This window comes from Cricetulus griseus, chromosome 7, assembly GCF_003668045.3.
Source record: "Cricetulus griseus strain 17A/GY chromosome 7, alternate assembly CriGri-PICRH-1.0, whole genome shotgun sequence".
NCBI classification, from domain to species: Eukaryota; Metazoa; Chordata; class Mammalia; order Rodentia; family Cricetidae; genus Cricetulus; species Cricetulus griseus.
The window spans coordinates 27,606,731-27,869,923 of record NC_048600.1 but is presented as its reverse complement, the minus strand read 5'-3'; the positions used below and the strand labels follow the sequence as shown (position 1 = coordinate 27,869,923).

Genomic DNA, 263,193 nt, shown 5'->3' with positions numbered 1-263,193 from the left:
TTTTCGGGTTACTTATGTAGACTATCATATCATCTGCAAATAGTGAGAGTTTGACTTCTTCCTTTCAATTTGTATTCCCTTGATCTCCTTTTGTTGTCTTATTGCTCTAGCTAGAACTTCAAGGACAATATTGAAGAGGTATGGAGAGAGTGGACAGCCTTGTCTTGTCCCTGATTTTAGAGGGATTGCATTGAGTTTCTCTCCATTTAATTTGATGTTGGCTGTCGGCTTGCTGTATATTGCTTTTATTATGTTGAGGTATTGCATGTACTCTTAACCATAACCCAATCAACCTGTCTCCTTGATAACCGTAGTCCAGAAACTGCTCAAAAGCACCTTCTATGGAAGATGGTCAGAAAGTACCAAGAACTAACAATCAGACACAAAAGGAATGCTGTCCAATCAATAGATGGGAATATCCAAAGTGCCCTTCATGTACATGAAAACTGGAACACGGTTATAGACATTAAAAAAACCTGACAGCCTGTCTGTCCAACATGCTAAAAGAAAACTATTATTCCACATTGTCAATACAATAAGAAGCCACTAGTCTCCATGACTGTTAATGTGTAAAATGTGGCTAGTGTTAACTAAGAAACTGAATTTTTACTTTTACTTAATTTTAAATTAAATCTAAACACCTCTATGTGGCTAGTCTCAGTCTCTATGAATGACATCAGACACCCGCCAACCACACTCCTTGGAACTATACCCCTGAGAACCCTTGATAAATGGGTCCCTGTGGCAGACAAACAACGATGTGAGTACAGCAAGGGCAGCAGAAGCTGACCAAAAGGAAGAGTGGCATGAAGAGAAGAGCTCTTTCATCCACTGCCTCGGAACAGGCTGATAGAGATGGGTAAGGGATGCAGAGATAAAGGCTCCAATTTCACCCTAGCATCTGCAGTGTTCCCAGCCTCCTTCCTGCCTTGTAGATAATGTTGTCGGTCTGAAGTGCCTTCTCTAACCCACAACACAATATCCTAGCCATCCTGAAGGATCACAGAACACACATATTCACTACTCATCAAGACCTCCTCTATTGTATGAATCAGACATAAGTTCTCATCCCTTGAGCACACTTGTATTTTTACCTTCTAAGAGAACAATATTTGAGAGTATATGCTAGCATGTCTGCTCTTTCTCTTTCCATCACACTGGCCAGCTCACCCTGATCCTAAGGAGCAGACAATCTCACTGATACCTTTATAAAGAACTCCTGCTGGTAGGATCATCCTCACCTTGCTTCCTGTCTACTCCACAATGGCTCTTCAGTTAGCACTCGACCACCTCAATAAATCTCTTACTTTTTTCAAGTACAAATTCTTATCTTTCCCCCTAAACAAAATCCTTTGGTGTGCATATTTCCCACAGTCTCTGCACATAATCCAGACAGGCTTTGGAGAATGGTCCTCCTGAGTGCCAGGCTCCCTTCATTTATACTCCAGATCATAGCTCCCTCTTTCACCAGGACATTACTCAACTGTTCCCTCTCCTATCACATCCTCTCCTCCTGCTCCTCCCTTCCTCTTAGGTCTCTGGTTCAAGTCCTGACAGTTTAGGCTTCCTAAACTCAGCTGATGAAATGCCTCCTTGAGATCCAACTGTTAGGCATCTTCTCATTAGCTAATCAATGGGGGAGGGCCCAGTCCATGGTAGGTGGGGCCATCCCTGAGCCGCTGGTCCTGGGTTCTCTAAGAAAGCAGGCTGAGCAAGTCATGAGGAGCAAGCTAGCAAGCAGCACCCCTCCATGGCCTCTGCATTAGCTCCTGCCTCCAGGTTCCTGCCCTGCTTGAGTTCCTGTCCTGACTTCCTTTGGTGATGAACAGCAATGCTGAAATGTAAGCTAAACAAACCGTTCCTCCCCAACTTGCTCTTTGGTGATGGTATTTCACTGCAGCAACAGAAACCCTGACTAAGACACCAGCTTTCCCAGCGGCCTTGCCTCTTAAAAGCCCATCATAGCCCTTTCTCCCACACTTCAAATGTAACTTGCAACCATCATTTCCCATCACCACACCACCAGCTTTCAAACCCTAAGCATTAGGGAGAGAAACATACTTGAATTTTAAGATAATTTTCATACAAAGAAGGTGAAATTGAAAGTAGAAAGAAGAGTTATAATAGAAAACTTCAAACAACAAAGATACCAGTCCACTACCCCTGTCATTTTGAGAATAATGAATTTGATGTAACAAACATTAAGAGAACACTTAGTCCACAACACAAACAGAGGACCCATCTATAAGCTATGCATCTATAAAATGTTAGAGGACAAAAGTAAGCTACATCAGAGAAGTTTATAACGGGAACACTCCATGTGACAGACTCTAACTCACCTTGTCAGAGCAGTTGACTTTTGCACCATTCTGCAGCAGAAGATGCACTATGTCGGCATGGCCTCTGCCTGCTGCCCAAATGATGGGGTAGACACTGTACTGCTGGGATACACAGGCACACAGAGGATGGAGAAAGAAGAGAGTCTTTTAGATGGACGTTTACAACACAAACTCACCAAGCAAGTATCAGCAGAATTGACACCAAGGCATGTTTTGTTTTATTTTGTTTTGTTTTTTGTTTTTTTGCTTTCTGAGTTAAAAGTTTTATTCATTCAACATCTCACATTACAAATATTTAAAAATTATATGCATACTGGTATAAAAAGTCATTTGCAAACTATTTAATAACATTAATTTTCCACTAGCACTTCAACAAATGAACTCTTTTAAAAAAGGAACTGTTATATAACTTAAGAGTAGAACATACAAAAAGAGGAACTTAACGTGAAGATGACTTTAATAAAAAAATGAATTACCCTTATTTAAAATGCTAGAATAAATACTACAACCTCCCCATACACAATAAAAACTATATGGAAATTCAGCCAAGTAGTACAATTAACTGACGCACTTAAATAATGCTTCCTTCTGATAATATGAGCAATCACTGGGAAATCAGGGATTAGTAAAAACTAGACACCGACTTGCTAAAAGTTTCACTTCCAAAAAAAGTAACAAAAATCTGATGAAATTATAAAAACTAATTATACTTTAAATTTTAACCAAGTCATGTTTTAATCAAGTTAGAGACCATTCTCCATTTTAAAAACACAAATATTCATAATGCATAATTGAAACTAAGATGTGTTAAGCCTTAAATAAACATGTTATCAACACATTCGTTTTTGCAGAGTTAACACATTTATTGTGATTAGCCAATAGGCAAGATTAATAAGCAGAATAAGAAGTAAAAAGCATGTACAGAAATGTATAGAATGTACAGAAAATGGTATGGCTTCTTGGTAAACATCTTTTCAAGAAAGTCAGAAAAAAACGCACCCACGGTAAGATAACCAAGGAACTCACAACTTCCTTTTGAAATGCTACACAATGACAGTTAACTTTTGAGTTCAAAGACTTGCTTTTTCATTGGAAAAACTGAGAAAGGACAATGTATAAAATTTTCATTGGGCCTTAGAATGGCATTCTATATTATACTCAGTATGATCTAAAAAATACCCACTATGAAATATAAAAAGTCTGCAGCATTCTGTAAGAAAACTCACCATTTACATTACAAATTTACTTTTTTGTTAATGCTTACCAAACCGGTGACATTTGGGTTGGCACCATGAGAAAGAAGCAACTGGACAACATCAGTCCTGCCTTTGTAGCACGCCCACATGAGAGCTGTCCATCCCCCCTAAAGACAAAAGGGTGTGTGAAACTATCATCACCAAGCAAGGAATATTTTTAACCTGGTCCTCTATGCACAGCTCTGTGACCGCACTGTTTAATCAAGACAATAGTCTTGAATCCTGAAGCTCCTCAGAAATATACAACAGAACATGAACTGAATAAAACCTGCTGCATCTATGGTGACCACTGCAAAGTTTGTGTAGTAAACATCACAAACTGAACTAGGGACACTCTTGCTTCTAAGAATCACAGAGGGCCTAGAAGGGGGCAGGGTCCAAACTAAGTATAGTAATATCTTCCTAGATCTGTGAAAGTAGGATGCTAGAAGTAAAGCTTTGTGTGGCACAATACACTACGAAGAGAAAGACAGACAGCTGCAGTGTCTTTTAAACTTAAACCACATGTATTTCATTAACCCCCATCAGTTAAGTGATGTGTGCTGTATATGCCAAGGCAAATCACTTCCTTCCTTGCTTGCTTGTACTCTTAAAAGGTTAAATGTCTTACAGAGTAAGAAATGATCCCTTTTCTCATTTTTATGCCTTACCCAGATCCTGATCAAATAAGAGGTACATGACAACTATGAGCCACATCCTATGAGAACTGTAGTGTTCACACACAGACAGCAGCCTGGACAGATCACACACACACACACACACACACACACACACACACACTCCAGAGACTATAACTTATCCAGAACATTTTAAACTATCTGACATACATCTTAAAGTCTGATCCAAATGAAGTAAGTTTTTTAAGTACTAACGTATGACCTAGAAAACTTTTCATTCTTCAATAAAGCTGGCGATGACTATTCTAAACAGGAGACACTATAACACCAGCATTTAAAACACTCAATCACTCCAACATTCAGCCCTAAGTTGTAAAACAAAAAGACCCTATCTTAAAAGGAAAGCGCAGACAAGTTTCCTGCGTCTCCATCACTGTTTGTTAGTGACTTTAAAGCACAGACAAGGTTTCCTGCATCTCCATCTCTGTCAGTGACTTTCAGCTAACTGATGCTGCTCCACAGAAAATGTACGTACCATGTCACGGTGCTCCAGATTGGCCCCACTCTTAAGCAGCTCCTCCACGATGTGAATGTGACCCTCTTTAGATGCAGATATAAGTGCTGTCCAGTTGTCCTTCAAAGTATTCAAAATGGCACAGTTTCAAAGTGAGGGATACGCTTGAATTTACATGCCAAATGACCATCCAAACTGACATGACGTGAGTCATGCTAAGCCTCCGTGGAACAACACGGAAGCTGTCTTTAAGACTTTACCTGGCTATATCAGGACTGTCACTGGCCTGTGTCAGGACTGTCACCTGCCAGTGTCAGGACTAATAGCACAGAGAGCAGTGTCACAGGTGCTAGTTGAGGCCTCTCCCTGAACTTCTCATTGTTGTAGAAAGGAGAGAACCTGGCCATCGAAACTTCAAGGGCGATCCTGCAGCTAGCAACTGTTATTCAAATTAAAGAGCCTGCAACCCAGTGTGTGGACACATGTATACAGTATTAAAGTACAGCAGCTGCAAGTGGGGAGGCTAGAAATATTGTGACAAAGAACTGTTCTGTCTTGTTTTGTAAATAAAGAGTAAATAAACTTTTATTTAGGACAGTGGTTCTCAACATATGGGTCACAATCCCTTTGACAAACCTCTATCTCCAAAAATATTTACATTATGATTCATAACAGTAGCAAAATTACAGATATGAAATAGCAACAAAAATAATTTTATGGCTAGGGGTCACCACAATGTGAGGAACTATATTAAAGGGTCACATAGCATTAGGAAGGTTGAGAACCACTGCTTTAGGGAGTAAATTAATTCAAATGATCACACCAAGAGTAGGGGCACATGCTTTTAATCCCAGCCCTGGAGAGGCAGAGTAAGGTCTACATAGTGACTCTGTCTTAAAAACAAAAAATTCAAATGGTCACTAAAGCAGAAGAATGCAGCTGTGTGATCCTGAAAGTAACTGTAAGAACACTGGGAAACAGGATGTGATTTGTACTTCAGAGGCAGCATCAGAATGGGCCATTATCAAAAATAACACCATCTATAAGTTACAATTACAGAGTCACTTAACAGGATAGTTCATATACAGAAATACTTGATTCTATGACAGGAGCTTCAGGAGTGCCAGGTACACAGGGAAAAATAAAAAGGACATGAAATACTTTGTTGTAAGCAAAAAATTCTCTCCTGATCAAAACAACAAAAATGATGTAGCACATTAGACAAAGGTGAGATATATGTCAGAGCACTTTAAAAATATTTGTTTGTTTGTTTGTTTGTTTATAGACGTGTTGTTGTGACTAGCCTGGAATTCTCTGTGTAGACCAGGCTGGCCTGGAACTCAGAGACCCGCCTGCATCTGGCTCCTGCATCTGAGTGCTGGGATTGGGATTAAAGGTATAAACTACCACATCAGTCCTCAAAGTACAATTTTTAATCACCATTCTTTAATCACTTTTATGAACAAACTGAAGCAGGACTAATGAGTAGATTTTTATGCCTACCAGATCTTCCAGGTTGCAGTTGGCTCCATTTTTAATCAGTTCTTTCACTATTTCCACATTGCCCTGTTCAGCAGCTATCATCAGGGGAGTCTGGCCGCACTGGAGAACAAACAGGACAGCGAGCTTAGCAACATAGTGTGCTCTCACGCCAACACTGACAAGCACCGCACTCACCTTTTCACATAGGTGTGCAGAGCCCCCATGTGTTTCCTGTATTTCTGTAATTTATCAACAGCTTCGAGCCTACAGACTCAGTTTACTGATGATCTAAAAGTCATAAACTAGTTAGGGGATATAGCTCAGTGATGGGCACTTTCCTCAAATGTACAAGACCCTGAATTCACTCTCCAGAAAAATAAATGAGTATCAAAGCTACTAGAAATGTGACTTTCTGGGGATGAAGAGATGGCTCAGCCATTATGAGTACTGACTGCTCTTCCAGAGGACTCAGATTCAATTCCCAGCACCCACATGGCAGTTTACAATTGTCTGCAACTCCAGTTCCAGGGACCCATGGCAAAACACCGATGCACATAAAATAAAAAAATAAGTAAACTAAAAGAAAAATGTATTTTTCTCCTATAATATTAATAATCTGTTTTAGACACACTATGAGTTCATTCAGAATTAGCAAACAAATGCTACTATAAGGATAATGTAAGTAAAGAGTTAAACATGGGCTGGACAGATGGCTCAGAAGTTAAGAGTACTGGTTGCTCTTCCAGAGGTCCTGAGTTCAATTCCCTGCAACCACATGGTGGCTCACAACCATCTATAATGAGATCTGATGTCCTCTTCTGGCCTGCAGGGATACATATAAGCAGAACCTGTATACATAATAATAAATAAATATATATAAACAAGAGTAAAACATAACTACTGGTTTAAACAAAGTAAACACTGGCATTCTTATAATGAGAGACATTAAATTATACATGATTGACACATTGCTCATTAGAGATTGAGGTATCGTGTATAAACATATTTTCCAAGTGGAAAAGTCTATCATTTGAATATTAAATTTGATCATCAACAGTTCTAAAAAGCAATGTGCAATGTGACCTCACAGAAAACTGGCAGCATGCACTAGACCTGCACAGGTTCAAGACAGATGGGGGTCACAGAACTAAGAGAGCAAAGTAGACAGAGTTCTCACCTCTAACTAAGAAGACATCTACAATTGATACCAGAAGGCAAAGGGAAAACTAATTTTATTCGATGGCGTGTCACTGGATCTACTGACAACTCCAGGCAAGTCCCATACCCAAGTGGCCAACACAAAGTTAGCTCAATGGTATTTTGTGGACTTTTTGTCCAGTCTCAATACTCCCTACCACCAAACCCTCCTCCACCCCAAAGAAAGGTGACCTTGCTCTTTCCAAGATGGAACTAGCCATAAACTGAGACTTATCTAGTTTATCAACAAAACAAAAGAGGCAAAAAGCCCAATTCATTGATTGTAGTCAATTATATGCTAAACACACACACACACTAAGATGAAGGAGCTAAAATACTCTAAAGACAAGAAAGAAGAGAAAAATCTAACAACTTTGTAAAACTCTAGATTATTCTTAGTCTTGTTGAACACAGGGCCTCCTCACTCATACCAGGGAAGCATTCTACCAAACAGCTATACCTCCAAGTCCAAAAGTTTAAAATAATAATAATGATGATTTTTATTTGCTTTTGGGGGGAGGGTATGAGTATATAGCCTAACTGGTCTGAAACTTACTATGTAAACCAGGCTGTCCTTGCACTCACAAAGATCTGCCTGCCTCTGACTCCTGAGTGTTGGGATTAAAGGAGTACACCACCATATCCTGTTCCAAGATTAACTTTTATAGGAAGAGATGTCTCAGTGGATGAAGGAACTTGCCACCAAGCCTGACAACCTCATTCTATCCCCAAGACCCACATGATAGTAGAGAAGCAACTCCGAAAGTTGGTTCTCCCCTGACCTACACACACAAAAAAAGTTTAATAAAAATAAAAAATAAAAAGTATCAACTGGCCGGGCGTTGGTGGCGCACGCCTTTAATCCCAGCACTCGGGCGGCAGAGGCAGGTGGATCTCTGTGAGTTCCAGACCAGCCTGGTCTACAAGAGCTAGTTCCAGAACAGCCTCCAAAGCCATAGAGAAACCCTGTCTCGAAAAAAAAAAAAAAAATAGTATCAACTGTAGGGCTATGGATACACCTCAGCAGTAGTGCTCTTCCCCAGCATGTGTGAGGGCAATAGCTTGATCCCTAGCATTGAAAAAAGGAAAAAAGAGGCTGGTGAGGTGGCTTGGTAATTAAGAGCACCAGTGGCTCTTACAAAGGACCTGGGTTCAATTCCCAACACCCACCTGGTGGCTCACAACTATCTGTTAACTCCAGTGCCCTCTTCTGACCTCTGCATGCTAGGTAAAATACCTATACATTTAAAATAATAAAATAATCTAAAAATTAAGATTTATTAAGATAAACACATACTTTGACAGATAAAAATTTTATTATTCTCTAAAATGTCACATCAAATAGTTTTCAAACATCACAATATATCTGATGATATAAAAGCAATTTCACAGAAATGTTTAAGGTATCTAAGGTAAGTTTACTAATTAGTTACTAAACAGTAACATAGCGTATACCCTCTAAGACATACAGCATCTAACATCCCAGGGTGAGATGAACAACTCAGGAAGATTTGAGATTTCACTGAAAAGACAAGTAGTCTGGTTAGTCTATTTGAAGGGAGAGGGGGTCTTAGACTATGAAGCTTCCTAGTCCAACCCCCCTGAATACTTAGTATTCTGCCAGGGGGAAGTCAACAAGCCTACATTCAATACTCTCAGCACTCAGGAGGCAGAGGCAGGCGGATCTCTGTGAGTTCTAGACCAGTCTGGTCTACAAGAGCTAGTTCCAGGACAGGCTCCAAAGCCACAGAGAAACCCTGTCTCGAAAAAAAAACTAAAAATTTTCAGAGCACAGAATCAGAAACACTTCAACATGAAATTGCATGAAGAACCCATGCTCGGAAGCAGAGACCCACCTACCCCCACCGTCATCCTTAGCACAGAGCCTTGTGTGAGAGCAGTCTACACATGCGTGAAGAACTCACTCTCAGCACCTTGTACAAGAGCAGTGCACACCTGTGTGAGGAACTCACTCTCAGTCTCACCTCATTTCTCTCATCCACATCTTTGCACTTCTCCAGAAGAGCTTTCAGGGCAGGAATGTTTTCTTCTTCCACATAATTGATCACACTCTGTGATATCAGAACCGACATTTTCACAGGAATCTACAACCGACTTTATTTCACCTTTAAAAAACAAGTCAGAAAAACGTACCTCTCTGGTTAGAAATAAACAAAGTTGTTATTACCCTTAAATGTGTTCAGACAAACCGCCAATGGTAAAAATATAAACTTCCCACACCTCAACTGTCAGAAAGCTGACAAGATGTCGTTTCCCAGACTCGAAGCACATATCAAACTCAATTCATCCAAAACCCAAGCCAGATGCTACCAAGTTTCATCATCACTGCGCCAAGCACAAGGGAGCGGTGTTCCACTGTGCCTATTGCTGACCCCATCTCGGTTTGCATCAGCTCCAGCTCCATCCTTCCAGAGCCCAGGCCTTAGAAATGCCTGTGACTTAGCCCTCCTTCTTACATGATATTGAATCTAACATATAACCAATCTAAAATAGCAAGTCCTTCTAGCTCTATCTGCAAGATGTAATTCATATCTATTGTTACTGCCTCCATCACTACCAGCCTACAAGTCACCCTGAGTTATCTCACAGCTTCCTAACTGGTTTCCCTGCTTCCACTCAGCCTCCCTTTATAGACAGCCTCCTCTCTGTCTATGAAGCATCCACAGTGAGCTTCTAAATGAGCTAGCAGAGACTACAGAAGTGTGGGTACTGACAGAAAAGGGGATGTTGGTCCAAGAGTACAAAGTTTTAGTTGGACCAAGGCAAAGGGTTCTGTAGTTTGTATCTATGATTTATCAACAGCATATCATGTTTTTCAAAGTAGCCAAGTGAGCTGATTATATAAAATGTTCTCACCACAAAGAAATTTTAAGGATGTGAGATGATGAACAAGTTAATTAGCCTGAGTTGGTCATTCCACAATATATGCACATGGAAACATAAGTATATGCAGTTTGTATTTATCAATCAAAAATAAAGAACCTTGGGCATGAATGCATCATAAGCGTTGGGAGGGCTTACAGCACAGATCCCTGCCCTCCTCTCAGAGCCTCTGACCAGCATGCAGGTGACCGAACTGAGTTGGACTGAATCCTTTTGCTTCTTGGAGGACAGAAAAATCAAATGTTTCCATGTCAGCAGAGTAAGTGGTGTGGCCTCTCACCTACTTAACACCTATGACCATATATGGTCCTACAACTCCCCCTCAGTCCCTTCACCACATGATCATGCCCCATCCCACCCAGGCACCTGTGCTCAGCTTGCTGCTACATTTCTCTTAGTCAGACATGCCCATAACTGGTCCCTCATTCTTGCTGGCCATGCTATGAGAAAATGTAGCCTACCACAGGATGTATGAAAGGAATAACTTCGGCTGCCCCACAGTAACCCCCAATTCCCACCCCTTGACTACTTCCCTGCTCCCCGACAGTTTCCACCAAAAGAAAAGCACCCCATTTGTTCAGGGTGCACCACCACAACTAGGGTGTAAGTTGGGAAAAGTAGAAACTTGGAGGTGTCTAGAGGAAGTGGAGGGGGTGGGGTGAGTATGATCAAGATACATTGTATGCATACATTAAACTGTCAAGTAAGTATATTCTAAAATTGCTTTAAGTATCGAGGGACATCTAAATGTAAAACCATCAGTCCCCACTTTGCCCACTCTACAGATGCTAACTCGAAACTAACCTAAGTGTAACCCTAAGCACAAAACTGCTGCAAGAAAGCACACTGTTTCTGTAACCTCTAATTAAGGAAACTGAACAGTACATAAAAAGGAGAAATCTGATAGATCAGGGATCATCAAAATTTTAAAAAGAAATACAAAAGACTTTACCTCTGCTAGGAGAATTAAATTGCTCCTTCCGATCTACTCAGGAACAGATAACGTGTTTCTTTGTTTGGTTATTTAGGTTTTTTGTTTGTTTCTAGTCTTGAAACAAGCTCTTAATACATATTTTAAGTTAGCCTCAAACTAGATCCTCCTGTGTCTGCTTCCCAATGATGAGATTACAGACAGGTGTGGCAGCCTGACAGACTGAGTCCCACAGGCTCACAGACTGTCTGGGATAACTGTTTCACCACCCGCCTCACTCATGTTGAATTTAGAAGATGGCATGAGAACTTTCTGAGCTAATGTGACTTAAGTGAGTTGATGCTATGAGAAACTGAGACCCCTGGGGTCCTTGGGATAAAGTTCAAGTTTTACATGCAGGAAGGAAGTCTACTTTGGGGACTAAATGGCAGAGATTACTATTGTGCTGTATAAGTCCAGGTAAATATGTTCTGTAACAAAAACTACCTGGACGGGACAGAAACGCATTAGGGGTTGCTAGGGGACAAGACAAAAGGTGAGACACTGCAGAGGAATGCAAGAAAATTGGAGAGTTGATGGATAGTCTCTGCTTCAATTGTGCTGGGGTTACATAATCACACCGACCTGTCAAAATTCAAAACCATACCCCAAAAAGGATACATTCTATAACATGGAAATTAATTATATCAATATGCCCTACTTTAAACAAGTTATTTGATCCAATAATTTCACACCTAGGAAGCAATTCTAAAACCAGGAAAAAACATAGATAAAGATTTTAAATATCATATAACTTTATTCACAAGAACAAAAATCAGAGGAGGATGAGCACTTACTGTTCTCACAGAGGATCTGGGCTCCGTTCCCAGTTCAAGTTCTCTTACAACTCTAGCTCCAGGGAAGCCTGCCTCCAAGGGCACCTGCATGCAAATGATATACACAAATTCAGGCAAACACCCAAGCACACACATTTTAAACCTAGGGGTATACAAACTGTGACAAATTCACACAGGGGATCAATAAGTTTCCAAACCTGTATAGACTGGAAAAAGCTTATGCTATATGAAGGGAGTGGGGCTAAGAACTACACATTTGGCATCTTAACTATTTACAATATGTATATTTTATAGCACTGTTCAGTGCTACACTAAGACACAGTATCACACTCTTGCATGGTCCTCCTAGCTCCAGCCTCACATCTATCCCTCAAACCTCTCCTCCTCCTCCTCCATAGGTTCATCTCCTACCACTCTCTACGTCACTTTATTCAGGCCATCTTGTGTTTCTGTACAAACAGCTGATGCAGAGCACCCAAGCCACTAATTATAAAACAGCCCTCACCCCCGAAACACACACCCACACACACTACTATCACTGTTCCATTACTCAGCTTTATTCCGGACAGCACTGAGCATGACTCAACGTGTACACTATTTACTTACTTAGCCTGCTTACCCTACCCCAGCAAAGAACTCTGGAAGAATAAGGACTTCGTTCGCTGCTCAGTTTCTAACAGTTGGAGAAGTGCCTGGCATACGGTAGAACCAACCCAATCTTGGTAGAAGCATGAATTTGCCCATGCTCATCGACATGGGGTGCCAGTGTACTTGCTTAAACTCCCAGCAAGCCAAAACACACCCTGCATGCTTTGCAGCTACAGCTTCAAAGTCCACAATGGTTTAGCCCTGTATCTTGTCAAGTTTACGTCTGTCTTCAGAACCTATTACAGACCTACAGCAAGCAGAATCTCATGAGGAATTGTCAAGCTGAGTAACACACAGGTACATAAAGGATGTCTCTTCTGCAAGAGGGGGGAGTGTCTTTGTCCACAGACAGGCCCCCTGTCACCCTTGACAGCATGTTCCCTACCATTAGTCACGGGTGGACTGTTTAAACAATCTGTACATATCATGCTCAGAAGATAAGCTGGGCCAGTCCAGAATGGGAATTAAAACTGTGCCTGTCACTGTGGGTGATGTGGAAGCTCGCAGTCATCAGAGAAGGAGAACTACCGACATCAACAGAGAAGGCTCCTTCCTAAGGGAGCCAGTGTAGCCCCTGAGAAACAGATCACGAAGCTACAGTGTCCTGGCCTCTCCTCACCCCAGTAAGTGTCCTTTTCCTAAGGTTTCTGCTCAAGCCTTCTAAACATTCAGGAATTCAGTGACAAAACCAAAAAACAACCCTGACATTCTTCAGTAAAAGCTAGAAGAGGGGATGATAGGCTGAAGCAGGATCACAGAAAAATTAATTTAGCAGAGTATGTATACACAACCCAGAACAGGCAAAAACAAGAACCAGAACTCTAGGCACGAGTTAGGGACCGAAACAGAAGCCTACAGGAACAGGGTCAGGCAGTAAAAATGGAAAAGAAATGGAAGACATTAAGTTCAACAAAATAAAATTCCCAATATTTGAATTTCTGGTTGAACAAAATATCCAGAGATATTCTAGATGGAAAAAAATAATAGCAAACCATGTGACTTGGAAAGAAAAATAGGTAGCAATGTTAGTATTGCCCTGAATACCAACAAAAGAGCACCCATGCTTGCTACTAGATGGAGAAGGAAAAGGGAGAGGGGAGAGTAGAAGAGGGGAAAGTATAGAAAGAAAGACAGCAGGTATTTCTTTACATGTATCTGCCCCCTTCTCAGAACCCAGCCTGGGTATTGAGTGGGTTGTGGAGTGCTCTAGCCACTATGAATATCTAAGGGTCCTTAAACAGCTGGGTTAGAGCCTGATGTGGTGGTACAAGCACAAGCCTTCAACCCCTGCCCCCGGGAGGCAGGGGCAAGCTGATCTCTGTCAGGTCCAAGCAGAACAGGGCCATGTATTAAGAGCCTATCAGCAGGGTGGAGGTAGCACACACCTTTAGTCCCACCATTCAGGAGGCAGAGGCAGGCAGATCTCTGTGAGTTCCAGGCCAGCCTGATCTACAGATTGAGTTCCAGGCCAGCCAAAGCTACACAGAGAAACCCTGTCTCATAAACCAAAATAACAACAACAAAAAGACCCTATAGAAAGGGAGAAAGAAAGGAAGGAAAGAAGGAAGGAAGGAAGGAAGGAAGGAAGGAAGGAAGGAAGGAAGGAAGGAAGGAAGGAGAAATTCTAGAAATGAGAGCCCAATGAGAAGTTTGAAAACCACTCTCAGACTGTCTAGAAGAATCCTCAAGTCAATGGTGCCCGTCAATTATTTGCAAAGCATGTCAATACTGCATACTGTACCCTTACCCAGAGAGTGCCATTTTGGCAAAATGTGGTGGAGCTCAGAAACAGATTTTCAACAAGGTCCCCAAAATGAGTCCGATAAAGTAGCTTGTCCTTGTAAAGCTTGAGAACAAAGAACACACCTTGAAACATCACTTTTCAATCTTGCATCTGCACCTAACCTCACTTAAAAAAATAAATAAAAATAAAATGTGTGAATCCTTCCTTTTAAAGAAGACATCTTGTTTTTCGTGGTGTCAAAACATGAGCAGGGATTAACCTATCAGACTCACCTCCAGGAGGTTTGCCCTCAGCCACACCCCACACCAAAGAAACCTCTAAAAAGCAGAGAACGCTGCAAGCACCTCTAAGGAACCAAGAGCGTCATTATTAATAAGTTATTAATAAGAAAATGTCCTAAACCGGCTAAAACCCTTAAAAAGGGGGGTAGACAAGCTGAAAAAAAAAATACAAATTCCTACACTGCTGGCTGACAAAGCAAACATGGACGCGTCCTAACCAAGGGCTTGCCGAGGTCTTTTGCAAGGGGTTTAAAAGCCTGCCCAGGACAATGGGGCCGTGGGATCCGCCATGAAAGCCCAGAAAACAACAACACCTCCTCCCTGGAGAGCAAAGAAACGGGACGGCCAGCCTCAGCGGCACCTGCGGAGGGGACACAGCAGGTGATGGGTATGACAGCCACGAAAACAGCCTGGGCCTGGAGTCCCCGCCAGTGCCCACCCGGGAACGCCGCACCGGAGCGCCCCGCCCGACCGCACCGAGCTCGCCCTCCCGGGCCCGATGCGCCGCACCGGCCTTCGGTCACCCGCCCTGTCCCCGGTGCCTGCCACAGAATCGGCCGCCCGCTCGCTCGCCTCGAACCCTCCGCTACCCTCCCTCACCCGGCCTCGCCGCCTCAGCACTGACCGTGTCACAGCCTGACCGGGGACGGCGCCCTGGGCTGGGCAGAACCGGCTCGCCGCGCCGCAGACCTTGTCAGAGGACACGACGCCGAGAGCGCGCAGCTGCGAGCGCCTTGCCCGTACCACGCCCGGCGGCCATTTTCCGGAGACTCAGGAACTGACAGGTCACGTGTCCTGTGGTGGGCGGGGCTTCTGTGGTCCCGCCTCCCGGGGCGGCGTAGGTGGAGCGGCGGGTGCCTAAGAGACCTGCTTTTCCCCGCCTCTGTTTAAAAGGGATGGAGGGGGAAAATTTTTTTTAAAATAAAAAAATAAAAGGGATGGAGACTTGCTTGTTTGGTTGGTTTGGGTTTAGATGTCCTGTTTTGTTTAAGACAGAGTCAAGAAGTCTGGTCAGGGTCTGGAACTCAATACGTATCCAAGGATGACCTTAAGTTCCCGGAGAATCCTGCGTCCACCTCCCAACCCACCTGTGCCAACACACCCAGCTAAATGCGTGTATTTTTCACAAGTGCCCCAAGCAATATTTTTCCCTGTCATTCACTTTTATGGAAATCAACTTATAACCCGTCCCTGATATTATAAGCAATCATTCAGAGAAATAAATAAACCACAACTTTGGAAGTCATTGCCCAGTCTTGCAAACGAAGGTAGCTCAGTTCCTCCTAAGGGCCCGGAGCCAGATGTCTGCCTTTCTGTGCCATTATTCCAAGAGTGCTTCTTTGCTTCTGCACCTCCCTGCAGCTCCCTGAAGCCCCCACCCCACACATACCTCTGCAAGGTCACCAAATGCCATGAACGATCCCTGTCTGCCTCTGCCGGACACCATTAGCAAGCCATTCCTGGCAATGTCCCTTTCATAGGGCCGCATGACACCAATTTCCTAGTCTTCTTCCCACACATGGGACTCCTTCCTAGGTTCCACCTGCCTTAATTAGTTCCCACCTCCTGAATTCTACCCACTGTCTGTCTCTTTCCACTCCCCACCCAATTATTTATAGCTACTGTCAGGGGCCCTGGCTCCCTCCAGGTCCTCCAGGAAGCTGGAAGTTAACTCACACACCACACATATTGTCTAACCAGCCCATTGCCTGACTGTACTGTGTTCATCGTTAATATCTATTTAATAGCTTTGGAAGCTCCCCCACTGGACTGCCCATTCTCCCAACTCCTCTCCCCTCCCCATACCTTCTCCTCTCCCCTCCCCACCCCTCAGAACACTAAGCATCCCTCCATTAAATTCTTCAGTAGGCTTCCTCTTCTATGGACCCGGTTCCCCATGGCTCTTGTAGGTAAGGCTCTTGGAAGACTTTCCCCCACAGACCTTACCCCTATTCTGTCTGCCTTTCCCTTAAACCCTGCCACCCCAACTCAAAGGCTGGCCTGTATTGTCTGTAATATAGGTCAACCTGAGCTTGGTAGCACACCTTTGCTCCCAGCACTCAGGAGGCAGAGACAGGAGGATCTCTGTGAGTTAGAGGCTGGCCTGATCTGCATGGTGAGACCCTGTCTCAAAAGAAGCAAAGGGTGGAAGAGAAAAAAAGATGAGGGAAAGGAGGGGTGGGTTGTTATCAGCTGCTGGGTGAGAGGAGTTACTGAAAAAAATCTCACAAAGAGAAATAAATGATGAGAGAAACATTGTTCCTGTGGCCTTGGGGGATACCCCAGGGAATCACATATGTGAGTAAGGGTTCCTGGAGGACAAAGACCCTAGTCTTCCATTCTGTTTCTCATTCTAGCTTCCCAGACCATCCTCCAAGTAACTGAAATCCCAGCTGAGGAGTGTGTAGATAAATGTGACAGCCCCACAAGCAGGAAACTGGCTTTAGACAGGGCAGGCTCATTCCTAACTACATCAAGCTCTGCCTCCAGGGGGAAACCAGAATGGTAGCAAGCCCAACCCACTGTCTGCCTTCAGAGACTCTGGAACACAGCACTAAAAGAGGTAGGCAGAAGAGCAAAGTGCTGGGTCCCCAACTCAGGGGCATCCAGGCCCTGTGGTACCACACTGGGAATTCTCGGTGAAGACATGGCAAAGTAGGTGTCAGCCTCAGACACAAGCCCTGCTCTTGGAACTTACTGTCCCTCCTCTCATCAAAACCAAATCCCTGGAAACAGACAGTGAGCAAACCATTCTTCCCTGGGGCTACTCTGGGAAGTCCTGGGGTTAGGGAAGCTTAAAATGCCCCGGAGGGGGGGGGGGGGGCAGACCAGGCTAAGTGAGGAGAGGCAAGGGAGGCTGAGAATACACTCCAACATTCATGGAACCAGCCCCTCCCTGGACAGGCAGGTCTTAATTTGAGTGGGGGCTGGGGCAGGAAACCTCTTAGATTTTTTTAAAATATGAAAACAGGCATTTCTTCAATAAAATGAGATTTTAATGACTTAAAAATGACTAGATAACATCAGATTAGGGCAGTCCTGGGTGAAGCAGGGTTACTCCACAAGCTTCTATCCACCACCTCCTGCCTCACAAAGAGAAATATCCCATTTTGACGAGTATTCACCAGCCCTGCCATATGCTGCTGGTTCCTTCACCAGCATGGATGCTCACACCCGATCTTGCAGTGGAACTACTGCAGAACTAAGACTCTCCCTCTGTTTTGTCTTGAAGGCATGCCCCTTCCAGTGTTCTTTAATCTTTCTCTGGTTCATGTACCCTGCCTAGACCTTTCTGGAATCACTCAACACCCCAAGACTCTGAATCATGGACTTTGAGATTTGGCTTACCTCCTTGTCATGTGTTTTTATGTAGAAGGAAAAACAGGCATTATCTTTCCACTCCTGGCCATTCTTTCCCTCAAAGCTGTAATTTAATTGCCCTTAGATCCTTTCTTTTTCCATAGCATCAGCACACTAACCTGATGACTTCAGCAGTCCAGTTTTTCTTCGTGGCTTCAATTTCATTGTCTAGCATATTTTCCACAGAAATCTCAACAAGCTTTGCATACCAGGTTGGTCTGATATTGTTCTTTCTTAGCTGATAGCTCATTCTTGTAATTCTGAAACTTAGAGGGGACTGGGGCAGGAGGATTGCTGTCAGTTCAAGGGCAGCCTTAGCTATAGTGTTGCTCTTCTACAATTATAAAGATGTGTGCAGCTGGAGAAATAGCTCAGCAATTCAGAGCACCTACACTGGTGGTGCCTATAAATTCCAGTTCCAGGGGATATGACTTCCTCCCTTTCCTGGTACCCACACCCACTGCCCCCTCCCCCAGTAGAGTTAAAATACATATATAATATTTTTAAAGTAAATAAAAAGAATATGTGCTCATTACAAAGAATTTGAAAAATACATAAAAATCTTAAGTGTCATCTTCCCTTCTATCACTGATTGGAATTATCTGGCTTCTTAATCAGAGATGAGAAGCATAAACGTAATTGACCAACTCTAGACAGCGTTGAGGAGAAGAGCAGTGTCACTGGCTGTGACAGTTAATATTAACTGTCAGTAGGACCTAGAACCATCCAGACAAATCTCTGAGGATGTCTGTGAGGAAGTTTCTAGATTGGGTTAAATGAGCTGGTAAGCTCCACCCTGGTCGTGGGTAGTGCATTCACAGGCTGGAGTCCCATAAGGTGACCTGAACACAAGCATCACTGGCTCCCTGCTTCCCAGCTGCTGATGGAGATAGCCAGCAGCTTCAAGCCCATACTTCCCTGTACCCTCTGACAGCAAGCTGAAATAAACCCGACACAGTAAGAAAAGTAACTAGTACAGGGATGCACTGGGGATGCTTGCCTTGATGAATGATGGACAGCTGTCGACTAAGTCACTTTTGTGTCACTGTGATATCTGACACAAACCATGTAAGACAAGATGGATTTATTTTGACTCACAGATTTGAAAGGCTCTGTGGGAATATGGTCTCTTAGTTTAGGCCATCATGATACTGTGAGTTGCTTATCTACCTCTGGGGAGGTGGGTCTCTAGGTAGCTAAGAGCCCCAGATTTCAGGGAGAGATCTGTCTGGGGTGGGTGAGGTCAAGGATGGTACGTGTGCAACCAGGGAAATAATCATGACATTTAATCCTAGCAACAGGAGAATGTGCAAGCTTCCAGAGTGATCACATGGATTGGGGTCTGCTTTTAGATGCGCTGAGTTAGAGGTACCTGTGTTCCAGGTAGCGATATTGAGCAGGTATATACCCACTGGGTAACTGAGAGGGAGATAGGCTGAGCAAGACAGAAAAAGGAGTGTGTGTGTGTGTGTGTGTGTGTGTGTGTGTGTGTGTGTGTGTGTGTGTGTTTGCAGGAAGGGAATGATGGCGGAGCCCAGACTATGAGAGAGGCATAGGGAACAGGAGCTGAAGATAGAACAACTATCCAGAGATACCTCAGGAACCTAGAAAGAATATCAAGGTGTGAACATGCTTAATTATAAGCATCAAGCAAGATTGGAAATCAGCAAAGTTCTTCAACAAAAAGCGCCCAAATAAGCCTTGTAATAGGGGCTTGAGTGTTAGGAGATGGCAAAAGAGCAGAGGCACTGTGCTAACCAACAAAAAGCCTGAGGGCCATAAGATAGGTTTCTGTTGCTTGTTAGCTATCTTGTTCCCTCCCAAGCCCTCCAGGAGGGAAGCCTGACTCTAAGGTCATGTGAATTAACATCTTCGTGAAGCTAATGACTCAGGCATTACTGAATTCAACTTTCCACAGCCTCTGGGGTGCTGTGAAGCTCACTTGCCCAACAATGGCCATAAATAGGCAGCAATTAAGTTCAAATTGTAAACCTTGCTTATATAGCAACTCCCATATTCATGCTGTAAGAAAGGTGCACGTCCATTTACTATGATGAGAGAAAAAAAAAAAAAAGAATGGTGGGTGGACAGAGCTGGAGTTAAGAGTGCCTGTGTGTAAATCATAATGGATCCCAACACCCATATCATATAACAAACACCCACATTTTAACAAGCTAGGTGTCCTGCTATGGCCTATAACCTCAGCTCTAGGCAGGGGGTGGGGTTGAGTGGAGTGATAGGGTGGAAGGTGGAACAGGAAGATCACTAAAGCTTGCTGGCTTCCAACCCAGCCAAGAAAACAGAAGCCCAAGATTCAGGGAGAGATCATGCCTCAAAGGAAAAATAGAGTGATAGAGAACAATACTCAACATTCTTGTGTGGAATTCACTTGTACACACACGTGCACACACAGGTTCACACACACACACACACACACACACACACACACACACACACTATTTGAAGAAAAGCGATGGCAACCAAGGATAACATCCTCTTCTGGAATGCACTTGTGTGTACTCTTACATGCACATACACACACACACACACCTTTGAAGAAAGAGATAGCAGCCATGGGTAGCATCCCGGGACCTCAGCCTGTCTGCCTTTGTCTTGCTCAGCCTTCAAGTCCTGCTCCCTGATGGCCTAAGATGTCCCATTTTGCTGTGGAGGTTGTGACGAAGACTCAAGCATAAAACACAGCATCCCTAAACAATAAGAGGGATGCAGAGTAAGAGTTGATAAGAACAAAGAAGAGTGCAGTATTTAATGACTTTAAAAACTGAAGCTGATACTTGGTTCCACCAACAAGCAGCTGGAACTAGCACAACCTACAGTTAGGGTTCACTAAACCTAGGAAGGCTGGGAAGTAAACAACATTGTTTTTAAAATTCACATTGTGAATGAAAAGCCTACCCCGCTCACACTGACACTGTTAACTTCTGAGTGGGGAGAGAGACAGGTGGTAGGTCACTTTTTGTTTCTATGACAAATATAACCCACCAAAAGTAATTTGAGGAAGGCTTATTATAGCTTACAGTTTGAGAGTACTGTCTATCACAGAAGGGAGGCGGGGCATAACTGGTCACACTGTCTCTACAATTAGGGGGCAGACAGGAGATAAACACTGAGCCCAGCTTACTTTCCAGGATGCCAGCCCATGACATGTTGCTGCCCACATCAGAGTGGGTGTTCCTCACAGACATAACCAGAGGTATACCTCTTGGTGATTTTAAATCCAGTCAGGCTGACAAAGATTAAACATCACAGGTAGGCATGCAGGCCTTGTGTGCAATATTCTTCTTATGAAAAGTGAGGCTGGAGTGCAGAGCCGTGGGACACTGGCCTAGCAAGTACAAGGCCCTGCAGTCCATCCCTAGCCCTCAAGAAAAATAGGACTCTGCTGTGGTAAAAGCAGGAACATCTGTTCAATTCGGGTCTGTTCTGTACCTACAGGCTTGAGCTTCTTTTAAACAATTAAAGGCTAAACAATTTCCCCACTATTCCTGTTCCTAACTGGGGGAAAAGTTACTGTTAAATAGGTCAGCAAATTGCAGGCAGAATAAACTGTCTCAACTCCTGCTGTCCTAGTCTACCATGATTAACACACTGGAGAATCCTTGACCTAGCTTTTTTTTTTTTTTTTTCTCCAGCCAGGCACTAATCCCAGCATCCCAGTGCAGCAAAGAGGAGCTCCTGGAAGTAGACATACTCCTCAGGCTCTACCTCCTTCCACCACTGCACAGGCACTTTGTGCTGGGGGTGGAGGTGGGACTCTAAGGCTTTGCTCACCATAGCTCATCCAAGGCAAGGGAAGCAATCCTTTCTCCTTCACCTGACTTCTCCTTTACCTGGTACTTGGACAGAGATTCTGTATACAAACTACTTGTACTCTTAGTCTAACTTAAGCAGTCCTTGAAGGCACGGCCATACATCCTTTGGAAGGTAACTAAAGGGGGGAGGGGTGACGGGTGACAACACACTGCTATTTTCAAGTGTTCCACAGAGGATTTCTTTGAATGGTCAACCCAGCATCTCAAATTAACAATAAAAGTTAGTGTAACTGGACTGGAGAGATGATGGCTCAGCAATTAAGAGCAAAGACTGTTCATTCTTCAAGGAGATCTAAGTCTGACTCCCAGCCCCCACGTGGCAGCTCACTACCATCTGGAACTGTAGTCATGGATCCAAAGCTGCCTTCTAGCCTCTGTGGCACCAGGTACTCATGTGGTGCAGACCATACATAGTAAATGATTTTTTAAAAATAAAAGTTAATATATTTCCCCCACAGTTCTTCACAGTGGAATCAAGAAAATGCCTCAAGAACACACTGAAGAAAACACCAATGAGTTTATGCTGCAGAGGATTGGAGAAATGGGAACACTCCTCCACTACTGGTGGGAGTGCAAACCTGTACAGCTACTTTGGAAATCATTATGGTTGTTCCTCAGGAAAATAGGAATCAGTCTACCACAAGATCCAGCAATTCCACTCTTTGGCATATACCCAAAAGATGCACATTCATACAACAAGGACATCTGTTGTATGTAGTATGTTGTATGTAGTGTTGTTCATAGCAGCACTATTTGTAATAGCCAGAACCTGGAAGCAACCTAGATGCCCCTCAACTGAAGAATGGATAGAGAAAATGTGGTACATTTACACAATGGAGTACTACTCAGCAGGAAAAAAAAAATGGATTCTTGAAATTCGAAGGCAAATGGATGGAACTAGAAGAAACCATCCTGAGTGAAGTAACCCTGTCACAAAGACAAACATGGTATATACTCACTCATATATGGATTTTAGACCTAGAGCAAAGAAGTAGCAGCCTACAATCCACACTGCTTCTCTAGGAAACAAGGAGGACCTTAAGAAAGACATACATGGTCCCCCAGAGAAGGGGAAAGGGACAAGATCTCCTAAGCTAATTAGAAGCATGGGGGGGGGGAGTTAGAAGAAAGAGAAGGGGAGAAGAGGAGGAGAGAGGAAGACATGAGGGAGCAGGAAGATCTAGTCAGGGTAAGAATAGAGGAGAGCAATAGAGGGAGCCATTACAGGTTTAAAGAGAATTCTGGCACTAGGGAAATGTCCTGAGATCTACAAGGTTGACCCCAACTAATAATCTAAGCAATAGTCGAGAGGCTACCTTAAATGCCCTTCTTTGAAATGAGATTGATGACTACTTTTATGCCATCCTAGAGCCTTCATCCAGAAGCTGATGGAAGCAGAAACAGACACCCACAGCTAAATACTGAGCTGAACTCTGGAATCCAGTTGCAGAGAGAGAGGAGTGATGAGCAAAGGGATCAAGAATAGGATGGAGAAACCCACAGAAACAGCTGACCTGAACAAGGGGGAGCTCATGGACCCCAGACTGAAAGCTGGGAAACCAGCATAGGACTAGTCTAGACCCCCTGATCGTGGGTGTCAGTTTGGAGGTCTGGGCAATCTATGGGGCCACTGGTAGTGGATCAGTATTTATCGCTAGTACACAAATGGACTTTGGGAGCCCATTCCACACAAGATACTCTCCCATCCTAGACACACAGGGGAGGGTCTAGGCCTGCTCCAAATGATATGACAGACTTCGAAGATGCCCCATGGAAGACCTCACCCTCCCTGGTGAGCAGAAAGGGGATGAGATAGGGGACCAGTGTGGGGCAGGGGAGGAGAGGAGGGAGAGGGAACTGGGATTGATATGTAAAAGAAGCTTGTTTCTAACTTAAATTTTTAAAAGGGGGGGGGAAGAACTCACTGAGGGTCCTACAGGTTACTGTTATAGAGAAATTGCATATCCAGTAAGAACTCAGAACAGCTTCTCAGAAGCAAAAGCTGAGTCAGGACACACATGAGAGGCAACCATGGTGCCCTAAAGTCTGCTTTTCCTTCCAAACTAGGAAAACTGAAGCCTTTTGTAATGATTAGTCTGTTGCAGGCTAATAGATCTTCATAACAACTTTGAGTGGTTTCAGTTACCGTCCGAAGTACATATGATAGTGTTTTCTAACAGTTGAGGGCCAGTGAAATGGCTAAGAGGGAAAGCCTTAAGACCCAAGGTCAATAGCCACGACCCACATAAAGGAAGAGAGAACAGACTCCATATTGTCCTCTGGCCATCCAAGCAAAATGGCACATGTGCGTTCCCACACATGATAATAAAAACTTCACTGAAATAATGTTTAAGTAATTGAAGAATCAGTGACAAAAAGCATTTGCTCACAGGATTGTTCTCTGGGTTCATCTACCCATAGATCTGAAATAAGCCAACACATACATAGGTTCTTTTAAACTACCATTTAATCAGTTTTAAAGACACACAAATAAGAAAAAAAAAACATGTAAGTTAAAAAACACCTTTAAAAGCCAGCAATAAGCCACCGTGCAGCTCTGAAGACACAGACTAACAAGAGTGGCTATGGTTCATCACCACACAGCTTAAGCTGACACAGTGATGGTTTCAATTCACCGTACAATGAGAACTGACTTGTGGATCAGTTGAAAAATAACACTTCTTTTAAAAAATATTTTGGAATAATAATAATAAAAAAAAAAGCACAGACCACCATATGATAGCCTCCACCTGGGAAGGCAAAAGGAAATATTGTGAACACTGGCTGTGGGAGCCGAGGCTTCTCTCGGGTCAGAAGGACTCTGCCAGCCCTCAGCTGGAAGGGAAGGCAGAGGTGAAGCCAGGAGTCTTCACCTTAACAGGATGGGACTTTCAGGTCACAGGAATCCATGCCCCTTTCATTCCTATTGCCTCACGTGGCTCTCCTTCTGGTGTGGAGGTGCCTTCATGTGCATAAAGGTGACAGAAGAAAGACTGTATTTTCATTCAAGACAGGAGTCTTTTTATGTGTGATCAAGTCGGTGGCAAACGGATTTCAATGACAGACGGGTGTAGACAGAACCAAAGACATTTAAAATGGGGAAAGAGACATATTTTAAGTCTGTCAAACACTCTACATGTGCCCCACCACCACGAAAGGACAGAGAAGATCATTAACAAAACAACCTCCCAAATAAGTTAGCCCAAAACAGAGCCCTTGCAGGGAGCAGTGACATACAGATGGCAAAGGGCAGCAACCAGCCACTCTTCCATTTCAGGCAGGCATCCGAGAAACTGCTTAGTCATTTGACTTCCCCTTGCTCTGTGACTTTTGGCTTTACATTATATTCCAGTGCTAGTTACAGTAGCAAAATGTAAGAAAGCATAGCTAGAGGTGGCTGTGTATCACTGGATCAGTTTCAGGCAGTGGTTCTACATAGCTCTTTGAAGTGCTGTTTATAGAACAGATAGGCTGTCCCTTGCTTTATAAAAAATGGCATTGAGAGTCACCACCAGTTTTAAAGGCAAGACAAATTAGCTGGCGTATAAATGTGTCATTAGGTTCTGTTTGACAGAGTCTCCCCAATCGATGACCTACGGAGTGTCTTGTCAGTTCTTCACTGGAGTTTGCATTGTGTTAAAAACCTATTAAAATAAATTGTTATCTGAGAACATACAAAACATTATTGAGCAGCCTACTAATTAAAACGTAATGGGCTGCACCCTCTGTACAACAAGAGCCTTAAAAAGCAGCTGAGTCATTGATTACAAGAGCATCCTTAGAAAATATCAACATGGGAAATTCCACTTTGAATTTTCCTCCGTAAGGAGAGTCACTCGCTACAAATAGATTTGACGACTTGGTGTTACAGAAAAATCACTGTAGGGAATGGCTACATCCTAATCCATCGAACTCTGAAATGCAGAGTAGATTTGTTTTAGACGCAAATCTCTCCCTTCTGCATTCAGAAGCCTCACTGATACAAACTTTCTTTTCCAAGGGCAGTGGGAAGCAGAAATTTAGCATCCAAGGCAAGTGTATAAATGATCAGCCATTCCTCAAATTCCGACTGGTGGAGTGTAACAGGTATATATGGTCCTTGGGACAGGTAAGGTTACAGCAGTCACAGTGTTAAGCTAGAATTCTGCACCTCGGTTAAACTGGGTGTGTTGAATTTCAGCCAGGGCAGACTATTAAAGACTGAATAAAACCCTTCAAAATACTGGTTTGTAACTATGCGTTTGAGCAGACCAATCCTCAATGGGGACGTAGCAGTGGCAAATACTCTAGACAAGTCTACTCTCTCAAGAATGTGCCAGTTATCATATAGAACTCTTAGAATCAATGAGCTCATACTTATGAACATAAGTATTACTGTCCAGATTTACTCATCAATATACAAGTTGAACACTGAGGAGGTACAGGTTTTAAACAGGAAAAGCACTGGTCTTAAATGTTTAATCTACTCTTCAAAAATAAAACTTTCATGGTTATTTTGATGGCAATTTAAAATTGCTTTCTGCCATTTAAAATACAGAATAACTAGATTCTCTGAATGAATTCATTGTTGAGGAGATACAGGCTGGTAAATCCTGTCCAGTAAAACCAGCAATATATGTGGGGAAGTGTTTAGTGGTATATCCTCTCCAGTTTTACCCAGCAGAAACAGAAACCAGAGAAAGCAAAGGGGAAATGGCATATTGCTACCCACTCTGAGTTAATGGATTAAAAGGTATTCTTCCTGTTGCTAGACAGCCTTTTTTTTTTTTTTTTAAGTCAGCACCTTAAGCTCTAGTAATAAAAAGCAGCATCAGACAGTGACCTCCCCTTCTCTTTGCTCTTCACCCTACAGGATTGGAGAGTTGAGGGGTGGGCCTCCCTTAGGCAAGAGCCAGAGGACCAGCCAGGCCAGTTGGTACTTAGAGGAAGCTATTGTCCCTTTCTAGATGGCGACTTCAAAAGTGGCATGTGTGGGAAAGCCCTGTATAGGTGTCATCCGTGGTAGGGACCAGCATTCTAAGACAAAATGACCGGCACCCCCAAAGCCCAGGAGCCTTCTCTCCATCTTTAGGTGTTCCAGAGGCTAACCAAGCTTCCCCAGTCACTCTGAGTTCTGATTAAAAACACTGAGTGGAGACACACCAAATTAACAATTATTGTTTCAAGGAAATGAAACTGAGGGAAGAATATTTTTTGTTCTATTTTCCCTGAGTAGTATATAACGAAACAGAAGTATAAATAGGATGTAGAGTGACCCTTTCTAGAGTGACTTCATGACACTCCAGGGATGGAAAAACAATATAAATACACACTGAAACCTGTTCTGCTGGTTAAGACGCATCAAGCACATATTATAATGACCTCTTCACAATTAACAGTAGCACAAATGTTAGTCTAAATCCTAAGTAGGAGCAAAATAATCTTTACAAACATCCCAACCAGATGTTCATTTTATAGAATATAATTTTTTGAGAAAAATTGAGAATTTGATTTATTTTATTTTAGATTGCATAATCGTGATTATTTCTCCAAATTAGAAGACAGCCACCCAAAAATAAAATAAAATAAAATAAAATATGATCTCAGACTGCCTTTTGGGGAGTTTGGAAATTTTCTTGTTCCTATATAGGCTTTGGGTCAAATTGAAAGTGAGCTGTGGATCATCTTCCTGAAATACAACAATGATCATTGTCTTGCTTTTTGAATGATAGTACTATGATTATAAATTCCTTGAGAGGAAACAGGCAACAGTGACTCAAGTGTACATAGGCCTAGAAATAAAATGTGTTTGGGTAACAGGAATAAATGGGGGTGATTTGTAAGCAGCTAGATAGACATGGCAAGCCTTCAGCAGTTTCTACTGGGTCTCCAGCTTTCACTTATGAAATGCCTAGGGCTGTTTTTTAAGCTCCGAATTTGATAGCTTTCTTTAATAGTGAGTGGATTCTCCATGGTACTGATGAAGTTGCAGAGACATTTGCAGGCGGATATTCTCCATCAACACTTTTCTTTCCTCTCAAATTCTACAGCTAGGTTGATTTCAACACAAGGGAAAACTAAGAAAAAGTATTTACTGGGCCCCTTCCCTGGGAGTGGGGGTGTGCACCGCCCCCCTCCTCTCCTAATCAGATGCAAACAATCTGCCTTCAGAAAAGCAAATGTACCACCCATGCCTTTCTTCTTCCACTAAAATCTTCAACTTTAATCATAAGTGTACTAGTGACCAAAACAAACAAAAAAAAACTCATTGTAAACTGATAATTTGCATTTCATTTGTAAATTTAAGGCAAAACCAAAACAAATTTCACAAAAAGATTGGTCAAATAACAGAGGCCCAAAAGCCCAGTTTTTCTCTCACAAGTCTATGGCTCAGCTCCACAGCCTCAAATTCTCTCCTCACTTACAGCTGTAGCCCACAGTACACTGCTGTTGGATCAAAGACATACCCAGTCACTCAAGGCAAGAGTGGCCCCTAAGAGGAAAATACATATTTGTTTTGATAGAATCTAACACCCATTTTAACAAGAGTTTAACGGAAGAATTTTAATGCTTGAAGTTGAAGAATGTAGAAACTAATTTATTAATTTTTAAAAATGTCATTTAGACTCAGCAACTAAGTTTTCTTTCCCATAAATCTTTCCCAAATAGCAATGAAAATGAAAGGGACGAGAAACCTATGAACCATACAATAACCTTAATCACTGGAGATTTCTTTCAAAATCTTCAAATAATCTACCACTGTTACTCATATAATCTCTTCTAATTCTATGTAATTTATACTCGAGAAATTTCTTCAGAAAGTCCACAGTATTATCAACTTACTAAACTTTTGTGTCCCACACAGTCACACTGATCTTGAACACGGAAGGAGGAAGCCTCTGGCTCTAGACCACACAGTGCTTTCTTCATTCAGGACTGCTTTCCTCGCCTTCCCTCTTACTTTTTTTTCTTAAGAAAATAAGCCTAAAATATCACATTGCCAACCTTTAATTATGTTTAAGAAAGTCCTCCTGAAAGGGCCCCCTAACTGACACCAGGTAATTAAGTTCCCAGCAGAATAAGCTACCTGTAATTTAACAGCCCTGACTGTTTACAGCTCTACCATGTACACAGCCCTCGGAGCTACCTCAAAAAAACCTCCAAATACTGAGATGTTTATTGCATTTTTCAAGTACCCACAATCTTAAATATCTGGTTTAACCTCCTCCTCCTCAATCCCACTATGCAGCGCACCACATCAAATAGTGAAATTGTCTCCTTACGATACTACACTTGAAAATAACATCCAGGAACAACATTTTAGGAGACAGGTTTAAGGCAAGACATTCATTTGGAAAAAGTTAACCTTTCAATCATCCAGATTGACATGATCATTTTTCCACCTCTTTAGTGCCTTGGGATACGCAATGTACATTCAACAACAGGGCACACATATGACCTGGAGGGCATACGCTGACATCTGAGTGCCCTATTGAAACATGGAAAGATTTTGTGTAAGGCGTGACCCACAGGAACATTGGCATGGGAAGGGTTATTTCATTCCGTTTCCAATCTGGTGTACAGGAAATCCCCATCTGAGACTGTCCCATCTCCACCCAGTTAGTCTCTGGAAAGGCGTCCGGACTGGTTTCTGTTCACAGGCGGAGAAACAGCCATCATGCGCTCTCCCAGTCACTGCGTTAATGATGAGTGTCTAGAGGCAGTGTCTTGGTTTTGATTGCAAACGTTATTTGTCGAGGAAAAACTGTTTTGTCCTAGAGAGTTTTCTCTTTCGTCAAACTTTTTAGCCCGTGAGAGCTGAACATTTTCCTGTGTGCTCTTTCCTCTTGGAGATTTTTTCACGGGCAGCAACAGCAACACTAAGATACTGCAGATGTGAAGGCAGTAATACCAGGAGCTAAAAGGAAAGGAACGATGGTTTACCAGTCACACCTTTGCCAACACCAAGGGCCCTGATTATGGGGTTATCCACTGCATTTATTCCTTCCTTTCTCCGAAGTGTAGGCTGGGGTGTGGAACTGCAGCACCCCCCACCCCCACCTCCCGCCCCTCCAGCTTGGGAGTATAACAGTGTTTGTTAAGGATCATGAGGCTACACTGGACACAAACAAAGGCATTCATTAGCAGAGCCATCAGTCTTAACGTAGCCACAAAATTACATGTGGGGTCACTAGAGAACACTGGACAGCCAAGAGGAGTCAAGTCGCTGCTTGGCCTACCCCAAACCCACTGTCACTCAGTTACAAAGTCTGAAACAACGTGAGCAGTAGGTAACAAACACTATGTGACGGTGACTTCCACAAATACAGGTCGTACTTGAGAAATCACCAGAAAATCAGTCCCTAAATCAGCTCTGAGTCTGATGGAACCTTAACTGCTTCCCAAGTTGAAAGTTCAAAGTGACTGACAAAAGAAATATGGGACAGACAAGTCAACCAACAGCCCACCCACCCACGTTTTAAAATGAATAAACTTTGCTAACATGGACATTTTAACCAATCAACTGTCTTTTACGTGTGGCTATCAAGCTTGATCCTAATGTCTGTGTCTAATTCTTTGACCATAGACTCCTGTGCTAAGTCACCAAACCCCACAAAATGAAGAAATGGAGAGAATCAAGGTTTTATTATCAAAGACATTGTTAACATGGGAGAAGTGGATGTTGGTGGAGCAGGGACAGATGAAAGATTAACGAAAAACATGGACTTGCAGACAGTGACTTCTGAAATACAGAGGACCTCAGCTGTCAGCCAAGCGTAGCAGAGTGAGAAGGAGGCAGTAAGTGCAAATACTTCCCTATGACTGGAAAATTGAGTTAATCAGTAATCGGTAAAGCACGTCCCCTTTTCCTTTTCTAACCACTTTCTGGAAACTTAGGCTACAGCCAAGTCTTCCTGGGATGGGGGCAAGTTCCTCTGCTGATGCCACTAAGGGAGCTGCACTTCCACCTTTGGGCTGAATAGGATGAGGTGCACCATGAAGGGATTCGGGACTGCTTGGTTTAGGACTAAGAAGAAACTGATAATATACTTAATGGCAGAAATGTGGCTGTGATATTATTATCTTCTGTTTCTATACTGGCTGGGTTTGTGTCAACTTGACACAAACTAGAGTCATCAGAGAAGGAAGCCATTCAGTTGAGGGAATGCCTCCATGAGATCCAGCTGTAAGCATTTTCTCAATTATTGTTTTCTTGGGGTGCTGAAGAGTGTACCTAGGGCTTCAAAATATAGATAAGCACCGTAGCACTGAACTACATCCCCAGTCAGCTAAGGATTTCAATGTCAGGGTGGAATGGTACAGCCCATGATGGGTGGTGCCATCCCAGGACTGGTGGTCCTGGGTTCTAAAAGAAAACAGGCTGAATAAGCCATGGGGAGAAAGCCAGTAAGCAGCACCCTCCATGGCCTCTGCATCAGCTCCTGTCTCCAGGTTCCTGCCCTGCTTGAGTTCCTGTCCTGACTTCCTACAATGATGTACAGTGATGCAGAAGTGTCAGCCAAATAAACCCTTTCCTCCCCAGCTTGCTTTTTGGTCCTGGCGTTTTATGTCACAGCAATAAAACCCTGACTAAGACACTTTCTGTTATTCTATTTGGTTAGTACGGACTTTCTTTGTGAACACAGCGACTCCTTTGGGCAGCTGAAGAGTAGCACTTACCTGTAAAATGTGAATGACGGTTTTATAGAAAGAAGCACAAACGGTACAACCGTGTAACTTATTGTTATTTGTGTTGCTGCCCACGTTATGATGTCATAAAATAACTTAAGTTGAGGGGGTTCAATGAAATAGTGTCTAAAGTTACTTCTCACCTGAAAAGAAATAAAGACACAAAAAAGATTTGCCACATCAGCATTATATATAAAATACACTGGTGGCAGCAACTACTTCAAGCCTGTAGAGTTGCATTCTCACCCTGCTACTTGAGTGTGAACTGCCGATACCATTCTGTCTGTTACCAGCAAGCCCGTTTCCTCCAGCACGACTGTTCCATTCCACCCCAAGATGCAAAACCTTACTGACCGGGGATGTAGCTCAGCACGACGGTGCTCATCTATATCCGAGGCCCTATATTCTTCAGCACCCCAAGAAAACAAAACAGAAGCCATGTCTTGCCTGACTCCCTGATGCCAGGGACAGAATGAGACCAAGCTTCCGGGCTGGTGTTGAGACTTCACCACCACCTGCTTCCTTTCTACCTACCATCTGCCTATCCAGAACTATCTGCTACTCACATGCACACGAACTCTCTGCCTTAATTATATTTTCCTACCATTTCCCAAATACACTAAGGCTTTTGAACTTTTCTAAAGTAATGTGCATGCCTAAGATGCGATCTTTCCCCCACTACGCTCCAGTTGGTATTGACTACCAGAAGCTACAGCCTATGTAACTCTTTCTTGCTATTCCCTCCCGTACATCAAAATGAGTATCTGCTAGGTTGTTAGACAAAGCTATTTTACCCATAAGGCGCTATAATAAGCTTGTTAAAACATACATTTTGACACATTACTTCCCTAGTTGATTTCCAAATATTTACACCAATTTATTCTCCTTTTCTCTCCCATAGTATGAAGCTGTCTCAATTGTTTCCCCAAACTGCTCCAGGTTCCCCTGAGCAAATACTCTACAGGATGGAACCACATCCACAGTGTCTCCCACTGGGAACCGCCCATCTCCTTCCCTATGAGTGGTCAAACTCCACTCTGAACTGAGAGAGGACTCAAGGGCTGCAGCCCACAGGAAACAAAAATATTTTTGAAGAACAGACCTACCCAATCTTTTTTGTTTGTTTTGGTTTTTTGTTGTTGTTGGGTTTGGTTTTGTGTGTGTGTGTGTGTGTGTGTTTTGTTTTTGCTTTGTTTTTTTTTTTTTTTAGTTTTTTGAGACAGGGTTTCACTGTTTACCAGCCCTGGATGTCCTGGAAATCACTCTGTGGACTAGGCTGGCATCAAACTCACAGGGAACCACCTGCCTCTGACTACCGGGTGATGGGATTAAAGGCATGTACAGCCACCACCAGGCTCAGACCTACCCATTCTAACCATCTTTATTTTCTCTGATTCAGAAAACATCATAAAACACATAACAAGTTTTAAGAACTTCCCGAATGCCAGGTGTGTGGCCTCTCCTGGTGTACAGTTAGTGTGAAGATTGGCATGGGTGAACACTCACTTCCAAACACAGTCACAAACCTAACTTCTCCTGGGCAGATGATGCTGATCACAGCCAAAGAAATGGAGATTCACTCACTGAATTATAAAACAAAAATGTTGATACTTACAGCCCGAGCTGCTAACGTCATTAACACGCCTGTTAGAAAAGTCAGATAGTATCCTGGGTAGACCCCATGCCAAATGGCAGAGAGAAAGAAGGTCTGGGTTGTTGGACTGAAGGTCGCTCGTTCATAACACACCCTAGAAACCATGGAAAGCCAAGAGTGAGCATATCTGAGTCTAAAAAGCTCACCAGGTCCTTCTCTGACCTGACAGGGTTAGTGGAGCCGGGAAAGCAAACAGCACTTCTCCTGGGCACTATCTGGGTCACTGAGTGTCACCTTATGAGCATAAGCTTTGTTCTTATCCTTTCACAGGTATGTATAGTTACTAAAATGGTCACTTCCAGTATTTGAGAGTCTATATACTAGGTTCATTTTCCTAAAGCAGGGAGTAGGATTCAGTCTAAGTTTTCTTAGACAGAACCACTGGGAAGGTTGGCTGGGATGCAATGATGACAACATATGTTGTATGTCTCAAGAGGTGGATTCGATTGTCACTGTGCTTTGGTGATAATCGCTCCCAATCCATTATCTCCAATGCTACTCTGCCTGAGGCACCTGTCGTGTGTGCCATTCCACCTCACATCCTGAGACACATCTGACTTTCAGTTCTCTGTGCTCTTCTAGTCTTGCTCTCTTTTGGGATCTGCACTCCAGGGAACAGCTATAAGATTTTGTTGCTGTTGTTGCTTTTCAGGTTACTTTATTCTGTGTGTATGAATGTCTTGCCTACATGCCTGCATGTGTATTACATGCATGCCTGGTTCCTGTCAAGGTTAGAAAAGGGCATCAGATCCTCTGGAACTGGTGTTACAGATTGTTATGAACCACCTTGTGGGTGGTGAGAGTTGAATTCTGCATGAGCAGCAAATGCTCTTAACTACTGAGCCATCTCTGCAACCTCCAGCTATAATGTTGAGGACACTGTGAGTTCTAACTATGGAGTGGGGACTGGGTGCTGTAATTTTAAAAAGTGGCTCCAGAGAGAAAGATGTCAAGCAATAGAGCTTGGGTGGAGGGGTTTTTTTAATTGGGGGGAAGTGAATGGAAAAAGAGGGGAGGGGAGAAGAGAGGCCAGCCTCTGGGGGCAGGAGCAGAGAGAGGGAAGGAGGAGTGAGAGGGAGCGGGGAAGGGGAGAGAAAAAGAGAGACAGAGAGACAGGCAGAGAAACAGAGAGAAAGATGGGAGGTGGGCAGGCCCTTTCAAAAGGGAATGTAGTGAGTGTGCACAGGTGGTGCTCTTAGTGGCTGCAGCTAAGGGCGAATCCTGTCAGAACCCCAAGAGCAGGCCAGTACAGATGCCTGAGTACAACAATGGGTCTTTTTGTCCTACATGTTTGTGTTCCATATCCAACATACAAAGAACACTTCATTCAGTTCCAGAAATCCAAGGCAAGCCCAGGAGTTGGCTGTTTTGTTGTGTGTTTTTGTTTGGTTTGGCTTTTCAAGACAGGTTTTTTTCTGTGTAGCCCAAGCTATCCTGGAACCAGCTCTGTAGACCAGTCTGGCCTCAAACTCAGAGATCCACCTGCCTCTGCCTCCTGAGTGCTGGGACTAAAGGCATGTGCCATCACCACCCTGTATATGCTTGTTTTTAATACCAAATCTCCAATACAGAAGAGCAGTAGCTGCTGAAAACACTGGCTACCCCACACATCAGCAGAGCCTGAACCAGGATGAGGTGACACCAACATAGGGATGTTTGTGGCTCAGTTCCAAGCCTTGCTCCAGTGGATGCTAATGGCATATTTTGGGTAAAATCAAGACCACAATGGCATCCAACACACTGACAATGAAAACTGTTAAGTCAGCAAGCTCAACCCCAATCCTGATGCCAGAGCATGCCCCAGGGTGACTCTTGAAGGAACATACCTTTTGAGCCAAAGAGCTGTCTGGATATTCCAGTTATCAAGAAACATCTTAAAACTTGTTGACATCTGAAAAACAAAGGGATCATTTTCTTTGGCCAATAAAATAAGAAGCTTTATGTCTACATAATAATGCTTTAATGTGGTAAGAAGTTAAAACTAAAAACTGCTGGGTAATGATGGCACAGCACTGGTTTCTTCCTCAACACTGTTCTAATACAGAAGCAACTTCCATGGAAGTTTCTGTATCTCTGGGAACATCAGTGGCCAGGAGAGCATTGCCATGTTCTCCCAGGTCATACATACAGAAGAGTCTTCACAGAGCCCAGAATGCTCACACAGTGATCTGCTTGCCTCTGTGTCCTGAACGGTGTCACCTTCTCCTCCCCTCCATTCTGTCTCTTTCTAGGTGAAGGCTGTCCACAGTCATAGCCACCCAGCACTGCTTCTCAGGCCCCTGTGGCTACTCTAGATCTTGAAGCGCCCCCAGCTCCACACTGGCTCCAGACAGCAATGGGCTATGAAACTCTCAGACTATGGCCACTTGCTTGGGAAACCTCTGTGGTCAAGCTAATCTTATTAAATCTAGCACTTCCTGGGTGTGTATGTCTATTTCTGGGCTGCAACTTGTCTGTTGTCATCTTGTGCAACTGTCTTCCTTCCTCTTATTCAGTTATGGGATGGTGAGATCAAACCAAGGGCCTCCACACTCGGTAAGCGCACAGCCAATCACTGTGGGCAGGTATGTCTCTAACTCCTTTTAGCACTTTAGAGCCCACAGTCTATTTACTGGATTAAGATCTTTGAGCCAGGTGTTGGTGGCGCACGCCTTTAATCCCAGCACTCAGAGGCAGGCGGATTTCTGCGAGTTCGAGGCCAGCCTAGTCTCCAGAGGGAGTGCCAGGATAGGCTCCAAAGCTACACAGAGAAACCCTGTTTTGAAAAAAAAAAAGAATGTTTGATGTCCTTGTCTAGTTTCCTTTCCTACCCATCTACCTATCAAAACCCTGATCTCTGATTGGCAGGCTGTCCATCATCCCCCATGATTGACTGGCAGGCTGCCCACCATTCCCACTGGATGATGACTGTGACATTCCAGACATCCCATACAGACATGATCCTCAGCTGTAACTAGGTCCCCAACCTATTTGATGGCAACTGTGCCCATCTTGAAAACACTTATTACAATGCAGTGTGTGTGTGTGTGTGTGTGTGTGTGTGTGTGTGTGTGTGTGTGTGTGTGTGTGTGTATAAAAGAAGTAAACATCAGGAATTTCCTATGGGTCAACCAAGTACTTTAAGAGCCCCTGAAAATCCCTCAGGGCAGGCTGACCTGGCCCCCATCTACGGATACTGGCCTACCTCAAGACAAAACTCACCATACTTCACATCCTCATTAGACTTCATGCTGCACGGCACACCTGCTTCCCTCCATCTCAAAAGTGCCCTTCTCCAGGGCTAGTGTGGCCACCTCTCCTCCCGCTGTATCTCTCTCCCGCACACACAGGGGCCTCTCCACTGTGTCAAACTCTCCATCCTCAAACTCCTTTCTAGTCAATAATTTCCACACAGTAATTTTAATCTCTCTCTCTCTCTCTCTCTCTCTCTCTCTCTCTCTTCTCTCTCTGTGTGTGTGTGTGTGTGTGTGTGTGTGTGTGTGTGTGTGTGTGTGTGTGTGTGTGTGTACCTCTGCATATATACACGTGTGTGCAGGTGCCCACAGGGGCCTGAGGACAGTTTCAGATCCCTGGAAGTTACAGGTGGTTGTGAGCTACCTGACATGGGTGCTAGGAACTGAACTCCGGTCCTCTACAAGAACAGTGAGTTCTTTTAACCACTACGCCATCTCTCCAGCCCCCTAACCTTTACATTTTAAGAGAAAATTAAACTAAAGTCTCCTCAGCCCCACCACTCACATCTCCAGGAGGATAACACCCAGTTCTCGGGGTGTGGGAAAACCCTACCCTTTTTATGGATAAGCATAAAAACGTGGAAAACTAACAGTCTCTCTATGAGAGGGAGGGTTTGGAAGGTTCCTCAGAGTGGCGCTAAAAGGTCAAAGGTTGTAAATACCAAACCATCCATCACCTTACTTCAGCAACCACCCACTTCCTCTCCCTCCCCTATTTGTATTTATTTAATTTTATTTTATGAGTATTCTGACGCGTGTTTATGCACCACATGCATGTAATGCTTCTAGAAGCCAGAAGAGGGCATCAGATTCTGGGAACTAGCATCAGAAACAGTAGCGAGCTGCCCGGGGGGTGCTGGGACTGCCTTGAGGCAGTGTGTAGCATTGTTTCTGCGTCTCCAGCCCCACCTCCAGCCGCCTCAGGAACAGCTTGCCCTTTCCAGTCTCACTAGCTGCTCTTCCGCCAGGCCCTCACCTGGTTACCCCCTACTTCACTTTCCCCAAGACGGATGCAGATTTACAAACACCGTATGCCTGCACCTTCCAGGTTAGAACCTACTTTCCAGCACTTTCTACAGCTTCCTGAGGACCTTCAGTCACCAGCCTCATTCATGCATCCCCCAGGGGGTAGTCTACCATCAGTAAATATGGGGTGAAAGTAGGGGTATTATTCCATGGTCCTCCTCCCTGTCATTTGGCTTTGACATTCTTTCCACCCCCTCCCCCACCAGCCCTGAAAGGGGGTGGTGTGAGCAGCCAGTTTAATGCCGAACACTCAACAGTCATTGGCTCACAGTACCTTGACCAGGCATGAATCTTCGTATAAAAATAAACACCAATTCATGTGTGAGACATGTCCCCCATAGTCTCACCCATGTGAACACTCGATTCCCAGTTAACAGTGTTTCTTGGGAGGTTTAGGAGGTCTGTGTCATTAGAGGAAGTGTGTCACTGGAGGTGGACTAAAACAGTTTAAAGACTCATGCCATTTCTAGTTCATCCTCTGCTTTAGGCTTACACTTCAAGATGTGAGCTCTCAGCATCCTACTCCTGCCACTGTCTTCACTCCATCATTATGGACTCCCACCTTCTGTAAGCCCAAATAAACTCTTTATTATAAAAAAAAAAAAAGGTCTGGGTACTACTGTGGCCACACCCATTAACATCACTCTCAGGACAGCTTGCCATAACTATGAAAGCAAATAAGTAAATGCCTTAATCATTTACTAACCTCTATTTGCTGGATTCTCAAATTGGAAATTAAGTCCCAACGAGCCACTCCATTCCTGTCATATCCTCTGAAACCAAAGCCTGCAGCATTGTTAATGGCGTCAGCTGTAACAAAGTAAAGTATTAGAAATGTTATTACAATGTATGCACAATTTATATGTATATATACACATATTTGTTTTTTTAAAGATAGATTTTATTTTTACATGTCTGGGTATTTTGCCTGCATGTTTTATGTACCATGTGCATTTGTGGTGCCCTCAGAGGCCAGAAGAAGGTGTTAGATACCCTGGAACTGCAGTCACAGATGCTTGTCAGCTACCATGATAGTGCCGGAAACTGAAATCGGTTTCTCTGCAAGAGCAACAAATGCTCTTAACTGCTGAGCCATCGAGCCTACCCTTTAACTCTATCTTCCCAGGTACAATGACTTACTCTTAAACAGTAAAAGTAGACTTTTTATTTAGTCATATTTGAGAGATTGAACCCTGGGCCTTGAACCTTCTGGTTCACCAGGGCCGTTTCCTGGTGAGCTGCAACCATAGTCCATGACTTACTCTTATTTTAAATTGTGTATGTGTGTGTACTTCTCTTTTTGTACATGTTACATGTATACAGGTGTCCATGGAGGTCAGGAGAGGATAGTGGATCCCCTGGAGCTGGAGTAACAGGTAGTTATAATCAACCAAACTCAGGTCCTTTGGAAGAGCAACAAGCAGTTTGTTGCTGTTGTTTTCATTTTTGAGACAAGGTCTCTCTATACTGCCCTGGCTATCCTGGAACTTACTCTGTAGACCAGGCTGGCCTTGAACTCACGTAGATTCACCTGCATCTGCCTCCTGAGTGCTGGGATTATCCCGAGTACCAGGATTAAAGGCATGCACCACTACTGCCCAACAGCAAGCATCCTTATCTACTGAGCCATCATCTCTACAGCCCTGGCTGATTCTAATTTTTAAGAGAGGTTATAAACCATTATACACAGTGAAAATAATGACCCTATTAAGGGCAGCTGGTTAGCTAACAAAACACCCGCTGTGAAGCAAGAGGAGACAGGCAGAATTAAAAATCTGGGGTACACATCAGAATACAGTGGAAAGTGCTCAGCCATCTGGAAGGCACTGCTGGGAATCTTCTGCCCCAAGCTCAGCACGTTCATGTTGGCCTTTATTATAGACAGAAACACATGGGGGGAGCCTAAGGGCTTCATTTCTTTTCTTCTTGGCTCACCAGAACCCACTCTGTCTGCAGAACCTGCTTTCCAACCCTTTCACCATGGCGTTCCATCAGCATCTTTGCTTACAAACCTGCTCATGATACGAAGTTTCTGCCCCAAGTAGGTCCTTCCCAACCAACTGGAAGTGTGTCTAACTCATACCATCTGTTTCTTGACCAAACTAGCAGCAAAACAACATGCCTTCATAGACATGGATCCTACCCCCAAGTTGTTTATTCCTTATTTCTCATTTGATTAAAAAAAAAAAAAAAACTACAATTTGGTGAGACAGTGAGCAATCGAGATTTACCCTTCTGTCAGGTTTAAGAAGGGGACACCTGCCAGACGGTGGTGGCACAAGCCTTTAATCCCAGCACCTGGGAGGCAGAGGCAGAGGCAGGTGGATCTCTGTGAGTTTGAGACCAGCCTGGTCTACAGAATGAGTTCCAGGACAGGCTCCAAAGCAATACAGAGAAATCCTGTCTCAAAAAACCAAAAAAAAAAAAAAAAAAAAAAAAAAAAAAGGTACACCCATGCCTTCATAGTGAGCATATCAATACGGTAATGTGCAGGCTTAATAGGATTAAAGATAAAATCTGCTAAGAACATGAGAGAGGCCCACTCACACCACACAAGGCTACCAACAAATCCAAATGGGTACAGAAAACCCATATTCTTGCAGCTAGTGGTTTAACTAATCTAATGGCTCAAATCTAATTTATTACATTTATTTGGGGGGGGCTCTTGAAGGTGTGCACATTTGTGTAGGTATGACCTCACATGCCACAGTGCATGTGTGGAGGTCAGAGGACAGTTTCTAGGAGTTAGTTCTCTCCCTCCAACATGTGGTTCCCTGGGATAGAACACAGGTTATTGGGCACCTAACAAGTGCCTTTACCCAATGAGCCATTTCACCAACATTAACATCAACAATAAAAAACAAAAACAAAAAAACAAAAAACACCTAAAAAGACAAAGTTGGTTTAGAATGTCAGAGCCCCCATCATGTTAAAGCCACCATTTAGACAGGCATACATGGATCTTATGGAATCTCACTAGTATTAGTGTTTAAATATGGCTAGAATAAAAACACTATTAAGGAAATATTAGTTTAAAACCACACAAGGCATAATAGTGCAAGCTTCTCACTGCTAGCATCCCAGAGATTAAGGAAGGTCTTGGAGATGGAGGTCAACCTGGTATGCACAGGGAGACCCTGTCTCCAAACAAATTCTTACAAGGTAACATTATCTTCTATTATCATTTAATTAGCAGGCTAAAGTCATTTTACTGATGTATTTCTGCACGAAAGAAAATACAGACTCTAGCTCCAAGTTATAGTTCACTATAATAAAATAAAGGCAACAGTCAAAGGTCAGGTACCAACTCCTCAGCCTTTCTGTTGTGTGCTCTTTGTAGGTATCCAAATGTTCACAGAGCATCACATAAACTTAAGGACCAGGACACAGTCTTAAGAATAAAGAGGCTTATGGCATAACGAGAAGGACAAATGACACACAAACCAGACTCCAGTCCCCCTCAGTCCACCCTCCACCATGCAGGCAGGAGCATGGGGAGTTCATGGCTACATTCGAGAAGATTCATGTGGCGAGAACATGAAAATGCTGAACACTGGCAGATAAAGTTCATGACAACCATCACCTGGAGCCTCCTGAGGCTTGTGCAGCTGTGCAGTGGAGGGTTTGAGAGAGGGTGCTCTCTCCCCAGACCCATCTTTCCCATTCAGTCCCCAACACACTAGTCACGGTCTAGGCATGTGCACACCTCTTCAGTCTTAAAGGCACAGAACTCTTTCCTCTAATATGTTCCACCTGGCGGGTGTCTCGGACCCTTTTCTGAACTGATGTGATTTCACACACTTTACTAGTGCAGTTCTGATCATAATAAACTATCTAATAGTATCATAACAATAAGTGTATTGAAATCCTACTAAACTATAGGTACCCTGGAGACACAGGGACTATGCCAGGCATGTTAGTATTCAATCAGGCTCACAGAACCTAGCACACAACAGGCATTAAGATAAGTACCTGCTATCACCTCAACTGTGCACTGATTTTTATCTTATAATAAAACAGGCCTTGCTCATGAACTTTGAGGGTTTGTTTCTTAGGCAAAATGACTAACTGTTCTACTTGCTCTTCAACTGTATATCCTCAAGAGGGTGCTCTTGAGCTGGATGCAGTGGGGTGCTTGTGAGTTCAGCTGCTAGCAAGGGTGAAGGAGGGAGATTGCTTGCACTCAGTAGTTTGAGGCCAGCAGGTACAATAGGGCATAATCACAGAAAAACAAAACAATAAAAACCCCAGGACACTGCCTGAGATTTACAAGACACACTTCAGCAGGGAAATAAGTCTGCATGCTACTTACCTAAGGTCCATGCAAAATAGTACTTAGGTCTGGCAGCCAGAAGAGAGATATACAGATAGGTGGCTTTGGCTGGCCATGAGGCAGTGGCTTGGAAATGCTCATCGATGTTATACTCCACGGGTAGCATGTTGGAGATGGTCAAGTGAAATAACAAAGAGAGTCCACAGACTAGGAGCTTCTCCGTAACTGCTGCCTGGAAGGGGTAGGCGAGAGTCACAAACCTCAAGGGACTCTTGTCTGTACCTTTTACACATTGCCACCAGATAGATCCTGAATGCGGCAATGTGGCAACAAACCCTAGTGCTCGTGATCAAAAATCAGGAGGCGCCTTGCCCTGGACATTTCAGATCCTCACAGTCCCACACAGGAATATTTTCACCTTTATCACCCTTCATCACCAAAGCAGGGTCTGTCAATCAAATCCAGTGCTCCCTGATATGACTAATCATGCTAGCTGGCTTGCTCTGGGGATCCTGTATCTGCCTTCCAGGGACGGAAACACGTGCAAGCTGTGACACCCTACCATTACATGGGTTCTGGGGATCCAAACTATGGTCCCCACACTTGTGCAAGTGCTTTGGCCACTAAGCTATCTCTCCAGCCCCTTGAGCAAGACTTGACTAGCATTATTAGGAAGAGAACATGACCGGGAAAGGAGCCTCCAGTGTTTCCAGTGGTGGACCAGGAAGACAGAAATTCATGAGGGACTGCCATGTAAGACCCACCATTGGATAACATTGCTTTTACTAAGGAATTTGGCTTCTTTCTTTTTTTAAAAAAAAAAATCTGTATTTGTTTTATGTGTATGAATTGTTTCACTTGTATGCTTGCATGTGCACTGTGTGTGTGTGTGTCTCGCGCTCACAGAGGTCAGAAGAGAGCAGATACCCTAACGGGAGTTATGCATTATTGTGAGTCACCATGTTGGTGCTGGGCATCGAAACTGGGTCTTCTGCAAGAACAAGTACTCTAAATCACTGAGCCATCTCTTCAGCCCCTTACTCAGTGACTTACATTTGTTCTTTAATCATGATCTTGCCTCTACTAGACATCACAACTAGGTAGAGTATAAAGAATTGTTTTTCCTGAAAGATACTTATAATAGTTGAAAGCCGGGAAGGTGGTGCAGACATGTAATTCTGGCTACTTGGGGAGGGAGAGTGAGATGGGAAAGTCACAAGTTCAAGGCCAGGCTTCAGAGAAAGGTCACTGTCAGCTTCAGGACAAGAGGGCTGGAGAGGTGCTGTGCGGTTCCCAGAGAACTGAAGTCTGGTTCCCAGCACTCACCTCAGACAGCTCAGCTCGCACTGACTAACTTTATCTCCAGGGGATCCTATACCTTCTTCTGACCCCCATGGATTCCCACCTACACACGATACACACTCAGACAAATAAGCATTTTTTAAAAAATGAAAACAAAAATTGCAAATGGAGGACAGAGATGCAATTCAGTGGTAGCATTACTTACCTTAATACATTAGCAACACAGGCCCCGGAAATGCTCTGGGTTTAAACCCTAACAACGCACCACATGAACACTCTGTGAACACATACACACATACACACGTGTATACACACATGCATGCATGTACGTGCACTCTTGCACACACATACACACTCAGGAAGGAAGGAAAAAAGAAAGAAATCAATGGGGAAATTACAACAAGTGAAAACATTAGACTTTTCCAGAAAACCAGACAGACAAGCTATAAAGCCAGAGCTCCAGATGAGCCTCATGCCCTTACGTTTGGAGATGGATCTGCTCTTTCATGCTGTGGCTCTTCTTTTCCATTCTCACTTGACTGTGACATGTGGGATGGCCTGCCTTCAATGAAAGTAATGTAGTCTTTGTAAGAGCAGAGAGGGCCTGCCAGGATACCCATGAAGTTGCAGGTATAACTTACATACTCCAGGAGACTCGGCATGCGCCTGTAATGAGAGGACACACTTGTGAGGTTCGAGAGACACTTTCAGGGACAAGCAGTCATGTGCTCACTACTGTTACCATTTCCAAAATAAAATACACCTCAGTTTTCATGAGCTTCTTCGTAGGAATCTGGGAGGTGGGACAGAGTAATTCTCAATATAGTTATGTTTTTGAATAGATATGTTACTTAGTTTTAAACTCTCAACTTGACACAGCCTACACTCACCTGGGAAGAGAGTCTTCAGGAAGAGTTTTGTAGATCAGATTGGCTAGGGAGGGACCATCTTGGCTGTTAGTTTATAGACGGAGACCCAGCCCATAACGGGGAGCACTATTCTCTAGGAAGGGAGTCCTGAATGACGAAACTCAGCAGGAAGCTAGCCATGAGCGAGTGTTGCTGCATTTATTTTCTCTGTCCTTTACAATGGGAAGATATGACAACTGCTTTGAGCCCCTGCCACTGTGACTTCTCTGCTATGGTGACCTGAGTCCCGGTTGGTTTTTCTTTTGTCAATGTGACAAAAGCTAGAGTTAGATATCTGAGAAGAGGGAACCACAGTTGAGAACATTCTTCCATAACATTGATCTGTTGACAATCCAGTGGACATTTTCTTAATTAGTGATTGATACGGGCAGACCCAGCCCATTGTGAGCAGTGCTACCCCTGGGCTGCTGGTCCTGGGTGTACAAGCAGGCTGAGCAAGCCATGAGGAGCAAGTCAGTAAGCAGCACTCCTCCATGGCCTCTGCATCAGCTCCTGCCTCCAGGTTCCTTTCCTTGTGTTCCTGTCCTGGTTTCCCACGGTGACAGAGCATGACCTGAGAGCGGTAAGCTAAAGCAAACCCTTTCCTCCCCAAATTGTTTTGGTCATGATATATATATATATATATATATATATATATATATATATATATATGTATATATATATATATATATATATATATATATATATGTATATATCACAGTAATAGAAATCCTAACTAAGACATTCTGAGTTGTGGGCCAAATAAACCCCGCTCTCCTAAGTTGCTTTTTGTTAAGATAGCTTACAGAAATGAAATAGAACAGTAGGGGGTTTTCATACAGATCTTTAGCAGCAACTACAGAGGGTTTTCACTTAGGTTTCACATAATGAAAGAACCTAAGATGACCACAATGGGGAATCATCGCTCACTTCTCACTTGCCTGCTCATTCAAGAAATGCGTGCCATGTGCCCATCATGAGGACAACAGGCTCCATCCAGGGTCTGCAGACAGAGCAGTCAGCAAACGGAATCTGGCATGTATGGAGCTTATACTCCCATTGTAAAACACAGACTAAAACAGATGTCATATATACATAAGATATATGTGCATAGATATTACATATATGCAGAAATGTAATCTTGTAATAATATACGTAATCTTCAGAGACACTAAATGCCACAGAGAAAGGGGTCTCTTTACAAATAGAAGTCAGAGAAGCCTCTTTGGTGAATCCCATCTGGACAGAGGCTAAACAGAAGTGAGAGTTGTACAAACCCAGGCAATGAGGAATCTAGGAACAGAAGCAATGAGGGCACAGGTGGCGTACACTCAGTTGATAGCACCGCTGACAACATGACCAGGAAGACACAGAGGAAAGACTGATAATTGAGGTAAGATCACGAGGGGCCTGCCTCCCAAGTCACAGAAGAATCTGTGAGCTCATTCTGAATGAGATGGAAAATTACAGCCAGATTTTAAAAGCTGTGTTTCAAAAATATCACTCTGGCCCGGTGTGTGGACACAGTGGAAGCATGAAGACCAGGCAGGGGACTGTAACAGAGGACAACACCTTGGAGGTGCTGGAAGCAGCATGTGGTGTGGCTTCTGACAGCGCACCTCTGGGACCAGTTGTTTGATTAGTTGTGGGAACTGAGAGAAATAGGAGACAAGGATGTCTGAAAACAGTTCTGATTTCTTTGCCTCAAGGCCTGTCCACATGGCTCAGTGTGTACTGTTTAGCAGGCATTGTAGTCCATCTACCGCAGACGGAAGAGCAACTACAGTAAGCAGTAAGCAGACCCCCTGACAGGCTGGAGGCGCTCTTTCCTCTCTACACGTGATGAAAATAGTCTCCTTAGGAAAATATTCTGTGGACAAAGAAAGCAAGCAAGCACCCTCATATACCAGGAATTACTGTTATTTAGGAGGGATCAAAAGATCAATACAGCACCACTGTTCTAATCAGAAACTCTATTTTTTCCAGTATTTCTTTTTCTTTCTTTCTGTTTTGAGGTGGTGGTGGTAGTGGTAGTGAGGTTTGTGGCTTTAGGAAATATTTATTTATCGTGTGTGTGTGTGTGTGTGTGTGTGTGTGTGTGTGTGTGTTCGTGCCTGCCTCCAATGAATTAATGCAGACCACAAGCATTCAGGAGCCAGAAGAGAGCATCAGATCCTCTAGAACTGGAGTTACAGGCCGTTGTGAGCCACCACTGTGTGGAGCTGAACCCAGGAAAGAGCTCTTCCATCTGAGCCATCTCTCCAGGCCATTTTTGTTGTTAGAGACAGTCTTGCTGCATAGTCCAGTGCTCCCTCTGTGGTTCTGGTTGGCCTAGAACTCATAACAGCCCTTTTCCTTCAGGCTCCTAGAGTCTGGGATCACAGGTGTAAACCGCTGGCCTGGAACTAACTCACTTTTTCCGTCTCTGTTTCATTTCTGGCTTTTTATTGAGACAGGGTCAAAAGCTGCATGTGCTGGCTGCAAACTCCACTGAGAAGCAGAGGATAACCTCAGCCTTTCGGCCCCTCGGTCTCCAGCTCCTAAGTGCTGGGGTCACAGGCAGCACATGGTGCCCAGGAGAGATTACTCTTACTCTCAGTCACAGAATTTTCTGAAGAGAGTTTTGGTTCAACTGTCAAACAGTGTGAGGTGCTGGCGTAATCCACTATAATACCTAAGCCCACTATTTCACTCACCACATGAAAGACTTGCTGATTTGTTCTACCCACTGACATTAACTGTACGTCGTCGTCTTAGGTCAGCAGGGCATGCTTAGCCTCTCCTGGCTGAGGGTCAGTACTTCTGTGCTGTAGAACACGGCCCTACACATGGAAGATGTTTGCCCTTTACCTACTAGTGGTCAGCCCTTCCAGGCTCTGACAACCAGAAATGTTCCCAGACATGCTCAAATGTCTCCTGGGGCAAGAATCACTGGCTGTTTAGGAGACAGAACATAGTGATAAGCAGACAAAGCTCTCAACCTTAGGACCTTGTGCTTGGGTTGGGAGAGGGCTAAGGAAAAAGAACAGTACACACATTGTGAAGAAAGCAGGGCAGGGCAGAGGGCTAAAGTTTTAGATGGGTAGTTAAGCTTGAAGAGGGAGTGGCTGGGTGCGGTGGCACTCACCTATCACACTAGTCCTTGGGATGCAGCTGGAAGTTGGCAAGTCTGAAGCCAACCTGACCTACAAAAAGGAAACCTGATTCTCCCACCCCAAACAAAATGAGGATTGGGTAAACTGAGGCAACAGTGTGGAGCTCCAGGCTCTTTCAGAGAAGGATGCTATGATGGGAAGTAACAGGAAAGCACCAGGGTTTTTTATTTTAATTTTAAATCGGGGGAGAGGTTAAACAAAATACTAAAACAACCCAACTCTACTTAAAGCATCTCTGGAGACGGAGAGGCCGCTCAGTGGGAAAAAGTACTCACTGCGTGAAGCAAGAGAAGCCACATTCAAGTCTCCAGTACCCACATTCAAGGCTGGGCATGGCCACAGGTGCCTATGACATTGGTGTGCCATGAAAACAGGCACTAGACACCAGACATGCAGCTCAAGAGCAAATGTTCTACAAATGTCCTTCGGTCTCTGGCCAGGAATGCCGGAAGGAAGCCCTGGCTCCTTGCCTCCTTGGAAGCCAATAGCCCCGCCTGGAGCCATACACCATGGTAGGGACTAGAACACCAGCCAGGCCAGACAATAATCTCTCTGGTCAGCATTGGAACTGGAGCTTTCGAATTCCATAGTGAAATGGGTTATCAGCTCCCCAACCTTAGCCCATCTCCCAAACAATTTCAGGGCTAGGGCTCTCTCTCTCTCTCTCTCTCTCTCTCTCTCTCTCTCTCTCTCTCTCTGTCTGTCTCTCTCTCTCCAGGGTTTCTCTGTGTAGCTTTGGAGCCTACCCTGGCACTCACTCTGGAGACCAGGTTGGCCTCGAACTCACTGAGATCTGCCTACCTCTGCCTCCCGAGTGTTGGGATTAAAGGTGTGCACCACCAACGCCCGGCTCAGGGTTCTCTTTAGAGGGGGCAACAATACAGTAACAGTAAAGGCCCATAAAGGGAAAACTAGTTCTTTCTGATTAAGAGGATGTAATCTCTGGCCTGGGCAGAGACCTAACATTCCAAGCTACCAAAACCATCAAAGAGTTAACCAGTTGGGCTAGTCAATCACCCGAACAAGGCACCATGGTAGGAAGGCAGGCTCCCCTTAGGCCACACTAAAGGAACAGGCATAATGATTAGCCCTTTAATTAGATACCATACTTCCCCTTCCCAGAATTCCGGTCCCTAGCCACTGTGGTTCTACTGGGTCTATCCAGCTTTCTAATGGAAGTTCAACTTTCCCTCCCTGGCCCCCTTCAGAAGCTAGCCAGAAACTAAGGATGCCTTTTCTGGTTCTGACTCTTTCTGTAGTTCCCCTCACATGGCCCACTTAACTCAAATGGCATTGCTGTGCCCCCTTTCAGGCCTTCAGACACCAAGACTGAAAGCTGCCTGCCCTGGAGTTTCTCTCTTAGACTCTAATAAAATCATCCTCTTTGAGTAAACTTGGGCTTTGCTTGCCTTTCAAACTTTTCTTGCATTTGATTCTTCAGTAAGTGAGAAGCTGAGCCCATTCTTGTATCCTAGACAGTACTGGGGAGGGGGCAGGGAAGGATAGAAGAGGATCCTAGCAGCTTACTGGCCAGCCAGAATAGCCAGGTGCAGCGAGAGACCCTGTCTCAAAAACAAGGTGGAGAGCTGGGCAGTGGTGGCAGCAGAGGAAGGCAATTTCTGAGTTTGCGGCCAGCCTGGACTACAGAGCAAGTTTCAGGACAGCTAGTGCTGTTATACACAGAAACCCTGTCTTGAAAAACAAAAACAAAAAACCATGGTGGAAGGCAATAGAAGACACTGATGTTCTATTCTGGTTAGTGTATTTGCATGTGCACACACAATACACACACACACACACACACACACACACACACACACACACACACACACACACACACACACACAACACAACACACACACACACACACACACACACACACACACACAGGGGATCACTGGACGCAGCTAGAAAATCCGCTACAGAGAACATCAAGTGCAATCCGGCAGGCAGCCTCCTAGACCTTAGAGGACCAGGATGGCACAGTGGTGTGGCTAGAAGCAGCCACACTGGAGAAGACTGAAAGTTTACTGGACTTTCTAGTGGAATGAACTTGCAGTAAGAAAATGAAATTTGCTTATGTTCCCCATCAGTCCCAATAGCAAATGTTGCTACCAGCCTGCAAGTGGTAGACAGAAATCAGGAGCCATATTTCGAACAGACCTACTATCCAAGTGAGGACACTGAAATGACAGTGGGACAGGAGGCTGGAGATGAGAGGACTGAGTGGCTTCAAGCCACCAGGCCACATGGAAGCACCTGGGGAAAGCAGAGACGTCCAGGTCTCAGTTCTGGGGTATAGCAACAGTCAGCCAAAACGGGAGAGGGGCAGAGGGCTGAGCAGGAGGACAGAGGAAGAAAAGCCAGAGAATGTGGTATCCAGGAATTCAATAAAGAGTGGTCAGCTGGACCAGTGATGCCACTGTGCTTGACCACCATGGCAACAGGGCTGAAGACTAAGGGCCACCAAGAAAGAAAAGAAACATATATCTGATTACAGGGGCCAGAGGAGAAAAGAGGACGTAGAGATGGCAAGTGGGGGTACTGTGACTGGTGGTGGTGGGGGGTGGCTAGAAGGGAAAGTGTGACAATACAACAGTCTTCCTGGAAAGCTTATGGTGACCCCCACCAACAGGAAGAAAAACAAGAACCTGATTAAGATTAGAGGTAAGAACCCAGCACCCCTGCACTGAATTATGGGTAGTTAAAACTGAAAACAAGGCTGGGTGGTGGCAGCACACGCCTTTAATCCCAGTACTCGGGAGGCAGAGGCAGGTGGATCTCTGTGAGTTTGAGACTAGCCTTGTCTACAAAGCTATACCAGAGAAACCCTGTCTAGAAAAAAAAACCAAAACAAAACAAACAAAACCCACCAAAAACAAACAAACAAACAAACAAGCAAAAAAAAAACCAAAAAAAAAAAAAAAAACCTTCAGAACTAGAAAAGCAAGTATTCTGTTACAGATTCAGGGAGTCTGATGGGTTTTCTGACTAGAGTGACAGAGCGTGGGGAACCCAGGGCATTGCTGCCCTCTGCAGTGGTTCACAGCAGGTGGTCTCACTCAGCCTGTGCTTATTTGCCCTTTTGTGAGTCTGCCCTGCTGACATTCTGGTCTATAGTTTGCCTGGGCTGTTCTCAGGGTCAGGATGCAGTTAAGGCAGTCAGGTTACACATAGTAACCCATGGGTTGTGTGGAAAGGGGAAGACGTCTTAATAAAGAACTTTCCATTACTAAAGAAAAAAGAAATGAAATTTAGCTTTCCATTGTGAGTACGGGGAAAAGGTGTTGCAGTTCTGGGGAGAGGAGAATCTAAAATCTTCTCAGAGAGAAAGAATTAAGGAAATGCAATGGCTTTGTTGTCAATACAAAGAACCATGATTTTCTTTTTAAATATTTATTATATATACAGTGTTCTGTCTGCATGTATCCCTGCAGGCCAGAAGAGGGCACCAGATCTCATTATAGATGGTTGTGAGCCACCATGTGGTTGCTGGGAATTGAACTCAGGACCTCCAGAAAAGCAACCAGCACTTTTAACCTCTCTCCAGTTCCATGATTTTTTTTTTTTTTTTTAAGGATTTAATGTATGGGTGCTTTGTCGCACGTGTGTGTGTGTGTGTGTGTGTGTGTGTGTGTGTGTGTGTGTGTGTGTGTGTACCATGTGCATGCCTGGTGCCTGAATAAGCCAGAAGAGGGTGTCAGATCCCCTGGAACTGGAGTTAGAGTTGGTGTCAAGCTACCATGTGGGTGCTGGGAACCAACCTGGTCTTCTGCAAGAGCAGCAACTGCTGAGTCACTGTTCTAGCCCCAAGGACCATGATTTTAAAAATAGAGTAAAATATTCAAAATTATTCCAGCCAACAAGAAAAGTGTCTTTCTCTACTTGGCTTTCTTCTATTGTTTAGCATGTAGAGAGCTGAGCTAACTGAGACTGTCCATTTGCCAGGCATTGCCTGAGAGGGACAGGAGAATCAGAGATGATTTCCGTATATGACAGTGTCTAGGGTAGATCAAGGCCAAGGAAAAGTCAAGAACCAATCTGATTACTTATCATGTAAGTGTAGTCAATGGTTGTGTGCTGCTGTATAAAGATAGGGAACCCCTGAGAAGATGTGCAGATGTGTTACTGGGGGCATATCTGCCCACCACTGTGAACACCATTCCCCTCTTCTAGAGCAGAGGTTCTCAACTTTCCTAACGCCTCGACCCTTGAATACCATTCCTCACGTTGTGCTGACCCCAACCATAACATTATTTTCACTGTTACATCATAACTGTAATTTTGCTACTACTATGAATTGTAATGTTAATATCTGATATTCAGGGTGTATTTTCATTATTACAAATTGATCCAAAGGGGTCTCAAACCACAGGTTGAGAACCGCTGTTTTAGCAGCCACATATGCGCTAATTCTGTATTTTCAAACAGGCTACTACAAAGGGATTGGTTTCTTTAAAGGTAAAGTGAGTATATTTCATTTTTAATCATCTTAGATTGAAAAAGACTTGGCCAGAAAACCAAGCCACTCCTTAGACCACTCTTCAGAGCAAAACAAAGAAAGACAATGACCAAATAAATTCCTCAAATAATATCAGTAACATCTGTGTTGCACCTTTGTGCTATGTGAATATACTGGCCCAATAACTGCTATCAGGCCGCTGCCCCGTGAGTGGCAGTTACTATTATTAGCAACAATCCCTACAACTGCAGACCAACCATCTGTCTTTGAGAGTCCCACAGAGATGACACTGGGGGCCTCACATGGCTCACAGGAGGCATACACGGTACAGAGGCACAGGCATGGACTTAGGGGGAGCCCAGGAGAGAATGCCAGCCTAGCACAGCACAACTTGGTGGCCTGCAGCAGTGCAGAGAGAAGGTTGCTTTCTGTAAGCCAGTGAAATAGCACAAACCACTATAAATCTAAAGCACGTACCTCACAGCTAATCCCCTCTGCGATGGGGTCAGTTCTTCATCCTTCCGGAACATCCCTGAGAATCAAAAAGAGACACTTCTGTGGGTTTTGTTTTCTCTTTAGAATGGAACTTGCCTCATTTGAAATCCATGTTATATGCCATGTTTGGGCCCAATACCTGTTTCTTTATGTCTCATATTGATACAGATCAAATAACATCTGAATTATCACATGATCCAACCCATCTTGCTCTGTACATACAGGGAAATGAAAGTTACTGGTTACTAAGTCCGAAGGAAATTATTATCCAATTAGAAAAATCTCCCAAATGAATACATTTTATACTGCAGATCTGTATCCTTAACAGAAAGTGCTATGACTTTTCAGAAAGAGGCATTAAAACTCCTTAAGGATTTTGATGACTAAACCTCAGTGCCGTGGACCAGTACCTCAACACAAAGCAGTGACGGTACTCTGGTCCTCATATAGCACCAGTGAATAACAACGGAAGCTTATGCATTACCTTTACCCATCTAGTGTGTCTTTTGTCTCAGCCAGGAGGCTACTGCTGCAGCTAAGCATCAACTTATAGATCCACCTGCTTTAGAAATGAATGAATGAACAGTAGACCCAATTTAAAGACAGACAGATAGATAGATAAGACAAAGGAAAAAAGAAAAGAAAAACTAGATGAAATTTAAAGACCAGAGGGAGACTAAATTAAGAAGCAAACGATACACTTAGAAAGCCTTTGTTACCATAAAACAAAATGGTAACACTGTCCAAAGACATAAAACTCAAGCCATTAAAAGACACAGAGATAAACAGAGACAAAAACCAGGGAAAACAAACTACAAAAGAAACACAGACAACCAATTAACATACAAACTGTTAACTTCATGATTAATTATGAAAACATTAATTAATTATCGGGAGGTCAACGCAGAATGATGTCAGGTTCAAGAACAAGCCGCCACTTTTACACAGCAGTAAACAAAACTTCCGAAGGCTCTCACTCACACAGTACAATCGCAGTCATGTGACACATACACGTTGGAATGGACGACATGTGTACATAAGACATGAGAGAATGACAACCACCTTATGACACCGAGGACCCCTTAGCACTAGAAAAAGCAGAGGAGACACACTCCCTGCTGTGAGGTGTCAATCTAGTAGGGAAAAGGCCACCAAAGACCACTTGTGTTTCTATAAACCGGCAGATCTAAGACTCGAGGAACATTTCTCTCCTCTTTTCCTAGATGCCCCTGGTCTAAGGAAATAAGCAAGAATGTCATCTGAAATTACAACCAGGACCGTCACAACCTCATGCATAACAGAAAAAAAAAAAAACCACTTATACACTCAGTAATTAGGGAAAGGAGTGTAACCGCACATCTATTTTTACAACAATGGGGAAGAAATATCGGGCTGGAGGGTTGGCAGGACAGTAACAGCACCAGCTGCCCTTGCAGAGGACCCCTCATGGAGGCTCAGAACTGTCTTCAACTCCAGTCCCAGGGGTTCTGGTGCCCTCTTCTGATCACCACAATCACAGTACACACGTGATACAGGCTAAACACTCATCCACAAATAAATAAATAAACAAACAAACAAATAAATAAATCTACTTTTAAAAAGAAGGAAATGAAAACCAAACCTATGAAAAAGATAAGCATCAAGATGACCAAGAAGGGGCTCTGATTCCAGGGGGAACTTGGCCAGAGGTGGAGTTCTTTACCTTCTCCTCAGGGTTACTTATATTTTGGCTCTTCCTTCAAGAGGCATATGCCTACTTTTTGGAATCATATGGAGAAAACAAAACAAAACCCATAAATCCCACTTAAAAGGAGAGCACAAGAGGAACCTCCTGCCACTTTCAACAGCTCTATTCCCCACAGTAGATGGATCCACCATTTTCAATAGACCTAGGGCAATCTAAGGAGATGAGGATCATTGGTGTTCTCTTGAAAACCAACCAACCTCCCAACCTCCCTCCCTCCCACCCACCCACCAGTAAAAGAGCAGGTTTGCAGTCATCTGTGATGCCAAGTTTTGCTACATACAAACTTTTTGTTGTGTTTGCTTTTTAATTTTTTTTGAGACAGGGTTTCTCTGTGTAGCCCTGGCTACCCTGGAACTCACTCTGTAGACCAGGCTGGCCTTGAATTCACAGACATCCACCTGACTCTGACTCCTGGGTGCTGGGATTAAAGGTGAACACCACCACTGCCGAGCTTTTTTGTTGTGTTTTATTCAGTATTTCTTTATGTGTGTAGGAATGTTCAATCATGCATGACAGGCCAGAGTCCAATGTCCAGTGTCCTCTCTCATTGCTCTCCATAGTAGTTTTTTTGTGGGGAGGTGAGTATCTAAGTGAACCTACATATTATTTTGGCTAAATTGGCCATCCAGCAAGGCCCCAAGATCCTCCTATCTCCAGCCCACCATCATTGGAATTATAGGTGTGTACTGCCATGCCAAGCTTTTGGTGGAATCCAGGGATTTGAACTCAGGTCTGCATGCTTTGACCCAGTGAGTCACCCCCCCTCAGCCCCATGCATGGCATTTTGAAGTGTTTAGTATAGCATGGGGATTCTGTACCAGTGTACCCTGCTATGTGGACCCAGGAGGCTATTATCGTTTTAAATTGCAAACCAACCAAGGAAAATACACATATAACTTAAAGGAATCATCTTTATAGAATAATTTTGTCTATATATACAAGCCTCCCTCCTCAGTTCAAACTTTGGATACTCAGAAATAGATTATCTTTATAAAATTTAAATTAAGGATATCATGCTTTAAGCTAGAAGACTAACACTAAGACAAATGAGTACAGTTAAGTCTAAGGTAGAAATCAGACTCTTATATTCCCTTATCAAGTACAAGCACCCAGCTAGGCCTAGCAACAAAACAAGCAAACAAAACCTACCCCTCCCCCCTGCCTGACAGGGAACATATCAGACATCATGACCAACACAATGCCATGTTGTGCCATCTTTCAGTGCTATGTGCCATCCATCAGTGCTGACACCTCAGTAGTCTCTTGCACATAACTTAGAACTAGAACAGCAGGGGAGGAGGCTGCGTCATGTAAGGGGAGCAAGATGTCTCAACACCACACCTAGAAGTTATCCAGATAAAACATATGCTTTCCCGAAGCTGCTGAATACCGCCACTAGACTGGCAGCTAAAAACCAGCCACGGGAGAGGTCCAGACCCACTCCCCAGAGTTCACATGGTCTGCTGCTGCTGCCCTCAGTAGAGCCTGCCTGCAAGCATGACCCATTGCCAATAGCGAGAGCTTGGCAGACACATACATAGTCCCTACACTGAGACAAGTGTTTCTTAGGCTGGGACTGTTTGTATCAACACGGTTTATTCTCAACATCTGATTTCCCACCAGGAATTTGCATCTGTGACACCTGTTAGGCACTGGTGTCTGCTTGCCCAGCCCCTGGCAAGCTCCCTGGGTCCCAGGTCTAATGAACTTCACAGGTGTTCCACACTTGCAGCTGGGGATCCAGTGCTGTCTCTGACGCCACTGGGGAGAAACTCTGGGAAAGTTGCTCCTGGCTTCTTCTGGACCTCACTACAAACACTTCTATTATTCACTGTTTAGAATCTTCATCAGAACAAACCTCAGCCAGGACGACACTGAATGCTGAGACCAAGCTAAGCATGGACTTAAGAGTTCTCAGAACAGACAAGGTCGTCCTCTATTGGGAGAGTCACTGAGGAAGCAAGAGGCTGGGAAGAGCTGGCCTCAGCCCTGAGGCATAAGGTGGGTATCTGGTAGGATGAAATGCTTCAATTCACAGGAAGAGGCACTTCAACCTGAAGGATCTGAACTCTTCAAACATGGCAAGGCTGATCAAAACCTGCTTGCTAAATCAACTTCAAAGACCACATAACAAAATAGGGCTCTGCAGTACTTTCAGTTCTGAGCTTAGCATATAGTGCTGGCAGGCGCTTCTAGACCTATAGACAGAATGACATTCCTGACCCATGATGTTCCTCGACTCTCATTCTAGGTGGGACCTGTCAGTGTGACATGTGGGTCTCAGCCCCTAAAGACAACCGGGTGCTCAGAACGGCAACATCCACGGTATGTACTTCATGACTACAGAACCAGGCTCTGAGAATTTCTACCCGAATCACTGCTCAGAATGCAAGAGCCACAAGATGTGTCCATGAACTGTAATGCACAAAAAGGCCCTCCAGTGTGGGTCTGACTATGAACACGAAGACAAGAAACCCAGAGCAGAAGCAAGAGATTTGGAAAGTGGGTCTCCTCAGGCCACCCCATGCACATGTCACCACCTCTAGAAGCACAGGCCAGGAGGAGGTGCGCTGGAGGGGCAGAAAAGAGAGCTGTGGCTGAACACTCGGGGGAATCTGTCCCTTCTGTCCCTGTCCCCACACAATGAAGTAGGTAACTCTGCTTGTCAGTAGCAAAAGGAAAGAGGAGGAAAACCCCTCCTTGCCCCACCCAACCATCAAGGCTGTATCCTGCCCACATGTGGCAAGTGGGCTGGGAAGGAGGAACAGGATTAGGGGGACACACATGCAGAGACAGACACACAGATAAGTCTCTGAGCAGATTTGACCCTCCTACCTATGAGGAACTCAAGCCAACACCCCAAGGAGTCTTCATTGCTGGCATTTCCTATAACTAACTATTAAACATATAAAATAGGTACATGTGTATACTGAAAGTCTATGAAAACGTGTGTATATGGATAGAAACACAAAGGAATAGGGTTGGAGAAGCATACAATTTCAATATAAGGTAACACAAACAAAATTAGGAATAAAACTTGACCTTGACCTGGGCCATATGACTATTTTTGCTTTTTAATCACTGAATTGAATTAAAAACCAAGAGAACACATGGGGCTGGGGGTGAAGCACATTCTAAAAACCTTAAAAACTGTTTCTCCCTTCCTTCCTTCCCTTTCAGAGTTAGGGTAGTATCTCAAAGCACAGATTATGTGAATAGAATTCTTTTCTGGGATGAAGAATTAACTTCCAAATTCTTACCGTCGTGAATCTCGAAAGCCAGACTAGTGATCTTCTGCGTAATGATCATCATCGGGCTGTGACGAGACAAAAGTAGACATTTTAAATGGGGGATGTCACAAACCATGCATGACCCTGCTTACACGACAGCAAAATCCTCAAGCTGTTACCATGTCAAAAACTGGCAGAGGACTTGTGAGAGCTAACAACTCAGGGCTTCCTGTCTGCAGAAGGTGCAAGAGAGAAGAAATCAAGGCTTTCTTTCTCTGTGGCTTTAAAAAGTAAATAAAAAGAGGGTCCTATGCCTGAAAGCAATCTTCAGTGAGCCAGCCTCCTTCAACTTATGCATCCTAACACTCGGGCCTGTGGTCCGAAGTGCAAGGACTCCAGATATGGCCAGGTGGTGACTAAGTGCCTCCCCCAACATTCCCTAGGCCTGTTGCCCAAGGCTGAACATCAAAGAGAACAGAGGACTCCTAAGGAAGGGAGGATGAGCAGAAATTAAAGGTTTGGGTGAGAAGTGTAAGAGAAGCAGAGCCAAACAGCAAGATGGAGACGAGGACAGAGAAGGGCAGAATGCCATCTCCATGCTGAAAGCAGGGCATGCTGATGCCAGCCACCCAGAACCCAGAGAAGCCTGGCATCTGCTAAAGAGAAGAGAAATTGCTTTACATGTATTACAAGAGATAGCAGCATTTTTTCTATGTCTTGTAAGAATTCTAACTGAATGGCTAACTTGTAGAGGAAAACCAAATCAGCCAAATAAGAAAACTGTACTGTGTTACACCCCACCCCTGCATTATACCCCACCACTCACTGTGTTACACCCCATCCCTGCATTGCACCCCACCACTCACTGTACTATATTTCACCCCTCACTGTGTTACACCCCACCCTTCACTGTATTATGCCCCACCCCTGCATTGCACCCCACCACTCACTGTGTTACACCCCATCCCTGCATTGCACCCCACCACTCACTGTGTTACACCCCATCCCTGCACTGCACCCCACCACTCACTGTGTTACACCCCACCCCTCACAGTATCAGCTTTCAGATGGTCATTTAACTTTCTAAAACTTCAATAAAATCAAAAGTTACATTTGCCAACAGACAGAGTGTGTGCTGCACATGTTGGGAGAGCCAGGAATCTCACTGAATCATACTCTCAAAAGCCCCCAAAGAGCACCACATGGAATCACCCTCATTGGGCAGCCAGGGCCAGTTGGTTATGATAGGCAGAGGCTCAGGCTCCATGCAGTGAGGTTCCAATATTGATTTTCCACCAGCCACACTGCTCAGAGCAAAGGCTCTGCCTCACAATGTGTGTACACGGGGACACAAGGCTATGCCTCACCGTGAGTGCAAACAGGGGCACAAGGGTATGTCTCACAGTGTGTGCACCCGGGGACACAAGGGTTTGTTTTCCACATCTCACTCTGGATTCAGAGTCACAGCTGTGTCCTTGAGAGTTCAAGCTCCAGGGAAAAGGTCAGATGAGGGCTGCTCTCCAATTCCCTGTGCTTGAGAGAGAAGGAAGGATTTCTCTTGGCTCCCTTAAAAGCCATTCTTACGGTTACCTAGGAAATCATTGCTCAGGCAGCCTAATCCCCCAGGTTACTCTGCACACAGGGCCTACTGTCACTTCTGCCTTGCAAGGCATCCTTCAAGTCCTTGAGGATTACACAAATGCCCTGAGATTCCCATCTCCCTGGGGTGGGGTGGGGCACTCATTGTTCTCACCCCGCCTGATTCTCCTAATAATCAATTATAAAATGCCATTCAGTTCTAAACTCCAATCTACATGCACATGTAACTAAAATAAATTAATAAATAGTATCTAAATTTACGTAATACCAATAAAGTGATGTATTCAGCCATAGGAATCATAGAATATGTCCCAGAGATGCAGTGTGTATTTTTGAGTGTATGTCTTTATAGTACCCACTGCATCCTTCACATAACTTCTTTTCCATGAGTTGTCTAGCCTCAGGACCATATCCTAGTCTGGGAGGCTAAACCACACTTGGGTGCCTGGCAGACTTCAAGGAATACAGATTTTAACAGGACCAAATGGTGCCCACCCTTACCCTATTCAAGCTGTTCTTCCTGGAGTCACTCTGCAAAGACAGCTTTGCTGCTCCTTCTAAGCCTCAGCCACTTTGTTCTAAAGGCCTCCGGGACAACTTATATCAAACATCTCCCCTCTGTTCATTCACACAGAGGCTGGCTAAGCTTCCGCCGTATAGCCCTTCCTGCTGTTCTTGCTCAAACAATAATAAAACCATCCCTGAGTGTCCTTCTGAGACTGCATATAAATTATTAAGAAGACAAAGACCCCAAAAGAGGGAACCCCAACTTCCCCCCAGTACCACTGGTGACCACCCACCCCATGTGTGGCTTTTGGTTTTCGGTGGTGGTAGTCCACTGCCTCTGGCTCAACCTGCTCCCAGGAGCAGAATGAACGTAAGACTACAATAAAGGAGTGTGCTGTGAATGAAGATTTAAAAAGGGACTGCAAGACATTTCAGAAGGGATGAACGGATCAAAGAGAGTTAAGGAATCTGGAGAGGAGCAGAGTTGGACAAACTCAACACACAGCATGGGAGACAGGAGGAGTGATTGGAGGGGGAACATGGAGTAGGGAGAAGACAAGAAATGTGTCAAACCCTCTTAGGGCAGAGCCTGCCATACAGAGAACACCATTAGAGAAACCAAGGCAAGCCCTCAGAGAGTAGACATGGTCTTCCTCAACAGTCCCACCTGGCCAGTGCCAAATGCATGTGGAATGTAAACCCATTAAGACCACACACAGCCTGAGCCACCTACCGATTTACCTATTCTCTCACTCGGAAAGACAGCCCACAAGGGGCATCTCCCAAGCACCAAGCTTTGCTCTGGGTCCAAGCTCTGACCCACCTGGAGACACAATGCATCCTTGCTGTCATAGAACTTACTGCAGAGAGATGAACAGGTAATCTACAATCTGCCAAGAAAATGGAGGGGGGAGGACATACATGAGAACTAACCAGTACCCCAAGGTGACATGTGAATGGAGATACAACCACATGATGGCCTGGGGTAAGGGCACTCCAGGAGAAAAGAAGGACAAGGTCACAGCCTGAAGACAGACATGTGACTGGCCTTGGGAGAGCGACAAGGAGGCCAGTGCGAAGAGGACAGGGCAGGCAGAAAGCAGGCTTCCTCAAGGGCTATAGCTTTGACCTAAGGGGCAGGAAAGGACTGGAGGGTTTAGGGTCAAGGGCTGACCTGGCTTTCAGTGGATCGCTTTTGACTCTGAGCAGGATGAGCAAAGACTGTTAGGTGCAGAAGTGGGAACACTGAAGCAGTTGACGTGGGCAGGAAAGAAGGTGACTCAGACCAGGGCCAGCACAGGCAGACTGCAGTGAATCCCATGTGGTTCTAAAGCCAGCAGGGCTTTGAGGACAATTTGGTATACTTGAGGCAGGATTTGAGGCCTGAAGCCACCAAGGTTTCTGACAAGGGAGAGACAACTGTGGAGAGATGGGGCTGTCTGGGAAGGGACACGGGAGTAACAAGTGAGAGATCCAGAAGTCCATGTTGAGTATGTTTTATACAAGACTCTGACTAGACAATGGGTAGGGACACAGGGAACAAGGCACCTGGATACATGTATCAAAACTCACAAACTGGGCCAGTAAGCTGGCTTAGTGAGTAAAGGTGCCTGCCACCAAGCCTGATTACGTGAGAGCTTAATCCCCAGGTCCCAAGTGAAAGAAGGAGAGAGCTGACTCCTGCAATCTGTACTCTTCTACACACACACACACACACACACACACACACACACACACACACACACACACACACACACGCACGCGCGCGCGCGCGTGCAAATGCACACACTAACAAAATGTAATGAAAAAACTCATAAATCCCGACTGCTGTAGACCACAGTGGAAGGGGGAATTACTGAATATTTCTCAAAGCACTTACTGACTATAAAGTGGGGAGGACAATGACACTGTGTAGATTAAATGACATAATGACATCACTAATACTTTACACAGCACCCGAGACACAGCACATTCTGCCAAAAACAAAACCTCACTCACATTCACGAGGTCACAGCTTCACCTACAAAAACACTGGGACGGCTTCAAGCACGAGGTGTTGAAAGGAGACAAAAATCAAATGGGAAGTACTGTTTCTGAAGACTCTTCCTGCCAGGACTAAGAGATACACACAGTACTCACAGACACACGAACATGCACACACAACCCCCCTCCCTCCCCCCCTCTCTCCCCCAAACACACACACACACACACACACACACACACACACACCGTTTACTTTCCACGGTTCCCATTATCTACAGTCAACCAGAATTTGAACATATAAAATGGAAAACTCTGGCAGTATTCCCATGTTTTACATTTTATGTTGCTGTGCATAGTATGAACACAACTTGTGGGCTCCACTGTGTCCGGCCATGATCACAAATCACTCTTTCTCCAGGCCCCCCCTGCTGTGTGCACTGTTACCCATCAGCCCTCCAGTAGCCACCTCAGCCATCAGATCAATTGTCATAGCACCAGATCGCTTGTGCTTGAGTAGCCCTTGACAAGGGCACTGACATGAAAATGCTATGGCTTAGCTATGCCAAAGGGAAACTAGTTCTTTCTGTGTGTGTAGAAAAAATGTGATTACTACTGTTTGGGGTTTGTGGCATCCCCCATGGCTTGGGACATGGCTCCCATGGATAAAGATAAAGGGGCGTTACTACAGCTACATTAATGAGTGATACTTGGGTAAGTGTACAGAGATGACAGAAACATCAGAGAGCGGAGAGGGGAGTGCCCCATCTTTTCACCAGGGTTTGAACAAACAGATATGGTTGAAAGGGTGCTCTAAGCAGAGGAGAGGTGGAGGGAGGCATGGAAGAAGAAGTTGCAGAGACTGGGCTGGCAGGAGCAGCCTGGACTGGGTCTTTTTGCCATGTTCTACCATGCTGCCCTGAGAATCTACTCAATCAGTGGCAGAACTCAGGTGGGGCAGGGAGCAGACAACCAAGTCCCCACAGCTCCATTCTGTTTACTCCTGTGGTGACTTGAACAGAATCAGCAGTGAGACTGGATTCTTCCTGTAATCAAATGTAGGTCAAGGGCTGGGAGACACTCCCACAGGAAGAACCACCAGGACTGGAAAGTGCAAAGTCTCGGGTGGTTGAATATTTCATATCACCCTATTCACACACAGTTACCGGGCACTGTGTGAGGAGGATTATAGAGAACAGCTAGTGGCCTTCATGACTCATTTCACAGAACACAAAAACCATGTCTAAAATTAGATTCTGGGCTTGAATAAGGTTCTCAAGATGGAGAGACAAAAAATGACAATCACACCTGCAGCTTTTAGGCCACGTCCATCTCTGCCCCTGCTTTAAGAACTGGTTCCTACAAAGCCCCTGCCAATGCATCACACACACTCAGTAGGCCTCCATCGAGAGGACACAGACCAGCTGGCAGGCCAACGACCCCTGAGCAGCTGATATTACATGTTTAGCTGTAAGACACAGCCTTGATTTGAATGGGAATTATTCTGTATGAACCCCTTCTGCGTTTGTCTTGTGGTAGACACACAGAGCGGTCCCTTTGGCAGCACAGATGCAATTCCAGCGAGAGCGCTGTTCTTGCTTCCTGCAATTTATTTATCCACAAGAGGCCAAGGCTTATTGTCCTCTCTACATCACAAGGTTTAATCCAGTTACTTGAAGAAATGAGCCAGGATGTCCCTACTGAGTTATGATACCACCATAGCTATTCTACACCTTACCTTGTATTTGTTTATTTAGGGTGAAGCCCATGGGAGTCACATTAGAGGACAACTCCCAGGAGCTGCCTTCTCATTCTACCAGGTGGGTCCTAAGAGTTAGGAACTTAGAGTGTGAACCTTGGGTGATGACCCTCAGCAGGATAAAATACAACTTTTGTTATACCAACTGCATGCATCTACCTTTTTGTTTGTCCCACTGTCTATATACAAGCAGGCTGTTCTCAAGTTCATACCCCTGAGAAAAGTTTTAGAGCTATCTTCACAGGGCCCAGTCCATCTCTTCTCAGAAACATTCCTGGACATTTCACAGTTGCTTTTGAAACAGGATTATTTTTTCTATTACATTTTTAAGTTATTTCTGATGCAAATATTAATCATTTTCTGTTTTTTCTTGTGTCACCTTTCAATAGCCAAGGTGAGACTTCACAACTTCAGGGACTTTCTAACGTTTCTGCAACTAGAAACTTCTAATGAAAACACAGCCTTTTATCTAAAGTCCTGAACCTAATTTATATGGGGACATACATACACACAGAGAGAGAGACACACACACATTGGAGCACGCACACTCAAGCTCTTTCTCTCCCCTCTCTCTTTCCTTCCCTCAGCCCCTCCTTCTCTCTCTCCTAATCCCCTCTCTCTCTTTCTCCTCCCTCCCCATCTCTCTCTGTTCTTCCATGCCTCAAGCAAGTAAATCTATCTCACTGAAGACATTTCACAGAGATTCCTCAGCAAGGGCCCACCCTCCCTTCTTGTGCTCTCTGCAGACATCAACACTTTGAAGAGCAATGACACTTGTCCTAATCTGCCTCACAGGAGGGACTTCTCTACCCCTAGTTGTTGTGGAATATTCCTTGACACTGTATGAAGATATTTCACTGTGAGTCATTTAATAAAAAGCTGAACAGCCAATAACGAGGCAGGATTTTCGAGGCAGAGAGAATGCTGGGAAGAAGGCAGAGTTTCCAGGAGAAGCCAGACAGATACGGAACGAGTTGTGTGCACAAAATGGGACAGAGGTAAAAACCACATGGTAGAACACAGATTAATAAAAATATGGGTTAATTTAAGGTATAAGAGCTAGTTGGGTACAAGCCTAAGCTATTGGCTGAGCTTTCATAATTATGCCATTTTTTTGTGAGTTGGAGGGCCAAAGAAAAATCCTATTACACCTTGATGTCCCACACCCAAGGATTTCTACTTCCTGAATGGGGAGCACTGGCCTACAGCTGGCTCTTTTCTCTTATGTCCACTTTAAAAGAGCAAGTTCTTTGGCTTAGTCATACCAGGGCAGCTTGCTTCAGTCTGTTCAATTCTGCATCTAAGCTCTATCAAGTCACCAATAATAGTAAAATGCTTCCTTCCAATGGCTAAAAATGGGATTATTATAAACAGGTAGTCTATCTTTAAAATGCTACATTGTTTTTTCTTTCCCTATAAACATTTAAAATTATATTAAAATATCTAAATTATAAATTTCAACAAAATACTGCTAAAGTCACATCATTAAATAACTTTGAAAAAATCATTAAGCTCTTACTATAAACCATTCTCTGCTCTGTGGGCCCCATAATAGTTTGTGCCAGTAGAATATAAGCAGGCATCCACCCTCTCTCTGATCTAGATCATTACTCCCCATACCCAACCAAATCAGAAAGTTCCAGAGACCCTGTAGGAGTGGTGCCAGAAGGAAAGGGCCTCCTTCCCTAACAGCCTTTGGTGTAGAGGATACCTCCTCAGTGGACTGTAATATGAGAATAAACCTTTACCTTACTCCACTGCAGTGACACGGTTGTTTTGACAACACCCTCTGTGTAGCTAGCAGAGAAAGATGTTATGTAAGGGTTAGAGAGCAGCAAAGGTTTGGAGTCGCAGATGAGGGAGATAAAAAAGATAATGGCTAAGATCAAACTGAAGGAGGGCTGTGAGGGGCCCATGAAGACTGGGTCCCACAGATGTGTAGCAGTACTAACCCGCATGGTTATGAAATCAATTCAATTCGCTTATTCTAAAGTGCTAGTTTAAAAAAAAAATCCAAGAAACTGTATATCAAGTGAATATAAATACATACCAGGGAAACCCAGAGCAGGTGTTAGAACAAGACTGGAGGACACAGGGTTCCCACGGCTTGATACCCCTGGGACCTGCAGACAGAACCTGGGTCCTAGAGCTCAATGGCTCAGGGTGAAAATTCCCAGTGTGACATGGTTAGCTTTCAGTGGCTATTTTTAGCAGGGGTCTTCCTTCCAGAGATTCTGATAGTTTCACATCTATTTCCCAACATCATTCCATCATGACGACATATGACCTGGGCCACTTCCTTCTACTCGCAGTGAGCCCATCAGATACCGAATCTGCCTGGCAACTTTTCTTTAAGAACATCTATTGTTTAAAGATGGGTGGCTGGGTCTGTTCTCTACCCTCAAATTCCAGGTATGGATTTCAATTCCTCTTGACTCACTTCTTAATCTGATCCACTATCTATATCTATCTATCTATCTATCTATCTATCTATCTATCTATCTATCTATCTCTATCATCTTTCTTTTAAGTTTTTGTCATCTGTTTGGGCTTGGTTTTGTTTGTTATTTTGGGACACAACTTGCTTTCATTAAAGCGTATTTTTAAAATCTATATAATAAAACCTACTTTGCTATCATTGGGAAGAAAAAGAGACTTTATCCTCTAAAATTCTTTTTACAGGTGACTTTCTCAAATAACTTGGCCAATTTCTGTTGTTAATTATTTCTTTAGAGATACGATTTTTTTTCTAACTTTTGTATCTTTAAATTGGATGTTTTGTTCATTTTGATACTGCCCAAAGGTGAAAGATTGAAAAAGACACAACTCTCTGGGACAATGGAGAAAGCTGAGGGGCAGGATGTAAAGTGTGAAGTCTGCAGGTGCCCACCTGGGCCCCACATGGCAGGACATGTTTCTTTCCAAGGACAGGAATTGGTTAGCTCAGGGGAGCTGGTACTTCATCTATCTCCTAAAACTCCTTCAGTCTCCTTACAGGGTAAGGAGACCTGTTCAGTGTCAAGAAGGAATAAATCCCCTCTGGGGAAACCAAAGCCAGAAGTGAGTTCCACTAAGCTGGGAGGGGGGTGGGAAGGAGAGGGAGGGGAACGTGGGAGGGAGGAAGGGAAGGAAGGTGAGAGGGAGGGAGGAAAGGAGGAAGGAAGAGAGGGAGGAAAGGGAAGGGGGAAGAGAGGGGAGGGAAAGGGATGAGGGGGGAGGGAAGGAGAGAGGGAGGGAGGGAGGGAGGAGGAAGGGAAGGAGGCATGGAAGTAGGAAAAGAAGGAGGGAGGGGAGAGAAGAAAAGGGGAGGGAGGAAGAGAAGGAGGGAGGGAGGAAAAAAGAAGGCTAAGAAGCAAGAATATAGCTTGGAGGGGGCTGACTTTCAAGGCTTATAAATGCTTGTAGAAATTCCTATTAGAATTAGAAACTACTTTGAATATCAAAAACACCACATTAAGAGTCTAACTGCTCTATGTTTAGAAAGTTTATATAAGGCACTTTGGAATCACAGGTATCTCTGTGACATCTATGGTATCACAAATGTTCAACAGCTCTCCATCGGAGTACTAAACGAAACTACAGTCTGTATTTTAAACCACTATGTTAGAATAGGTAAAAGAGGTCACTGAATCAAATTTTAATCTTACCCTGAAAAATCAGCAGAATATTGTCCATAATCAAAGATATAGACTCTAGTAATTTGACACACTGTGAGGTATCCCAAAGCAAACACAAAACAACATCTGTAAAACAAAAATAAGCCAGATTAGTGGAAACATTCATTCTGTCAAAGAGCACATTGTAAAGAAACTCACTAATTCACATGGCTCAACAATTAAATATTATTAAATCTACACTACAAATAACTTGATCAGGCAAGTTAGGAGAACTCTTTCCTAATATGTGGTGAATAACTGATGAAATTGACCACTGTTGCTATTCAATTTTATTCTGAAAGACAGCCACACATAAAATTACATATGTGAAAGCTACAAGCAGAAGCACTGAAGGACATGATTACTGGTGACAGCTTTTCTGATTGGTCAGCTCCTGCTTCCATATACATTACACAATTCTTAACTGGATTTCCCCATTTCTTCATGTGTGTGCATGCTTCTGCATGTATGTGGACACCAGTGTGTGTTTATGTGATCATGGAGACCTGAGGTCAGTGCTGGGAACCATCCTCCATCACCCTCCCACTTTATGAACGGAGGTACAGTCCCTCAGTCAAATCCAGACCTCACCAGTAAGACTAGTCCTGCAGGTCAGCTTGGTCTGCCTTTGGAGTCTGAAACCATAGGCCACTACCACGCCCACACCACTACCACACCCACACACATATTCTGGCAACACCCTTCCCAGCAATTTAATTTGATTTTTAAAGTGTACCCTTGATAGACTAAAATCATAACCTTTAGAGTGGATCAAGGGGATGCTCACCCACCCCAGATAGAGACTTTACAGGCACACCCAGATAGTTAAATGTGAAACCATAACAAGTGGGAACTGTGGCTAAATATCCAAACGTGGCTCTCAAACTGGAGGGTTTTCTAAATATTCGATACAGAAGCAACCAAAGGGAAAAAGACCATCTATTTGGCTAAACTACATCTTAAGTTTCTCACGAACGTACGTGATTCAGATGACTTTATGAAGGAGTTCTTTAAAGTTATGAAAAAAGAAAATCTGGGGTAGAGAAGAAAAAAAAGCGGGTGTGGTGATGCACACATATTTAAGGCCAGCACTCCAGAGAAGAGGCTGGTGGGTCTCTGTGAGTTCAAGTCCAGGCTGGTCTACACATTAAGTTCCAGGACGGTCAGGTTTAAATAGAGAGACCCTGTCTCGAAGAAAGAAAAAGAGAAGAGAAAGAAAAGTACAGCACTCTTAAGCCAGCATTATTTAATATGAGATATTTCAATCAATGTTAGTTTATTTTGTAAATTCAAGTAGGAGTCTATGAAGAGGGCTAGCGGTGTTAACCGTCATAATGATGAGTCAGAAAGGTGCATGCGCATTTGCTAGAGCTTAAGCCTGGTGGCAGTACCTGGCTAACACATGAAGACTTCAAGTTCAGAGGCCTGCCTCATACTACAGAGTAAACACAACGCCAGCCTGGGCAACTCGGTAAGATCCTATTGCAAAATAAAAGGTAAAGAGAGTGTCAGAGACACACAGCTCAGTGGTAGAGCACTTGCTTATTACAAGCATGAGGTTCCGTCTCAGCACGACTCAGTATATAAGGAAAAACACAGTTCAATAAGGAAAAAAAGGAAGCTGAGGGAAAAAGATGCTTCCTTAACATTAAAAAGCCTAAGTATGGGGCTGGGAAGATTACTCGTCATATTAGCAGACAGACCTGAGATCAGTGCCCAGAACTCATGAGAAAAGTCCGGCACAGTGGCACAAGCCTGACACCAGCACAGGGACACAGGACAAGAGGACCTCTGGAGTTCACTGGCCAACCGGGCTAGCTCAATCAGAGAGCTCAGGTTCTGTGAGAAACTGTGTCTCAAAAAAGTAGGTGTCGGAGCCACCTAGATGGCTCAGAAGGCAAAAGCACTTGGCATGCAAACACGACAGCCTAAGATCCATCTCTGGATCCTACATAAAGGCATAAAAAAGCCAACTCCACAAAAGTGTCCTCTTTTTGTGTACTGTGTATGTGTACTGCCGTATGGCTCCCTATCACATAACACGCATGTGGACACACATGAACACACAGATAATGATGATGATATGGAGAAGAAAGACCTAAGATATTGATTTTTGGCCTCCATGTGCACAATGTATGCTTTCACATACATATATGCACATACAACATATACATACAATAATAATAATGACGGTGGTCATGTAGAGAAGGAAGACACAAGATATTGATCTTTTGCCTCCACATGTACAACATGTGCTTTCCCAAACATATATGCACATACAAAGTATACATACACACACACACAAACACACTTGTGCATGCAGAGAGTCTTGTCAGCCCTGAGAGATAGTAGTGACTCATAAGGGATGACCAAGCAAGAAGCATGGAGTGGGAAAGGAGAGAAGCGTGTGTTGAGCCTCACTCTACTTGCAGACCCGAAGACTCAGTCATAGCAAATTCCACTCTGGTAAAATTAATTTCTAAGTTTAGCATCATAATCCCAATCATAATCCTAACAGTGCCTTTGGTGGAGGTTACCCAGCTGATCTTCAAGGGCTTCTAGCTAACTAAATAAACATGCATGTGACTGGGAGGCCCTGCCCCATTCTAACACATCAGAGAATATGCCGTGAGGATTGAGAATGAAGTATTGTTTCAAAAATAGATCAAAAGATGACCCAAACAAGAGACAGTGTAAAAAGACTCACTGTACAACTGGAGAGTCTGTTTATGATAACACTGGCATATTAAGCCAATGGTGAGCTGAACAAGCTTGAGTGAGGTGAAACAAGAGCTTTCTTCTGAGATGGCTCCCCAGTGCACACTAGACCCAGGGAGCACCAATCACTCAAACATGAGAAGATCTAAATGTAATTACAAAGTATTACATGATAGTGTAACAAAAATCACTTGGTATATTCACTAGGTTAATGTCCCCAGCAGAGAACTTGCAAGCAGAAACAGATAAAGAAATCAAGTGGAAAATAGATAAGAATGTTAATAAGCAAATTATATAAGAAAAATGCAGCCACCTGTTTGTTTAGAAAAAAAAATGAGACACAGTCAAGCAATCATCGGAGACAACTTGGAAACGCACAGCAGGATGGAGAGAGTGTGTGTTCCACACAGACAGGCAAAGTTTTAAATTGGTAACTCTCAGGCTAGACAGACTTAGTGCTCACACTTCTGTGTATTTATCAGTCAGTCTATCTATCATCTGTCTGCCTATTGCATGGGGGGGGGTCTGTGCACACCACTGTGAACATTATAGGATGTGCCCCCACTTCCAATTTCTTCCTTTTTAATCAAATACAGGGTTTTCCTGTGTGCTAGCTGAGCAGTCTACCAACTGAGCTACACCCCAGACTGAGGAATGGAACTTTTAAAGTCTTTTAAGCATGTAATTTTGCAACATACGTCACCATATATCGAATATACAATAAGAGTATACATTACATATTCTTTGATATGACACTTCCTTATTTCACCTGATACACTAAGGACAAAGTTGTGGGATAAACATGGCAAAGATCTGCAGTATAATGGTGTAATAAACAATGATACAACACTGTGCAAATTCCACTTAACTCTACATTCAGAAATTTCAATTCCTGCCTTCAGGGTGGAATTATTTGTGTGACAGAAATTGATAAGTAAGATAAACCCAGTCATAAAAAGCAAGATTATTTCTTCATTTGTATAGTGGTGAGAAAAAAATTAAAAAAAGCAAGATTATCAACTCCAGCCTCTAGAAAAAAAAATCTCATCCAATATCTGGTTTTGTAAAGATATTTTTATTTGGCCATGCCCTGCTCATTTATGTACTATAATGACTGCTCTTGGCTTTCAGCAGCCTTAGAAGCCTAAAATAATTACTATCTCATCCCATTAAAGAAAGCATTTGCTGACCCTAATTAAGGGTTAAACTGTGGGTGAAGAGTAATAATTCACATTAAGTTTTAATTAAAAGTGTCAGGATGTCAGCTATTGTGAGGAATGACATCACCACTACTACTTCACTGGCATATATGTCAATCAACACTCACTGTAGAACGTTAGTTCAGCAGTAACAGGAGCAGCTACTTTACTAAACTAGACAGTAACTAAGCACCAACCTGCAGGCAGCACAGCTGGTCTGCAACAGCAGATGAACTGTAAAACCTTAGTCAATGAAAGCTTTCCATAGGAACTATATGCACAGAATTTACATGAAAGTATACTAGACACTCTCTGTATGTAAATTATGTACTACAGGTCCACTCAATTCACACATTTTAGAATAAGCATAGATGACATTGTCTAGGGATTGAATGATTCCAGCTCCCGACCCAGACACCAAAGTCCACAGGTGGTCAGGTCCCTTCTGTACAATGGCACCATGGTTATACAGAAGGCACACTCCCCTGTGCACTTTAACCACCCCATAACAGGTTACTTACAGTGGCTACCACAAGGGAAACACTCAATAAATGGGCTGTATTTAGGGAATAATCAATCTGTGCATGTTCAACACAGACTTTTCCTTAGGTTTTCTGGCCATGGTGTGTAACCCACAGATGTGGAAGCCACGGAGGAAGGCTGACTGCCTGTTGTAGATACATCTTTCCAGAAAGGCAGTTAGTCGTGAGACACGGATGAGGGCTCTCTGATGATTCAGGTGCGGTTAACGGGCCCTTGGAAAGTGGCTTGTCTAAGCTGAACTCTTCTGTGACAATAAAACCCACTCAGATTCTGAGTCTGGAAATGCAAAAAAACTATTTATTGATTATACTTTTACACCCTATTGCTGGATATATTAGGGGAGATGAAATGCATTCCTAAGGTTAGTTACGTTTTAGTTTATAAACCAACTACTGGAAAGTTTAAAAGTCCGTTGATAGGTTTCTTTATACCAGTGGACTGTGTGGTGATATTTTGTGTTCTAACAAATAAAGCTTGTCTGGAGATCAGAGTGCAGAGCCACTAGTTGACCACAGAGGCCAGGCAGTGGTGGCACACACCTTTAATGCCAGCACTCTGGAGGCAAAGACAGAAAGTGATATATGGCTGGGCGAAAAGAGAAATATAAGGAGGAGACAGAGGTTCAACCCTTTTCTGTTTGAGGATTCGGTAGAGGTAAAACTTTAGTGACTTGCTCCTTTACTTCTCTGATCTTTCAGCATTTACCCCAATATCTCGCTCCAGGTTTTTATTACTAAGACCAATTAGAATCCGCACAACAGTACTGTGTTATGTCCTCCTAGAAAAAAGAGGGGTCAGTGCTGGGCAGGCAGTGTGGCTTCCCTTTGTCCCTGCATATGGGTCTGGTGACAGCTGCAGGCATTGCCTTGCATATTCGGGGCAACACACAAGCTAAAAACACACAATTGAGCAAAAGCCTTCTGCTTTCCTGATGCTGCTGGGCAAATACAGCTCTGCTCCTGGGCTGCTGCACAGGCTCTGGGCAGACACGGCTCTGGAAACAGATCCTGGGTGCTGCTTCTTTTCTGTTACATGCAACTGAGTCAGCTCCTTAAATGCCTGCATCCATCTTGCCCTTTGAGATGAATTGTGGGGAAGAGTGCTAGGGAAAGCTTTTGATTTTTTCCAGTTCACCGATCAGCAGGGAAAGCAGACATGTAAATCAACATGCACACAGTCATACTTTAAGTGATTTTGGTCTGTGTATGAGCACCAATGAGTATCTCCAAAGAGGAACACAGATGCAAAAAACTTCCAGACTATATTGAAATCACAGCCCTAAGGTGCTGCCGGTGTGATCTCTCAAGCATGGATTTCTCACTCCAGGCTGGCACTTGGGGGCTCTAATTGCTCTGACTCCATCATGGAGCTCTCGTCCTCCTACAACTGACTGACTTGTGAGTAGACTTCGGAACTCAGAAATGTCGATGAAACTTGACGGAGAGCTCTACCTCATCCCTCAAGTGTGACATCTACTGCTGCTGGAATCTCTGAAAGTGCAGCAGCCAATTCTTGCTTATAGGAGGAGCCAGCCTGGACACAGTCAGTCAGCATGCTGAGGTGGTGAGGCACGAGATTAAATAGAACTTGGGGGTCTGATACTCCAAAGATGGCATTGCTGAATTAGCCAAATGAACGTCCCTGACTTCCCAGTTTTGAGAGGTGATATTTCCTATCCTGTCACACCACTGTGTCCTCCAGTTGAGTTTTGCTGTGGTGTAACCCCTCTGTATGCTGTGAATATGTGTTGATCTCATTGGTTGATAATAAAAGCTGCTTTGGCCTATAGCAAGGCAGAACATAGCTAGGCCAGAAATCCAAGCAGAGATACTGGGCGAAGAAGAGCCGAGTCAGGGGCAAATGCCAGCCAGCTGCCAGAGCAGCAAGATGTACTAGACCACAGGTAAAGCCACGAGCCACATGGCAATATATAGATTAGTAGAAATGGATTAATTTAAAAGTAGGAGCTAGTTAGTAATAAGCCTGAGCAACAGGCCAAACAGTTTGTAATTAATATTAGCTTCTGTGTGATTATTTTGAGACTGGGCAGTCAGGAAACAAAAGCACTGCCTCAATTTACAGGTTTTCTGGGGGTTTTTTTGGTTTGGTTTTTTGTTTTTACCACCAGTAACATCCTGGTTCAGGATCAGTACTACAGAAATTAAGTTAAGGGGCTGGTGAGCTGGCTCGGTCACGACAATGCCTGTTATGACATGAGTTTGATAGAAGCTCAGAACCCAGGAAAAAGCCAGGCATGGTGGCATGCATGTGTGAACTCCAGCCCTGGGGAGGTTGGGACAGGAGTATCCTGAAGATCACTTGCCAGCTAGCCTAGCTGAATCTCCAGTGAGAGACCAGGTCTCAAACAATAATAGTGGAGAATGATTGAGGAAGGCACCTGTCCTGGCTGGTTTTATGTCAACTTGACACAAGCTAGAGTCATCTGCAAGGAGGGAACCTCAGTTGAGAAAATGCCTCCATAAGTTCCTGCCGTAGGGCATTTTCTCAATAATTGATTGATGGGGGAGGGCCCAGCCCATTGTGGGTGGTGCCACCCCTGGGCTGGTGGTCCTGGGTCTATAAGAAAGCAGGCTGAGCAAGCCATGGGGAGGAAGCCAGTAAGCAGCACCCATCCATGACCTCTACATCAGCTTCTGCCTACAGGTTCCTGCCCTGTTTGAGTTCCTATCCTGACTTGCCTCAGTGATAAAAGTGACTTGCCTCCTTGCTTTTTGGTCATGGTGTTTCATTGCAGCATAGAAACTCGCAGACAGCGCCCAACATCAATCAATCACTGGCCTCCACAAGTACATGCATGCACACCTCCTCCCACTGTGCATGCACAATAGGTCAGTGGCTTGTGAAGTGTGCAAGAACAGAATGTTTTCTTAAACTGTTTCAAATGTCTATTCATTTTAAGTAGAAATTGTTGCAGGAAAAACAAGGTACTGAGGGATTATGGGAATTAATGAACTGGCAAACCAGCAAAGAACTCTCAAGTGAAGAAGGCAGGTTACTGTCATCAGGACTGAAAAATTGTGGTGGAATAGTAATAATAATAATAATAATAATAATAATAATAATAATAATAATAATAAACAACTTCACAATGGTGTTCATATTACCATGTGAAGTCAAATTAGAGAGGTTGCTCCCTGAGCTCCTCAAACGTAGATTTGAACAGCTGCCCTGTTATTTGACCTATGTGAGCTTTAAAAAGTTGTCATCCTTTGAGACCTAGTTTTCACACTTAGAGAAGGTAGATGCCTGGGGATTCCAGCTACTCCGACCCCATTACTGCAAACCACATGCATGATAGACTTGTGCATCTTAATATTCACTTAACTTTATCCTGTTCACTGTCCCCTTCAGTCGGTATTTCCTAGGACTACGCTCACAGTGAAGAAACAGAAACTCTTACCACCTGCTTCCATAACCAAGACTGTGTGGTCCTGGTATAGGACATCGATGTATGGGGGAGAGGGGGCTAAAAATGAAGCCATGTATCTGTGGTGCTGTAGTTTACACCTTAAGTGTCCTTAAAAGGCCCCTCTGTTAGCCCTAAGTCCTACAGCATCCATACTGGAAGGTGGTAGAAGCTTGAAGAGGTTAAGCCTGGCAGGAGGTCATTGAGAGTATGCCCCCAGAGGGGATATGGGGACCCCTCTTCCCATTTCCTGAGAGGAGACACAGCTTTCCTATATGCCAATGATTCCCATCATGATGTGTTTGTCACCTTGCCACAGGCCCTAAAGCCATGGGGCTCAATGAACAGGGACTAAAACCTCCCAAAATGTGAAGCCAGAGTTGACTTTTCTCAAATGTTTGTTACAGTAACAGAAAGCTGATGGACTACATGCTGAATTGTAAATACTGCCCTTTCCCTACTGAACCATTTAAAAGGACACAGTGTAAAATTTGAAAACTGCAAAACAGATATTATCAAAATTTTAAAGTTCTCTTCTACAAGTCATCACTAAGCAACAGGAAGGCAGGTCAGAGAATGTAAGAAAATATTCACAATGCATCTAGCTGACAAAGGGCTGGTATCCAAAATACAGAAAGAATGGATGGTAACAAAAACAACAACAGTGGAAAGATTTGGAAAGAATAACTCTCTAAAATTATATAATTAGTCAATTAGCACAAGAAAACATTGCTGGCACCAGTAATTATCAGAGGAATCGAAATCAAAGCTACAGTGAAATATTACAAGATAACCTTCAGCATAACAGAGGGAAGTAGCTCCCTCAGACTCTGTGATGGAATTACAAACAGAACAACCACTTTGGGAAAGCTTGGCAATTTCTTTCTCGCCTTTTTTTTTTTAACCTTTGGCAACTTCTTACAAGATTAAAATGTTTTAATTCCATGCCTTAGCAGTTTCTCTCCTACGTATTAACACAAAAATACAAAAACACAGTCACAAAAACTTGTGTAACGATGTTTTAGAAGTATGAATCCCAATAGCTCAGATTTTGAAATAGTCTTAAATCCAGTGAGAGGTGAAATGATGCATAATTGTGGTATGCTCGGACCACAGGATGCTAGCCAGAGCAGAAAGGAATCATCTCTTTTTTTCTTAGTTATAACATGTATTTATGTGTGCATGCATGTGGACACACACGTGCAGGTCAGAGGACCATTTGTGATAGTTGATTCTCTCCTTCTATCATATGTTCTAAATGGGGGTGAAACATTCCATCCTGCAGGGCATGGAATGTTCACTAAGCTCTGAAAGGAAACTCAGTAACTTCAGGAAGTCCCTGAAACTGACCAGATGCACTAAATAAGCAATAAGGACTCCTGAGAGACAAACTCAAACAGTGCTGGGTGGATTTGAGTGATAGAGCTGTCTTTGGGTCACTTCCGCTCCTATAAGTAATGCCTCGATTGCATTCCTCTAAGTAACCCCGATAAAACTCATTGGCTCACAACACTGGACTTGGGCAGATCTGTCATTGGTTCCCTATCTGGGACAAGCAGATATCTGTTCATGTCTCCCCAGGAATAGTGTCACACAATGGTGTATGACACTGTTTATATGACATTCTAGAATAATCAGAACTGCTCTGAGTGATGAAAAACAGATTACTGGTTTCAAGGTACAGGAGGGCTGACTGCATAGGGGCATGATGGGGCCTTGTTTTGTTGTTTTATTTTTCAAGATAGGGTTTCTATGTGTAACAGCCCTGGCTGTCCTAGAACTTGCTTTATAGACCAGACTGGCCTTCAACTCAGAGATCCACCTGCTTCTGCCCCCCACCCCCCACACAAACACACAGTGCTGGGATTAAAGGCATGCAACACCACACCCAGCTATGATTGAGCTTTTTTGGCAAAAGGGAAATATGTCCTTTATCTAATGGTGGTTGGCAATTAAAGAGATCTGTATATGCACCCATACACCTGGAACAGGTAATTTGTTTTAGGTAAATTATACCTCAATAAAGCTGATTAAAATGACTTAGAGATAATAAAGCTTTATTGGATCCCTCTACAGACCTTCCCCCCCTTTGGGCCTAAGGGTCCAGTTTGCTTCCTTCTCTGTGTCCACTTCCTTCCAAGAGGAAGTCAATAGGCTCAGGATCTTAAATACCTACTCCATGATGACACTGCCCACTTTCTGCCGCTGGCCTGAACATGTGTCAGGCATCCAAACTCAAGCCAACAAACTTCTCTATATCTCAACTTAGCTGTCTAATGACACCTCAAACACAGCGCTGTGCAGGGCAGAAATCCTGGTTACTAACCAGAGCCACTGCTGCCTTTTCCAGTGCTCTACTCCAAATAAGGGGGAGGGAGGGGGAGGGAGAGGGAGAAAGGGAAGGAGAGAGAGCAACAGAGTGTGTGAGTGTGTATGAGTGTTTGAGTGATTGCATGTGTATGTGTGAGTGATTCTGTGTGTGAGTGTGTGTGTATGAGTGTGTATAAGTCAGTGTCTGTGAATCTGTATGAGTATGTGAGTCAGTGTGTGTGTGTGTGTGTGTGTGTGTGTGTGTGTGTCTGTGTGAGTGTGCATGACAGTCAGTGTGTGTGTGTGTGTATGAATCAGTGTGTGTCAGTATGTAAATGTGAGTCAATATGTGTGTGTCAGTGTATGAGTGTGTGAGTGTATGTGAGTGTGTGAGTGATTCTGTGTTCGAGTGTGTATGTGTGTATATATATATGAGTCAGTGTGTGTGTGTGTGTGTGTGTGTGTGTGTGTGTGTGTGTGTATGTCAGTGTGTGCAGATGCACGTGCGTGCATGTGTTTTCAGTGCTGGGATGAAACCAGGACTTTGTGACTGTAAGTGAGCAAACACTCTCCCACTGAGCTTCACCTCCAGTCCCTGAGGTCACTAACGTCTAACTACCATTCCATGTCCATGCTTTAAATCTCTGCACATCACATCACTCAAGTCCATACACACACCTATCTGCCAATGCCCCCTGCTACTGAATACTCTTTCATCCTGGCACACACTCCAGCCACAAGCCATATACCTGGCTAGTCTCTCTTCCTCTTTCTCGCCTGTGCGATCTATTGCTCCCACAGCAAGGGAAGGTGCTTGGAAGTTCAACCTAACAGCTTTCCCCAACACTTTAGAACTTTCGGATTTCTTTTTTTTTTTTAATTTTTTTAAGATTTTATTTATTTACTATGTATACAACATTCTGCTTCCATTGTATATCTGCACACCAGAAGAGAGCACCAGATCTCATAATGGATGGTTATGAGCGACCATGTGGTTGCTGGGAATTGAACTCAGAACCTCTGGAAGAGCAGCCAGTGCTCTTAACCTCTGAGCCATCTCTCCAGCCCCCTCAGGTTTCTTTAAGAATGACCCATGAGCTATACATATTTAAAATAATAGGTATTTACAGGGACTCAGGAGATGGTTCTGTGGTTAAGAGCACCAGAGGCAGATAGATCTCTGAGTTCAAGGCCAGCCGGGTCTACAGATCTAGTTCCTGGACAGACAGTGATACACAAAAAATAAGTATTTATATGGATTTTCATTTTTTATTCCAACCAAGGAACACATAATCGGTATTTTTCAGTTTCCTGGGGGGCACACACAGTAAGTGTTGGATTTAAAGGAGTCACATGCTCACATGCTGTAAGAAGCAGAACTGCCTGCCCTAGGCTGAAAACTCAAAAACTTGAGGGACTAGAGAAGAAAAAGGACTCAGTGGCCACCTCAGGGTCAGTTAATAATGGCTCAGGAACAAGCCATTGCTTTTACTACTGCAATGGTTGTTAATACTTTTGAGGCAGGGCTCCCTCACTCAAGCTTAGGTTGGCTTAGAACTCATTCACTATGTAGCCCAGGGTGGTCTTCAGCTCATGAAACCCTTCTGCCTTGGTCTCCCAAGTACTGCGGTGGGATTACAGGTGTGAACCGGCATTCTCAGTAAGGACTATGAGATGGCTAAGGCAGGAGATATGGAGACCTTTGAGAGAAGCCCGGATACATAGTCTACCACGTGCTGTCATTCAGGCAGATCCCTGAATTCCAGCCTCAGCAGGAAGGTTGGATTAGGTGCTGTCGGGTGGCTCACAGTTTCCAGTCAGTGCAATTTCTGCATTAACTTGTTCTGTTTCACCTTAAAGATAATTGTGATCTTGTTGAATTGCTTCTTGCTGACTGTTTCCTCTTCCTCTACTCATGAGAGCTCCCCAGCAGAAACAGTGCAGACGATGGAAGCAAAACTTGGTTTTGCTGGTGGCTGAAAAAAGCCTTCCAGACAAGGTCAAGTTTATTCAAGCTGGCATCTCTAAAGCCTGCCCCTACCCTCCTGGCACACACTCAAACATGATAGATAGCTTTAATTCTGACAAGACTAGTTTAAATAGAGACCTCTAAAGTAACGCTTCAAACTTGCACCTCAAGGCCAGTCCTCTCAGAATCTATTCTGAAACATCTATGCACCATCATTCATTTCTATTTGTAGGATATACTACTTCAAACTAAATAAAACTGGAATTCACTCAACCTAGCAAGCTCTCCTACTTCAATTCCTTTCTTGTTTTGAGTGCCAGTCTTGCTTTGCTGCTCAAATGCCACCTGGACTTGAGTGATTCTCCTTCCTCGGCTTCTCAAGTGGCTGGAACACACACACACACACACACACACACACACACACACACACACACACACACACACATGCAACCACCGATGGCCTTGGAACTGCCTATCCATTTAAATAGAAGTTAATATTCTAAAGTTACAAATGAACAAAGCAGTCAGCCCTGGTACTGGAGATGATGTTCAGGAGAGGGCACAGAAGTGACAAGAGGACACCCTGGGTTTAACCCCAAAGACAGTAAAACAGTTCATAAAGTGCTCAAATAATTGACAGCACATTAAAAGCAGACTTTGAGGGCTGGAGAGATGGCTCCACTGGTAAGAGGGCTTGTGGCTCTTGCAAAGGACCCTGGTTTGATTTCCAGCACCTACACAGAGGTTCACACGAATCCCTAACTCCAGCTCCAGGGAATCCAATGCCCTCCCTCTTCCGGCCTGCACAGGCAGTAAGTGAATGTGTGGTGTTCAGACACATGCAAGCAAGACACTCACACATAAAATAAAATTAATAAATCTTAAAAAAACTATTTTGCTAATAAGTAGCAACAGGAATTTTAAAATACAATGTTAGCTAAAATGACAACTTGCTAACATATTAAATATGTGCTGTGTAATGTTTCAACCTAATACATGCTAGAAAAAAAGACAATTAGATGTACATAAGAAAAGGAAACAAGCCATGAACATTCCATGCCTGGGTCCATTTCTAGATAGGATCTAAAGTCTAATAAAACCAGAGATCTAGAAAGACACTTGCTTTAAAAATACCCATGTTTCGCCGGGCATTGGTGGTGCATGTCTTTAATCCCATCACTCGGGAGGCAGAGACAGGTGGATCGCCTGTGAGTTCGAGGCCAACCTAGTCTCCAGAGAGAGTGCCAGGATAGGCTCCAAAGCTACACAGAGAAACCCTGTCTCGAAAAAAACAAAAACAAAAAACAAAAACCCATGTTTTCTTCTTAAAGAATTTATGCTTAGTCAAGTCTGTCTATTTTAATAAGTGATTATGTGCAAGCCAATGTGAAGAATTATGTCTCTGTGTGATGGCGTGTAAAAACGTGGCCTCAGTGTACATGCTGTGACTCTAAAATCGACACTGCAAAGAGAGCCTGTATCTTCTGCATTTTTGCCTGTGCTTCTATAGAAATCAGATATGCAGAGTTAACAAGTCAGAGGGCATGGCCTGGCCACATTCCCTGAGGAGGAATTCTGCTCTGAGGGCCACAGTCCTTTTTCACCTAGTGTTCAAAACCATGCACACCAGAATCAATCACATAGCTCCTCTGGTGTACCAGCACCTTAGAGCAGTTTCAACCATCCTGACATCACCAGGCCTCCTTCCCGAGAGTCTGCACCTCCATCCTGGCACCCTTCAAGCCGTTTTAGAAGAAAGCACAGATTTGTGTCTACTCTTCTAGACTCCCCCAGAAAGCTGATCTTAAAACCACTATCACAACATCAACCTTATAAAATCTTTCTGACAATTTCTCAGATGCCACTCTAACAATGCATTTATACAGCTAGCAAAATGTAAGAAGTGTTCCTTACTTTCTACTTGGTGTACAGTAACATACCAGAATCCAGTCTCTGTGACAGGGCTGTTGGTGACTGTTAAATGCTGCTCACCATCAGGTGAGTCCACTATCCAGCACGTGGTCCCCTCAGCATCATATCCACACTTAAGTGGGTAAATAACAGGCATTCTTATTTGAAGTTGGCATTTCTCATATTTTTCCCTAGAGTTGGTTTGTTGAGTGTGTCACTCTAACATAACACACACACTCAGCTTTTACTGGAGGGGGAGTGAGGAAGACACAGAAGAAAGGATGACCTCCCTTTCAATAACTTGCAATCAAGTCAGATGCCCACTGGTGAAGCAGCATGGTGGGCACTATGGGTCTCAACATCTAAGAGTCAGTCACCCTGGCCTACCATGTTCATAGTGTGTTCTATCCAAAATGTCCTTGTCACATGCTGTATTCTGTGTTCTCAGCTGTTCCTCTCTTGCCCATATCATCTGCTTGGCTGAGCTCTTCCCAGACCTCCGCTATCTCAGACCCAGAGCACCTGGAACACAGAAAGTGTTCTGGGAAGCTCGGGGATGGGCCTGAACAGACATGCACAAATGAGTGAGTGCAGCCATCAATAAGAGGCAGAACAGATAGCATGAGAAGTTTCTGGATAAAGGTTCTTTCGGGCAGGATGGCACAGGCAGCTCCAACAGTGCAAGAGACAGAACAGAGGTGGCCAAGGGAAGCTAAGGGCTCCAAGCTCACAGCCAGTGGATCACATGTTCATAATGACATTTACCTTGTAGAAACTGGGACCAAGACAGGAAATAGGCTTAGTTGGTACAATGGTGTTCAGTGTCCCTTAAGAAGTGTTTGCGGGTGAGCACTTGCAAAGGTCATTGTGGAAGAAGTATTATGGCAAACAGTTTTAGGAGAACGGTAAACATATGCTTGTGTGTCCACTAAATGGTCAGAGACACACTAAAGCCGGACTAGTTCTGCAGCATGGTGAAGACATAAGGAGCCAGCCAAGTAGAAGACCTCTGCCAAAGATATCTAAGGATGAACTGTTAAAAAAAAAAAAAATGCCCAAACTAAACACAGGTCAACGTTGAAAATCTAGGTCCAAAGCTAATACCAGAGTCTTGAAGGTCATTGAGGACAGAGTTGTCCCCCCTTCCCCTACCCCCCTGCATAGTTTTACAGCACCTTGTAAAACCAGGAGTGGAGACTGTAGATAAGGCTTTAGTTCTGGTAAAAAAAGAAAAAAAAAGTGAACATGAGGCAAGCTTTTGCCCCAGTGGAGATGTAACATTGTCCAAAGACAGGGTTTCTATCTAGCTGGAAGCTGTCTGGTAAAGCACAAAAATACACTATTGCCCCTTCCCTCAAGAGTCACTCCAAAGGGCTTGTCTATCAGCCGCCCTTGGGAAAGCCGTCAGTTCTATTTTAGGGACTTGAAGGAACAGTATAAAGCTTACTTAAAAATATGGGTTGGCCCAATGGTCCCTCTGGTCATGGTCTACTGTCACACCTTGAAAATGTTCTACTCCAATGGTTCTCTACCTGTGGGTCGTGAGCCCTTTGGGGGCTGAATGACCCTTTCACAAGGGTTGCCTAAGGCCATCAGATAACACAGACATACATGTTACAATTCATAACTGTAGCAAAATTATAGTTATAAAGTAGAAATGAAAATAATATTATAGATGGGATCACCACAACACGAGGAACTGTTATTAAAGGGTCACAGTGTCAAGAAGGTTGAGAACCACTGGCTACTCTCATCTGCCTTTTGCCCTATACTCTGTATCTCCTCTGACATCTTTTTATGGAGATCACAGGGCAGGGAGCCAAGGGGAGACCCAAGCAGGATCCCAGTGACATCTGCAAGGAAGTCAGATCTAGAGTAAGGACTGGCAAAGGCTAGCTGCTGGCTTGACTCCCTCCACTAAGCCTTTGCCCTCTTCTCCTAAGTACTTCCTTCCCTTAAGGCCTTTACCCTGAACAGCTGACTAGCCAGTCAACTGGACATTAACACTCTGACATCTCACGTAAAAGCTTCTCAACCTTTAGCTGGACAGGTTTTTCAGGAATACAGTGTTTCTCTTCCTCCTTCCCCATGTCACAGAGGGTAACAACACCTACCCAGTGTGTAAGACTGAAAGCGCAGATTCCACCCTTTTCTCCATACCTCACACTCCTTCTTCAATCACAGTAGGCTGCCTTGAGAACAGATTTGTCTGCCTGGCTCTACTCCATACCAGTTCCCTCCTAAAGTCATCAACAAGCACCTCTCCTTGACATCATCCCAGCATTCACTTAGTGGTATCCTGGCCACTTTGCACTGTGAATTCTAGCTACATAGAGCAGTTCGAACAGCTTGATAAAATTTACTTCCCCCTTAAAACTCCCTGGCAGGTTCCCTATACACTGAGAACTACAAGACCCAGTCTCCTCTTAGACTTATGCCACTGTCCTCCTTGATCATCACACACCCAGCAGCACTGGTCCTTTCTCTGCTCCCTAAACAAAACACCTAACTCAAGCAGCACACTATGCAGGCCCCCACCCTTCCCCCAACCTGGGACTTTGCTATGGTTCCTTGGATAGCTGACTCATCCCACCACTCAGATCTCAAGACATTTTAAAACAGAGTCCTTCCTGGGACCTCATCCAACCTGCCCTCTGAAGTGACTTGGCTTAGCTGTTTGGTGGCCCATGGGTCTGTCTTCTCAATTTCAACTGTCAATGTCATCCCCTAAACACCAAGTCTGACTGTATGTCACCAACAGAGATACCTGGATACTTCAACTACCTGCTGACCAAATGAACACACAAATGTGCACTTGAGAGTGTTTGAAACTTTACTCCCCATCCTAAGAAAGAAAGCTAATCAACATCCCGAAGACTGGAGACTGGGATAAACACAGAAGCAGGGATGGGGATGGCTGCTGGACCAGGATGAGGGCCCCAGATCAGATATGCAGAAGAAGATGAGAGAGTGTACACAGGCCAGTGTGCTCCCTACATCTCAAAGAGAAGCAGAGAAACAGCAAAAGAAGCTGCAGGAATGGAGCAGCCTGTTTGGATTATTCAAAGCCCTTCAGGGAAGACAACCTGGGTGACGGTGGCCACTAACCAGCTTACTGCAAGATACTTTCACATAGTCTCTTTTACCCATAAACCACTCATTCTCTCCACTAAGCATCAACAGCTGATGACGAACCTTTCACCCACCTGAAGCCCAGCTCCTACTGTGTGAGAAAATTTATTTTGACTTATCCATGTTTAAATGACCTCCCCTTCTTCTCACATAAATCAAGAGGCAGGCACATTAAACCCAGGCCTATAATATAAGGATATCCCTGCGTTAAAAATGTAAGAAAAGCTTGGGGAAAAAAGTTACAGGTTAACCTTACTCATCTCAAGCCAGAGAAGGTAATGTGCTCACAGCAAGGAACATTTTTATGTGCCAATAACTAAATGCAAAAGAACAATGAGGCCTTTGCCTGCCAAGGACTCAAACTCTAACGAGAAATAAGTAACTTTTGTGTTGCCTGACCACTGTATGCACACCTAGGCTTTAAACTGTGCATCAGGCTCTGGAGAAAAGAAAAGGGAGTCATGTGTAGGACGGAACAAAAATACCTTCCTGTAGGTGCTGATGCACAACCCCTAAGGCCAGACCTGGCCAGGCCTCTGTTCTCTTGGTTCCTTGTAAATTTGTTTTGACACAACCAGGCCTGCTCCTTCACACAATGTCTCCATATGCTTCTTCTATTCAGTGACAGAGCAGTAGTGACAGGAAATGAGTGGGGACACTCCCGAAATACCCTCTGCACTCAACTCTACTCAGCCCTTTGCTCTATCATAAAGAAAGGCATTTTCTACTTCTTCTGGGATGGCTATTCCTGGTTGTCAACCGGACTATACTGGAATTAATAAAACCCAAATGCCTGGGCACACATGTGAGGGATTTTTTTTTTCTTAATTAAATCCTTTGAAGTGGGAAGACTCACTTCTAATCCAGATCTTTGAGGTGGGAAACCCACTTTTAACCAGGTCCACACCTGACAGCCTGTATAAAGGAAATGGAAGAACTCTGTCTCTCTGTCTCTGTCTGTCTGTCTGTCTGTCTGTCTCTCTCTCTCTCTGCTTGCTCCTGCTCTCACTAGCAAGTCCATTCCTTCACTGGCTTTAGAGCCTACTTCTTCAGGATTCCAGTGTATACTGAAGACCAGCTGAGACGTCCAGCCACGTGGACTGAACAACTATTGATTCCTGGACGTTCTGTTGGTAGACAGCCATTGTTGGACTAGTTAGAGCATAGCCTGTAAGTCACTCTAGTAAATCCCCTTTCTAAATAGGCAGACAGAGGATTTGCTGTATAAGTTCTATGCCTCTAGAGAACCCTAATACATTACCTCACTACTCATTTATTGTCTATGTTTAGAATTTAATGTATAGTAAGTGGCCTCTTTCTTTTCTCTTACAATGGGAATGGTTTTCTACTGGGTTTTCATTTCCTTCTGTGGGGTGGACAGAAACCCTTAATACACCCTTTCGGATTTACTAGAGAAAGGAAATGCAGGAAATATATAGCTTAAAAATATCAAACAACTAGCTTTGATTACAGAATTGCTGTGGACAGTCAGGAAAACACACGTGAGTCACAGTACACAGCCAAGAGGATAATTTCTCGGCACCTCAAAGCTTATCAATTTACCAGTTATCTCTTTGGGGGAAAGGTTCCTTTTTCAAGCTGTATAGATGCATACATGTGTAGTTATAGATAGCTGTAAGCCACCACGTGGGTGCTGGGAATTTAATATGGGTCCTCGGAAGTTCAGCCAGTGCTCTTAAACACTGAGCCATCTCTCCAGCCCCAGAAGACCCATGTAAATCATGATGGGACCATTCCATGGTATGGGGGATCCTCAACTACATAGAACAGAGAAAGGACAGTCAGCACTACCTTCCTCCCTGTCCCTGTGTATGTGTGTCATGTGACTAGCTACTTCAAGTCCCTGCTGCCTTGATTCCCCACCATGATGAACTATATTCTGAACCATAAGCTAAAATAACCCCTCCTTTTTCTTGCCCTTACATTACTTTTGTTGGAGCATTTTATCATACCAACCATGGCAACAGGAAAAGAAATAAAGACATATTCCAAACTATACTAGTGACTATTGCAGGTGTTTCGGATTTGTTTGTTTTTTGTTTGGTTGTTGTTTGTTTGTATTTGAGGCAGAGTCAAACTGTATACCTCTGCCGCCCTACAGATCTTGTATTTACAGCAAGAGGCCACAGGGAATGGCTGGCCTTACTAAGTGTGTGACCTCAGTTAAGGGCAATGAAAGTGCACAACCACTCGTTCTCAGGAAGCATCTTGTCGTTGGGGGACAATAATCAGATCCTGTTATATTAAATAATAACTCTACTTTTTGCTTTGAGTTAATGATCTCCACTTTTCCATTTTTATAGAATTTCACCTTTCCTGAGACATCATTCCAACTCTCCCAATCGCCAAATCTGCTTTAGAGCTGGTATGTTCGATGCTGGATGAATAGCATCGGTTGCATGGCTTTTGCTGCTTCAACCCTTTTCCTCCCCGAAGACCCCACCTTGGTCAAGAGACCCAGCATTTCCTACACAGTGTCTCATGCCCTGGCCTTGTGTGGCTGGACTCCAATCATCTCAGTGAAGACAAGGCTGGTCCTCTTTCCCCAGCAGGACTTTTAATGGCCTCAAGCTAATATCTTGTGAAGTGGCAAAATGATAACACATAAGCAATACTACACAACCATGCACTAGGAAAAGGGTCATGGTCACCCATGTCCCTATCACCTAGCTAAACAACAATTACCATTTTTAGTCTACTCTTTCTGCAGCATCTACGATCAAATTCCAGAGGTCGGCACCACTGTTGCTGTAAATTCTGCAGAACACATCTCTAATCAGATGGTTTTCTCCTTTGACGAGACTGTAAAGTCAATATTGGATCTAAATCAATCAGCACAATTTCTTTGTGTCATCTGATTTACTTTCAAATTCCTTGTCTCAAAGTTGTTTGGTTGTTTTGTTTTTTGGTTTGGGCTTTTGTTGTTGTTGTTCACTTGTTTGTTTTTTGAGTTGACATCCAAACAAAGCTGTATGCGATTACTTTGCTTGAGTTAAATTATTTCATTAATAGTTACAGAATACTGATTTTTTTCTTTCTTTTTTTTTCTTTTTCTTTTCTCTTTTTTGTTTTGTTTTGTTTTTGTTTTTTGTTTTTTGTTTTTTTGAGACATGGTTTCTGTGTGTAGCTTTGGAGCCTGTCCTGCAACTCCCTCTGTAGACCAGGCTGGCCTCCAACTCAGAGATCCACCTGCTTCTGCCTCCCAAGTGCTGAGATTAAAGGCATGCGCCACCACTGCTCAACAGAATACTGATTTCCTAATTCTACTCTTTTGCCCAAATAATTAGTTGGGGTTTTTTCTTCATGGCAGAACATGTCCTCACCAACTAAGATTATTTGGACAAACTGAATTTTGGCTCCTGCCAGTAAGGAGGCTGAACAATTAATTATGGAGCTCACTGCCTGGAAGCCTAAAGGATCTTAGAAGCCTAAATACAATAGGCTTTTTATTAAACAGCTTTATTTAGCTAAGGCTGACACATTACACAGATCACCTCCCAAGTCTGCAATTCAGTACTTTTCACCAGATGTGTAAAGTAGTGGGGGCTCAGGACATCCCGGATGGTAGGGCCTGCAGGTAAGCACCAGCATCCGCCGAGTATCCACCGAGCCCAGCCATCCACTGATCACTCTCTGTCTCTAGATTTCCATCTCAGTAGAACAGTGCAGCATTCAGCCTTTTGTGTCTGTTCCTTTGCCTTATGCTCCCGAGGCCTGTCCACACTGCAGAATGCATGTTTACTCCCTTTTTTACTGGGGCAGTACTCCACTGTCTGGACACTGCACACCTTGCCTATCCATGCACAAAGCAATGGAACATTTAGGTCATTTCCAGCTTCTGGCTGTCCCAAATGCAACACCATGCATAGACATATACTTTCCTTTCTCTTGGGGAAAACCACAGCAGAAGAATTTCTGGGGCATGTGGCAAGTCACTGTCACTTTCAGAGATATCCACTTGTCACTACACCACTGGTTACAAAGACTGTCTTTTTACCACCCTTTGACACAAGGGTGTAGTTTTATACTCTCTGTCTGTTCCAATGGTGTGTGTGCCTGTCCTCACACATGCCTCACTGCCCTGATCCCTACATTAGGGTAAGCTGAGAGACTGAGATGGGCAGTTCTTCAGTCTGGTGACCTCTTTCAAATAGTTATGCTGGGTCCTTCTATTTCCATATACATTTTCAGATCAACTTGTCAGTTTCTACCCAGAAACTCTGACAGTGTTTTTGTTGGTGACAGTACTAAGGACTGAATTGAACCTACAGATCAATTGGGTAGAACAGTCAGCCTCATGATAAACAGTCTTAACAATAGGAAGTCTTCCGACCCATGAGTACAGACGACTATTTCATCTTTGCTCTCACTACAGGAGCAGTTCTCAACCTGTGGGTTGTGACCCGCCCCACACACAGGGGCCATGGGGATCACACAGCAGATATCCGGCACATCAGATATTTACCCTATAATTCATAACAGTAGCAACATTACAGTTATGAAGTAACAATGAAAATAATGTTATGGTTGGGGGTCAGCACAGCATGAGGACCTGTACTAAAGGATGGCAGCTTTAGGAATGTTGGGAACCACTGCTCTAAAGGGTGCTTGCTAGTAGTTTGAAAGTTGTTCTTTACATTTATTCTTAAGTGTTTTTAATTATTCTTTTGGATGTTATGTGGATGGAACGGTTTTTATGGAACTTTAACTTGTAGCATATAGAAATAGAGTTGATTTTGCAGGCCGACTGTCGTTTCTACAGCTTTGTCAATCTCATTTATTCAACATGGTTGTCTTTTCTAAAAGGCATATGCCCATTTCCATGATGTCCCATTCAACCTAACCGTCCTTTTTCACTTAGTGTGTTTCTTGTAGACAGCACAATGTTAGATCTGTTTTTAATCTACAGTCTTATAGTCTTATAATCTCTAATACCACACTGACATTTGATCATTAGGTTAGCCATATCCCAGGACTTCTTCATTCTTCTTTTATGGGCTTCTTTTGTCATTTGGTACTATAATATTTTAATTTAATCTCTTTATTGTCTTTTGTTTCTATATATGTATGTATGCATATATGTAGTGAGACAGGGTCTCACTAAGTAGCCCAAGATGACTTCAAATTTACTATGTAGCTAAGGCTAGCCTCAAACTAATGATCTTCCTGCCTCAGCCTCCCAAGTTCTAAAATTACTCCACCCTGTCTGGCTTCCCCCTTTTGAGATTTTCAAGTCATTTTTTTTTTCCTTACCTGTTTAGTAATGACTGGAGGGACAATACCTGGCTCTTTTCTCATAGTGTATTTCACATTAAGTCTGAGTGAATTATGACAAAATTAAGTTTGTAACCAGTATGGTCCCCATTCCCATTCCTTATGCTATCATTGTCATCTATATGGACATTACAATTTCACAATTAGGATTACTATTGATATTACAATATTACAATATTACAGTCCTAAAAATACAGCCTAACAAAACTGAGGGAAGAGAAAGCACCTGCTTGCTGTCTTTCCTACTGACCTATTCACATCTATTTGCTATTCCTGAGGGTCCTTAAGCAGTCCTTCAGACTCGGCTCTCTACACATTCTCCTTCAAACAGAAGAACTTCCTTTAGAATTTCTTGTAGGTCAGATCGTTGTTTAGCTGGAATTTCCTTATTCCACACCATTCTTTTTGATGGATAGTGGAAGTTGTGACTGACATTTTTCTCTCAGCAATTTGGGATACATATGGCATTTGCCTTCATTCAGGCTTCTAATCTTTCTGGCTTTTGTTGTTGTTTTGGTTTTTCTAGACAGGGTTTCTTTGGCTGTCCTGGAACTCACTTTGTAGACCAGGCCACCTGCTGAGATTAAAGGTGTGCACCACCAGGCTATTCTTTCTGAAGAACTGTTATTTCTCAACCTCATCTGCTGTTTTCAAAACATCCACTGAGGGCTGGAGAGATGGCTCAGAGGTTAAGAGCACCGGCTGTTCTTCCAGAGGTCCTGAGTTCAATTCCCAACACCCACATGGTAGCTCAGAATGATCTGTAACTCCAACTAAGATGATCCTACACCCTCACACAGACATACATGCAGGTGAAACACCAATGCACTGAAATAAAAGTAAATAAAATCATTTAAAATGTTCCACTGTGATGGTCTTAGTGAGGGCAGTCCACATTTCTCCTACGTCAGGTCTTAAATCTGCAGATGTTTGATGTTAAAATAAGGATGTCAAAAGGGTCAAGATCCCCTGAGCAAATTGAGAGCAGAAAGAGGGGGGAGGAAGCTAGGAGAAAGAAAAGGGGAGAAGAGGAGGGATGCAGAGGACATGAGGGAGCAGAAAGGTTGAGTCAGGGGAAGAATAGAAGATAACAAGAATGGAGATACCATAATAGGGGGAGACATTTTAGGTTTACAGAGAAATCAGGCACTAGGGAAATGTCTGGAGATCTACAAAGATGACACCAGCTAACAATCTAAGCAACAGAGGAGATGCTACCTTAAATGCCCTCCCCTGATAATGAGACTGATGACTGACTTATATGCCACCCGATAGCCCATATCCAGCAGCTGGTGGAAGTAGAAGCAGACACCCACAACTTATCACTGAACTGAACTGAACTGGAATCCAGATGCAGAGAAGGACCAGTGAAGCAAAGGGGTCCAGACCAGGCTGGTGAAACCTACAGAAACAACTGACCTGAACATTGGGGAACTCTTGCTCCCCAGACTGATAGCTGGGAAACCAGCATGGGACTAATCCAGACCCCGGTAATATGGATTTCATTGAGGAAACCTCGGAAATCTACAGGACCTCCTGTAGTAGTTCAGTACTTATCCCTAGCAAAGGTGTGGACTTTGGGAGCCCATTCCACATAGAGGAATACTCCCTGAGCCAAGACACATGGGGGTGGGCCTAGGCCCTATCCCAAAGGATATGACAGACTTTGATGACACCCTATGGAAGGCCTCACCATCCCAGGGAGAGCAGAAAGGATATGTGATAGATAGGGTTTTAGTTGGGGGGGGTGGTAGGGGAGGATGGGAGGGAGAAGGGAACTGGGATTGTCATGCAAAACAATCTTGTTTCTAATTCAAATAAAAAATCTGAAAAAAATTTAAAAAATAAGAATGCCAGAAACCATCATTCTTCAAATGCATATGCCAGATTTGTGAGTACAGTAACTCTAACTGGGCATTTTCCTTGAGTATCATGTCCCTGTCCTATCTGTCAAGTCACCCACAAATGATGTACAAACAGCTTTCAATTCAGTCCAGTTCTTTCTTTCCAGGGCCTTTAAAGCCTTCTCCCGTCAGCCAAGAATGTGTGGGGACAGGTCCCCTTGGGAACCTCATTTCCCTAATGCTCCAAACCCATGCTAGATGTGGGCATTCTCTATTAGCCTCTGCAGAGCGTATTCTACCCCCTACTCCAAATGGAGTCAGAAACAAAGGTGCTATTTACATGAGCGGACAGGCCTGTCCTGGTAGAACTGACAGGGTGGGAACTGGTCAAAACTAAGCAAGAACACAACAGATCTCCACTGTTGCAACGTGAAAGTCGGCAGTTTCTTATAAATAAATGCTTCTCAGATTGTAGTTTGCTTTTGGTCAAATTCCAGAGCACAAACATGGTTTTGATAGGTTCCAGTTTGCTTGATAGCTGTTTGGAGGTTGGGGAAGAAATGTACTGACTTCTACTCAAATGCATGCCCATCTATCAATTTGAAATGGGTTTTGTTGACTAACATGGAAACTATTTCCATGGGAAATAAATTAGACTTCCATCATGGACCTGCAAGTCAGAAGCTATCTGCTCCAGGGAAGGTAAGCTATAGGAACACTGCCAGGCCTCACCGGAGAGTAAACCCAGCTCAGGGCATACAAAGGTGTCCTGTCTTAACTGCACTAATAGACAAGACCTTCAGGTATTAATCACTCCTTTACCAGAACCAGGGAAGCCAGTCAGGGCCAAGTCCCCATGGACCTTTCCTTGGGCTCCTAGGCACTTGAGAATGCTGCTGTTCCCTTCATGAAGATCAACAATCCCTCCTTGTGGTGGTTTGAATTGTTTGAGGGAGGTTATAGAACTTTTAGGACATGGAGTCTTGCTAGAGGAAGTATGTCATGGGGAGGCGGGCTTTGAGAGTTTATGATCTCATTCTATTTCCAGTTCCCTCCCTCAGCTCCTGTTCTGGCCACCTGCTGCCATGCTCAACCACCATTGTGAACTCTACCGCTGGAACCACAAGCCAAAATAAACTGTTCTGTAAGTCTCATTTGGTCATGGTGTTTTTTAACACAGTAACCAAGTAACTTGCACACAGCACGATCCGACTTTATTTTCTGGTTGCTTATTGTTTTCAATTGATAGATAATTTTTATATGGTATAGTGTAGTATTTCGATGCATGCATATATTGTATAATAAAAATATTTAGCATATTGATCATCTCACACATTTATCATTTCTCTGTGGTAAAAACACTCAAAAACGCTTTCATCCAGCTATGTGGAGATATTCAGCAGAGTTAAGCTCCTGGATAACAGAACATCAAAACCTACTCCAGCTACCTAACAGAAACTCGGCATCAATCTCCACCTAACTCACAGCTGCACATAACCCTTTTTAACTCTTGCCACCCATGAGAGTATCTGTTTATTCCACTTGAGTGACATCAGTGGGATTTGTCTTTCTGTGCATAGACAGGTTAAAATGTCTTCTAGATTCATGTATGTTGGCACAAATGACTGGATCTTATCTTCTCACAGTTAAATATATTCCGCTGTGCATACACACTGTGTTTTCTTTGCCCATTCACCTGTTGTATGGACTCATGCTGGTTTCATGTTTTGGCTGCTGTGAATCATGCTGCAACAAACACAGGCATCTTGTTTCTTTTGGGTGTGTATCTAGTAGTCGAATTATGGATCACATGGTAGTTCTATATAAACTTTTTTAAGACCCCAAAAGCACAGTCAACAAAAGCAAAAACAAATGGAACTACATCAAACAAAAAAGATTCTCCATGTGTAAGTCAAAGACATAGCATACCAAATCCACTGAATGAAGAGACAGCAAGGAAGTCAACAGTGTGAAGGGACACAACACCAAGAATTCAATAACGTGAAGGGACAGCCCTACCAAGGAAGTTGACTGAGTGAAGGAAGAGACAGCTCATTAAGGAAGTAGACAAAGCAAAGGCACAGCACACAAATAGGACAACGCATTTGCAAAGCCCACATGAAACAGAATACTTTTTCACTGAGGAGCAGATGTGGTTACATTCCAAAACTCTCCAATCTACACACAGAGCAGCTCTGTTACTTCCTGGAGCTGTCTGTCCATAATCTTACACTCCTCAGAACCCCTGCTCTTGCTGGGAAGTCAGAGATGGCTGGTCATCTGCCCTCCCTTTCTGACCAGGTGTTGGCTCAGTGGGAACAAAGATCTCAAGGAGTTATAGCCAAAGTTGTGAGGAATTTCATTTGTTCTTTTACAAATCCCTACCCATGGAAATAAGGGATGGAGCTCAGAGGACTTCTGGTGCCAGGAAGGATGACAATGACACACAGCCAATGGATTTTTTCTCTCCTCCCTTTGTTTAGCAACAATAGAAATGAACCAAACCACCCCACCTGGTTTTTATTTAAACCTATCAAAATTTAACTTTCATTGCCATACTTGGTTGAGTAGCATAATGAAGTCACTTTGTTCTTTATAGAAAATTCCCAAGATTTCTTTCAGTATGCAAATGAAGTGGACAGTAGGCATTAAGCAGATTGCTCTAATCTTTCACATTGGAAAGAATAACATTGTAACTCACATCGAGACTCAGTATCTTCCAGTTGAGAGCCTCCTGTTCAGCCTCTCATGGTATTCCACCAGATAAAGGAACTATATCCAACAAGCATGGCATGGTCTTGAAATAGCTGAGAAACAGAATTAACCATAAGCAGCAATCCAGGTTTCGACCTATTCTGGATGCTGCGGAAACCAGGAGTCTGGAAAGCATGTCTGGAAAGGGTTTGCTGTCTCCTTTCTATCGCAATCCCAACAAACAGGGCAGCCAGGACTCCAGGCAGGGAGGCCCATCATTGCCTGATCCTCCATGCTACACTTCCACTTCCAACTCCAGCCAACCCACACTATGACACTTTGGGGAAATTCTAGGTAGACAATAGGGAGAGACGGAGAAATGGAATTCCAACAGTCCTCTAAAGCCCAAAGACCAGGGCAGCTACATGAGCTTCAGCTCTTTGCAGCTCTATTTCAGCTCGTAACATAAACGTATGGCCCAAGATATGGGAAATGGGAGATGACACATCAAGCTAAGCAAGAACTGAGCTGGTCAGAGCCTCTTCAAAACTGGGGCTTGAGATAGGAGAAAATGGTCATCTCCCAAGCAGTCACTTCACAGGTGTGTTGTATGCCACTGTCTAGTGACGCTCTGAGGCTATGACATGGAATGAACTTCAGTCTTTGTCATCTGAAGACCAAAGTCTAGCACAGGAGGCAAATATACAGGCTGACATACTGGGACAGAGGCTGTGGCTTTTCAAAGGAGAGTGCCAAGGGAGAGCTGACATACACGTGGCTCCCCAGCATCCCAAAACAGCTGGCCTGGCAGAAAGATGGGATGGTCTTTTGAAGACATAGTTACAGTGACAATTAGGTGGCAGCAGCCTGGAGGGCTGGGGTAGGGTTCTCCAGAGAGCAGCATATGCTCTAAACCAGCATCCAAACTATGGTACAGTTTGTCCCATAGCCAGGATCCATAGGTCCAGGAATCAAGGAGTGAAAAGGAGGAATAGTTCCACTCACTATCACCCTTAGTGACTAACTAGGAAAGCTTCTGCTTTCTGTTCCCATGACCTTAAGTTCTCCTGGCCTAGAAGTTTTGGTTCCAGAGCAGGCAGCACTCCTGCAAGGAGAAACAACAAACATTCCATTGTACTGGAAGCTCAGACTTCTCCCTGGTCACTTTGGGCTTCTGATGTCCTTTCGCTAACAGGCTAGGAAAGGAAAAGCAGTGTTAGGAGGGGTGGGTGATCCAGATTACCATGGGCAAATTGGAATGCCTCTCCACAATGGAGGGAAGAAAGATTATGTCTGGAGTGCAGGAGATCCTTTAGGACATCTCTGGATGCTACCATGCCTGTGATTAAAGTCAATGGGAAACTACAACAGCCAGGCAGGATGGCAAAGGTCACAAAGGCTTCAGGAATAAAGGTGTGGGTCACTGTTCCAGGAAAAGAGCCAAGACCTGCTCAGTTGCTTTCTGAGGGTGGAGGAAACACAGAACAGGTAGTAAAGGAAAACGGTTATACATACCAGCTGAGGTCGCATGACCATTTGCAGAAAAGAGGACTAGAAGTGACACAAGTGTTCCTGTCACGTTTTGTTAAGAATGTGTCTAGGTAGATATTTGTGTTTTCTTTCCTCAATTTCTTTATCATGTAACGTAACACAATTAAGAGAATATCAGTAGTTATCATATTTAAGTTTTGAGATACTAAAAGAACGTCCCTGAAGGGTCATTGCTACCTAATCTAAAATTTATAATGCATTTGTGGTTTGTATGTGGGATGGTTATATCATGTGAGGCATAATTATGACCTGGTTATTGTTTTCATTTGGAAATTAAGCATTACTTAAGGAAATGTGTGTATGTGCCAAGTTGACAAAGGTGGACTTGTGATGGCTATTCTTGGTTGTCAACTTGACTATATCTGGAATAAACTAAAACCCAAGGGGCTACATACACCTGTGAGGGATTTTTTCTTAATTAAATCTTTTGAAATGGGAAGACCCAACTTTAATCTGGATCTTCTGAGCTGGTTTGATACACCTTTAATATGGGCCACACCTTCTGCTGGCAGCCTATGTAAAGGACACAGAAGAAGGGGGCTCTTGTTCTTTGCCTGCTGACCCTTGCTTTTGCTATCAAGTTCATTCTTTCACTGGCATCAGAGCCTACTTCTTTGGATTTACAACTTATACTGAAAACCAACTGAGACATCCAGCCTCCTAGACTGAACAACTACTGCATTTTTGGACTTTCTGTTGATAGACAGCCATTGTTGGACTAGGTGGACCACAGGCAGCCTGTAAGCAACTCTAATAAATTAATTCCATAGATAGACAGACAGGCAGTAGATGGTACATAAGCTAGGAAGACAGACAGACAGCTAGATTCTATCAGCTCTGTTCCTCTAGACAACTCTGACTAATTCAGGGGTCTCACTAAATTCTCAGTACATTCTCATAAATGTTATCCCTATTACTCATTACTCAACAATGAGGAACCTGAGTTTACAGAAGCTATGTAACCTGGACATTTTCACACATCAACCAAGAAGGTTGGCCGTGGTGCTACACCACCTGAGAGCAAGTATGCTCCCACAGCATAACATGTGCACCTTGCCAATTGTGCGGAGTGGCAGCAACTCATTCCACTAGAGGAGAGGACTTCACCAGGGTCAAAGACAGACAGGACTGGGAAAGGACAACAGGAATTCACATGGGGGTGGGGTTCCCAGCAAACACAAAGGAGGAGCAGAGTGTTGAACAGTAGGGGTTGTGTAAAGAACTACAAATGATTCATTATGCCTGGTCTGGTCTGGCATAGGCTGAGGAGCCAGGGCTATGAACTGAGAGCAGACAGGCAAACCGGGTGGCCACAAAGCCACTGCTAAAGCTTCCAATCTAGAGCTTGAAGCAAAAGAGAGCAGTGTTCAGACAGACGTTTAGAAAGATCACCTGAGCAGCAGGGCCCGGGCCAGGGCAGGACTGGGAACCAGAGGGTACAAAAACAAAAGAAGAGAACCAGTGGCCGAGGTGTCAGGAGGGACAGAGCAATAGCAAATGATCACTTCCATCTCCTGGGGTCGTACTACATGCCAGGCACACTCTCAAATGCCCAGAAAAAGGTGAGGCCAAGGCAGTTGTGTGACATGGGGGGAGGAAGGAGAGAGGATTTATCCTGTTTCCTAGCTTGACTCTTGGATGAGAGCAAGGCAGAAGAGACTAGAGAGCAAAAAGACCGTGTGGAGCTGATGCCCCAAGCTGTGGTTATGAAGAATGGCACAAGACAGCAGAAGGCTGTCTACCCAGGAAAGACCCCAAAGACCAGACTCCCACAAGAGAACAAGATCCACGGTTAGTCTTTCCTTCTGTTGTGTCTTTCTACCCCGCATCTTTATTCCCCAAGAATTATCTGTACTTTTGCCTTAATATCGTTTTGGGGGAGGGTGGAGTTGGATGTGTGCATGTGTATACATGTTCATGTGCATAGAGGATGTCAAAATTAAAGACCACAGAAACCAGACATTGGTTTTAAAACAATCACTGGACCACCTGAATTTTTTGAGACCACCTGAAATTTAGAGAGAGAGAGAGAGAGAGAGAGAGAGAGAGAGAGAGAGAGAGAGAGAGAGAGAACTAAGAAACAAAAGATAGCATGCTTCTGTCTTAGTGTAGTATTTTCAAACAATCATTGTTCATCCCTCCTTCAGTTTACCCAGAAGACCCAGAATCCTTGAACCACCTCAGCCTGTAAAGGGAGTAACTCAAGTCACAATAATTTCACAGAACTGACTGATATTCTGTGCTTTAATACCTAAGCAGCTAGAAAAAAAGAACATGTGATTTAAACCTGTTTTATGCATTTTAAGGCTATGATGTCTCAGAGAGCTGTAAGGCAGGTGGTGCCCTGTATTCTATAGTCTAGAAATTTCTAATCTTTGGAGTTTGCTAAAGGAAACTATCCCCAGTATATGCATAGGAGACAGGATTAGAAAGAACTCAGGAAGACAAAGGGCCAGTTCCAGCTTGGACTTCTATTTTATCTCCTCCCTATGTGACCGGAACCACTCAAGCTCAGTTTCACCTTGGACCAATTTCAAGGTCCAGAAAAGAAAAGGCATCACATCTCCTTCCGGGGCCTTATTGCATTTAAACAGCTGCTGTGTTTTCATTGTGGGAAATAGATGCTTGCCCTTCTAATACCCTTTTACCTAAATGCCAGGCAGGTTTCTAGGTCATTAGCAATTTCCTGTTATCCTTTGCCTTTCCTTCTATCAGCACTCACATATGGAGTGTGGGACAAGCTAGCAATATTTTTTTTAAAAATCTAGATTTTTTTCCTATATTGTTTTAAAATTATATTTTTGGAGCCTGGCGTTGGTGGGGCATGCTTTTAATCCCAGCACTCGGGAGGCAGAGGCAGGTGGATCTCTGTGAGTTCGAGGCCAGCCTGGTCTCCAGAGCGAGTGTCAGGATAGGCTCCAAAGCTACACAGAGAAACCCTGTCTCAAAAAACCAATATATATATACACTAACTTTAACATGCTACTTTAAAGTTTGCATTTATTACAATTTTGATACTCAAGGCAAAGCGCTTCACAAATTCTGGACAGTTTTAAATAAAGCTGGGAGTCCAGAATTGGAGATCACTGCTAATCAAGCATTTAGTTAAAGGTTAATCCATTTTAGACGGCCCCTAGATGCTATATTCCCACGAATTTGATAACAACAACAAGAGAAAAAAAAGCCACAATACAGTATCTCAATGTTATCTGATATTCTTCCAAAAGATGTATATGGAAGTTAATGCTAGCTGGTAAGCAAATAAAAATCTTGTCGTTTAAACAAACAAAAAATCTTTAAAGGAAACCAGTAAACAAATTAACAACTCCAAGAAATATGGATGACTTTCACAGCCATGTACGGTGTAAGAAAGTTATGCTAGAATCCTGCTGCCACAACATCTGCAGCACCCCGCCCCCTTCTCAGATGCCTGACAGGCAGCCACCGAGAAACATCTGTGAATCGCTAGCTAAGGGGCTTCCAGGTGCCAGAGTTTCTCTCTTGGGGAAGTGAGTTTACATCCAACGGGGTATAGCTAGCTGGCCACACGTCCAGCTCTCCACCCCTCTCCCCACCTCCTGTCCGGGTATCAGAGAGCCTGGCTGCAGGCTTGCGCTGTGCCATGTAGACTCTGCATCCTCTCTTCAGAGTGCCTGACATACTGCCTCTGGTGTTTCTCTGAGCCCCTCCACGCTGTGGGCTACCTGTGTGTCTGCTCATGGCGTTAAGAATTCATCTAGTGAACTCCACACCCCTCAGCATGCTGCCTCAGTGACACCCCTTGAGCCCCACCTCTGAGACCTCTCACACAGGCTGGTCCGTGTCCTGTGACCTTGTTCAAGGGACTCCACAGGAGGAGACCACCGCTCCTCACCTGTGTCTATATCACAGATCTCTCCCAAGAGGTAAGTGGGTATTTAAAAACAACAAAGCCCTCAATAGAGCACCTGAGCTCAAGTTCAAAGTCACAGTCCATAGGCTTTTGCCTGTTCTGTGCATTCCCTGCAGTGACTAGAAAAGTTGCTGCTGTGGGGGATAGACAAGATGCACCACACCACAGAGGGCTTGAGTCTTCTAACAATCTCAGCCCCCCAAAACAATGGCAGTTCTCGCTTAAAACTCAAAAGAAAATAATAACACATCATCCATGCTTATTTCCCCTAGAAAACTCCAATACAGACCCCAGTTGTCTTAGGGTTACTATTGCTATAATGAAACACCATGATGAAAAGAAACTCAGGGAGGAAAGGGTTTATTTGGCTTACATTTCCACATCACTAAAGGAAGTCAGGACAGGAACAAGGGCAAGAACCTTGAGTCAGGGGCTGATGCAGAGGTCATGGAGGGGTGCTGCTTACTGGCTTTTTCCTCATGGCTTGTTCAGGTTGCTTTCTTACAGCACCCAGGACCGCCAGTCCAGGGATGGCACCACCTATTATAATGGGTTGGGCCCTTCCCCATCAACCACTAATTAAGAAAATGCTCTACAGGGTTGCCCAAAGCTGAGTCTTACAGAGGCATTTTCTCAGTTGAGACACCTTTCTCTCAATGACTATAGATTGTGTGAGGCTGACATAAACACCAGTTTTGCCAGGTGGTGGTAGAGCACAACTTTAGCCCCAGCACTGAGAAGGCAGAGGCATACAGATCTCTGTGAGTTATGTTCCAGGACAACCTCCAAAGCAATACAGAGAAACTCTGTCTCGAAAAACCAAACCAAACAAAACTGTAAGGCACCAAAACAAGTAACAGAATTTATTGTCATCATCCATTATGACGCTTACATGAGCTCTTATTTTTTCCCAATATTCAGCCAAGGATTAGAATCTTGTGTAAAAAATACTATTAGTTTCTGGATATACCCAAAGCCCAAAGAAGAATCCTTGTACTTCACTAACAATATTATCACTTTAGTTACTAGAACTACTTCATTTTAAGTAACATATGATTATTATTTTCAAGACCAGAAAGGTATCTTGGTGGAATGGGGAAGCCACACCCACATGAGGGCTGTCTCTAGTGGGTGACTGCGCTTGGTGCAATGCCTGAGGTATAGCAACTGTGCAACATGACCTATGATTAGTGGAGTATTAAGAACCAACTGGAAAAGCACCTGTAGTCCCTAACTAAAACCAACCTCAGTTTCCAAACTGAAGCCCAGCATTTAGACAGCACCAGAGATCCCCAAAGAGTCTAGACTTCTGCAGAACTGCAAAAAGCTTCTGTATGGTCCACAGGGACCGCTAAGGAAAACAGAAGCAAGGACAACTTCCCTTCCTGCCACATGTTATTGTCTCTCACAGGATCCCAGGATTACCCTCGGAGAAGTTAATGTTTTCCCCACAGAGTTACTGCTGAGCCACTAACCACTGCTAATTAGCTTCACGAGGACACATTTTCAAATGGCTTGAGGCTTCTGCCTACCAGATGGCAGCTTCAAGATCACCACTCACTGAGAGAACAGTCAGTGTAATTCAGATAACATTCTTTATCTAGGAACCCACGCTTATGAGTCTTGAAAGCATGGTAGATGGCATGTCAAAGTGGACCCCAGGACTACCCGCCCCTGTGATACAGGCTTTATCAGCTAAAACTGCCTCTCTCCCCTAACGCTACCCCTCCTTGCCATTGCTTTGAATGAACCTTTCTATGGGGAACCCAATAGAGAAAGGTTAAACAAGCAGCTTGAATGAGAACACTTCACTTCATGGCAAGCACCTGACCCCACTAAGTTAGGCACCTGGGGCCACTAGCAAGAGGGACCATGATCTCCTGGATACCTCATAGGTACACACTAGGAACCAGTACCCAACCCAACCCAGAAAAAAAACACAAACATTCAAAACCAGGAGTTAGAAAAGCCCACTCCAGAGAACAGAGTGTAACAGATCATTTCCTTTAAATGAGCTTTCTTATCTATATGTGCAAGCTCGAGAAACATACAAACTACTCTACTAAAGAGTTCACGCTCTGGGGAAACCCAAAGTAAATGGCAGTGAAAATGATGGAATACTCTGGGGAGGCTCTGCCATGACACCAGTGGCTAAAGACCCAGTGAGACTGTCACTATGGCAGCCCTGGAAAGCATTTCACAGACAGGGTTAAATTCGTCTTCCTTTATTTCGATTGACATTCTCTCCGCTTCTAGACACAGTGGAGGCTGGCGTGGTGGTTTGAATGTAATTGGCCCCATAATCTCATAGAGAGTGGCACTATCAGGAGGTGTGGCCTTTGGAGTGGGTGTGGCCTTGTTAGAGAAAGTCTGTCATTGTGGGGCTTTGAGGCTTCTTATGCTCAGGATACCACCTGAAGTCAGCCGACTTCCTGTTGCCTGCAAGATGTAAAGCTCTCAGCTATTTCTCCAGTGCCATATCTGCCCGCACACTGCCATACTCCCTATTATGGTGAAAATGTACTGAACCTCTGAAACTGTTAAGTGAGCCTCCTCAATTAGATGTTTTCTTTCTAAGAGTTGCTGTGGTCATGGTGTCCCTTCACAGCAATGAACACCCTAACTACACACTGGTGTGTACACCTCAGTCTCATGATAGGACATTTAAAACCCTGTTATGGTTTGAATCCAAAATGTCTCCCATGGGTTCATATTTTAACACTTATTCATTCCTTTGGTTGGCATTGTTTGGGAGGCTATGGAATCTTTAGGGGGTGGAGCCTACCTACTGGTAACAAAGGGCGGGACTCTGAGGTCAAAGCCCTGTTTCTGACCTGAGTCCCCCAGCATCCTGCCGGCTCTGATGTGATTACTCTCTGTCATACACTCACATCTCCAGGACTTTCCTCATCATGGTGATCTGAAACCCTCCGAATACGTGAGTCAAAAATCAATCCTTCTGTAAGGTGTTGGAGTCAAGAGTACAACAGTAGCAACCACAAACCTCTTTCCTACATTCCTTGAAGGTGTTCCTAATACAATGGTAGTGACATAAACCTCTTTCTTACAGCCCTTGAATGTGTCCCTCACAGCACTGAGACCTTACACATTTGTGATTTCCCTGTGAGTGCTCACATTTTTCACATTTTAATCTCCAGGTCATTGATTTTGTTGACAATCACTTAGAAGGAAAATATTTTAGCTTAACTTCTCAAGACCAACACCCTTTATAATTCCCATTTTAGTCTACATTTCTGCAGTTTATATTAAGATAATAGTCATTCTCTTGTATTGTGTTGTAAAATTTTGAGACTGTCTTTCTGGAACTCAAAATTCCCCACAAAAAAAATTTTTTTAAAGTAATATAAGAAGGGCACTCTGGTTCCCACACATGTCCACAAGAGCTTATTTAGCACATTTGAAAAGCACATTAGGGTACATGGGACCCACCCACACTGTGGTGCTTCTGGAGGGAAAAATGCCTTCCTGAGCCCACAGGGGTGTGAGAAGCCCTGATCTCTTCCTTCCCTCTTCCATGACCCAGGTGAAGAGGCTCCCAGCCCCCATCCCTTCCTCCTCCAGGGAAAGAGAAAAAAATGTGCAGCCCTGTGTTTTATGCATATGTGACTACTATAAAATTAGGAAACATGAAGGACTCTAGGGGATAAATGCTTGAACCTCAGGAATGGGAGGGGGCAGGAAATCCTGGGATGATTGGGAGCATGAGGGTAGGGGAGAGGGATCTGCCAGAATGAGAGCAGGACAAGAGCAAAGGAGAGGAGGAAATGGAGGAGCAGAAATATTGAGTTGGGGGAAGAATGGAGGAGAGCAGGATGAGAGATACCATATTACAGGGAACCATTATAGGTCCAAGGAGAGGTCTGGCACTAGGGAGATTTCCAGAGACCTACAAGGATGATAGGAACTGACAATCCAGGCAATGGTGGAGAGGATAACCTAAGTGCCCTTCCCCTAAAATGAGATTGATGACTACTGTTTATGCCATCCTAGAGCCCTAATCCAGTGGCTGATGGAAGCAGAGGCAGACATCCACAGATATACACTGAACTGAACTCTGGAACTTTGTTGCAAAGAGGGAGGAATGAAGATCGAAGGGGTCTGTACCAGGTTGGAGAAACCCACAGAAACAGTTGGTCTGAACAAGGGGGAGCACACTGACCCCAGATGCTGTCTGGGCGGCCAGTACAGGACTGATCCAGACCCCTGAACATGGATGTCAATGAGGAGGCCCCTGCACTCCAGGGGGCCCCTAGTAGTGGATTAGTGTTTTTCCCTGTTATAGGAGGGGCCTTTGAGAGCCCATCCCACGTGAAGGGATGCACTCTTGCCCTGGACATGGGGAAGGGCCTGGGCCCAGCCCAGGATGATGTGGTGGACCTCACAGACCTCCCATTGAGGGCCCTACCCTGCCTGGAGAGTGGAGGGTGGATGGGGTAGGGGTAGGTCAGGTGGAGTAGGAGGGGTAGGGGTGAGGGGAGGGAAAGGGAGAAGGGATTGACATGCGAAACAAGCTTGTTCCTGATTTGAACTAATTAAAAAAAATAAGATATGAAACAATTAAAAAAAAAAAAAAGTACAGCCCAGCAGCAGTTGCTCCTGGCATGCAATCAAGGAAGCAGCTCTGCTTCTATGAGGGAGGACCACAGAGGACAGGCAGAAGCTATGGCAAGAATCAAGCAGGGCAGGGCTGATGTGTAACCCAGTGAGACTACTGGAGGCAGAGGCAGGATGAGGAAATGCTCTCTGTTTGTACTGTCACAGCCACCACCAGGAGAAATGCTCTCTGTTTGCACTGTCACAGCCACCACCAGGAGAAATGCTCTCTGTTTGCACTGTCACAGCCACCACCAGAGGAAATGCTCTCTGTTTGCACTGTCACAGCCACCACCAAAGGAAATGCTCTCTGTTTGCACTGTCACAATCACCACCAGAGGAAATGCTCTCTGCACTGTCACAGCCACCACCAGAGGAAATGCTCTCTGTTTGCACTGTCACAGCCACCACCAGAGGAAATGCTCTCTGTTTGCACTGTCACAGCCACCACCAGAGGAAATGCTCTCTGTTTGCACTGTCACAGCCACCACCAGGAGAAATGCTCTCTGTTTGCACTGTCACAGCCACCACCAGGAGAAATGCTCTCTGTTTGCACTGTCACAGCCACCACCAAAGGAAATGCTCTCTGTTTGCACTGTCACAGCCACCACCAAAGGAAATGCTCTCTGTTTGCACTGTCACAGCCACCACCAAACACCTCAGACATGTGATTCCGGAGCACCTGAAGTGCAGCTACTGCGAGTGAAGTACTGGAGTTTATTATTACAATTACTTTTTGAGAATTCCATATGAGTATCGAGTCTGCAACATTTCCACTCCTCCCTCTCGCTCTCCAACTATGTCCCCTCCCTCTCAAACTTACAACCTCTTTTTCCATGATTGTTATTTTTATACACATACATACATATACCTACACACACACCCTGAATCCATTGAATGTTGCTCACATGTACATGTATGTGCTTAGGGATAACCTCTTGATATTAGACTAATGCTTATTATTTTATTATTATTATTTGAGTGTTTTGTTGTTACTGGTTTCTGGTTTTTTGTTTTGTTATGTTTTTATGACAGCCTTATGTAGTCCAAGATGACCTCAAACTCAAAAACCTCCTGCCTCAGCCTGAGTGCTGGGATTAAAGATGTATGCCACACTGGGCTTTAAAAAAATGCACTTTAAATTTTAATGAATTTAAACTAACAGAGGCCGGGCGTTGGTGGCACACGCTTTTAATCCCAGGACTTGGGAGGCAGAGGCAGGTGGCTCTCTGTGACTTCGAGGCCAGCCTGGTCTCCACAGTGAGTGCCAGGATAGGCTCGAAAGCTACACAGAGAAACCCTGTCTTGAAAAAAAAAGAAAAAAACTAGCAGAGCTTGAGCCAGGTGTGGTGGTGCACACCTTTAATCCCAGCACTTGGGAGGCAGAGGCAGATGGATTTCTGAGTTTGAGGCCAGCTTGGTCTACAGAGAGAGTTCCAGGATAGCCAATGCTACACAGAAAAACCTTGTCTCAAAAAACCAGTAGATAGATAGATGATAGATAGATAGATAGATAGATAGATAGATAGATAGATAGATGACAGATACATAGATAGATAACAGATAAGATACATAAATAGATAGACAGACGACAGATAGATACATAGACAGACAGACAGACAGATACAGACAGACTGACTTGCAGAGCTGTATGTAGTTAGCTACCGTTCCGTACAGTGCAAGTCTAAAGTGTTAAGACGTTGACTCTACAGACTACTCTTGCCTTTCAGGAAAAGGCATAATTTTATTTTTAAATATATGAACTATTGCCGGGCGTTGGTGGCGCACGCCTTTAATCCAGCACTCAGGAGGCAGAGGCAAGCGGATCTCTGTGAGTTCGAGGCCAGCCTGGTCTCCAGAGCGAGTGCCAGGATAGGCTCCAAAGCTACACAGAGAAACCCTGTCTCGGGGGGGGGGGGGGGGGGGGATACGAACTATTATTCCAACACAAAAGCCTATCACCCTTGCTTTAGGTGGTAGCATCCAAGTCTTCTTGCTTCCAGCAATTCTATATGCTTTTCCTTCTACTGTTTGGGTCAGAAACATAACCCTTTTTCATCAGTTATGAAGAATCACTCACCCTGAATCTGTTATCTGTGCAAGGCTTTGTAAATGGGGCTGTAGGGGCTGGAGAGATGGCTCTTGCAGAGGATCTGGGTTGGTTCCCAGCATCCACATGGCTCTAACTCCAGTTCTACAGGATCCGACGCCTTCTTCTGGACTGTGTGGGCATTGCACACACATGGTACACATTCCACACATGTAGGCGCTCGCACATACACAAAAATAAAAAACTTTAAAATTTTTTTTAAAAAAATAAGGTTGTAATGACACAATGATTGCTTCACCCAAAACACTACCAAAATATTTTTTCCTCTTACCAAAATTAATGTTAGTTCACAGAAGGAAGAGAAAAGTCAGCATGGGTTGTGTGTAAGGAAATGAAGAAGGTTAATCTTGTCAACTTGATTGAATTGAGGGACATTTAGGAGATTCACAGAGCACACTTCTAGATATGTCTATTGGGGCATTTCCAAAAACCGGCATGTGGAACAGCAAATCAGAAGGGACCTGCACTAAATGAGGGCAGTACCATCAAACAGGATTGACAATTGCCAACAGAAAAACATAGAGAAAGCAGCTAAGAAGACTAGAGCTAGGTCTTCCTGAGTGAGTGGTCTGTTGCTCCTGTCATGATCTGCAGGCATCACACTCCAGCGTGTCATTATGGATTCACACCGATGGCCCGCCAGGAGGCCTCCAGGCCCTCAGTCTCAGGCTGGAGCCACATCACTGGTCTCTTGAGTTCTGAGGCCTCCCTCTACTCCCACTAACCAACTACTAGGTTCTCTGGCTCTTCAGTATGCAGATGTCCACTGAGGGACTATCCAGCCTCAGATGGTGTCAGCCACTCTAATGAACCCCTTGTACACAATACACTATAGCTTCTGTTCTAGAGAAGCCTGACTAATCAATAAACAGTATATTACAACAGAAGGGAAGACCGATCATGCCAAACACAGAAGACACGAAATAAAATTAGAGTTAGGAAAGTGCTAATCAAACACTAAGGGTCTGATTTCTTATGCACAACTGCTGCTCTAGGAATTCAGAAATCCAGTACATATGCCATATGTCACACGTCACTCTTACAGTCATCAGTAGGAGGATCTGTGGGCAGACTGTCCTTGGGTTTTCAATCAAGGACCTTTGATGTAATGCTGTTCCCAAGTGTACACTTGCAGCCTAGCCCCTGCCTACCTATCTCCCTACCCCTGCCTGCCTACCTACTCAACTCCTGCTGTGCATCTCACAATTGCTCAAGTCAGCATTCACTGATTCAGTAAATACTAAACGTTTGCCACACACCAAACACTTTTTTTGGGGGGTGGGGGGCTGGCTACCTCTCAGTATGGTCCCTACTTTCAGGGTCCCTACCTTGAGAAACAACTTCCATTTCTTCTGTATGTAAGCCAGGAATAGGGACACCGTTTCCTTGTTTCCTTCCCAGAGTTCCCATTAATTACTTAGTCATAAATTTGCCTTCTAAGTCTCCATCTATTTGCTTTAGTTCTGTTCTCTACTGCCAATCACCTACAGACTGAAGCAACAGCTGTTAAACAGAGACAATCCTGCCCTTATGAGTGAATCTGGGAACACTGACTTTTGTCACAACTCAGGGTTCCCCTGGTGTGTAACGGATAGGAGCCAGGGGTGCTGCTGAACACCCCACAGTGCAAGTCTTCGTGTCAAAGAATCACCCATCCTTAAATGTCATCTGTGAGCTCTGGAACTGACTCACATTGACAGGGGAGGGATGCACACCAAGATTTTATATTGTGCCGCTTCCTAAAAAATCATCCTGCTTCAGGAGTATTGTGATATAATAGATATGACTATTATTTATTTTGATCAGACTCTATTCAAGAGAAAGGTGTTTTTCTGTGTGAACACAGTCAATACTCACTGATGCATGCTCTCCACTCCTGCTATGATCATGATGCAGTAAGAAATCCCACTTTGTATGAGAAAATTTAAGGCATACCTATAAAAAGTGAGAATGTGTTAGAAGCAGCCACAACCATCAGGTTCAAATACTACAGGTGGAAAAGTACTTAATGTAACCTAGAACGTTCTCATACCAAAAAAAGATTAAACCTTCCAGAGCCCAATGACATTCTGCAAACACCAGGGATAGGGAACCCCAAGCCTCATGCCAAAGAAGCTGGAAAAATAAAACAAACATTTACAAGCCCAGCTCAACAGTTCTGTCAGTTCTGTCCTTTCACCACATGGGTCCTAGGGATCAAACAAGGGTAACTAGGCTTGGCGTCAAGCACCTTTACCCACTGAGCCAGCTCACTGGTCAATCAATACGGTATAGTCTTACCAAAGATATTTAAACGAGTAATAATTATTTTAAGAAACTCATAGGCGCCAAGGAAAGGGATGGGTGGAACTAAACAGAAGTCGGTGAAGTAAGCAATTATATCTAAAGAGCAAATATGTCTTCTGGAGGGAAGTTGTAAAAATCAGTGGTAGAATTGCCTCTGAACCACAAAAATAAATAAATAAATAAATAAATAAATAAATAAATAAATGCAAAGCTAAATAAACAGGAATACTTACCATTAACTAAGTCCAACTAATAAAAAGTTAACTTACTCTCCCCTCTTATCAGAGAGAGAGAGATATAAATAAATAAGAATAAAGAACCCAAATAAATCTCTTGCTACCATATGCAACTTGAAACTGAAGACAACCTTGAGCTAGATTCTGGTAACTGTGACACTGGGTCATAAGGTACCCATGAAGACTTAACATGCTGAAACACATCAGCAAATGATAGCTCAGTCAAGAGACTGAGCCTTTATAAGGTGAGGTCCACATAGGAAAAAAACAAAACAAAACAGGTTCTGACCTCACCTTATAAAGGCTCTGCTCTGCCTCCACCCTACCCCACCCCCACCCTCCAGTGCACACACCTGTTCTTCCACAGAGTACCAAGTTAAGGAGCCCCTAGATCAATCTGAGTTAGAAGTGTTCTCTACCCCTCATGAAAACATGCTACACGCACACACATACAAGACACTTAGCTATCCATGAATGTATACACTGAGATACACTTCAATATGCTCTAGGAATGGGGGAAGATAAAATAAGGGTGGGATGTTAGTAATTGTTGAAGCTGGGTAATGAGTGGATTACAGTCCATCCAGTTAGTCTATGTTGGAAAGTTTTATGATGCTTAAAAACATAGACTACCTCCTACAAGTCAAAATAGAAACCTCAGAAAACTTCAAGGATATAAAGGTAATGCTATCCAAGAAGTGAAAAGGGCCCATATTCTTGAACCTTAAGATACTGTGGCAAAATCACAGCACTACATACACCAAACACAGGCAATACAATACTGTGGGCTATCAGAGAGCCAGCCAAGGGCAATATGGTAGAGATGGAATAAACTCTGCTGTTGATGGATTTGTGATTGACATGGATAAATTACACTCAGCTGATTTCTCATGAGGTCCTAGGAAACGTTTGCAATTGCTGGAGGCAAAGGGCAGATTAAGAAATGCTAGGTAGTACAGCCCTGGTGAGAATACAACAGGAACATCTAGAGATAAGCACATTGTTAACCTAAGAGTGGCACCGGCTATCCAGCCCACCGTGGAATCTTACAAGCATGGGTCATGGGAATACACATGCAGCTCTCTCACGGCCTTCTCAGCTCAGATAGGTGCCTGCAGTAGAGCAAGGCAGAGTCCTCATCTGTGAATGGGGGACACTCACAAGCGCTCATCCAGGAGGGACATTTGTGAGTCACCAAGAAGCCCTTCCACAGTCTCTGCTGCCTTGCCAGGAGTGACTGGGCACCTTCTCTTTCCTCATTCGGACAAGCCCACAGGTTCTAAGAAGCAGTACAGGCAGTGCTTCTTCTAACTGTAAGCCTCAGGCAAGCCCAGTGAGGAAGACTAGGCTAAAACACACCTAACACACACACACACACACACACACACACACACACACACACACACACACACCCCACACCATACACACCACACACACATGAGCACATGCACACACATACACACACACCCCACACACAGCCTCCCTCCACACACACAGATCCCACAAACAGCCCCCCCACACCCATGTAAAGGATCCTGAGTAAAATTTTTCTCTTAATTTTTTTCTCTACCAAGAACAAACAAAAGCCTCTTTGTTACTAACACTATGAGAGTCAATCAAATGGGCTTTCCCAGACTCGTCAGAGCCAACAGCAAAGAGAAAACCCAAAGGAACAAACAACACAACAATTTATTGCTTGTTTCAGCATAAAATATTTTCAAGATGGGTGAAAAGATCTACTTAGCAACAGACTTTTTATAAATCCTCCTTGTGTCCATGTTCATAAATCTTCCCCAGGACAAAGCTCCAGAAATTCCCATTCCCAACCCATTGTCTAGACTAAAGATTTTCGAAAGTTAGCCTTGAAAGAAAACTTTGTAAGTAAATTTCAAAACTAAATTCTATATAATATATCCCTCTACAGACTCAATTCTCAAATATACCTAACAGCGTTCACTTAAACATGATCAAAATAATTACTTACCATCCAAAGCAAAAAAATGCAAGATAAAGGCCCAAAAGGGTAGCAACTATGTGTCTGATAAAAGAGCTAGTTTTGCTTGAATGTAGATAAGTTCGAAACCAAACGGCTGCTATCAAGGCAAAGAGTTGGCACACTACAAAGTTGACCTGTAAAGAAAAATTAAAATTTCATGTTAGCAACAGACTGGAATCCTTCAGTGTTACACTTAAATTCTAAGGACAAAATTTCCACAGTCAATATATAAACTAAATTATTTTCATTTGCAAAAACCCAAAACCAAAAAATGGGGCATCTCCCAGGGAGGAGCTTCAAGTTTAAGTGCTGGGTCAATATGTATTTCCTGCATTGCACCTGGTAGGAGACAGGTGTGCGCAGGTGAGGGCAGGACACCTGGAAGGAAGGAGACAACAGTGGGACACGGGGATGGAAAGCACAGGCCACTCGGGGGTTAAGGGAAACCTATTCAAATGACTCAGGTCTCAACAACTGGTGGGAAAGCAAATCTCCAAGTTTCCCACAATGCTCAGAGCAGGGTCAAGCTCCCCTGAGTCCCCAGAGAGTACAAGAAGGCTCGAGGCTACTGGCCACGGAGGTGAGCATATTGGAGCAAACATCACTACTGTGGCTTACCCAGGAGAATGGCAAAGGTAAAGGACAGCAGGTAAGACACAAAACCCTGGATGAGTGCTGGGCAGGGGTCACACCTTTCCCAAGTCCAGCAGGGAAACCACTGAACTCCCCACAATGCTCAGAGCCATGGTCCTCACAAGCAGAAGCAAGCCCAAGGCTGGCTCTCCACCCACAGGCCTGAGAACAGGGTCTCTTGTGGAATGTGAGGGCTAATGGAAAGCTGCCGTTTCTCTCTTAGGATACTCATTCTCACTAAATGTGCAGGAAAATACTACTAAAAGCCTGTATATAAAGCACCTCTCCCTGCAGTACAGATGAGCAGGCTCTTGCCTCTTGCTGTGATGACAACAGCCAGCACTGCTGTCTGTTGTCTGAAGTACAGTCAGCGCAAGACACACATCTCTCCAGTGGGTTCTAGCACTTGCTCCACCTAAAGTTTTAACTATTGTTTTTGAGAATGAGCCCAAAGCAAAGACATCAGGCCGGGCGTTGGTGTCTCATGCCTTTAATCCCAGCACTCAGGAGGCAGAGGCAGTCAGATCTCTGTGAGTTGGAGGTCAGCCTGGTCTACAGAGCGAGTTCCAGGACAGCCTCCAAAGTAATGCAGAGAAACCCTGTCTTGAAAAAAACAACAAAAAACAAAACAAAACAAAAAAAAGACATCAGAAAAATTACTATTCTTGATACTAATTACTAACATCCATCTACATGATTCTAAACCTTCAAGTACTTCAATCCTTTCAAATATATCTTAATTAAACAAACAAAAAATTATAGAGTATCTGCAACAGAAAAAACAGCAACAAAAAGCGAGCTGGAAACAAAGTCTTGACCCTACCCCAGGGTAACCAGACTCTAATAGAAGAGCGCAGTCACAGGAACACTGGCAGACATCCGAGTGCCTTGTAAAAGCTGCACAGAACAAGCTTGAAGGCGAATGTCAAAAGCAGGTGACAAAGAGATGGGTAGGCCAGCTCCCAGTGCCAGCAAAGTGCCACCACCCCAAGGAGCTTTTTTTCTCCCACTGCTCACTCTCTTCTCTTTTCACATATTCATATACCACAAAGGAAGTTACGACTGTGATAGAAGCAGTCTGAAATTTTACAGACTTTTTTGTGACCACCTGCTCTTAACACATGGTCTTTCACATCAAGGAAAGGCCTTTCACACTGAGATCAGGCCTCACTCTACACAATCACAATTTTTAGCACACAAGACTATATTTAAAAAAAAAGTCCAATACAGATGCTTGTAGCCCGAGGAATGAGAGCCCGTGCTGGACAGTAAGGAAAGGGCATCCCGAGGAACAGATGATGTAAGAGGCAAATTGGCGCATGTGGGAGATGGAGGAGCAACCTCAGCATGGACACTCTGGATGTAGGCGTTTAATAACGATATGAAACGACTGAAAATGTTTCAATAAAGAACTCATTGTGGCCCCTCCCTCCCCCCTCCTCTGCCTTGGAAGGCATGGAACAAAGTAGAGACAATGTACAAGGCTGCTGTTACAGTCCCCAGGGCCAACAGAGAGCCTAGACTTGCTGGAACAGTTAGAGCATATGGGACCAATCAGGCTTAGGATAGGCTAAGCCATGAGAACCTGAGAAAAGTTAAGAGTCATTGTCATACTCTTGACAAGGAGACAACAAGATCAGTCAAGACCAAGAAACAGTAATGAGCAGCCTGGAGGAAATGAATCCTACACCTTCTGCATGTGTGGCTTATATGGGCTCACGTGCATACCCAGACATGGCTCAGAAAGGTCTACATCAATGGTTCCTCAATCTTCCTAATGCTGCAACCCTTGCACACAGTTCCTCATGTTGTGGTGACCACCTACCATAACGTTATTTTTGTTGCTACTTTCTTAGTGTAATTTTGCTACTGTTATGGACTGTAATGCAAATATCTGTGAATTCCATGGTCTTAGGCTATCCCTGTGAAAGGGTCGTTTGACCCTCAAAGGGGTTGTGACCCACAGGTTGAGAACCACTGGTCAAGAGCCTTGAGGCAAATGTGAGTCTGAGAGCTGTGACACAGTTGGAAGAGAGCTACAGAAAGACAAGATGGCTTGGGTCAGGACCCTGAGCCCTGCAGTGCTGAAGGACCCACCCCCGGGGCACCGGGCACTTGTATTCCAGAGTCCACGCTACCAACCACAGGCTATTCTGTTTCCCTACGCTCCAGCCTAGAAAAACTAGACATCAAGGCATTAGAGGAAAGAGGTAATGGAGAAAGACTTGAAATGCCCCAGTATTTGCACACTTACACATACACACAGTAAAACCTCTTGTGCAAAATAGTCCTTCCCAACCCTGTCCCCTCCATTCCTCACGAGTGTAAAGACAGATGTAGCACTCCCTGTGCATTTTCACACTTTGTCTGCATCTTATATTTTATATTGCTTTGAATGTCGAACTTTCAAAATGGCAAGTGTTTGGGTGATTGACACACTATACCTCCCTACTGTCCTGCGGCACAGCATTCCATTGTGTGACTTTGTGGATGCAGACTCACAGGTAAGCGTCTCCCACTGAACTACATACAGCTAAATTACTCTCCTAAGCAGCTTAGGCCTGCTCAGGCGCCCACCCAGCAAGCGTGTGCCACCGCTCCACATGCCTGGCGACATTTGGTACTGACAGACTTTGCACTTTCACCAAGGTAGCAAACAGAAGATTTTATCTCCCTACTTTTTAAAGCTGTCATATTTTTCACAGATCAATTGAACATCAAGCTTCCACGTGATGGCCTCTCCCTATTTTCTAGTGGGTTAAGTTTTCCTGGCAGCTTTTTTTCTTTATTGGAATCCACTGTCTTGCAGGCAGCGTCTGTCAGTATGTGGCCTTTTATCTGCACCCGTGGCTCTCCTGCAATAGCGGGTTTCCTCCACGGCACATGTGGTCCTTAGCTTTTGACACTGCACACATAACTGCAATGCCTGAATATGTGATGTGCATCTGTGCATGTCTTTAGTTGTTTTTAAAATAAAAGCCAGAAAATAGTTGATGATGCAGAAAACAAGTTGCTGAGAGAGAAACCAGAAATCTGAGTGTTGTAGTTTGGGCATTAATATGTTTATCTGTGTCCCACTTTAACCATCTAACAACCTCCAGAGACAGCAGCTCAATTCTAAGTAGAACCTCTTACTGCATTCACAACCCCAAGTTTCCTTGACACTCAGGTCATCAATGGCATCTCCACTTTAAAGGAAAACAGCACACGTGGCAGGTTCTGGGTATGCTTCTAACTCATTCCCAAAATGAAACTTTTCCCATTTTCTCTGACTAAGGGAGCACAAGCTTTAGTGTGTGTGTGACAACACACATATAGTCACATCCTGTCTGAATAACAGGCTGCATTCGCTCTTGTTGAGCTTTAAACTTCATTTACTAGAACAGGTGGAGGGATTCCCAGGTGTTCAAGATTGATAGCAAACAATGTATGCACTTACCACGGCAATTTTCTAGCATGCTTACTTACATCATTTACTTTGATAGCCAGGAGCCACATGTGGCCACAGGTGCTTCTCTGTGGCTACTCTCTGAATTGAGATGGGTCTTAAGTGCAAATATGCACCAGACCTCAAAGACTTAGTGTGAGTGATTTCTTTAATGCAAAATGTCCAATTAATAATTTTATAACCAAGAATATTGCCATATGCCTATAGTTTTAGCGCCTAGGAAATCCGGGTAAGGGGGATTGCTTGAATCCCAGGAGTTCAACATTAGCTTGGGCAACATAATGAGATCTCATTCCAAAAAAGCAGTAGCAACTGTATGTAGAACACACTGAAATGTTTCGAGCATGCCTGCTAAAGAGAAGATCACAAACACCAACTGACTTCTGTGGGATTCCGTTCTCGAGCTACTTTGTAATAAAATGAAGGCGTTTTGTATAATACAAACTCAGTTCCTCCACGTGAACAATATTTGTAAGACTCTGCACAGAGGAAAAGGAGAATGAAAAGGAACCAGGCAGACAGCCAAGAGCCAATGGTCAAGGGTGCTCCCAAGACAGAACATCTTCAGCCTTAGAGATGCTGTACTCAGCTCCATCTGCTACAGCTAGTGTAGAATCGTCAGCCAGAAAGTCATGGAGAGACTCTTGGATATACCTGTGTGTGAAATGGGACTGAATTTTTTTTTATAACTTCTCCATGTAAAATTCATGTGCAGCTAACTGTAAAATAAATGTTCTTTCCTGCCAACAAAATCTGTTTCGAATCACCCTCATATTCAAGCACAAATGACAGGGCCCAGGTACAAAGAATCATGTCTTAAATCTTTATGAGTTAATAATGGCTAAGTCCTAAGTGAGACACCATTACCCACCCACCACGTAAGCCAGACTTTAAAGTCTGACAATATCAAGTGCAGACTTCAATGCCCGAGTAATGGGATTTCTCACACAAGGGCAACATCAAGTTGAGTAGATGGCTTGGATTTTCTTACAAAATCATAGACAGTCTACACAGCCAGCCACTCCACTACTTATGGGTAGAACACTGGCGCTGAATGATTTAGGAACAATGGCCACGCATACTGTGATATGTTCGTCTAATGGGAAACTAGACAGAATACCGAAAGCAACAGCATAAACACACACTGAATTCAACATATATACTGCTTGTGGAAGAACAGACACACAGGTCTGGAACCCACTCAGAATATATACCTATACAAACATATAACCGTATTTCATTAAAGGTCCCCATAGGCAAGCAATGATTCACACTGGCTGAGGCTAACCATGTAGGTGATAAAACTGTAACAAATATGAAGATAATTATCACTGAAGTCACTTAAGCACTTATCTGTGGCAGGAGGGAGCAGGTTACAACAAGGAAACATATGTTGGTACCGATTGTATTTTTTTTTAAAACTTTATGTATTAGTTATATATCCACAAGCCAACCTGATCCCTGCTGGAAACATTTTCAAGTTCTTATGGAGGGATTTATGGGCAGCTGTGTTGTCAGGGGCCTCTTTGCTGCAAACCTCCAGCAACAGCATCTCCCTTAGCTCCTTCCCTTCAATACAAACTCAGTCTCATGTCCCACAGTCTTTAAAACCACCTTTGCAAATACTCTGTACCTGTGCTTTTCCCAGAATCCCCTTTGGCTTACAGGCAGGCTTCTGGAGAGCAGGGCTATGTGGTCACGAGTGGAGAGTCTCACTGTTGGGACCCCACCCCCTCTGAGTGTCAGACAGCTAACACCCAGCTCCAGAGTTACTTCTGAGATATCTTCTTGGTGGTTCCACAACACCTAGGGCACAAATGTGCACGTGTCTGTATTGTCCACACAGGTGCCAAGGAAACACTAGACTTTCTTGCTGAGGAAATGGTACTGTAGTCTTCTGAAAGGATACAAATTAAGCCTCAGCACCTTCCCAAAGGGGGATTTATGAGAAACCTGAAAACCACAATGTGGTTTTCCACCATAGGCCAATTACCAAAGGCCATTTGGAGAATGCCATTTCTAGACTCCCGGGCTTTGTCAAATTCATGTAGATACTAGCCTGCTAAGGAAAAGTGGGTTTTGCTGTAATAATTTCTTTTATCTTTTGTTTTGTTTTTTGAAACAAGGTTTCTCTGTGTAGTCCTTTCTGCCCGGAAACTAACTCCATAGACCAGGCTGGCCTTGAACTCACAGAGATCCACCTGCCTCTGCCTCCCAAGTGCTGGGATTAAAGGTGTGTGCCACCACACCTGGCCCACAATTTCTAAATTGTAAAATACCAATATATAGTTTTCTTAAAGTCACAATTTGACTTTATACTGTGTTTTAGGAATATAAAATGCCAATTAGTAATTTATTACTTCTTTGACAGCAGGCAAGCATTAAGAAACACCAAAAAGATTTTTAAAGTTCTAAGGAAATATAAAAGAAAGAATAGGGCTAGAGAGATGGTTCAGCAGTTAACAGTGCTTGTTGCTCTTCTAGAGGACCCGAGTTCAGATACCAGCAGTCACGTCAGGTGGCTCACAACCACCTAAAACTCTAGAATAACAAAAAGAAATAATAACATTTCTAAAAGAATAAAAAAAATCAACATCAGACTGGCTTTCAAATTTCTAGATCTGAACACACTATATAAATTATGAAATTACCAAAGAATAGTAAAATAAAAAAAAAAATCAATGTCAGACTTGCTTTCACCTTTCTAGCTTTCCATACTGCTAAAAGAAACAGTCCTATCAAATGTACATATGCATGTATATATATTAGAATCATATATATATGAATAGACAAGTACCTGACTCAGTATCACTAAAGCATATGCTATGACAACACAAACATGAAGGGGAGGGAATGCCACACAGACTCGTGTCACAATCAACAACCTCAAACACCTACAAACGACCCGAGGAAACAGCAAGTAGCCAAACATAATTAAGTGCTCAATGAAGCTTTTATTAACTATCACGCTGACGACACTAAGATAACTCATGTGGGTTAACATGCAATTGTCTGTGGGTCTTTTATAGAGTTACGTAGAATATCAGTTACAGGGTGGCACGGGAAGAAGGCAAAACAGGCAGCATAGTGGTGCTGGCATCCGGCTGTTATTAACCAACAATGGGCTCCTAAATAAATTACTAATCTCTTTCAAATTCAGGACAGAAATCAACAGCTTTCATATTGTAGACGGAAGTTTCTGTCCCACCCAGTCCTGCAGCCATTTAGTCCCAAATAAACAGACAGAGGCTCATATTAATTATAAACTGTTTAGCTGATGATGTCTCAGGCTTCTTATTGGTGCCCAATGTGGGGCATGAATCCACAACCCTAAGATTAAGAGTCTCAAGCTCTACCAACTGAGTTAGCCCAGCTATCTCACTTCCTGTCTGTCTGTACAGACCTCCAGATCTCCATGGTTAGCTAGTGGCAAGCTCCATTCTCTGACCCTCAGACAGGCTTTATTTGTACAGGCAAGATATCACCACATCATATGATATCAGCCAATGAGAAAACATGACCCAAACTCAAAATCCCACGCGCAATGGCAACACGAAATCTTAAACATAAACATACAAACTACATAAGCAAAATTTTAAATGCTATAGAAAGAGATTTTTAATGCATAAATATGCAAAAAGGCATACTGTTCCCAGACAGGGAGACCCAGTATCATGAAGATATTAATTTCTCCCACATTAGTCATTAAATTTAAATCCAGTCAATAAATGTCAATAGGCTTTTATAAAAGAAAAAGAAAGAAAGAAAGAAACCTGATTGTAAATTAATGAAGACACATAAGACTACCAGGAAATATATAATGGACTTCCTCTTTCAGACCGCAGAGTCCATTTTTTCTTTTTAAGCTGAAATGATGAAGATCCCCAGTAGTCAGATAAAAAGCCAAGTATGGCAGTGAAATCCCAGAGCTGGAGAGAACTCACTCTACAGAGTCACTCCCTCACTTCTATGTGCACACTGTGGTTCACATCCCCCGCCCCCCCCCCAGCAAGCCTGCCCTCACAAAATGCACACAATACACACAGAAGCACTAATAACTGCAATTTTTAAATTTTTGTTTAGATTTACTCATTTCATTTTATGTGTTTGAGGGTATGCCTGCATATATGTCTACACACCACATGCATGGCTGGTGCCTGCAAAGGGCAAAATAAGGCAACTGATACCCTGAAACTGGAGTTATGGATGGCTGTGAGAGCCAAACCCAGGTCCTCTGCAAGAACGGGTGCTCTTAACTGCCCAAGGGAAGCCTTTCTATGAACTGTGGGAGTGTGCTACAGATCACCACTGTGCACAAGTTCAAACTGAACACACCCAGAGTCCTCTGCTGCACCTGCACCCCACCCTAGCTCACTACTCCACCAGACTAGCTCCCCTCCTTTCTTCGTGCTCTACACTACAGAGCAAAGTGGGAGGGGTCAGGCGGCAGGAGGAGGCTCACAGTAAACAGAGCAGTTAACTGAGCTGTTAAGAACACAACAGTACATACTTCTCTCCTGGGGTTCTTAGGGTCATAAAACTCTATCAGTTGCTGCGATCAGAAGCTTCAGAATTAGAAACCCAAAAGTATAGAAAACAAAAAGACACTGCCGGTCAGCATGCAGTAAGTTCCTCCACACAGGCACAAGTAGACACACTACATGCCTCAGCATGGCTGTCCCTGCATGGCAAAATGACCAGCCAGAAAGAGAGCAGAGGACGATATAGGCCATGGCAATTGCTCTGTCTTATACTAGGTGGGTGGCTCTTTTCAGGACTCAAGGGACAGGGGTCTCTTTGGCATGCCTCTTGGACTATTGCCTCTCTCTCAAGTATACATCAATTACCCATCCTAATCCCACATTCACCAAACACACTGGCTTTGCTGGGCAAAGAACCTGCTCTCCCAGGACCAGCCCATGTCTTACATATAGCAAGCAGGAGAGGAGCACAGGGAGGTGCAAGGCCAGACTTAGGCAGCCTATAAACTCATCCATGCTGAAGTAGATGGCTCAGTGGCTAAGAGTACTGGCTGCTCTTCCAGAGGATCTGGGTTTAGTACCCCGACTCTTCCTCAGGCATGAGGCATGATCAAGGTGCACAGACATACATGAGGGCAGAACATTCATACACGAGAGAAGGGGGGGGAGACATGAGGGGAGGAAAGGAGGAAGGAAGAGAGGGAGGGAGGGAGGGAGGAAGGAAGTTACACACACACAATAAATGTACAAAAAGAAATTTTTAAGAGTGACTACTTTATGATTCAATTTACACAAATTTCTAGAACACACTATCTATAGCAGCAGAAGGAATAAGAGATAAGAGGCAGGGAGAGTGTCAATAGACCCAAGGAAGTTTGAAGACCAAGATTTACTATCTTTACTGTGGTAATAAGTTTGATGGATGGATATCTATGATGTTCATCGACTTTCACATTTAGTATGCAGATTATTTTGTGTCCTCTACATATCAATGAGACTGTTTAAATATTTTAAAATAAAACAGATCAAAGTGGATCATTCTTTGTGTTGAAGTGAAAACCATACAGTGAAACTGAAACATGAAAAACATTTCATGTCAGTTACATTCCACACTTCTCAACTGTCCTGTTAATTCTATACATTTTAAATTGTGCTCTTTAAGAACTGTACTTGGGGCTGAAGAGATGACTCAGTGATTAAGAGCATATACTGCTCTCTCAGAGGACCGAATTCAGTTCCCAGTACCCACTTCGGGTGGCTCACAACAGTCTATGACTCCAACTCCAAGAGATCTGACATCCTCCCCGGACTTCTCAGGGAAACTGTACTATACTCATATGCACACACACACACACACACACACACAGACACACACACACACACACACACACACACTTTAAAAATAAGATTTAAAATAATCCCAAAAGAACTGTACTTGCAACAGCAATATTGCTGCTTTGATTTGAAATCACACTTCCACCAAAACAGCACTGGTTCCATAACAGATCATGCCAACACAAAATCTACTGGCTTTTTAAAATCAAGATATATTTGTATTACTCATGAGTATACTTTTGTCTGTGTCTATGTGTGGATATGTCTGCATGAGTGCAGGTGCCTGCAGGGACCAGAGGTGTTGGATCCCCTAGGCCAGTGTTTTTCAACCTCCTAATGCTGCAACCTTTAATATTGTTCCCCACATTGTGCTGACCCTAAACCATAAAATTATTTTCACTGCTTCTTCATAACTTTAAATTTGCTACTCTTATGAATTGTAATGAAAATATCTAATATGCAGGATAACTGATATGTGACCCCTGTGAAAGGTCTCATCCCATAGGTTGAGAGCCACCACCCTAGAGCTGGAGTTACAGGTAATAGTGAGACATCTCAAGTAGATGCTGGAAACTGAACTTGGGTCCTGTGCAAAAGTAATGTACTCTTACCCAATAGCCTATTAGCTCTTGTTTCGTTTTGTTTTTCAAGACAGGGTATCTTTGTATAGCCTTGGCTGTCCTGGAACTCACTCTGTAGACCAGGCTGTCCTTGAACTCATAGAGATCTACCCTGCCTCTACTTCCCCAGTGCTGGGATTAAAGTCATTGGCCACTACCACCCAGCTGTCTATTAGCTCTTAATGGCTGCCTTTGGGATCCTTGGCCACTAGGCATATAATACATCTTAACGAATACTTCCCACTGACCTATACAAGAATTTTTTATTTATTTTTCCATGTTAATATTAAAGTTTGCAGACACTGTCCCCCACCCCCATAAATTCAAAACTGGTTAGTTTGCCTCTTAATGACACACTGTCAATAATCTTATAATAAAACATTAAAATTGTCACTATAATACATGTTCTCGAGGGTGGGATTTTTGTTTTGGTTTGGTTTGGTTTTTTGAGACAGGGTCTCACCGTGTAGCTCTGACTAGATTGGTCTTACACTCACAGAGATCCACCAGCCGAGAGTGAAGATTTCTATCTTTGGTGTACTGTATCCCCTAGCACCTATTCTTGGCACGGCATCAGCGAGCAGAAGTGTGTTAGTAAACACTAGCAAGCTCACGTGTCGTTTTCTCTTATGCAGATCAACACATTGTTCCAAAGCTGGGGGGGGGGGCTGCCAATGTAAATGAAATTTCTTCTTACTATTGCTTAAAGGTAAATTAAGCATGAGCTCAACAGTTATTCTAAGTTACCAGCATTTGACTTCCAAATTACACAGCAACGTGTGGCAAACTGATGGCAAGCAATCAGCATGGTCTCACACCTGGGGTGAGCAACACAGCCTCCTAAGAAAGGTGGTACACAGAGAAGGCAAAAGGCATCGGAGATACCAAACCTGTGTAGCCACCAGACTTGTCACAGGGCTGTCTGCTCCAGGGCTAGGGTTAAAGCCACAGATGGAAGTCCATCTGCATCCCAGACTACAGACTCACACCATCAAGGAGTCACCCCAACTCCAAGGTGAATATGAAACCATCCTGCATGGCTGATAAGGAGCCCCATAATTAAGTAGTCAAAGGCAGCAATTATCAACTATGGAAAACTAGCTCAGTTTTGAGATGCATGTTGAGAAATCCATACTAATGAAAGCTGAAATGGTCAAGTTTGCAAACATTTTACTTTGATAAAGACTATCCTCAGCCGGGCATTGGTGGTGCACACCTTTAATCCCAGCACTTGGGAGGCAGAGGCAGGCAGATCTCTGTGAGTTCGAGGACAGCCTGGTCTCCAAAGCGAGTGCCAGGATAGACTCCATAGCTACACAGAGAAATCCTGTCTCGAAAAAACAAACAAAACAAAACAAAACAAAAAAGACTATCCTCCACTCATAACCTTCCCCCTCGTGTTTCTAAGAGAAGCTCCTGCTGGGACCCACACTCAATGCCACATACATGGTAGGAGTGTCTCACATAAAAGCCATCCATTACATCACAGTGGGCAGACAACAGTAGCCAACTCAGACATCTACAGTCTCCCATCTCCATCACCAAGATGTGAGGCACCAAGACAGACATCTAGCAATTCCCAGGGGTCAAAGAAAGGGAGAGCAGGAAGGAGCATAGGGACGCTGGAAGAGGAACAAGGGGCCCCTTCCGCCCAGGGAAAAGCAATATCAAATGTAGCTCAGAAGCCTCCCAGTCTTTACCACCGTCCTTCTAGAAGGGGGAATATGTGATAACCCATAAACTTCTGTCTTAGGTACAGTTTCTATTGATGTGAAGAGACACCATGAACATGGACAGCAACTCTTACAAAAGATAACTGAGGTGGTGGCTTACAGTTTCAGAGGTTCAGTTCGTTATCATCACGGTGGAACATGACAGCATGCAGGCAGATGTGGTGCTGGCTACATCTTGATGAGAAGGCAACAGGAAATGGCCTGTGACACTGGGCAGCATCTTGAGCATATATGAGACCTCAAAGTCCCCTTCACACTGACACACTTCCTCCAACAGGGTCACACCTCCTAATAGTGCCATTCTGCAGTGATATCTTGTTTATACTCTAACAAATAAAGCTTGCCTGAAGATCAGAGGATGGGGCTAGTCACTAATTAACCATAGAGGTCTGGAGGTCTGAACAGACAGGAAGTGATATGGCTGGCTGGAGAGAGGAAGTGATAAGGTGGGAGGAGACAGGAGTGCGGGTCTCTTTTTAGCTGGGAAGTTAGCAAGGTAAGGTGTGGCTGTGGCTTACTCCTTCATCTCTCTGATCTTTCAGCATTTTCCCCTATACCTGACTCTGGACTTTTATTAAGACCAATTAGAACTCTTGCTACACCACTCCTTTGGGGGGCCATTTTCTTTCAGACTACCACACTGTCCATCTTTGAAGTTCAGGATCATGTGCACACATTTCTTTGAATAAAAAGTCAAATCTCGCAACAGTGTTAAGACATCTTCATCAGACTCTAAATCCCCTCCGTAGTAATCAGGGAGTCCACTGATACTGACCCAAAGCTGCCCGCATTTTTATTTGTACTGTTCTCAGAAGGAAGAGAAAGAGTTGTTATATTTTAGTCTTTCTCATGGTTCTGATCAAATTAACACAAATTTCTTCCTCTGAAAGCACAATGGAATTATTTAAAGATAAAATGTGTAACCCTAAGTTCAATCTTGAGCCCTGCCATACACCCTGACCTCAGATTCACATCTTCAAAGGGTAACACACATCAGAAACTTAAAAACAGCCAAAGGGGAACTCCTTCCCATGCTCCCAAGACCCGCTCCATCACTAGCCCAGCCACTCAGCCTGAGAACTTGGATGTAAACAGCATCTTTGATTCTGCTTCTTCTTGAGTCCAATCTATCAGTAACTCACACCAGTTCTACCTTCAAGTATATTTATAGTAAGATCACTGCTCAGAGTCATGCACTATTCTCGTCTAGCCTTACACTGCTGCAACCACACCCCAACTGCTCCCCTGAGTTCCACCCTTGCCATCCACACACACATAAAAAACAAAAATATTGTATTCATGTGTATACGTGTAAAGCTGTATGAGTGTGCCATGTGTGCCAATGTCCGCAAGGGCCAGAAGAGGGCACTGGATCTCCTGAAACTGGAGTTACAGGCACTTGCAAGCTGCCAAGGGACCAGAACTTGGGTCCTCTGCCAAGAACAGTAAGTGCCCTTAACTACCAACCTATTTCTCCAGCACCACCAACAACAAAATTATTTTACATGTGTGAGTGTTTTGCTTGCCTGTAGGTGTATGTATGTGTACCACATGTATGCAGTGCCGATGGAGGCCAGAAGAGATGTAAGATTCCCCCCAGACAGAGTTGCAAATGGGTGTGAGCTGCCATGTGGGTGCCGGAGATGGAATCCAGGTCCCTCTGCAACGGGTGTGTTTTAGCCTGATTCACCTATCCAGCCTCCACCAACACAATTTTTATAAAAAGATATTAACTACTTAAGAGCTGGAGGAAGGAAACAGGAAGCCAAGGCCATGAGACATGTCTCAAACAAACAAACAAAGCAACGAAAAATGAAATAAGGCAAAATACAAACATAAACCAGAGATGTGGACATCGAGTAGTTTAACCTATACATGGGCCACTCAGAATGGCTTCTAATGAGTGCTACATGGGAGTAATAAAGAGCAACTCCACAGTGCAGAAATCTGACTGACCTCCTCAGCCAGGTGATCAAAGCCAACATCAGCAGGAAATAGTGCACAGAACAAACTCACATGATAGATCAAAGAGTCACCATGTCTGTGGTCTTCTCCCCAAACACCCAGAAATGAGGAAAAACTTTAGACAAACACCATGTGAGGGGTGGTCTACAAAATGTTGTCAGATTTAAAACAAGAGAAGTCTGAGGAACCGTCGCAGCATGACTGTGCCTAAGGAAACATGACCCTGTGCGATATGGACACCTGCAAAGAGCCTCTTACACACAAGAAACCTTGAGTTCCCAGAGTTACGTGCTGATGCCCCAGCTTCCAGTGTAATGGCACTTGGAAAGCAACTAGGTCTAGATGAGCTCATGAGGCTGGCCCTGGTCTGTCTGGACTTCCTGCTAGTTCTTAAATGAAGAAGCTGGTGGTGTGAATTATGCGGTCGTGTGCTTGTCAAGCATGCACAAAGCCCTGGGTTTGATGTCCAGTCTGGTATAAACTCGGTGTTCTGGGGGCTGGAGAGATGGCTCAGTGGTTAAGAGCAATGACTGTTCTTCCAGAGGTCCTGAGTTCAATTCCCAGCAACCACATGGTGGCTCACAACTATCTGTAATGAGATCTGGTGCCTTCTGCTGGCATACAGGCAGGAGACTGCATACATAATAAATAAATAAATAAATCTTAAAAAAAAAAACACAACTCGGTGTTCTGTGCATCCCTTCAACCCCAGCTCCCAGGAGCAGGAGTCCCAGAAGGTTAAGATCATTGTCAACACAGCAAGCTTGAGACCAGCTTGGACTACACTGTCCTATCTCAAAGGGGGGTGGGGGGCATATATATTAGGAAATCTGTGCTCTCAGGGACAACACACTTGGAAGAGGCCAAATGGGTCCACAAAAAAAAAAAAAAAAAAAAAAGGCACAATCTGAAAGTCAGGAAGAAATCCCTCACCAGAACCAACCTTGTTGGTGACCTAGTCTCAGACTTCCACTTCAAGTGCTATGAGAATATACATTTCTACTACTTAAGCCATGAGACATATGCTATTGTGTTATGGCACCTAGTAACATGCAAGCAAATGACAGAATTTATTTTAAAAAGGCATCAGCGTTGGTTCACTAGCTATGGTAAGTGGCCACTTGATGTAACATGTTAACAACAGGAAAACAAGATGTGTGTCTAAGAGAATTCCCTGGCTTCTCTACACAGCTTTCAATGAATTTACAATTACTCTAAAGTAAATAGATAATTAAAAAAATAGCAACAATGGCTTCCTGTGATATTTAAATTATAAGCAAACTATGACAATCTCTAACAGTATATACTTGGCTCTCTCTATTGTGCTTACTGATCAAACTTTCATATAAGCTGTGTATTAAACCATCTATAAATTTGAATAAATGCTTTAAAAGTATGTGACTCTGAAAACTGAGAATTCTGATGACATAAAAATTACCCTAAAACTTGGTGAAGAAAACTGTAACATTTCTTTTGCTCTTTTTTCTTTGTTGTTGTTGTTGTTGTTGTTGTTATTATTATTATTATTATTATTATTATTGGTTTTTCGAGACAGGGTTTCTCTGTGGCTTTGGAGATTATTATTATTATTATTATTATTATTATTATTATTATTATTGGTTTTTCGAGACAGGGTTTCTCTGTGGCTTTGGAGATTATTATTATTATTATTATTATTATTATTATTATTATTATTATTATTGGTTTTTCGAGACAGGGTTTCTCTGTGGCTTTGGAGACTGTCCTGGAACTAGCTCTTGTAGACCAGGCTGGTCTGGAACTCACAGAGATCCTCCTGCCTCAGCCTCCCGAGTGCTGGGATTAAAGGTTCTTTTGCTCTTAAATCTGCCACTTGGGCAAGTGTGGCAGGGATGGCTCATCAGTGCTTTACTTGGCAGCAATCAAGAAGTGCAATTTAGGTGCTGGAGAGATGGCTCAGAGGTTAAGAGCACTGGCTACTCTCCCAGAGGTCCGGAGTTTAATTCCCAGCCTCTACATGGTGGCTCATAACCATCTGTAATGAGATATGGTGCTCTCTTCTGGCACTCAGACATATATGCAGACAGAACACTGTATACGTAATAAATAAATAAATTTAAAAAAAGAAGAACTGGAATTTATCTAAGGGTACACTCACTCACATGTCAAACCGTTGATGGCAGCTGACTTTTGAGAACTTAGCTGGGGGGATCAGACAACTTCAGGAAGCTTTCCTATGTGCCTCGAGCTTTCTCATAATTTTTGGAAAATCTACTAAATACATCTAATTGTAAACTACATGTGAAGAAAGTCTCCCAAAGACTTGGGTAAAAAGACAGAATACTTTAGAGATGGCAGAACTAGAATCCGAGCACAAAGTCTAATAGAGACAGAGCAAGGTGGGGGGATGGCAGGTGAGCTGAGGTCCCCAGCTACACAGGAGGTTAAGTAGGAGAAATCATAACTTCACAACCAGCCTGAACAGTGTACTGAGATCTTATCACAAAATCAAAACCACCAAGACTGGAGCTATATAGCTTGAGTGTAACCTAGCATTCATGAGATCCTGGATTGAATGACTGAATCCCTAGTAAATCTCCACACACCGAGCTAGAGGCACTAGCTCGGAAGAGGAAGAGGAAGCACTTAATTTTGGGGACTGTAAGAAAGAGTATACATACAGCCTTTAGGTTGGCTGGGGAAATATGATTTAATTTTGCTATTGTTATTGAAATAGGATCTCACTGTGTTGTCTAGGCTGGCCTAGTGCTGTAGATCCATCTGCCTCAGCTGATATTACCCATGTGAGCCCTATACACTCCCGGTTTGGCATATATGTTTTTAATGGTCATTGCTTCTCTCTTGGGAGAAACTTCCAAAGACTTAGTGTAGGAAAAAACAAAACAAAACAGGTTCTGACCTCACCTTATAAAGCCAATACCTAACTCTTTAAAAGGGAGCTGAGAAATAGCTCAGCAGTCAAGAGCACACTGGCTGCTCTTCCAGAGGATGTGGGTTCAATTCCCAGCACCCACATGGCAGCTCCAGTTCCAGGGCTGTAACTCTAGTTACAGGGATTCTGGCCCCGATGGGCACCAGGCACCCATGTGGTGCACAGATAAACATGCAGGCAAACACGAATAAAATAAAAATACATGAAATAAAAATAAAGAAAACTTTGGGGAGGTCTTATTACCTTTCAAAGCATAAACTCTCAAACTTCCCATTATCAAGTTCGGCTCATTTCACAAGTTGTTGCAATGGAAACCACAGGACACAGGGTCACCCTGCCTGAGTGACCACTCACTAGCTGCAACCCTGGATGGGTCCATCAGACATCTGGGCGACCACTACATCATCATCTGTAACAAGAACTGGAATGAGCTTTTACAAAGACACACAGAGGAAACAAACCTATGCTGTAAGTAAGCAGTGATGCCCAGGAGCAGCGGGCACTCCCTCTGTGGAAATTATATCACACACTTTGACTGTTTTGCCTGTAGTTTAGATGAAAATGACTATCTTGTATTGCGCAGTCATGCTGCAGCTTACAGGCTCCATTAGCCCAGATAATACCCTGGTAGCCTGTGAAATGATTACTAACTTAAAAATGAGGAAACGAAAAAAAAAAAAAAAAAAAAAAAAAAAAGCAAGCAATTTTTCATCGTCTCAAAGCAAGGAAGCCGTAATTTTAAGCTGAGCCCAAACCCAGAGAGCAGGCCATGTCGGATACCCCAGTTTCCACATGAGGTGATTTAAATGAGCAATGTCCTCCACAGTCTGAGGTATGTGAATAGCTGGTCCCCAAATGATGGCGCTGTTTGTTTGAGAAGTTTAGAAAGTGTGGCACTGTGGGAGGAAATATGTCACCGCAGGTGGGCTGTGAGACTCCACCATCTCAAGTGTTCCTGCTGCCACACCTTCACTCCTCCATCATGGACTCCAGCCCTCTGGAACCGTAAGCCCAAATAAACTCTTTCTTCTATAAGTTGACTTGGTCATGGAGTTGTATAACAGCAACAGAAAAGTTACTAACGCACTACATAAATATGATTAATTTAAAGCAGAATCAGAAACTATTATAAAAAAGAAACTCATCTGAATGCTCCTCCTAGAATCAGAAGATTGAAGCAACCTTATGTTGGTCAGGGCAGTCATTGTCACCTGTCTATCAGGATCTAAGTAAGTAATATTATCCATAATGACATAGGCACAACTTCACCTGTCACCAAGCAAAGACAGGAGAAACAAATGTTCAGAACTCCACAAACTATAAAACTGAATCGAAGCTAAGGATGACAAGTATCCTGTACGGATCCCTAGCAGAGGACTGGAGGGCAGAGAGTCAGTGTCTGAGTGAGGCTGGTGGCCCAACAGGACCTTACAGACTTCTCCAGGTTTTGTGCACAAAGGGAGAGCCACTGTGCACCAATACTTACTCTTTACAGGGTTAACTATCCAAAGAGAGCTTTGCTGTTTAATTCAACAATAATTTCTCCTACTTTGCTATTACTTTTTAATTAGAAAGTTTACTATTAAAATATGCAAATTAGCCATTACTCAACCATACCCTGACCTCTTTATCACTACCTGCTAACAAAAAAGAAACATAGTAAAACATGGATCAGAGGAAAACTCAGGGTGTGTGTCATTTTGTCTGACTAGGGCTCTTTGACCAGGAACTATTTTTACTGTCACTGCCAAAAGCCTTTATTATTAATAATGACTATTGTTACCAATTATTCACCATCAAGCCACACCAGCTAGTCTAGTGCTGGGGACTCAAAAGGTAATGAACAGTCCCTCTCCTCAAAATCTAAAGAGTAATAAAATAATACTACAGTATGATATAACACTATGAGTAGGAATCTACACACACGGGTGTCATTAGCATGATAATACCAGCTAAGAGTCCATCAGCACCCATTACATTCTAAACCATCTGTCCAGGATGTCTTCCTCACTGCTCACCCCAAGCTCTGCTTGTTTGCAAGAATAGACTGTTCCCTAGGCCCAAGTTTCTCTTAAATCTTTCTTCCATGTCTTGCTTCTGACCCCCCTGGGCACTTCTGCCGCCTCACTGGCCATGAGGAGCTGCTTCATCTACTGGGTTTTCTCTGTACTCCCCAACCTATAGAAGATTCTTCCTTCAGCCTCCTACGTAAGCAGTGGTCCTTGTCTGAGGAACCCCACAGGCGCCCACTTAACATGCAGTGGGTGAGGTAAAGCAACTTAGGGGACCAAGAGTCACAGGGTCACTCTGTGGCAACAGTCACTCCATTATCATTCTGTCTGGGTTTTTTCAGGGTTTTATGAATGAGACTGAGGATGGGAGCCATGTCTGTCTCTCTGACTTACTCTAAAAATGCCAAGAGACAGCATTCCTAGAACCCTAACCCCAACCTTGCCATCATCTCCAGGTCACATTACAAGAACCGTGGCTTCCACATCTTTGCGCATGGTTAAATGACTTGCCCCAAGCCTCTGATCTATACATCGCTTGAAGGCACTGTCTCCCAAAGAGAAAAATGAGATCCCAAAGTTGATTATTAATAAGGAAGTTGATGCTAAAACAAAGCACTTGCTGTTCACTTATATTGGGTTAACTTTGAAAAAATGAAACCTAAAATAAATCATCTTATCCATATACCAGACATGTCTGTGAAAAAAACATGCAAATAAGACCAGGGAGAAGAACAACGGACAGGGGATCTGGAAGGAAGCCACATCATGGGAAAGAAGGAGTCACATGAATATCTTAGAGAGGTAGCCACTCAAGGAAATAACACGGCATCATTTGCGATAAATGTTTGTCTTCAACAATGAATAATCTGATCCCAGAACGATCCTTATGAACAACACTATGAACAGTTTAAGCATAATGATGTGTGGGGGTTTGAATAGGAATGGCCCCCGCAGACCCATGTGTTTGAATGCTTGGTCCATAAAGAGTGGCACTATTGGGGGGTGTGGCCTTGGAGAAAGTGTGTCACTGTGGAGGCGGCTTTGAAGTCATATATGTTCAAGCTAGGCCCTGTACAGAATCTTCGCTTCAGGATGTAGAACTCTCAGCTCCTTTTCCAGCATGCTACTATGCTACTCTGCCTGCATGCTACTATGCTTCCCATCATGGTGATAATGCAACAAACCTCTGAAACTGTAAGTCACCCCAATTAAGGAGTTGCCATGGTCATGGTGTCTCTCCATGGCAACAGAAACCCTAACTAACACACAACAAAACTCTAAGAACTTCTTCTAAGTAACTGCACACTTCTTTTTTATGCCTTTCTCTATCAGATAAAAAAATAATAAAGTAAATTCAGCTCCCTACTACAGTAGCAATGGTGAAACAGATGAAATGGGGATGAACTTTCATCAATACTTATAGATAAGTCAAAATACCTAACTCCATCTCACTTTTTAATTTACAGATAAACTGAAGTTTGGTTTTGCTCTGTTGTTCAGCCCAAGTCCACTACTCTGCCTTTGCTTTGGTTCTTGCTACTGCTTGTTTCCTGATCACTCGAAACATTGCTAATTCCATATAGAACAGTGATCAATACAGCCAAAGATGCCATCATTTCCGAAGGCAGGAAGTAACAATATAAACAATGCACACCATTTATGTTTATTGCTATATACAAATATTAGCTCTAAATATATGTAATCATTATGTATATAATTTGGCATGCAAATCATCTTTGTGGTCCATACATTCAAATGCTACCAGTTAAAATAGAAACCTACTTCTGTCTGCAAGAGTAAAATTCTGTGGTAACTAAATGAGGACGAAGCTTTGACTAGGACAACAAATGACTATTGAGAGAGGGCTCTGGTAAACAACCTTAGGAAGGGCCTCAGATCCTTGGAGGCAGATTTATTTTCATGTAAAACTACCATCCCTAATACTCCCATTTGTGAAGCCACTTCATGTGCTAGCATTAAATAAACTCGAGGAAATTGCCTTTGATTTTTAGTTTCACTTGTCATGAAAAAGGTCCAACATGGAAAAGCTGTTGGTGAATTCTCCTTATCTTGTGATTTAAAAGCAAAGTGGTAGCTCTGCCATCACAATTTCACAAAGCAGAAAAAAAAAAAAAACTCAGACTCACTCGTTAACAAAAGAACATGTAAGAAATGAGAAGAAGAAGAAGAAGAAGAAGAAGAAGAAGAAGAAGAAGAAGAAGAAGAAGAAGAAGAAGAAGAAGAAGAAGAAGAAGAAGGGGAAAGCTTATGGAACACTGAGGCACCCTGAACGAGAATTGTTCTAACTAAACCTAAAGTCAACAGTAAGAACAAGACCTCTTTAGGAATCGCCACCATTGTCTGGATCTACAGAAGACAAGTATTTGCAGAAATAATGAGAGGCCTCTGCCGGCCATTTTCAGGAGCTGAAGACAAAGATCCCTTTGGGATCTGCCTGGACAATGCTTTAACTCCACGTCAATCTTACTGTCAGTGGGAGACACTGGACCCTGCAGGATCTGCAACCCTCTTCTAACAATCTTGACAATGTTTCCCTGAATTCCACTCTTCTTTCACCTAGCTCACATAAGCTAGCTCAGAGAGGAGCCCACCGAGTCCAGAGACAGAACAGATGTCTGGGGCATGTCTCCTCAGAATTTAGTTTTGACAACATGCTCAGTGCTAAATCAGCAATTTTGGTCTTTACAGTACATTTTTGTAAACAAGAAAAACAAACTGATTAATTTTTAAATGAGTATATAAAGCTCAAACACTAGGATTTCAGATGGCTGACATGCTCCCCCCCATATAAATGTGTGAGCATGAGAAAACACTGACAGCTCTCCCACTAAAATGCAGTCATTCATAACAAGCCAGCTACAGGAGATGGGAATTATAGGTCTCCACATCTCTAGAAGGCTTACTCAGGACACTTATGGATTAATCCAGAAAGTTTGCAAGCAATTACAACTACCTAGAAATGAAACTGGTTGCCCTAATAATGGGAACAGGTTTGGCCTACACAGGGGCATTAAAGTGGAAGCCAGCCCACCACCCTCCAAAGGTTTCCCAGCGGAGATCTTACTTATGCAAACAGGCACTTTGCATAAAAGGCTGCTTGACAGCGGCATTCTCAGAGTACTTGCTATGCAACAGCTCCTTGTGGACAGAGAAAGTGGGGCGCACAAGTACCTCCCACCTGGGCAAACACAGGCTGGCTCCTGAATTTCAGGTGCAATGGGTTTGGTTTGGTTTGGTTTGGTTTGGTTTGGTTTTAGGTGTACGGGTGTTTTCCTCTGAATGATGTCTGTGTACCCAGCCATGCCTGGTGCTGTCGGAGGCTGGAAAAGGCTGTTGGGATTACCCATAGAACTGGAGTTCCAGACAGTTGTGAGCTGCCTGTGGGTGCTGGGAATCGAACCTAGGTTGAGTGAAGTAAGTGCTCTTAAAGCTGAGTACTCGATCCAGCCCCAGTGTTTGGTTTTTATCTGTCAGACCCTGCCTATTCCTTCTTTGCTCTCTCAAACTCACAAGCCTAGCACGGGGCCAGTGTTTGCTGAAGGAGTGAGCCTGTATTAACAAACACTGCTCCTCCCTGCAAGTTGTACTTTTGCTCTGGGAAGCCAGAAAAATGTATACTTCGGCCTATGTAACACACCTATTTTCATATATATATACATATATATACTCCCTAGATGAGTCCAGGGTGTGGTGAGCCCGCCGTGTTGCTCCACTCTAACAGCTGCAGCTGGCTATGGCTCCTAACCAACCCTCCAGCTCACTACACTCCACCTCCATGTGGCAAAACAATACAAGCGTAAGTGAATGTTTATGCAATGCCCTAAGACAGCAAGGACCCCTCCCTCTCTCATGCACTGAATATCTGAGAACTCTCACAGCATCACCTGTAGAACTTGAGACACAACAGCCATCTCCAACCCAGGCTCACTGAGTCAGAAGCCCTGATGCTACAGCTCTGATGCCAATTTTAAATTTAATCCTTACTGATAGATAAAAACTTTTAAAATGTACACATTTATGGAGTACCATGTGACAGCCCACCACACACATGCTCGGTATACAGTTTCATTTAGGTTACACTTATGTCCACCTCCTCAAACATCATCTCTTTATGGTGCAAACATCAAAACTTCCTCTTTTGGCTTCCTGAAATACACAGTCCCTTACCATTCATTACCTATGGTTACCGTCTGTGCATTAGCACATTGATCCTCATACTCCCTGATAACTATGACCATTGATCATCGTCACACCCACCCCAGCCCATGGGAACCAGTATCCACTCCCCACTTCTACGAGGTGGAGTTTTTCAAATTCCACATCTGAGTGACGTCACACAGCACGTTTCTATTCCTAGCTTATTTCCCTGAAAATAACATCCTCTAGTTCCCTCCACATTATTGTATATCACATGGCTTCACTCTTTTTATGACTCAACAGTATCCCTGTGTGTATATACAGACAGTATCCCCGTGTGTATATATGTAGACAATATCCTCATGTGTACATACATATAGACATATCACTGTGTGTGTATGTAGACACTATCCTCATGTGTATATGTAGACAGTATCCCCATGTGTATATGTAGACAGTATCCTATGTGTATATGTAGACAGTATCCCCTGTGTGTATATGTAGACAGTATCCTCATGTGTATATGTAGACAGTATCCCAGTGTGTGTATATAGACAGTAGCCTCGTGTGTGTATATGTAGACACTATCCTCATGTGGATATGTAGACACTATCCTCATGTGTATATATAGACAGTATCCCTGAGTATATATGTAGACAGTATCCTCCAGTGTATATGTAGACAGTATCCCCATTTGTGTATATGTAGACAGTATCCTCATGTATATATGAAGCACATTTTCTTTCTATGTTTATCAGTTGATGGACACCTGGGATATCCGTTTCTTGGCTATTATGACTAATGCTACAATAATCATGGGAATGCAGATGTTTCTTCAACATACAGATTTCATTTCCTCTGGATTTATACATGGATGTACATCTGCTGGATGATACTGCTATTTCATTTTAAATTTTTTTTACTACAAATGTTCGACATCACTCATCAGGGAAATGTAAATCAAAACCACCTCATTCTGGCAAGAAGAATTTTCATCAAAAAGACAAGAGATCCAAGTGGGGGAAGGGAATCTTAACACACTGTGGGTGAGATGTAAATTAGCACAACCATTGTTTTAACAAGGGCTGTAGGGGACTGTCACACAAAACCCAGCCAGCTTACATGAACCAGCCTCAATCTGGCTGGTAACACCTGTCAGAGGAAACAGGGTCCTTTATATTAGTAGGCAGAGCAGAAATAGCACTAATGTACACTGTTTATGCTATAACTGTTCTGTGAGGAACACACACAAACACACACTAACACACCTTCAGGGTCACTGATGCAGCAGCCTTGTCCAAACTCCAACACAGTTGTCTTCTGACTCTGATTCACAAGCTGGAAATATCTGTCAGCCTTTCTCACCACCAAGCACGCTCCTGCCTCTGTATCTCTCCAGGACTTACTACAACTCCCAAATTTTAGCACTGACCTGCAGTACTCAATAAGCAAGACTGGCCACTTTTTTACTAACCAATGGTCATACTCCCCATCTCAAATAACAACCAAACCCATCCCGCTATAATCACCAACATTCACACAGACAACACTCTGATACATTAACAGCAAGACACAAAACGTTTATTTCCCGTTCCTTTCCTGCCTGGCCCTGTCACACGCTGCTTAAACTATGAAGCTGAACTGTTTGTTTGCTTGCTGGCCCATGCTACCTGTCTAGCCAGGGCAAAATGACCTGACACAGCCTTTCTCCTTCATTTTACAAGCTAACACTCCCCTGCCATGCATTTACCAAATCTGGAGTTAGGGATAAAACAAGGAACAGTCCTCTAACATTCATCATTATTTTCTAGAGGTTCATGCTTTCAACGAAAGACAAAAAGGAGAAAAAGAATCCAAGGCCAGTCTCCTGGCACTATCCCAGGCTATTTTCTTTTTGTTGAAATAGTTTCTAACATCTTTTAGCTCTGATATTCCAAGTAAGAATTTTAAAAAATGGACTCAAATATCTCCCACCCAATGTTATACTCTCAAAACAATAAATAATAATAATAATAATAATAATAATAATAATAATAATAATATAATTGCACACCACTTTACAGTTCTACACGGTAAAACTCAGAATCTATGTCAAGCACCTTTGTGGAACTTCCTAATTCTCCACTGTTTTATTTTTCTTATATCTTATAAAGAAACAGTCTTGAGAAATGAATCCTCCCCCAATCCCTATCAAAACATCTCAGGAGACACACAGCTCAACAATACTCAACACCCTGCTCTCGAATTTTGATGAATATATCACCATCTCCACTCATTGAAGCCCAAGGCTGTGGTACCAAATTGTTATGCAGCTCGAGAGTATTTTCCAAGAACAAGAGGAGAAGACATAACTAGCTAGCATTGCAGAATGGACAGGGACTACAATTCCAGCCCCCAGGGTTGTCATTTTTCACTAAGGAGCCCTCAATGATCTCGAGAGACACCAAGGGTCCCTCCCCACCCTGTCCTGCATTCATACACCAAGAATCTCTGTCACTTCTATTCTGGGGATGCAGCTAATATGAACAGCTGTGTCAGACTTAGTATTTTAAAAGGCATGCCAGCAGTGAGGCAGTCCATGGATTAAACTTAAACTCCAAAGCCTGAATAGTTATCACATGATTCAAACACTCTGGCCCCAAATCAATACATACTCAAGAAGAACTGGAAATACCGACAAGGGCTTAGTAGATAGTTGAAGCCTTTCCAAATATTACTTTATTCCTCATTATCTAGACTTTTTTAAATGCTTCAGTCCACAAGATAGTCTTGACATTGCTGGGTAATGGTGGCCCACACCTTTAATCCTAGCACTTGGGAGGCAGAACAGGTGGATCTATGAGTTCAAGGCCAACCTGGTCTACAAAGTGAGTTCAAGGACAGCCAAGGGTACACAGAGAAACCCTGTCTTGAAAAAAGAGAGATAGTCTTGACAATAATTAATAATTATAATACCAGATCTGCAAAATGAATAAAAATAATAACAGCATAAAATCTTAGTCCTCCATTTTAGTAGGATATTAACTTTCAAGATGAAATCTAAGATGTGACAATTTCAGTCAAATACAGTTTAACTGGAAACTTTCTGGGGTCAACTTGGTCAGGGGTAAAATTACTAAATGACGAACTATGAAGGCTGTTCCCCTGGTATCCCCACTGAGTCGCCAGAGGTCCTGCTCTAGTTTTAATCCGCTTTGTCGAAGTTCTTAAGCCTTAAAACACAGTAGCACACTTCAGAGTGGACTCACAACATAAACTGTAATAGAAACTCATAATTCCAAGTGGTTAATCAGCTAAACCAGATCTAGATGCGTTGCTGGAACTTAAAAATGAAAAAAAAAAAAAAAAACATGAAACTTTATTCAAAATTTTAAAAGTCATACTAACATTGAAAACCCAAATTGCCAGCTTCCCTTTGAAGAGTCAGCTTTGGCACCAAGCCAACATTCCTTAGAGGCAACCATTAGCAAAGGTAGGTAGAGTGTCCCATTCCAGCCACAAGAGGCTTTTCTGACAGCAGACCACGCACACCTCCGAAAACGTATGCACCACGTTTACTCCTTGTCTGCTCTCTGGGCATTTGAACTGGGAGTGGATACTGGAATGAGCTGGTCAGCTACAGGGACACCTGACCACCAACCACGACCCCCAAAGTTTGCTGGACTTGCTGTCTCACACAATCTTCTATCACTGGTTAACATCTACCACTTTGCCGTAGGTTGAACATTTATCCTGAAATGTAGTATTAAGTTAAATGTTTTCTATGTCGTCATGACTGCACTAGCAGATATGTGGTTCTGACACTAACGTGAAGGCCAAGGAGAGTCAATCAGAGCATGTGTTAAATCCACTGGTCAGCTGAACACAACTTTTCTTGTGCCCGGAGGGCACCAGTTACTCTTGTTCCTTTGGGCTGACCTGGAAGCATCTGTCTATCCCTCACCAGCTGTCAGCCACACGAGGCTTGTTCTGGACTAGAAGGGGTGGTGAAAACAGGTGTCCACCCTGCATTACTGCAAAGGAGTCCTTCTAGAGGACCTTGCTTTACACAGGCACAGGACACTAAAACTGGCAGTATTTTGTTCCTTTCAAAGACAACTGTGCCATCTGAAGGCTTCTTTTGTCTCAGTCTCTAGATTAACATGTTGATAAAGCTGCTCTTCCCCAACAGTACGATCCCTTGCCTGAGAATACCGACAGCTACAGTTATTTTCAGCTCCTTTGCAATCACTCATCTTCAGTGTTTTGCCTGTCTTCAGCTCCTAATGCCTACTGGAAGGAAATTTAACAGTCGGTCACAAAGGTCTGTGCCCACTAACAGAGATCTTCTAAGCTGCCCCTCAGCAAACCTGACAACTGAGACTTCACTATCCAGGCTACACACCAGCTCTGAGACAGAGGGCAGCTTCCAGCCAGTGAAGTGGGGCTACCCTTGGAGAAGGTGCTGTGGAAATGCCCTGAACACAGACAGGCTCTCTGATGCCCTGGTGAGACCCATGGGACTCCTCCCCTCCCTGACCCCAAGGCTGCAGTGTTCTGAGTGTAGTAGTCACCACACGGGATGACATCCCCCATGTCTAGCATACTGACTGTCATAACACTTATCTAAAGGATGGCAGAAAAGGTTCTGACAAATCCAAGGGCTAGACTGAAGTCATATACAAGATGTGGCCCAGCCCCAGTCCCTCAGAAGACAGCCCGAGATGTTACCAATACTCCCAGTCCTGTACACTGGCCTTTACTTGCTTATATCCACAATGCCCACCCACTCTTAATAGACACAACCTACTGTGTGCCCCATTTGATAGACAATGAAACTGAGCTTGGCTTGGTGGAGAATGCCTTTAATCCCAGAACTCGGAAGGCACAGTCACCTTTATAAAGGAGTTTGAGGCCAGCCTGGTCTACATAGTGAGTTCAAGAACAGTCAAGGCTACATATTGAGACACGGAAGCTTACAGAGATAAGCAGCATGCCAAGCTCACTATCAGACTGTCAGCCAGGCTAAAAGGCCTTCATCACATTGCTGCCACTTGGTCCATCCTCCCTCCACACAAGGAGGGTCCTGAGTAAGAAACATCAGATCCTATCCCTAAGGAACTTACAGTGCCATACAGAATGAGCCAAGTTAAGTGCTACAGGTGCCCCCAGAGCAGATTCTAGGGGAGGGACACAAGGCCAGTTACAGTCCCTGAATAACAAGGGCACGGGAGACCCCTAGATCAGAAGGACCCCTCTACAGCCTGCCTCCAAGAGTCAGAAGGAAGTGAACCTTTGGCAAGAACCGGAGGAAAGGGGCCAAGAGCCTGGCAAGGCAGAAATGGTGCAGTTTGGAAACAGCTGCCTTTCTTTTCTGGGCACGTTCTACAGCATTGGCCTCATTACAGGGGAGCTGCATGGGGCAAGAGAGGCAGCTCTCTCTAAGAGGGGTCCAAGTGACCAGTCCACCTGGCATGCTCACAACTTGCTGAAGTATCACACATACTTAAAAGGCATGTAACACAGACATATTACACACACAAGACGCCTAAAAGGAAAGCAAAGGACATGAAGGCACCCTCAGGAAGACACAGACCTTAGATAAATACAGAAGAGGTTTGCCAGACATAAAAGGGTGTGGGGAGTATGGGGGCAGGGAAAAAAAGAATGGCTTCATTAAAACAAAGAATTAAGAGAAAGGAAAACACACTGAGGAGTGTACACGATCGGACAGTACGTCGCACGACAGCAGGTGGGCACTGAATTCGATCACCACTTCCACACACGCACAGCTCTGGGAAATGTTCCTGGTCCAGCTGGAGGGCAAGGCTTCCAAGAGCCGCCCTTTACAGGTTGCAGGCCTGACCTTAGGCCAGTGTTTCTCATGGCGTGCAGTGAGAATGAATGGAGTAGGTATTCCCCCATGGCCGCCGAGAAGGCCAGAGGCCGCATTCAGGAAGCACCACAGAGGTAGACTTCCAGATCTAGATTTGCAGCCCTCTCTACACATGAAGCTGTGCATACAGTCATGAGAGAATGTGAAAGGACAGACAGAAAGAAGGCTCGAACGCACATTATTCAATCAAAAACTGTCCCATGTCAGGGCCGAGAGTGCACTATGAGTCTTATTGCTCTTTCATATTCTGGTGATTACCAAACCACTGAACTGCATTATGTATTAGGGATTATGTGTCGCTTTATTAAATACTTTAAAAATACTCCATCATTTGGGAGGGGTTGGTTTTTTGTTTTGTTTTTTCAGTGCTAGGGATCAAACCCATGGCCTTTTGCATGCTAGCAAAGTACCCTACCAGTAAGCTGTACCCTAAGCTCTGCTTCTTATTTCTTTCATTTTTAGTCATGTGTGTCTGTGTGGGCATGTGCACTCATGGAGTTCAGAAGACAATGCTGGATTCCCTGGAGCTGGAGTTACTGGAGGCCTCGAGCTACCAGATGTATGTATAGGAACCCCCAACTCCAGTGCTCTGGGACAGTGGCTCTTAGCCACTGAGTCATCTCTCCAGCCCCATACACTATTATTTTTATAGGCTTTTAGTAATAAGAAGTACCTGAAATACTTGACCCAGATCTCTGCCTCTGATGGGGATGGGGGTTTGGGGGAGGGGGCTGTCAAAATGCAGGTTCCTTGGTCCTCATTTCTAGGACTGGCTACAGCCAGGGAACACCTATTTTTTTTTTTTTTTTATTTTTGTAACAGTCCCAAGTGATTTTGACACAAATGGTCTCAGCCACATTGTGGAAAGCACTGAGGCGGCAACATGGAAGCTGTGACAGTTTAAACAAGGACGTGACAGGTGAATACTACACTTCCCCAAGTTTGCCGGTGGATTTGTCTGTTAGTGTCAGAGGCAAGGCCCAGGGACAATGCTCTTAGGAGTGAATAGCAAGTAGAAAGATGAAAAGGGAAAAGTCAACTACTCTCTCCCACTGAGCGGGGAGAAAGAGACTATGAGAAGGTGCGCCAAGTGCTGGCCAGATGGAGCTCTTCCTGTATCCTTCAGGGATGAGAAGCATCCCGGCTCCTAAGCACTTCTTATTGCCTACTTCAATATATCTCCTACCAGAACCTGAGGGATGCACGAAACAGCAGACAGAATTTACATATCAGAAGTTTGCTTCCGGGGTTCAAATAAGGAACCAGTCACAGTGAGGGGCCTGTATGTAGGTGCTCTAGAGATGGGCTGGGAAGAAGGGCTCGCTTTCTGACCAGCAATGAGCAGCCACGAGAGGGATGGGAAGTGGGAAGGACATGACACTGGTGCCTGTGAGTGAGCATCTCCTGAATCCCAATTCTACCCCTCCACACATCAGCTTTCCCACAAGCTAAACAGTGACTAAAGGAGGACTCACTCTTCACCATCCCATTCTCAACATCACTGAAGGATCTCTCTTCTGAGGTTCATGTTTGTGCCTTGTTTTCAAAGAAATCCTACAAAATTCCATCGTGACAGAACCCCACCTGCTAAACGGGACTGCTAACAAAAGCTGTGTGAGCTACTCTGAGAAATTCAAATGGGCCCCACCCAACTTAATACACAGAGACCAGGGTTATCTGCACCTAGAGAGGCAGGACCATTGGAAGGAGCTCTATCAAGTCACAAAGATCTCTAAACAGTAAGGTGGCAGTAAAAACACATTTAACTCCAAATTTACAAGTAGGTTTTAATCCTACTTTAATCAGGGTGTGGATACAAAACTTGATCAGACTTTCCTGGTGCCCTTCACTAAGGAAGTTCTGAAGATTAAGAATGCGATTCTCGCCAGGCGCATGCCTTTAATCCCAGCACTCGGGAGGCAGAGGCAGGTGGATCTCTGTGAGTTCGAGGCCAGCCTGGTCTACAGAGCGAGTGCCAGGATAGGCTCCAAAGCTACACAGAGAAACCATGTCTGAGAAAACCAAAAATTAATTAATTTTTAAAAAGAATGCAATTCCCAAAATAAAAACATAAAATGCAAGTATTTCCTAATTAGGGAGAAACTGCATTGAGCATCTATGGGAGTCAGGCTGTTACTGATTATGTGGTTTATAATAATCTGAGTGCATAGTGTTTATTTACTCTAATTTTACAGAGGAGGAAATGTGGACTTAAGAAGGCACAGTGGAAGGCTGGAGAGACGGCTCAGAGGTTAAGAACACTGGTTGCTCTTCCAGAGGTCCTGAGTTCAATTCCCAGCAACCACATGGTGGCTCACAACCACCTGTAGTGAGATCTGGTGCCCTCTTCTGGCCTGAAAGCATACGTGGAGGCAAAATGTTGTATACATAATAAATAAATAAATATCTTTAAAAAAGAGAAAGAAAGAAAGAAAGAAAGAAAGAAAGAAAGAAAGAAAGAAAGCAAGCACAGTGGAGCCCATCGTGGTAGTGTCAGCACTCATGAGGCAGAGGCAGGTGAATATCTGAGTTTGAGACCAGCCTGGTCTACAGAGCAAGTTTCAGCAAGTTTCAGGACAGCCAGGACTACAGAGACCCTGTCACAAAAAAAAAAAAAAAAAAAAAAAAAAAAAAAAAAAAAAAAACTAAAGCAAGCTAGAGAGGGAGAGAACAGGCAAACATAGTAACTGTCTAAGAGCAAGCAATTGGCAGAGCAAGGCCCCCACCCTACTCAAGGAACCCAGGCTGATGCTTTCTGTTAATGAACAGAGCCAGGCAGGGTACAGGGACCCTACATTTAACAGCATTCCCAGGGCACATATATGCCTTCTCTTTTAGGTTAAACCTGAGGCAGTTTTAACTCCTTACTACTGAAATTTCCTCAAATTATTAATTAGTCCACTTTCCTCCCCTGACTTTAGATTTACATCCCTCCACGTTTCAGACCTTTTTTATCAGTTCCGAAACACAAAGTCATGGGATTTTCAACACTTAGCACAGGAAGTAACATTTATATACAGTGACATTTCTAAAACTGTTAACAGACAGGGTGATTCCAGACCCATAGGCCTTCCTGGCTGGAATCTCCCACAACATTCTGTTATTGTTTCCGGGTTCTTGTGATGGAGACTGACCCTCACAAGTGTGAAACCAGTCAAGTTCTTCAGAGGTGGGCAGAGCAACACAGATAAGCTCCATCGGCAGCTCGGAGCTAACCCTAGGACATGCAACCTTTGCTCTGCTTCTTTTATCACCTCTACCTAGAAGACCATCTTTTCATTTCCTTCCCCTGTGGAAGAACTCATCAGAATTCATCCCTGTCTGTCAGGAGACTTTAAAAGCCAGTCTTAGGCTAACTCTTCCCTAAAATGCCACTTCTTTCGTTGTCTGCATGGAGACAGACAACGAGACTTAGGAGAAAAAGTCAATCAACAAACTGACCAATAAAGAGCAGATTCCACAAGCCTTCCCACTTCCCACACAAGTGCCTATGTGTGCACACACATACACATACACACATTCACATATAAATACACACACATATGCACATACATATACATATATACATACATGTACACATACGTTCCTACACATATGTATGTGTGCAGGCACACATGCTCGCACATAAACATACACACACTTTCCCTATCCCAACCATGATCATCAACACACCAATATTTGGAACTTAGTTCTTAGTTCTTTCTTATTCTCACTATCACTGTCAAGAGGTTCAGTTTTAAAACAAAGATATATTCAAAGAAGTTCTCCCACGTTAAAGCTACAAAACACTCTGGCGTTTTGTACACTCAAGAGCACACACATGGGCAAATGTGCATGTGAACTAAACGGTTCAGGTTCCGATTCTGACTTCCAGAGGTATGAGGATTCTATTGAAGGATGTAGAATACACAAAAAGTTTTACCACCTTTCAAGCATTGGGCACTATGATTCCACAGGACTTTGCAAAACTTGTTAACTCCTAACAGCTCTTCCCACCCATCTTCCTCCTCCTCCCTTCAAACCTTTCAAAACACATGAGTCCCCACCTCTTGTCTTCTCCCTGTCCCAAGAATTTGTCATGATTTATAAAACAGTGACTCCCATGTCAAGAGGGCTGTTCAACCAAATTTCTGCCTAGAGCACTATGCTGACTATCCACCCCAGTTTGCTAGTAGTAATTATAGCATCATGGGAGTAAGGAAGGAGAAAGAAAGGGAGGCTAAGAGTTGGTCACCTGGGACATTATTCTTAGGTTCATTTTGGTACTTGCTGTGGAGTCTAAAACCCCACATCAGCAACTTATAAGGAACACGAGCCCCATGATACCAAGACACCTGATCTCTCCTGGGTCTCACACAGTTGCTCCTTTTCTTTGGCATAGCCAGTCCTCAAGATGGTTACTTCCTCAAACTCCACTCTCCAAGCATCCCTTTATTCAGATCTCCAGAATTACTCTAAAAATAAAGTCGCTTGGAAAGCAGGGCCTAGAGAGCAAGAAACACCAGAGGCCAGGTACTTCCTATCTTAAAGAATCTTGTAACCTCCCAGAACTCCATTATCTCATGCTTTGATTTAAATTTAAGGGCCACTGAACACCGCTTCAGCTACCTCAAGGTCATTCCAGAATTCTTGGTAAAGATAAAGATTCAGGAGCCTAAGGCAAGTTCTTCTGCTCCTTTGCCTTTGTCTGACAACACAAAATCTCTTCCTGCTACCTCAGCAGCAAGGGGCACTCTCAGATTCTAAGTGTACCAAGTCAACACAAGAGTAAAAGCTTCACATTTTATTACTTCCTAAAACAATTGCTTTTATAGTTCCTAAATTTTCCAAACACTATTAATTGGCACACACCAAACCAACACACTAGCAACTGATATTAACTTCCTGACTTGTCCTCCCCCTCCCCCCATTGAATTACATTTTGACTACAGTCAAGTCCTTGGGCTTTCTTTCAACTCGGATTCAACTATTCACGTGTTATAAAACTTTTCTAGTTGGCTTAATTTTAAAATGTCTGTCTAACTTTATCATGTGAGGTCTTAATCACTCCAAGAGCTTTGCTAATGTCTTTTTTTTGTTTTTCGAGACAGGGTTTCACTGTAGCCCTGGCTGTCCTGGAACTACCTCTGTAGACCAGGCTGGCCTGAAACTCCGCCTGCCTCTGCCTCCTGAGTGCTGGGATTAAAGGCTTGCGCCACCACCGCCCGATTGCTAATGTCTTAAAAGTAAATTCTTTGGTGCCAAGTCAAAGTCACACTCTGAATTCAAGTCACCTTCCCTTGGCCCTCCCACATACTTTAGTTCCACAAAGAACTTTCTCTGGATTGCTGAGATGTTTAAAGGAGCTTATTAATATTAGATTACTTCTTAAAGTTATGATCCTTTACATAAATCTGAAAGTATTAGCATGGCAGGGCTACAGCAGAGAGAGTACACAACTATCTGTCTCCCCAAAAGAATGAAAAGGTAAAAGTCTCTCTCTCTTGCTTCTCATTAACAAGATAAATTTTTCAACCGATCTCGGTAGGCTGGCAACAACCTATTTAAGTCAGAAATGTAACACAGCCAAAGGTCATGTGCCACAATTCCATTTAGAAAACTGTGAGACTCCCTCCATAGGACGGAGAATATCCAAAGCTTCCGGTTCTGATCACCTTAATAAACAAGGACTAACCCTGTGAATTAAAGGAACCATGTCACTTGGGGCACTCTAGTAGCCCATAAGCATGATACACATCACAACAGCTGTTCAAGCTATGTGGAGGACAGGTATTTCACTATTAATCGAAAGTTGTGAGTGAAATGAAGGAAAGAATTCAGATCTGAACTCCGGGCTGAACTGTCAGCCCTCCTTCGACATAACTCAGTGTATTTTATCTTAAACAGTGAAGCACAGAGCGGTGAGCACGGTGTTGAGCTCAAATGTCACCTCCAGTTTAAGTCCAGAGAGAGAGGAATTCTCCATTCTAAAAGAAATCTTAAGATATCCATGGCAGCCAGTCAAGCTGAGGACAGTGCATACACCTCCAGATGAGAAAAAAATGTTAAGCAAGATTTCCAAAGCAATTACCTTCAGCCCTGGGGCTAGACCAACTATCTAACCATACCCCACCAACAACTTTCCCAGGTCTCTCAGGACATATTTCCAAAGTTGCTTTGCTCAATAAAAAAATGGCGCTGCTTTCTCCATCCCAACACTGTTTATTCCTCAGTAATCCTGAGGCCCTTTAAACAACCAAATTCTACTGGCCTCATTTAAATGCCAGCCTTCTCTAGTGTCAAATGCTTCTCTGAGGGTAGGGTGAGGGGACAGGATGGCTGCTCCTACCCACAGCTGCAACTTTTTCACCACAAACCTTGGCATCATTGAACTCACTTTGACTTCTCTTCATAACCAGCCTTTCCCCAAACTGTTGCCTCGCAGTCTCTCGAGTCACACTTCAATGCAAACTGTCCCCAAGTGCAGGACCTCTTAAGCCCCATCCGTCCACGCCGTATCCTGGGCACTAGGCACCCAGTCCATGCTAAGCTTCCCGGCGCGGATACCCCGCAGCCGTCCCCGGGTCCACCGTCTCCGGGACTCCGGGGTCCGGCGACCGGTCGCCGGGCAGCGACGGCATCACACGCGCACGTCTGTCTAGCCCTCCCCGGCGGGCTGTCGCCGAGCCTCCGCCCGCGCCCACCCCCGCCCGGGGCGGCGATGGGGGGGGGCTGGGTGGGCACCGAGACACCAGCCAGAGCGACAGTGGAGGGGACAAGGCCAGCTGCGCGCCCCCGCCCCGCCGGGAGCCGGGCACACAGCAGCCCCGGCCCCAGCCCCCACCCTACTCCCGCCCGGGTGGCACCACGGCCGGCAGGGGCGGCCAGGGCACGACGCCCCAGACGCCGGTACCTGATCGATGGGCAGCTGCACGGCGTTGCTGAGGGGCTGCAGCAGGGTGGAGCCCGTGGTGCTGGTAGTGGCCATGGCCGGGCCTCGGCGCTGCGCCCGCCCGCCCGCTCGCCCGCTCCGGCCGGCCGCCGCTCGCCCAGTGCCGAGCTACGCCGAGGATGGGGATGCAGCGGCGCGCCCGCCCCTCGGCCGCCCGCGGTCGGAGCAGCCGCGCGGGAGGGACTGTGGGCGGAGTCTCCCGACCCCGCCCACCGCGCGGCGCCCCGCCCAGCAGCCGGCCGGCGCGGCCCCCTCACGCCGCCCGGCCGCCCGATTTCCAGCAGCTTCCAGCGCCCCCTCCCCACCGCGCGCACTCGCGCGCCCGACAGCCCCGCGATCCAATGGCGGCGCGGCGCCCCAACTCCCGCAGCCAATCAGAGGACGCCTGCCTCGCCGCGCCCCTCCTCCGTGCGGAGGACTCGGGCGAGGGGCTGAGGCTCGACCACGACCGTCGCCCGAGGGAGGGCGAGCGAGAGTCGTGCTCGCCGGCGGGGGCGTGCGAGGGCGGCTTTGCCTCCGCCTCTGCTCGCTTCCTCTCTCAGGAATGGTGGGCGCCGTCCCCACCCCTCCCTGGCGGAGACGGCGGACAACAAAGGGGCTCGGGGTGGCGGCCAGACAAAGAGGGGGACTTGGAAGGAACGCAGCGCCGGAGGAAGTTGGGGGACAAAACCAGGGGGCTAGGAGCTGCAGGACGACGCACCACGAGGACCCCAAAAACACAAAGTGCCTTGTCTCCCGTGCTGCCCAAAGTTGCGGGAATCCAGGCGGTCCGGCCTCACCCGCGCCCACCTGGGCCTCACGGGGCCGCGCTGGCACGACGCTCGCTCTCTCACGCTCGCACCGCGCATCCAGCTCAGAGGGACACAGGTCGGACCTGGGTAGCGTCGCCCGAGGGAAAGCCTGGGTAGCCAGCCGCCAGCATTAGAAGCCCCGCCTTCTAGAGGAAAGGCTGCTGGTGGTAAGCGTCCCTTATGGCCCGGCGAGCATCTGTCTCTGCCCAGATGCGAATTCTGCCGCGTCCACACACCTTCCTAGAGTGGTCCACACATCAGTGTGGCATTTCCCCTACAAAATGTAATTCTTAACCCTTTAACTAAAGCAAGCCGTGTGGACACCTGGAAAATGCCAACCTCGTCCTCTCAGAATCCAAGGATTTGGAAGTGGGAGGTCGAAATAACCAAATGTTTGAAGGAGGGGGGTTTTAAACGTGGCTACAAACGCGGCTTTGAAAGGTAGACTTACTGAGTCTCCACAACAGCCGTGTGAGGTACGTGCTGTAGCCACCCTCAATCTAACAAGGAAATTTAATTTCAGAAAAATTACATAACTCGACCAAGAGCAAAACAGCCGTGTGTGGTCGTGGGGGATGCAATCCAAATATTTTAGCCTCAGTTCTGACCTCTTAAACATAAGGCACTTCACCCTGTATCTTAACAGCCACTCCAGAATAGCTATCAACTACAGGTACACTGCTTCCTCGAGGACCACTCTAAAGTCTTCAGTAGTGAGAGCACAAACAGTGCTTCAGGGAGCCTGGCTGTGGGATCAGCTGTCTCTGAAAAAGGGCTGACCCAATTAGTCAGGGCAGCCCCTTCCTGCCTAACGCTCTCTGGGTAGGTTTTTGGGTCTATGATAGAGAGACAGTGGAAAGAAAGAAATTCAAATGAGATTTTTGTTTTGTTTTTCGAGACAGGGTTTCTCTGGCTTTGGCGGCTGTCCTTGAACTAGCTCTTGTAGACCAGGCTGGTCTCGAACTCACGAAGATCTGCCTGCCTCTGCCTGCCAAGCGCTGGGATTAAAGGCGTGTGCCACCACCGCCCAGCTCAAGATCTTTTATTCTTGATGTAACCTTGCAACTAGCTAGAACCCATTAGAAGGCAATCCTGTTCAATAATGCTAAAATAAACCCCAAATCTGGACCTGTCTATTAATACAACCTTGGAGGGAGGACCACTTTTTCCCCCTCTTTTCTCCTCTTTGGGGATGTGTAGAGGAAGTGTACAGGTGGCCTGACATACAAACTAAAGGAAGAAATTAAAATACCATTTTAAAGGCTTAAGAAGTGGGTGTTAGAAACATATTGCCACCTAAAGTAGGCAGCATACAGATACAATCCTAGAACAAATAACTGTCTACCAAAGAAATTGTGTCAGGATGATTTTTTTTAAGAACAAGACAGAACATAGTTTCTATTGGGGGGGGTGACTCTTTTAAAAAGAGGTCTGACTGGGAAGTCCTTCCTGTCAGCCTCTTTCCCCAAAGAAAGCAGACAAAAGCAATGGTGAAAAGTTACGAAAACATTTTAATCAAAATGGTCACTTGGGAATGATGGAAGTTAAGCATCACAGCCCATCTTTGGGGTAGTGGTGTACACTTTAAATAGAGGGGAAATTAGGGCAAGGGGCATGAAGTATAGGTAATTAAGCATACCCATGGTCTCCTTGACTGTTATCTCACTTCTGGTTCTACAGAAATGGCCCTAGATAAGTCCTTGTTGCTTGGTGGGACAATCAGGTTTGGTTTAGGGTGATGTCATGAGCTCAGCTGTATGCTAGGCTCTGTGTTCCAGGAGTCAATGATGCCTGCAGGATTAGGACATGACTAGAGACATTTGGGCACTGTTTTGGGAGGTCTGGAACAAGATATTGTAGAAGCTGACAGTATGTTCTGCCTCCAGCCTTGAAAGTGGATGCAGTAAGTATTACGTTTTTAGATATTCTTTAGGTGAGTAACAAGCCAGCCGCACCAGTGTTTACGGAACTAATGAGATGGATGTCCCCTACTTAAGTAGGTTTTCCTTCCTCTACCTTTTCATTTCTTCCAGCCCAGTCATGATGCCCACTCATACTGAATAAGGCAATTTTCCTTACACACTTTACCAATTTAAAAACTATAGACACATCCAGAAATACTGTTTTATTATCTATCTAGTCTTCCATTAATCCAGTCAAGTTGATGTATAAAATTAATCATTCAGGAAGTTGAGTGTAATTCTAAAAATGAAAAACGTTTTTTTCTTAGGAAACTATCACATCTGGATTTAACTGATTTTCAGTATATAGATATATTAAGACATCATGTGGTATCCTGTAAATATATACTCTTTGTCAACTCCATCTTAAATTTTCATGTTCTCCATCTTGATGTTTCTAATAAACTGAGATCCATCCACGTTTTTGAGCTAACTCAGTGATCAGAGTATAAATTGGCCTCCTGGCCAATGTCTGCTAATTAAACTAGGAGCCTTTAAATGAGGAACAACTCAATTATATGCAATTCTTCACTGTTCTACCTAAAATAACCAACTTATGACAGCAATCCCCATGCCCCTAACTCTTAAAAAAAAAAAAAATTATCGAATACTTACTATGTTCAAGGAACTGTGTGAATGCTGAAAAAAAAAGATGGTACTTAAAATCAAAAGACAAAATCATCATGTAAATGAGACACTAAAGTAATACAAAGGACCACATAAAGTCAGTCTTTGATGTAAAAAAGACAGTAGTTCTCCAGAGAACACAGCAGCTTGGTTGGTAGTCAAAAGACCTAAATTTTATTTTTCCCAGTATTGCACCCAATAGCTGTCGACTTCTGTATGCCCAGAGTTTCCCATTGTTAAGTGTGGAAAATGATAACAGTCCTACTTCACAAGAGTGAAGAGTAACTATGAGCTTGAAATTACTAATGGACTGGATTTTAAAGATATTAGTAATATTTGTACTATTAAAATACTACTACTAATAATAAGTGGTAAAGAATTTTTAATGTAGAAATCACATTGTTAACATCATCATAGCATCATTAACATAATTAACTAACCAAAGCCTAAGAGTACTGAGCAGTGTTTGTGGGTGACAAGTGACAAGACAGCAGTGTTCTTGTCTGGCTCCCTTGCCCTTGCCTCTGAAAATGGCTATGATAATTAAAGATTGCTACAATAAAATGTTCCCTTCTCAACTTATTTTTAACTTTGAATAAACCATTCAGAAGAAATGAATAATCTGCCAAGCTGCTTTTGTTGTGTAAAAAATGGTATGTGTCGTGAAATTAGAGCTCTTGGGCAATTATTTTGCCTATTTTATACCCTTTATATCCTGGAATCACTTCAGAGAGGAAGGCCATTGAAGTACCTACATAATAAGATCTGCTAACTGGCTGGCACCCTGTAGTACTCACAAGGTAAACGTAACCTGGGGAGGTCAACCTCTACGGCCTAATATGCTCCAATTAGGAAATAACAAGGAGACCAATCAAGAGGTGTCCTCTGCAGTAAAGGTCCTGGCTCTCCAGAATCTGCCACTTAGGAGGTCGCTAACAAAGAACACTCAGTTTCATTGTCTCCATACTGAACAAACTGGATGAGTTCAGTGGTCCTCTCCTCTATAGTTGTATGATTCCCATGAACTTCTAGGGCTTTCTCTGTCTCCATGAATCTGACATTCAACCTAGATTTGATATTATATTAATGATCAATATTCAACCTTTATGAAGGATACAAACAAAACTATTTTTTTCCTGGAGGAATAGCAGAGCTTTGCGGTTGCTCTGTAGGTTTCAGAGCTACATCTAATTTACTATTTTTCCAGTCAATCTTGCTTCTCTGTATTCTTCAGTGACCTGTAAAAATACCTACTTGGAATCTGTGTATCTTAGGGAAGTCGTCTGTTTTCCTTTTATTTGGCTTTTTTTTTTTTATGTGTGTGGGAGTTTTACCTGCATGTCCTGCATGTATATCTGTTCACCAGTTGTGTGCCTGGTGCCAATGGAGGCCATAAGAGGCTTTGGATCCCTCCCAATTGGAATTATAGACAGTTGTGAGCCATCAGATGAGTGCTGGAAGAGTAGCTACTGCTCTTATCACTGAACCATCTCTCTAGCTCCTGGGCTTTTCTCTTTTACGTCAATGAGTTAAATATGTTTTAAAAATAATCTGCCTGTTTGCTCAGGAGTGTGGCTCACGCCTGTAATCCCAACACTTGGGGGGCTTCAGCAGGAGGATTGCTATGAGTTAGAGGCCAGTCTGAGCCATGCTGTGAGTTCCAGGACAACGTGTGCAATGGAGTGAGACCCTATCTCAAAAAAGGTAAAATCAACCAACCAAAACCTGTTTATATTTATTGATGTAAAGATGCAATCTGTAACTCCTAACCTTTAGGTATTGAAACAATTCTGTTTTCATGGGTTCACATAATGACATTTGCATTTGAATTATGAAACATCCTAAGTATAAAGCATTACAATCACCCCAGGTTACATCATAATCAGAGACCCTTCCCACCTGCAGCATTTATTGCATTAGCTGGGATAAGACTGTCTGGCTTTCCTTAGTTCTGCCTAATGTTTCTGTTTATTCTTTTATTTGGGGTTTTAAGAAGTCCCCCTCCTGAAATGTCATATCACTGCAGTGCTAAACAGTGTGGCTGGTCCACTAAGAGAAGGGTCTGCTAACTACCTGTTGCAAGATCTGTCATGTCTGTAATATCCCCAGAAGCCTGTCACCCTTTCTGTAGGGAAACCTGACAGCACATCCTCCTATAGGTATCTCCAACCCTTCTATTGCTGTCATTGGGTTTGGGTTCATGGCTTACAACACCAACCAACACCAGAGTTCTACGCAATGAAGAATTAGGGGCAAGAACCATCTCTCCTGATGAGGTCTATGATTACACATGTAACCCAGTTCTCTTGCCAAGGACTTGCTCTCCAGGATAGGTGACTCTTCAGTAAATGAGGTTCTTGCTGAGGAAGGCCTTATAATCAGATAAGGCCAGGTTTCAATTTCATCAAATTATCTTTTAATTTATTTTCCATTTGAAAGCAGATATTTCTGTTTGGGGCATGTGAATTCTGATCTATACCTAAAACCCTGTATATCACAAGGCAGTGTTAAAACCACAAAACGCTACCCTTAAAAAAATGAAAAAAAAAAAAAAGTCAAATGTTCCCGGGGAAACTTAAACCCATGTTACTATTAAATTTACAGGTAAGTAGTTGCCACATCCAAAGTAAACATGGCTCAGGTTAATACAAATGTCAAAGGAGGACCTTTCGTTAAAGTTTTCATTTGAGCCAGGCATTGGTGGTGCACACCTTTAATCCCAGCACTCAGGAGGCAGAGGCAGGCGGATCTCTGTGAGTTCGAGGCCAGAGTGGTCTCCAGAGCAAGTGCCAGGATAGGCTCCAAAGCTACACAGAAAAACCCTGTCTCGAAAAACCAAAAAAAAAAAAAAAAGTTTTCATTTGAAATTTTGTCCCTAATTTGTTGAGATGCCAGAGAATAGCACCATACAAGCCCCACCAGGTAAGGAAGTTGAGTGCTGGGACCAGACTGCCCAAGCTGGAAGCCTCCTTTACTCATTTGATTTTGTGTAAACTGATTCCTTGGCTCTCAAGGATCTCTCTAAAGTGGGAATCTGATTTGTATAATTTGAATAACTTAATTCACTTAAGGGTTGTCACATTTTCAACTTAGGGTAATTACTGCCATCATTCACCGCCATCTTTATAGAATTTCTGGACCTTGCAGTCTATATCATGTTTATCACTGGTGCCAGATGCCAGGTAAGGGTGCAAGCCAACAATACCTTGTTTGCTTCAGTTAGCTAATCCCTCTTAAAATGTCTGAGGGGGGGCACTAATGTAGATGACACCATTTACAAATAAGTTATTAAATGACAATACAGTCCTGGTCTACCTCATCTGAAAATACTAGCAGAATTTTATATTTAAAAAAAAATACACAGGGCCCAGCAGTGGTGGCAGACACCTTTAATCCCAGCAGTTGGGAGGTAGAGGCAGACAGATCTCTGTGAGTTTGAGGCTAGCCTGATCTACATATAAGTTCCAGAACAGTGAGACCCTGTCTCAAAAAAAAAAAAAAATGGAAATGACTGACGGTAAATTACATTAAAAATCTCATAGGTAAGAACTAAGAAAATGAATGTATAATAAATAATTTAGGATATCATTTTGAGACATTTAAATTATTTTGATGATTTTGGAAATCTCAGGTATATTAGATACTATCCCTATAATACAGTGTTAGTATAAATACTGCCTCTAAATCTACAGATATTTTATCTTTTTTTTTTATTTTAGTTAGCATCCAGCCAGTAAACTAATGAAATGATTCTGTTATTCTAGGATAGGAGCCAGAAACTTGGTCTTACTGCATAAAGTGACTCATTCCTCATGTAAGATATAGTCAGCTACTGGTCTCTAGATACTCTGAGAGAACACTTAAAACGGTTCCCTTTGGAGTTGCTTAAGTGTCACCAGAAGATGAATTAGAAAATAAAATCAACTCAAGTATGTCTGATACAACCCAAGAATGCAGTATGTCTCAGTAGTGCCTTCAGATCCAACTCTATCAGAACAAGGGAGATTCCTGGAGGAAAACCAAAACAGGACTAGAATCTCTAGGCTGGGCCATTACCAATGTTTTCGGGTTGTATCTAAGCACTCGCTGCTACTCAAGGAGTTTGTTGGGTGGGCCTTGGCACCTGCAGACTGCTGTTGCCTGGATGCGGGATAGTGGGTTACCTTGCTGTGTTGGCGGCAGATGACTGTTAGAAGGCGATGGAGCATGAGGACATACCCATCTGTTGCTTCTGCCAGAGCTAGGTCTAGAATTCTAAACAGAAACCCGTTTTCACTGAAATCTTTAAAAGCATTGTTCCATTTTCTTATAAATTCCAATGCTGTTGTTAAGAAATGCCACATTAGCTGGGCCTCATAGCCTGTTTGCTAGGCTGAGACAGAAACATGAGACGAGCCTGGGCTACACAGGAGACACAAGACAAATGCTAGCTAAAATGTGGGAGTACTGGAGCCTCCCAGGACAAAGGACTGCGATGCCATCTTCCCGCCCCTGAGTGCACCTGCCCTCTACCTCCAGTGTACCTGCTCTAACAATGACCTCTGTCATCATGTCTTCTGTGAAAAGGCCCGTTGGGGGATTGGAGCGATGTCTCAGTGGTTAAGAGCACTGCATGCTCTTCCAGAGGACCAAGGTTTGATTCCCAGCACCCACATGGTGGTTCACAACCATCAGATGCCCTTGTCTAGCCCCATCAGGCACTGCGTGCACTTGGTACATAGACATATATGCAGACAAAACACCTATACACAGCTGTGTATACCAGTGGAGGCTCTTTCAGGTCAACACTGTGGAAACAAAGCTGGTAAGTAACAACATCAGTTACAAGATCACTTACCAAGCTGGTAAGTGACAACATATATGCAGACAAAACACCTATACATAGCTGTGCATACCAGTGGAGGCTCTTTCAGGTCAATGCTGTGGAAACCAAACTGGTAAGTGACAACATCAGTTACTACAACATCAGCTGCTGAGCCTGAATAGCAACAGAAGATGTGGTCAGCCTGCCAACCATGCAACTGGTGATGTAGACCCAGTGGCTGTCCTGGAGATCCCCTGCAGCACCTACACCCAACCACACCCTACCAAATTGCACAGCTGTGATAAAGATCTCCATTTAGACTTTCCAGTTTTCCCAGTCTGGGTGATGGCTTTCTCCACCCCTAGGCCTGTTCCACCAGCAACTGCTAACACAGTTGCCATCCTCCTCCAGAGCCATCACAAAGCAGCTTGCAGAATCCTTGGTTGTACCATGTTGGGATTCCTGAATTGTTAATTACGTCTGTCTCCATTTTCCAGCTCTTCTCAATGACTTTCTCAACATCTTACAACCCTCTCTTAATTTACAATTTTTCTTCAAATATTTTCATTAAATTGTAGACTGTATATATATTCATCTCCACCATTGAAGATTTAAGAAGTGTAAGTAAACTTAAATGCATTTCACACACTAAAGTTCATTTCATGAGAAAGAAATTATATAATAAAACAACCAAGCAAAGCCATTGCTTAGAACTTGCCTTAATATATGTGGGGAGCTACACCCATCAGCTAGCTCATTGCTTGCTGTGTTCACATATTACCTAGATAAAACACTTACGAAATATAAGTGAAAGCATTAGGAAATACAGGATCCACCTGTGGCTCCCAATATTCATAGTATCAATGCCAACCTTATAACAGCATTGTTATTGTAACTAAATATTAATTATTCCCAAAGGAGGGAGTGATTGTTATAGCCTGCTGAACAGGCTTTTCTAAATAGTGGATCTCATTATAATTACAAGGACTCTGTCATAAATGATACTAAAGACATGTGTAACACAGAATCCCAAAGAAACATCACTATGAGCCACTTACATAAAAGCCCCTCTTTGAAGGACGTTTTAATAAAATCAAATGCCTGTTAAACAACTTTGTACATCATAAGTCATAATGCCGAATCAAAGAATATGAATTTGTTTGGTTAATATCTCTCATGTCTCTGAATGTATAATAAGTCTCCCTCATTTCTGAGGAAACTGGGTCCTTAATTCTGTCTTTGGCAGTTTGCATCCCTTTGGTAGTACTTTGTCAAGGTTCCTTTCCCTACTACATTCCTTTAATTTGTAGTTACATCTAGAGTCTATATCAAATTTGGATTTGATGTGTAGGAACAAGAGTCTTACACACATGGTGCTTTTCATGCTGTGGTCATCAGAAATGTAATTGGTGGACTTTGGGTTGGTTTTTTTTTTTTTTTTTTTTTTTTTTTTTTTTTTTTTTTTTTTTTTTGGTGGCCCTGAGGCAGGTCATCAGTGGCCTGATCCTTCATGGTAGTCCCCCATTGCCTTTAAAGAAATGGTGTCACCGCTGTGAGCAACTTTTATGCTATGCTTTGATTGTTTGGTGATACCACATGTGTATTTTTTTATATTCCCCAATTAAAGCTGAACTTTGCCCATAATATATGCTGTGTGCCACATAGTATTTCAGTACCAGACCATATTCATGGTAGAGTTCTGGTAAGATTGTGCTGCTGTTGAACCAGGGATGCATAGTTGGAAGAGGCAAAAGGAAACGGTACTAGAAGAGAAAAAGGAACATCCAAAGAGATCAGGCAGATCTGGTGGCACAGATCTGTAACCCCAGTTACTTGGGAACCACAAGTTCAAGGCCAGCATGGACAGCTTAGTAACACTCTGTCTCAAAAAAGAGAAGAAGGGGGAGACAATGACAAGGAGAAAAAGGTGTAGCTCAGTAGTAGGGTGTTGGCTTACCTAGCATGTGTAAGGCCCAGGGTTCAACCCTCAGTACTGGAAAAAAAAATAGGAAAAAAATTCCTAGAGAAGGGCATAGCCAAAGTTTTACAGACCTCAACATAGAACTTAAGAAGAGGGAAAACGTGAGCTACAGACACAAAAGATTGTCCTTAATAGACAGGAATATTCATAATACAATCTCTTCTGACAAACAAAGACACTTGTGGGCACTCTGAAGAGTATCACTTCCTCAAACAAAGCCCAGGCAGGTCTTTGAGATGTACAGAAGAAGGCATTACCGGTGAATTCCTGCCTCTCAAAGCCCTTTATGGGGATAAGATAGAGTGGAAAGCCATTATAGTCAGTGATCCTGGCCCTGTGCAAGCTTAGGCTTGTGTGTGTTTGTGTAAGTGTGAAAAATAATTATATATTGTATATAATAATTATACATTGTATATAATTAAAATGTGTATATAAAGCTGTGTTTTTATAGAAAAGTCCAGTTTTAAAAAGCAGAAAAGTTACGGTCAACCAGAGCTAATTTGCTACTGAAGACAGAAAACTGTTTTCTATAAATTTCATGTGGGATGTGTGTGCAATGTTTATAAAGTCCACAGTTGTCCTGCTCAGGCCTTCCCCATCCACTCACCACAAACTGACACACCTGGAGGGCCTTCTAGGCCTGCAAACTCAATTCACATTAAGTGTCCTACATAGGTCAACTCTCTTCTTGTCTTTTATAGTGTGTCCAGGGTGTGTGTGTGTGTGTGTGTGTGTGTGTGTGTGTGGTGTATGTACCTGTTAGTACAGGTGTATGTACATACGTATGCATGTGTGTGCACCTGCATATAGAGGCCAAAGGTTGACATTGTGTTTCTTCTTTGAGTACTGTTCCCTGTTTTGACACAAGTACTCTCACTGAATCTGGCATTCACCAATTGGTGTGTAAAAACATGCAGCCAAGGAGCAGTGGGCTAGCTTATGCAGCCTGGCTATGTAGACTATCCCATGGGAGGGAATGTAGATTCCCACTGTGATATTTGCACTAGATGAACTCCACAGAGCATACCCTCGCTGTTCAGATGCAAAACTATGTCCATAACATAGTGCAAGAGAAAGAATAAAGCCCTTCTTCTCTGTTTACTTGGCATTTAAATAACAAACCTCCAGTAAGACACACTTGGGGGGAAAAAATCTCACTTTCCTCAGCTGTGGAAATCATGCTAATTTCCAAGTTATCTTCTCGCTCTGAAGCCCTGTGGTTGTCAAGACTGCAGACCATCCTAGGCGTGGGGGTAGCTTCATAAACAGCACGTGGCTTTTGCGCCTGTATACACGGTTCTGCCCACTTTCCTGGCTAATAGCTTCTGGGGTAAGAACTTAGGGTGGCTGTGTGTGTTTGTTCCATGAAGACAGTTTGCAACTGTGGCTGCAGAAGCCACAGTGACAGCCCAGCAACTCTGAACAGGAAATCAGTACTGCTGTTGACATGGCTAACTGGCCAGGCAGACGTGGCTCCAGCTTTGTTTTGTGGAATGATATTTAGTATACAAGTCAATTAGGCCTTTGGAGGGTTCTCTTTTAAAGAAAAACAATCCCAAGAGTACTTGAACAGAAATTTATTAGCTAAATTTTTTTTTCTTTTTGGTATGGCAGTAACTAGAGCACTATTATCATCTTTCGATGTCAAAACTTTTTGTTAGTGACAACCACATCATTTCAAAGCCTATTGCTACTTTGTCCACCTATATTCATTTTACAGGTCACATGTGTTTGGGTACACATATGCATGTATGCGAGTGTGCGTGTGTGTGTGTGTGTGTGTGTGTGTGTGTGTGTGTGTGTGTGTGACAAGTATGGGTGTGTTTGTATGTGTACACACTCTTTTGTATGCAGGCTGGAGGACAACTTCAGGTGTGGTTCCCCAAGCACCATTCACTTCTTTTTCAGTGACAGGACCTCTCACAGGTCTAAAATTCAACATGTAGGCTAGTTAGTCAGTAAAGCCCCGGGGGAGTCTGCCTGTCTCTGCCGCCCCAGCACAGGGATTGTAAGGATGTATTGCTATGCCTAGCTTTTTCCACATGGATTCTAGGGCTAAAACTCAGGTCCACATGTTTGGAAGAAAAACACTTTACTGACTTTAATGACTGAGCCATCTCCCCAGCCCCTGGCCTATGTTTTTAAGAATGTGAACGAAGCATTTAATTTACTTCATTTGTGTACGATTTACAACATAAATACACTGACAGTAAATATCAAGTCACCCGCAGTAACTTAATATGCACATAGGCCCGAGAATGGAAGTCATGACTCACTATTAAGGTAGAAGATAGATAGATGGATAGATAGATAGATAGATAGATAGATAGATAGATAGATAGATGAGCTAGATAGAGATATAGATAGATGATAGATAGATGATGTAGATAGATAGATAGATAGATAGATAGATAGATAGATAGATAGATAGATAGATAGATAGATAATAAATGGAGACTCAAGCAAGTGTGGAATGAGCAATGAGAAAACAGTTTGATTTCTCCCAGTGAAGGAAAGTCAAAATTTGTTTTTGGTTTTTTGGTTTTGGTTTGGTTTGGTTTGGTTTCGTTTTTTTTGTTTTGTTTTGTTTTGTTTTGTTTTTTCAAGACAGGGTTTCTCTGTATTGTTTTGGAGGCTGTCCTGGAACCTAGCTCTGTAGACCTAGCTCTGTATACCTAGCTCTTCAGTTTGAAGGCTGGCTTCAAACTCACAGAGATCTGCCTGCCTCTGCCTCCCGAGTGCTGGGATTAAAGGCATGTGCCACCAACGCCCAGCGAAAGTCTAAGTTTAAAAACCAAGCAAAAAGAAGTATACATCTCTGTCCCAGAAGATTTGTCCAAATTAACCACATGAAGCCATGTCTTCTGAGTGAGATTGCCCTACAGTGCCAGGACAGCCTGGACACACTTTGTTTCATTCTGCAACCTGGATGTCCTGAAAGGACATGAATTAAAAACAATCTTTAGCTGAGAACTCCTAGTCTCTCTGTCATCTACTAGGTGGATTATATTTCTTCTTCTATTCTGATCATCTCAAGCCAAATTAAAATAGAGCAATGAGGCTCAGCGGGGAGCATCAGAATTCATCTTTGAATTCTGTAGGACAAAACATGTTTTGAGGAATGCTTTTTTTTTAACTTTGTTACATAAATTATTCTTTTGAAATGTCTACAATGAATATAAACAAAAGGAAGAAAAGCAGCTCTGGGATTGTCTCTTCAGGCCAGCAGAATATGCCTTCAGAAGCAGGTGCAGACAGCGCTCCTGAACAATGCTTTGGGTGGGGAAGATTGGAGTGGAGAGTGAGGAGGGACAGAAGGACGACAGGGGCTTGAATGTCTGCTCTTTGAGTCTGCAGTCCAATGGCCAGCCTCCACTGCTGCTTCCTGCAGTAGGGGACATGATGGGAATGATGTTTGGTAACATGAAATGTAGGATGAACCTAGGAAGCCGGTTGCAAGAGCTCTTTAGGGCAAAGGTGGCAGAGAAACACTGACATGGGCTTTTGGTGTCAAACCTAAAGTTTAGAATGATAACTCTAAAATGTGGCTTAAGTTTTTTTTTAGAGAATAAAGAGAAATTGTTATAAGTAGATATTTCATCCACTTTCTCAGGAAACAGCACGTACCAGTTTGTGAAACAGACTTCCTCTGGCTCAGCTATCTGGGAAGCACCTGTCACATGTGTGGAGAGAAGGAGCAGGTAACTGGACAACAGGCTCTTAGAAGTATTACAAAGAAGACACAAAAGTTCCACCCACACTGTCACTTAAGTGGCCTTCTGATTAAAAACCAGGGCACAAAATGAAACTTTTCTTCCAGGACAGTGGACGCAAGCTGATTCCAAGCCTTCTAGAGATTTGATGATGCAGGGGAAAAATCCAGGGGACCTTGGGGAAGTAGCTGGACCTTTGACATGAATGATGCTCTGACAGTTAATCAGGGGAGTCTTTAGTCAGCAGCTAAAGAGAGGATAACTGTTCTTGCAGACTGAAGAGACCCAGCTGTTCTAGGGGCACCCTTTGAGAACATGGAGGGGCTGTGCTGTGGTCTTACTGTATGGAAGTACCCTGGAGGTTGATCTCAGGACAGATGTTTTACTCACTCACATTCTCTCTCAAGGTTTGGATTTTTCTACTGGAACATTTAAAAATAGGTCAGAATTGATCCAATTAAACAACTCTTTAAATTGCTTCCAGTTTTTTTCTGCCATCATTTAGAGCCCATCTTCCCGATGTTTCTTTTAGTCCATCTGATAGGAAGTTTTCATTAAGTAGTTCATACTTCTGTGGTAACTCTTCTCTATAGTTTACCAAGAAGTATCTACTTTCTTGTTATCAAAAATTATATGAACAGCATTTCCACAAAGATTTGACAGCAGGAACAATTGGCAGTCAACAATGCTTGTGACTTGATCCTCTGTCTTATGTAACTTCCAGCTATACCCTCTCTCCCTTCCCTTCTCTCCTGCTCTCTTTTCCCTGAATATAGACAGATAGGCACAGGGCTCACTGAGACTGTGGCTGTGAAAGTGTATTCTGGGTATGTGACCTCTAGGTCGGCCACAGACTCAGTGTTCAGAGGACCAAGATAACTGCTGTCTGCAACACCCCTCCTCCTCCCTCTGTCCCCACCAAAGACATGGACCAGACTGTAGAGAACACAGACAATCCCTTTGAATAGAAAGTGAACAGATAAGAAGCAATCAGAGGGTTTAAAACACCCTCAGCATTTTCATATCCTTTCTCCTGTCCCCATCATAGGCACCTCAGACCTAAACAGAAAGAACTTCAGTCTGACGGGAAAGCAAAAAGTGCTTAAAGCAGTTCATTTGGGCAAGAAGTGGAAGCAACACATTCATTTTAGAAGATTGTGGCTGTGAAAGAGAAAGCCTAGGAGAAAGATAACCATTTCACCAAGTGCAGTGTGGTGAGAAGTGCCGGGATGCCACGCTGCCTTGCTACCACCTGCTCAGCCTCAGACATTTTTATCACCTAAAAGCCTTCTTGTGGGCTCCATGGCATTCAGCTGTCAAGGACACGTCCTTGGTTTGGAAGCTGTTCTGGTGTCTGTTACTCTGCTATGATCTCTTCTCTTGTCAGTATTATCTTCTAGGGAGCACATTTGGCCTCCCCAGGGCCCTGTGAAAATGACAGTGCTGCAGATACTGCCAAAAAGTGCCATGAGGGGCCTTCAAGCTGAATATCAGAAAGCACGCTCCATCCCAAAGAGGAAAACAACAAAGCACGGCGTTGAGAACAGAGGTTAATGGCAAGCAGGTGCTAATGGGCAGTGAAAGTCTCACTGCACAATGAAGGGGCTCTAAAGTAGACAGGGCGGGGGGAGTGACCAAGGCCATCTGAAATGCTGGAAGTGTCCACTGAGAGAAAACAAGAAACATTTGGTGACTGAAGGTCACCATCAGCCTGGGGCTATAGCTCAGTTTAAGTACACATATTTAATGCTAGCATTTGGGAGGAATTCTGTAACCCCAAGGCTCTACACAGTGCGTCCCAAGCCAGCCAGGATTGGTGTATTCTACCAGGCCCAGCTTCTACAAGAAATTTTATTATACCCATTTTACAGAAAAAGAAACTGAGGCTTAGCAAGAATAAGTAAAGTGACAATGATAATGCCCCTGGCTAATTGTCAATCTAAACTCAAGCCACCTTGGCATCTCAGCAGTTAATCCCACATCCCAGAGTCTGGTATATAGCTCAAATTTTTAGAGTTGTAACCTCTGGTTTCCTTCATAATATTTTAACAAACTGTTTTTGAGTGGACGGTGGTTGTCTCAATAACAAAGAAACAGGACCTGAAAGAAATAGCTTGGAAAGGCAAAGCGGTTCCTTCATTTATCTTATTCCTTCTAGGTCTGTGGTTGATCTCAATGGGGTGAGCCTAAGAAGGAAGGGCTGGGACAAGGCCAGGTGCCTGTTTTCTCAGACCCCAACATCTCTCAACTGGGATGCCTCCCACACACCTCAGACTCAACACTTCAGAAGCCAAGTTCATCATCTTCAGTAGGGATAAAGGTGTAGACCAGTCATCCAGCATATGCCCTGGACAGTGAAGTCCTCGGTACCATCCCCAGGGTCAAAAACCCAAGTGAAACAATAACAGGAAAGTCTCCATTCCCTACCTAACCCTCTTCAAGAAATTTTAATAACACCTTCCACTTCTACAACCAAGATACCATTAAAAAATAATTAAAATTATTAATTTATTTTTATTTACGTGTATTTACCTGTGTGAGACTATACATGTGTGTGTGTGCAGATGCCCATGGAATCCAGAAGAGGGTGTCAGAGCCCCTGGAGCTGGAGTTACAGGCAGCTTTGACCCAGCTACCCTTGTGGAACAGAACACAGACCACAGACAGATCATCTGCAAAAGCAAGCAGCAAGTGTTTTTAACCATTGAGCTATCACTACAGCTTCTGGCATTTCTAAATGTATGTGTGTGTGTGGGGGGGGGTGAGTGTACATTTTTCTAAGCATTTGTGCATGTGTATGGGGGGATATGGGCACCAGGAGATTTGGAAAGGCAAAGCGGTTCCTTCATTTATCTTATTGTGTGAGTGTGTGTGTGTGTGAGTGTGTGTGTGTGTGTGTGTGTGTGTGTGTGTGTGTGTGTGTGTGTGTTGGGGCACACACACCAGAGGAGATTTCCCAAGTGTCTGTGTATGTTTTGGGGATACACACATCAGAGGACAGCTTTTGGAAGTCAGTTCCCACCTCTGCTTCCAGTGACCCCTCTGGTCATCAGGCTTGTGCGCAGGCACCGTTACCTGTGAGCCATCTCCACATTTTATTTACCTATTACTACTTTATCCTCACTATTCCACAAGGGTGTTTCTCCTTTCCCCTTTACTGACTTAGCCCAGGTCTCCCCTTGGACATTAAAGGACAGAGTGCCATTTCATACAATGGCAGGGACTTTAGAAGCCAGTTGCTCTCATCGTTCCCCCTTAGAAGAATGATATATCATCAAACTGTCTTTGGCATTCAGATAGATCATGCCAGGCAAGTGTGCTTTACAAATGTCAGGGTTGTGTGAAGATCAGTTAGTGTATTAAACTTTCCCAGAAGCAGCCTGCAGCGTGGCTCAGAGTCATGTTTCTTTTCTTTTCTTTCTTTTTTTTTTGGGGGGGCGGGGGTGTTGATCGTTTGTTTTGTTTTGTTTTGTTTGTTTTTTGAGACAGGCTTTCTCTGTGTAGCCCTGGCTGTCCTGGAACTCACAGAGTGCTGGGATTATAGGCGTGAGTCACCATACCCGGCCGAGTTGAATTTCTTTTAGAGATATTAAATAAGAAGTTGGTGTTTGATAATCAGTTTCTTTCCTAAAAATCTTCTAAGCTGTTCCTGCTTCCAGTGTTCAACCTGTTGATAATCTGAACATTGAAAAAAAAAAAAGATTCAGAATATCACTGAAGCTCTCAAGTCTATGCTTACTGGGGTTTTTATTGTGGTAAACACTTGAGATTCTTCAGGCACCAAAGAAGTCCCTATTCTTACAAAGCTTCATTTTAAGGAGAAACTGAAGCTAGGCATTTGGAAAGATAGAGTTTATGCAGTAAATACAAGCAAAAAATTACAGGGATTTTATGTTCACTGATGTGTTCATAATCTAGGAGAGGGAGAAGGGAGTAGAAGGGGAGATGATAGATAAGATAAGTAGAAGATAGATAGATAGATAGATAGATAGATAGATAGATAGATAGATGATAGCAACTTGCAGTGTTTGTGAATTTCTGTAGTATAAATATTCCCACCACAGTCAATTTCAGTTACTAGGAAGATGACACTGAAAGTGGGGGCAGGAGCAGATGTTCAAACAAAGCCCCCTGGAGCGTGTATAAGCCAATTCCTGTGCCCCACCATCTCAGAACCTGCCCTGCTTTCATTTAGATGGAACAACATCTCAATAGAAAGAACTAGATTTAATGTGAAACCAGTGGAACAAAAAAAAGCAAGACACTAAGAACTGAGCCATACAAAAAGTTTTATACATGTTAAATAATGTGCAAAGTAGAAAAAAAATCTCTTACCATTGTTCTTCAACATTTATAACAAAGAAAAATAAACATGAATAAGATACAACTAGAGAGAAGACTGTAAAGGACCCATCAATTTATAGTTTAAACATCTACAGTGTGAAAACTTTTCTCAAATATTCCACTTTCATTCCAATTCTCTCTATCCACATTTAATTTAGACTGGCACTGGGGCTGGAACCCAGATCTTTGGGTGTGTAGACAAACACTCTACACTGAACTCCACGCCTAACCTTATTTACATTGGACAGTTAAGAATCAAAACACTGAGAAATCATTTTCATCAATTAGTCATAATGGCCATTTATAAAGTCCCCACTATGCTGCAGCTATGTCCATGCCTTTTCTGTCTAATATGTCTGGGAAATAGCTGCTATCCCATTTCACTGATGAAAACCTGAGACTCAAGAGATCAAACAATTTACCCAAAGACTCCTGTGTGACTCCTAATTGTCAGACCAGGGTTCAATGTATAAAACCTGAGTCAAAACAACAATGTTTTTTTTTTTTTCATATTGAATGCCTTTAGTTTACAAACAGGTTCTCAGTAAAATCCAAATGTTTTTAATGCTTGATTTAATTCATCAGTTTCCTGAAGACTTTGGGTCCAGGTCCCTCCTCTAAGGTAAGAAGCAATTTGTTTATGTAACTATTTAGGGTTTGTTTGTTTGTTTGTTTGTTTGTTTGTTTGTTTGTTTGTTCAAAGACAGGCTGTCAGTATGTAGCCCAGGATGGCCTCAAACTCATGATCTTACCACCTCTACTTTCCAGGGGCTGGGATTACAAGTTTACAGGTACAAAGGAGTGAGGTTTCCCCACATAGGTCTCTTCTAAGGGTGCCTCTGGGAATTCCAGGGCAAGCACACTGCCTTAGTGCTGCAGGTGCCAACACTGGCACTTATTCATTTCTGAGGGCTCCCAAGGGTTTCAGTCTTATAGTTGGTGGTTTCTACTGGGGGCAGGGTCAACTCTAGGCAGTAAAACAGAACTTCTCCTTGACCTTGAATCCACATAACTCAGTATTTATTGGACAATTGTCATTGGAAACCCCACTACAGAACCTGTGAAAGCAACCAATATTGAAAGAAAATATAAAATCAGAGACGTCTATAACTGGACTGGACTCTAGAAGCTCCCCCAAAAGTTCAAGAAGAATCCTGTTCTCAACAACCTCCTGAAGGTAAGAGGCATGTCACCAAACTCAAAGCCTGACATTTCCTAATCCCAGGTCCTGTGGTTCTTCTACCTGCCACATGCTGATCCTTGGTGACATAACCAGCATGGAACAGTAATCGATAACACTTGAAACAATATATGTAATAAAAATTATTTAAGATCTATGAATTATTTATCTCTGGAACTTTCCACTTAATCCTGGGTAACTGAAACTGCATGAAGCAAAGCTGTGGGTACGGAGGGGCTACTGTTTATACAACCTACAGTAGATCGAAATACCTGACAAGATGCTCTTCCCACTAGAGCCAGCACTCTCCTTCGTGAGCACAACGCTGTTCATACACAAGCCGAACTGGGCTTGCCACATTTGGCAAAGATCACGCTGCCAGTCAATGTAACTGGAAAATCTAATGTCTCAGAAGGCCTCTGTGTCCCTGCCAAGTGCAAGCCACGTGCATCTGTGGTTATTCCCATTCCTCGTTTGGTGGCTGAAATCTTTTGGAAGGTGTGGTTGTACACACTGGCAGGTAACAAATGAAAGATTTCCTGACAACTTGGGTTTCCACAGAGAAGAGACTTGGAGAGATTCCAAGATGCAGTTCAGAATCTGACCCTCAAAAAATCTGACCTGAGTCAGAAAAGACCATGGTTGAAAGGGGAACATTCCTCTTCGTATTAAGGTGGGGCAGTTTGAGGGCATCTTCTGGTGAGTGTGGCTGTGGCACTTCTGGTGTTTACCTTTAAGGCTCATCACATCACGAAAGGAAGTGGGCTGATCTCGGCCAAACACCAGAAGAACCTTTTGTCGCTATTTACTAGCTGATAATAACTGTCTGTTCTGTGTACCAGAACCACAACCATAAAGTCCCATAAACTCATCTCTGTCTCTTAGATTTTAAAAGTTGAAAGTCAAATTCATTATTCCTGGCATCATTATTAAAGAAACACACATGGGTCTGGAAACACAGCTCAGGTGGTTGAGTGTTTGCCATGCCAGCATGATACCTGAGTGTGGTCCAAACAACCCACGAGAAAAATTTGGGTGATGGCATGTGCCTAAAACCCCTGCCCTGGGGAGGCAAAGACAGCCAGATCCTTAGGGCTTCCCAACCAGTCTAGACTAGTTGGTGAGCCTCAGGCCAATGAGAGACCCTGTCTCAAAAACAAGAAGTGTGGTAAGTGAGTAAAGATATCTGGGCTTGACCTCTGACTGCCACACATATACACATGCATGAAGGGCCCCCACATATATGAACTTACAAAGAAATATGCAGACATTATAAAATGTGAAAATACAGAAGGACATGAAAAAGAAGAGGACCACACAGGGGTATCTGATGTGTTCGTTTGTGTTTTATTTATTTAGTTGATGTGTTTGGTGGTTTGAATGAGAATGGTTCCCGAGGCTCGTATATTGGAATGCTTGGTCATGAGGGTGCAGCACTATTGAGAAGGATTAGGAGGTGTGGTCTTGTTGGAATAGGTATGGCCTTGTGGAGGAAGTATGTCATTGGGGGTGGGCTTTGAGGTTTCAGAAGCCCAAGCCAGACCCAGTGTTGCTCTCTTCCTGCTGCCTGAGGATCTGAAAGTAGAACTCTCAGTCCCGTTTCCAGCACCAGGCTTGCCTGTGTGCCTACCTGCTTTCCACCATGATGATAATGGACTAAACCTCTAAGCTGTAAGCCAGCCCCAATTCAACACTTTCTTTTTTATAAGAGTTGCCATGGTCATTGTGTCTCTTCACAGCAATAGAACATTGATTAAGACAATGCATATAAGTGTTTTGCCTCCACATATGTTATGTGCACATCATGTCTGATGTCTGTAGAGGTTAGTCATATTCTCTCGAACTAAAGCTACAGTTGTGAACTGCCTTGTGCGTGCTGGGAACTGAACCCAGGTCCTCTGCAAAAGTAACAAGTGCTGTAATCCGCTAAGCCATCTCTCCAGCCCCTCTGATACATGCCAGGGGGTATAATTAAAGCCACTAGGTAAGTGATCTTTCTGATTGCCTGCTTCTGTTAGATACCATTTTTTTGGGCCAGCTATGTAGAGAATTGGTTCCAGCCTTCCTCAAAAAAACAGATCTTGTGGCACCTGGCATCTATTTCTCAAGATGCCTCAGCCCTGGCTGTATAATATGGATGGTATTGCATGGCTCAAGGTACAGCAATGGACTTCCTATGCAGAATTTAGGTTAGATGGTGCAGCTTTTCTTCTTCCATAAAGCACATGGGATCTCTAGAGATGATTGAATGACTGGAAGAAACATCATGGATCTGTTCTGATGGGGATAGTTCTGTACATGTCACTTTGGCTGGTGTGATCTGGAACTCAAAAACATTTCTAAGTCAACACTGAGACTGTGCAAATAAGCAAGGGAAACACATGCCCGAAACATGGAAATATTGCATATGAGGCCAGCCTACAGTTTAAGCAATCGCACTCCTGGGCTTTAAGTTGACAGTATTGAGAAATACATTCGAGGTGGCTTAAATTGACAAATACATTAAGTTGAGAAATACATTCAAGGCCACCTCTTGGAATTCTTTGAGAACTGAAACTGTCAAACCAAGAAAGACAATTGAAAGCCTTGTATGGGGAGCTGGCATTTGGATTGACCCTGAATGCCAGACAGCAATAATGCAGACTGACCTACAAATTGAAATGCAATTTGTTGAATTATGCATCCCTGTTCTTGCCAATTCGGGTGCTTGCCAAGTTTTATTGATAGCTTGGGACACTTATTTTGAACTCTAGCTTTTGAGGATTTCCTGTCTGTGATACTACAACCTACCAAGAAGTTCTTCATTCTGATTCAGGTGCCTGCCGCCCAGCTTTATAAGTTCTTTTATAAAAGGGGAGGTGATGGCTTGGTAGTCAAAGTGCTTGCCATATGCATGTGAAGACCTGGGCTCACATTCCCAGAATGCACCTGTAAAATGATTCCAGCATGCACCTGAAATCCCAGCATTCCTATGGTGGGATGGGGGACAGAGGCAGGAGGATCTGCAGAAGTTGTCAGGCCAGCTAATTCGACATAAGGAATGGTAAACAAGAAAGCCTGTCTCAAAGGAGGTAGAAGATGAGGCTCAACACGCTAGGTTCCTCTCTGACCACTAGGTGAGTGCCTGCACTCACACATTAACATGCAGACACACAGGTAAAGATAAAAATAAAAGAGAGAGTTGTGTACACACAGGAATACACATGTACCACATGCCCACACAAAAGACTCAGGAAAGATAAGTCAAATTTCCAAGCAATACAAGACTCCAAGACAATTAGAAACCCTGGTGTATTCCCACCTGCAGTACAAAGTGAGTGTGGTAGCTGAATGAAAACGCCCCCCATAGGCTCATAGGGAGTGGCATTATTTGAAAGGATTAAGACATGTGACCTTGCTGGAGCAGGTGTGACCTTTTTGGAGGAAGGGTGTCACTGGTGGAGAGCTTCAAGGTTTCAGAAGCTCAGGCCAGGCCCAGTGGCACACTCTCTCTTCCTTCTGCCTAACAATCCAGATGTAAAGCTCTTAGCTACCTCTCCAGCACCATGTCTGCCTATGTGTTGCCACGTTTCCCACCACGACGATAATGGACTAAACCTCTGACCTGTAAGTCATCCCCAATTAAATGCTTTCCTTTATAAGAGTTGCCATGGTCACAGTGTCTCTTCACAGCAACAGAAAACCTATCTAAGACAGTGGGTTATAATTCAAAGAAGACCCATGAGACAGCTGAGACAATATCCCATGATCACTCACTGATTGTGTGACTTACTGTTTACATTAATATAAGGGGGGGTGGATTCCTCAGCCTTCCTAGAGCTCCTGCCTAGGCCTGAAGTAACACAGACAAAGATAAACAGGAAAGAAACACAACAAATGCTTTACCAAAGCTCTTAAGTTGAACTGGAGTCTTCAGATATGAAGACCCAAAGGCCTAGGGAAAACTGTCTACCTCCATGCTTAGATTTGATGAAGAATGAGCAGTTATGATACACTTTGGACAAAAAATCCTGATCTAATCTAACAGAGTGGGTAGGGAATCCTGCAAGGCCATCTGGGCAGACCACCCAGACCTCTGTGCAGCAGTCCCTCTTGGGTGTGTGCCTGGACCTTTCTGGAATGAGTTTTATCGTCCACCATCACACAGAGGAAATAAGGGGACGTCTTTATAGAAAGGAGATTAGAGTCCTACCTTAGGCTTCATGGCTTACCTTAGAGATGGGCGATTCTAGTTTCTCTGACCCGTTTTGGGGAAGAGAACTTATGATTCCCTGTCTCACTTCCTGGTAGAATACCAGGTGAGAGGCAGAGAGACAAGAGAGGACCGTCAGCCTGAGGTTGCCTTGAAGGCTTCCAAAGCCCTTAGTTCATTGTACTCAGAGCACCCAAACCTGATCCTGCAAGATACTTCCAAGCTTTGGTATTAACACAGCCTTGCAAATAAATACCACTAGAAAATTCAGTCTTTTCTTTCAGTCTTAAACAGGACACTAACAGCACAAGTGATAGCTTTTTAAAATAGATAAATGGCACTACATTAAAAAGTCAGACTTTGGCGTTTCAAAGGGCAACATTGAGAAAGTAAAAAGACAATTCATAGAAAAGAAGAAAAAGGTATTCAGTAGAGTATCTGACACGGGACATTTAACCAGAACATATGTAAAGAACTATTACAACTCATACAATGGAAAGTCAGCTTAGAAATAGGCAAAAGACTGGAGCAAATATCCTCTCCCTTGACCAAAAAATAAAAAAAAAATTTAAAAAAAGCTTCACACATGGCCAATAAGCATATGAAAAGATAATCAACATCATTATTCATTAGGGAAATGCAAATCAAACCCACGATACATCACTTTGCACCCACTAAGATGACTAACATAAAAAGCTGAGTTTTGCCAAGGATGTGAAGAAACCGGAACCATCATGAATTGCGAGAGAAGTGTATCAAAGCAGCCACTCTGGAAAGCAGTTTGGCAGTTCCTCGAAAAAGTTCAACATAGTTATCATATGACCTGAAATTGTTGCCCTTAGTTTGTTTACCCAGGTGAGCCAAAATAACAAATCCACATAAAAACTTAGGCACAACTGTCCACAGCAGCATTAATCATTACAGTCCCAAAACAGAAGGATCCAAATGTTCAATCATCAATAAACAAATAGATAAAATGTAGTATTTTCATGCAACAAAACATTAGTTCATCACAAAAGGGATGGAATTTGGATACATGCTACAACACCAGTAAGCCTTAAAACCATTATACTAAGTGACAGAAACCACATGCCAAATGCCACATATCATTCTGCTTAGGTTAAGTTTCAGGAACAGGCAGACCCATGTAGGTACAAAGAGGATTAGTGGTTACCTAGGGCAGGGAGGAGAGAAAGAATGAGGCACAGGAGTTCTTGCTGGGATGAGGAAAACATTCCAAAACTTGAAGACAGCTCTGTGAATATATCAAAAACAATTGATGCAGGGCAAAGTGTGATTTATTAGCCTTCTCAAAACCCGTGAGTTCTAGATTCATTAGAGCTACTTAGTGAGAACCTGTCTCAAACAATAACAAAAATCAATTATAAAAATCACTGAATCTTGTACTTCAGAAGAATAAGTTTTATGGCATGTGAATTGTTTCTCAACAAAGTGTTATTAAAAAAAAACAGTTTTAGAAAAAAGGGAAGAGTGAGAAAAACAGAGTTCACCTATCAGTATTAAACATCAACGCACTGCGTGTGTACTTTGTGGATCAAAAGCACACAGGTTGGCAAATTTAAAATACGGAGGCAAGCCAGGCATAGTGGCACAAACTTGTAAGAGCAGTACTTGGAAAACTGGGGTCAGAGGATTTTTGAGTTCAAGGACAGTCTGGGCTGTTCAGTGAGCTCCAGGCTTTACCTGAGTGACATAATGTAACTCTGTCTCAAAAAAGTAAAAGATAAAACATGAGGGAATATTCCAGAAAGAACAGTTTAAAGAATGTAGCCATTGCTTCTGGGAAGAGAACAGGGCAAAAGATTGTTCCTCTGATTATGAACTTGGGAGAGTTTTAGAAACATTCTTGTGTGTGTACCTACACTGCCCTGATAAGAGTAAGAACTCTGGGACTATATTAGCTCATTTGGTAGAGTGTTTGCCCAGCATGCATAAAGCCCTGGGTTTGATCCCAAACACCACATAAACCAGGCATGACACATGTCTGTCTGCTCCAAGGGAAGGTGGAAGCAGGTGATCAGAAGGTCAGGGTCATCCACACACTTTGGATACATAAAGCTGTAACTGAACTGGAAGCTTCCTCCTGATGGTGGGCGTGTACAGTGCTGGGAGGTGCTATGTAGGATGCTAGGAAAGAAAAGTCACTGACACTTATAACCCTGAAAGCTGCAGTACCAAACTAACACACAAGACATGTACACTGGCACAATAGTGGCATGGCTGCTTTGAGGGTAACCAACTCCTTCCACACTGGACTTAAGGGGGGATTGATGGTGGATCCTATCAAACACCCACGATTGGGGGCAGTCACAAGGCCCATGGAGAATTCACTGCTGATGTTTTGCTAAAAGGACATGGAGGGGAACTTCCTTCAGAGTGTTTATGTTAATGCCCACGTTGCTGCTGCTTCCAGCCTGAGTCAGAGAAGCCCCTTTTTACACTGGGTGATAGTTACTTAGTACAGACTCAGAACTATTCCAAGTTCTGAGGACCGACTCCTGAATGCTTGTCCCTAAACGAGACTTTCATATGACTCATCCCAAGGCTCAGGGAACACAGCAGAAGAGGAAGCAGAAAAACTGTCAACAGCTAAAGGAATGCCAAGAAACCCTGTCTTCTGCACATGACACAGCCCTTGCCTTCATGAACTCACAGAAGCCATGGATACCTATACAAGACCTGAAAATTATATTTTTTAATTTCAGATATGAAAATAGGAGACTAGTTGGGAAGACCAAGGGACTCAGAAGAGACAAGAGGGACACAAGAGATGACAGAGTTTGTAAATATGGTCACAGTATATTAAATATATATGTGAACTTTTCAAAAATGTAAAAGTTAAGAAAAAACAACTTCAAAGTCATTCTTGGCTACGTAGTGAATTTGCAGCCAACCCTGGGCTGCAGGAGAGCATGTCTCAAATTTTAAAATGTAAACTTTGAACTCTTGCTCAAAACTACTAATCTTGTAATAGTATCAACATTCAACTACTGCATAGGCCTGGATCCCAGAGCATCAGGCAATGGGCTCCTGATGCTGAGTGATGCTGGCCAAAGAAAATGACAGCAGCAAGAGTTCCCTGGAACAACACTTTCTGTGTTCCCTAGGACAGTGCAGCTCTCTCTTTGATTTCTGTGGCCCCTGGGAATCTGAAAATAAGTAGAATGGAGTCTGCTTAATGTTTTATCCCAAGAATGCTCAGCTAATGATTATTTGAAACACTGGCTCGTAAAAGCCAGAGAGCCTTGGGCTGTAAAAGCACAGCACACCCATGGCTATGTCAGGTGTCTTTTCAGATAAAAAAAAATAGATGATAGATAGATAGATAGATTATTTTATGTGCATGAATGTTTTGCCTGCATACATGTCCCGCATGTTGAGATCAGAAGAAAGTATGGATGCCCTGGAGTTATGAGTTGTGGACCATCATGTGGGTGGTTTCAAACCATGTAGGTGCTGAGAATCAAACCCTGGTCCTCTGCAAATGTCACAGGTGCTCTAAAGCACCATCTCTCTAGCCCCAACTTTTCAGATTTCTGAGGCTTCCTTTGTTATCTGTAAAGGGAGCTGCTAAAATCCCAGCCTCCATGAAGACTGGGTGAGAGGTGAGGGTATGAGAGCACATGAGGTTGCATGAGAAGCATCCCAAAGGCTTATGTGTTGGTCTGGGGCTGTCATTCAGTTAGTAGAGTACATACTCTGTACCTACAAAGCCTTGTGTTCCCCCAACACCACATACACCAGACACAGTGGGTCATGCCTATAATCCCAGCACTGAAGAAGTGGAGACAGGAGGACCAGGGAGTACAGTAAACTCATACAGGCTGAGCTACATGAGAAACCTGTCTGAGAACATAAAAAATTCCCCAAAAGACATACACAATCAGTGTAATTACATTATTATTTAAATATTTTATATTGCAAAAGAATTTTGTTCCACAAATTAGAACTACTATTCTAGTCAAGAGAAATTTTCTGAGAATTAATTTAGGTCACCTCTAGGACCCTCACAATGCCTGACTCTTCCATGGGCAACATGAAATGTTAGGAAAGACACAGCATCATCTCCTCCACTCTCTCCACATTGCACCCCTGGCTGTTAGGAAGCTCGTGCAGACTGGGACAGTGCAAAGCTCCACCTTCTTAGGTCAAAGTTTCTTCAGCACACTTGCCTTGGGCAACCTGCTTGAGCTCTGATTTCTCATCTGTAAACTTAAGACACTGTATGGGGGCTGAGAATGCAAGTCAGTTAGAAGAGTGTTGGCTTGGAATGCATAAAGTCTGGGGTACAATTGCCAGCAACAGACAGACACACACAGAGGTACACACATACACAGAGGCACACACACACAGATGCACACACATACACACATATTATTTTTAAATTTTAAAGACACTGCATAATCCTACAAAATTCTGCATCATACCTTGCTTGTAATGTGTCCTGAATTAAATGATACATTGTATGAAACAGTATCCATCATATACATTCCATCTGGTAGTCATCCCCTCCCACCATGTGCCCATGTGTGCATATGTGTGTGTGTGTGTGTGTGTTTGTGTGTGTGTGTGTGTGTGTGTGTGTGTGTGTGTGTGTGTGTGTGTGTGTGTGTGCATGTGCATGCTGGGATTATAGTTAGCACTTCATGCCGGCAGAGGCAAGTGCTCTGCCATGTCCTAAAGCCAAGCCCTCTAACCTGGTTAATGAGTGGGTCTCAGCAGCAGGCTCCCCTTACTTCACAAAGGAATATCTGAATATCTTCCCAGGCATCCCTCTGTGTTGTTGCCAGCTCTCTCTTCCAGCTTGAGGGATGCTTGATCATCTATCCAGATATTTATCCCTTCACCGGTAATTATCTAGACAGCCTCCATTGCTTCTGTCCTCATCTGCAAGAACAGTTGCTGTGTAACTATCCCTTATCTTTGCACTCCCACATGAATCTTAACATTTACTCCAGATATGTCCTTTTTAAGTCACAACAGGAGGCTGGAGCCTTCTATTTTGCAGCAGGACTAGATCAATCCCAGGCATTTTTTTTTTAACTTTTGTTTCACACACACGTGTATCTATCACAGATGAAATTATCTTGCAAGTTTATAAAGTTAAAGAACACATGTGATGTGACAGCTATGTATTGCTTTCTGTGTATTGCTTTCTTTAACTCATCATTTTTGAAATTTACCTAAGTTGGTTCATTTTAGTTTCTGTGTAAAATTCCGTTGTGCATCAGTCATGCATGTCGGGGCCTATTTACAAAGGCCTGTCAACCTGGGCCAATGGTTCTGTCTCTGATTGTCACATAAAGCCACAGATGTAAAGGTCTCCTCCATGCCTCTACAATTGTCAAAGGCAGACACTAGCAGGTACCTTAATTTTCAGAACTCTGGTTTACAAATTGCCTGTGAATTGCTATGATTATTATTTTTATTATATTTTTATTTTTTAGTACATCAGAAGCTTTTGTATACACCTCATTAGCTGCTTTAGACTTGTGAGTTCATGTGGTCAAATCATGATCAAAAAAGCTTGTCAGGCCAGGCGTTGGTGGTGCACGTCTTTAATCCCAGAACTCAGAAGGCAGAGGCAGGTGGATCTCTGTGAGTTTGAGGCCAGCCTGGTCTACAGAGTGAGTTCCAGGACAGGCTCCAAAGCAATACAGAGAAACCCTATCTGCAAACAACAACAACAACAACAAAAATGGGTGTCGGATGCAGTCCAGACCTTAAGTCATTCAATTTTCAACAAGAGGTCACTAACCTTAGAAGGGACATAAGAATCCCACCAACAGTGAGGAGGGGGGACTGGTGTCACCAGGTTCTCACAGATCAGGAGTCTAACTGCAACCCGTCAAGATGACTAGCCACTGTTGAGTCGATTTAGTTAGTATTTAGCTAGGGTATCATTTGTTGGATTATGACATCATCTCTCTACTTCTAATCATTTTCCTGATGTTTTATTTTCCTGGGTGTCTGTTAGCTGTTTGACCTCAAGATTCCTTCTTGTAATGGAATCATGAGCATCTCCTGGAATGTCAAAAGACAGACATTTAAGCTCTGTTTACCAAATGGCCCTCGTTTTTAACGGTCAGTTTTGTATTTTTCTGTTTGAATAAAAAAAAAATGACAGGACCTAAGAGTTGAGTGACTCATCACAATAATTAGTGTGAAAGAATCAATGAATAACACATAGGAGGATTGTGCCCTTGGAGTTTAGTGTCAGTGAGAGGGACATGGTGGCATTTCCAATATCTGTGTGTCCTCAGGATTAGGAGTCAAAGTGCAGAAGATTGGTGTCTAGATGAAGGTTTTGCATTTCTGTAATTTAAGGTGTATCTTCTGGGGTTGGAGAGGTGGCTCTCTACTGGCGACATACTTGCTATGCAAGCATGAGGACCTGGGTTGAGCCCAAAATGCAGGTGTGATGGCACACTTGTCATACAGCACTGGGAAGGCCAAGACATGCAGATCTCTGGAGCATGCTGGCCAGCCAGTCTATTCTAAATGGTGAGCTACAGGCGAGTGAGATACCCTGTGTCAGGAAACAAGCTATTCCCAAGAACCATAGGCTACTTAACAAAACTCCCAATACCAGGCATGAGAAGCCCTCTTATTTATTTATTTTGATTTTTCGAGACAGGGCTTCTCTGTGTGGCTTTGTAGACCAGGCTGGTCTCAAACTCACAGAGATCTGCCTGCCTCTGCCTCCCAAGTGCTGGGTTTAAAGGCATGTGCCACCACCACCCAGCTATGAGAAGCCCTCTTTTGAGTTGTCGTTCAACATTGTCCAAGAGACTCCTTGGTTGCCTCCCAGGGGGAAGGTAAGCCCCTATTGCTTATGACACCATGCACTTTGGACACAGGACCCAGAGGCCCCTGAGCTAGAACTAACCTGAAAGCCTCATCACTAAGGACTAGTATTCATGGTACCAAAAAGCTCCATACAAGCTTCCAAATAAAGGAAGCAACCAAGAGTCTTCCCTATGAACACCTATGAACCATAACAATGCCCAGCATGGCACAATAACCCTGAGAATGCAGTAGTGGCACACATTCCTTGGCAGTAACCAACAGCTCACCTATTAGATTCCAGGCCCACTCAACAAGAAGGAAATCATGCTTGGTACTAGAAAACTAGCTAGCTACCTGGCATAGTGAAGGCATGGATCTTGGAGGAGAACCTACAACCACCACTTTACTAAACCAACATAATCTCTAACTACATCCTTATCCTTATACTCACAGATAAGTGTAGTCCTCAACCCTCAGCAAGGAAATTTTTCTTTGCAACAACAGTTAGAGACCATTAAAAGAAACTAAAACCAATTAAAATAAGAGTTATGGAGCCCAGTCCCAACTGATAAATCTAGAACATAACTCCTGAGTCCAAGGCCCAGGGATCACTGTGGAAGAGGAGGAAGAAAGAATGTAAGAGCCAGAAAAATGTAAGTTCACTGTAAGATTGTGCCTCCTAGAAATGTTAAAAGCTACACACATAAAGCTTTACCCACATGACTGCCTAAACATGACCTGAACAAGAACAACAACAATAAACATGTTAACATAAAGGGGAGAAGCATAAGAGACCTCAACCCTAGACAAAGAACTACAAGCTACTGGGGAATATGAAAACAGAAGAGAGTGTTCCCCGGGATGAAGAGCACAGCAATTGGTTATCCAATACCAAATGGTTAGCCCTGAAAACATACATACAAGTAACATTATATAGGTTGAGAAGGTTGCATTCATGTATTTATTTATTTTTTATTTTTTAAAGATTTTATTTATTTATTTATTTATTTATTTATTTATTATGTATACAACAGTCTGCTTCCATCTATATATGGAAGGCACCAGATCTCATTATGGATGGTTGTGAGCCACCATGTGGTTGCTGGGAACTGAACTCAGGACCTCTGGAAGAACAGCGGGCACTCTTAACTTCTGAGCCATCTCTCTAGCCCCACATTCATGTATTTAGGTATGCATTATGTATTTAGGAATACACACATAGAGTTTGGGGGGGTGTGTATAAAATAATAATTAAAGAAAATCAGCCATGAATTTTAGAGAAAGAAGGGAGAAATGCATGAGAGGGGTTAGAGGGAGAAAAGGGGAAATTATGTAATTATATTATAATATCAAAAATATAATTTTTTAAAACGTTGATGGTGTCGGAGGAACAAAACCCAAGGGTTAACATATGGCCTCCTCAGACATGTACTTTCACAAGCACCTATGTACACTGAGAGTGTGTGTGTGTGTGTGTGTGTGTGTGTGTGTGTGTGTGTGTGTGTAAGAGGAAGAAAGAAAGAAAGAAAGAAAGAAAGAAAGAAAGAAAGAAAGAAAGAAAGAGGAAGAGAAAGGAAGAAAGGAAGAACAAAAAGAGATGAACTTGCTTTCCATTGTCCCCTCCCAACCCTTCCATAATTCTACTATCTTCCCTGTTGTGGGGAGAAGTTAAACAAATGCTTCCACCTTTTCCGCTCAGCTTGAACATGTAAACACTGGCATCACATAGTCTACACAGCACCCCTTCTCAGGAAACACGCTTTCATCTCTTTATCACTGGGAAAGAAAACACGAATGAGAAGTTGGAGACTCAAAGTCGGGGTTAAGAGGGGAAAAAATAAGAAACTTTTTTGAAGATCTAAATATACCAGGCAAATTTGTAATTCAAACCTTGTAGGTAAAATTCCCATTTTACAGAAGAGGAAAATGACATTTAATAAGTTATTTCCTGAGTTTTCCAGTGCATAACCAACAGATCTGATGTTTAAACCCCTGTGATTCTTCAGTTCATGTGACATTACCCTTCAGAGCTGCCTCCTACCACCCACCCCTACCCTCCTGGTGCCTTCCCAGATAGTAGAATATTGCCACAGTTGCTTTTAGGACTCCCCAGAGGCCTTGAGAAGTAAATGGAGGTGACTTAGTATATCAGGACCTTCAAGGAGCAGCTTATGGGAACCCCAAGCTTTCTGGTTCTCTCAACATTCTTGCTTGGCAAGAGGCTGGCTGGCCTTCCATCCTGTTCTGCTCTGAGGTATGCCAAGAGCCTGCCAGGGCAGGTTCTGTGTAAAGCTGAGGTCAGGTACCGGTGGTAGTAGTTACTTTTCTGTAGCTGTGATAAAACACTATGACTGAAAGTGACTTAGGGAAGAGTTTATTTTGCCTTGCAGTTCCAGAGGGTAAGAGTCCCTTGTGGTGGGAGGCATGGCAGCAGGCAGCAAGCATGGCAGTAGGAGCAGGAAGCTGAGCTCACATCTTCAGTTATAACCATGAAGCAGAGAGAACAATCTGGAAGCCTCAAAACCAGCCCTGTATTACATACTCCCTCTAGACAGTTCACACCTCCTAAACTTCCCCAAATGGGCCACCAACCAGGGACCAACTACTCAAATACATGAGCCTACAGAGGGCATTTCTCATTCAAATCACCACAGCAGATATGCTGTGGGAAGCTGTCTTTTCGGGGCACAGTCAGAGCCAGCCGACCAGCCTGAGAGGAGGAGGGTGGATCAAAGAAAAGCTAGCTAAAGGGGTTGAGAGACAAGACAGAGACACAGGATAGTTGTCGGGACGGCCAAGCAATCCATACTGAATGCCACTTAGTTTATTCTTCAACATGCTTTTTTTTTTTAAATTTTATTCTTCAACATGCTTAAGTATCCAACCAAAAGTGGGGACAATGGCAGAAGATTTCTATTACCAAGTATAAGGGGCGAACAGACTTACTTCCCTTAATCCTTCAGGTATTTGGTAGCCACATCTGCCATCAGGCCTTCAGGGTTGAGAGTAAACACACCTGGTCCAAGTCTGTTGTTATTTAGATAGAGACATCCACTACCAAGGCCAAAACATCCTATAGCCAACAAGCTACATAAGGACATTTTGTAAAGGCATAAGGACATTTTGAACTCCCTCACCTTTAGTCAAAATGAAATGGACTCCTTTTCAGAGGTCCTGACACTTACCATTCAGAGGAACGATAATATTCACCTAACACAACCAGTGTCTCCATTAGCCTGGGTTCTCCATCTGCTTCCCAGCTGAATTTCAACTTTGACAGTAACAGTGAGACTCTGTCTCTTCCCATGGTAGCAGTAACAGCCAAGTCATCATACTGGGTCTGTAAAAATGCCTGCAACTGTTAACCTTTCACTCTAGAATCAACCTACTAAGCTCTCACATGAGAATTCGTTGAAGGACTCGATGTCATTCCCATGGTTGAAAGGGTGATTTCCCATGGAAGTTGACTGGCACCAGTCATGAATAACTGTGTTGTGTCTGTTCCTCCTTCAGGACATGAACAAGCAAAAGATGTGTCTTTTTGAGCCCACGGATCTTAACAGTTTTATTCATACAAGCAGAAAAAGTAATGATGAATGATGAGGGTTGATGATAAACGCCAAATAAAGAGCACAAGTGGGAGGTGCTGGAGATGATTCACAGGGAAGCATTCGCTAATGCAGAGGATGGCTTGCAAATCAGAGTTCCGAAAGATGGCAGTTTGGGGACAGCAAGGACAGTAAAGACAACATTGAAATGAGCAGGGACGTGGCTGGAGGGGAATGGCCAGGGTAAGCTTGAAAATACCAAAACTTAGGATTGCAAAGCAAGTGAAATAATGGTCAGCTGGGCCCAGTGATGCAGGTATGTAATCCTAGTTACTCAGAAGACAGAAGGAAAAGGATTGCAAGCCAAAGCCAGCCTGGTCTACAAAGTGAATTAAAGGCCAGCCTGGGCAACTTGCTGAGATGGTCTCAAAGCAAACAGCAAAGACAGCACCAAGGGTGTAGCTCAGTGGTGAAGGGCTTGCCTAACAAGCATTGAGGCCCTGGCTGCAAGAATACCTATTGGATGACTTCAAGTTCAATGACAATTGAGGTCGTCACAGTTCAGGCTTCTTTGGCTCTTCCCCCTTCTCATCCCAAGAGGTACGGATGTATGGCCACGAATGGGACACCGGCCTCACCTGTGCAAGGCCCTGGATTTGAACCCTAGCGCCAGAAAAGAAAAAAGAAAAAAAAAAAAAAAAGCAGACCTACAAGACACTAAACTATTCCCAATGGTTTGGATGATTACTAACAGAACTTCCTGGCTCTGCTCCACTTAGGAATGTCCCTTCAGAGGGATCATTTTCCTGGGAACCTTTGTCCTCATCCTCTCAAGACAGGACCAACTCGGGCAGTGCAAACTGTGCACGGTGTGATGGGTGGGCACAGCCATCTGAGTAAATTTTCCTTAGTTGGGCTCCTTAATCTTGTCTTTATTTTGAATTAGTTGGGAGGGTGAACTTCCCTTAGCCTGCTAACATTAGAATAGGCAGCTGTAAAAGCACGAACTGTTTAAGAAGTTGTGGGTGGGTCAGAAAAAAACAACAACATTATTTCATTTGTTCAGAAGAAACAAAATTAAAAAGAACACTAAGATAGGGAAGGGAGCAGTTTTGAATATTCAAGTGAATAAATTTTCTCATATTAAAAAGAAATCAGGTTTGTGAAACTTTATGTAAAGGAGCACAAAACAAAGTGACTATTCTCCCAACTTAATTTATATTACTTCAAGTTTACTTCCAATTCTGTCAAGTATATCTACATTGTAATATGTGAGGTACATACATGTAAGATGTGTTTTGGTTTGCCTTTATTCTTTTAAATTATTTTACATAAGCATTCCCAAGTATTGACACTGCTTAACATATTTGTCTTTTTTATTTGATCTTTTATGTGCATGAGTGTTTTGCTTGCATGTATGACTGTACACCACTTATGTGCATGGTAGCTGAAGAGGCCGGAAGAGGCCAACAAATCCCCTGGAAATTATAGTTACATATGGTTGTGAGCCACCACTGGGTGCTGGGAATTGAACTCAGGTCCTCTAGAAAAGCAGGCAGTGCTCTTAACCAGTGAGCCATTTCTCCAGACCCTACAGTTGCCATTTTTACGTCCCCACAACAATCCTATCTTGTTGACCTAATTCCTGACTACTTGGGAGTTGGAGAGAGTTTACTGGTTTACCAGTTTACCAGTTTACTGGTCACCAGGCTTTTCTGTGGCTACAAGCAAATGTGGTATGGGTAGAAGTCCAGCCACGAGAAGCAAGGTGGAGCCAGGGAGCACTCCAATGAAAGCTTTAGCATACTGGCTGTAACTTCTGGCTGTGTTTTCTTGCCACCTGAGCAAGGCCAAGGTAACAATCCACTGAAGCATGCTGGATGGGCAGCGTGGGGGACAGTGTCAGCCATAGAATCACTGTCTTTTTGGCCAAGCACACTGTGACACCCTGCTTTGCCAATGGTTCCACACTGGCTCTGTCTGCAGAGGAAATGGGGGAACTCTGTAAGTCTCCAAGGCAAGAAAGAAGCTATTTGCTTTATTTTACTTGCTTCCTGTGACTTCCTGTCTACTTCCTGTGTGACTTCCTATCTGCTTGCTGTTCCTGTGAGACAGTCCCAACAACTCCTAGTCACCCTGGCAGAAGCAGTTTCTACCAGGGGTATCAAAACCCAGCGTGCCACGTTGTAACTTTTGCAGAAGCAACTCCATGGTGGTTCACAGCCTGCTTCTGAACCCCAGTTCTCAGCCCCAGCCCAGCAGCTGCCACCTCCCAGGTTGGAGTTTTTCCGCTTTCTCGATTTTCCCTTGTTTTCTTTTTTAATTCTTGCCTGTTCTCTGTTGAAACTGTTTTTAGGATATCTTAATCTTTTTTCTACCAATATTGATGCTGTGAATTGTTTCTGTTCTTTTGATGATTATGAATCATCATCATCGCTGTTGTCATTATTATATCATCATTATTATTATATTGTTATTATTGATTTTTCTGGGGTTTTCAAGGACACTTTTGTGTAGTCCTGGCTATCCTGGAACTCACTCTGTAGACCAGGCTGGTCCCAAACTCAGAGATCTATCTGCCTGCCTCTGCCTCTCGAGTGCCTTTATTTATTTTTTTATGTGTATAAGAAGAATGTTTTTGCCTGCATGTATTTCTGTGCATCATGTGTGTGCCTGATGTCCCTGGAGATCTGAAGAGGGCTTCATATACCCTGAAACTGAAGTTACAGACAGTTGTGAGCATCAGGTGGTTGCTGGGAACCAAACCCAGGTCATCTGGAAAAGCAGTGAGTGCTCTTTAACCACTGAGCCAACTCTGCAGCCCCTGTGATTAATTTTCAGTATACATATTTAATTAGAAATTTCACAGCTTGTTTAGTGTCACACACCTTTAAGCCCAGCACTTGAGAGACAGAGGCAGGTGGATCTTTATGAGTTCAAGGCCAGCCTGGTCTACAAAGTGAGTTCCAGGACAAGCTACACAATTCCTCACATTCTTTAATTTCCCAACCCAGCTCTTTTGGTTATCGTATGAGGCCAGAACAGATCACATTGTTATTGAGTCTCCACACCTTACAAGACTAAGTTTCTATTTCCTAAAACTAATGTACCCTGCAAAACATGTTTTTCAACTTTCACTGAACTTGTGGCCCAATGATGTGTGACCACTCTTTGCCCTGCTGAACTCATGACCCCATGGTGTATGACTGTCCTCTACCTTACAAAATATGTTTTCAAGATCCCATGATCCATACCCATGACCACCTACCCCATGATCTATGAGTACTCTTCTGCATGATGTATATTCTTGCTTTTGTTCTTAACTGTCTTCGTCGTTATGGTCTCTATTGCTGTGAAGAGACACCGTGACCTCGGCAACTCTTATCAAGGAAAACATTTAACTTCGGCTTACTTACAGTTTCAGAGGTTTAGTCCATTATCATCATGGCGGGAGCATGGCGGCATGCAGGAGGACATGGTGCTGGAGAAGAAGCTGAGAGTTCTACATCTGGATCCACAGGCAGCAGGAAGAGTGACACACTAGTCAGGCTTGAACTTCTGAGACTTCAAAGCCCACTCCCTAGTGACACACTTCTTCTAACAAAACCACACCAACTCCAACAAGGCCACATATCCAATAGTGGGCTATGGCCATTTTTATTCAAATCACCACACTTACCTCTCAATGTTCTCTTTCTAACAGACAGATATCTCGACCCTGTGCATGCACCTACAGCTGTTCCCTATCAGCCTTAACTTTTCCCACATAATGGGTCTCAACAAATCAGTAAGGGGCTGCTCTCAGAAATCTCAATTTAGGATGAGACAGCCAGATGGCCAGTCCCAGGTGCACCTCTCAGATGAAGCTTGCTTTGATTAGATAACCATGGATTTGATCTTTCTCCTCAAATTTTTCAGGCTTAACAATAGTTTCTCTACTTTTGGGGTTGTTTGTTGTTTTCGACAGTCTAATGTAGCCCAGTCTTAGCCAAGGATGACCTTAAACTCTAGCTCCTCTTGCCTCCATTCCTCTTTTTTTGTTGTTCGATTTTTTTTATTAATTTATTTATCATGTTTCAATCTTGGTTCCCCCTCCCTCCTCTCCTCCCAAACCCTCCACTCCTCCACTTCTCCCCTCCTTCCATCTGCTCCATGGAGAAGGCAAGGCCTCCCCTAGGAAATCTACTAAGTCTGTCCCATCATCAATTTTAGGAATGCCTCCATTCCTAAATATTAGCTCTGTAGGCCATGCAACCACACCCTTTGTTTTTCTAACATATATATATATATATATATATATATATATATATATATATATAGAGAGAGAGAGAGAGAGAGATTGTTTTTCCAGAAACATATTTAATTTTTCAGTATATTATTTTCTTTCTTCACTTTCTGTTGATTTATATTCTGTGCTCTCCCTCGAATAGCTGATGTTTCTACTATAAATGTTATACTCTATCATGCAGCTTGTCATTCTGTTCTATGACACAACTGGGCTTAAAATTCTAAGTGAACACATTTAGTTTTGTTGTGGGTTTTGTTTGCTTTCTTTTGAGATAGGGACTTGCTATGCAACCCTGCTATCCTGGAACTCACTATGTAGACCAGGCTGGCCTTGACAACATGGATGAGCCTTCTGCCTCCCAAGTGCTGACTTTTGGGACAAGTCTACCATGTCTGGCTGTAAATTAGCATCTTGAACTTAACTACTTAGTCTTTTAGTTTCTTTTACTTCGTGAAAAGTTTGCTGTTGGTAATGATTATCTTCTGTCAGAAATCTAACAATTTGCCTTTGATGACTTTCAAAATCTCTTTCTCTTGGACTTCTACTGTGTTTAGGAATGGATCCAGTTTATATTCAATTAACTAGAAAGGATTCAGGATATATTTTTAACATAAATGTTTCTTCCTTTAAAAATTTTAGCCACTATTGTTTCATTTCTTCTTACTAATTCTTGGATGGTCTTTGGGAACTCTTACAAAATATATACTTGAGCCTCACTCCCTCCTCTTGATCTTGCATGTTCGTATTCAAATATCTTTGCCTTCGCAGCAAATCCCTCAGAAATAACTCACTAAATCTCTTTGTGACAGTGTCTGTCCAGAGCTCATTCTGTTTGACCTTAAATTTTCATTTCTAAGTTTCCTAATTCACATTTTAGCATATGAAGTTGATGGCCACTCATACTTGCTTTCATTTAATCACTTCTTCCTTTAAAATTAATGGTTTTTCCTTCACTTATCTTCCCTGAGAGTGGTGAAAACTTTATAAGACTTCTGGCAGTATTACAAAATGAGAGATAAATTTTATACTGATTTGGCTTACGGCTAACTCTTGGCATCTCTTCCTGGTTTTTAAAATTTTGATTTAAAGAGTCAATTTGAATAAAGGTGGCTTGTTACTCCTGCTGTGGCAGTTGCCATACTGGTGTGACTAGATGTCCCCTCCTTTCATTCTGTACCCATGTTCTCCATACTGCTAGGAATCAAACTTTTTACACTGTGCTTTCTAATTGCATATTGACTATATAAAAATACCATATATCCCGGCGGTGGTGAGACACACCTTTAATCCCAGCAATCCCGAGGCAGAAGCAGGCAGATCTCAGTAGTTCAAGGCCAGCCTGGTATACAAGAGCTAGTTCCAGAACAGCCTCAAAAGCCACAGAGAAACCCTGTCTTGAACCCCCCAATAAATAAATAAATAAAATACCAAATAGTATTGTAGACTTCTAACATCCTGCAGATTTATGTATTCCTTTTTTAAAAAATTATACTATGTATTTTCATTATATTTGCATTCATACGGGTGTACGATTTACCCCGCTACTGCCCTCTTTTTTTTGTTTTTGTTTTGTTGTTGTTGGGTTTTTTGTTTTGTTTTTCAAGACAGGGTTTCTCTGTATTGTTTTGGAGCCTGTCCTGGAACTCACTCTGTAGACCAGGCTGGCTTCGAACTCACAGAGACCTGCCCACCTCTGCCTCTCTAGTGCTGGGATTAAAGGCATGCACCACCAACACATGGCTCCTTTCTCCTTTTTTAAATGTCAATTCCGCATAAGAGAAAAATACATGTTTGTCTTTCTGCTTCTGGCTCATCTTACCTAACACGATGATCTCAAGTTCCACCCATTCATTTCCTCTTTTTGATCAATTGCTGGTATGTTTTCTTTAATTTTGTTTAAAAAAAAAAAACACAATTCATTGCTTTCCTGTGTTTGTAGCACTTATTTATTCTTCTCCTTGAGTACCTGTTTACCATTTCTAATACTAAATGAGATGGGTTCTGGTCAGGAAAACAGAAACCACAGAAAGAATTTGGCATACATTTTGTTTACATTGGTTAAATTTTCATTGAAGGATGAAAATGTAAAAAGGGAATATGAGGGAGATATAGAATTTGGAACTGCATGGGTAATTTGCTGAAGAATAAAAGCCTTGGGATACCTGAAGCCTACAAACTGAGGTGGGGAAACTATACAGTGTTGAGGGCTGGCTCTCCCATGGATAAAGAAAACCAGGATAACACAGAAAACACCAAGGGGGGGTCTTCCAAAGGACCAGATATTGACCCTTTGATGGGGCCATGTCCCAGGTAGCATTAAATGTCAATTTGACACAGCACATCACTTAGAAAAGAGATGAGTTTCAAATGAATCTTTATCAAGCTGGTGTGTGGTCTTGTCTGTGAGGGACTGTCTTTATTGTTAATTGATGTGGGAGGGCCTGGCCCACTGTGGGGAGGGGGCACCATTGCTCAGGACAAGGGGTCCTGGGCTGTATTTAAAAGTTGCTAAGCATGAGTCTACGAGCAAACCAGAGAACAGTTTCCACAGCTCCTGGATCCAGGCTCCTGCCTGGAGTTCTTGCCCTGACTTCTCTTGATGTTGATCTATAACTTGTAAGCTAAAATACACTCATCTTTCCTGAGTTTCTTTTGGTCAAAGAGTTTTAGCACAGTAATATAAAAAAACAAACAAACAACAAAAAACCTAGAGCAGTCCAGAGCATTCCCTCAGCATCAGTTTACTGAAACTCTTTTCTATGAGGTTTTGGTCACAGGGTCACAGGAAGATTTGCAGTTTTACCCCTAGGAGGGATATTATGAAGTAGCCTGCCTTGCTCTCTTTCTGTCTGTCTGTGACTGGAGGTTTTCTGTCCCACCGGGTCCCCGTGGACTAGTTTCTTTCCTGACCACTGGTCCCCGAGGCCAATTATTAAATAATCATTCGTAGGCTTAATATTAATTATAATTGTCTGACCAATGACTCAGGCATATTACTGACTAGCTCTCACAATTAAATTAACCCCTTTCTATTATTCTATACTTTACCATGAGGCTCGTGGCTCGTTTCCTCACATCTCACTTCCCCAGCAGCTACATGGCATCTCTCTCACTCTGCCTTCTTTCTCTCGTATCTTTGTTTGGATTTCCCACCTAGCTCTCTTCTGCTTGGCCATTGGCCAAATCAGCTTTATTTATCAACCAATAAAAGAAACACATATTCACAGCATTCGGGACATCCCACATCATCTATCTCCCTCTGAGTCTGTGCACACACACACACACACACACACACACACACACACACACACACTCCTGCACATTTGTGATAGTCCTAGCACACCTTTTCTACTTATTGTCTTCCTTATTTGTGGGTGGTTGGAGGAACAGCTGATGATGCTGATAACCTCTGTTCCTGCAGACATTCTACTAGCACAAGGATGGATCATTTTTCTAGAGAACCAGGGTAGCATGTCCACCAGTTTCACTCGGGAATATTCTGCTCTGTGCTACACCAGTAATTTCATCACATGGGCTTAAAACCCTTCATAGATCCTATAGCAGTGGTTCTCAACCCCTGGGTTGAGACCCCTTCGGGGGTCTCCTAAGACCATTGGGAAACACAGATATTTGCATTATGGTTCATAACAGTGGCAAAATTACAGTTATGAAGTAGCAACAAATGTAATTTTATGGCTGGGGAGTCACCACAACATGAGGAATTGTATTAAAAGGTCACAGCATTAGAAAGGTTGAGAAACACTGTCTGAGAGCATGATGGTTCAGAGTATAGGTTCTGATGCCAGGTTAAGTGGTGCTGGAATCTTGGATGTTTCTAGCTATATGATGTTGTACAAGTTATAGCTCTCTGAACTAGTTTATATCTTGTGCATATAAAGCCAATAGTAAACTCAGTATAAGACATGGATATGGCACAGAAAACAAACATCCCCCCAGAAAAAAAATAACAAATTCTTGTATAAATAGACAGACATCACCTTCAACATTACTGTGGTATTTCTGGATTCTGAGAAGTAAAAGTTGCTGTAACTTAAGAAAAGCAGCTCTGGAGAGAAAGATAGCATGAGACAGGGTTCAAAAGGAGGGTTGTTTGTATGTTTGTTTTTAATTAGGGAAAGGGATCATAGAAAGGGAAAAAGGGAGGGGGGAGTCTGGCCTCCAGGGACAGGAGCAGCAGGAAAGAGCAGAGAGAAAAGAGAGAGAGAGAGGAACAGAGAGAGGGAGAGAAAGAAAGAGAGGGGAGTATAGGAAGTGGGTGGGGCCCTTTTAAAAGGGAAAATAGTGAATGTGCACAGGTGGTGGGTGGTGCTCTTAGTGGCTACAGCTGAGGGCATATCCTGTCAGGACCCCAACGACAGGCCAGTACAGATGCCTGAATATTAACATTCAGTCCCCTTTGGCCCCCACCTCTAGATTGAAGAGTCACCGAGGCTGCTAATGCCTTTCTTGCTCAATTCTTGCTTGAAAAAAGCCATCAGATCTTGTTCTGCCTCACCCACCGAGAATAAGCCTACCAAAAATCGGCTTCCCAGCACTTTGTAATCACCTACTATGGGACGATACCCACCTGCTTCACCCTCAATAGATCTGCTCTCTTCCACCTGCAACAAATCTGTTTTCTCCTTCGATGATGGCTTTGCCTTCTATTCCATACCAACAACTGAGTCTGGTGGAGCTATCCACTTCTGACAATTCCTCTGGATGTGAGGCTTCCTTTCTCCAGCACAGTCCTTTCCTCAACTTCTGGCTTTTCTCGAAGTCCCTGGAGGCTGGTCTCTCCCCCTCCCCCTTTTTATGATCCCTTTCCCCAATTTAAAAAAAAAAAAAAAACCCTCTGCTTGAGTCCTGTCCAATGGCATCTTTCTCTGGGGCACTGCTTTTCTTAAATTACAACAGAAGCAGAAGTCTCTGTTGGCTCTGTTTCTTGCCTCACAGTCAGGTCTAGAGTTGATTGACAGTACCATCCTCCAACAGTGTTAACCTGAGAACATGGAGAAGAATGGGCAATGCCATCCGTAGCCACACAATACATCACAATTCCATCTGGAAATGCCAGAGGGATCAGGAATCCATACCTCACATAGCCCCTCTGGTCTGCTGCCTAATTATCTACTCTCCATGAGGGTATTGACTCTAGACACAGGAAATCACATGGTCTAGGCTTGAGAGGTACACCATTAATTTCTCCACCTGGCACTCCACCTCTCCATCTTCCTATGTATTCTAGAAAAAAACGCCTCTCTACCTCGATAGATCTATACCTTCTTTAACAATTTCCTCAGACTCAGCTTCTTGATTCCTTTGTACCAGTGCTGTTGCTCATTTGGGTGGCACTTTGTTCCTCTGAAGCCGCACATTGCCCTGGTAGCTGGTTTGCCCATAGAAGTTTTCCATAATTCAGGCTTTCTCTGAGCTCTGTCACCAGCCACCTGCTTGTCATCTGCAACAGCTCTGCTCTTTGCATTGTGCCCTGATATCTGAGGATTCTTGAAGACATTCACAGTGCACCACAGTTGTTCAGAGCCCAGGGAGCATACCTGGCTAGTGGCATTTCTTTTCTCTTTTATCTCGTTATAGAAGTAGCTAGCATCAGCTTGCTAGGAGCTACTTTAAGCAGTTCTGTGGTTTCTGCCACTGTAGGCGTCTTGTCAAGGTTATTTTTCATTGTTTGGGGATTTTTTTTCATATTTTCTTTGACTTGTCCAACTTGGTATGGTGTGACTGTTTTTCACAATACTCTGCCTCTTACAGTAAAGGAATATGCTTACAAAGCATGTCTGGGGGACATGGGAGGATGGGAGGAAGAGGGAACTGGGATTGACATGTAAAATAAGATTGTTTCTAAATTAAATAAATAAATAAAAAGCAGGTCTATGTGTGCTGTGCTATGGCCACTCTGATTTTCTATAGTTGGGTCTTTTTGTTGTTGATGTTGTTTTTTCAGCACTGAGGATCTAACCCAATGCTTTGTATATGCCAGGCAAGCACTCCACCACAGAGCCACATCTCCAGCCTCTGAGAGCTCTAGTAAACCAAACATAACTTGTTTGCTTAAACAGGCACCAAAACACTAATTTTATTATAAATTTGTTTTGTCTAATTTAATCTTTAACTTGGCAAGATATCCTAAGTATTTTACTTACTCAATTTTCTAGTGCCATTAGAAAAAAAAATTAAGTAAGATTATTACAACAATCACCACATTAGATGAAGACAAAGATCCTGGCCATGACGTGGAATTCATTTGTGTCTGCACCTCCTGTACTCCATGTCTTACTCCAGCCACTGTTTCAGTGTTCAACTTTGCTCTGGCTTTGACCAGTTTCACACAAGAACAACCTGACAGACAGTCTTGCCTGAGGCTGACACACCTCACCGTCAACTTCCTGCCTGCTGTTTGCTAGTTAGAGAGAGCTATGAGACAATCTACACTCAAGCGTTACAGCCAGGCGTGTAGGGCCTTCACACCCCACTGACCAGTGAGACAGGAATGCAAAGAGGGAAAGGTAGTGAGAAAGGAAGACGCCCTGACAGAGTCCAGAAACTTCACCACCACTGGAAAAAACAAAATTGCCTGTAGAAATGTGTGTTCCTAAGGTCGCCTAACAAGGATGTCAAGGAAAACAAATGAAATGTGTTTACATTCAGAACGGTTATAATCTTAAATCCAACCCTATTAGTCCTCCTCCCACACCCCTAAATCCAAACACCATCTCAGAAAAACCACCTTACAATTTCATTTGTAAAATAAAATTTGAGAGATGCAAACCCAGCACATGTAATTTTTAAAATGTTCTTAAGTTTTAGGTTTTGATTCACCTTCAAGTTTTCTGTAATAAATTGTTTTCTTAAGCTTGAAGTAGTCCCGACCCTCTTCCAACAAGATTTTCACACACTAATCAAAAGAAGAAGAAAAAAAAAAAAAAACACTCATACCTCTGAAATAAAATCCACTCAAAAGTTCTGGCTCTTACTGTTCTAAAAACAAAATTGATTATAATAATTTTTAAAGTAGGAAGCAGCTGGGCATGGTGGCCCACGCCGTTAATCCCGATACTGCGGAGGCTTAGGCAGGCTGATCTCTGTGAGATCAGGATAGCATAGCTAGAGCTACATGGAGAGAGAGAGAGAGAGAGAGAGAGAAAGAGAGAGAGAGACCCTGTCTCAATAATTAAAAATAATGAATATAAAATAAAGTAGGAAGCATGTGTAGAATTCTTATTGGCATATACAATTGTATTAGTTAGGGTTTCTATTGCTGTGAGGAGACACCATGACCACAGTAACTCTTATAAAGGAAAACATTTAATTGCGGTGGCTCACAGTTCAGAGGTTTAGTTCATTAATCTCATAGTGGGAAGCAAGGCAGCATGCAGGCAGACATGGTGCTACAGAAGGAGCTAGAGTTTGGGGATTTTTTTGGGTTTTTTGTTTGTTTGAGACCAGGTTTAAATAGCAGGTCAGAGATATGTAGAGCTGGTTATCACATCTCTAACTGTCTCTCCAGTCTCTCTGCAAGATGATCTTTCAAACTGTCAGGACAGCATGGAACCTCTTCCTGGGAAACAAGTTTCTCCTCTGGCTGGCACCAGGCTTCAGCTTGTTTCTTCTCCCAGCATAAGACACTTTCAGAAATCCCTCTTTCTTAGGGACCATGTTTTAAAAGTCAGATAGCCAACCAGGCGCAGCTGTAATCTCAGCACTCAGGAGGCAGAGCCAGCCTGGTCTACGGAGCAAGTTCCAGGATAGGCTCCAAAGCTACAAACCCTGTCTCAAAAAAATAAAACAAAAAAAATTATAAATGAATCTCTGTGTTGCACATAACACCATCACCAAAAATGCAATGTATGTAAGAGTCCAAACCCCTTACATATCAGAATGTGCCTTGCTTGAAGATGGAGTCTTTTTTTTTTTTTTTAATATTTTGGCCACAAATCTTTATTAATCTTTACAGTCCCAAAAAATGAGTAAGGCCGACTTTAAGAGTAAAGGGCAGGGCTGGAGAGATGGCTCAGAGGTTAAGAGCACTGGACTGCTCTTCCAGAGGTCCTGAGTTCAATTCCCAGCAACTACATGGTGGCTCACAACCATCTGTAATGAGATCTGGTGCCCTCTTCTGGTGTGCAGGCAGAACACTTTAATTAAAAAAAAAAAAGAGTAAAGGGCTGATGGATTAGACAAAATATTGCTTCTGTTAGATGGTTATTACTGTTGACTCTTTCAAGTCTACAGTGAAAAGGACAAAAGTAGGAAGGAAATGGACAATTTTCTGGATAGATATCAGTTACCAAAATTAAATCAAGAACACATAAGCAATTTAAACAGACCTATAACTTCTAATGAAATTGAAGCAGTCATCAAAAGTCTACCAACCAAAAAAAGCCCAGATCCAGATGGTTTCAGTGCAGAATTGTATCAGAAATTCAAAGAAGAGCTAATACCAGTACTCCTCAAAATGTTACACAAAATAGCAGCAGAAGGGACATTGGCAAGGACATCTGTGAAGCTACAATTACCTTGGTCCCCAAGTCACACAAAGACACAATGTAAAAAAGAGAATTACAGACCAATATCCCTCATGAACATCGATGCAAAAATATTCAACAAAATACTGGCAAATCAAATCCAAGAACACATCAGAGAAATCATCCACCATGATCAAGTTGGCTTTATCCCAGGAGTGCAGGGATGGTTCAACATACGAAAATCCATCAATTTAATCCACCATATAAACAAACTTTCATGTCTTTTAGAACCTGCACAATGTTCTTCAATAGTATGGTCTTCCCAAATGTATCCTATATCATTGAGATTCTTGTAGGTCTCTAGCATCACGTCTTGGTAGAGATTCTTCTGAGAAGTATCCAGCAAAGTCCACTCTTCCCAAGTGAAGTCAATATGAAAATCATCATACTTCCTGGCATTCATGCTGTGGCTTCTGTGCTCATCCATGCTCTCTTCACAATCCCCTACAGTAGCACTCACAGTGCAGCAATCAATCCTCTGGTGCCTCTTCTGCTGTGTCCTGCAAGACTTGTGACTGGTGGGGTTAGCCCGCTGTCTTTGATTGGCTAGTGAGGCTTTGAAGATGGAGTCTTAACAAAGACAATTTTGTTAAATGGTCCTTGGGGTGGGCTTCCTCCGGTACACTTGGTATCCTCATATAAAGAGGCAAGGGTATGCAGACACAGGGAGAAAGAGGGTAGCTCTCTGCAAACCACATAGGCGGCCGGGAAACCTGGCATCCAGAGCTTTGAGAGCAGGCGCGTGTGTTTCTGTTGTTTAAGTGAACTGTTCTCTTGTACTTTGTCACATCACCCTACCAAACTAGTGAGATGCAACCATGCAGATATCATCAAATATTAAGAGGGCTTTGGCTCAATGAGTGTGGACTTCTGAATTTTAATTTCTTGTTGGTCTCTCACCATCTACCTGCCCTGATGCCTTCCTAGGACCCCCTGAGAACTCATATTCTTTATTAATATGGTGAAGGATGTTAACTGGATTATCTTTAACCCCTGTGTTATGAGTGGATGATTAGTAAAACTGTTGGACACTCCAGCTGAGGAACAGTCTGATGTCTGTGAGGGTGCTTCATGTAACTTTAAATTTCAGATAGCCAGGACCCCACGAAAGACATCAGACAATCCTGGAGAATATGGCGCCCATTTCCACCATTCCAAAGACCTCAGGCCCGTTAGCCTTCTAAGGAATTTAGTAAGTATTACAAGAAAGAAAACTCAGTTTCACCAAACATTTTCTAAGCCCAGGGATCCGAGAGCCCATGCTTACCTGTGTCCTGAGAAGCCAATACTGTACATATCTTCCATAGACAGCACCCATTTGTGTGGCTACGTTTTGCTTGCTTTTGTCCATCTTCCATTACTGATAATGAATGCCACAGTACTGGTAAATTATAAGACCAAGTGGTTTGTTTGGGTTCACAGTTATAGTTGAAAGGCAGGAGTCATGTCTGGCAAACAGCCTTGCTGACAGAGTCCAAGGGCACCACGGGACATCATCATATGGCAAGAGTCAGAAATGGCATGCCCCTTGTGAGCTTCCTTCTCTTTATTTACTTTTTTAGTTCGGATTTGATTTTATTTTATGTATATGAGTTTTTGTTTTTCCAGACTGGATGTGAGATTTATTACTGAATGTGATTTTGTGGGGTATGGTAGAACACTGTGGAGGCCCTTAGGGGTACAGGGCCCAGCATTCATCCAGGGAACTGGAATTGGAAACATATTTGGTGCCATAGCCATCAGGAACAAATCACTTCTCAGCAACCATGTCATTAGGGGCATGTCCTTGTGTATATATGTGTCTCTTATTGGTTGATGAATAAAACATGTTTGGCCAATAGAGGCAGGAAGATAGGCAGGGTTAGGAGACAAGGAGAATTCTAGGAAAGGTAAGCAGAGGGAGCCCACCAAAAGGAGATGCCGTGTAGACCACAAAGGAGTAACAGGTCCAGGGATTCTCTGGTAAGCCAAGACTACGTGGAAATACATAGATTCATAGAAATGGGTTAATATTTAAGACAGAGCTAGCCAATAAGAAGCCCTAACCATCAGCCTACAATTTAATAATTAATATAAGTCTTTGTGTGTTTATTTGGGGCTCAAGTGGCTGTGGGACCTGGCAGGAAAGAACTGCTAGCTAGAACCGTGTCTTCAGATTCATCTGTATTAATTCATCTGTATTAATAACTTGGTGAAGCCCCACTTCTTTGGGACAGGTCTTTGGGTGGTCAGGGAACTTGAACTTGGCTCTACACAGAGCCCCAATCACATTTTCCTTACTCTGCAGCTTGGTGCAGATGGTCATGATGACCTGACCAATGTGAACCCTGGCCACTGTGCACCAGGGCTTCCCAAAGGCACCAAACATACCCATCTGAAGCCTCGACTGAGCACAGCAATGAGATCAGAGACTTGAATAACTGCCATAAAATCATCTTCGAGGTCCCTTAGGGCAACTCACATAGGCGACAGGCTACATTTGCTACCAAGGAGACTGCTCTTTGTAACCATTGCACACCAGGAACCCATGGGGAAAAGGACTTGGTTGGCATAGTTGGCTGCTGTAGCTGGAGTTTCTTTCCCACCTGGTCCCACAGCCGCTTCAGCCCCAAATAAACACACAGATGCTATATTAGTTAAAAAAAAAAAAAAAAACTATTGGCGGATGGCTAGGGCTACTTACTGGCTAACTCTGTCTTAATTATTAACCCATAACTCCTAATCTATGTATTTTCATGTGACCTTGTCTTACTGGAGAATGCCCGGACCTGTTACTCCTTTGGTGGCTACCTGGCGTCCCTCCACCTCTCTATTTCTCCTCACTCCTTCCACCCTTTACAACCTCATGATGCAGATTAAACTCTAACACAAGCCAGGCATTGGTGGCTCATGCCTTTAATCCCAGCACTCGGGAGGCAGAGGGAGGAAGTGATTAGGTAGGGCAGAGACTGGATCTGGGGCTTTTGGACTGAGGAATAAGATGTGTTGGAAGCCACTGGCAGCTGTCCCCTGTTGTCTGATCTTCCAGGTTTTCACCCCGATATCTGACTCCTGATTTGTTATTGATAAGACTAATTAGGATCACACTTCAGACAATCATATTCACGCCATAGAAGATATTTAAAAAGAAAAGCATTCTAATAATAGTAAGCAAAACTATTCAGACTATAAATATAGTGTTGGTCATAATAGGGAATAAATATGGGGCTTAGTTTTAACCCAAACAAGGACCAGGATGGGTAAGAGCACAAGGAGAATCAGGGTTGGGTGGGGTAGAAAGGAGGAAACGTTGGAAGCAGCCATGGTGGTTGGACGTGAAAGATATGGCGAGTCTCCCTAAGCAGGTTCAAGAGGATCCTAGTTCTCACTGGGCCAGGCATGTTGAAGACCACACTTAGGATAAGGCCTAGTCAGAAAAGAGGACTGAGAGGGACCTGCCTGGAATTTGTCACCTGTCACCCTGCTGGTCTGTGACATAACAAGCAGTAACCCTGATGCCTTTATCACTCAATATCCTTCAGTTCCTCTGTCACAGATCCTAACAGTTGATTTTGCAAGAGTATAAACAGATGGGAATCTAGCAAGGTTTCAGCTGGGTTCCCATCACGTTAATAGCTCACACGCTGGGCAGAAAGAAGACAAAAACGTATGTCTAGTTGACCAGCACACCGACTCACCAAATGACACTGCCCGAGCAGCCCCGCCTCGCACCTGTGCAGACAAACATCCCAACTCAGAGCATCTTTTGGCGGATCTGGACCGCCCAGAGGAGTTAGACCACAGGTGAGGCTGTGGGTCCACAGTGGCCAAGAAAAGCACAGGCTATTTCAATCCGTAGTGTCTCTGTACCTCTCCTCTGTCTGTCACCTCCTGTATTTCACAGCCATCATGGGGGCATTTCTATGGAAAGGTAGCGGCATCGGCTTTCTCTGGAACATGGTTTACACGAGGTGAGAATGCTGTGTTCACGGGAAATGTGGTAAAAACAGGGTGGTGTGTTTCCCCCCTAAATTTCACTGTTTCTCAGGAAGCTATTTGTGACAAGGGCACAACTGGAATGGGATGAGGTTACAGAGACATTCATTGTACCTCTTCATAGGCACAGGACTAACACAAACCTGGTATAAGAAAGGAGTTGAAGTTCCAAGCGAACAAACCTTAAAGACCATCTGGTTCAAGGTGCCCCATAGTTAGGTTAAAATCTCTAGGGGACTTACAAACCTTATCTGTCAGGGTCCCACTGCTTGGGATTCTGACTTAGTTAACACTGGGGCAGGGAATGCTAAAAATTTAAAAGAAATCATGTCTTAAGATTTCCACTGGGATGACAGCTTCCAAAGCAGCCAAGTGACATCTCCAGCCAGTGGCACTGTTTGGGGGAGCTGTGAGCCTTTAGGAGATGGGGCCTGGCTAGCAGAAGTGACTCAGAAGGGACAGACTTGTGGCTCTGGTTCCTGTCTGTGGCTGCTATGTGACCAGCTACAAGCTCTTGTGCCAAGGCCAGAGCCCCAGCCATCATGCTTCCCTTGCTAGGAAATTAAACTCAAACCCTTCCCCTAAGTTGCTTGTTGTCAGGTGTTTAGTCCCAGGAATGACAAAAGTAACTACAACAGTGCTCTCTGACTTACAGTCTCTACTTACAGCTTTAACCCTGGGACATTAAACTAGTCTATAAGCTTTGCTGCCCATATCTACCCATCAATCCCATTGCTGTCACTATGTGGTAACTGTGTAGACTACAGTTAGAAATAGGTCTGATGGTTTCAGGTGGTTGAGTCTGAATTCCCTTTGTTCTAGCTGTTTAGGTGGCTCACTGTTAGTTCAAGGTTATAATAGACATATAAAAATGGCTCTTTTGCCAGGCATTGTCTGGAAGGAATGTGGCAGTCCTACAGTCACCTCACACCAGCCAGACTCTCTGAAGTTCTCTGTATGGAGACATTCCAAGGTTGCAAGAGCAGTTTTCCACTTTGATGTGCTAAATGTCTTTGTAGGTAATGCTGAAAATTATTCCACAGATAGTTCTGGGTCACATGCCAATGTAATTTCCCATGAACTGAACAAAACTGTTCTCACAGCATTGAAAGACCTATATTTTATCTGTAGAGGAAATGACATAAATTATCCCTCCCACCTGGGTTATATGGAAGTTCTACCATTGGCAGAGTGACCCCAGGGACCCAGGACTGTAACAACCTGGAATGAAAATGTTCACTCCCCTGCTATGTTCCAGAAGTTGACTCCAGAACACTCCCCTGAAGATTAATGGTTGCAGCGTACGCTCAAGGATGAATTAGTCCATGATGGTAAGATTTCTTTATTCAAGAAAGCACCAGGGCAAGACGCAGGCCAGAGCGAGGTCAGAAAGAAGGGGCTAGGGTCTCCACATGCAGCCTTTAAGAAGCTTCCCTTACGTCACCCTGGCTTTCCTTCACCACGCCCTTATGGTCGAGTCCCGGGTCCACCTGGTACCTGTCCCAGGACTATTGGGCAGGGCTAGGGTGTCTCCCTACACTCCCCTGTGTGTGGAGCCCTAGGAAAACGGAAAAGCAATTCCTCGCCCCCCCCCCAAGCTTCAGCAATTTGACAGCCCACCACTTAGAATCCAACATAGAAGAAGTAGGATCTATAAACTGTAAAATGATTTTTAAAACCTAAATAAGGGCATTGGTGGTGCACGCCTTTAATCCCAGCACTCGGGAGGCTGAGGCAGGCGGATCTCTGTGAGTTCGAGGCCAGCCTGGTCTCCAGAGCAAGTGCCAGGATAGGCTCCAAAGCTACACAGAGAAACCCTGTCTCGAAAAAAACAAAAAAGGCTGGGCATTGGTGGCATATGTCTTTAATCCCAGTACTTGGGAGGCAGATCTCTGAGTTCAAGAACACCCTGGTCTACAAGAGCTAGTTCCAGGACAGCCTCCAAAGCCACAGAGAAACCCTATTGTCTCAGAGAAAAAAAAAAAAAAAGGGCTGGAGAGGTGGCTCAGAAGTTAAGAGCACCGACTGCTCTTCCAGGGGTCCTGAGTTCAATTCCCAGCAACCATGTGGTGGCTCACAACCATCCACTATGAGATCTGTTGCCCTCTTCTGGTGTGCACATATACATGGAAGCAGAATGTTGTATACTTAATAAATAAATAAAATCTTTTAAAAAGAACCTAAATAAATCCCCCTCTTAGAGAAAAATACATGCTAAGAACATATATAACACCCCAGATAATTCAGTCACTATTAATCTGAACATGTAAAAGATTGAAGGTGAGGGCCTGGGAAGACGGCTCAGAGGGTAAGAGCACTTGATGAGCAAACATAGGGACCTCATTGGAATCCCCAGTACTCATGTAAGGAGGTGAGTGTTGCCATGTACAGGGGTGGGAGGCAGAGACGGGAGGATCACAGGGGATGCTGGCCACCGGCCCTGCTCCAGGTTGAGAAGCCCTGTCTCAAAGGAATAAGGCAGAAAGTGGTAGAGCAGGCATCAGGCACCCTCCTCTGGCCTCCATGGGACACAAAGGCATGTGTGCTCTCACACACGCACACATACAGTACACACAGATACCCTGCACATACACATACACAATTCATAAAGACTCCTGCCCTATGAGAGTCTTACTTTTAAGCTCTGGTTGATTTTGGGAGTCTGGGAAGCACTGTTATCTACTGTTGATTGACAAAGAATTCCTGGGCCTTAAGGTTCCTGTAGTGTGGGCTCAGAAACCAGCAAATGCAAACAGACAAGCCCTGGGTCTCTCTTCTAACAGCTACTGAAAGCAAGTTCTTGGAAGCATCAAACGACATCTTAACAAAATGTACCATGGGAATTCAGAGGCATTGGAGGAACAACTTTCCGAAAATTAAAAGGATATAACTTTCAAATTTAGGAATCCATTGCTCAGGCAAGAAAGTGCGTGTTTGCTGTGGCCAGAATCATGGCCCAGCTGCTCAGGTGGTCAAAAGGTTTATTTAAATCCAGAACAAGATTATGAAAGCTGTCAAAGAGAGCTGGATGCCTGAGAATTCTGGGTGGTGGAAAAGGAAGAGAACAGTAACAAAAAAAAAAACAAAAAAAAAAACAAAAAAACCCTGAAGACTGAATCTGCTGAGCAGGCCAGATGGAAGGGACAAACAGCTGAGCAGGTTCTCATAAAATCCCTACATCTGAAGAGCTGGGAGGTCCCTCTCAGAATCGGGTGTGGCTTGTGGTTGTAGTGTTCTCAAAAGAAGGTCTGATAGAGTCACTTGTGGAATGCCGGAGACATTGCTAGCTCTAGGCATGTCCTCCACCCCTGGAGTTCAGACAAAACAATCCAGAGGAGTTGGAAGGGTTTTTTTGTTGTTGTTGTTGTGTTTTTTCTCTGAGAAAATTAGGCTAGAGAGATGACTATGTGGTAAAGAACACCTACTGTCCTTGCAGGGAACCTTGTTTCAGTTTCCAGCTCTCATATGGTGCCTCACAGCCATAGGTAGCTCCAGTTCCAGGGAATCTGATGCCCTCTTCCGGACTCCTCAGCCTTTGCTGGGGTGCTGCTTACTGGCTTGATCCCCATGGCTTGCTCAGCCTGCTTTCTTACAGAACCCAGGACACCAGCCCAGGAATGGCACCACCCACAATGGGCTGGGCCTTTCAGTAATCAATCACTAATTAAGAAAATGCCTACAGACTTGCCTACAGCCTGATCTTCCCCTCCTCTCAGATGACTCTTGCTTATGTCAAACTGACATAAACTAGCCAGCACAATGGACCCCTTGTCAGCTTGACACACAAACACATCACTTTGCAGTTAGAGCCTTTCCTTTCTCATTTGTCCCCAAGATGACAAGTTAGTATCACAATATAAGAGATAAAAACCTTCAAAGTCTCACAGTCTTCATAAATTTGAATACATTAAAAATTCAATCTCTTAAAAAAAAATCCAAAGTCTCTCCAAAACTCCAAAATCACTTTTAAAAGTTCAAGTCTCTCAATGGGCAGTGGTGGCACACACCTTTAATTCCAGCCCTTGGGAGGCAGAGGCAGGCAGATCTCTGTGAATCCAAGGCCAGCTTGTTCTACAAGAGCTAGTTCTAGAACAGCCTCAAAAGCCACAGAGAAACCCTGTCTCAAAAAAAAAAAAAAAAAAAAGTTCAAGTCTCTCAACTCTGGGCTCATGTAAAATCAGAAGTAAAGTTAAATATCTCCTTGCTTCAAGAGGGAAGTTAAACTTGTCAGCATGACAGCAGATCCTCCCTGGGGTCTCTTTACTACATCTAGGGAACTCCTGTGGGAGTGAACAAATCTACTCCCAGGTCTTTTTGAGACCTTTGCTCTACAGCATCAATAGGTCTTCTGATTGATGCTGCATTTGCCTCCAATCTCAGAACAATGAATTACCCATCATCCTTCTGTTCAGACATCCTGCTCTCCAGGCTGTTTTTTTTTTGGTTTTTTTTTTTTTTGGTTTTTTTTTTTTTTTTTTTTTTTTTTTTTTTTTTGGTTTTGTGAAACAGGGTTTCTCTGTGTAGCTTTGGAGCCTATCCTGGTACTCGCTCAGGAGACCAGGCTGGCCTCGACCTCACAGAGATCCTCTGCCTCTGCCTCCCGAGTGCTGGGATTAAGGCGTGCGCCACCAACGCCCGACCAGGCTGGTCTTAAATCATGTAAGAGGAACGATGGATGTTCTTCAAATATGGACCACTCATTTCCACCTTGCCCCCTGGTGAAGGGTAACGTATGCCAGGGTTGGAAGAGATCATATTCTAGGAATGAGCCAAAGCGGATCAAAGAAGAAATAATTGAAAACATGCATCGTTCTTTTTGATACCAAAGTCCCAGTGGCGAGTTTAGTTGACCCAGAAACAACTTCCCACACAATCTGTGACTTGCAGTTTTGGTCATTATAACGAAGAATGGAGCAGCCTGTAGAGAGTGCTTGGAAGCCATTAGTCACTAGGACAGGTGTGGAAAGTGCTGTGTGATGAATAATGATGGAATCAAGGGCATTGGGGAACTTCAGAGGCAAGTTGATCTATAACTTCAATACTACCGGGTCCCAAAGGGCCAGGGTATTGTGAGCAATATCTGTGCTGGTATTTTCTCCTAGTGATGGGAAATAGGAAACTACCCAGCAAGGGCACATGTGGTGATAAAGGACTCTAGAAGGCAGCTGCTGAGGTTGACTGTGATGATGTGGAGCATGGCTGCTGCAGAGACCCATCCTGGTCATCAACTGATCAGTAAACAAAGATGAAGCCCTGTCGGGGCCCAAATGTCATATCTCAGAAATATGCTCAGCCCAATTAAGAATTCCAGGAGCTCAGAACTTCTATTATCTTTCAGATGGTGGCTGGTTACCTCCGGATGGCCTGGCCTTGGTGGGGAATGGCTCCTAGTTTGTATAACAAAGGACATAAGCCTAGGCAAGCATACATGAAGTTTCTGAGACCTTGAGTACATTCGAATTAGGAATGTCTCTAGGATTAAAGGACATATTTGATATCAGCTCTATACATGATAATAGATGTCTTCTGCCACTACCCCACTTTTGCAAAGTTATTTAAGATGATGTTGGAATAAAACCATGATCTCCAGTATTGACTGAGAGCCTTCCTGAGATGACCAGAAGTCTCTCTCTCGTCCTTAATGTCTTAGGGTAGCTAGGCTTTCCCTCATCCACACTCCCTCACTCAGTGTTGATCTCAGGGCTGTTTGGCTGGCTCTGATCACAGCCCCAAAGACATCAGTCTGAAATAGATGGTCCCTGCAGTGTAAGACTGATACAGGCCGGATCCGGGCAAAGCCCCTTCTCCTTACCTATGAGACTAAACTCTTCTCAATAGATTGATAAGGTATGTAGTCTTTTAATTTCATCACAGGTCTTTAATCAGATCATGAATGTAAACAGCCCTGTGAGAACATGTTAGAGACAGAGACAGGTCCAGTTTGGATTGATGAAGTTTAAGGTGCCATGGATCCCCCATGTTCAGCATACACACTGGCTATATGAAAACTAAGTACAGTGGCCTCTTGAAATCCATGAGAGAGTGGTTCTAATATCCCCCACAGACACACCAAAGTCATTTAGTGTTCAAACATCCCTTATATTAAACCGCATGGTTATTTTATATAATCTACCCACTGTGGTAAAGTATTGTTTTTAGGTGTGAGACTTTTGTTTATGCTGCATTTGTTTAACTCTGTGAGGCTGTGACTCTTTGCCTATCTAAAACACCTGATAGTCTAATAAAGAGCAGAATGGTCAATAGCGAGGCCGGAGCAAGGGTAGGTGGGGCTGGTGGGCAGAGAGTATAAATAGGAGAAATGAAGACGAGAAGGAACAACGAGAGAATCAGAAGAGGAGAACATTGGGAGCCAGCCAGCCAGCCAGCCACAGAGTAAGAAGTAAAGTAAAAATATACAGAAGAGAAAGTTAAAAGCTATGAGGCAAAAGGTAGTGGGGTTAATTTAAGTGAAGAAAAAGCTGGCTAGAAACAAGCCAAGCTAAGGTCAGGCATTCATAACTAAGAATAAGCCTCCGTGAGTGATTTATTTGGGAACTGGGTGGTGAGCCCCATAAAAAAAGTCAAAAGGCTAAAGTCCAAAAAAGTAAGAGCAAAAACATCACACAATAATCCACATCTTGCATCATCTAGATCACCTCTAGATTACCTATACTATATAAGACAAGTGTCAAAAATGATATAAATAACTGTTACCCTGTATCATTAGACCACAATGACAAAAGAGCCAATATGTAAACACTGCAGATATGATGCCCCCCCATATTTGATTGGCACTTGGTTGCGTCCATAGATAAGGGACCCAAGGATACAGAGGTGGACTGTGTGTAAAAGGTCATGGGCCTCTAGCATAGAGGCAGTTGGGGAAATGAGGAAAGAGCACACGACTCCTTCAGAAGAGAATATGGAGTGAGGACAGCAATGACCAACAGGAAATCCACTAGCATTTACTGACTGCCCTGTGGTCATATTCTGTTCCTCCTCTTGATCAGTAAGAGCCCAGTCCAAGTGACTTAACAACCCTGAGATTAGAAGCATGCTATGAAAGTGCCTGAGAGCTTTTGCCCAGCAAAGGGAAGCAATGCACTTCTTGTCTTGAATGCCCACAACTCCCTGGCATGGTTATCTCATTAAACATAGTGAAGGCTAAAAACTCAGAACAAGCCGGGCAGTGGTGTCTCATGCCATTAATCCCAGCACTCGGGAGGCAAAGGCAAGCGAATCTCTGTGAGTTCGAGGTCAGCTGATCTACAAAGCAAGTTGCAGGACAGGCTCAAGAAAAACTAGACAAAAACAAAAACAAAAACAAAAACAAAAACAAAAAAAAAAAAACACCACCACCACAACAAAAACTCGAAACAAAATCAAACTGGGATATGAGAAGAAAAGAAGCAAAAGCAGTCTCGACCTTTTATTTAGGAAAAACCCAACAGTTCAAGTTTTGTCCCTTAGGAAGACAGACGATTAAAATGTTCCCACCTCTGGATTATGACACCTTCGGAGGTGTGTGTCTTTTTTGTTTTTTAATGTGTATATGTGTTTTTCCAGGATGTATGTAGGTGCATATGTGTGCCTGGTGCCCACAGAGGCATTACAGAGTTGTCACTGGCCATGTGGGTCCTGGCCATCAAGCCCAGGTCCTCTGGAATAGCAGCGAGTGTGCTTAACCACTGAGCCATGTCTCCAGCCCCAGGTCACTTTCTTTTAATTCATTTTTCTTTCCCTTTTAATTTCCATTTTTAACAATTGAGCTCCTTATAGCAGATGCTACTGTCAGTCTTATTTTGGGCTTTGCCTCAGTATACTTGTTGAGGGTCTCACATCCTATGGGCAAAAACAAGATGCCTAGGTTGTATATAGCAGACTTCCAAGTGTGGATAATACCTAGAAGCACTGATAACTGAGTGTCAAGAGCATTAACTGTCCACTCTAGTGCAGCCCGCAGCCTTAAGATCCTGTATGGACCAGCTGAAGCACAAAGAAAGACAAATAAAAATGTAAACAAACTCATCGGGAAGATTTGCTTTTCAATAGTATAACTGTAGGTTTTCAGCCACAATATCTATATAAATGCTAGCAGTGTTTGCCCCTGGTCATACCAGGAGGATGGCTTTTGTTGAAAGGCTTTTGCTTTAGTGTTGGGCATCAAAGAAAAAAGACCAGGAAATCCTGTCCTCCAGAGACTGTGTGTGAGCCTGTTTTCTGTTACCAGAAAATACCCAAGTGAAAACTATTAAAACCCCCACCCCAAATGTACAAACATAATGACAAAAGAAGGCCTAGAGAGATGATGTAATTTACCCACTAAAAAAGACACTACTACAAAGTATGAGGTCAAAAGCTTTTTAGAGCTTTTTAGGCATGATGGAATACACCTTTAATCCCAGCACTCAGGAGGCAGAGGCAGATGGATCCCTGTGAGTTTCCAGGACAGGCTCTCAAAAAACACAAACAACAAAAAAAGCTTTTTTAACTTTACTTGTCCCAAGGTAGACTCACTATGTAACCACCACCCAGAGCAAAAGAAGGAACCATAAAGTCGCCCTCTCCCGACTACCAACCTCCCCAAGGGAACCACCACCCCTTGTTCTAAGACCTTAGTTTGCCTATCGTGTATTCTCACAAGAGTAGGATCACATAGTATGTATGTGTTTACATCCAGTTTCTTATGTGTAGTCAAGGGACTAGGTTCCATTTAGTGAAGACTTCCTTTTCTTTCTGGTTTTGTTGTTGTTGTTTGTTTTTTTGTTTTGTTTTTCGAGACAGGGTTTCTCTGTGGCTTTGGAGTCTGTCCTGGCACTCTCTTGTAGACCAGGATGGTCTCAAACTCACAGAAATCTGCCTGCCTCTGCCTCCCGAATGCTGGAATGAAAGGCGTGTGCCACCACTGCCCGACTTAGTGAAGACTTTCTTGTCCTGGACACTCAACTGTGACAGTTCTGTGTTTGTGTGGGTGTGTCCATGTGTATGTAAGTGCATGTGTGTACTTGTTCATGTGCATGTGTGTGCACATTCATGTGTATGTACGTGCATGTGTGTGCAAGTGCATATGGAACCCAGAGGACAAGCATGGGTGCTATTCTTCAGGGACCACCCACCTTGTTTTCTGACCTCACCTATTCAGCCAGATGGTCAGGGTCTCAGCCTTGGATCCCTCTCTGATCCTAAAATCTTCACAAGAGGTGGAACTTTCCTTAAGAAGCATCCATTCAGATCCTTTAGCCCCACTTGAAGACCCCTTAGAGCAGTGGTTCTCACCCTTCCTAATGCTGTGACCCCTAATGCTAATGTGTTTCAATACAAGTATTGAAACCTGTAGTCTCAATACTTAGAAAGCTGGGCATGAGGATCACCATGAGTTCAAGGCCAACCCAGGATACAGTGTAAACCCATAGAAGGCAAAAGGAAAGGAACATGAAGAGAGGAAAGGTAAGAGAAAAAATACCTTCCTTTGCCTCTCTGCCTGGTCATCTGCTCTCCCTGCAGATGTGTGGAGGGAGGCCGGAGAACCAGTCTGGTGTCTTCTTGATGTGTCAGTTTTACTCACAAATTTGGGGTGACTACATAAATTAATTGGTCTCAATGATTTCAAGTCACTTTTATGTAAGAGCAAGTATGGACATATTCATAAGGTCATAGACTTAGAAACACTCTAAAATAAAGATGGAAGATTCTGGATCGCTGTGAGTTCGAGACCAGCCTGGTCTATAAATGCTAGTTCCAGGACAGCCTCCAAAGCCACAGAGAAACCCTGCCTCAAAAAAAAAAAAAAAAAAGATGGAAGACTCTGAGAGATAGTTGCCTTGGGGACTTGAACTCTCTCTTCTGGATCCAATATCTGCTTTTCTTAGCAATGAGGAGAGCTCAGAAAGAAGGGTTTGAGTGGTATATACATGGCAACATGATAGTTCCACAGTGCACATGGCTCTCCCAAGAGCCCTGTGCTGGTAACAGAATGGTAGACACATACAAAGACAAAGGCTTTGGCTGCCTGTTTCCCACCAGTTAATGAATATTTGTGACATTGTTACTGGTGCCATTCCAAACTTTACAGACACCCATCCCTCCTGTGGCCCTCATACCACCTCACACTGGCTTGAGTTCAGAATACATCAATGCCCCTGAACCCTGCACATGTGCCCTCTGCTACCATCACCCAGCCCCAGCAAGTGGAGCTGAGAAAAGGGGAAGACATTGACCATCCCTCCCCCCTAGCCTGTTTGATATTCCGGGGAGGAAGCCACAGTGGGCAGAATCCTTAGCTGAACCTGCCTGGCTGAACTGAAGGCTGGAGGGCACTTGGCAGAACAGCCAGGAAGTAAGAAAAAAAATGGGAACAAGCTCCAAAACCCTACCACTGCAAGGGAACAGAGGCATGGGGTGCCTCTACTGCTCCACCTATGGGGAAGCCATGGAGGCATGAGAGAGGAGGAAGCTGTGATGCCAGGTTTTGAACTCATCCATGAACAAACAGTCTAGAGCCGTTGGAGGAATCAGCAGGCCCTACCTCAAAGCTACTACCGGCTAAGGGCTCTATGTAAAGACAACTGGAAAAATGTTCAGGTCTCAGGGTCAGAGCCCCAGGGACTAAGAGGACACCGAAGTAAGAGGACAGGGAAAGGAATGCAGAAGGAGGGACAAAGATGAGTCAGGCGGGGTCCAGACAAGCTTCTGTTCTCCCACATTGCCAGGGTGTCCATACTTACAGGAATAGCTTAAACCACATTAAAATCACCAAACAAAGGGACCCATACATACATGGATGAAAACCTGGGGTGTAACACCAGAGAAGCCTTCCCCTAAAGGTAAAGGCAGACACACATTCAGCCCCAGAAAAGTCTACACCTTGGGCCTCCTCAGAGCCGCTCTTCTCTGTGTTTAACTTCTCAGAGTTCTGCCTGAGAAGGGCTGACAGGGAGTGAGAACCCCAGCCTCTCCCAGTTTCTACTTGATCAACAAGGACTGCTATCAGATGAAGTGAGAAACCACGAAACCCCACAGGCCCTTCAAAGATAGCCAGAGACTTTCAAAAGACCTGATGACTCAGTACTAAGGGCCAAACATGCTGTCACCTGTCCAAAAGTTCCAGACTAGGTAAGAGGTGACTACCTGCTGCCTCCTCAAGTTTAATCCCCTCCCCAGAGGACACTTGGACTTTATGGGGAGGTCTTCAGGCCAAAAAGGGGGTAAGAACATTAGGAAAACCAAGCTAGGGGCTGGAGAGATGACCCAGCAGTTAAAAGCATGTACTGAGTTGGACTGCCAGCACCCAAGTCAAGTGGCTCACAACCAGCTATAAGTCCAGCTCCAGGAGATCCATCCCCTCCTGGCCTCCAAAGACACCTGAATTCATGTGCACATATCCCCTACACATACATATACAAGTAATTTTTTATCTTAAATTTTTTTTAAAACAAAAAGTCAGAGGGTAGTCACAAGTACAGAAGGAGGCATGGAGCCAGACATGTGAGGCAGATTGAGACACAGGCAGCTGGCTGGTGGCCCGAAACAGGTGCTCCTTGGGGCAGGCTGCTGGTAGGGAAAGCATATGGAAGGCTGAACTGAAGTTGAGTACCAGGAGCAAATGCTACCCACATCCATGCCATCTATGGCAGCAGAGATGATGAAAGGAACTTAAGACACATCAACTTTCCCAATATTCTTACAGCAGAGGAGCATTCCTGACTGAAATTCTAGCCATGCAGCCACAAGAGATGTGGGTATAAAATGACCCTTTAGGGATTAGTAGGATCCAAGATACAGGTGGGCCTCAATGTCATTGCCTAGGCCAGGCAGATTTACTAGCCACACCACACATGTGCGGCTGCTAGCCACCAGCACTCCCCTCTCCCCACTGTGCCCAGCCCCAAGATGTCTGGCTTTTGTCCCTCATTGCTGTCCCCACGAGTAACCCAAGTCTCCTGGTCAGACTTCAGCCCCTACTTGGTATTCGGTGATGTTCAAGATCAGAACTCCAGTGTAATCACCTCATGGACTGATGTTTGGCTCCTTTGGCTCTCTGGTGCACTGAGCTTGGAGTCATGCTGGCCTGAGCTTCTTTGAGGGGGAGGGAGGGCTCTCATTGAGTACCCAGTAGGATCTAGCATCTGGGATAGTGATTTTCTTCTGGATGGATGCTCAATGATCCTGAACTGGTGAGCAAATGTATGTCAAATGAATAACTGTAAAAAAGTAGGAGGCTTGAAGACATTTGGAAATAAGAAATTCTTTGCTGTGACTGGAATCTTTGAAGGCCAGACATGCCAAGACTGACAGAATGGCCACCTCAACATGTCTTTTTGCCAGGAGGACTTCTATAGGGCTAACAGGCACATACCCCTGGGTGGATTTAATGCCTTAATATCATAATTCCAGGAAACAAATCCACTGTGGGCTTGATTCATATTGTCCTCTCCAATTCTACACAAAGTGGTTCCCTTGTTGAAGCCCACAGTAGCACGGTGAAGTAAATGCTGTGTCCATTTCAAAGGGAAGTCACAAAACCAGGCTTGGTGACACATGCCTGAAGTCCCAGAACTTGGGCAGTAGAATCAGGAGGATCAGAAGTTCAAGGTCATCCTTGGTGAGTTCACAGCCACCCTGAGGTGCATGAGACCCTGTCTATAGGGGGAAGAAGTCTTCTTGAGCTAGAGAATGTAGATTTAGTTGGCAGAAGGCTCGCCTGGCATGCATAGCACCCAGGTTCAATCCCAGGCTGCATAAAAACAGGGTGTGGTGGCATGGGGACATGGTAGCAGGAGGATAAGTTGTAGGCTAGCATAGCTGAAATTTCTTTCCAGCCTGGTCCCGCAGCCGCTTTGCCCCAAATAAACGCACAAAGACTTATAATAATTTATAATCTGTTAGTTGATAGCTAGGGCTTCTTATTGGCTAGCTCTGTCTTAATTATTAACCCATTTTTATTAATCTAAGTATTTCCACGTGCTCTTATCTTACCAAAGAGAGGTCCAGACCTGTTACTCCTTCCTCCATCTTCCTCTCCCCAGCCTTCTCCTGGTCTGGTAGCCCCACCTATGCTTCCTGCCTGGCTATTGGCCAAACAGTGTTTTATGCATCAACCAATAAGAGAAACATATATACAAAAGGACATCCCCCATCAGGCTAGCTTTGGCTACATAGGGAGTTTGAGGCTAAATGGGGCTACATAGTGAACCAGAGCCAGCCTGGCCACATAACATCTTTTTTCAAGGCAAAATAAATAAATAAATAAATAAATAAATAAATAAATAAATAAATAATAATAAATAAATAAATAAATATAAATAGGGAGGGAGGGTGGGTACTGATTAGAAGGGGTCTTGCCCGCAGGTGCTCAGTGGTGAGGGGCAGCACTCAGGTGACCATACCTACAGCAGTTTCTTAACAGCCAACTGTGCTCTTGACCTTGGCATCTGGCTTGAATCCTTTTGTCACCAGTTTGATTTGCTTGTATAAGCGAGGTTGTGAAGCCATCTGACTCCGTATGTGTGTTTACTATACATCTTTTGGGGTTGGTCCAGAGCTCTAGCTGCCCCACGTGACTCCCCTGCCATATACCTGACATCCAGTCAATGCTGACATCAGCAAAATCATCAGATGGGTCATCAGAGGCTGGAAACTGCCCAGGGACTGTGGGAGACATTCAGCAGGCATCCTTTGGCATAGGACTTCCATCCGGAAGACAAGCTCAGCAATGATTCCCAAGAGACCCTGGACATCGGAAAGATGTCCTGTGGGAAGAAGCGAATGCCCCAAGGCACCTCCATCAACTAATTGAGGTGGCTCAGAGTCCTGGACTTTAGTGCCATTGTGTTGGCTGAAGTTAACAAAGAATGATACAAAAATGTCATCACTGAGACTGAAATGACAAATATACACAAGGGCATTTAAAAACTCATTACAGATAGCCATTGTATTGGGGGTAGTGCCTGTAGCTACCCAACCAAGCTAAAAGTCATCATGGAGTCACTTGTGCTAATGTCCAAGTGACCATGCTGACAGCTAAATTCTAACCATCAGAGAAGCCAAGATTAGAGAGAATCCCAAAGTCAGGCTCCCTCTGCCATAGGCCTCACCAGGAAACAAGAACATTGCCAGTTTTTCCTCTTATGGCAACATTGGTGCTTCTTGGGAAAGGGACTGGACAGACCCTCTTTGCTTTTTATTGGTTTTTGGTGTTTTGTTTTGACTTTTTTTTTCTTTTTTGTTTTTTCAAGATAGTGTTTCCCTGTGTAGTCCTGGTTGTCCTGGAACTCACTCTGTTTACCAGGCTGACCTCGAGCTCAGAGATCTGCCTGCCTCCATGTCATGCTAACCATCTTTAGCCTCAGTTTCCCTTCCCATACTTTCTGTCGCATACATCATTGTCTGCACCCTATGTCCTTTCTGTTCTTCTAAAGGTTTGTTTCATCTTGAGTTTTTAGGAGTCACATGTACACAGAGCTGGAGCCATGGCTCTGTGGAAAAAGCATCTGTTCAACAAATATGAGGACCCAGCACCTGCTTTAGATCCCCAAGTAGTGGAAGATACCTCATGTAGACCTCTGGCCTGCACACACATGCACACGTACACACACACACACACACACACAAAACACATATGCTTTACACACACATACACACAACACATATGCTTTACACACACACAAAACACATGTTATATGCACACATGCACATACAAATATATGATTTACACACATGCTTTACACACGAGCATACATGCTTTACATACACCCACACATGTGCACACACATGCTTTGCACACATACACACATGCACACACACTTTACACACACAACACTTATACTTACACACACATGAACACATGCTTTACACACACAACACATATGCTTTATATTCTGTTTGAATAGAATGTAGAACATTCCTCACAGAGCAGAAATAACCTAGACCCCCCCCCCAAAAAAAAGGCCAAAAAGTTCTCCTTGCTATGTTCTTTTCTAGTCTGTCACTTCTCTTTGTGGAGTTAATGAGCATACCATGTCAAAGGTTCAGACTTATGCTGGCCTGCCCTTGTTACCTGGTGGAATCCACTCAGGCAGAATCCTGGTCAGCCTAGGGTTCCATGGGAACTAAGTCTGCACACAGGTGCAGAGGACCCCTTTAAAAGACAGACCCTGCTCTTCTCTCTGCTCTGCTCTGCTCTGCTCTGCTCTGCTCTTCTCCCACCTACGCTCTCTCTGCCTCTCCATGGCGACCGGCCATGGTGGTCAGCCATTAACACTGTTTCTCTTCTTTCTTAGTTTCTCTACTCTGCCAGGCCTATAGTAAACCGGTTAATATGTCTACCCCTATGTCTCATCTTGCGCCTGCCTCCTCTTCTTTATCTTTAATTTAAGCAAAAGAATAACACCATGTCCCCTTCATATCATGCCCCCTGCAGCTACTTAACAGGACCAAAATCTAAAAGGAGATAGAGATACTGGGGCGGGGGCGGGGGCTCCCCCGCGCAGCATGATGTCACAATTTAAAGAAGCATTCTCTAGCTGGTCATAATGACACACAGCTGTAATCTCAGCACTGAGAGGCTGAGACCGGAAGATTGAGAGTTCTGGGCTGAGCCCTCTTAAATCAATTATCAATCAAAAAAATGTCCCCCACACTTGTTAGCAGGCCAGCTGTTGGAGGTGATGCTCTTCCCAGGTGACTCTAGCTTGTGTCAAGTCGATATAAACTAACTAGGACACCCTTCTAAAGCATCTCTGGGAATGGAGATCTGCTTGTCAGTCTTAGGAATTATTTTGTCTGGGTTCTTTCTCTCTCTCTCTCTCTCTCTCTCTCTCTCTCTCTCTCTCTCTCTCTCTCTCTCTCTCTCTCTCTCTCCCTGTAAAATGAGAACCTGAAAAAGTCTGTCCACTTCCAGTTGGAAATCATCAGGTCTGGTTGAGGCTGCTTTCAGTGGCCTGGAACTCACTGGAGCAGAGTGGAGAAACGCTAGAGAAGGGTCAGCTAACTTAGACACCAGACACAGAAACAAAATGTTAGAGAACACAGCACCTGTCCCTTCCCTCGGGCCTCACTGGTCCCTCGGAACCCCTTTCTCTCTGATACTGAGAGCCTAGGACAAGGCTTATTCTGGTGTGACTGCTGTACCCTCATGTCCTATCTGACACAGAGGTCCGCTGGGACATTCCCAGAACACTTGCTGAAGGGATGGTAAGTCACTAAAATATATGTGAATGTCACAAAACACAACAAAGCTAGTCATTTACAACTGTAAAAGAAAATAGTTTCCTAAAATATTTAAATTCTAGCACTGTAATTTCATATTACACTTAGTTTACTGTTTTATAGTCTTTATTTTATTTTTACTTATTTGTTGTTGTTACTATTTGGTTTGGTTTTTCAAGGCAGGATTTCTCTGGGTAGCCCTGGATGTCCTGGAATTTACTCTACAGACCAGGCTGGCCTCAGACTCAGAGATCTGCCTGCCTCTGCCTCCTGAGTGCTGGGATTAAAGGTGTGTGTGGCACCACCAACCCACCACCCCCTCCAATGGCTGCTTTATATCATCCTAAACAATCATGCAATTCTATAGAAATGTCTTGCAAAGCAATCCTGGAAAACAGAAGGGTGAAAATCACTAACTCTGGTGACACTTCACAGTTTACAAAGTTGGGATTCCAGTGTCTTTGGGGGAGACAAACTGGCCAGGAGAAATTTATTTAGAAGCAAAATGTGGATTCTTATTTCACCAAGCCTCACTGGTTCACCAGTGACCAAGGGAAGAAAAAATAAATAAATCAAAATGAGAAGGCAAGAGGCAGGTTTCCCCTATACATTTGCCCCAGTGGTTCTTAACTACGAAGTATTCTGGAGCACAGTCTCCCCTAGAAATGGGACATTTAGACCAGTATATCAGGCAGAGGGCTCTACTCCAAAACAAGATGCTCACTGGCTGATTCAGTCCCCTCCTGAGAGTGATGCTGTAGGATGTAGGAAACAGGTTGACTGCGCAATGACAAAGGAGGCTATCAACTTGTCAACACACCTGGAAAATAGTTTCTGTCTCCTTATAGGGCAGGGAGAACTAATTAGTATTTGTTATCTTTTTCAAAAGTTCAGGGCCAGCTATCAGAGTCATCTCCACTCTGGAAGATGTCAAATGAGGCAGCTATCATAGCATCTAGCTGGTACAGTTTTCCCCTCTGCCAATCTTCACTGGTTGGCAGGATTCCAAAGCCCTACAGGAAGATGTTATCTTGCTTAGGGAGATTGTGACACTGGATCAGTCCCTCCCAGATCCACCCATGGGAGCTAACTGCATGTGAGGCATAATTTGGCATGCTTCAAGAAGGACTCCCATTGCCGGGCCAACTTCTTAACTATTTCTCACTGGGGCCTGGAATTCCATCACTAAAAGTACAAGTTCACTCCTATGGGGCTCAGGTGCTTTTCTGAAGACAATCAGATCAACAGTCAGAGAGAAGAATTTTGGGGGGCCAGAGAGATGTGTCAATGGGTAAGTGTTTGCCGTGCAAGCCAGGGGTTGCGAGTTTGAATCCCCAGAACCCATATAGATCTGGACAGGCAATACAAGTCTATAATCCCAGAGTTCCTATGGTCAAATGGGAAATAGAGATGAGAAAATACCTGAACCTCATGGACAGCTAGCCACAGACGAAGAGAAACCTTTTCTCAGACAAGATAGAAGTGGGAGACTGGGGGCTGGAGAGATGGCTCAGAGGTTAGGAGCACTGACCGCTCATCATCCAGAGGTCCTGAGTTCAATCCCCAGCAACCACATGGTGGCTCACAACCATTTGTAATGAGAGCTAGTGCCCTCTTCTGGCATGCAGGAATACATGCAGACAGAACACTGTATACATAATAAATAAATCTCTTTTTTTAAAGTGGAGGGGGCTGGAGAGATGGCTCAGAGGTTAAAAAGACTGACTGCTCATCCAGAGGTCCTGAGTTCGATTCCCAGCAACCACATGGTGGCTCACAACCATCCGTTATGAAATCTGGTGCCCTCTTCTGGTGTGCAGATATACATGGAAGCAGAATATTGTATACATAATAAATAAATAAATAAATAAATAAATAAATAAAATCTTTTTTAAAAAAAAGTGGAGGACTGACACCCAAGCTTGTCTTCTAATGTCCTCATGTGCACTGTGGCATGCACACAGTACCTACACTCATACACATGAATATGATTGTACATGATGCATTTGGGATCTCCTGTGTTAGCTGGCTGCTGGCTGTGCTTTTGCTAGCCTGGGAGGAACCCATTCTCTCCTTCTCTCTCCTCCCTCCCTTCCTTTCTCCCTGTCTCCCTATCTAAACTGGCAACATTAATGCCTGTCTCACAGGGTCACTGTGAGTGAGGATCAGGGAGAATGAATGTGGAGGTTGAGGAAACATAAGAGGCACAGTTCTCACTAAATGATAGACAGCCCAGCACTATAATCCCAAGTGGGATTATCTGATGGCCCATCTGGGCCCAGGCAAGTATCAGAGGGGAGAGAAACTTCCAGAAGAGGAAGGGGAGGGAGCCCTGATTGCCGGCAAGACTACTAGGAGCTTTGACCTGAGAAGGAGCTGCACATATCTGAACACATGAGGACCTATGTGGCTCAGTTGAGCTCAGCCTCAACGCCTATAGTTAAGGCTGGTGGAAGCTGGCTCGATTAAACAACTGTTAGGATAAATAACTAAACCTATCTATGTCTGCACAGACCATCTCTCAGGTAATAGAGACAAAGAGGCCCAGTCTTGGCAGGAGTGGCCCATGCACATCAGACCAAGTAATTGCTTTCTTTGTCAGAGTTTCCTGGATCATTTCCTCCCCTTTGTTTGGCTGACAAAGCCTGGCCCCGCATCTGGGGAACCTGTTTGCCAGACATGATTGGGTCCCTAGAGATCTTAGACACAGACCAAGCTACTTTCCATAAACACACTGGCACACGTATTAATTATTACAAGGGGGAAATGGGTGCCTATGCTTCATCTGGGAGGAGATGTGAGGCAGAGAGAAGACGGAAGATGGCTCCCTGTGGGGCCACACTAGCTGTCTCTCATAAGGGACCTACAGGGATGCAGACTTGGTTCCAGGCATTTGACATAAAATAAAATGTCATCTCATCTGCACTGGGGCCCTGGAGGCAGAATCTGGGGACAGAGAAACTGGGACTCAGAAGCTGGCGTTAATGACATGGTAGCATCCTCTGCCTTTTACAGTGTAAGCAACTGAGCAAGCCGAGCAAGCTCTTTGTTTGTCTGGGCTTCAAGCCTTTCAAATCATTTTGATTCGGTGGAGGTGGTGGTGGCCTCTGGCTGTGCTATAAGAGTTCACTGTGGTAACTGTGAAATAGCTGACATACAGCAGGCCCAGTGACACATGGCTCTTGTGTCATTCCTGACAGACAGGGACACTAAAGAGCAGGGAACACAGACCACTTAGCCAGCTTCGCCTTGCTGGTCACAGAGTTGGGCATCGCTCTCTTGAGGCAGGGTCTGAGGTCAGGAGGCATGGAGGCCAGGAGCTGTGTCACGGCCAAAGTAGACTCTCCCCCACCACACCCCAGCCTCTGAGTGTCCATAGGGCAAGAGCTGAGTTAGGCTTCTGTTCCCCCAGCATCTCTCACATGGCACTCATGTGCTCAAACAGATGAGTGAAGGAGTGCCTAGAACAGGCTGGCGAAGCTGTGTGAGGAAATGCTGCGTACCAGGTCCCTGCAATGCACCTGACCACCTAAGCCTCTTCCGTGCCCTTGGTCCCCTTGCTCCACAGCTGGAGATGTGCAAACACCTTCACACTGCATCACTGGATGCTTGTCCTCATTGGAGGGTGAACGGCCGGTGACAGAGCATCCCATCAGAAGCAACTGGGTTCCTCTCAGACACAGCCCGGGCTGGGGATCCACAAGGAAACTTGTAACTTGAAATATTAGCAAGATTAAACAGGATACAGGGTCGACACATGCTTACACTAAACTGAGGAGATGAAAGGGAGTCTTGTTTATCTCAACAGAAGAATGCTAGGACAGGAGGTACCAGGGGTCCACTTGAATTTCCCTAGGAACAAAGGCCAGGGAAGAACCCAATTATCATGTGGAATGCCAGGGCTCAGAAGGACAGCAGCTGGACTGGCCCCTCTTCTCCTACCTGTTTCCCATGTACAGGTATTTATTGTTTGTTTATTGCAATTCTGGAGACCCCAGGGCTGTGCACATGTAGGTAAGCACTGTGACCCTGGGCAGTATCCTTAGCCCCCTCCCTTTTTGCTTTTTATTTTAAGACAGGGTTACCCAGGCTCACCTTGAACTCACTCTGCAGCCCAGCTCTTGCCTCAAATCTAACCTCTAGCCGGGATTATAGTCCTTCACCACCAGGCCTGGCTCCAGGGCACGGGTTTTAAGGCCTTGGGGAATTGGCCCCCAGCTTGACAGATGTCTCCTGGGCCCCCAGCTTAACAGTTGTCTCCAATTGACCAACCATGGCAAGTGTGTAGGAGGAGTTCTGGCTTCATGGCCTAGTCTTTGCCTCCATTTGGCCACCATCTTTCTTATGAGACACAAAGGCCTCAGATAAGCTTTTAGTAGGCTAGAGTTTCCAACACTCTTGCCCAAATCCCCAAGCAGCACTTGGCCATCCACTTTTGCCTTACCGGTCTATTTTGGCACATGGTACCTGAAGTGTCATGGCACCTAAGATGGAGTCATGTGCTTGTAGTACCTGAGTTCATGTACTGAAACATTCTGAAAGACCATCTAGGCTCCCCACTGAGAGCCTGAAATTTCTCTCCTCCTCTGAAGTACTCAGACTGTGCTCCAGAGCCTGCCCACCAGTGAATTAGTGGTTTGATCCCCTCCAGGCTGAAGGCCAATTTTGTGCCTCCAGGGAAAGCCTCAACCCCGACACAGCTCAAAGCTCAGAGACCCCAAGCAAGCCTACTGAAAGAAGTCACACTGCAAATGACCACTGCTGAAGGGCCTTCAGAGGGTGGGTAGTTAGGGTTCCCCCAACCCATGCAACGATGCAGCCACAAGCCAGTAGTCTAAGTTCTTTCCCAGTCTCCTGAGGACTCGGGGATTCTGCTGCCTCCCTCACAGATGATGTGTGATGCCCCTGATCTTTGTAATCATGAACTCTGCCATGTACAAGGCTGTGTGCCCAGACCTGCTGGGAGAGTTAGGAAGATACTGTGTGTACCCGATGTTTCAGAGTCAAGGTGAGGTGGATGAAGACACCAAACATTTAGGTGACCCAGTGACTAAGTCATGTGCTAGTCCAGGAGAGCTTCTCATTCAAGGTGTCCATACTCTGAACCTTGAAGGGAAGTTGAGCAGAAAACGGAGAACACGGTGAGCTGACATTTAAGCTACCCCTCTAAGCAGCACATACTTGAAAGTCTGTTAATGCCAAGAGAAAACAAATACCCACAAACCCTCTTTGCCTGCTGGCGGTGCCAATGGGAATCCTGAAAACACTTGAACAGCTCTTTGCACACCCTCTGACTTAGCATTCACACTTGTTAAACACCCAAGAAACAAACACAGAAGTGTTTCTAGCAAGTATGTTCAAATGCCAACAACGCAGTGGGCAAACTGAGGCATAGTACCCGCCATGGAAGATCACACAGCAGCCAAAATATTGTGTGATGACCCAAAAAAGTACAGGTAAGGGTCATCATCTAGGAGATTCCATGCGGCACGACACCCTCCTAAAATCAGTGAAGTAATTAAAACTGGGTTAGATGAGAGGACATAGAAAAGGGAGTGAAGGAGATGGATGCATACAGGAATCAGGATGGTGGCTACCATGGAGACGAGCGGTGTAGAAGCCGTGGACCACTTAGCGGTGTAGAAGCCGTGGTGAAGGCCTCAGATTTCAGGTTGGGTGTTGGTTCCTTGGGTGATCATTCCCTTACATGATCTGACTTTTATAAATCCCTCTGCTGTGTCCCCTGTGCTGTCCCTGTTAAACCTAAACTCAGAATTCTCCTGCTTTGGTCTCATTTGTAGCAGGGTGTGCACCATGTGAACACACCACCTCGCCAGGCCTTGCCACATTACTTTTGTGTGTGTGTCTGTCTGTGTGTGTGTGTGTGTGTGTGTGTGTGTGTGTGTGTGTGTGTGTGTGTGTGCGCACGCACACACAGGCAGGGGTATGCATGCACATGCATGCCTGTAAGTGTAGAGGACAGAGGTCAGCAGTGGGTGTCGTCTTCTATCATTCTCTACCTTATGTTTGGAGACAGGGTTTCTCCCTCAGCTCAGAGCTCGACAATTGACTAGCTGACCAGTGACTTCTGGGTATCCACCTACCTATCTGCCCACCTCATACCCCTATAGATATGTGTCACCGTGACCAGCTTCTTACATGGGTAATGGGGAGGGGGTCCAAACAAGACTCCTCATGTTTATGCAGCAGACTCCACAAACAAAGCCACAGATCTGTAGCCCCCACATCCTCATCCTTTCTATAGCTGACATTGGCCACAGAGGCCAAGATGTGACGTTCCTACTCTATTTTTAACATAAGGCAGGTAGGTGTTTTGGTAGGGCCATGCTTGTAGTAACAAAATGATAAAAACAAAAGTCCAAGGTTGTGATCTGGTCAGCGTTGTGTACCTGAGGCCCATCAGAGGTTTTTTTGTTTTTTGTTTTTTGTTTTTTAAGAAACAGAGGGGTGTAACTCTGGTATGTCTGAAGGATACCGAACCAGCCTTCCTGGGGCAGAGATGAGCTGGGAGGAGCCTGGATGTGGGGAATCTACTTGTTCCTCAGGTTCCCCCACAAACACTTTCATCACAATCAGAGCATGAGAGCCAGCCCCTGCCATGCCTTCCCACACCAGAACACTCTACAGAAACTGAGACAGGATGTGCTGGTAGGGCTGGGCTGGTGGCTGCAACTCAGCACACTTTATTGCAGAAATTGCCCTTCCCTAATTGGCACCTCTCAGCTGACATAAACTTTCACTTCGGTGAAGGTAATCTTTTGTTGTTGTTTTCTGTGTTCTGTCCTGGTATTTGCTCTGTAGACCAGGCTGCCCTCGAACTCACAGAGATCCGCCTGCCACTGCCTCTGGAGTGCCAGTATTAAAGGCGTGTGCCACCATTGCCTGAGATTAGGGTGGATCTTACAGGGTCTTTGACATGTGAGATTCTAGAACATTTTCCCAGTATATAACCACTAGGTGGTATTCTGTCCTCTTGGCTGCCAGTATTGACCCTGATGACCTCCAGGGCCCACTCACTCAAGCCTGCAGAGACGGTGGCCTAGTCTCAGTTCAAGCCACATTCCCAGGGAGCTCTGGGGTCTGACTGGCCTTGCTGAATCCCAGACCTGCTCGCACCCAGACCCGCTTGCACCCAAACCTGCTCACATCCTGACCGGCTTGCATACCTCTCAGGTTGCTCAGCAGCCTGAGCCATCTTCCTCAGACTACTCTGCTCAGTACTATAGGAGTATCAGCATGCTCCCTCTCCCGTAGGAGCCAAGTTAACACATGTCTATACAGTAGCCAAGGTTGGCCTGGTTAGGCTGATAGTAGTAGGCTTAAGAGCTTTTACTTTAATCCCAACTGCAAAGAGCATCTGGGAGAGAAGTGTCCCAGAAGTCCCAGATCCCAGGGTGGCATAAACTGAGGCCCATACTGGGCCCTTGTCACAGAGGTGAAGCACCACTCTGTTAATCCAGATACCGGCCAGAAAAGCAGATCTACCCATGGACAGAGCAAACACAAAGGGCTAGAACTTCTGGAACACTGTGGGTAAAGGAGAAATGTTGACGGAGTACCCAAAAAGGAAGCCGGGAGCTGAACTTTCTGTCAGGGCACACAGACTTTAGGGTAAAGGGCACCACTATGGCCTACATAGACCCTGACGGAAGCTTCGGAGACAGAGAACATCTCAGTGCTCCGTGCACACCCGGTGTGCACACATTCCCTCCCCGGAAACTCTCATCCCATCACACGAGTTCCTTGGATGTAGTTGTAGCCATGAGTCATGAGAGGTAACCACTGGAATGATGGGGAGGAGGATACACTGTTTGATGATAACGTGAAAGGGTACATGTAAGGACTCAGGCATTGTGCTGGCCTGCCCCTGTCACCTGGCAGAATGCACTCAGGCAGTACTCTGGTCAGCCCAGGGTTCCAGGACTACTAGTCTGCACGCAGGTACAAAGGACCCCTTTAAAAGACAGACCCACCCACTAATGCTCCCCCCTCTCCCTCATTCCACTCTCTTTCCCACTCTTCTCTTTCCTGCTCTCTTTCCCTGTGGTTCCCCTGGGGCAGATAGGACTTTTCCTGTCTCCCCCTTCTCTTCTGGTCTCTCTCTGTGTCTCTTTACCTCTTTTATCTTCCCTCTCCTTCCCCTTTCTAATAAAACTTCTCACTAAGCTCTGTCTGCCTGGCATGTTTGTCCCTCTGCCTTGGTCACCCTCACCTGCCAAGGAATCGACGCAAGGTCCTACACACAAGAGTCCCCTCGAGTTTATCAACACTACAGGAGAGGAGGATATACTGATGAGTGTTAGACCCCCGGAAAACTCAGGTATCCAGGATCCCAGGCCACGACTGCGGTCACCCCAATCACCAGGCGGATTCGAGAGTTTGCTGCAAGCTGCATGAGGCTTTATTGTAATGTAATGAGCTAACCCCATGTTAGCTGGGATCTTTCACCCACCCGCCATGGCGAATGGCTAGAAAAGACAGTTCGAAGCCGCTGCGCACAGATCTTTATAGGGCAGCATAAGGGGAGTGTCTAGGGGTATGCACAGGTTCGGGATTGGTGTGCCTCCAGGCATGGAGGGTTTGCCCTGTGTTGATTGGTCAACTGGTTGTTATGGCCCATAGGCCCTCCCAGGGTGATTGCTATGCTCTCTACGTCATTGCTGTGCGCTTGTCTGTAAAGCAAACCCAGAGTCATAAAGCATAGCTCCACCAGCTAACTTCTGATTGGTTCCTTGTCACAAGGCAGACATCTGACTTCTAAGTGACCAAGGCAAGTTTATGGCAAGCACGTGTTCGGCTGTTATGGCTGCCAAAAGGGGAGCAGGTCCCTTCAATGAGAACCATGAAAGGCTACAGGTAACCACTGGAATGATGGGAAGGTGGATATGCTGCCTGAGGCTGACTTCCTGCCATCTAATTGGATGGTGGCTGAAGGAAAGCTAGTACCATGACACTCAGGAGCTGGGTGGCCTGGGTTGAGAACCAGAGAATCTTGATTTCTTTGCGCTTCCATGTCTTAATACATAAAATGGCATAGTACTGGCTAGTCCTTGAAGACTAACTGGGTTTAGGACCAGGGCAGGAGAGGTGGCTCAGCAGCAAAGAACACTGACTGCTCTTCCAAAGGACCTGGGTTCAATTCCCAGCACCCACATGGTAGTTCACAACCATCTGTAGCTCCATTGTCAAAGGATCCAATGCCCTCCCTGGGTCCCAGGTGTTCAAAATAAAGCGAGAAGTGAACCATGGCAGATTCCATAGCAGGCAAGGGTGACCAAGGCAGAGGGACAAACACGCCAGACAGACAGGGCTTAGTGGGAAGTTTTATTAGAAAGGAAAAGGGGAGAGAAGGAAAGAGAAAAAGTTAAAGAGACAGAGAGACAGAGAGAGGGCAGAAGAGAAAAGGGAGACAGGAAAAATACTGTCTGCCCCAGGGGAACAGCAGGAAAGAGATCAGAAACAGAGAGTGGGTGGGCAGAGGTCTTTCTTTTAGAGGAGTCCTTTGTATCTGTGCTGACCAGAGTACTGCCTGAGTGCATTCTGGCAGGTGACAGGGACAGGTCAACATAATGCCTGAATCCTTACACCAGGGACACACACATGGTACACAGGCATGCAGGCAAAACACCCATACACATAAAAGACGGTGAGTGTGTGTGTGTGTAAAATCATGAGTCAGGTGTGGTAGTAGTGGCCCATGCCTGTAATCCAAGCATTCAGGAGGCAGAACCTGGAAGATCAGGAGTTCAAGGTCTTTCCCAATAAACAGAGAGTTCAAGGCCAACATGAGTTGTGTTAGATACATCAGGAAAAAAAAAAAAAAAAGGAAAGACAAACAAAGGATTTAGAACACTGCCTATCCAGGAAGCAAGGACACCGCAATACTATTCTTATATTTTTGCCTTGGTTGTCTCTTGATCATTAGTTTGAGGGCAGAAATTTGCACAAACTACCCCTTCAGGCTTCCATCTCTGAGTCTGCACCCAGGACAGCCTATAGTAGGAATGCACACAGCCATGGGGACTGACATCTTGGAATTTGGGTTTCAGTTCCCAGGGTGGCTGCTGCTGTCTTTGCAGGTTATCTCCTCTTCCATCTACACCCAGAGCCACCTCACTCTTGCCTTCTGCTTACACATCCTGGTCTGTGCCACATCCCTCCCTCACACTCAGCTGCACACCTAAATGATTAGTCACCAGCATCCTTTAGACCTGCCAGTCCCCTCCTGTGTAGCATACCCTGGGTCATCCTGACTCAGCTCAGCTCAGGGCCCCCAGTCACACCCTCAGGGGTTTGTCTGGCTAGTCTTGCTTCTGCTTCCATCTTGTCCTCTCTCCTGTTTGGCCTTTCACACACTCAGACTTGAGGTGTTAGACCCCCCGAAAACTCAAGTATCCGGGGTCCCAGGCCACATTCTCGGTCACCCTAATCACCAAGCGGATTTGAGAGTTTGCTGCAAGCTGCATGAGGCTTAATTGTAATTTAACGAGCTAACCCCATGTTAGCTGGGGTCTTTCACCCACCCGCCATGGCGGATGGCCAGAAAAGACAGTTTGAAGCCGCTGCGCACAGATCTTTATAGGGCAGCATAAGGGGAGTGTCTAGGGGTATGTACAGGCTCAAGATTGGTGTGCCTCCAGGCTTGGAGGGCTTGCCCTGTGTTGGTTGGTCAACTGGTTGTTATGGTCCATAGGCCCTCCCAGGGTGGTTGCTATGCTCTCTACGTCATTGCTGTGTGCTTGTCTGTAAAGCACACCCAGGGTCGTAAAGCATAGCGCCACCAGCTAACTTCTGATTGGTTCCTTGTCACGAGACAGGCATCTGACTTTCTAGTGACTAACTTCTGATGGGTTCCTTGTCACTTAGAGGCATCTGACCTCTAAGTGACCAAGGCAGGTTTATGGCAAGCACATGTTCGGCTGTTATGGCTGCCGAAAGGGAAACTGGTCCCTTCAGAGGAAACTTATAAAGAAAGCTTCTTTCCACGATCCATAGCTGCCTTTTCCACCTTTCCTTTTGTTTTAAACCTCTCTCTGATGGGGGGATGTCCTTCTGTATATGTTTCTCTTACTGGTTTATTAATAAAACACTGTTTGGCCAATAAAGACAGGAAGATAGACGGGGCTCAGAGACAAGGAGAATTCTGGGAAAGGTAGGCAGAGAGAGGCTGGGAAGAGACACCATGTAACAGCAAAAGGAATAACAGGTCCAGGCTTTCTCCGGTAATCCAAGACCACATGGAAATACATAGATGAACAGAAATGGGTTAATAATTAAGACAGAGCTAACCAATAAGAAGCCCTAGTCAACAGCCAATAGTTCTATAATAAATGTAGTGTCCTTGTGTTTATTTGGAGCTAAAGCAGCAGTGAGACCTGGCAGGACAAGAAACTTCAGTTACATTTCTCCACTTCAAGTTTTTGTCATTCATCCCTCAGTGACTGGCAGTCTAACTTGGACCTGCCCACCAGTTCCCAGCTTCCTATAGGAACCTGAGCTTTCCAGGATCTTTACCCCTCCCCAAACCCAATAGAATCAATTCAGCCCTGTCTGGTCATCTGTCTGCATAGCTATTCTTCAATAATTCTCAATTCCTGCCTTCCACTGCCTCCTGATCCCTCTGCCCCTTGCATGTGCTCTTCCAAATTCCCGTCCTTCACCCTCCGAAGGCTTTCGGTCCACCTGCTTTTCACATGTTCCTTAGATAATCAACCTGTTTGCTGATGGGACTTCCATGCAAGGATTCCAAAGTTTGTATCTGCTGATGGCATATACCTTCCAATATCAGATTACGTTTTATCTGTATGTTTTAATTTTTAAAAAAGCATTGTGTGTGTGTGCATGTGTGTGAAGCATTGTGTGTGTGTGTGTGTGTGTGTGTGTGTGTGTGTGTGTGTGTGTGTGTGTGTGATCCACAAGCCACAGCACAAGTATGGAGGTTGGAGGTGGACTCTGGGGAGTCAGTTCCCTCCGTCCACTGTGGGTCCCAGGAATTGAACTCAGGCAGTGAGGCTTTTATCTATCAGGCTATCTTGCTGCTCTGAATCTCTATATTTTTTAAATAATATATATTGGACCAGGGATGTGCCTCGATTGGTAGCGTTTTTGTCTAGCGTGCACAAAGCTCTGGGTTTTATTTCCAGCCGCAAGCATGGTATTGCACACCTGTAACCCAGCAATTGGGATGCAGAGGCAGGCGGACTCTATGAGTTCAAGGCCAGCCTGGTCTACAGAGTGAGTGCCAGGATAGGCTCCAAAGCTATACAGAGAAACCCTGTCTTGAAAAAAAAAAAAAAAAGAAAGAAAGAAAAAAGATGTATTTTGTGTCTGTGCCTATGGGTATTTTGCGTGTGCACGTGTATGGTGTGGTGTGTGTGTGTGTGTGTGTGTCTGTGTCTGTGTCTGTGTGTCTGTGTGTTTCTGTAGTATATATGCCTGGTGCCCTTTAACAAAAGAAAAGGGTTCTGGATCCCCTGAAGCTGGAGTTCCAGGCAGCTGTGAGCCACAATATTGGTGATGGGAACCTTGGCAAGAGTAGCAAGTGCTCTTAAAAGTTGAGCCATCTCTCTAACCCCCTAGGGAATGGTTTGTTGATAAACATCATAGCCCCTGAATACAATGAACTGTCAGTGTTCTGGTTAGTCCAATGCCTGTGGCCATGGGGTAGAGGTGACTGAAGTTCACATTCCAGGCCATAGCTGGAGATGCAGGTACGTCCTGTTCCAGTGACCTCTGCCTGCATTATGAGATGTTCTCTCAACTTTATTCTCATCATAATTCCCTTTTATTTCCACACTGCATCCACTTTCCATCATAGGTTTGGTCACGGCAGGCATGATCTTCTCTATAGACTTGGACAGCATGGCAATGCCACACACAGCACAGTTAGTAGCATGAATGAATGAATGAATGAATGAATGAATGGCCTTGCAAGGGCTCTGAGCTTGTTTTTCATTTATTGACTTTAAAAATGTCTGGACTTTGAACTTCAAAGGAAGCAAGAGAAATTCAAAGAAGGCTAAAAAATAAACTGTAAAGCAGAACTCACATGTTTTGCTCTTCAGCATCCCTCCCTTCTGAGCTGGGTGTGGTGGGTAGAGCTGCCCTCTTACAGGTGTTCCATGGGCAGGGCAGGTCTCATTCTGAGCTGAAAACTCTAAAGTGAAAACCAATATCACTGACTGATCTTTCCATACAATTTAGAATGTAGCTCTAAAGGGAAGCCAACAGAATGGGGAAATAGAGCAGCATAGAACTGCCAGGAACTCACTTTCAAGGCAGTTTAAGCTGGTAGAGCAGTCTAATACACAGGTCTTCCTTAGAGAAGTGGTTACAGGCTCTGGGAGCCACAGAGTGGCCTGAGAGAGTGCTTCAGCCTCAGTGATGAGTCTGACACCCAGCTTGTGGCCTGTGCCTGTCCCGTCCTGCACATGTACACCAGCATAATTATACCTATTTCACAGGACTCCCCTGAGGGTAAACTAGAGGGCCCAGCACTACAGAGAGCACCCAAGAAATGGAACCGTCATTATCATCAGAGGAAAAAGTACAAGCATATGGAAATGGCTGTAGTTTAAAGGTACCAACGCATACTTTGCATAGTTAGCATCCGCTGTCAACTTGACACAATTCTAGAGTCACAGAGGAAGAAGAAGGAACACCTCAGCTGAAGAGTTGGCCAGATTAGATTGGTGCCAATGGACTTGCCTGTGGGTTACTTTGTTACTCGCTAATTGATGTAAGAGGGACCAGCCCATTGTAGACAGTGACATCCCAAGCAGGTAGGCCTGAGCTATGGACCAAAATGAAACGGTGATGATGATAAATATTTGTAAAATCTTTAATGTGTTTCTTACGTTCAATTAAGCTTACTAAAACTTCAGCTGAGGGGATAGCTCAGTCAATAAAGTGTTTACTAGACCCGAGTTTAATACCCCCAACCCACATTGTGAGAGGAGGAGGGGGAGGGGAAGGAATTGGAGGGAGAGGGAGAGGAAAAGGCAGCAGCAGAGTGTCTTATACTTGTAATCCCAGCACTGAGGAGGTAGTAACAGGCAGATCCCTGGAGCTTGCTGGCCAGCAAGACTAGCCTACTTGGTGAGTTATAGGCCAGTAAGAGGCCCTGACAGAAGAAAGGAAAGGACAGAGGAAAGGAGGGTGGGAAGGAGAGAGGGAGGAAGAAATATAAGAGGGAAAAGAAGGGAAGGGAACAGTAGAGGAAGACTGGATGACACCTTGAGAATGACATATGATATGTGAGTATTCCTCTGGTCTCCATGAGTACTCACACATGCACACTTACACAGGCACAAAAATGTACATGCAGACATACAAAAAAGACTTGCTAAGACTCATCAAGTTAAAATGCAGAGTTCCTTCAGATAGGAACCCATTAGTTGATGGCTCTGTAGGGCAGGAGCACTAGTGGACAAGATGAGCCTGTGGGAAAGCAGCCTGGCCCTCCTTGCTCTCTGCCTTCCACCCTCAGGTTGCCTGTGACTGAGCAAGTAGAACAGGTATTCAGAATTTGGTTCTCAGACCATTCGGTCTCCCTGTGTCACAAGAGCTATCAGCTAGAACTGCCACCTATCCACAGCCACATAGTGGTCATTATCTGATTGTCATAACAATCCTGCATAGTCAGCATCTCTATTTGACCGGTCTGGGGAACAGGACTCAGAAAGGTGACTTAGAAGGCTATGCTCCTAGTGAGTGACAGGTCTACAGGTTTGGCCCAACCTTTTCCACTCTGCCAAGCCATCTCTGGGCAATCTCAGTGATTTGGGCCAAGTTAGGATCCCTGCTTCCCGAAGCCATCCATCACCCTGATGCTGATGCAAAGGATAGGCTGTAAAAAGACAGGGCAGGCACAGCTTCCCAGTTCTGAGTGAGATCCCTGGCAGCGGCTGCATACTTAATGGATGCAGAGGCAGCCCCAGGCTGCTACTGGAGCAGGGCCATGAGGCAATCGGAAGGTAATCCCTGCTGGGTGACTCAGATGGCACAATTCCATGTTGACTTTCCAGTAGAAGCTGTGCCACTCTGAGGCCTGAGCCCCAACAGCCTTAAACCTTTCTTGCCTGTGTCTCACCTCAGCAAGGAGAACCTGGAGAGGCCCAGGTTGTAGCAGAGTTGAAGGCCTGCTTACCTAGCATTCTTAAAGCCCCAGGTTTGATTCCCAGCTCTGCATAAACCAGGTGCAGCTGTACATGCCTGTTATTCCAGGGTTTGAGAGATGGAGACTACAGGGTCCAAGTTCAATGTCATTCTCAGCACACTGATTGTGAGGCCAGCCTGGGATACATGAGATCCTGTCAGGGGAAGAAAAGGTGGAAGGAAGCTGAGGAAATAGCTCAGTGGGTAAGAAAGCTTCCTAAGCAAGCATAGGGACCTGAGTTCAAATCCTAGCACTCACAAAAAAGGCTGTGTGTGGCTGTTTGTCCCTGTAATGATAGCATTAGGGGACAGAGATAGGCAGATCCAGCCAGCCTAACTGCAACAGAAAGAGACTGACTCAGGGAATAAGCCAATAGTCTCCTCTGGCTTCCAGTGCATCTGCAAGGGAACATACACACACACACACACACACACACACACACACACACACACACACACACACACACACACACACACAGCTTCTCTTCCACATCTGTGGTTACACACAAGTTACAAACAAGAAACTTGAGCCCAAGTGGATTCAGAGCTAACCCCACCATGTGTGACTTCCTAGAAAAAATTCTCACGGCCATAAACAATAAATAAAAAATGTGTCCACACAGCAGCCTGTGTAAATGGTAATTGTAAGTGAGTCCACGAGAGCCTGAAATAAAGAAAACAGATATTTATTGGGGAGTCACTCACAAATAACAGCGGTAGAGAACCATCGCCTCGGCCTTCTGCCCAGGGGCACTGGAAGCTGTGATCCCATCTCTGACCACCACCCAAGAGAGCCTGAGAGCAAGAGGGGCACACAACCCTGTCCCTCAGCTTTTAGGTTGTTATGTAGGCAGACAAGGCCACACCTTAGGGTTTGTTGCCCCAAAGTCATTGGCTAAATGGATAGAAATTCCCACAACACTTCCCCATATCTTTCTAAAAGAAGAATCCTATCATAAAACTATCAAGTATTGTCCAGGAGAAAGAAAAGGTAAAAACCATTCACAAAAATAGGACTTCAAGCCAGGTGTTGGTGGCCCATGCCTTTAATCCCAGCACTTGGGAAGCAGAGACAGGCGGATCTCTGTGAGCTCGAGGCCAGCCTGGTCTACAGAGCAAGTGCCAGGATAGGCTCCAAAGCCACAGTGAAATCATGTCTCGGAAAAAAAAAATAGGACTTCAAACAACATGAACAACATCAAGCAAGAAACATACTAAAGGTCCAGGCTATAGGTGATTGGCAAACAATAGAGATTATTCCAACAGCTGTCCTATCCTGAGGAGTCTGAGTCTTGTACCTAAAATGTCTTAGCTAAGATAGGAGAGGATGGTGATTGTGATTACCTAGTCTTCAACACCATCAAAGACCTGAGAAGGAAGATAATACTACCTGAGTAAGCAGGAAATGTAATCAGGCAACTTCCCAAAGCTGCAAGGAATGACAGAAATGGCTGGCTACCTGGACAGCCACCCAAGGTGTTACAGTAATTTTGGGGCAACCAACTTTGGCTGTAGGCCCAGAATATCTGACAGACCATTTTCAGAAGCAGGAAGACTGTCCTACCCTATCTTGGCAAGGTTCAGAGTCCCTTTTGTTTGTATCCTGCTTGTCCAGTTAGGACAGTGAGTCCACTGTCAGCAGTCGAGGCAAGGGCAGTTCTTTGCCCAGTAGGCCAGTTTTGCCAAGAAGAAAACAAGCTCCAAATGGAGTGTCTCCAGTGCCCATCATACTCTGGGGAATAGCTCGGTGCTGCCATGTGGAAGGTAATTAAGAAAGACATCTGACGCCAATCTCTAGCTTCCACATGCATATATGAGCAAACACATCACACGTGTACCACACATACAAAACATGGTGACAGACAAGTACTATGTGAGCTCAGGCCTTTCTAAGCATGGCTCCCTGGGTGGAGCGAGAAGCAGCTGCTCCCTTGGTATTGACAGTCAGGAAACAGGGAGATCAGTGCTGGAGCTCAGCCTACTTCCTCCTTTTTGGGCAGGAATACAGTCCATGGTGGTACCATCCACATTTAGGGTGGGTCTTCTCACAGTTAACTTAAACAGTGGCTCCCACACATGACCAAAGGCATGTATGTCTCTTCTGTGGTCTAGAACCTGTCAGAGTGACAATTTTAACCATCATAATCTAGCTGAAGGCCACTGGAGGCGAGTCTTGGGGGACCATACTTTTCCTTGGTTCCTTACTTCCTCCCCCACCCCTCAGCTTCCCAGAAGTGAACAGTATTGTCCCACCATGCTTCTCCACTGCTGTGGAATTTTCGCCTTACCTCAGGCCTATAGCACTGGAGCCCAGCAACCACAGACTTAAGATTTCTGAACCTGCTGGGCGATGATGGCACAAGCCTTTAATGCCAGCACTCAGGAGGCAGAGGCAGGAGGATCTCTGTGAGTTCGAAACAAGCCTGGTCTACAAGAGCTAGTTCCAGGACAGGCTCCAAAGCCACAAACAAGCCCTGTCTTGAAAAAAACAACAACAAAAAGATTTCTGAACCTATGAACCAAACCTACCTTTCCTCCTTCAGGTTGACTTATTCAGGTATTTTTGTCACTGCAATGAAAAGCTACCTAACACAAAGTCCAAATAAAACGGGTCCGAAAGGGAAATGTTCATTATCGATATGATGTGAATTCTAGACTCAAAACAAAACAAAAATCAAGGGCTAGCACAGCGGAGGAAAAAGACGAGTTTTAAAGTCTTTCTGTGGGTTTGGTGGTGAAGCACTGTAGGTACAATAGCAACTTGACTAACCACAAGTTGCAAGGCAATGGTTTCAGGAAATATATAAAGCCGTATATGAAGAAGGCACAACTGATGGCCATAGAGAATGCTGGCCTGAGCAGAGCACACAGACGTCAATCTGCCCAGAATGTGTTCTTGTATGCATTGACCTGAGGTGGATTCCTTAATGATGGAAGGAGGGAACTGATTACCAAACGTTGTCCAATTGTCTGTCCTTTGACTTCCATATGGGTGCTCTGGTGCAAGACCTTGCATGCACGCGCGCGCACACACACACACACACACAGAGAGAGAGAGAGAGAGAGAGAGAGAGAGAGAGAGAGAGAGAGAATAAGGTTTCAGGTTAAGTGGTTAAGAAATTCGTTTTCTTCAACAATGCACTGGTTGTTACTCTGGGCTGGAGAGATAGCTTTAATAGTTGAAAGTGCTTCATGTTCTTGCAAAGGACTCACACTCAGTTCCCAGCATCCACATGCATGGTGACTCACAGCCATCTGTAGCTCCCATGCCAAGGGATTCAGTAGTGCCCTCTCCTAGGCTCCAAGAGCACCTGCCACATGTTGCACCCACACATACAATAAAAAGACAAATACCGCAATAAATGCCATATGTTACCTCTTAAAAGACCCGAGGTTTGTTTGCTAAGGAAGTGGCTATAAACTGTGGCAAACATCTTTGTTGCGGCTTGTTGAGAAGCAAAGTGATTCTACAAAAGAGGGAAAGTTTGTGGAGCCCATGTGGGTTGGGTGTGACTCCCAACACAAGCTGGAAACTAAAGTTGCTAGGCGGTGCAGGGTGGAGAGTCTGAGTGTGTCTGCAGCGGCTCAGACCAGCTGTATGCTCAGCATTCACCTGGCCTTTCTCAGGACATCATCCTGCCCCGCACATGCCAGCTTCTACATTCACATCACGCTGCCAATTGTGTTGGAGCAAATCTGTGTTTTCAAAAAAGAGCAGCTAGCAGAACTGAACACTCTCAGACTCATGAGGGGAAGGGAACCTTTGTGGGGCTGGCAGGTAGGAATGTGGCCCCACCCTCTCCCTGCGACTGATGTTAACTGCCAGGCATCTGAGGGGTGGTTCAGCCAGCACCTGGGAACAACTCTATTCAGTAGGCCCCACCCCAGGCCCTCAGGGAGCTCTCTACACTGCACACTGTGTACTCGGTAATGCCACACCAGGTGCAGAGCTTAAACTGTCCATCCACGGGTACCCCCTCCCAAAAGTTTCCCTGGAACAAAAGGCCAAAGGCCAGCGTTGTTAATACCACCTGCCAGAGATGGGAAATGAAGTTTGGAGGGATTGATGCATCACCCAGAGACACAAAGCCCACAGAGAAAAAATGGCTTCATCACAGGGTTTAGCTGAGAGCTGACCTCCCACACAGTGGGGACTTGGGATAACTTCTTTAAGTACCAGGACTTCCTTTGCTATGAGAGGGGAGGTAGAGCCAACTCAGGCAACCTACAGGCGCCTGCCTCAGGTGAGCACACTTCCAGTACTGACACCTGCTTCTTGGAACTGAAGGAGCAAGCCTCTGCCACCACCCAAGAAGCCTCACCCTACAGTGGTTGAGAAATGTTCGGATGTGTCTAGGGCATGAGCTTTTCGTTTGGATTGAGACATCCATTCAATCGGCCATGAGTCAGAGTCCTCTAAAGAAGAAAGCAAGCACCTTGCAGGATGTGTAAGGAGTTTGGCCCAGAGGCTGCCACAGGCAATGACTCTTGTCACAACTGTCAACTTTTAGTCCCAAAACTGGCCCTGAGATTGGGCATGCCTGTGTGTTCCCAGGGAGGCCATAGAGCTCATCAGTAGTCATTGTTTCTCAGCTGGGCGACCAGCCTAATTTTACTTTATAGTTCCCAAAAGCCAGCAGCAAGAAGCCACACAGCCATTTCTTCTTTACTGTGGTTTTATGAGCCGGTCACAGGACAGCTGCTCCTCTAAAACAGGGCTTCAGAGACCCAAGCAGGCATTCGGTACACCATGACTGAGATCCTCACAGACACATACTATTGCAAGACCTAGGAAGAAAGGCCTGCCGGGACCTGGAAATGCACAGCTGCCTTTGCAAGTAGGCTGACTGTTTGACACCTGGTCCAGGTGGTAGCACTGTAGGGAGGTTGTAGAAACATTAGGAGGCAGAGCCCAGCTGGAGCAGGTAAGTCACTGGAGAGTGGTCACTTGAGGAGTGTATCATCACCCACTGCTTTCTGGTCTGCCCTACTGTAAGCAGGACTGCTCCACCATGCTATCCCAGCCAAGATGGACTGAGCTCTCTAAAACTGTGAGCCAAGATAAATCATTTCTCCTTGAAGTTACTCTGCAGGCAATGAGAAACGTAACTGATAGCTTGATTCCTGTCTCACCCGCGTTGACTGTGCAATGGGTGCTGCTCCTCTAGATTCTCCAATGAGCTCGTCTTCTCAAAGATACCAGGGTACTTCATCCGTAGTAACCCAGACTTCTCCGCAGCCCAGCAGGTGCTTTCCCGGTTCACTAATTTAGTCCTGGTCCCTGCACTGTAAGAAGAGTCAGAGGACAACAATCGGCGTGGGGCCTCTTCACTGCCACAGAACATCACCACTGACAAAGGTGGGTGGCCCCAGTCTTGATGGTCCCTTCTTGTCTCACCACTCCTAACTGCCATAGCTGCCCCTCAGCATCAGTCACCTGACTGCCATTCCTCACAGGCATGCCCAGCTGAGGCAAGCAGTCCAAGCTCTACCCCCAACTAACTTCCCCAGCTTTTGTGGAGTGAGAGAGCCGGTCTACCTCTCTGGCTTTCAAATCCTACTCCCAGACACCCACCCTGGTTTCCTATTCAGAAACCAGGTAAGAATTCTTTTAGGGAAAACCATAGCTACCCATATTGAATTTAAGAATGAGATGGGGCTGGAGGGAAGGCTCAGTAGTTAAGAGCACTGGCTGCTCTTCCAGAGGATCCAGATTCAATTCCCAGCACCCACATGGCAGCTCAAACTGTCTGTAATTCCAATTTCAGGGGACCCGACACCCTCACACAGACATACATGCAGGCAAAACACCAATGCAAATAAGCAAATCATTCTTTTTAAATTGTAGATGGATGGTTAAGGGCATTGGGTTTTGTTTGTTTGTTTTTTGTTTTTGTTTTGTTTTTGTTTTTGCAAATCTTCGTGACTGCTGTGATAATTTGGTCCCAGCTGAATTCGATGTTTTAGAAGTGCACACTATGAAGATGCTATGATCACATTTATATGCAACTAAAGCAGTCTGAGGGGAGAGGAGATCTGGAGTCACTCACTAGTGGCTTCAGAGACAGAAGCCACTGCCTTCCTCAGCCTTCAGAGGGCAGAAGCCAATGTATGCTGTCATGTACGTACATGTGTATAATAAATACACTGATAGGCCAGGTAGTGGTGGTACACACTTTTAATCCCAGCACTTGGGAGGCAGAGGCAGGCAGATCTCTGTGAGTTCAAGGCCAGCCTGGTGTACAGAGTGAGTTCCAAGACAGACTCCAAAGGTACACAGAGAAACCCTATCTGGAAAAACCAAAATAATAATAATAATAATAATAATAATAATAATAACAACACTGATGGGAATGTAGATATGCATATGTGTGTACATACGTTTTTACTAGTAGATATGACATGTGTGAACACACTTCTGTGCCTGTGTTTGGTGTTATATCTGTGTTTGCTAGTACAAACCAAGCAGAACGTCTTTAGATGGACCCTGCTTCCCAGTTCCTATGCCTCCCCTTTGCCTCATGTTGTCCTCAGTTTTTGTGTCTCGTGCAGGTTTTGGTCCCACAGCGCCACCTGTTGGCCATCTTGTTTCTGAAGGTGGCAGATGAGGGAAACATGCATCAGAGAAGCCCAGGGAACAGGGCCAATACAAACACAGCCCCTAGGATCACAGTGACCCCAGGTGGCCCCAGAGTCCATTTTCAAATCTAGAGAAGGACTCAAAAGAAATGGAAGGCCAGGCAGTGGTGGCGCAAACCTTTAATACCAGTACTTGGAGACAGAGGCAGGCAGATCCCTGAGTTTGAGGTCAGCCTTGTCTACAGAGTGAGTTACAGAACAGCCAGGGTTACAAAGAGAAACCCCTTCTCAAAAAACAAAAGATAAAAAAGGAAGAAGGAGAAGGAAGGAAATGGAAGGACTGTCAGGAAGCCAGGGCCATCCAAGCAAGTGGAGGAAGTTCTGCCCTAAAGGAACAAAGTCTTGGTGAGCCGAGGAGAGGTGAAGGACTTGCAGGGTATAGCTCTTCTGCAGCTTGTAGGGGAAGCTGGCCTCAATCCACACCATACCCTATACCTAAAATGTCTTTGTGCACACAGTTCATACATCAGACAGACCTTCTCCCTTGGAATGGCAAACTCCTACTCATCCTACAAAACCTGGTTTCTGGGACTCATTGGTGCCACCTTCCCCATCGCCACACCTCCTTTTCTATATCTCTGGTTATTCGTCAGTAAGAAGTATATTTACCGTCCATTAAGTGGATCTAGTATGTTCTTCACACTTCACATTTAATAGTGATCGTGCTGGCCTAATTAGCCTAAGTAGAGTCAAATTACTATTCCTGTTTTCCCAGTTGTATCAAAAAGATGGGCTTCCAAAAGTTTAAGTAATTCAGTCATAACGATTCACCCCTATTATCACGGCACTAGGGAAGCTGGGGCAAGAGAAGAATCTCAAATTTGAGGCCATCTTTGCCCACAGGAAGACCCTGCATAATAGAATGAGTGAATATGTCTGAGTAGCCTATTCTAGGTCCGGTGGCTGACAAGGGACAGGTTCAGAACTCAAACCCCGCGCTGCCTCACCCAGAGCCCCTAGATGTCACCACCGTTACTGTGCTCTCTTTCCAAAGGTGTCAGGGTCCTTGTCAGCTTCATCTCGCGGTCCTCTTGACCCATGGCTCCTCCACCTAGACTTCTCTAGTCTGGGAGCCGATAGAGTTGTCTCACTGCTCCTTTTGGAGCTCAGATTTTCAAGGCTCAATTCCAAAGATGCAAGAGCCACTCCAGGGTGCAATACTAAGGCAGACCGCCAGAGGGCGATGCTGCATCATTTCAGTGGCCGCTTCTTCGGGATCCAAGAATTTTTTCTCACTGGGTGTGTGCTCCACCGTTCGCGTTAATGGACGGAAGAATTCATGTGCTAGTGACTGATGCAAAATATGTAGAGCACAACGTTGATATGAAGGAGATGGGACGTTTTCCTGAAGCCTCGTTCAAGGGAGTTCAGAGTCTATCTCTAAGGAAAGATGACCCCAAATGTAAAATTTAGCCAAAAACAAGGGGCACCCCCATGGTGTCACCTGTGCATGAGGCTGTGCTCTCACCTCATGGCAGGGACTTCAGGGTCCCTCCTAGCATTATCTGCAGCTGTCAACTCTAATAGACAAACCACACAAGTATATTTTCTTTTTTTCCAAGCCAAAATTAACATGAGGCCCAGCAAAGCTTTCCTGATACTTTACCTTCTCTGGTAAATGCAATTCGGGGACTAGTGCATTGTCACTTCTAAATTGGTTATCTATGTACCACGGGGGCAGGGTGTTTGAAAGCAAGACTGATGAGAAAGCCTGAACAAGGGTGCAGAGCTGAGGACAGAGCAGGAAGGCTCGTTACTAGGGGAGCCTTGGTTATCACCCCACAGACGGTTCTATGCCAGGAAGTCTATTTGCTAACCATATTGGCACAGGAAGAACCACAAGAAGTGATGGTGATGGCACAAATCTACACATGGCATGAAACTACACAGAATAGCATACACACACACACACACACACACACACACACACACACACACACACACTTGAGATATAATCAAACTGTGAGGAGGGTACCAGTGTCCCTATCCCTGACTTCAGTATCACTCCAGCTATGCAGGACAGGACCAGGAACTGAAGCTGGAGTACAGACACATGGACCCAGCCACAGCTTCCCTCTGGTCTGTCCCTACTCAAATACCAAATGTGGAAACTGACCTTTTAAGGAGTTGGGATGTGGGGAGACGATGGCTTGGTACATAAAGCACATGGCATGTAGGCATGAGGACTGGAATTCAAATGTTAACTTTTTTTTTTAAGATTGATTTATTAGGTATACAGTCTTCTGCCTGCATGTCAGCCTGCAGGCCAGAAGAGGGCACCAGATCTCATTAAGCCACCATGTGAATGCTGGGAATTTAACTCAGGACCTCTAAAAGAGCAGACAGTGCTCATAACCTCTGAGCCATCTCTCCAGCCCTAGGACTAAAATTCAGATCCCCAGAACCATGTAAAAGCTGGTCAGGTATGGCAGCCACCATTAATCCCAGCACCTTGGAGGCAGACAAATCCCAGGGCAAGCTGCGTAGCTGGAAACAAGCAAGCCCCAGTTCAGTAAGAGACTGAATACAGAGTGATGGAGGAAGATACCCAATGACTACCTTGAGCTGTCCACACATACATGTGTGTCTCACATATGTAAACACACATATACACACATGCAAAAACATTGAAAAGTACAAGAAAGTTTGTCAGCATGTGTATCTGTGACCAGTCCATTTATCTGTCCTCCACATCTCTGTCTATAGCATTGAGAGCATTGGTTCTCAACCTTCCTCATGCTTCAACCCTTTAGTACAGTTACACATGTTGTGCCGACCCCCAACGGTATCATTATTTCATTGCTACTTCATAACTGTAATTTTGCTACTGTTCTGAATCACAATTTAGTATTTTCCAGAGACAGGTTTGCCAAGGGGTTGGCGACCCACAGGTTGAGAATCAAAATCGCTGATAACGCCATCTTGCTCCAGCAGGGCCTTGTTTCTCTGTCCTTTCACCTCTGTTGGAGTTCAGGCTCTTGTTTTGAGCAATTGCCACTGAGAATAGTTCCAAAGTCCAGACCCCACCACCCAGGCCAGGAGCCTTTTCAAGCACAAAAGTCACCTGGCATGTCGCCCTGTGGGCTGGGCACAACTGTACAACATAGCCCTATGGTGGACACGGAGGGTGTGACTCAGTAGGCAGTGTCCCCTTCTTTCATGCAAACTTCAGATAAACTCGGTGTCAGAAGCAAAAGACATGAAACTTAGACTTCAAACTGACAGCAGTCTCAAGAGAGACTGGTTCTAACCGGTCAGAATGGACTAGCAAAACCTGCACCTCTGGTTCCGGAGTCTGGGCTGCATCCAAAAGCCTGCTCCAGGCACCAGAGGTGAAGCCTGGAACAAGTTCCATGTAATTAGGTGGCTGTATGATGGAAAAGTTTGGAGTTTAAGGACATTTTTGTATCTTAGCTGCCCACCCTCAACTAGGACCCATATCTCGGCTTCCCACACCTCTGCGTCTTTCTCTGTAAAGTGGAACTAACTGAACCTACACAAGTGCTACTAAAGTCCCCTTCCTTGGAGAAATTAAACAAGGTGTACCCTTCCTCCTAAGGCTCCAAGGACAAACAGAAACAGGATTTGCTGAACTTCACTCTGGAGAACCATCTCTGGACTGGTGGTCCTGGGTTCTATAAGAAAGCAGGCTGAGCAAGCTGTGAGAAGCAAGCCAGTAAGCAGTTCTGCTCCATGGCCTCTGCATCAGCTCCTGCCTCTAGGTTCCTGCCCTGTTCGAGTCCCTGTCCTGATTTCCTTCAGTGATGGACTATGTTGTGGAAGTGTAAGCCAAAAAAGCCCTCTCTTCCCCAAGTTGCTCTACTTGTGGTGTTTTCATCACAGCAATAGAAACCTTAAGACAGCAGCCTATGTACTCTAACCCTCCCCAAGGCCCTTGTGCACCTGGGAGAGCCTTGCATACATACCTCAGGTGGTAAGGGTGGCTAGATACTCAGGCAAGGTCTTGTGACCCACCCCGCTCCTCCACAAGGGAATATAAGCAATCAATAAACCCAGCTGGAGTGGTCCTTTTGCAAGCAGGCACAGCTGAACTCCCCAAGATGGCTGTTGCTCAGCACAGAGAACACGGAGCACAAGGTGGGACTCAGAGATGGGAATGCAGGAGATCCGTAACGATAAATCAAATATGTTTTAGTGTGAGGTACAAAGTGGCTCCAGACTGCTGTGTGACCTTGGGCAGACCATCTGGCCTTCTGTGCCTCTTTTCCCCCACCAATAAAATGGGCTAAATAAAAGCACTTGCTCCTCAGGTAGCAACTGTGAACTGAGTTCTTCTTTGTAGAATTCTTGACACGTTCTTAGCCCATGGTGCTATCTGTGGGTAAGTGCCACAGCAGTAATCAAGTGGGAGGGAAGGCACGAAGCAGCAGGAAGGTACAGACTGGAAGTAGAGGTAGATGGATGTTGATCTTCCTACTCCAAATAACTTAATAGATAATCCCTCACAGATATTCTAAGATGATGTGGGATGTCCTTCTGTATGCTGTGAATATGTGTTGCTTTCATTGGTTGATGAATAAAGCTGCTTTGGCCTATGACAAGGCAGGATAGAGCCAGGCAGGAAATCCAAGCAGGGGTACAGGTGAAGGGTGGGGTCGGGAGACACCAGCCAGCCAGCTGCCCAAGGAACAACATGCAGGAGCATGGCCAGTATGCCATGGGCCACGGGGCAACACACAATGAATAGAAATGGGCCAGCTAACTACTGCATTCCCGAGCCACAGGAATGCTGGGAGAGCAAATGCTAACTCTTAGAGTTTAAGGGTAACAGGAGGCTAGAGGGTACTGGGGATGACTGGCATGCTCCCACATGCTCTGAGTCCATACTTCAGCTGGATCCCTCAGCTGCTTTGCAGGAAGGGAGCAGGGCATGGCATGGGCACTCTTGTGAATAAGAAGCGAGTTCTGGAATGAGGTGACTCAGTCAGGGCACAGAAATGCCCTTCCTGCTTTCCTCAGGCTAGCTGAGCCCAGAGGACTGAGATGGCCCCAAGACAGCAGGCCCAGGGAGCTGGGTGGAGTCAAAAGTTGGATTGGGCTGTGGGCAAGCTGAACTACTGGAACTTCAGGTGCTATGCATGACCTTCCATGATGCCTGGCCATGAGCTGTGCCGCCCCCACAGTCTGATTTCATCAGTTCTAAGATGAGAAAGGACTTCTCCGACCCTTCCAGGCTGGCAGGACAAAGCTACCTGCAGACCCACTGTTGTGTATACTTCTGTCAGGGCTTTGTGGTCAGGTTCTGTCCCCATTCTTTTCTCTCCTTCGCTGTGTCAGTTCTTTCTGCTGGGCTTGAAACAAAACAAAACAGAACAACCATTGTTCTGTGCTGTCCTTTCTCTAGCCTGGTAAGACTCCTGTGCCATGGCGAGCTCCTCAGCCCATACCTTAGTCACATTTCCCCCTTGTGTCCTGACTGTTGCTGCCTCAAAAGGAAGGTGTCTGCCTGTCACAGAGCCAGCTTCACATGGCTCCCAGTCATGAACAACTATAGTGATGGTGGAAGGAAGAAACTCCCCACAGTCATTATTACTGAGTCTCTTGGACCATTGTCTGAGGAGGGGCCATCTTGGAGGGTGTTTGAAGCCAGAATGGGGAAGTCTTCCTCAAAGTCACAAATGTGGAGGACGGAAAGAAGGAGGTAGAGAGTAAGCAGAGACCAGCCATGCCCTCACTGTCTGATCCATTTGCGGCCAGCCAGTCTGCTAGTGTACAGACGTGCCTAGCAAGTCTGGGTTTTAGTTGATTCCAGATGTAGTGGAGACAGGATGGGGTGGTATTTCTGCCACAGTGACCAGTTGGATACTGACTATGATGAATTTTGTTATGTGCTAGAATGGTGCTGGCATGGAAGAGTAAGGGTTAACTGTGGTGGGAGCTTGGATAGCAGGTCAGCACTGAAGACAATTGGCCTATTCAACAAGACACTTAGTGCTCAGGGGCCAGCTGTGGCCCAGGCGGTGCCACAGTGGCCCCTCTTGTCATGAGTTTATGCTGCACTGTGGAAACAGACATTGGAGTGAATGCAACAAGGAACTACAGCTTGCAGGGATGCAATCTCCACAGACATGGAGCCTAGAGTCTTCCTCTAAGACTAGACTCGGTGGGAAATGATGCTGTGGGCTGGGCTCCTGCAGTCTAATGAAAACTCCAAGCAATTCCACACTCAGTCCTTCACTGAGCCACCTCTGAAGTCCAATTGGCTGAACAACACCCCCAGAGTTGGGAGGGTGCGCTGGTTACTTCTCTGGTTGCAGCTTATGGGAGGAAGTGTTTATTTGACAAAGAGTTCAAGAGGATGCTGTCCATCATGGCAGGGAAGGCACGAAGCAGCTGGAAGGTACAGTCTGGAAGTAGAGGTAGATGGATGTTGATCTTCCCAATTCAAATAACTTAATAGATAATCCCTCACAGATATTCTAAGATGATGTGGGATGTCCTTCTGTATGCTGTGAATATGTGTTGCTTTCATTGGTTGATGAATAAAGCTGCTTTGGCCTATGGCAAGGCAGGATAGAGCCAGGCAGGAAATCCAAGCAGGGGTACAGGTGAAGGGTGGGGTCGGGAGATACCAGCCAGCCAGCTGCCCAAGGAACAACATGCAGGAGCACGGCCAGTATGCCACGGGCCACGGGGCAACACACAATGAATAGAAATGGGCCAGCTAACTACTGCATTCCCGAGCCACAGGAATGCTGGGAGAGCAAATGCTAACTCTTAGAGTTTAAGGGTAACAGTGCAGGGAGTGGCACGCCCAAGACCATGGGGACTGTGAGTGCTTCCAGAGAGGGGTTAAGGTTGGTGACAGCTATTAAGACCTGACAGAGGGGACTCTACAGCACAGATGGCAACATCACTGTTCAGCAGAGTCACAGATGTCATTTGAAACAGAAAAATGGGCAGGAGGGATGGAGGGACAGCTCAGTGATTCAAAGTACTGGTTGCTCTTGCAGAGAACCCAGGTTGGTTCCCAGCACCCACACAGCAGCTCACAACTGTCAAGTCACTCCAGTGTCAGAACTTCCTCTTCTGGCCTCCGAGGGCACCGTACTCCTGTGGTGCCCATACATAAAGAACAGCACTTACACACATAAAATAAAATGAATAAATCTTTTTGAAAAAACAAAGCAGAAGTCTGGCATGGTGGCACACACTTCAACCCCAGTACTCGCAGAAACAGGTGGATCTCTGTGAGTTCAAGGCCAGCCTGGTCTATGTACAAAGTTCTAGGACAGCCAGAGTACATCATAGAGAGACCATTGGGCTTTTTCTCTATGGAGCTGCTGAAGTACAGACTGACCAGCAACTAGTGGAGGGAGAATGGTCCAAAGAGTTTCTCAAAACACACTAATACAGGTGTTCAGTGCTCTCAGTTCACACTGCACACACCACACACCCTATTCACACTGCACACGTGACAAGCACGTGTGTACACACTTCAGAGCTTGTCTCACCATCTCTTCTGCCCACCTGCCTATCACAGCGCTGTTGGCAAAGGGCCATCCCCCTGAGAGCTGCGAACAGTGGAGGAAGCCACAGCAATCACCTGTCTGCCTGTTTTGTATGAGAAAAGCTTAGCTTTGTTTGGTCTCAGAAAGGATGGGGTTGCTGAGAGTCCTCCAGGGTTTTCCATCCTGGCAGGGACCATGGGGAAATCACCTTCCCCTGGGCTGGGAGATGACCCTTAGGGAACTTGGGACTGTAGTTCCCCCTTTGTCCCTAAGGTCCATTTGGAACCTAGGACAGTCTAACTCACAGTTCCCCAGCTTTTAAAGGCTTTCTGATTTGCATGGGGTACTTTTTCTTGTGGCATAATATAGACCCCAATGCATCAATATGAATTTGTCTTCTTTTGTCCAGGGGAGGGAAACTTATAGGCCTCACAGACCTCACAGACAGGGTGCCACACTGTTCCTGCTATTCTACTCCATCCCAGACACCCTCAGCTCCCTTTTACTCCTTAGAAGCAAACCTTTGCCAGGTGGTAATGGCACACACCTTTAATCCCAGAACTCAGGAGGCAGAGGCAGGCAAATCTCTGTGAGTTCAAGGCCAGACTGGTCTACAAACCTACACAGCGAAACTCTGTCTCGAAAAACAAAAACAAAACAAAAAAAAAATTTGAAGTAACGAGCAACTACTGGGCTTTTACCTTTTTTTTTTTTTTTTTTTTTTTTTTTAATTCCAGACAGGGTTTCTCTGTGTAGCTTTGGAGCCTCTCCTGACACTCTGTAGACCAGGCTGGCCTCGAACTCACAGAGATCCACCTGCCTCTGCCTCCCAAGTGCTGGGATTAAAGGAGTGCACCACCAACACCTGGTAGGCTTTTGCCCTTTTAAACACTTGCTATATATATAAGCATATTAGTAGCATACTCTGTCACAGCTTTTTATGTGTGTGTTAGGGGGAAGGTTTTCAAGACTTTGTTTCTCTGTGTAGTCCTGGCTGTCCTGAAACTCAATCTGTAGATCAAGCTGGCCTCAAACTCACAGAGATCTGCCTGCCTGTCTCCCAAGTGCTGGGACAAAAACCTGTGCTAGTAGCTTCCTCATTGACGGTGTCAATGAAGTAAATGTTGGTTCACACACAGCTGTGAGAGATGCATTGATCCAGGTCCTCCCAGCAGTAAAATTCCACCAAGTGACAGGGCACTACCACAAAGCACAAAGCACAAAGCAGGCCATGTGGTCCCATCCACCCTCCTCTCTCCAGGCACCCACTTCACTTGTACTGTTTGTGTGGGTGTGAGTTGCCCTCTGTCCTGTTCCCTCTCTCTATTCACATTTCTGCAAACAGAGTTAGGACCCCAGATGGTTCCAGCACCCACAGGAGCCTTCCCATTCATTGCTCTTTAGTAATCTCACACACCTCTCTCTTTTCCACGCTGTGTGTGACCGGCATTTGTTCCCTTTCACTGTGGAGCTGCATTCCACGGCACTCATGCATTTTACTGCAGAGCTGCATTCCATAGCACCCATGCATAGCAGCTAGTTTATCACTGCTGAAGGATATGTGGACCTATGCTTCTGGCAATTACAAACACAGTTCTCGTGAACATTTACAAAAAGGTGTGTCTATGAACACAGTTTTCACTCCTCTGTGATAAATGCCCAGCAGTGCAACCGTCACATCTTACAGCGGTTGTATGCTTAGCGTTTTGCTTGTTTTTAAATTTTATTCATTTATTTCATGTGTGTGCACACACATGCAAGTCAGAGAACAACTTGTGGGAGTCAGTTCTCTTTTGCTGTGTGAATTCTGGGTTTTTAACCCAGGTCAGCGGGCCTGGCAGCAAGAACCTCTTTACCCTCTTAGTCCTTTTAGCAGCCTGTAAGCTGTGCTTCATTCCTTACAAAACAGCTGACCTGTTTTCTAGGAAGGCATATTAGTCAGGGCTCTCTAGAACAGTAATTCTCAACCTTCCTAATGCTATGACCCTTTAATACAGTTCATCATGTTGTGGTGACTCCCCAACCATAAAATTACTTTTGTGGCTAATGCATAGCCATAATTTTGCTACTGGAGTTAGCCATGGTTGTAAGCCACCATGTGGGGGCTGGGGATCAAACCTGGGGCCTCTGAGGGGTAACAAGTGCTTTCCTTGAACCATCTCTCTTGCCCCAAGGAAGCTTATTTTTAAGGTCAGGTATGCACAACACACCTCCTTTAGTTTTCAAGCTGGACTTAACTTTCTGTCTTTAGCATACATTCCTCCGAGGTGTGGGGAGTAAAGTCCTGCCGATTCAAGACTTTCTCGGTTGACTCATGATAAAATTAGAGCATCTCTGCTTATCTGTTTCCTCACTTTCTCCTTAGAGTTCTCATTGGTCTCTCTGGAGACAATTTTAGTTTTGAGATGTTTAGGTTTTTTTTTTTTAAGATTTTTTAATTTATTATGTATACAGTATTTTGCCTGCATGTATACCTACACGCCAGAAGAGGGCACCAGATCTCATGATAGATGGTTGTGAGCCACCATGTGGTTTCTGGGACTTGAACTCAGGACCTCTGGAAGAACGGTCAATGGGCTTAACCTCTGAGCCATCTCTCCGGCCTGAGATGTTTAGTTTTGAAAGGGATGCATGTAGTTAACTTGAGCTGGCATCCTCAGGATATCCACATGGCCATGTACACATTCTTCAGGGGTCCCAAACACCAGTGAGTGCAACTTTCTAGCTCTCTGACCTACTTTGCTTTTTATTGCTGCAGTAAATGTTATGATTAAAAGCAATTTGGGGAGGAAAGGGTTTGTTTCATCTTTCAGTTTACAGTTTATGGTGAAGAAAAAGAAGGCAGGAACTCAAACGGGGCAGGAACCTAGAAGCAGGAACTGAAGCAGAAAGCACAGAGGAGCACTGCCTCCTGAGGTGTTCTTCATTACTTGATCAGCTTGGTTTGTTCTGTTTCAAGACAGGGTTTCTATGTGGAGCCCTGGCTGTCCTGGCTTTGTAGACCAGGCTGGTCACAGAGATCCACCTGCCTCTGCCTTGAGTGTTGGTATTAAAGGTGTGCACCACCACTGCCCGGCACTTTTTTTAAAGACTTATTTTTATTTTTTGTATAGTGATTGATGTTTTGCCTACATGTCCCAATAAGATGTGCATGTCGTGCCCAAAGAAGCCAGAAGAGGGCACCAGATCCCCTGGCAGTGGAGCTATGGATGGTTGTGAGCCACCTTGTATGTACTGGGAATCAAATCCAGGTCCTCTGGAAGAGCAGCCATTGCTCTTAACCACTGAGCCATCACTCCAGCTCCTAAGGTAGCTTTTTATACAACCCAGGACCACTAACCACAGTAGGCAGGGCCCTCCCACATCAATCATTAATTAACAAAATGTCCCCCAGACTTGCCTACAAGGCTACCTGATAGAGGCATTTTCTCAATTGAGCTCTCCCCTCTCAGATGACTCTGACTTGTGTCAAGTTGACAAAAATCATGAACCAGAAAATCCCCTATCAAAGAGCCGAGAGTATTTATCTCGTTTTACAGGTGAGCGTGCTTGGACCCAGACATAGTATTGTGACTCACCCAGTGTCACAGATGTGGGGTTCCCAGATGTATGACTATGGTATGACTGACACAGTCTATCTGGCCACCGTTTTTAAGGTCCAAACCACAAGTTTCTTCCAGGCCACAAGACTCTCCATCACTGATTTGAGTATCCAGACTGAACCTGTTTCAATCAGACTAGGAAAACCTCAGACCATTCACTGTGCCTCGGGGACTTAGTCCACACTGTTAACCCAGTCACATCCAGCTATTTGAACAGAGATCAAATGTTCCTGTTCTGATCTGAGGCACAGCCAGGGGAGGGCAAGGACCACACTCATGCCCCCTCTTAGGCCTCCTCTCTGGCTATCTCTTCCCTAGCTCAGGACCACGCTGCCTAGTTACACACTATTCTAATTCTTCTTCCAGAGCCACACCGTGATCATAGCTTTTCACACTGTGAGGCAATGGTTCCCAGCCCCAAAGCAAGCTAAGATCAATTGAGTAGAATGGCTTTTTTGTTTGTTTGTTTGTTTTTTGTTTTGTTTTGGGTTTTTTGTTTTGTTTTGTTTTGGTTTTTCAAGAAGGAATTCTCTGTGTACTCATGGCTGTCCTGGAACTCGCTCTGTAGACCAAACTGTACCACCACCTCCCAGCCTCAATTGAGTAGAATGTTTAAGAATGTTGGTATGGAGAGCTAGAGGGATGGCTCAGTGGGTAAAGGTTCTTGTTGCCAAGCTTTAATGACCTAAGTTTGATGCTTAGGACAAATATGGTGGAAGGAAAGAACTGACTTTGGCACATTACCCTCCGAAAATGCACATCACCTTCATATACAAACACATAAACAAGCTTGCCATTGGTGGCATGCACACCTTTAATCCCAGCACTCGGGAGGCAGAGGCAGGCAGATCTCTGTGGGTTAGAGACCAGCCTGGTCTCCAGAGCTAGTTCCAGGATAGGCTCCGAAACTACACAGAGAAACCCTGTCTCAAAAAAACCAAAAAAACAAACACATAAACAAAATGTAAGAGATAAGGACATCCCCGTGTGCAGGCCCCAGCTCCTAAGAGTCTGATCCAATCCACTTATACTGAAGGGACCAGCTCCCCATTTCAGCAGTCATAACAACCTAACAGTGCTTGCCTGACCTTGCCTTGGTCACTAGGAGGTCAGATGCCTGCCTCGTGGCAAGGAACCAATCAGCTGGTGGTGCTATGCTTTACGGCTCTAGGTGTGCTTTACGGACAAGTGCACAGCAATAACATGCAGAACATACCAACCGCCCTGGGAGGGCCTATGTATGGGCCATAACAACCAGTTGACCAATCAACACAGGGCAAGCCTAGAGGCACACCAATCCTGAGCCTGTGCGTAACCCTGGACACTCCCCTTTGGCTGCCATATAAGATCTCGGTCCCATGGCTTCTCAGAGTCTTTCCCCAGCCATCCACTATGGTAGGTGGATGAGAGGCCCCAGCTAACATGGGGTTAGCTCGTTAAGCAACTGCAATAAAGCCTTGATGCTGTTTGCATCAAGTTTTCGCCTCCGCCTGGTAATTGGGGTCGCCTCAGTCCTGGGCCAACATCCTGGGGGCCTGAGCCACCAGGGGTCTTTCAATACTGGGAACTTTTAAACCTTTTGGCCGATGCTAACGTGGTATCAAGGATGAAAATCAACTTCACAATCTGAATTAAAAAAAAAATAAATAAATAAAAGGAGGACATGATGACTCCTAAAGTATGGAGAAGATTTTTATTGTAGATATAGGGGAGACAGTGGGCAGAGGGAAGAGTCCAGGCTGAACATGGCCAGCAGACTAAACTGGACTATGGGGGTGGGGGACAGGAAAGCAAGAGAGGAGCCGCTGGCCAAGAGAGGCGCTAGGACCATGAGAGGTTAGACAAAATGGCTTAATTATGTCAGAAGGGAAGAGAAGCAGAAACCCAGCCCCTGGGAGGGAAGGGTTGAGAGCAAGGGGTGGGGTGAGAAGTGCTGGGAGGAGCCACAGATACTGAGTGATGCTGGGAGAGGTGGGAGGAGCCACAGGTACTGAGTGAGATTTGCCCTAGGTTTCCTTGAGACCTGACACAATCAAGGATTTAAATTTTTGTTCTGGGGTGGTGTGCTCACATCGTCCCCTGCAGTGTGGAGGCCTGGCCTCTAGAAGGTAGATTCTGCTGTTGTGGAAGGTGACAGGGTTATGGGCAGGCTTTCTACTGGCTCTAAAAAGCAGAACTCTCCGTACCTGTATCTGCTCACCCCCCACCGCCCCCAGTCTTCCTACACTTAAAGATCCTTCTGCTTTTAGAAGCTGAAATCCCAGAAGTGCTCTCCCGGCCTCCCCACACAATGCCTAGTTCCTGGCCCTGGTCCTGAACTGGGATTTTATGGTGAAAAAGTGAAGAAAACCTCTCTAGGGTGACAGCTGTCATCAGAAAGATCTACCTTACCCCCTGTACTATCATAGCACCCCCAGAAGCCACGGCTGGGCAGCAGGGTCCCCAGACAATGCTGCTATACAGTTTTCATGTGCTCCTGGCTGTATAGCCCCTGATCTGGTCTTTGCGCCTCTGCAGACTCTAGGAGTCACCCACAGCCCAGACGTAAACTCCCTTTCTACTTCCATCAGCCAAATGAGGATTCTGCTTCCGTGGAATAAAGAGCCTGATAGGTGTAAAGTCAGAGGAAGGGCAAAGAAAAGAAAAAGGGGGAAAAATTACCCTACGTGGGATCAGCCATCCTGAAGAGCTCATTGGCAAGGTCGTGGGTCTTTAAGCCATGTCCTGGCCTCTGAGGCTTGTCAGTCTCAGTGACCCAAACTGGAAGAGAGGCAGCCGTGTGCCTGAGGCTGGGCCTCTGGAATACAGCTCCTTGGGCCTGGCCCAGGCCAGTGGCATCACAGTACTGGGGTATGGCACCTGGATTCCTGCATGGCTCCTGAGGCAATGCTTTTGGGAACAGAAGATTGGGAGCCCTGGTCTCAATGATGAATTTCAGTTCTCAGTATAAGGCTGAAGCAGCCCTTGAGGAGGCAACAAAGCCGGGTATCCAAGTGATTCACTCAACAGCCATAGACTCATCGGGGTGAGAATGGAGAACAGAGGGATCTAAAAGATATGGAACACTGTTCAGAAAATGAGCCCCATGGCCATCACTCGGCACCCCACTAGAAAAGCCCAGAATTCCTTACGTAGATGGGGTGGGTGGGTGGGTACAGACTCCTGTGAGGCCATCAGATCGGACATCTGGAAGAAGCTGTGGCCATCTGGGTGGGACCAAAGTTACTCCAAAGGCAGACATTGTGTACCTCTCTTCAGCCATCAGAGCACTGTGACAATGGACCCCAACGACCTGGAATTCCGCCAGGAGTCTCACACGCTGGGACCCTGACACTAGCCAGAGAAGGAGTCTGTCTCCAGCGCCACTAAGAGTGAAGGGACCAGCCCCCCATTTTGGCAGCCATGACAGTAACACGTGCTCACTATGACCTTGCCTTGGTCACTAAAAGGTCAGATGCCTCCCTCGTGGCAAGGAGCCAATCAGAAGTAATCTCGTGGCGCTATGCTTTATGGCTCTGGGTGTACTTTACAGACAAGCACACAGCAATGATGCACAGGGCATAGCAACCACCCTGGGAGGACCTATGGGCCATAACAACCAGTTGGCCAATCAACACAGGGCAAGCCCTCCAAGCCTGGAGGCACACCAATCCTGAGCCTGTGCATACCCCTAAACACTCCCCTTATGCTGCCCTACAAGATCGCTCGGCAGCTGGTTAGAGGTGTCTTTGCTAGCCATCAGGCGGGTGGGTGAAAGACCTGAGCTAACATGGGGTTAGCTCGTTAAAAAAAACAATAAAGCCTCATGCAGTTTGCATCAAGCTCTTGAATCTGCCTGGTGATTGGGGTGACCGAGGTCATGGGCTGAGACCCTGGAGGCCTGAGTTTTTCCGGGGGTCTAACAACAACTTGTCGGGACAGACGTGGGGAAGGGTGTGTGTGTTGAGCTGAGATGAGGAGGGTCAACCACGAGCTGAACCTTGATCAAGACTGCTTAGTTAGACACAAATCTAAATATATCCGTGGTCAGGAAGAGAGTGAGATGAATGTGGTGTTCAAACTGCTTTCTCTTTTCTGTCAACACAGCTCTAGCTGTCCTGGAACTCCCTCCGTAGACCAGGATGGCCTGGAACTCACAGAGATCCACCTCTCTCTGCCTCCAGGGCACTGGGATTAAAGGTGTGAGCCTTCACTACCTGGCTACTTTCTCCTTTTTATGCAGACCAGGACCCCAACATGTGGAAGGATGCTACCCACACTTACCGTGAGCCTTTCCTGTTGAATGAGCACAATCCACAAATTCCCTCACGGATGTGCCCAGAGGTTTATCATCTAGGTGACTCTAGATTCCATTGAGTCGACAATCAGTTACTAACACGGCACCATCAGTAAGTAGGTATTGATCCACACTGGCAATGAGTCAAGGGGCCTCATTCTCACCATGGCTTTGAAAGACCCCCGGAGGCTCAGGCCCCCAGGATCTCGGTCCAGGACCTCGATGACCCCAATCACCGGGCGGAGGCAGAAACTTGATGCAAACAGCAAGAGGCTTTATTGTAGTTGTTTAATGAACTAACCCCATGTTAGCTCGGGCCTTTCATTCATCCACCATGGCGGATGGCTAGGAAAGACTGCAAAGCCACAACATAGACATCTTATAGGGTAGCCAAAGGGGAGTGTCTAGGGTTATGCACAGGCTCAGGATTGGTGTGCTTCTAGGCTTGCCATGTGTTGATTGGTCAACTGGTTGTTATGGCCCATAGGCTCTCCCAGGGTGGTTGCTATGCTCTGCATGTTATTGCTGTGCACTTGTCTGTAAAGCACACCCAGAGCCCCATAAAGCATAGCACCACCAGCTAACTTCTGATTGGTTCCTTGCCACGAGGCAGGCATCTGACCTCCTAGTGACCAAGGCAAGGTCAGACAAGCACGTGCTAGACTGTTATGGCTGCTGAAATGGGGAGCTGGTCCCTTCAGCTTCACTGCTAGTCACACTTGTAGGAAGTGGCTAGACGCCAGTGTCTCCATTGCTTAGCCCTGGGTTCCAGCACCACATGAAAGTGCAATGCCAGCACTTGGAGGCCGTAAGATGAGAAGTCCAAGATTATGTTTATCTTCAGGCCAGCCTAGGATACATGAGACTCTGTCTCACAAAACAGCACTTTCAATGACAACAGTTTGTTTAATGTGACCAAACCATCCATCAATGTCTTCTTCACTTCCTGGAGCTATTGAAAAAAAAAGATAACATTTACAGGGTTGCTCATCTGGAAATTGATCATCTTTGGCATTTGAGATGCTAAAAGCCCAGATCGAGGTGTGGATGGGGCTCATTCTCTCTGAGGCTCGGAAACAGCCCTGCCCAGGCTTTTGTCCTTGCCTCTGTTTCCAAATTTCTTTTCTTTAATGAAACTGTTAGACCCCCGGAAAACTCAGGTATCCGGGGTCCCAGGCCACGACCGCAGTCACCCCAATCACCAGGCAGATTCGAGAGCTTGATGCAAACTGCATGAGGCTTTATTGTTTTTTTTTAATGAGATAACCCCGTGTTAGCTCGTGTCTTTCACCCACCTGCCATGGCGGATGGCTAGCAAAGACAACTCCTAGGGCCTCCCAAGAGATCTTGTAGGGCAGCGTAAGGGGAGTGTCTAGGGGTACGCACAGGCTCACTATTGGTGTGCCTCCAGGCTTGGAGGGCTTGCCCTGTGTTGATTGGTCAACTGGTTGTTATGGCCCATAGGCCCTCCCAGGGTGGTTGCTATGCTCTGCGTCATTGCTGTGTACTTGTCTGTAAAGTACACCCAGGGTCGTAAAGCATAGCACCACCAGCTAACTTCTGATTGGTTCCTTGTCACAAGGCAGGCACCTAACCTCTAGTGACTAAGACAAGGTCATAGAGCACGTGTTACTGTCATGGCTGCCAAAATGGGGAGCTGGTCCCTTCAAAACAAATGTCCTTGCAGGCTGGAGTGATGACTGGGGGGTAGGGGGAGTAATAAAAGCACCTGCTGTGCAAACTTGAGGACCCAGGTTGTTATCCCAGTGCCGGCATAAGAAGCCAGGCACAAGCCCCTGTGAACCCAGCTCTGTGATGGGTGGAGACAGGAGGATAGATCACTGGGGATGCTGGCCACCTCCAAGTTCAGTGAGAGACCCTGACACACACATACCATTCTCACGCAAACATAAAAAAAAAAAAAACAAAAAAAAACTGATTTTTAAAAGTCATTGCTTGCAATGGCTTTTAAACTAAACTCAAATTGAAAAAGGAAAATGACAAACTTCTCTTCTTAGGACACAGGTGCTACTGGAGCAGATGCGTCAAGCTCACTTCAGCCAAGATCTTATTTCTAAATAAGGCCACACACTGAATACTAGGGTCTAGCACTTTCACATAGCTCTTCTCTGGGTGACAAGGGATGTTAATGACTTCCAGGTGCTAGCACAGAGTGAGGAAGTCTGGGATTGCAGTGACAAACCTAGATTCTAAGTCTCAGCTCTTCTTTGTTTTAACAAGCCACCTGCAGAGGGGACTAGGAGGAAGGAAGGCAAATAGGACTCATACTTCATCTGCACTTACTGGTTGTTGGTCATTGTCCTGGAGCTGAAGGAGAAGCAGGGGGCAGGCATAAGATGGCATGGGTTTGCTATCCATAATTTGTGTGATTTTTCAGTTGTCTTCACTGGATCAAAGCTACATGAGAAGTATTTCATGCCAGTCATGATGACAGTGCCTTTAATCTTAGCACTCAGGAGGCAGAGGCAGGTGTATACCTCTGTGAGTTCGCGACCAGCCTAGTCTACAGAGTGAGTTCCAGGACAGCCAGGACTGTTACACAGAGAAACCCAACAAGAATGCAAACTGAGCAGGCCATGGGGAGCAAGTCAGTAAGCAGCATTCCTCCATGATCTCCACTTCAGTTTCTCCCCCAGGTTCCTGTCCTGAGTTCCTGCCCTGACATCCCTTCAAGAGGGACTACACACTGTGACCAGAAATGAATCCTTTCCTCCCTGCATTGTTATTTGGTCAGTGTTTTATCACAGCAACAGAAAGGTGACTAAGATTCCCATAGGAGGTCATGGCGAAAGGTCACAGCACCGTTTCCCCATTTAACACTCCGGATTATGCACAGTCAGGGACCACTTCCCTACCATGGACTCTCCTCTGCTGACTATATTCAGGGCCATTTTTTCAGGCCCTTTCCTTTGACAAGCCTTCCTTTAAAAAGGAAATACTCCCAAGAAGCATGTCACAATAATGATCCAAACTGCTATGAGCATTTTTCAAAAATGGAAACTAATTAAAAACCTGCCATGGATAAAAGGAACCTAGATCCATCTTGGAGCTCCTAATTCAGCCCTGGGGAGGGTGGACTTCAGAGTCATGCAGATGCCCCAAGAGCAGTGTGACTCCGCAGTAGCCAGCACTGGGCTGGGCAGGGCAGTTAGCTTGCATTTAGATACTGGCAGAGCCTTGGTTCCTCCCTAAGTCTGTTTCCTCACTGCAAAATGGGGGCACGAATATGAGATAGAAACTGCTGATTGCCTTTCTTTTCCTTTTTAAGAACAAGATCTCTTTATTTGTTTGAATGTTTTGCCTGCGTGTATGTGTGTGTCTAATGCCTATGGAGGCCCAAAGAGCACATCTGATTCCCTGGAACTGGAGTGACAGACAGTGTGAACTGCCATGTGAGTGCTGGGAATTGAACCCAGCTCCTCTACAAGAGCAGAAAATTCTCTGTAACTGCTGAGCCATGTCTCCAGCCCTCTCTGCCTGTTCCTAAACATACGTTTTAATTTCAAATGTACTACTCTTGCTGATCTGAGTCATCTGACTGCTGTCAGCACAGGAGAGTCCCTTATAGGGATGAAAAGGAAGTGGTCCCCTCCACTGTCAAATGGGGAAACAGTGTTATGACTACACATGAGGAGAAAACAGTGTCTTGGTTCATTTTAGCTAATTTTCTACTGCTGTGATAATATACTGACCAGATGAGCAAATGTACATTTGAAGTTAAAATAAATGTTTAAGAACAGGCTTGCCAGTTGGTGGTGGTACCTAGGCCTCCTGTGGTGGTTTGAAGAAAAAAAAATGGACCCCAAAAAAATGACACTAATGGGAAGTGTGGTCTTTTTGGAGTGGGTATGGCCTTGTTGGAAGAAGTGTGTCACTGTGGGGTTGGACTTTGAGGTCTCCTATGCTCACATTACACCCAGTAAGACAGAGTACTTCCTGTTGCCATCAAGTCAAGATGTAGGGCTCTCAGCTACTTCTCTAGCACCATGGCTGCCTGCATGCCAACATGTCACACCATTATGATAATGGACTAAACCTCTGAATGTTTTCTCTTATAAGAGTTGCCATGGTCACTGGGCATTGGTAGCACATGCCTTAATCCCAGCACTTGGGAGGCAGAGACAGGCAGATCTCTTTGAGTTCGAGGCCAGCCTGGTGTACAGAGCAAGTTCCATGACAACCTCCAAAGCAATACAGAGAAACCCTGTCTCAAAAAACAAACAAACAAACAAAGAGTTGCCATGGCCATGGTATCTCTTCACAGAATAGAAACCCTAACTAAGACAGCTCCCAACTGCTGAAGAATTTGAGTATCACACTGTTCCATCCTAACAGCAACTCCCCAGCAAGCTGCATTTCTCAAAAGGAATTCAGAGAAATGAACAGAAACCAAGTCCAAGGGTGGATCTAATTGCTCTTTAAGAGTATACATAGCCAGAATAAATCGGATAACCAGCAATGAACAAGTTTGGTGCCCCCAGACTACCCAGCCATTGGGCCAGTGATTCCTGAGAACAGCACCCTTCTCACAATGGCCTGTGAGGCTCCCAGAACCCAGTCACCAATGAGACAGTCTCTTCCCTCCAGGGACTTCACAGTCTGGTGGAGACAGACAAGGGACCAAGGAAAACATAGATGAGGAAGCAAGCAATGAAAGGCACTAGCGGGTGGAGCGAGCTTCAGAGGATCACAGTGTAGGGGAGCCAACAGGGGCCAGAGAGAGCCAGGAGAGCCAGTAAGAGTCAGCAGGGAAGACTCTTGACTATGTAGAGAGCACAGGTCTCTCTACATAGGGGAACATGTGGAGAACAGTGTTTTAGCCTTGGATGAGATATGAAGAGTAAGGGCATCTCTAGAACTGGAGGATACTCTAAGGGGTCCTTGGGATCCCGGGTCAGCCTCCATCCAGGTCACTTTTGCCTATTACCACCCCACTCCCTCTTCTCATCCTTTAGAATATATCACCTCTGCTCTGTGGGGCAGAGACAGGGACTTTGTACAGCTCTGTTGCCTTGGATGAACATAGTGCCTGGAACATCAGGGTCTTACCATGTGCTATATATAGTGTTACGAACAAATGCATAGGTGAATGAATGAATGAATGAGCAAGGGGGTTGGAGCGAGGAAGGTATGATAAGCTATGCTCAGAAGCTTGTGTTCTTGCCCTGAGCCTTTTAGGGAAATGAGGTCACATGTTGTCCTGGTTAGGGAAGGAAAGGGTTTATTTGGCTTACAGCTTTATATCACTGTTCATTATTTAAGGAAGTCAGGACAGGAACTCAAGCAGGGCAGGAACCTGGAGGCAGGAGCTGATGCAGAGGCCATGGAGGAGTGCTGCTTACTGACTTGCTCCCCATGACTTGCTCAGCCTGCTTTCTTATAGAACCCAGGACCACCAGCCCAGGGATGACTCCGCACAGCACTGGCTCCACCCACCATGTGCTGGGCCCTCCCCCCATTGATCAAGATCATTGATTAAGAAAATGCCCTACAGGCTTGCCTACAACCTGACCTTATGGAGGCATTTTCTCAGTAGAGGTTCCCTCCTTTCCGATGACTCTAGCTTGTGTCAAGTTGACAAACTAGCCAGCAAGCACAAAATTTAGGAAGCAGAGGATGGATGGGATAGAATTGTGGAGAACAGGAGGAAGGAATTCTGTGGTGGTGGTGGGGCAGCCAGGACAGGGCTTAGCTCACTCTCAAGAACAGTGTGTAACCTCTGCTCTGGGCTTATTCTGTGGTAAATAAGGGTCTGTGCTTCCTGCATGCATGGGTGGTTGTCATCCTAGGAACCACTGGAGGCAGATGAAACTAAAACAAAGAAAAGTTAAACAGCTGGGTCTGATCACAAGGACGGCAAGGCAAGCCTACACCCAGCCTGTGCACTTGACTTCCGGGCTCTCCCTACTGATGCACGACTGTGTGGAGGGTGGGACAGGTATACAAGGGAGCCCACAACTGGAGGCCTGATGATAGAGCTACGCAGGGTAAAGGCATCAGAATTCACTCTGACTCTCCTGTCATCCCATCTGCCTTAGGTGTCTTTGTTAATCTCTTGTGGCCTGAACTGGAGAGTTGCTCCTGGAAAGAGTGGGACCAGAATATCTCCTGAGAGTTTGATGCTCCAGCAGTGGACTAGCCTGGGGAAGCTCATTGTGTCTTACCTGACAGGACAGGCAGAGTACTTTAAACTGCTTCTCTGCCAGGCATCTGTGAATAAAGGATGCTGGCAGTTCTCACTATGAGTAAAGAATGTAATCCAGCTCCAGGACAGCTGCTGCTCTCAGGTGCTCCTGGGCATCTCCTAGGCATGTTTTCAGATCTCAGAAGACCCCCTGCACACCCACACTATTGAAGCTTGGTCCCACGGAAGTTACAGACTGAAGCATCTTTGTTCCTGTTAAATGACTCACGGAGGCCCTTGACAAGGGAATGAAACAGACATGTTTTGATGGGGGAAATACATGAAGAATGCAGCTATTTTCCCCCCAAACAGCCATCAGCCCATCTAATTTAGGCCAATGAGGGTAAATGTGCCAAAAGCTCCCAGCTGATCTTCCCCGTGAGGATCTTGTGTCCTGGTCCTGGGCCCAGGCTGGGGGTGGAGGGGTGAGGGAGCCTGACCCTGGCGGGAAAGGGAAGCCAGCTTTCCCAGGGCTGTTAAGAAAAGATGCTTGTATAACAGTCTGTTGTGTTTCTAGGCCAATCATTTTCTGTAGCTGGGTAATGGGATAATCACAAGTTCTTTTATGCAGCGTTTACTGCATGTTCAACACAGTTCTGGTATAGCAATTCAAGTGTCCTAGCATCCCAAAGGAAGAACTGAGGTTCGGGAAAGTAAGTGACTTACCCAAGGTCACATAGAGGGCATCTCTGTGGGGACAGCCAGGCAGCTACAGTGCATGTCTAGACTAGCTGTTCTCAACCTGTGGGTCATAACCCTTTGACTAACCTCTGTGGTTAAAGCTTGCCTGAGGATTCAGAAAGCAACATCAGCCTCAAATCGAGATCATGAAGTGGTAGCATATACCTTTAATCCCAGGACTCAGAATTAAGAGGCTCAGAGATCTCTGTTAGTTCAAGGCCACCCAAGGCTACACGAGATTGAATCAGTCTAAAAGAGTAACAGAGCCTCACGCCTTTAATCCCAGCACTAGAGAGGTATGAAAGGTAGGAGCAGGGTTTTCAGTAGTCAGTCTCAGGATTCTCCAGCCATGTTGAGGAGAGCATAGCAGTCTGGGATTGCAGTCTGAGGTTTGGTAGAGCCAGGATCGACTTTCAGTCTGAGATAGAGGTAACAGCTAGTGACTGGCTGCTTTGCTTTTTCTGATCTCCAGCTTGAAGCTTGAATCCCAATATCAGTCTCTGGTCTTTTATTTACCGTGCTATAAACCTCCATCTTCAAAAAGATCTACATTGAGAGTCATAATAGTAGCAAAATTAGTTATGAAGTAGCAATGAAAATGATTTTATGGTGGTGGGGGGGTCGCCACAGCAAGAGGAGCTGTAAAGGGCGGCAGCATGAGGAAGGTTGATCACCACTGCTCTAGACTATACCTGATTGATAAACATTTTCTTAAATTGTGTTTATTTTATGTGTATGGGTGTTTTGCTTGCATATACGGCTGTGTTCTGCATGAGTGCCTGATGACCTCTGAGGCCAGAAGAGGTCATAGGATCCCCCTGGGACTGGAAGTACAGATGGTGGTGAGCTGCCATGCAGGTGCTGGGAATCAAACCTGGGACCTCTGCAAGAATGGACAGTGCTCCTAACCACAGAGCCATCTCTCCAGCCCCTCCCCTAACCTTTCTGAGGCTTGCTTCCCACTGTGCAGCAGGAGGTGGATGACACTGTTTTGGGAGGGGACCGTCAGTAACCTTGAACTGATGTGGACCCTGGTGATCCTATATGTCTGCTTATCCGGTTCCCTAAGGAATCGAGAGCCCTCTGTATATGCATTGTTGGGTGGAGAAGCGGAAAAGGCAGCCACGGTTTCTATGGGCCTCCAGCATATCCTGATGTGTTGTTATGAAAACTGCCTGAATGGACAGTGATGGTAAATGCCTCCATACACACACAGCCAACAGGAACCCATCAACTGTGAACCACAATATGCCCTGCCAAGCATAGACAAATGCCGGCAGTAGTCCCTGTGGCTGTCCAACTTGGTTTCATCACCCGGGCTCAGCTTGTCCTGGGTTTTCAGGGGGTTTCCAGGAAATGCGGCTGGTTTGCATCAATCTCTTTGAATGGGGGAAATCCCATGTTTGCAGAGGGGAAGCAACAACAAATCTCAGTGAGATGGACACCGGAAGCAGCTCTCTGATTTCTGGGCATGAGTGTGAGTGATCCAGAGCAGCTCTGGCCTTGCAGCTCCATCTCTGGCTCCTTAACAGGAAGGAAATGATGTCCACGTGGAGGGCAGGGGGCATTCCTGACCACTGTACCTCCTCTCCTTTTGTCCCCACCCTAATTCCAGAAGTCCCATAGAAAGTCCTTCACACCAACTAGTGGGCTACCTATGGAGGTGGCAGTAGACTGACTTGCCCTGCTTACACATGTGTGGCAATGGCATCAACCTCCCTTGGACTGTGTGTGACTCCTAGATCTCCCCAGAAGCCAGGCATGTGGTAGCCCTCTGTGATTCCCCTGCCCCTCAAGCCTCTTCTCAATAGTTGACAGGCATGCAAGCCCATCTATGTCACTTTCTTGTGATTAAATCCTTTAGAAATGGGCTTTGATCTCTCAGAATAGAAAAAACTCTGACTAATACAGAGCAATTTTATACAATATGTGGAACAGCCAAGCTGAGCAGTGTGAACACTGGTTTGGTAGGAAGAGGAGAGCCCTGGGAGGTATAGGAGCATAAAGAGCCTGTGTTCCTGTGTTGTGTCCACATTCCAAGTGTGGTCTTCCTAAGAACACCTTCCAATTCCAATCTATTGTCAATTATTGACTACTGACTTATGTGGGAAGACAATGGGTTAAGTCCCCATCCATATAAGGTGCATAGGGCAAGAGAGGGCAAAATCTATTGTTAGAAAACCAAGCTGGGTTGGGTGGTAGCAGCACATGCCTTTAATCCCAGCATTTGGGAGGCAGAGGCAGGTGGAACTCTGTGAGTTCAAGGCCAGCCTGGTCTACAGAGTAAGTTCCAGGAAAGGCTCCAAAGCTACACTGAGAAACCCTGTCTGGAAAAACTAAAAAAAAAAAAAAAAAAAAAAAAAGCAGAGAAAAGAAAATCAAGCTGATTGTAACAACATTCAGAAGTCTCAGAAGTCTGAATACCACCCCCTGTGGTCTTGAGAGCCCAGCTGTGAGGCTGGAAGGTGACAGGAAGGACAAACAGGGTGGCCTAGCGTCCTACTAAGCACAAGAGAAAATGGGAGAGACCCACTAAGCATAAAGGAAGACAGAGGAGCTGCTGGGGACAACTTAATTGGCCACTGTGAGCATGAGGAGAGGCCCAGGACAAGTGGTGAGGCTAATGGGCAGTTAGCTTAGTCACATGACAGTTGAGCATCAGGTGGGAGGCTCAGGGGAAATGCCTCCCCCTGTGCTCCAGAGGCTGTCTTGGGGCACAGTGTCTAGAAAGCGATTCAAAACCGGAGAATGAGGCCAAGGCCAGCTTTGCTCTGCCACTTGACCCTTCTGAACTTCAGAGAGAACATCAGTGCTGTGTCTGTCCCCCACCCTCATTAATCTACCTTACAGGTAGCACAGGCAAAACCCTGTCACTCATTGCATTCCATTTATATATCTGTCATTAGTTCCGCAATAAAAATGGACAAAATATATAAGCACATTTACTAAAAATTTGCAAATATAAGTAACAGAAATTCATGGACAAGAACTTTCAGGGGATAACTATAAAGACAGACAGAATTCGGGGCCTAAATGATGGAAATAACCTTGCAGATCTAAGCTAGACCCCAGCCCCATGATGGAAGGAACACTTAAGTGTGCATTTCCCTCCTATATGGTGCTGCTATCCCAAGGCAAAGCCTGTCACTCAGGAAATGGGGTATTTTAAAACTTCATCTGAATATGAAAAGGAGTCAATTATCTCTTCCCAGACATCTCTTCCCTGGGTGATAGATAGATGCTCTTAGTGTGTCCTTGGCAAAGACCTCGCCATACTTTAAAATGCCTTTGGCTGGATTGTTCTGGCCCTGACCCTTCTGGGGACCTGCCAAATCTGTGGAAGCTTCCTGAGCTCACTTAGGTCCCTAAAGTCTCTGATGTGGGCCCTGGAGGGACCTCAGTGCCCTGGGTGCTCATCGTCTCTGGGGTGGCTTTTGTTAAATCATCTGGGGTGAGAACAGCTTATACCCAGAAGTTTAACAGCAGGTGCATGAGAAGGATAGCTCCCTGGTATGAGCAGAGGCCTGGGCTGGTTTCCTCTCTGCAGAGCAACCACGGTCATGTGATTGTGAAGATGGAGCTAGCTGGTGGCTGAGACCTACTTGAGATCACATTCCATTTTAGTCAGTTCAGACAGGCAGCTGTGTCTAGCCTCAGTGGGATTGACCGACCATCCATCTTCCGCAGAGAAATCCTTAATGCTGAAGCTAGGAAGTGTGGGGTGGAGAGTGGGGGTGGGGGTCAGGCTGCAAGGCCATGCTAAGTCCTGGCTTCATCTCCAGGAGAAGTAACAGTTGGGTATCAGCATCCTCATTCTCGGTCAGGTGATCAAGGTGGTTGGGAGGATCCTGAAACGCTATCTCCAAGAGTAGGTAGGCTTCTGGCATGTTCTCCCTATGGACAAACCAAAGACAATGGGTTCTTCTCTCGTCTGATTCACATGGCTTTTTTTTCCCCCTTGCCAAGGAATGTGCAATGGGGAGCTAGCTTAATTTGAAACTTAAAAAGACACATTACCATACAGCTTAAGAGGGACTGAGGGACAAATATACCATGCAGACTGAGCTTTTGTGGGGAGTTTTATTGAGAAAGGGAAGTGAGTGGGGAAAGGGAAGGAAGAGAGGGGAGAAAGAGAAAGAAAGAGAGACAGAGAGCTGGACGTTGGTGGCACACGCCTTTATTCACAGCACTCGGGAGGCAGAGGCAGGGGGATCTCTGTGAGTTCAAAACCAGCCTGGTCTACAGAGCGAGTTCCAGGACAGGCTCCAAAGCAATACAAAGAAACCCTGTCTCAACCGAGAGAGAGAGAGAGAGAGAGAGAGAGAGAGAGAGAGAGAGAGAGAGAGGCGAAGGGAGAAGGGAGGGAGGGGTGAGCTTGTCTCTTTTGGACCTGCATACAGAAAGCCAGGGTACTGCTTGCCAGGTATGCACTCTGCCAGGTCCCCAAGGGGTGGGAGGTCAGATGCGCCTGGATGATAACAATATATGCCTTTAGCTTAGGTTTTACCACCTTGTGCAGGGTTAATGGTAGGCTCTCCATATGGCCCCTGACCCCTAGAGCCTGACTTATATAGTTTTTGCTGAAGGATGCCCAGCCATCAGGGAAGTATGTGAACTTTACAGATGGGCAAACGCCAAGTAATGGTAGCTCACAGAGCCAGTTGACCATCCATAAGATGTGTATGGACAGCCCACCTCATAGAGAGTTAGGATGATGAAATACAGCAGAATGCATGCCATATGTCCTTTCAGTGATGGTTTGAATGAGAAATACCCCTCTAGCAGTGGTTCTCAACTTTCCTACCGCTGCAACCCTATAGTATAGTTCCTCATGGTGTGGTAACCCCCAACCTTAAGATTATTTTTGTGGCTACCATTATGAATCGTAATGTAAATATCTGATATGCAGATTATCTGATATGTGACCCCTATGAAAGGGTCGTTTGATCATCAAAGGGGTCTTGACCCACAAGTTGAGAAACATTGCCCTGTAGGCTCAGGCATTTGAACCCTAGGTCCCCCAGTTGGTGGTGCCCTTTGAGGAGGTTTAGGAGGTGTGACCTTGCTGGAGGAAGCACATCACTTGGGGTGGATTTTGAGAATTTGTAGACACTCCCCACTTCTATCTCACTCTCTCTGCTCTCTACTTCCTGTATAGGGCTGGAGTTGTAACCTTTCAGCCTCCTGTCCCTGCCTCCATTGCGGCCACTTGTTGCTGTGCCTTCCTGCCATGGCAGGCTCTTATCCCACCCCCCATCCCCCACTCCACCCCCCCACCTCATCCCACCCCTTTCCCGCAGCTGTAACTAAAGCAAACTGTCTCTTCCATAAATTGCTGTTGGTCATGGGTTTTTTTTTCCCCACAGCAACAAAGTAACTAACATACTTTCCCTTCCTGTCCTCCCAAAGTATCTGATGCAAGAACTTTCTAAGAAATTGATAGGGATAAAACTAGCTATCATTTCACAGAAAAATAGAATTTTCTTTCTGGAGGTGTAGTATGCCAGCTTAGCCTTAATAATCTTAGAAAGTCCTCCTTCTTACTCCATGTCCATATATACAATAACGGGCCTTGGTTTCTCTCTGGACACCATGTTATTTTGAGAATTCCTTCCCTAGAGAAATGTTAACATCTGTTCCCATCCCCTAAGGCCACAACGACTAACCAAAGTATGATTCCACCGAAGTTCTCCCAGGAGAACCAATGAATTCACTAAGGTGATGTTCT

The 263,193-nt window shown here is 44.4% G+C and overlaps 2 protein-coding genes and 1 non-coding gene across 3 annotated transcripts in view; all 3 read right to left on the bottom strand.

Moving 5' to 3' along the window:
- Kidins220 (kinase D interacting substrate 220) overlaps positions 1–15,533 on the bottom strand; it is an 86,635-nt gene extending 71,102 nt beyond the window's left edge. Inside the window, exons 1-7 of the mRNA XM_035447342.1 lie at positions 15,375–15,533; positions 12,077–12,160; positions 9,391–9,531; positions 6,230–6,328; positions 4,748–4,846; positions 3,604–3,702; positions 2,340–2,441 (exon numbers count right to left, since the gene is read on the bottom strand). Coding sequence (XP_035303233.1) covers positions 2,340–2,441; positions 3,604–3,702; positions 4,748–4,846; positions 6,230–6,328; positions 9,391–9,498 — 507 coding nt within the window. The 5' untranslated portion in view covers positions 9,499–9,531; positions 12,077–12,160; positions 15,375–15,533. The remainder of the gene's footprint in view (positions 1–2,339; positions 2,442–3,603; positions 3,703–4,747; positions 4,847–6,229; positions 6,329–9,390; positions 9,532–12,076; positions 12,161–15,374) is intronic.
- Positions 15,534–24,431: 8,898 nt separating this feature from the next.
- Positions 24,432–146,605, bottom strand: Mboat2 (membrane bound O-acyltransferase domain containing 2). Its single transcript, XM_027424701.2, has 13 exons — positions 146,409–146,605; positions 110,313–110,458; positions 107,664–107,741; positions 66,589–66,684; positions 57,127–57,182; positions 52,102–52,156; positions 43,582–43,765; positions 41,837–42,029; positions 38,231–38,334; positions 35,092–35,156; positions 33,227–33,359; positions 31,603–31,754; positions 24,432–29,839 (listed from the first exon to the last, which is right to left on the bottom strand). Exons 1-13 carry the CDS (start codon positions 146,481–146,483, stop codon positions 29,614–29,616), a joined length of 1,563 nt encoding a protein of 520 aa, XP_027280502.1. The 5' UTR covers positions 146,484–146,605; the 3' UTR covers positions 24,432–29,613.
- Positions 146,606–195,661: 49,056 nt separating this feature from the next.
- Positions 195,662–195,796, bottom strand: LOC113836615. Its single transcript, XR_003487010.1, has one exon. It is a non-coding gene; the product is annotated as a small nucleolar RNA SNORA70 (small nucleolar RNA).
- Between the last annotated feature and the right edge of the window lie 67,397 nt (positions 195,797–263,193).

Bases quoted from the DNA above. Each gene is read 5' to 3' on its own strand.
- Mboat2 (XM_027424701.2), bottom strand. From the start codon at position 146,483: ATGGCCACTACCAGCACCACGGGCTCCACCCTGCTGCAGCCCCTCAGC. The intron at 66,685-107,663 runs GTGAGTATTGAC...TTTGTTTTACAG, and splicing joins GGAGTGGAGAGCATGCATCA to ATGTTGTTTTGTGTTTGCTT. The intron at 42,030-43,581 runs GTAAGGGCATGA...TACCCCTTCCAG, and splicing joins GAGCAGATCCATCTCCAAAC to GCAGCAGTTACGGAGAAGCT.